We start from the raw sequence: 285,302 nt of genomic DNA, 5'->3' as shown, positions 1-285,302 counted from the left end.
TGATGATGACAATGTTGATCATAATTATCATGATGATGACCAATACGGGAATAAAATGGACATTAAATCAACTGAAGAACTTAAATAATTTCCCATTATATATTCCTTCTCTTTATTTGTAAGCAAGCACATGATCATAAAAATATATTCACAACATCAAAATAGTAGAACCCCTTCTCCCCCTCATAAAGAAAATTGAAAAGGGAAAAGAGAAAGTAATATGTTGACAGATCCCATCAACTCATTACAAAGTAATATGTTGATAGAATCCATCAACTCATTACTACAAATCCTATACTACTCAAACCTAATAAACTTTTTCTTTTATAAATAATGTCATATCATTAAAAAAGCGCAGAAGGGCGCAACCCTAGTACACAGGAAGTACACAAAAGTGCCCATTAAAGGATGAAACAGAAGAGCATTAATTTAAAAACTCTGCAAAAGTAACACGACTCGGACTATGATGAGCCGATACCCATAAAAATAAAGTGTTAAGCACATTTCGACGCAACTCCAACCCCGGCGTTTCTACATCTTCAAAGTGTCGACCATTCCTCTCACGCCAAGACCCCACATTACACATAAAGGAACCTGTTTCCAAATCTGCTTAACTTGAGCACGTCCCAACGAATTGCCCCAGCTAATCAACAAATCCAGCACCCATTGCAGCATAACCCACTCCACCCCAAACAAAATAAGAAAATAGCTCCATATATCTCGTGCAACATCACAGTGAAGTAAGAGGTGGTCAATGGATTCTCCATTCTTGCAAATACATCACCACTCAACCACCACGATATTTCGCCTACGCAGATTGTCATGCGTCAAAAAAAATTTTAAGGCTGCTGTCCACACACAAAACGACACCCGCGACTGAGCCTTAACACGTCAAATACTCTTCCAAGGAAATGAAGAACCTTCTTGGCTAGCTAAGGCTTTATAGAATGACTTCACTTCAAAGTGCCCCCTCTTAGAGAGGCTCCAAACTAACATGTCCTCCGCTCCATGCCGAATCGGATGAGAATACAACCGCGCAAAAAAGGAAAGGACCATCTGCACCTCCCAATCCTGTGCAAGCGCTTAAAGACAAAATTCTAGTTAGCAACTCCATCTAACACAAACAAATTATCTACCACCCATGTGTCTTTATATCAAGCAACACTGAACAAAGCTGGATCACAAAGCTTCAACGGACTATCTCCACACCACAAATCATGCCAAAACCATACATTATACCCATCCCCCACCTTCAAGTGCACAAAATTGTAAAAATTATCCCACCCCCTTCTTATATGTTTCTAGACACTCACACCATAAGTCCCCACAGCCTTTGTTGAACGCCATCCACCCCTCAAACTCACATACTTAACTTTGGTCACCGATCTCCATAAAGCCTCCCGCTCCAAAGCATACCTCCACAACCACTTTTCCAATAAAGCTCGATTAAATTGAATCAAATTTCAAACTCCTAAACCATCTGCCTTTATTGGAGTACAAATCTTGTGCCAGTTTACTAAATGAAATTCTACCTCATCCCCAATGCCACCCCCCATTGTTAGGAAATTTATCCTATTTCCCAATACCTGTAAGATGCGAAAAATAAGAAGACACCAAGATTAAATCAATCACATACGACAACAATATTTAAGTGGTTCTCTCAATATGAGGTACGTCCACTGGCGAAGGCAATCACAAAGAAATTCACTATAAAGATAGTTACAGGAAGAAAATCACTCAAAACCCAAAACCCCAATACGCCCAAATCTCACTCTCATACAAAGGAGAATAACAAAAGAAAACTCCATTTTTTCTCTAAGCGCTTTAGCACACAAAGCTATGAGAGAACAAAGAAATCTCTTTGCCCTTTGTGTATATTACAATATGTTGGGCACCACTCCTTTTATAAGGAGCGAAACCAATCACACTCCAACTTGGGGAAGTAAACCCAATACAAGTCAGTCTTGGATTTCATGTTAGACAAAACAAATGAAAGCATTTCCTTCTTAGAGAAGGACTAACGCTTGGCCCCCACCAACTTGAACAATTCAAGTCACATAAATGTACAACACCCATAAGAAATCCCGTTGAAGTCTCTCAAACCTGATAAACACTCATGCTTTTTTTAATTGTTTTAAGTTCTTTATGAAAAAGCAAGCTACTTTAATGATATAACTTTATCAAGTTTCAGTTATCACTTAAGCTATTTCTTATGAAGCAGCACAGAATATTCAAACCCATATCCAAATGAAAGTGCAACAACAATCCAAAAAGTGACCAATATTTATTAGAGGCACATACCAAGATTATATCCATGAAACCTTACAACTGTGGAGTAAAGCTGAAAGAAAAACGAAGATGGCGATAATATCATATTTGATGCAATATGTGAAAAAAAAAATATTAAAAAATTATTAGATATAAGACTTTATACTGTATACCAAGAAAACAGATCACAATCAAAATGCAAATGACGAGGTACTTCAAACCAAAAACTGAACTTTCTGGCAATCAATCAAGCATGTCTTGTGTAGTAAAACTAAACAAGTTAATCAATGATTGAATGCCAAAGTACACCTCATCAATTGCAGGTGATCCATATATACTCCCACCACATGGAACCATATAAACACAGCAATGATTTTTGTAGTCGAGAGCATATAAATTATGGTCATGCGATCCACACCTGCAGATAATTTGTTGCAGATTAAGACCTTGTAAAAAAAAAATTACCAGCAATTATTGAAAACGAAATAGCAAATATCACGGTATCAATGAAGAAAAAGCAGTAATTTAATGATGACAAAAAAACCTTTTAAAAAAAAAAAGTAAATACATAATCTTAGAAGGCAGCACACCATCGTGATGGACAGAAGTTGCATGTGCAAGAGGATTGGAGAATCTGTGAACCACATTTTTCTTCATTGTGATGTGGCTTCCGCTATTTGGAGTGTTCTTTTCAATCGCTTTGGGATGCCCTGGGTTATGCCTAGGCGTGTCATTGATTTGTATGATTGTTGGTGGTCCTCTGGTAGGCCAAGAGCACTGCGGTGTGGAAAATGGTGCCTATATGCCTCTATCAGTTTTTGTCGAAGGAAAGGAATGAAAGAAATTTTGAGGATAGGGAGAGGTCTATGGGAGACATTATTTCTATGTTCTTTGAAACTTTGTGTCTTTGGACAGCGACGTATGTGTCTCGTATGTCGATTAGTTTTAGTGATTTATCTTTTTCATTTTGCCCTTTCTAGTTAGGTTGTTCCTTTTGTATATTTTCTGTGTACTTAGGGGCGCCTCACGCTTTCAATGAGATTGGTTTTATTACTTATCAACAAAAATATATATATATAAAGCTAGCATCAGAAATAGAGAAATGAAACACCAAAGATCATCCATACATTATTAAGACTATTTTAGATAGTCAATGCAAAAAGTGGTTCTACTTTCAAACAAAAGACGAGGAAACAAGTTCATTTGAGTTTGAGTTTGAGTTTGAGAAGTTAGCACTCTACCAGATAAGATGCAAATAAAACTTTAATTTCAGAGTAAAAAAGCAAAATTGTCCGAAAATAAAAACTTCTTCATGTAGCCCAAAAGGCTGCACACAGGAATGCACATGTTTGATGTTAACATGAAGACTTTCTTGTTTCTTTTTATCTTGAGTGTGCACCAAAACAAAATATTTACAAACTGTTCACTGTTTTTACTATTTTTATAATAGCTAGATATGACTCACTAACTTGCATGGGATTAAACCCATAACTTCATGCTTCAACCCTTATTTGAGAGGGGAGGAGATGCCATTTGGACCAAGGACCATCAGTTAAATTGAACTGTTCACTTTCTGAGACCAACATAGTTTCTAAGTGGCACATTTATTTTTTTTTGATAGGTAATAAACAAAATAGCATTAAAAAAGTGTAAAAAGGCGCCCCTAAGTATACAGGAAGTATACAAAAAGGACACCACCAAAAAAAAAAAAAAACCAACAAAGGAAGACCACCCGAAAAACCCAAAAGAAAGAAGAAATGCTACGTCAAACCCCCAACTTCTTGCCTCTAACCCGGCTATAACCCACACCCCTCGCATCGAAAGTAATTGAATATTCTAGATTCTTGACCTCTCTTTTCTCCTTTTTCCTTTTTATCTCCTTATCCTTCTTAGGAGGGGAATCAGAGTCACAGCGCTGATCTTCAATCAAAGCCAAAAAATCTAGAAAACCCTTCTGATCAGATCCCACGAACGAAACCCCCATCGTGTGAAAACATGACCTACTATCTTTCACTACCCTGGGGTAAACAACAACACTTTCCTTCGGACCAACCCCCTTAGAAGATTTCCCCACCTCAAATACCCCAGACGACAAACCAGGTAACTGGGGGCACCCATACACGGAGGAGAACGGCCTTGGCCACGGAGGAAACAAAACCCACTGAAAATGGGGAATGGAAGCCGAAACCCCGGGAGGACCTCCAAACTTCCCAAAGTGGCACATTCATGAAAGCAATATCATGCATGATTATAGAAAAATGAAAAGAAAATTTATTATCTTCATTTCAACCAGCATCACTTAAGGGATAATTAGTATCTCTCTACAGTTAACAGAAGAGAAACAATGACCAGTTCAGTTGAGCAAAAATGCAAGAGGAAGAATGAAGAACATTACCAAACCAATCGCCTGTGTATGTCTACAACTGGCTGAGACTTCACCTTCAGATGTTAAAAATGAAATTTGTATCAGCCAAATCAGCAGATAAAGGAGGAAAATAGGAATTTTTTAATTTTATGTCAACAAGAAATTAGATATAACTGGGAAAAAAAAATGTCAACAACAAATGATATTTCGATTACTTATTAAAAATATAAATAAAATAAATATAAAAAGAAAGAGAAATTAGATATAACCAAGTTCCAATACAAATGACAAAAACTAGAAATTTTGGGTGCAATTTCAAAGTAAGTGTTTATATCATTCATCATATAAATCCACAGAGAGCAAAACCTAGATAAAATACTTCGTCGCAACTTACTCGCCACAGTTTTAACTGCATATTTTAAGTGACATCCATATTGTTCATCGACGCTGTGCTCAATTTAGGCTCCATTATTTTACAAAACCAAGATTTTGTTTTAATCTTCCAAATGAAATAATTGATTATAATACCAATGTCAACCCATTAGTAGAATATATATATTCAAAAGCAGGTAATGCCACTACCACCCAGGCAGTTAAGCCATGGTCCATGAACAAGAGTGGCTGCCACTGCACTCAACAAAAAACAGACATGTAACAGCCAAAACCAACTTGCCACTTGGACTAATGCCTTTAACCACAAGTATGTGACAAATCAGATAATCATGATCTAAATACAATCAGAACTGTAAGAACAGTAAGCTAGTGGACCCCAAAATAATTACATAGGGGTGAGAGAGAGAGAGAGAGAGAGAGAGAGAGAGAGAGAGAGAGAGAGAGAGAGAGAGAGAGAGAGAGAGAATTCTCTAAAACACAGCATGAAAGAAGTGAAAAACTCATAAACAATTAATCTGTCTTTCTTTTGCTTGATGTAAAACAATTACGTGTTACATTACAAAAACATAGACATACTAAAGTTCAAATTTTCAAAAAATTGAACTGAATGGAGTACATGTGCACTTAAATCTTCTCTACATTATTTTCAAAAAAAAATAAAAAATCTTCTCTCTACATTAGCATTGGTCAAAGTTTGAAACTTGTAACTGAAATTCATTAAATCTATTGATTATATTGGAAACAAAGGTTTTTCCCCCTGCCTGGCCCTTCATCTGAGCAGCAATGATTCTCACTTATAGAAAATAATTACTACAAAGTTTCCATGATTGGGGATGTACCATCATATCACAAAATCAAAGCCAACAAGATTTTCAAACTTTTTTACACTCATATGGGCTGGACAACGTTTCATCCAGTAAACAAGAGGCCCTATAGTTGTATTCTATATTCTCGAACATTTTCAAACCCAAATGCTAGGGGACCACAAGAAGCAGAAAGATCCCTTACAGAAGAAGGTAAAAAAGCAACAAGGTAAAGCATTAGAACCATCATACCTCACCAGACGTTTGAAAGGTCCAGCATATGTTGCCATTTGAAAAATCAAGAAAATATATTTTCCCCTTGTAGCATCCAACTACAACCTAAAAGAGATAGCAGAATTTACAGCATAAATAAATTAAAGGGATTCAAACCAGATTCCCTAGTGGAATAGCATGGTGTAAGCACACAATAGAATGAAGGACAACCTGAGAAAAATCACCAAGAATTGCTGCTGAACATTCAATGCGCCCTTCTAGTTTGATCTCCCACTGGACAGAACCACTAAACCCAATTATGTAATAGTACAACACTTGAGTAAGCTTTTTGCATAAGCTTTACATACTAAATACATATGGTACAACACTGAATATAAATAGGTAATGCTATAAGATTTGGGCATGCTCCGAATGAAAACATGTTCCCAGAACAGCACTTCAACCACAAGGTTTCTGCCCTCTTTCAGATGAACATTCAACATGCAATACTGTTATAACAAAAAGTTAGGGGCTCACTTCCATTCTAGCATACCTAGTAGGCTAGTACCAAAAGAGAACATGAACTTCCAACAATATGCCGCTGTGCATTCCAAGGGTGTCACAAAACAATGACCAAACTTAGACTCTAATTAGATTGAACTTGCGTAACTAAAATTCATCAACTCTATTAGGGTTTAATGCACTCATATGGCACCTTCGGTGCACCCCCTTATCCGCTGTGTATAGGGAAAACAATGTGGTCATTGGTTCAGAATCACAGTGTGCACGTATTGCATACTATTAAACAAGATAGAATGAATAGGGTTTGGTCCAATTTTTGGGTAAATCACTAGATAGCACAATAGTAAATGCCCAAGTAAAGACGTGTAAAAAACTCAACGATCAATATATGTGCATGTATTACATACCATCAAAAAAGATAGACGGATTAGTTTGTTCTGATTTGTAGGTAAAGCATGAGATAAGATAACAGCACACACTCAAGTAAAAACGTCAAAAACTCAACAATCAATATATATTATATATATGTATGTCAACAAACATATATATATAAACGCACAAGTGTGTGCGTGTGTGTTTCTAGAATGTGGCTGCAACAATCTACAACATTTGTCAAAATAACACAAAACTCTCATTCTGGGGAGGCAGAATAAAACCCGGTCATCTCAAGGTAAAGCTGACAGCTAAATATCACAGAATCATCCTAAAAGCATATGGAAAATATGCACCGAGTAATTCAGAAACTACGAGGTGGTCTATACCTTTTGGCAGCAACACACAGAAATTTACATGAGTGAGATCCGATAAATAAATAGATATCCCGGTCTTTAAACACAACTATCGGTGATGCATCAACACAAGACTCCATGTGAACTTTCCAAAATGCTTGCATAGAACCTTTTCTATCTCTTGGAATTTTCACAGGCCAGGTTGCTTGGCATATTTTATTCCTGCTGTACCCCCCTTCATACATAACCTTGTTGCATCGGCTGGCTGAACATGACATGAATTTTGAAGCAGAATCCCATACATACCCATCTCTTGGACTAGCACCGTCTGGAGTAACATATATATTTGAATCCACCTTTAAGCGTTTGGAGACTACAACATTACTGTCATTCTTTTCAACAGAGGTCCTCAACAAACTCCCCTGTGGCTTAAAGACACCAGGATCTGGAGCCTCAAAATTAATGGAGTGAAGCATGTTCCTCTTACCCTCATCAAGATTCATTTCCCAATTAGCATCTTTTTTGATATGCAAAGGGCATGGTCCTTTTTTCTCTAGAAGAGCCAGATAAAGCTTAGATGGACTTGGAAAGTCATAAATTAATCGCATATCAACCCCTAAATTATGAGAAAGATGTGCAGCAGCAATAGAATTACCACCCATCATAAAAAAATCATCATCATCGGAAACTTCTTCAACCATTAATGCATCAGTAAAAGCCTGTCAGAAAGATGGTAAAATAAATTTACTTCATTGATTATGCAATTTAGTTAATCTCAGTGTAAAGATAATCAAGTTTTGCATTCACGAACTAATTTATCTTTTGCAGGTCAATCAAGTGGAGGCTGGCAGTATCAATTATAACGTAAGAATATTGACCTTGGTCCCCACAAGTTGCTAACTGAAAAGACCACGCTCAACCTGTCATAATCCATATGGGTCCACACCAATTCTCTTTGTTCCCAAAAGGGAATGGAGATAGTTATACAAAACAGGCTAATGGGCCATGATGTTAAAGTATTGATTAAGTGATTAAATTTACCTCTTCCTATCAGCTTAAACTTTTAGGACAAGTGGTGATTTAACATGGTATCAGAGCCAAAGGTCCTGAGTTCGAACCTTGACTCTGTCATTTACCTCCCGTTTCAATTAAATATTCCACGTGTTGGGCCTCATCTATCAAAATGAAGTTTGAGCCCACACATGAAGGGAGGTGTTAAAGTATTGATTAAGTGATTAAATTTACCTCTTCCTATCAGCTTAAACTTTTAGGGCAAGTGGTGATTTAACACATGAGACCTACCATATCTATGAAGCTGAGCAATTATTGACAAGTAGAACAAGCTTAAGAGAGCACGTACAGAAACAGATGACATCTAGATCAGGATCCACGACTCTCACATAAAGATCGTTAAACAAGAATCATTGAAATGAATAAGAACATCAAAGACCTTTTGTTAGAAACATTTTCAAAATATATATCCGCTCCAAGAATAAGAAGAAGAAGAAGAAGAAGAAGAAAAAAAGAGTTACATTACATGTTGAAAATATATTCTAATTTAAGCCTTTAATATGGTTCTCTTCCCTGAATGCACGCCGCTAGTCCTCATACCATCTAGAATGTTAACTTCCATTACTAGTTTCAAAGGATGTTGTAACCAAATATAGAAAACTACAGCAGACATAGTGCCATTTGATCAACAAAATAAAAGAAGAGGTATAATATTGAAGGATGAAGAGCAGACCTTTTTAACAACTTGCAAGAGATCACTGCTCCCCATGTCACCAATCTTACCTTGGACATGCTCAGTGAGAGATGTTAAACCTGCCAACAACTCATAATCAACTTTTCCGGTAGAAGACACAGGTATCGACTCTGTAAAGGTGAAGTGGTTAGGAAGCATTACTGACGGAAGTTTGTCAACCATCCAACTTCGGATGGATGATCTAAATATTTTACTGGATCTTTCTTGTTTTAAGACTATAAATGCTTCAAGAGCCACAAGTTCCCATTGACCTTTACTTGAAATCACAGCAGCATCAAGAACATCAGGATGCGCCCTTAACACATCTTCAATCTCCTCTAAAGCAATTCGTTGCCCATTAACCTTCACAGTGCGGTCTTTTCTTCCCAAAAAAACTAAGTCACCACTTTGGAGCCGTCTAGCAAAATCACCAGTTCTAAAATATAATTGACTTCCATGTCCAGTGGAACTGCTACCAACTGTGTTCTGAGGCAATTTTGCACAGTTTAGAGACATAATAGTAGAATCAGAATAATACCCACTAGAAACACAGACACCACCAACATATATTTCTCCTTGATTAGGTGTGCCATTTTCGCCAACAAGCAGTACATCACAGTTAGAAATAGGCATACCAATTGGAACACTTGTTAGCGTATCCATGTCCAAATTCATCGGCAACCTCTTGCAGTCAAAATATGTGCAATCACCTGATACCTTAATTCAAAGAATCAATGTAACAGCTATCAATAATGAATCCCGAAAACATAATTTGATGTGTTCAACGACTTGGACAACCAAATAAAAAACAGAATGTTAATTTCTAACCTCTGTACTCCCATAAATGTTCAAAATAGAGGTCTCCGGTAATAACTTGGCAAGCTTATCCCACAAGGATAAAGGCAGAACTTCACCACTTAGCACCAACAACTTTAATGAACTTGGAATGCCCCTGTTACTCTGACTTTGCAAAGCAGGAAGTATTGCCCTCATCAATGATGGAACAGAAGTAAGCCTATTAATAAAATAAACCTACAGGAATAGTTCAGAATTACAGGTGAGCAATAAAAAAGAAAATTCTGGAATTATAAGTTCTGTAAATAGTGGAATCCTCAATATGGAAACATACCTGTAGAAAATCAACAACAGAGAACATATTGTCTTTTAGTTCACTGAAAGGAGGTATAACCAACGGACAAGCAGTCAGAATAGCACCAAGAAATTCTTGCAGGTGGTCAATGAAGCTAATTGAAGTCTTGAACAATAAAATTTCCTCTCCTTGCAGGGGATACATGTCTTGCATCCATAAAAAGCGATTTACAAGACCTACAAATTAACAAAATACGTAACAATTTATAAGAAGTACAAAGGAGTGCATTGTAAACGAAGGAAGAGAACCCCTCAATCAATATAAAGAAATTCTTAAAAGAAAAAGAAAAAGAAGGGGGAGGGGGGGTTAAACTCTAGTGCTGAAAGACTAAATTGTGGTTTCAGATATGGCAATTGATCAATTTACCTTGTTCAGTGCCACAAACACCTTTAGGCTTCCCAGTTGATCCTGAAGTGTACATCAAATAGCAGAAAAGTCTTTCCTCTCCAATTTCACAAGGCCATACCAAATTTGTTGGTTGGATATACTCTTCAAGGCATTCTTCCATGGAAAAGCACAACACAGAATAGCTGCTGCACTCTAATAGCCAATGTGATCTATCAAGCTGGTAACCGCTACTCGTCCCAAACGAAGATGCGCACCCGATAATTACATCAACATCTGATGAAGCAGAAACTGATAATATCCTCTCTTTTGGCCAGGAAGGATCTAGAGGCATGAAAGCCGCCCCGCATCTCAATACAGAAAGAACAGCAACTATGTATTCCACCGAAGGTGGCAGGTATATTCCCACTATTTTCGGCACATACATATTCTTAAACTCAGGCGATTGCTCTGCCCTCAGCATGAAAGAAGCTGAAGATTTTGCCATTTGAGCATGGTTGGGCGGCTCCTTAAAAGTATCATTACCTTCAAGAAAGTCAAGAATGGCAATGTAGCATTACACACAAAACACAACACGCCTAGTCAATTGCTGCATGGATTTACATCGTGATATTCCATTTCCAAGAAGTTCATGATTTGTAAAATGGCGCAAAATGGAAGATTCTTGTTTTCAAGCGCGTTCAGAACTTTTGTAAGCTCGGAATTGTACTTCCGTTAACAGAAACTTTCAACTATTCTGGTAGCTTGAAATATTCAAACTTCAGTAATTCCTTGATAACTAAACAAGGTAATGAGGAATGAAAATCATTTTTCCTTGGGACAAAAAAAAAAAGGAAGAGTAGAAAGAAAGAAACCTTGAGGAGAGTGTGCGACCAAGTGCGGGTCATCAGCAGCAGCACGACCAAGGAAGATCGAGCGGAGGCGAGCGCTGAGGGAATCGACGGCGGCCAAAATATCAGAATAAGTGAAGCACCCATCACCTTCGTAAACGGGAGGGGACAGCGATTTCGCACGCTCCTTGAGAAGCTTGTCAGAATCAATATCGCCGACGCTGAGTTCTTTGGAGATTTGGGCCCCGCCGGAGGCATGTATGACCGCGATTTTGTTAGGGTTCTTGGATGCAGCTCTGAAGAACTCGTGTGAAATGCAGCAGCACCGGCACTGCTCTCTCTCTCCGCTCTTGCTGTCATCACTCATTTCAGCTGCTTTGCTGCTGATGCAGCTGATGCTATTTCTTCCTTTGATAGCTGAAATAAGGGAAAAGAAAAAAGATGCTATTTATCCATCTTTTTTTAAAATCTTCGTAAAATTTGAGCAAAGTAAAAGAAGGGACAGGGAATGGAAAAGGTTCGGCAAAAACTTATAAACGGTGAATTAAAATTTGTACTCTCACTATAAAAAAAAATAAAAATTTGTACTCTCCAATAATTTGAATTTTCGCTCAACTTGTAAGTTTTTATTATTATTATTTAAAAAAACATTTCTAACGAAGCTCTCGGACCTATATCTAATTCTTAACATGGTTGAACAGAGTTATATAGGATTGTAATTCCGGATCAGTTATAACCGGTCAGAAAACTGGCTCCAGATAGCCGAAAAACCGGAAAATCAGTTTGGTACTCGCAGCAGGAGTCGGGTATTAGTTTTCTAAACACCCGGTTATAATCAAGTAACCGGCTCCAAGTATATAATATATTAAAAAAAAAAAATTTACCCCTACCCTTTACCCTAAAAACGCCCCTTAACCCTTTCCTATTTCCATTTTCCACTTTTCTTTTCTCTTCTCGCTGCCTACAGCCTGCTTCTTCTTCACAAAATCAAAAACGCTCTCGGCTCTCCATTGTTACGTAGCACGCTCTTAGTTCTTCTTCTTCTTCTTCTTAGTTCTTAGTTCTTCTTCTGTCACACTCTCCACTGTTACCCACGACAGATCTAGTGATTTTTTAATCGACCTTCGTCTTTGATCTTTCAATTCTTTTTCACCCTTATTGACTTCATCTTTTTCTATTTCTCTACAAATCTGATGATTTTTTAAGCAGAATGATCAACAAAAGAAGTAGTCTAGCAGACAGTTAGGTATGTTGTTCTTGTTCATTTTTGTTCTTTAATGGCTTTATCGGTTTGTTGGTTTTAAATCTCTACAGATCTTGTTGATTTTTGTTCTTTAAATCTCGTTCATTTTTAGATATGTTTTGATACTTTAAATACTTTCTGTTATGTTTGTTTTTAGATCTCTTTAAATCTCGTACTTTGAATACTTTCTATTTTGATATGTTTTGATCTGGTGCTTGAGTACACAAAACAGATATCTTTCTAGCATCACATACACAAAAGCATAAATAAACAAGATTTAATATTATAAATCTTGATCTGTTTTGATCTGGTGCTTGAAATTTTTGTAGAGGATGTTTTTGTTGAGGTAGTATCAATCCTCAAATCTGCAGTTGATAGGCATAATGTATGTGTCCTAGCTTACGGCAAAACAGGATGGCACAAATGAGAAACTAGGAATTCTTTGTTACAGTAATTGAAATTTCGACTTACTTTGTTACTGCATTCATGTGGTTGAATGATAATGGGCTGAAATGAATCTACAGGATGGCACAAATGAGAAACCAGGAATTCTTTGTTACAGTAATTGAAATTTCTTGATTGAATTAGGTCCAATACCTTAAAAGTTGGGCTAAAACATTTAAATAAAGCTCAAAAGTTTAAATGAAGTCCAAAAAAGTAGGCCCAATACTTAAAATATGTCCAAAAAGTAATTTTTTTTAAAAAAAATACTACCCTATTCCGGAGCCGGTTCCTAATTATTACCTAATAACTGGGAACCGGCTCCTAGTTTACACCCCTAGAGTTCTACCAGATATCGACCAAAGCTCTCTAGAGCAAACCCCGTTGGTTCGAACGGTGATGTACAGATTTGAACACATCGACATTAAAATCACAATTTTACTAATTTTTTGTTGTTCTAGTCTATTAAATTTCTTTATAAGATCAATCCTAACTTAAAATGCAACTATATATTCAACTTTTACCGTTTGAAAATTTCTAACTTTAACCATTGTGAACAAAAACCCTAGTTTTCGTACAAACTATAAGGTATTTCAAAAAAGTTTGGGCAGCACAACATCGTATTAACGTGCATTCCCAACATGCATACAAGTCCATTTTGTATATTTTTATGAAAATAAGTTCAAAAAACATTTACTAGCACAACTCAAGATAATAGTACAATCTCTCACACAATTGTCACAATATTAGCAATATGATTTCTTAGTCATTCCTATAGTATAACTATGTACATATTTACACAACATTAAACCGGCCGGCGTTATAACAATACATTTTCCGATAAAAACGAATGGACAAGGAGATAGACTGTAAATCTATACCTCACAGACTCTTCTTAACAAGCCCATCGTTATTCGCACCACGAGTTCTTACTCCACCAGAGCTTCGTTATTCAAAACCCACTCTCTCAAGCCTTTCCAACGTTTAGAATGAGAGAAAATGGATTTTCTGAGCTTCCACACATTTTGAATCTCTTTTTATGGACTCTCTTTTTTTCGAAGTGCTATAGTGTTCAACAGCATTCGAACGACGATGAGCGTCAAAATATCTAAGCCATGTTAGTGACACGTTTCACCGTACATTGATTGACAAGTGGAGACCATTGATCGCTTAACACCAATCAATCAGATGATGCCACATGGTGACACCCCCTTTCGAATGGCACGTTCTCTATTCGAACATGGTTGTTTGACTTTTACTTTCTCGCAATTTTTTCTCTTGTTGCTACATGTTGCTAACATCTAGTTGAATGAGCATCGATCGAAATGATCTGCTCTAGCTTTTTGTAAGTCTTTTTTATTCCATTTTCGCTCTGTTTTATCTTATCTTTCTTGGGCACTCTCATACTTCATCTTAAAGTATTTTAAGAGAGTACTCTATACATTTTACTGATATTCCATTATCATTTTATGTGCATTTATTTTCTTTGGTGTTATACAACGAGTAAGAAAAGGTCCACATATACCAAAGTGTCTGCTTTTCTTAATGCAATTCACACAAGTACCAATGTACCATAATAAGTTAAGAGGTTTAAAACTTTATCATTTACCAACCTTTTGACTATATCCATGGAGATATATCCCAATCTCCTCCACCATAACAAAGACAAGTTTTCATCTATAAGGCTCAACTTTATGTCAACACTGGTATGTAGGGGTAAGTAATTATTTTCAAAGTTGAGACCTAAATCAATTCTAAGTAGACCATCGATTAGTGTTTCATCACCAATAAAAATTTCAAAATTTTTGATTTAGCATATTGCATAAATTAAATTTATAAATTTTTTTAGAATATATTAAACATTGTCAAGGTCTAAAACATAACCGAATTAATCTAAATGTTCCAACAGTCTCCATTCATGAACACATCTTATTTCAAGAATAGATGCATTGTTCACTTTGAGAGAGCTTGCATTATGTTGACAATGAGGATGGTAGAACTAGAATCAATTGATAATACATTATGAGCCGATCCTAGAGAGAAAAAGAAGAAAGAAGAGAGGTGTTTGAGGAGGAGGGAGGCTCCATGCCTCCTTCCCCCCAATGGTGCTTTCCTCCTAGTTCTTTTAGGGCTATGAATGTTTTTTATTCTCCCCCTGACTTAGATCCAATGGAACTGTTGTTTTCCTAATCCTTTTAGGGTTATGAAACTTTTGTTCTCATAATCCTTTCTAGGGCTATGGAGCTTTGGGTCTCTTAGTCATTCTAGGGCTATGGAGCTTTGTGCTTTTTCTTATTTTTGGTTTCTTCAGGAAAGAAGGCTAACACAAGACGTCTCGTCGGGAAGCGGCCTCTCTATTCGTGTCGCTGACGAAAGTTTGGCTGAGCTTTCTTCTTCTACATCTACTTTTGAGGCCAGATCTATATTTTTCTGCCGGTTCCTGCAAGACACGCACAGTTTCTCTTTCGACGTCGGCTTGTGTTGGGTGCTTTCTATAGTTGTTTTTTTCTCTGTATTTTTAGAGTAATTTTTGAAAGTCTGTCTGTTAAATTTGCAAATTTTACTGGACTTTTTATGGCTTGTTAGCTAGATTAGTCATCTTTTCTTTGTTAGGGGTGCTTTATTGTTAAAGAGTTTGTTAGGGGTGCTTTATTGTTAAATAGTGGATCAAATATCTGTCATTGTAATATTTGTTTATTTGAAGGCAACACCTAAGTCAGATTTTTCTGGCTTAATGTGTAGGGTGTTGATGTGCCTCTATTCACTGTATTTGCCTTCGAGCCTCTCCAGATTAATGCATGGTAGCTCTGATTATTTTGTTCGCAAAAAAAAAAAAAAAAAAAAAAAAAAAAAAAAAAAAAAACTAGAATCAATTTACAATGTATTTAGGAGCATCAACAAAAGATATTTATGACACACTAGAGATATGATTACTTTCATTTTGAGCCATTTATGATATTTTAGGCAATCTCTCTTTATATGCCTTTTTTTTTTTTCTTGGAAAAAAAAATAGGCATCATGATTGCCATTGCACTTTATTAACACTTTATTCTACTTCTTTAACTATTGGGCGTCATTGCATTTTTTGGTATTTCCCTTACATGAGTAACCATGTAACTACTCTCTGATTTCTTAAATTTCAGTCTATTCTCCTCTTGAACAATCGTACCCTCAAATTTAAAAAAGTTGCAATGTCGAGTTGCAATCTTTAAAAAGTTTGCAATGTCACACATCTATTAGGAGTTTTTGTTAAATCTCAATGGAGGAGATCAAAATAGCCCCGCTTTTTTTTTCTTTTTTTTTTTTAAAAAAAAAAAGAAGAAAAAAAAAGAAGAGAAGATTAGGACACAAGCTGACCCACAGCTAGCCACCAATCTGACTCTTATTTTTCCCTCTTCTATTCTACTTTTTTTCTTTTAATTTTTAAATTGGTAGTGCCGTATTTTTGAAAGTTTACAGGTGTATAAGAGATATTTCACTTATATATCATTTGATTTAATCCTAAACCCTAACGGTGGGTAGTGATATTGCAAGGTTTTCAAATATGGGGACCTAAGATTGCAACTTTTTAAAGATTAATTAAGAGCATGATTACAAAAATGATGAAAAGATCGATAGGAGTTCAGTGAAGTTTTTTCATAGTATCTTCTAACCTATATATGCCCAAATAATGCCTCATAGATAGAATACACATGCTTCTTAATTATTTATAAACTAAATCAGGGACATTGATCAAAATTTTATCTTATTTATTCTTCCCATTAAAAAAATAAGAATTTGATTCCAATTATAATTCCATAAATAATTTCTTTATTGGAATAAATTACAAAACACCATTAACTTCTGTGTATTAAACCACACGAAATATTATATGGCATATGGGCCGCACCTTATTGGGATTTTTCTTACATTTTAATCACAACAAACAACAATATACATCTACGTTATTGAATCCGTAGAACATAAACCAAAGGCAGCTCCGAACCAAGAATGTTGTACAAGCTAGCTAGGCGAAAGGTGTGCTTCAATTGGAAACTAAGAATATAATCAATGGTATTGGCAGAGATGTGATATATATGGAGGCTTGTCAACCATCACAGATTAAACAAGACAATAGCCTGTGAACAAAGGATTTTGATGGCGCCGAGGAATATTCAGTAGCGCAAACAACAATCTCGTCCTCGTCTGTCCCAGATTCCCTGGCTTTCGCACATTCGTCCTGGAATCTCTTGAATGCTTCTTGAACATATTTAGCAGCCTCTGCAACGGTCATGTTCTCCACTAGTTTGTCGGGGTAGGTGTCCTTCCTATGGTCCCCATTCAATACCGCGGCCAATTGTACTAGCTCTTCTTGAAACTCACTCAGTTTTGCCCCTTCTTGTGGCCCGGCCTCTCGCAGTTTCACAGGTTCCCCCAAAGTAACTGCAATATTCATATATAATTAATTTGGTCATTAGCGGCTAAACTTCCCGAAGCATTTAAAAGCCGTCGACACTAAAAAATACTTATCAGCGACAACTTTTGAGTCGTTTTTGGCGGGAAGCTCTTAGCGACGACAAAGTCACCGCAAATAGTAAAATTAATGTGCTATTAAAGAGTTGGGGATTAAAGGCCGGTGTGAAGGTGAATTTACCTGGACAATCTGTTCTTGGGCTCTGTCTTGTCAAAACACCCTCAAAAGTGCCCGCCCATTCATCGCGCTTTGTAAGAAACTCTTTCAGGTTGAAAATCTTTTTGACAGTTGCTGCAATCGAAGAATGCTCGAACTCTGACGTGGGATATGGCCCTGAAGGCCCATGCAACACTACATTTTTACCATAAACAGCTTTTATTATTACTTTTTTTTTTTTTTTTTTTCCTTATATGTTTACTTCATATCGTATGCCAACTAAACAGAAGCAAAACTTTAAAGTGAAAATCTCCGGCCAATATTTGGATGTAGGAAGTAAAAGGAAAAAAGCAATTAAAAGATGAAAAAAAAAAAAATGCTAAAAGTACCTAAGTATAAAATCATTTGCAAACTGACGTGGCAACAAGTACATCTCATATGAACTTTTTCTCATTAATTGTTTAAATTGTTAGTAATTCGGACAATTAATTAGTGTGGATCCTTATCGTTTTTCCTCTATGTTATTTTCAAGACCCAGATTAAGAAAGCTAAGACTTCGAGCCCCGTTTGAGTTCGTGGTTTCAAAAAGTACAATTTAAAAAAAAAATTAAAAAAAAAAATGTGTAATTTGAAAACAAATGATTTTCATAAACACACTTAATCGTTTGGTAAAATTACAATTTAAATCATGCATTGTAAAAAAATGAACTCCGGCCCTACCTAGCAACTAATTAACATGCATGCTCAATTAACATACCTGTTCCACGCTCAATCCATGGAGAAATTAAGATGGCTGGAACCCTAACGCCAAGACGGTCAAATTTAAAGTTATATGGTGCAGGACCAATTAGGTCATCGGGACTAGGGACCCCCGCAGCCGGCGTTGGAACATGATCGTAAAAACCGCCGTGTTCATCGTACGTAATTATGAACAAAATTTCATTCCACTGTGGACTTGCCCTTAGTGCTTCGTAGACTTCCTTTACGAACTTCTGGCCCACTGAAACATCATGAGACGGGTGGTCATCGTTCGCAGGTATCGATAACAGGTCGAACCATCTTTGTTCAATTACAACATAGTTTGGCAACTTCCCCTCCTCGCAGTGCTTCTTGAATAGAAGATCATAGTCGTGGAAGTGCAGTAAGTACTTCAATTTTCTAAGGTTCCTGGTCACATTCGTATTATTCTATATATCAGAGCAGAGAAATAGTAAACTGTAAAAGGCTTATTGCCAAAAAATTAAAAAAAAAATTGTAAATTATTATTGCATGTTGGCTGACTAGAAACTGTAGGGGACGCAAAATCATCAAGAAAGAAAGATTTTTTATAGGATAATTTGATGAATTTTAGGCCTCCATCTTTATTTTAAGGTGGTTCAAAAAATCCTAAACTTCTCGATAAACAAATGTAAACCTTTGGCAATATTTAACTTCTTCATTATCTCATGGACTCTTGCTGGTGTCTTTAAATAGACGGCATGTACTTACAAGAAGCTAGATACGATATATAGGGTTCGTTTAGTTTTTTTATTTTTATAAATGCGAATAACAATTTTAAAATGTGTGATTTAAAAGCATAATTAAGCATTTGACAAAATCACAATTTACCTTTTAAAATAATGCGTTTTAAAAAAAATTTTCCTTGCATGTGATTTTAAAAAACAGAAAATTCTATTTTTCAAATCGTAATTTTTTTTTTTTTAAAAAACACAATTTCATACAATTTATTTTCTACGATTTGATTTAAAATCGCGCTTTTTGTCTACGAAATCCTAATGCCAAACACACCCGGACTAATGATATACTTAAAAAAATAAAAATAAAACTAATCTTAATCTTAATTAATTGATAACTACTAATCCTTATTAAATAAAATTCTATTTTAACACAAATTCTAATCCTAATCCTAACCCTAACCGTAACATACATTAGGTGAATTCATAAATTAGTTGGCTAGCTCATGGACAAAAGTGACCAATTATTATGAAAAAGGATTCTGAAGGACCATTTAGAATTAAGTTACGTACGTTAATAGAGGCCAGGTACAAATTAATAATGGAAAAGGAGCAATTAACGCATTTTAATTTTAGGCAGTCCAAGTAAAACAAGCGCTGCAAAACACCGTCTACCATCTTAATTTAAAGGATTACTTAATCCACTGGGGATTCCTTGGTTTGACCTGGTGAAGCTACGAAGCCACCAACCAACAGTAATTCAACACCTTCGGCTCTAACTACTACTTTATTTAATTAATTATTGGGAAAAAGACAAAAATTAAAAAGCAGAAACGCGATAAACATATGCATATGGCTAGCTGTCAATTAAAGTTTTTCGAATCATCATGTTCCTGATGCCCTAGCTACCACCACTAAACGGGGAACCTGATCATATTTAATTCCCTATTTTATGACTTCTACGCCTTTCAATTCCCGTCCATCACCTTTAATTTCCTCGATTTAACAGATTAAGGAAATGAAAGATGAGTCATGTGGACTTTTAGTCACTTGTCACCCCAAGTGGCTAAATATATTTTTATTTTTATTTTTATTTAAAAAAAAAAAATTATATATTTTTAGCCACTTATTCCTAACCCACGTCGTCAAAATTAGTATTTTTTTTTAAATAAAAGAAAAGAAGAAGAAAAGAACAGATATCGATTTGTTCTTTTCTTTCTTCCTAATATTGTATACGATATACGTATACGTATGTATATCTCACTGGATCTCCCGAAAGGGCCGGTGTATCTGGCGAGATCCACACCGGATCTTCGTCCAACTCGTCGTCGAGATTTGGCGAGGGCTGGAGAGAATACCCATGCTAGCGAGAAAAACCACCGATTGATGAAAATACCCACTCCAAAAATACCCATTTGGCCGAGAATGAGAAAAAACAGTAAAAGACAGCAACTACTCCAACGACTAACAAAAATGACAAAAAAAAAAAAGTAACAAAAAGACCAAAAATCACATGATACTATAGCCACGTGGCTAAAAATCAAGTTTTTCTAGTGAGTCAAAAATAAACCCCAAGTCAAAATACCACGGATCTTTATTTACGGTTGACTTTTTAGGTGTGGCACTACATGCATTTCATACGAAGGAGGAAGAATGTCAGGATTTTTTTTGTTTGTTTCGGTTTTTTGCGTGTTTGTTAGGCATGACTATGTTGCCGTTTGGTATGATGTCTGGTTATTGCTGGAGTACTATACGTTTAAGTTTTGTTTACTAAGTACGTACATTCTTATTCACAATAATAATAATAAATAAATAAAATTAAGGTGATTCATTAAAATGGAAGGTAAATTCAAGACATTTACTTTTATAATAATATAGGGATAAATCTGTTTTTACGGATTTAATAATAAATTTAAAATTTGGTGGTACGAAAATGGGTAAAAAAATATTAGGGGATGAATGTCTAAATGTTTCAATAATATATTACCATTTATATAAATAAAAAGGACAAAGAAGAAAATAATTAAAGAAAAGAGGGTAAAGAAACAACTCATGCCGTTACCTGTAGTAAAGAGTCGCCGGAGGGTACTGGAAGTATATCCCAAAAGTGTGACCAGCTTCATGAACTGATTCAAATATAGTCTTCTGAGGCATCCCTTCAATGAGCTGCTTAGTGTCATTGCCGGAAAGCCCATGCGACGTAGCCGAATGCACGAACAACCGGTTCGGCTGCGTCGAAGCCGGAACTGACGCAAACCAGCGGTCGCACACCGCAAACTCAGTGACCAATTCCTTGAAGACCGGGACGTTATCAGGCACGAAGCCGTTCATGACCGTCTGTGACAACCCCGTCGCCGTCCGCTCGGCATTTTGAGCGAAGCCGCTCATGTTGGGAGCAAGGTCTTTCGCAGCGGATTCCTCCGTCCAGGGCTCACCGAATACTTGCTCGTAGATGGCTTGGATCGAGTGACCGGGGTCGGGGACCACGAACACCGACTTGTCACCGTAGTAGATTTTGTCGGAGCCTGGGTCGGTTGTGGACAATGGGTTGGACTCTTTTCCTGTTACGCCGTTGATTTCAGGGTTGAGGGACTTCATCCATCCGAGCATGTGGTCGAAGGATCGGTTTTCTTGGACCAAAACGACGACAGTTTTGATAGGGGAGGGTGCGCTGGTGGACGCGGAAGCCATTGAATTTAGTTTGTGGGACTACCTTAGGTTTTTCTGTAGTTAAATTTCTGGAGCTCCGGGTCACATAACGAAGGTGGCCCGATCTAACTCCTTTTATAAGGAGAGACTGATGAGGAAGGGAGGCAATAAGAAAGGAATTCAAACGAAACGAGGAAGTTTTGGTGGGGGAAGAAACTTGGAGTAAGAGACACATAACACATTTCGTCTGGGATATCCATGACAATCCTTCTCATAGCGCGTGGCAGTTATGTGAGAGTACGTCGGACTTTGCCTCGAACCCCTCCCCGCGGGCCCCCCCCCCGGGGTTTTTATTTTTTAATTATTTTTTATGAGCCTTTTTTTTCCTTGACAACATTTTGATTGCATTTCAGGCTTGTTTGGTTGGAGAGAACAAATTTCTTCCTTCTCACTTTTTTTTTTAAAATAATTAACTTTAAAATAATCTAACTTTATATCTTATTAATAATTTTTTTATTATTATTTAAATAATAATAATAATAAAAAGGCCGCAGACTCACCGGGGGGGCATTTTATACTTTTTCAAAGCAGAGTTATTATCCTAGGACACAAGGAATCTTGTATGGTATGGCCACGCGCGGCGGTCATGCAAATGGGAGAATGTTTAGGAAAAGGGTTGCAATCAAAACTAGTAGTTAGACGGACGGCTTTCCAATGGATGTAAAACTACACATAATAATTGATAACGATCTTAAATAGGCTTTTACTTATAAGAAACATATTGTAATGAACGCTCCTCCACGGTATCAGTCTTTGCACAAACTGCCTAAGGTTACAGTTATGCTAAGGAATAAAGCATATGCTATATATATATATGCAATATGTGTGTGAAATGAAATGAAATAGACACAAGAGGGCGCCTTACATGCTGGTCAAACAAGAAATGGACTTGACGTGGTGTATCATCATTTTTTTTTTTACAAATTTCTTAATCTTTATCATAAAGACATTAATCTCTAACTGTTGGCGTTTTCAATATTGAGCGTCAAATTAAGGGCGCAGGAAATTACGGATAAGGGAAAGTAGCTCCAAATTGGATCATGAGTAAGGCCTTGATGACGTGTAATCCGTTGTTGATGAATGATGATGATACAAAAGGACAAGGATGTCGCTCAACTTCTCTCTTTTTGCTGGGTTCTCTGTATGCGTTAACAGACATATAACTGAAGAGTAATGTTACGCACAGCGGCAGAATCAGCATTGTGAATATGGGCCAAATTGAAAAATAAAAAAAAAATAAAAAAAATAAAAAAAAAAATAAAAATTGGGTGGTAAAATTTAAATGTATTTTTTTAAAAAAAAATAAAAAATTTTCTCATCTTAAAATGGCAGTTCTACTATCTTTAGTATCTTTTATTATTATTATTATTATTATTATTATTCACACTACCTTCAGTTTCTTGGACATAATTTGTCATAACCCAATTACTCAAAATAAAAAAAGAAAAAGAAAAAATAAATAAATAAAAAGAAGAAGCAGCAGCAAAATTACTCGCTAAACTCGTCCTTTATCACCCCACCCCTGTTCCCCAAGCTCACGTGCAAACCTCTGCCAATGCTCTCATTAGAAAAGTTGAAGAATAATTAGTTGAAGCTTTCCAATAGATGTAAAACTACACATGATAATTGATAACAATCTTAAATAGGCTTTTACTTATAAGAAACATATTGTAATGAATGCCTTACAGCCTTAGTGTCCTTCACGGCTTCGGTCTTTGCACAAAATGTCTAAGGGTACGTGTAACATCTCGATTGTATATTAAGGAGAGATGAATAGTTTATAGACTGAGTGATTTATAAAAATACTCATAGGTATTAAGTCTCACATTACCTAGTTAGTAAGTGAAACTGGACTCTATAATAGATTCCAATGAAACTTTAAATTGACTAGTTATTTTGAAGTGATAGCGCAAATTTGACTAGCGTTTTTTTCTTGATCGTTATAAATAGTATCAAAGCCACCTAGTAACGTCAGGTTATGCCATTCGAACACCGCATGACGTGGCTCTGACGAGGACGTCAGGAGTTTAAGAGGGAGAGTTTATAATACCCTGATCCCATATTGAGAAGAGATGAATAGCTCACATAGAGTGGGTTGTTTATAAAGATACTCATGGGTGCTAAGTCCCACATTGCCTGGTTAGTAAGTGAAACTGAGATTTATAATGGATTCTAGGAAAGCTTCAAATTAACTAGTCCTTTTGAAGTTATAGCACAGATCTTATTAGCGTTTTTTTCTGGGCTGTTACAATACGAGTGTCATAATCAATCTTTAAGATTTTAGATCTCGTTTGGTTTGTGGAATAAATTATTGGAATGGAATGACTATTTCATTGGAATATCTATTCCTTTTATTTGGTAGGGACCTATTCATTAGAATATATTCCCTTACGAAGAAGAATAGCTATTCTTGATATAATAGATAACATTTAAAAAATAAAAAAACACACATTTTTTTCTTTAATTTTTCCAAACTAAACTTTAAAAAAAAAATTAATTAATTAAAAATTAAAAAATTAAAAAAAAAACCAAAAAAAAAAAAAAGAATTTAGATCAGATCTGTCACCCACAGATCTAAGGTCCAATATATATATATATATTTAGATTTGATTTTTTTTTTCCTGAAAAATAAGAAATTATGAGAGTTTTTTAGTAATTTTGGATCAATTCCAATTGTGGTATATGTATTGTTACCAAATTAAGGAATTTGAATAATTATTTCATTCCTCTCTTCCTCATTCCCAATAATAACTATTCATTTTTCTAACGGAATACCTATTTCACGAACCAAACGAGACCTTAATAAACAAGTTATGCTAAGGAATAAAGCATATTAGTGGTGTAAATTCAGCCGGTTATCTAATAACCGGGTACTAACCGGTAATCAGTAACCCGGTTGAAAATAATCGGTAACCGATTTTAGCAATTATATATACCTGGCTATAACCAATATATATATATATATATTAAAATTTAAAAAATTAAAATGATAAAATTACTAAAATAATAAAAACTCATTTGATAATTAAGGATGGTTTTTGAACCTGGATTAATAAGCAGTACGAGTACAGGTTCCGTCTAATTCTGGGGGCTGGCCGGTTTTCCAATATCACACTAGTCAATGGTCATGGCCATGTTTTTCTACACAAATTGATTTTATTATAGATGGTGGGTGCAACTGTAACGTGACAAAAAAAAATATGATGTGTAAGGCATCTAATTGGTAGACTTTTAAAGCAAAGTGCAGTTGCTAGTTTGGATCTTTGACTCAATCGCTCCATATAAGATAAGGATTAAAATTTCTTACAAATTAATGCTTTTCTCATAATTAGAACAAATTTATGTCCACATATAAGATAACGTGTCATGTAAACCATATCTCTTATGATTTTGTACACCGATAATGATATCTTACGTTGTATATGGGAAATTAGTAGTGGTACGAGATCAGCCCAGCCCCAGCCCTTGTCGGTGTATATTGTTCAAAACGTGAAAAATTAAGATAAAAAATTAGGTTTTTTCTTTTTTCTTTTTTTTAATAAAAAGTTAAATACGTTTAAATAAAGCCCAAAAAAAAAAGTCTAATACTCAAAATAGGTCCAAAAACTTAATTTTTTAACCAGATAATTGCCGATTATTACGTACCCATCATTGTTTTTTTTCCAAATTTTTATTCTTTATCATAAAGACATTAATCTCTAACTGTTCCGTAAGGATGGCGTTTTCAATATGGGTTGTGATTCTTACACAACAAAATTTACACAATTTTTACACAACACACTCACACGAGGTGGGACCCATGTAGTAGGTCTCACTCACATGGGTCTCACCTCATATGAGTGTGTTGTGTAAAAATTGTGTAAATATCATTTCTCTTTTTATATTGAGAGTCAAAGGGCCCAAGAAATTACGGATAAGGAAAAGTAGCTCCAAATTAGATCAGGAGTAAGGCCTTGACGTGGAATCTATTGTTGATGATGATATCAAGGGACAAGGGTGTCGCTCAACTTCTCTCTTTTTGCTGGGTTCACTTCTCTATATGCGTTAACAGACATATAACTGGATGTTTTTCTGTCTATAATTAGCAAGTGTTAAATATATTGGAGAAATATATAAAAGAAAGAGCACAAGTATATAATAGACTACATTGTATTGAAGTAGTAATGTAGTATATGTAACAATATTACATAGGTCTCTATTTATAGAGAGATAATGAGTAATGAGTAAGAAATCTTAGACTACATAAGGTAGGGAATAAACCCTAATAGGAAAGACATAATACGGTGAATATAAAATATTCTAACATCTTCCCTTAAGCTCAAAGTGTAAGCTTGTGTTTGAGAAAAAGAAAGGGAAAAGAATTTGGGCTGGAGCCTGGTTGAACCAGGTTGACAAGGTTTGGCCCCATGTATAGGCTAATTGGCCTGCTCGACTGAGCTGAGTTGAAGGATTGGGCCTTGTGTAACCTATTTTGACCGACTTTAATAGTTGAGCCAAGGAATCGAGTCTAACCTGGCGAGCTAGCCTATACGGCTGAGCTTGTTGGATCGGTTCGATAATATGCCAGGTTGTCTTGTCCGGCTGAGTTGGCTAAAACTTGGGTTGGCTAGCCTGGTCGGCCGAACCGGTGCATCTGTGCATTTTGAGCCTTTTTCAGCCATTCACGCACTCTCATTCGCTACTCCTAGGTTCTGCTACTCTAGCCATGTGCCTCCCTATAGCTCCACGAGCTTCCACGCCCATCCAGAAGCTTCTGTACGACTTCCTCACGAGCGGCACATGCCTTCCATGTCTCACACGCTCCACACGCATTCACGGATCTCGACCGCCTGATCTGTCAAACCCGGTCAAACTCCAGTTTAGTCCAAACCTGCCCGTTTTTTACCCGGATCAACCTGGTTCACTATGTTTCAAGCCCAATTCAAACCAGTTCAACTTGGTTCCAAAAGCTTCTCAACTGGTTTAGCTTGGTTCCATTAGGTTTTCAACTAGTTCAATCTTGTTCAGCAGTTCAGGCATTTCAGCCTCTTTCATGCCTTTTCTCATCTGGTTCAGGCCTTATCAACTCTGTTTAGGGCCTTTTTACCTCGGTTCACCCTGGTTCAGTGGTTTCAATGTCTTTTCAGTCTAGTTCATGCATCTTCTCAGCCGATTCAATCATTTTTCGTCTAGTTCAGGCCTTTTTCAATCCGGTTCCATTAAGTTAATGCCCCTTTCAGTCCAATTTCATCCGGTTCAAGCCTTTTCAATCAGATTCCATCCGGTTCAGGCTCTTTCAGTCCAATTCAGACCCTTTTTAGTCTGGTTTCATCCAGTTTAGTGGGTTTTAGGCCACATTAGCCCACGTTCAATTCTGTTTAGCTGACCAGGCCAACCAACCCAAGTTTAAGCCAGCTCAGCCAGACAAGCCAGCCTGACACAACCAAAGTTTTAGCCCGTCAACTATGTCCGTTGGGTTAAACTCGATTCCTTGGCCCAGCTGTCGAAGTCGGTTAAAATAGGCCAAACAAAACCCAATCCTTCAACGCATCTCAAAATGCACAGATCCACCAATCTAAGGCTAAGACATCTCTTTTGTTGGTTTTTTGGCCGAAAGGAGTCGCGGGGGCGGCACATGAGGATCGTGGTCATACTTCCTGTGGCACATGGAGGCACGTGCGGTGGCCGATGGTGGCAGATCTTCCTTAGATCAAAATATTTGTACCTTGTAGACCAAATTTTGGTATTATATTTCCAGAATACAGTCCGAGAAAGGCAAGAGACTTGCAGCGCAAGCAATGGCGCATGGCGGCATGAGATCATCAGACAAGAACGCCAAGAAACATTAAAGACGTTTGTTGAGGGCCACAAGAAAGTGGCTCTGATACCATGCTAAATATATTGAAGAAATATATGAAAGAAAGGGAACAAAAGCATATAATAGAGTACATTGTATTGTAGTAGTATATGTAACAATATTACGTAGGTTTCTATTTATAGAGAGATAATGAATAGTAAACAAAAAACTCTAGACTACATAAGGTAAAGAATAAACCCTAATAAAAAAGATATAATACGGTGAATATAAAATATTATAACAAGAGATAAGCCGTTTTATTTAAGCTGGTTCACTGGTTTCTTTTTTAGTTCATTAATGTTTTTCTGTATGTAAATAGTATGAGGTAACGATTTGAGGCCTCCTAAATAAGAGAAACTTAAAAATTACCCCATTGAGTTTTAACGCAAGTTAAAATTACAACTTCAGATTCATAAAGAGCAAGATGAGTTGTCACTATTTGACTTTTTATCATCCCATTTGACAATCAAGATGTTCGTCAAGGATTCTCTCAATTTCAAATAAAATAAATAACATTTATTTTATGGTCAGAATTTAAAATTATAAAACAACTTTAAATTCTAACCACAAAATTAATACTCTCAACTTCATTTAAAATTGAGAGGATCAATCCTATTCCCAAGACGTTTGACTTGTCTATAGCTTTTCGGTTACGACTAGTAGTGTGGAGGACCAAGATCCCTTCAAATTTCCTTTGACATTTGAGATCTCAAATTGTTAAATCCTAGCCCTCCTTTACATCGAAAGCTTCAGAATGTGACAGGTGTCCAGATAAAATAAATGCTAAAATAATCCAAAATAAACTCATAAAAATAGAGACAAAAATGCCCTTCACCATCTCCGGTTGAACACCAACCAGAGACAACTGAACCCAACGCAGCCCCGGTGGAAGCCGCGCCACCATGTGGTCGACCCGACCTAGAGCTTCACAATCATTGTCGACATCGCAACAGGGGTCATGGGAGAGGACGATGCTCGGGGGCGTACAATGCTCGGGGCTCGCAATCCATCGTCGTTGGCCGAGTCCTACCTACTGAAGTTCCTGTCGGCGAGATCAGGCCGGAGGATCCAACCGGGACGAATCAAGATCCCGTTAGATCTCACTGACTGGGACTTGGGGGCGTACGTCGCATGAGGGAGGCCCGAGGTCGGGGTTGGCGACGTGATGGTCTGCGACAACGATGTGGTGGTATGCGCGGGAGTGCGTGGGTTCCAGCAGATTTGTGCCGGGCGTGCGTGGGTTTTCCTGTGTGTTGTGTTGGGTTTTGTTCTACATTTAAGAGGAAATGGCATTTTCGTCTCTATGTTTATGAGTTTGTTTAGGATTAATTTAGCATTTATTTCATGTGGACAGCTGGTATGTTATAAACTGTTAGATGTAAAGGATGGCTAAGATTTAAGAATTTGAGAATCTCAAATGTCAACAGAAATTTGAGGGGATCCTAATCCTAGTGTGGAATCATAAATTTTTTCATGGGGTGTAATTAATAAATAATACTATTATTTTTTAGTAGTAAATCATTTTAAATTGTGCACAAGTTAAGAAAAAACATATGAACTTATTTAGATGTCACAATTTTTTTTTTTTTAACAAAATATTGAACACGTAACTTATTCTTTGTTTTTCCAAAAAAGCTGAACAAGTAATCAGAAAAATAAAAGTAAAAATAACAAAACTATTGTGTCAATAATCAACATAATGCGCTTAAAAAACAAAAAAACCAACATCATGAATGAGACTTGGGATTTGCTTTCACCGAATCATGTGCCTACCCAAAAAATAAAAAACCTAAGCAGCTTAGTAATTTAGCAAATTTTGCTTTATTTGTCAATGTGTGCATGACTTATGTGGGGACTAACCGCCACATGCTTTATTCAAAAAAAACTAACCGCCACATGCTAACGGTTAAACTAATAAATTCTATTTATACTTCAGCCAAAATAACACAACATAATGAGATTAGCTAAGATAATAAGATGAAAATAAATAAATAAACAAAAATCGGAAGAGGAAGAAGATTATTAGAAGTAGTAGAAGAGGAAAAGGATTTACCGAATGCCGAGTGATCTCCTCTGGGCCGGCTTTAGTTAGAGTCCTCTATAATCGATCTGTATATTTTGAGCTTTGCATTATCTGCTTGTAGAGAAAAGAAAGGAAGGAAAGAAAGTAGGGGCACAATGAGAGAAAACTGAAAAGAAATGGAAGCGGAACCGTTAAAGTGGGAAGAAAGTTCTGAAAAATATATATTAACGTGTAGGTGAAAAAAAGTGTAAAAACGTGTAATGTTGTTATGCTTAAGGCTATCTCAGTTTATCTAAAGAAAACAGGAGGGTTCAGACTAAGGCAAGTGTCATCTTGGTAACTCATCAAGGGTACACGTGGGGTAGACCAACTAACTTGCTGAGAGTTTAGGACAGCTGTGTTTCCACTTATGTTTAAATTATGTAAATTCCCTAAACGGTGTCGTCTGCATTACCAGCTTCTACTAAGAAGAAGGAACGTGGGTAGAAGGCCTAAATGTTAGGAGATCAACTGGTCTAGTGCGAGCAGATCATGTAGATTGTGTAAGCAAATGTAGAAGCAGTTGGACTCTAGCAATTATCTAGTATCGTGTTTAGCAGTTATCTAGAATTGTGTGTTTATGGTTGTATTTCAATTATTCAATTCCTGTATTTAAACCAAGCTTTATCAATGAAACGGGTATGAAAGATTCAGAAGCAAAACAGGAGGAAATTGACCCCTTGAAGTGTCAACAATTGCCATTTTTACTATTAAACACCAAACTTACCTAGCAGGCTCATAACAAGTAGTATCAGAGCCGCGTTCTTGCGACCATGGCCGAAGGAACCCGATATGCACAGTTAAGTGAGACAGTAGCAGCCAACAAGGAGACTCTCAATCAACACACGGAGATGCTCAAGACCTTGATGGAACAAGTAAGTCTTCTGACCACTACTCAAAGTCAGAATCAAAATCAGAATGGTAGGGAGAGTAGCAGTAATCCGAATGGGGAAAACCAATGAGAGAATAGTGGGAATATTGAAGTAGGGAGGGATGATCAGAATGATAGGATATGAGGTATACAAACCCGCACAGTCAAATTAGACTTCCCTAGGTTTGATGGAATCGAACCTGTCACATGGATCCTTAAAGCCCAACAGTTTTTTACATATAGCCAAACCCCAGAAAATCAGAAGGTGCCTATTGCTGCCTTCCACATGGAAGGGAGAGCCCTTACTTGGTATCACTGGTTAATGGATGCAAGCCACACTGGAGGATGGGAGGAATTTGTGTTTGCCCTTAAGACCGGATTTGCCCCCTCAGCCTTTGATGACCCTGTAGGAGCCTTTACCAAGCTTAAGCAGACTTCAACAGTAGAGGATTATCAAGTCCAGTTTGAAATCCTTTCCAATAGAATTCAAGGAATGAGTGAAGAGTTTAAGGTGAGTACGTTCCTGAGTGGTTTGAAGGAAGAAGTGAGGATCGTGGTAACTATGTTGAAACCCACTACCTTATCCTCTGCCTTCGGGCTGGCTAAGTTACAAGAAGAGGAGGTTAGGTTGAGAGGTAGAGGCCATAAGTACCAATCTTGGGTGACAAACTCTCAGGGATACACTAAATTGTCAGCAGCACCTACCCCACCTCGCCTTACCGCTCATACACCACCAGAAACCAGAAACACCAACCCTCCATACAATCCCAACTTCAATAGACGACCTAGCATTCCCATTAAAAGGTTGACTCCAGCCTAAATGCAAGAAAGAAGAGAGAAGGGGTTATGCTATAATTGTGATGAGAAGTTCCAGCCAGGCCATAGGTGTAATCGACCTAGGCTATTCTTGCTGGAAGGGGTAGAATTGGGTGAGCCTGAAGAGATAAGGGTAGAAGAGGTAGAACTGGAAGAAGAGTCAGAAGGGGAACCACAAGGAGCAGAATTGTTAGGCATTTCTATGCATGCATTGGCAGGAGCTCCAGCCCCCAGGACTATTCGGCTGATGGGAAGAATATTAGGGCAACATGTGGTAATTCTCATAGACACATGCAGCACTCATAGCTTCGTAGATTAGAATTTGGCCAAGAGACTCCAACTACCAACACAAGGGAGGAGCCAACTCACGGTGATGGTGGCCAATGGAGACTTCATTCCCTGCCCAGGGTGCTGTATAACAATAACATTCAGCCTCCAAGGGTATGATTTCAAAACTAATTTACATCTCTTGGTTTTAGGAGGGTGTGACATGGTACTAGGAGTAGATTGGTTAAGTTCTCTAGGCCCTATCCTATGGGACTTTGTAGAGGTTACCATGAAGTTTTCACACCAAGGCCGGGAGATTACTCTGCAAGGTCTCATCAAAATTGCAAATAATCTGGTAAAGGGTGAGGGACTTCTAAGGAAAGCAGGGGCAAAATGTAAGGGAATTTGGTTACAACTCATAGAGTCATAGGGGCTGAGGCACCAAAACCCAAGAGGCTGCAGCACCCAGCACTGGCTGAACTACTGGAGGGGTTCACAGGGGTTTTTCAGGAACCAACTGAATTGCCACCAAGCAGGAATTTTGACCACAACATCCAGTTGACTGAAGGAGCTCAGCCCACTTGCGTCAGGCCTTACCGGTACCCTTACTACCAGAAAGAAGAGATAGAAAAGCTGGTGAGGGAGATGCTGTCCACTGGAATTATAAGGCCCAGCCAGAGCCTTTATTCATCTCCAGTTTTGCTAGTGAGGAAGGCTAATGGTAGCTAGAGGATGTGTGTGGATTACCGTGCCCTCAACAAAAATACTATCAAAGATAAGTACCCTATACCAAATATTGATGAACTCTTAGATGAATTACATGGATCGGTAATTTTTTCTAAGCTTGATCTTAGGTCCGGCTATCATCAAATTAGGATGAAGTCGGAAGACATTCCAGACTGCCTTTAGGACCCATGAAGGGCACTATGAATTCCTAGTTATGCCATTTGGGCTAACTAATGCACCCTCAACCTTTCAAAGCCTCATGAATGATGTCTTTAGACCTCACTTAAGGAAATGTGTTTTAGTATTTTTTGATAACATCTTGATCTATAGTAAGAACATCATAGACCACTTAAACCATTTGAAGGCTGTTCTAGAATTATTCCATAACCATCAATTATATGCTAAGTTATCTAAGTGTCAATTTGGGTGCCAAGAGGTTGAATATTTAGGCCATTTAATTTTAGAGGAAAGAGTAAAGGCTGATCCATAAAAAATTGAAACCATGCTTAATTGGCCCATTCCTCGAACCATCAAGGCCTTAAGAGGATTCCTAGGGTTAACGGGATACTATAAGAAGTTTGTGAAGGGGTATGGGGGAATAGTAGTTCCACTTACTAGGTCGTTGAGAAAAGACTCTTTTAGATGGGATGACAGAGCTGAAGAAGCTTTTAACCTACTCAAAACAACCATGTCCACCCCTCCTGTCCTTGGCCTACCCGATTTCACTAAACCCTTTATCATTGAGTGTGATGCCTTGGGAGAAGGTATAGGTGCAGTTTTGATGCAGACTGGACAACCATTGGCTTACCTCAGCTAAGGACTCAAGGGCAAGAGCTTGAACTTATCTACGTATGAGAAGGAACTACTAGCCCTAGTCATTGCCATCAGGAAGTGGAGGCACTATTTGTTGGGGCATTGCTTCAAGGTGAGGACTGACCAACAGGCACTCAAATACCTACTGGAGCAGAGAATTGGTACTCCGGCCCAGCAGAAATGGGTGTCCAAACTCTTGGGTTTTGATTTTACTGTGGAGTACAAGAAGGGGAGAGAGAACCGGGCTGCAGATGCTCTGTCTCGAATGGAGTGGCCAAACACTGACTCAGAAGCTCAACAAGGCTCAGAAGTTCTAATTACCGATGAGCAACCAACCTGCAAGGCAACAGACGATATGAGCAACCAAGCCATCAGCACCTTACAACCTTCCTAGACCACAGAACTTACCAATAGCTATGCAGCAGATCAGCAGCTCCAGCAACTCATTCAGTAGTTCCAACAAGGGGAGTTGGATCAGACGAAGTACCAGTACCACGATCTCCTTTTTTACAAAGGGAGGATTCATTTGGGTAACTTGGAAGAATTCCAACAACAAGTCCTACAACAGTTCCACAACAGCCCATTAGCTGGCCACATGGGGACACAAAAAACATATTCAAGACTAAAGAAGGAATTTTACTGGCCTAGGATGCGACAAGGAGTCCGGAGATTCATCAAGGAATGTGACATCTGCCAGCGCAACAAATCCGAGAACCTCCACCCTGCAAGATTGTTACAGCCATTACCTATATCAGAACGAAACTAGACTGAGGTGAGCATAGATTTTGTAAAAGGCTTACCTATCTCACAGGGGAAGAATGTCATCTTGGTGGTAGTCAACCGGTTGAGCAAATATGCTCACTTCATCCCTGTCAGTCACCCCTACACCGTTAATCTGGTTGCTAAAGTATTTGTGGACCACGTCTTCAAATTGCATGGGTTGCCCAAATCTATAGTCAGTGATCGTGACCCGATTTTCACTAGCCAATTTTGGAAGGAGCTGTTCCGTGTAACTGACACTGAGCTGCTGATGAGCTCAGACTACCACCCACAGACCGATGGTCAGACGGAAAGCATGAATAAAGGGCTGGAAGGATACCTGCGAAGCTTCACCGGTGACCGTCCCAAAGACTGGATGCGATGGATTTCATTGGCAGAATGGGCTTACAACACTTCTGTGCACACCTCAACCAAGGTGAGCCCGTTTGAAGCCGTGTACGGCTATCCATCTCCTAGGTTAATGCCATTTGAAGTAGGATCAACTCGGGTGCAAGCAGTGGAAGACGAATTGAGGAGCAGAGAGTTCATCTTAGCACTTATCTGGGAGAACCTTCAAGACGCGCAGGAAAGGATGAAGCACTTTGCAGATCGCAACCGCACCTTCCGGAAGTTCGAAGTAGGCGACTGGGTCTATCTCTGGCTACGCCCGTACCGTCAGATGACAGTAGCTATCCGTAGAAATCTCAAGCTCTCCCCAAGATACTACAGACCCTTCCAGGTAACTCGGAGGATTGGGGCAGTAGCATACAAACTCGACCTCCCCCCAACTTCACTGATTTATCCTATTTTCCATGTCTCTAACCTCAAGAAGAAGTTGGGTAACCGAATTGCTCCCCTGCCGCACTTGCCGCAACTTACAGCAGATGGAACTCTAGCTTCGGAACCAGAAATTGCGTTAGCCAGACGCCTGAAGAAAAAGGGGGACAAAGTTGGGGCTGAGATACTCATCTTGTGGACGGGAACGACAGCACAAGACGCGACTTGGGAGGACCTGGACGAGCTTCGAACATCCTTCCCTAACCTTGTGGGCAAGGTCTTCTGAACACAGGAGTCATGTTATGCGCAAGGCTGTCTCAGTTTATCTAAAGAAAACAGGAGGGTTCAGCCTAAGGCAAGTGTCATCTTGGTAACTCATCAAGGGTACACGTGGGGCAAACCAACTAACTTGCTGAGAGTTTAGGACAGCTGGATTTCCACTTATGTTTAAATTATGTAAATTCCCTAAACGGTGTCGTCTGCATTACCAGCTTCTACTAAGAAGAAGGAACGTGGGTAGAAGGCCTGGATGTTAGGAGATCAACTGGTCTAGTGCGAGCAGATCATGTAAATCGTGTAAGCAACTATAGAAGCAGTTGGACTCTAGCAGTTATCTAGTATCGTGTTTAGCAGTTATCTAGAATTGTGTGTTTATGGTTGTATTTCAATTATTCAATTCCTGTATTTAAACCAAGCTTTATCAATGAAACAGGTATGAAAGATTCAGAAGCTAAACAGGAGGAAATTGACCCCTTGAAGTGTCAACAATTGCCATTTTTACTATTAAACACCAAACTTACCTAGCAGGCTCATAACAAATGTTTTGAGAGGTCATTCTATATAGTTCTTTTTAGGGTCGGATCTTATGAATTTGTTTTGAAATTTTTGGTGGCTAGCACTTGAGCTTTAGGGTTTCGGCTTACAAAATTTATAAACCTTTTTTATTTCAAGAATTAAGTTGTACATGAGAGGCTTTTTCTGCATAGTTTTTAATTTTTTTTTTCTTCTTTTAGTTTTTGGGAGTGGGTTTGTGCTTGGGTTTGGGTTTAAAAAATAGAGGAAATTGTACTATTGGTCCATTTGATTGACCTAAATTACAAATCGCTCATCAAAATTAATTCAGAAATCCATGTAGTTGACTTAATTTACAAATTACTCCCTGAAGTCAAATTCCATTAAAAATTTTGACAGATTCTGTTAGGCGCCGCATCAAGGCCAATAAGATGGCGACACGTATTGATCAAAATAAAAATATATAATACTTCAAAAATTAAAAATAGAAAATGAGTAGCCCCTTAGGGGCCGGTTCGAGCTACCCCCAAAGGCATTTCTAGGAGGCCATTCCCAGCTCCTAAGAGTGATTTGTAATTTAGGTCAACCACATAGATCAATGGTCCAATTTTTCCTAAAAAAAAAAATGTGTAAATTTATATATATATATATGTGTGTATTGGAATTTTTAGGGGGAGGATGAAAACTTGGGTTTGGGCCTAAAAAATCCATGTAAATTTCTTTTTTGGGCTTGGGCAGGGCCATGGCCCCCTTCACCAAGACACTGAAAGTACTTGACCATAGGTGACTGTTGTAAATATATTTCTTGTTCCTCCTGTTACTCTTTCCGGTCGTGTTTGCCCTTGTTAGAAGGTCAAACACCTATTTACACACTTCCTTAATTTGGAGAGGTTTCCTCTATTGCTCCTAAGAAAATTAAATTCTTGAACTTCTTAATAAACAACCTCAGACGAGTCTTCATCTTCAAACTCTTAGAAACTTCCTTCACGGACTTTTAATTTAAGACAATAATCTTTCTCTTCTCTTCTTCGTTGTTTGTCTCATATTCATCTCCAAAGCCTGTAAGGATTCAACCAATTCCTCAATCTTGACGGAGTCAGAAGTCAATACCCTTATTTTCTTCAATATCTTCCTGAAAATTTCAAATTCAAGATTTTGAAATTGCGTGCATGCCACTCTTTCGTGGAATGACTGGCCAAAAAAATATTGAGCTGCCTACTCGAACGCATGAGTATCACATGAACTCTTTCAAGCTATTCAATTTTGATCAGAAAATTGCAAGAGATCCGTATCCTTTTATCATCCTAGGCTTGTAAAGACAGAGCCAAAAGCTCTTATGGGCAGAGGCCAGAGGCCAAAAAAAATTTGTTAATAGAACCAATAGGCTAATTTTTATTTTATTTTTTTTACCTTACAATTTTTTTTTTTTTTACTAATTATTATTTTTTAAAAAAATTGAGGGGACGATACTCCTACCGTCCCTCCTTAGTTCCATCCCTGTAGGCTTGGGTGGTTATCAGAGGCAACCACCTGAACAAGAATGGGAAATCTTCGAAAATTGTTTGGCAGAATGTCAACCTCAACTCAGTACTTGAACCGAAGTAGGTAGGTTGCTGGGAGTCCCATTTTTGTAAAAAAAGAAAAAAGAAAATAGGTGGCGTAAAATTAAACTAATCTAATCTGCATACCATGAAGTAAAACAGTACAATGTTTGATGAAAATAGAATTTTGTCCGCTCACAAGCACAGGCATATATAATCAATCCCTTGATATTTCAGTAATTTATATTTATCCCTCAAGTGTCGAAACCTGGCAGAGCCGTTAGTTTTTGGACATAAAACTTGATTGAGGTACTAATTTGATATTTTTTCAAAATTAAGATACCATCTGTGATGCGAATTGAAACTCAGGTACCAAAAAATAAAGTTTTCAAAACTCAGGTACTAAAAACTTATTTAACCATTTTTTTATTACATTTTTATATCTTTTCAAATGATCACCAGAAAAAAAAAAAAAAAAAAAAAAAAAAAAAAAAAAAAAAAAAAAAAAAACACTAAAAAAAGCTCTGACATTCCTCCTCCATAACACATGCATTTTAGTAGAGGTTTCATCGACCAAAGTGCAAGTTTATGTTGTTTGTCAAATTATATCAAGGATCTTCTTTTGGTATACATCGATCTCTAATATTGTACAGAAAAAAAGAAAGCTGTGGTCAGGCATTAGACATCTGAATTGTTTCCTTTTCCATCATACCTCGTGAACATGAATCCCCCCGTGGAAATCGACCTCGATCGTCATTGCCGGAGAATTACTACTCTTAACTCCGCCTCTGTTATTTCCACTGCAACCATTTTCTTGAAATGTTCCAATATCCAAGATCTCCATTCGACATTCACCATCATGGCCTTGATCACAAACAGAATGATTCATAGAAGGACTCCTCCTAAATGGCTCAACCGATCCTTCTTGTCTGATTTCAACAACGTTGTCTCTTGTTTCAGAAGCTTTTGGAACAACATGATCATGGCTTTCAATGCTGCTCACAACAGCCTCTTCTTCTGATTCTCGTACCTCTAGAACAGCATCGTTCCCTTGCTGGTGTTGGAGAGCAGATGTTTGAGGAGTACTACTACTAATTTCTTGGACAGGAGGAGATATTGGAGGAGGCAGAGAAATATTGGAGCGGCAAAGAGGGCAGCTTGATTGAGATTTCAGCCAGGTATCGATGCAAGGGAGATGAAAAGCATGGTTGCATTTCGGCAAAAGCCTAAGGCTCTCGTTTTCTTGAAATTCACTCAGGCAAACAGAGCAGTCGGTGCCTTCAACCAACCCCTCGCCTTTCTTGTACTTGCAGACTTTGATGGACTTGATAAGGGCTTCATCCAATCCTCTTGAAGAAGCTTGCGACGATTCGTTATCTACAAGACCGCGGTTTCCGCTGAGTTCCATGGCTGCGTCGCTGTCGCTTCTCCGGCGGCAGTATTTTGAGATGACGGTGTAATAGCATACCAAGACGAAGGCGCTTGCCAGGATGCCTATGACTGCTACTATGAGAGGGGAGAATTGGAGGCCTGGATGATCGCCGGCATCTTCGAGACCGAAAGGGGGGGGAGGAGGGAAAATTATGTAGCACCATTGCGGGCAGTATACGCTGCAAATTCCTTGAGAACAGTCTTTGTAAGTCTCGTATGGCGACCAGGGATTGCTCATAGAACCCATGGCCAGAGTAAAGCTAGCTAGCCCTCGAGAACCAGTTGATCTTGCAACAACTTTATCTCAGAGTGTGTTCACTTTCCTTCAAAATCAAGAGAGAGAGAGAGAGAGAGAGAGAGAGAGAGAGAGAGAGAGAGAGAGCGAGGGGTACGTGTGAGAATGTGGGGAGGTAGGCAAGTTGTCATGGAAAAAAGAAAGATCAAATGGAGGAGGGGCTTAATTGTGAAGGTAAGCAAAGTAGAGGATGTGGGAAATTGATGTATCTTCTTATCTTCTACTTTTTTTCTCTCTCCCTCTCTCTCATTGATATCTTTAGGCTTTAGCAATTTTTATGTCACAATCGTTAACAATTTGAACAAAAAAAAAAAAAAAAAAAAAAAAGAAATATTAGAAAAACCTTCCCGAGCTCACTTGTCCATTAGGTGGGTGGATTGTACAAAACGACACTTGTTCGAACAAGTAAATTTCATAACAATTTCGCCAGCAAAATTGCTAAATATCGTTACTCTTGCCCCTCGCCCCCGCCCCCGCCCCCTCCCCACAAACACACACACACACACACACACACACACATATATATATATCTTTTTCTTTTTCTTTTTCTTATTTTTCTGTCTCGATTACTAACAATTTGAATAACAATTATGAAAAAACCATATACAGCTCACTTGTCCCGTCAAATGGATGAACTACTGGAGACTTGTTCGAACAGGCAAACTCTATAAAAAATTTCACATTTATGATTTAAATTACTAACAATCTCGATAGTAAAATTGTTGAATATTTCTTTTATTTAAAAATAAAAAAGTAAAATTATGGTCTTTGCTTTAGCTTTCTTTCTTTACGGGAGACGATGGCTTGTTGACGAAGTAGACGACTTGGTGGTTGTTTTTGTTTTGTTTCATTTTATTTTATTTTCATCGAAGTGTCCAAGTACCGTCCAACTGTATGGTTGGTTAAGCCTTAAGCGTAGGTAAGAATGTACCCTTTGCGTTTCCTGTGGAAGCTACAAAGTGCCACACCTCATACCAGCTGTACCAATGAAAATTTGCCACGTTCGAGGACGTGACACGATCGACCATGTGACTTCTTTGACATGGCAAAGAATTATTGGTTAGCTATAAGTATAAGGGTGTGGAGGCTTCCCAACCGGCCACCAGAATCCCTGACTTTTCTATCATAAGAAACCGGGAGTATACTATACATGTAAAAGTAGCTCAAAATAAATGAGTCCATGCTTACATGTGCTGTAAGCTGGATCAACATAAATTAAAATGTATTTATTTTATGATGTAGATTAAATTTTTTACGTATTTAATGGTGTATATATTGTTACGTTATTTAAAATTTTAAATGACAAGACACCTTGTTTAAAAGATGAGATATTATGTATACCGTTAGATACAACAAAATAAAATTTTTATCTTGAAATAAATCATCCTAATTTCGCTTGGGCTTAAATCCTTTTCTTTAAAATCCCAAAATCCCATCTCAATGCTCCCATTAAAAGGAGAAAATAGTTTGGAAAAAACTTCACTTAACCTCTATAAACTTTCATCATTTTTGTAATCTTTTCTCAAAGTTCGAAGGCTTTCAATTTAGTGTATTAATCTTTTAATTTTTTTGCAATTTCATCCATTTGTTGAAATTTTTCATTAAATCCTAACAGAGTGGTGAGAAATTTCCAAAATATCATAATTTTTTATTTTTTATTTTTTAAAAAAATTGCAATTTAAGGATAAATTTTATAAAATCTAATGGGGTATAAGAGTCATTTTATCTTTTGACGGTCTGATTTAACCAGCAAACCCTAATGAGAAATGTAAGATTGCAAAAAAATTGAAAGAGAAATACAATAAAAGTTTTCAATGAGTTCATAAGATTCCATTTTCTTCGTCGGGTCGACGTTCATTCCTTGTCAAGGAAGTAGATAAGATTAGGGTTTTTCGTGTACGAGAAAGAGGGAGGGTGTGGATCACTTCAAGAAACATGATACAACCGACCAAATTTCTCACTGCTCTGATCCAGTGCATTTCAGACTACAGTTCAAATGGGGTAGATTTTATTGTTTTACATGCAAACAAAAAAGACAGAGACAAAGACAAAGGCTATCAAACATTTTGGCAACTTGTCACAATTAATAAGTTAAACGTCCATGTTCAAGTTACAATCATTCTTCCTCGCTTTCAAGACTAACCGACAATGGGCCCCAAAAACATCTCCCAGTGAAGAAATGAAATCCCCACCGTCTAATACAGCAAGATCGCTGTATGAAGAAATACATTGCTCAATACCTAATTAGTAGGGGTGGGCACAGGGTGGGGCGGTTTTCTGCCTTTTTTGCCCCGCCCCGCAACCATGCTGGTTGTATAATTTCAACCCGTGAACTGCTTATTTTATGAGAAAACCGTGCGGTCCGGATACGAGCAAGGCGGGAGGTGCAGATTTGCGGGGTAAAGCGGGGTTTCTTCTTCAAATCATCAAATGACAAAGAACCCAATAAGGCAATAACCCATCACAGATAAATATGTTTGCAGAGAACAAAGAAATCAGAACAACTCGCAAATCAGAACAAAAAAAATCAGATAATCCATCTGAAGGACAAGAGCAGAACCCAAAAACTAGCAAATCAGAAGTATCCTTCTTCATCTACAAAGAAATTGCAAATTCAACGCTCAAACGAACAGTGCAAAACTTTCGTCCATGAAAGGAAGACTAGAGAGAGAGAGCGAGGGAAAGCTAGTAATAGATCGCAGAAGTTGGTCTAAAATAAAAGAAATGAGTGAAAGGGAAAGAAGTTGAAAGAAGCAAACCAGTCAAACCAGAGCGGAGCCAGACAAGGAAGACGACGACCAAGGAAGAGACGCAGAGGAGGAGAATGACAAACTGTGAGAGGAAAATGAAGAGAAGAGGCTAGAAGACTGAAGAGGCGTGCGGCGCTATTAACCTTAACATGAAGAATCTAGAAAAAATAAAAACATGGTGCGGCGCTAGGGTTATTAGGATTTTTTTGAACTTTTTTTCTTGCAGGGCAGGGTGGGTCCCCAGAGTTTTTTAAAACCCCAACCCGCCCTACACGGGTTGGACAAAATCCAACCCATGCCCACATAAAAACACTTTAAAACCAGTGTATTAAAGGCGGGACAAGGTGGGGGACACAGGTCGGGGCGAGAGGGCAAAAACTAGGCTGTCTAACGAGCCAAGCCAAGTTTGTGTACGGGATTTCTTGTGCAAATTCTCTTAACATCTTTTTTAAAAAAAAAAAAAAATTGTTCGCAAAATTAGAGTTTCTTTAACTTTATTAATGATGACCCCGTCTAAAAGGCCCCCTCTTAAAAATCGAACCTAAGGGTTGAGGGGCAAAGGGAATCCAGATCCTGTGTTATAAGACTACCCATAACATGATGCAATTAATCCCTCCAAAATTTGTTAAATAAAAATTAGGGACTTCTTTAATTTTATCAATACTGCCCCCCCCCCCCAAAAAAAAAAAAAAGAAAGAAAGGAAGAAAGAAAAAGAAATAGCCCACCCTCCAAATTAATTTCTTTGCCCAGGAATCAGTGATTGACACGTTGCTTAGCAAAAATGAAGAGACAAATGCAATCCAAACTACCAAACAAGTTGACTGTAGAGAAATTTCAAGACCTACGGATATAAAGAACACAGACGGCATACCAAGTTTGTTATACAAAACCTAACAGCTATATTGTGATCCATATTTCAGCTATGAGTTCGATTAAATCTAGAAAGTAAGAGAACTCTACGACAATTCTTTTATCAAATTAATGTGATACAAAAGCATGATTTGGATTTATTTTTCTTCATTTCCATCATGAAGAATAATTCCCACGAACATTATACTTGGAACAGAGGGAAGTCTAGGCTCTTCCTTTCCTCTTTTCATCCAGTGCCTGCTACAAATAGAAAGGTCAGACACAGTAATAAAGAATCATATTAAAAAAAAAAAAACAAAAAATTAAGTTATTAAAGAACTCGAATATGCAAGAAGTATTAGTTTCTAATCAATGCATGCTAAACAAAATCACATTTATAATTTTAACAGTACACGTCTTTTATACGAAGGTTATAAAAGCAAAGGTACTCGATACAGAGTATTTTCCATGCCCTCCTAAAATTATTGTTTTTCTATAATCATAACAGTCAACAACATGGAACTAAGAATCTCATATTCACCTCTCCCCCCCCACCGAAAAAAAAAAAAAAACAAAAATTAGTTAGATGACAATTTTAAAGTATAACTGATGGTTCTATCCAACAAGGATAATAATGTCATGCCCAATAACTCGAAAGTCATTAATAACACCCATGGAAATGTATGAAGAAGTACAGCATACATATTTTTAAATAAATTTTAACACAAAGCATTACCTTGCTCTGGAACATTCTCATGGTCAATACAAGAGTGTCGCGCATTCTACAAAGAAATAAAATGGCATTACAATAGAGATCATTACAATGAGAAGCAGGACAGCTTGCTCTAATAAATATTAAGGCTATTCTCCTCAACTTGTACCACAAGCATACAAAGGGATACTAACATCTCAAAGTTAAAATCATAACAGCACCATGAGAAACACGACAGCTCGCTATAATAAATACTCATGTTTCCTCATATATAAGTGAAACTCTAACTAATTGTTTAAGCAGACTTGCTACAACAACTATTAAGATATATATTTTCCTGTTAAAGGAACCAAAAAATTCCCTATAACATGTTGCTTGTTAATCTCAATTACAACACCCTTGCTTCTATCCATTTCTGCACTCCAATTCTACTCCCTTACAGGCATTAAGTTAGAGCACATCAATAGGAGTGGATACATTTATGTTTTTACAACTCATTCCCTTTTTTTAGCTTGTTGACCCTAACAACTTCTCTGTACATTACTTTCTCCTCAATATTAGGTTCTTGATGGCATTGGAACTAATAACATGAATAAAGATGTACGAATTGTGAGCCTCAAGAATATGCTCAATAACAGAAAGAATTAATTTCAATATGGAAAAGATATAGATGACAATAGGAATTCCACAAAAATCTCAAGAGTCAAATTGATGAATTACCGAACTCTGTACACGTTAAAAGGATGAGAAGATCCATCGGCACATGTCAAAACAAATTGAGCCGAAAGTCCGGTAGGAATTTTAATCTGCAATAACAATGAAATAGGAAGTCATTGCAATGTCTTCTATTCAATAAACAAATTCTAGAACAATTTCAAAACATTTTGAAACACTAGTGGAAGTTCATGAAAGAAGTATGGTATTCAAAAATGTTACTCATCAACCTAATTACTCACAATTAAAAAGGCCTTATCACATTATTTAATAATCGAAAAATGCAGTGCAGGTTCTTACAGACTCTATCAACATCATACAACAAATAATTGTAACGATCTCGTGACTGAAAATGAAGGATTCATAACTTTGAGGCAGTTATGTCAATGATCAGAGATTTTGAACTTTGAGACACCTTTAATTAATTGATATATATATAAAAAAAGCCTAGAATATTTGTTGAGACAATCATGAAATAATGACAATCACTAGTGAGAGTTACAATACAATAAATGCAATTAAAATATAGTAAGGGAATGCACCAAAAAGTAATGAACATACTGATAGATCCTTTGAAAATTTCTCCTCAATCACTACAGCTTCTGTGCTATTGATCTTAATTTGGTAGCTTGACCGTCTCAATAATAGAGTTGTTGACTCCCAATTCTCAGAAGAATACCACTGCAAAATATGATTCAGAAAGTCTTACACGATATTTAAAGCTATATGTAGGTCACAACACAGTTCTAAAACTGTAATCTTATTGCAGCAAAGTGAGAGTGAAAATGGAGACGATTAATGCATTAAGTTTGGCATGACATATGTTCATATAGTTAGATACCATATCAAATGGGGGTGCCTTACGCTTTTAATGATATCTCGATTACTGATATATATAAAAGGAAAAAAAAAAAATACCATATCACTTCTATTTGGCTGGGGTTTGGGACCTCAGGCTAGCCAAAAAAATGCATTAAAAGGTGATAGAAAGAACGTAGATCGGGCTTTGGCACCCAAATAACTGGAGACTAACTCCCTTTGGCCATGTTTTGTTCATTGGAAAATAACTCATAGAACAAAAAAAAATTCCCCTGAATATATATGCAGTAGGATACCCATTCCCCCCCCCCCCCCCAATATTATGGTTGTATGAAAATATGATGAACATTGGAAAGACGTTTGCCCAGAGAACATTGGAACTTCCATGTCGCGAACAGGAAGATAAAATTCAAAATAAGTTCAAAGATGTCATCGCCAAGATATTTCCTACCATACGGGATTCTTTCCCCAAGATTTTAGGCGCATAGAATCAGATAGTAAAATATAGGATTCTCTAAGAATTTTGTTCCCAACACTTTGCCTGAAACAAAAGTAGCCTTAACTGAAAATATTCTTATCTTGAATAAACTTGCCAATATCTTAAGAAAGGCTCTAAGGCTGTCTTTACTTTGTTATTAAGCAGCCATCCACCTTAGACATAATCATTCATACTGTAATTTTTTAGCCCCATTTTCCATATTTTTCTTCCTGCAGTCCAAAGATCAAGAGGAAAAAGATATGTAAAATTAAAATACTCCCCAATATAAACCCTAGATGTTGATTTTGAAAAAATTACATATAACAACTGTATTTCTTATATAATCTAGCGTAATTAATCGTTAAGGCTATTACCTGTGATCTATAATAACCAATTACCTTAGCTATAAAGAAACAGATGATTTCCCTATAAATAGAGATCTTAAAGTTACATGGATTCCATAGTAAAAAGTTGTCTTGATATGACATTAACCTACTTCTTATTTCAATGACCAATAAATTAACTATTGGATTAAAATTTGAATGTCACATGATAGTGTCAAGTTAATAATTTTTCGTTTGCAAGTGTTAAGTCATTATTAAAGCAAATCCCTATTTAACAACATTTTATGTTTGGTTAAATGGGTACATTTTGATCCTCAAGTAATCAATTTGTTAGTCAATTATTTACACATCCTCAACTTGTTGTAAATTTTGGTATAATATCGCACAAGCAGAAAAAAAAATAGAAATAAAAGAAACTCTAAAAGGCGAGAGAGAGATGAGTATAATTATCTACGTACATGTGTATGTGGATGTGGATGTGGATGTATGTGTGTATGTATACACATAATTATGTGCCTATATGTGTGAATCCAGTAACTTTTGCGCCTAACAATTGCAGTATTTAATCTGACAAATAAGAACTATAACTCTACAAGCAAATTGAAAAGGAAAAGAGAATAAATCAAGCATAGAGCTTTAGAAACAAGAGTTCATGTATCTTTCTTTCTTTCTTTCTGTTTTTTTTTTTTTTTTTTTTTTTTTTTTATTATTATTATTATTATTATTATATATAGGTAATCAAAGAACTAGCATTAAAAAAGCATCAGGTGCTCCTAAGCATACATGGAGTTGATGCAATCAAATAGTAAAAGAACAAAGGAAAAAAAGGATATTGGCTACTTCGAGAGAGCCGTGATCTCTAAAACAACCAAAAATATATAGGTTTGATAATAATTCAGCATGATTCTTTATTCATTAAGGCTTACACTTAGATAGAAGACGGCTAAGTCATAAGACATAACCATTAGGTCTAGCCGTCGTTACATCGTGTAGGAAAATTAATTAGGAAAGAAACAAACTAGTGGAAATACATTCCTTATTAGCTAAAACACACAGGGAAAGAAATATGGAGAGTTGTACTCCTTATTCACGCCGGCTTGGGGCTGCTTGGTGGCTACGGTATTGCCACATCAGCCCTAGGAAATCTGACTGTATCAGGAGTATACAAAAAGGACACTAAACAGAAAGAAAACAGAAAACAAAGGAAAACACCCTAAAAAACCCAAAGACAGAAAAAACCCCACCACAGAAACCCAACGCCCGCAAAGCTTGGGCTACATTACAACCGCAAGGGCCCTCTTGCCTTTAACAAGAGTTCATATATCTTATTAAGCATAAAAGCTTAATGAATCATGAACTTGATGTGTTTTCACAAATTCTAATTGTTCATACTACCAATCAAATATGGATCATGGTCTTCCCTAACTTTAAGAAACAAGACTTTTGAATTCATGATTGATAAAGAACAAATATGTTTCTCCAAGAAACCAGAAATGGTAATATTGGCTTAATATTATTTGATTATTGAACAAGAAATTCAAAAGATTGAGGATATCAATCTTTGAATGGTCATTGGTAAAGAGCTCAAACTTCAGCAATTCATTAATAGGATGGCATTTATCCAATAAAAGCAAAGATATCCCGAAGAGATTGTAGACTTAATATGCAGATTATTTAATCTGACACGTCAACCCCCAAGAATGGAAGCACAAGTATATGCCCAATAGTAATAACAATGACAATGATAATAGTTACCATTGTTATTGGTTAATTGCTTAGCAATTCACTCATATTCAGACCTACCTTCCCACAATTTAAATCAGCCAGAATCTACTCAAAATCATATAAAACATCTAGAAACTCTTAAAACCAAAAATAAAAATAATCCTTTTGAAGAAAATTGATATTTGGTTTTACATTGAATCAAGGGCGCGCAGTCATGCTCTACTTAAACACAGAATAAAGAAGGCCATTAAGCTAAATTTGATTCCTTATATTCAAAATTTATAATACTAACTCATATCCCCTAAAGGTATCTTCACAAGAAGGATAGAATTCCTTTCTTTTACTGTTGCAAGTCCAACAAAATTTCAACCTAGGAACACAAGTTTTGATGATCGCATATAAGTGATATAGACAATGAATCCAAACCAATGACGCAAATGTTAGAAAAATCATGGACATGACATAGGTACCTACATTTGAGTTTCCTCCTAAATGACTTCAAATATATCTCCAAATCAGTAAATGTGAATTTCACCAAGCACCATTTTTCCTACAAACTAGCATTTTAGATTAAGTTAGGAGATGGCTACGTTGTACTACCCTTTAGAAAATAACAAGATGATACATAGGATAAAATTCCATCACAAAGAACTGTTAAATCTGAAGCAGACCTACCAGCATTCCAACATTAAACGTGGCTTGTCCTCTAGCAATGTATGTGTCAATCTCCATTTGCATTTCCGGGTCTAAAAAGTGGATCATCAGATAACTGTAAATAACATTAAAAAAAAAAAAATGGGGGAGGGGGCACAGGCATATAAAGAAATATGATCTAAAATCAAACCATCCATGCATGCTGTTATATACCTAATATTTATTTTGGAATGATTTTTTAAAATCATAATCTTAATCACCACCGTATTTATCATATCCTTATTTTTCTTTTGTAAATTCATATCCTTCTTGTTTACATTTAACCCAATCTGTTGAAAAGGATCCATAAAGGGATCAAGGCTTAGTTGAGTTGAGTTGAGTTTAGTCATGTTTTAAAGGCAACTAATTCATTTTAGGTGTCCAAGGAAGCCTAGCAGTATAGCCTTTCAGTTGTTTGCATATGCCTCAACTTATCTTGTATTTAAATGCATAAAAGTAATGTTATATGGGTTCAGAAAAGAATAATGTAATGTGGAACCACTCTCATGTTTTTGTCAAAAAAACTTAGCTATTGATCCTCGTTGAAACTAAGCCTTGATACTGCATGGGCATCATATATTCAATGAAAACATTTGACTCAGTAACTTGAGAAGAAGGTCGATAAGAAATTCCAATTTAGTAAAATTCACAATAATATTGGCTAAGACATAATATTTGGTGGCAAAAATTACAGATCTCACCAAATTGTAAGCGAAAACACTAAATATAAGTGCCACGTCAAACACTACCGACAGTTTTTTATGGAAAGGTCAAGGAACATATATTTGATGCACAACCATGACGCTTCAACTGTTAAGAACAGCAGTAATGCTACAAAAAGGATTGTTGAGGAAGTATAATTACATGTCTATTTTTGTTCTTGGCCAAACTAGTGAGACTGAAAAGATTTTAGATTTAAATCATTTCAATAAAAAAAAAAAATTACAAACTCCAAAATTTGAGCACATGAGAAAAAGACTATAATCTCAATCCTATTTAGAAACTTGTCTAATGCTTGAAAAATACAGTGGAGATCTATTACACACGAATATGCAAAAATTGGCCTATTGCTCTAAATCTCAAAATTCTTAAGAATCTTCAATGATATTTAAGTGTATCAAATTACCAATTCAGTGAAATTTACTTACCACATTTTATTTTGTTTTGATCATTAGCGAAAAGCCTCACTAGATCCCCCTGATAACAGTAAACTATTTAGTAGAAATAATCAGGAAGACAAAAATTGTCATGCACAACAATTATAAAACCTTACATCCGTGAATAACATACACAATTTTCATTTGTGACAAACCAGACCATAATTTACAAGGGGATTAGCAACACTGCCAAAAATAATGAAGTAAGCTACTAAGTTTTGTCACTCCCAAGGAGCAACAGGCTGGAAGTCCAATCAAAGAAGGCAGATACTAGGTTTAGAAAAATGACTACTTTCAGCAAATTTTTGGATCCTCAAAATTTAGCATTTTATATGAGTTAAAAACTGGCCATAGAGGACATGGTACTCACAGAAAAGTAGGGGATACACGAGAGATTTAATTATCACTGGTGTAAAATGATTAACACTATCCATTTTTCAATAAAAAAGAAGGGGAGCAATGGGGAAAAGACAGCTATCAGTTCATAACATCATGCAAGGACTTAAAGTAGGACCGGAGGACATAGACTATTACATGCACATATACATCAATATATACCACACATACATAAATATATATTTATGATTGCATAAAGTACAAAGAAAACCTGATGGCCTTTGTCATCCATTGGTATGCACTCAACAGCAATCAGTTTATCAACATCATCAGCTGTAACAACATATTCTGGGTTTGTGGCTCCTGAATTGGAAACACTAAATAGATAAATAAACAAATAAATAATATAAACTTCTAAAAAGAAACTGTCACACTAAAACAAATGTGATCAACAAAAAAAAAAAAAAAAACCCTCAAAAAGTCAAGCTTCATTTCAATGCTTACCTTCAATGTACTGCCTGGTGCCATCCTGAAGATGACGAACCCACTGATTCAAAAAAAAAAAAAAAAAAAATTGTTTAACCCATAAAATATGAAAACTGAATAATAGGTAGAAATTGTGATGAAAACGGTTTTTGAGGAATTTCACCTGAAAAATACATAGTGAAGTACTACGTACAGTATATCCACATCCAAGAAGCCGGCCTCCAGGTATAGCATCACCAATAATCTGAAAATTCTCTATGCCAGGGCCCTCTAAATTGAAATAATTCTTATTAGATATTATCAATGGTCATCCCGTTCTTTTAACGACAAAAACACCAATCACCTTCAGAAACAGAGTTGTTATGCATGGTAGGTGTAGGTTGAAATGAGATGGTATCAGTCATATTTCCGGCTTTGACCTTCAGATCACCTTTATCAGCTGAGGAGTGAAATAGAGAGCCTGCCATCTCCCTGTAAGAATATGACTTATGGGTAAGACGAAAACAAGTTATATGAAGAAGATTTCAAATGAATAACTATCTCAGATAAAAGTAACTTATTTGGTTACCCGGTAGAACTCATTTCATTATAACAAAATATGGATCAACTTCCTTAAGAAGTCAAGTAGGATTTAGTAACAAATTCTATACTTTAGGGGTTTTCTTATATACTTCCTATATATAGGGGTTGCGCCTCTCTACGTTTTTAATGAATTTGCATTACTAATTTATATAAAAAAAGTAGGAGTTAGTAACAAATTCAACTTTTGGAGTAACTTGAATCATATAACAGTTCATATAAGAGAACAGTTTAGCAGGTAGCTACTGAAATTTCAGAGAATCAACCAAGAAAAATATCAAAAAAAAGAGGAAAATATTTTAAATTATTCAGAATGCTCCCTATTTTAAATTATTCAGAAAACTCCCAGAATTCCACATATTTTAGGATATGACCATATCTGTGCTGTCAGTCACAAACTCAACCAATGTGATGCACTGACAAACAGGTGAAGGTGAAACATCATAACATATAAATTAAAAATCATTTAGTCATCCCCACTATAGAGATGGTAGTCAGTGTAAGTCTAGAGCAAGCTAGGGGTGAAAAATCACTTACTAGGTTATGATCTCATGGAAAGAACAAGTTCAAAATGATCAAACACGATCTTTTAGAACTTACAAGATAGCAAAGAAAGTATGTGGTATAACTGGTTAGAATGTAGCTAAAATTACTTTTACACATTGAACTGCACAGTACTGATAGGAAAAGAAAGATAAAAAAAACCAGAAACAAACTGAATAATCCCAACCTATCACTATAGGATGAGAACTCCTGAAGATTGTCATTATTGATTAACTGTGACATGTCATCATCAAGCATTGTGTTTTTCATCTCTGTATGATCATTATAGTGCATATATGTCGCCATATCTTCAGTTGGTTGCTCACCCTGCTTTGGAAGCCAAAAAAAAAAGGGAGAAGAAACAAGAAAGAATAGTAACAAAGAAGAAATCAATGATAACATGATAAGGTCAAATTAATAAAATGAAAAAAAAATGATATATGAAGTTAGTATACAAGTAGATTACATGCCAATAGTACCATGGATCTATGGTGAAGTTGACCTCTCAAATTCTCAAAACCTGGGCTGTGATTATCATGAGATCCACTTCTACCATGATTATCCACTGCAGATGTTATTTCTCTCATTCTCTCCTGTGATAAGAATAAGCATGTGACTTTAATTATCTCACAAGTATATCCCCCTGCTAAACGAGCTTATAACCCTGATAAAAGTTGAACTCATGCACTTGATGTAATAATTGTAAACAACTACTTGCTTGTAGTTGTGTGTGCAACCCAAATACATAGATGCACCAATCACATTCTATAAAAAAAAAAAAATATTCGTATTCATTTAGAGGAAACAAATTGTGTCTTCATTATTGTGTTATAGAACGACAATCACTTAAGTACGTTCGTATTGTCGAAAAAGCCAAAAAGGTCGATACTATATATACCATGACATGTTATATGTGTACTTATTTTTATTTATCCATCTTGGGTTTCTAAGATTTATAGTATTTTTCGTCTACAAATATATTCTTTAATATCATAGTTACATGACAAGTGGGTATTTTTATTGGATGGGAAGTGGTGTTTTCAATAGCAGTCTTTTTCTCATAATAGTTTTAGTTGGCTCCCCAAGTTGGACGGCCTCGATTTTAATTCCATTGATGTTGAGGCTTTCTGGTTAGAGAGACCATTCGAGCAGAGTGAGGTCCTTGATGTGGTGAAAGGCGTGAACAGTAAGAAGGTGCTAGGCTTTGATAGTTTTTCTATAGCGTTCTTCCAAGTATGTTGGGAGGTGATCAAAGCATATATTATGGGGGTGTTCCATGATTTTCATGCTAGTAGCAAGTTTGAGAAAAGTCTCAACGTCACCTTCATTGCCCTCATTCCAAAGAAAACTGGGGCCATTGATCTTAAGGACTTTCGCCCTATCAATCTTGTGAGTGGAGTTTACAAGATTATTGCTAAAGTCCTCACCAATAGGTTGAAAAGGGTCGTCGAGAAGATTATTTTGAAACCCCAGAATGCTTTTGTGAAAGGTAGGCAAATCCTTGATTTTTGTGCTCATTGCTAATAAATAGTAGGATCGGATCTGGTGAGCATTCTGTCAAAGGTAGGCAAATCATTGATTCTGCGTTCATTGCTAATGAATAGTACTTCATAGACAAAATTCTGGGATGTAGGGTTTCTTCTTTGTTAGAAAATATATTTCCTATCAATATAGGAAATATATTATATTGATATTGTATATTTTATATTACGGTACTTTCCTTTATAAGATTTAATTGTAATCAGATTTAATGGTGTTAAGAGTCCCATATTGCCAAAGTATACTTGGGTTGTGGGCTTTATAAACCTTGAGCAAACATCTTCCCTTAAGGTGCCTTTGTAGAAGAGTAAGACTCAATAGACTTTATCATGGTATCAGAACTTCAGGGCTTTGGACAATGTTCTTCCCTCCCGTTGTACATGTGTTTAGACAATAGTGCCACATGTGAGAGGGCGTGTTAAGAGTCCTACATTGTCAAGGTATACTTGGGTTGTGAGCTTTATAAGCCTTAAGCAAACCTCTTCCCTTAAGGTGCCTTTTGTGAAAAAGTAACGCTTAATGGACTTTAGGAGCCTCCTTTAAGGCCAGGCCTATTTGGGACAGTGTTATTGAAAAGATAAAGCGGCAAATGGCTAGTTGAAAAATGATGTACTTGTCTCAGGGGGACATGATTACCCTTATCAAGAGCACCTTTCTCAATTTTTCTACGTATTTCATGTATCCCTCTCCCTATGGGTGTTGCAAACCGTATAGAGAAGTCTCAATGAGATTTCTTATGGGGGTGCTCGGCAAAGAGTTCAAATTTCACTTCGTAAGTTGGTCCAAGGTTTGCTCTTCGATCTCTAATGGAGGTTTGGGGGTTTGGAACTTGCTGATGTTCAACCGTGGTCTCCTAGGAAAATGGTTATGGCGCAATGTGTATGAGACAAAGGTTTGGTGTTGAGTTGTGGTGGGCGCTAAATTTGGCAATGTGTCGGGTGGGTGGTCTAATATGCTTGTCGGGGCGTATGGGATGGGGTTATGGAAGAATATTATGAGGGATTGGGGGAATGTTACGCACTTATGTTAGGCGTAAAAAAACCCTAGCAAACCCTGATGCTAACCACAGTGGCGGCTGAGACAAATATGGAAGGTTGGGGGGAAAAGTCGATGCTTAAGGAGCACGACTTTTGGTAGGAAAGTCCTAAGAATAAGGGGATGTGTTTCCCCAGTTGTAGCCTAAGAATAAGGGATTTTACTTCCCAATTAGTAGCTGATTTGTAGGAAGCAAATAAAGGGAATTATACTTTCCCTAAAAATGGAAATCAAGCAATTACTGCTGTATTTGTAATTCACCCTATTTATATGGGGTTTCAAATGAATAAAGGCATGCAGAAAAATTATCAACACAACTCCGGTAGTTGTTAGGAGGCAGAGGTACCTCGAATACCTCATATCATTTACCCCCGTTCATCATAGGTAAGCTCAGGGAATTAGACCCTGCGGCTTTACCCCTAGCCAAATCAGTCACACGATCACAAACCCAGGTCCTTAACAGCTTGGTATCAGAGCCAGGTCTCAGCATGACGGAGCAACGGATCGAAAACTTGGAGAAGAAGATGGGATCGATGGAAGAATGAATCAAGAAGCAGATGGAGGAGATGCTGGCCATCATTGTCGATCGGCTCCAGAAAACTCAAGCGGAGGAGGCCAACAAATCCGCAAGTTCATCCGGTGTACGATCAGGCAAGACAGCCACCCGATCAGAGTCTGGTGGCTCCTTCCCGAAGGTGGCCAAGTTGAATTTTCCCAAGTACGATGGCACCGAAGACCCAACCAGTTGGGTGTGTCGAGCGGAGCAATTATTTGAATTCCAGAATACTGCGGAAGAGGACAAAGTGATGCTGGCAACTTATCACCTGGAGGGTGAGGCCCATTTGTGGTACCAGCTCTTTAAAGAAACGGAGGAAGGGGGATCATGGGAACAATTGAAGGATGGTCTTCATGTCAAGTATGGGCCAACGCAGTTTGATGATTTTTTTGGGGACCTAACGAAGTTGCGGCAAACTGGGATGGTATGAGAATACCAGGGTCAGTACGAATGGTTGCTGAGCAGGGCGAAAAGGCTCTCAGTAGCACAAGAAGTCGGTGGGTTCATCAGCAGTCTCAAGGAGAGCATCAGGCGGGAAGTCCAGGCCTCCCGACCCATTAATCTCACCTCGGCAGTAGGGCTCGCCCGGTTGTATGAGGCGCAGCTATTGTCACAACGGCAAAGCCCGAGTTTTTTTGAGCCTCAGAGGACCGCTGGTTCACCGAACGTACCCCCATTACCTTCCGCAAATCTGGTGAGAAGCTGAGCTCCGGTAGTTCGGAGGCTAAACCCAGCAGAATTAAAGGATCGAAGGGATATGGGCCTTTGCTTCAACTGCGACGATAAGTTCTCGCCGGGGCATAGGTGCAAAAAGCTCTTTCTGATTGAGGGGGTTTATGAAGAGGAAGCAGAGCGTTCCAGCCGAGCAGGAGAAAGAGAAGTGGAAGAAGAGGAGTTCGAGATCCCCGAAATTTTCCTTCACGCCATCTCCAAGGTGCCAACCCCCCAAACGATGAGCATTTCGAGAACCATCCAGGGGGCAAGGGTGATTTTGTTGGCTGATTCTAGAAGCACGCACAATTTTCTCAATACCCAATTGGCTTAAAGGTTGGGCCTGGCACCAGACAAAAACACAGCATTTGAAGTGGTGGTTGCAAACAGAGAAAGACTTTCTAGTAGAGGCAAATGCTCAGCGGTACCTGTTCTGCTTGGGGCACAATGGCTCAAGAGCCTCGGCCCCATCCTTTGGGATTTGCATCCATGCACATGAGCTTCACATGGCAAGGGCGGAAGGTGACACTGACCGAGATAAACTCCCCTAGTAACCGAGTGTTGGAAGGGCAGAAAATGCAAAAGGAGCTGCGTCGCTGTTCTAAAGGCATTCTACTTCAACTACTGGCTGTTGAACTGGGAGTAGAGTAGCAGTGCCCAAACATAGGTGACCCAGAATTGCAACCGCTCTTGGAGGCATTCCGGGACTTATTTGAAGAACCACAGGGGCTTCCACCAATGCGGCGTCATGATCATAAACTTCCCCTGATCCAGGGCTCTTCTCCGATGAATGTGCGACCATATAGGTACCTCCATTATCAAAAGAATGAGATAGAAAAGATTATTGTGGGGTTGTTGAACACAGGAGTGATCAGAACAAGCATCAGCCCTTATTCCTCTCTGGTCTTGCTGGTCAAGAAACAAGACGGCTCGTGGCGATTATGTGTGGATTATCGAGCCCTCAACAGGATTACTATCAAGGACAAGTTCCCCATTCCCGTGATTGACGAGCTGCTGGATGAATTACAGGGAGCCCAGTATTTTTCTAAGCTTAACCTTCGTTCTGGATACCACCAAATCCGGATGAGGGAGCAAGATATAGAAAAAACAGCCTTCCGTACGCACCATGGTCATTTCAAATTTCTGGTCATGCCATTTGGCCTCACGAATGCCCCATCAACTTTCCAATCCTTGATGAACGACATCTTCGGCAGCATTTTACGTAAGTTCGTCCTTGTTTTTTTTAATGACATACTAATTTATAGTCGATCTTGGGATGAACACTTGCAACACCTCAATGAGGTTTTGGAGATCCTAAAGGTTAACCGCTTGTATGTTTGGAAGGATAAGTGCAGCTTCGGGCAACAAAGGGTAAAGTATTTGGGGCATATTATTGATAAGAACGGGGTTGCAGGGATTCGGAAAAAGTCCAGGCCATGTTGGTATGGCTGAAACCTCAGAACCTCAAGGCACTTCGGGGTTTCCTCGACCTCACCGGCTACTACCGCAAATTTATCCAGCACTACAGCATTATCACTAGACCCTTGATGCAACTCCTAAAAAAGGATGCGTTCGGGTTGAATGAAAAGGCTGAAGAGTCTTTCTCGCTGCTTAAGGAAGCAATGACCAAAGCTCCGGTATTAGCCCTACCAGACTTTTCCCAGCAGTTCATAATCGAGTGTGACGCATCCGGCTTCGGCATTGGGGCAGTTTTGATGTAAGGCCGACGTCCCATTCCATACTTCAGCCAAGCCCTCCATGGGCGTAACCTGGTCCTTTCCACCTATGAAAAAGAGATGCTCGCGTTGGTCACCGCTGTCCAAAAATGGCACCCATACCTCTTGGGCCACAGGTTTGTAGTGCGAACTGACCACCGTAGTTTGAAGTTCTTATGGGACCAAACAATAGCCACAAAGGTGGCTGATCAAACTCATGGGGTACGACTTCGTCATAGAATACAAGAAGGGCCATGACAACCGGGCGGCTGATGCTCTCTCTAGACAACAAGAAGGGGCTCTCTTGGCCTTGTCCTCACCGGTCCCTAGCTGGATCGAACCCATCCAACAAGAAGTCCGGCACGAACCTGATCTTCTAAAATTGTCCGAGAAAATCCAATAGCAAAACACCAAGGGCCCGTGGCAGGTACAGACAGGACTCATTTACTTCAAAAATCGGATTTACCTTAAGTCCGCATCCCCCATTGCAGCAGCCATCGTCACAGAATTTCACAACAGCACTCACGAGGGGTATCACAAGGGCCTCCAACATATTAGGTCAGTTTTTTATTGGTCTCAAATGAAGCAACAACTCCGCAATTTCATAAAAAATTGCGATACATGCCAACGCCACAAGGCTACCAATACCAAACCCGCTGGACTGCTGCAGCCCCTGCCCATTGCTGAGCACGTTTGGTCAGACATATCCATGGATTTTATCGATGAGTTGCCCTCTTCCTATGGTCGAACCACCATCTTTGTGGTTGTGGATCGCCTCTCAAAATATGGGCACTTTACACCCCTCAAGCACCCTTACACAGCGGCACAGGTGGCACAAACCTTCTTTGAGGTAATTTTCAAATTGCATGGAATTCCATCTTCTATTGTGTGGGACAGGGATCCCATCTTTACTGGAATTTTTTGGCATGAGCTCTTCCACCTCCACGGGACTAAGTTCAACTTCAGCTCCGCCTATCATCCCCAAACCGACAGCCAAACGGAAGTGGTAAACCGCACAATTGAGATGTACTTGCGGTGCTTCACCAGCTCCTCACCCAAACAATGGGCTAAGTGGCTGCCTTGGGTGGAATATTGTTACAACACTGGGTACCATTCAGCCACCAAGCAGACTCCATTCCAGATTGTGTACGGTCGTCCTCCACCCTCTCTGTTGCCTTACGTCCCAGGAACCACAAAGTCAGCTGCAGTTGAAGATACCTTGAGGGCCAGAGACGAAATTCTGCAAGAGGTGCGAAAGCATTTCTTGGATGCCCAGAACCGAATGAAGCAAGTGTATGATAAAGGCCATGTGGAGCAGTCATTTTCTGAGGGTGAATGGGTTTACTTGAAGCTCCAAGGGTACCGGCAGCAATCTATCTAGAAGCGACACAACTAGAAACTAGCTCCCAAGTTCTATGGCCCCTACTGAATTGTCAAGAAAATCAGCCCAGTAGCATACCGATTGGCTCTACCCCCCCCCCCCCCCCCCAAGCCAAAATTCATGATGTCTTTCATGTTTCAGATCTCAAGAAATGGGTAGGAGTTGGCATTCCAAACCCTGATGCTAACCACAGTGGCGACTGAGACAAATATGAAAGGTTTGGGGGGGGGGGGGGGGAAGGGAAAGTCGGTGCTTGAGGAGCACGACTTTTGGTAGGAAAGTCCTAAGAATAAGAGGATGTGTTTCCCCAGTTGTAGCCTAAGAATAAGGGATTTTACTTCCCAATTAGTAGCTGATTTGTAGGAAGCAAATAAAGGGAATTATACTTTCCCTAAAAATGGAAATCAAGCAATTACTGCTGTATTTGTAATTCACCCTATTTATATGGGGTTTCGAATGAATAAAGGCATGCAAAAAAATTATTAACACAACTCCAGTAGATGTTAGGAGGCAGAAGTACCTCGAATACCTCATATCATTTACCCCCATTCATCATAAGTAAGCTCAGGGAATTAGACCCTGCGGCTTTACCCCTAGCCAAACCAATCACACGATCACAAACCTGGGTCCTTAACAGGGAAGTTTTCTAATCACATCAGATTTGAGGTAGGAGTCGGCTCCAAGGTTAGATTTTGGCACGACCTGTGGTGCGGGGATAAGGCCTTGAAGGAAACCTTTCTAGATTTATATGGTATTGCTTGTGCGAAGGATGCCTTTGTAGCGGCCCACCAAGAGCTTTTTGGTGGCTCCAATTAGTGGAACGTTAGCTTTGCTAGAGTGGCTCATGATTGGAAAGTGGATATCTTTGTCTCATTCTTTAGCTTGTTGTATTCAACTAGTGGGAGACAAGAAGGTGAAGACAAGCTTTGGTGGAACCCCTCCAAAAAATGGTTGTTTAATGTTAGATCTTTTTGTAGTGTCCTGATTTGTATTGATGGCTCTCCTTTCCCTTGGAAGAGTATTTGGCGGACTTAGGCTCCTTTGAGGGTGGTTTTATTTGCTTGGTCGGCAGCCCTAAGAAAAATCCTTACCATGAACAATCTTAAGAAGCGGCATGTCATTGTTATTGACAAGTGTTGTATGTGTAAGAGGAATGTGAAGTATGTGTACCATCTTCTTCTCTATTGTTAGGTTGCTTGCGCCTTATGGAATGTTGTTTTCAGGAGCTTTGGGCTATCTTGGGTTATGCCTAGCCGAGTAGTTGACTTGCTTGCTTGTTGGTAGACTGCTAACAGAATTCAAAGTGTTGTTGTGTGGAAGATGGTGTCTCTTTGCCTCTTATGGAGCCTTTGGAGGGAAATGAATGATAGAAATTTTGAGGACTGTAGTCCACAAAAGAACGTTGGAGGAGCTTGAATCCTTTTTCTTCTATACTCTTTTTCTTTGGACAACTACATTTATCTCTCCCTTGATGCTCAGTTATCATCATTTTCTTGTTATCATGATTATCTCTTGTATACTTCTTGTGTACTTGGGGTGCCTTACACTTTTTATGATACTTTGATTAGTTATAAAATTAGAAAATAGTAAACACCGAGTAACACGTAAGAACCTGACCTTTGGAGGGGAAAAACAGCTACTTACAGTTGCTAATACGCAGTAGGCCGAAGAGCAAAAGGACACGTTCGACACACACACACACCCCCATATATACGTATGAGCTTAAGAATCTTACTCCAAAGAAGAGTTTTATGCCTATACATGTAACTAGGTTAGGATTCTGATTTACCGATGTAAACCATCGTATTTTCTACCTCTTGATGTACCTTAAAACAATGGTCTAATTCCATACCAGCTTGTACTCAAAGTGTGGGGATTGGGCTAAACCAAAAGCCATATTTTCTACCATGGGAGACAAAAGAACTTGGTTTCTTGGAGTGGGAGGTTTCATGTTTTGCAAATTATGATATGGAATTTGAAGCCACATGGATTCTCAATATTACACATGTTTTCAATTGTATTTACTTAGTCAATGCTTGAAGTCCTATATTAAAATTAATTTTATTGTCTATTTGATGGGTGAACATTAATCTACAACCTATATCCTGTTGTTAAGCTCCATGTGTTTGTGAAATGGGTCGTGTTAAGTATTACAACAGGCTACAGTCACCTGGCACAGCATGTTTATTCTCGGCGGCGATTACATTATGTTTCCCAGGCTAAGCATTTTAACAATTTAGACCTAATGGGAATCACAGGATCCAAAGCAAAGGAGAAAATAATTAATTCATAAATAAGAAACATCAGGAGACAACAGGTGAGTTTCATTTTGGTAAGACAATGCATTATGATGGCATTTCTATCAAGCTTCTTCCAACAGGGATGTGCAGATAAATTTATTTATAAGGAATAAAATTAATTAAAAAGCACCAACATTATATACATAGGAAGTTTTACAAAAAGGCACATAATTTCTTTAAGATCTAATTGTAGGTATGAAGAAAAATTATCAAACTTCTATTGCAGCAATAGCATACAACTCTGGTATGATCTGGTGTAACAACTAACAAACAGGTTGGCGATGTGCAAAACATACCTTTAAGAGGAAAACAACTAAAAAGATTCTAATACATGCTGAATGAAAATTAAAGGATTTCCAGAAGAAATCTAAACATAACTATTGTGCATTGTCGGCTAATCAACACCCCATCAACCAAAGTATTCACGTGGAGAGAAAAGTTGAGTTACTATTAACGCCAAGTATCTCAGATATAAGTACATGGAGGCACTATCAGCATATTATACTAAAAAATCCACAGAATACTAAGTCGAGAAAATGAATTAACCAAAAAAAGGGAGGGAAACTACACTTACCCCCCTTAAACCTACACCCAAATTGCATCATCCCCCAAAATTTAAAAAAGTTGCAATAGACCCCCCAAAATATCAAGCCCCTTCACTTAGCCCTCTCTATTAAGATTTTCCGTTAAATCTGAAGGAAATTTTAAAAATGACAATAATGCCCCTGCACCACATAATTTATTTTTTTTTAGAAAAAAAAAAAAAAAAAAAAAAAAAAAAAAAAAAAAAAAAACCACGGAAGGAGACCCATGGCTAGGCGGTGGGTCTCAATGGCCAGGGATTTTTTTTCTCTTTTTTTTTTAAAAAAAAAAAACTAAGGCATAATTTTATTTTCACAAAAATGATAGAACAACGGACATTTTACCCAATTTTCGTAAGATTTAATAAAAAAAATTCTAACAGAGGAGGCTAAGTGAAAAGGGTTAGGTAGTTTAGGGGGTCAATTGCAAATTTTTGAAATTTAGGAGGGACATTGCAATTTGGGTGTAAGTTTCAGGGTAAGTGTAGTTTTCCCAAAAAATAAACAAAAAAAATGAAGTGAGTGGAACAAGAATGACAATTGTATATAAAAGTGAAATCAGTTCACTATATTATATTAAAGAGGAAAATATATTTAGGCCCCTCAAACAACCACCCATTGATCACTTAGACCACCAAACTTTAAAAAGCCCCACTTAACCCCCTCCAACTACCACACAGTTACAAGTTACACCATCCATTAGCATATGGAGTTAAAATGGACAAAAAGAAGCCACAGTGATGTGCACGTGAATTTTTATTTAAACTACACAAATTGTCCCTAAAAATTATTAAAAAAAAAAAGTAAAAACAACTGAAAAAAAAAAAAATACTGAAGGGGTGGCCGAACTATCCCCACAACCTGTGGAGATGGTTCAGTCACCTTTTTTTTCGATTATTATTTTTTAAATAATTTTTAGAGTCAACTCGAGTAGTTCAGATAAAAATAAAAATAAAAAAATCACGTGCGCATCGTGTGGTATATTTCCGTCCATTTTAATCCCAGATGCTAACGGAGGGTGCAACTTATAACAGTGTGGTATTTAGAGGGAGATAAGTGTCATTTTTAAAAGTTTTGTGGTCTAAGTGCCAAAAGGATGGTAGTTTGAAGGTCCAAAGTGTATGTTCCCCTTATATTAAAAATTACAGCTAACTAGAGATGGTAGCAGGAAATCATAAGTGGCAGGCTTACATGTGAAGTTCTAATCTTCCATTGCAGTTGATCATGTAGTCGCTGCAGAGATTCAAGAAAACTAATTAATTGACTAAAATGGGTTGCAAAACAGCAGTGTCTAGCTGATCCAACAGGCTGAAAAAGACAAGGCCTGAATGGAGCAAATAGAAAAATGTTAAGAGAGAAACTACATTGCAACCTGCGGGGTGGGAAAAGAAATGGAAAAAAATACATCAAGTGCTACAGATAAGAGTTGAGGCTGGAATACCATGAGTTGGATCTAAAAAGTAAATAACATCCTTCATAAACCCTATGCCACAATCAAATCCCAATTTATAGAGCAAGAATGTCTTGCTGACATGACTCTTCAACACAAACACTCTGGATCTTAGCTTGATGTTCATATGCACATTTCATAAATATTAGAGTCAGCTTCGTAAGTATCTTCACTAACCAGACACGAACAAAAATAACCCCAAAGCAATCGAGGTCATCCAATGTTTTTTTTTTTTTTTTTTCTGTATTAGAGGTTATCCTAGTCCTAGATACGTACAGAAAGTTGTTAATTTCCATTTACACGAATTTGGATTTGGACAAGTCATGTACATTTTAGGTGTGGTGTGGACAACTGTAAAAGGGAACAAAAGGAGAAAACCTAGGGCATGACCTGAGGAGGCAGCGAATCATCTTGTGCCACGGTGCAGCTACTCAAAAACTATTATGTTTTTGTTTTCTTTTGTTCAGTCTCACATTGGTTCTTCCTAAAACAATTTACGAGGTATTATCAAGTTGGGTTGGCAATTTTGATGAGAAGAGAATTTTGCATAGTCCGGGGAGCAGCTCATTTATGCTTGCTTGGTGTTTGTGGACAAAGCATAGTAGTTATGACCTTTCAATGCTTGGACTCTTTTTCAGATTTTAGTGTTTCGTCACACTTTCATTTCATCAGATGAGCTCCACCTCTTGCATACTTCTTAGGTACTTCATTGGCAGCCTTTTGATGTCTTCTTAATGAATTTACCGACGAAATAACTAGGAAAAACAGGGCTAAGGTGGAGAACCTTTTAAGGCTTTGCAGCATTATGCTGGAGTACAGCAGTCCAGTTTAAAGAGCTATGGTCAGATAAACATGCATTTCAGGTACCTGATATTTCTGCTTGGGTTGGGGAACCTTAACCCTGGAGGAATAGAGAAAGTCAGGGTTCAAGCTATATGCTGTAAACAGTACAAGTTTAAACTTGAACAGTCAACAGCATAAAGATTACCTTTTGCTAACAACAATTAGAATGTTCACGGCTTTTATGAAGTGAACCCTAAGATGACAATGTATTGAAGAATAAAAATTAAAATGACACAATGCTCAAAGATGATCAGTTGAACTATATCTCCCTAAAGCAACAGCAAGGGGCAAAAACTATAAATATGAGTCCAAGTACGAATGAAGTATCATTGGTATAAATAACACATTCTTATTGAGCGACAAACCTTCCAAAAGAGAACAACGATTTACAAGCACCCAAAATTGCATCATTAAATATACTAAAGTTAAAACTGCACTTTAGCCCAAGACCTTGCAATACTAATAATTTTGTTACATCATTCTGACAAATCTTTTCAACTCAAACACCACTCAAAATTAACATGGATTTCAATTCGTTTTCAACCATAGACCAATTGTAACAACATAATTAAATGATTGTTTCATCAATATAAAGTTAAGAACCTTTCTTTAAGAATTATATTCTTACAGTTATCTCAAAGGCTCATATTCACTTTTAGGGCTACCTTAATGCACTATGATTGTGTAACGACTCAAGGATAGCGCTAGTCATGTATGCATTATTAGTACTCCAAAAGAACAAGTCAAGTTAGAATTTGAGCTCTCTCGAATAGCTTATAAAGCCTAGTCTTATCTAGCAAGCCAACCGGCGAAGCTGGAGCATTACCCAATCCGTGTGGAGGGGACGCTTTGCACGGATCCAAGGTTTACCCAACAGGGGTGGGTACACGAAGTGGCCCTGCTTTGGAAGGGTTCCTCGTCATTAAAAAAAAAAAAAAAAAAGAGTTACCAATGTGAGACTTAGCACCCATGCTCCTTTATAATCCACCAACTCTATGTGGGTTATTCATCTTCCCAATGTGGGACTGGAGTATCACAATCTCCCCCCATTAAATCCCTGACATCCTCGTCCAAGCTACGTCATGCAGTGCTCCAATACCACATGGCGTTACTAAGTTGCTCTGATACCATTTGTAACGTCCCAAAGATAACACAAACTACTTCAGCACTACCAGTACTCCAAAATAACTAGTCAAGTTATAATTGGAACTCTCTAAAATCGCTTGGAAAGCCTAGTCTCACCTAGTAAGTTACCAATGAGGGACTTAGCACTAATGAGCTCTTTTATAATCTACCCATTCTATATCTAATCATCTTTCCAATGTGGAATTGGGGTGTTACATATTATAACTTACCATCCAACTCTTAAAACCTCCAACCTACAGGCCCATATTTTATTTGTCCAAATGACACCAGATGCTGTCATTTCAATTGTCTAAAGTGGGATGTAGTGCATTGAAACACTGCATGGGAAATGCAGCATAGTTTTAGGGAAATCAATTTAAGATTCAGGACCACCAAGTCTGCTTCCATGATGTGTCACTAGGTTTGTGCTCGGTAATAAGATAAGTAGCACATAATTGAAGTGCAAGACAAAACCAGTATAGTGTAACGCTGCATATACTTGTGTGCTATGATTAATACCTTTACACTATCTGATATAAGAGAAGCATTTATAACATTGGGCCAAATACCATATTCGGCCAATAACCCAAGCATGGAAGACATGAAGATATATCTATCGTCCTCTGCATCCTGGAGAATAAGTTCACCATTAAAAACTGCAATCTAATAAGTAAAAAAAGTATTATGGACAAGACTGATGCATTATGAGAAAATATAAATAATTTGATTCATGCAAAGTATTTCAAAACATCACCCAGTAAATAGTTCACATTTATATATCAGTGCAATCAACCAAGTTTTCTAGATTGTTTTCCAAATATCCTGCCACCAGCCTTGAGTAACTTTACTGATAAAGAAAAACTGCTGACATCTTAACCAGGAGTACCTTAATATATACAGTCACATTAAAAAATAAAATACATAGCCATTTGCAGTTTTACTAAATCTTGTAGATATTAAGGTCCCAACTTTACAGGTTAAATATATATAGATATTGATATATCACACTTTTACTAGAAGAATGAATTGTGAAACCTTTCAGAAGGTGGATTTACTAGACATAGAAAATGTCTGGTCAGAGCATCATAATAGTTTTATTCGACATACCAGCAATTATTTTTCACAAAAACTACTTATCAAAAAAAAATATATATTTTTCACAAAAACTAGTTTTTAATGTTAAGGAAAAACACTGCATTATGTTATTTTTCATGTTATTTTCCATTACAATGGTCAACATATTTGTTATATTATCACCATGCATATTTTAATTTTCTTCCATTTTTTTTTTTTCTATTCTTTCATATGTATGAATTTTTCATGTATTTTATTTATTTATTTGCAAAAGTATACATTATTACTACATTAAGTAGCTTAGAAATAAGCTGTAGTGTAGCTGATATGAAGGCATTTTACTGAGTTTTCTTATAGAAATAAAAGTCAATTAAGTAATTTTTTAGGGGATTCTCATGTAAACTCCCGTGTACTTGAGTTTCTTCTCTTTTCAATACAAACCAATTAATGAGAGGATAGAGTATATAATTATGAAGTTAACATAAACAAGTTCCTTTCATTAAATATTAAAAACATGGAAAATGAATTCTTTTCTGGACTTTTTTTTTTTTGATAAGTAGTTCTTTTCTGGACTTTCTTCCAAGTTATTCCACATATTTTCTATTTTATAAAATGGTATTGGGAGTAATATAGGTGTCTCAACGTTTTAACCTTGAGCCCAATGCCAATATCTAACTCCTAAGTTCTGCTTTATATGGCCAACTTGATTTATTTTCACATGGGATAGCAAACTATCAATATTATTGAAAGAGTTTCAGAGAGGCATAAGTTGACATAGAAACTATAAACCTACCTTCAAATCATGAGCCAATTTCAAATTGTCTTCAAGATCCCCTTTTCTCCGAACCAGCTCATTTAAGGCAGAAGAAACGGCTTCATTTTGCTTCTCATCAATTGCCTAAAAAATAAATTCATCAATCCAGTTCCCAGCATCCGAAGTACAGCTGAAGGGGAGAGAGAGAGAGAGAGAGAGAGAGATCATAGATACTTTCAAAGAGATTAACAAACCATTCTTAAGTCAGAGAAACTCCTCTGCAATGCATACTTCTCATTCAACAGCTGCATTTCCTGATACCACCAAGGACAAATGTATTTTCTTGCATGTAAAACATGTATAACTGCCAGAAACTGCAGTGACTATAACAACAACATTAGCATGTAATGAAAGGCCTTTGAGGAGATGCTATACCTTCATATGTGCAAGGGCAATTTGTTCACGAAGAAAATGGATCTCCTCTTGCTGAGTTCTGGCTCGTGAATATAGTTCCTATTTGTGGACTTAGTTAGTGTAAAGGAAATATATCAAGCCTCACTGAATGTTCAAATTCAAAAATCCAACATGGAAATGTACTAAGGAAATAGTACCATAGCATCTCGGTCTTCAAGATGACTAAAATCAACATCTCCTTTCAAATTCCTTGTAGAAAGTTGTGTTTCAATTTTATGCCTATAAAAGAAGAAAAAAAGACACAAAAGCAGAACAATTTTAATGATTAAAATACAACAAAACATAATGATTTGCTTCCTACCATAAGTAGTTAGGATAAAAAGCTCTACGGTGCAGACTACAAGAGGCTCAAGGAAGAGCAAGTTTACAGACCAAAGAGATCTAGAAATATGGTCTAGTTTATTGTCAGTCCCCATTGGGATCCTTCACAGGCTTGTTTAGATTATTGACTCTTTATTTCTTAATTCCCTTTGCAATAATATGCTACAGTGGTTTTTTGAATTATTGGATTTCATTTGAATTTTATAGATTTTAGTAGTCTAGTTTCACAGTTAGTAGCTGCACTGATTTCCATAAACCACTATTTCGTCCAGATTCAGTTTGAGTTCTTTTCTTTGTCAAAATAGGAGCATTTTCAAGAAACTTCCAAGGGGGCAGTATCTCAATTTTACTGAATGAAAAATGGTGAAAAAAAAAAAGACAAAAAGAAAGGAGAATTTACCTTATTCTTGATCCATGTATATGTTAAATCACCACGAAGAGATAAATTTGATCATTTAATCAAATACTCTAACACTCCCCTTTATGTGTGGGCTCAAATTCTCTTTTAATAGGTGAGGCCCAACACGTGGAATATTTAATTGAAATATGAGGTAAATGAATGAGATAGGATTTGAATTCAAGACCACTGCTCTGATATCATGTTAAATCACTACTTATTCCAAAAGCTTAAGCTGATATGAAGACATAAATTTAATCATTTAATCAATACTTTAACAGTATATATTTGTGCCCTAGTGTATATTGGCCACACATAAGGGTTGAGAGCAGAAGGCACCCTCCAACCCCCACCCCCCCAGACAAAAAAAAAATCTAAAACAAAAAAGTAGCGTATATAAGTGATGAGCCCCAATGGTGTAGGGAAAATGCTGTAGTGCAAAATCCGTTGTAGGACAGCAGCAAAGGATGCTTTTCTATGTTTAGTTAGGATAAAGCTTAAATAAAATTGTGGTTTTCTAGTTCTAAAGAGTGCAAAAAGAGTAGAAGTTTTTATGGTTAAAATTGGGCTAGGAAAGATTGAATTTGCTTTAAAAGGGCTGGGAAATGGAAACAGAGTTGCAGGATTTTGTTTATTGTACGTTTTTGCGATAACTGGGGTCATGTTTCTCAGTGGAAAAGGCTGGAAGTATTGGGGATTTAAGTTTGCTACTGACGTAAAGAAAGGAATTTGGTTTGGATACAAAACAAGAAAGAGAATTCAACAAACTGTTTGGAAACTACTTTGAAAGGTGTTTTTTGGTTTTATGTTTTGAGAATTGTTTTCCAAGATGTATGGGCCACATCTGAAAAAGTGGTCTGTGGGGGCCACGTCTGAAAACTCATTTGGACAACTACTTTGAAAAGTGTTGCTGAAAATTTTCTCGAAACGTAGAAGAAATAAAACAAAAAAAGCAAGAGCGAAAGAAAAGGGGCCATTGGAAGTTAACTGCAGGTGGCAGCAACCGACAGGTCCAACAGCTAGGCACCGCAGGTGGCCCCGAGAACAAGACTAATTCAACGGCCACATGGTGGTCACTAGACACATATGTGACGCTCATTCTTATTTTTCTATTTTTAATATTGGTTTCAAACCAGTTACAAAACATGTTATCATGAAAATAATCAACAAAAACCTTTCCTTGTGTTCTGAAAAGTGTTTTCGAAAACACTATATGAAAAAAAAAATTGCAGGGGCCACATCTTGGGTAATAAGTTTTGAAAAGTGTTTTCTGTTTTCAAGAATAGAAAACCAAATTTGAAAACGGTTGCCAAAATCTCTGGTTGCTGTCCCGAGCCTTGAACAGTTAAAGGAGAGTAGTGTTCTGGTATATAGGATTATCTGGGATCTATTTGACGGATAGATAATTTGGGGTTTTTTTTTTTTTTGATAAGTAATAAGTTTTATTAAAAAAGCGTAAAGGCACCCCTAAGTACACAAGTAATATATAAGGGAACAACCAAATCAGCCCAAAAAGAAAGAGACCCAACAAACCTGTGAGACACTAAAAACCCGAAAGACCTAAGACCCACGAGGCACTCAACACTACATCATGTGAGCCTTGCCTTTCCGGCGCCGAGAGGTTGCATAATCATCACCATAATTGATGGAGCTTTTCAAATTCAACATCTCCCTCCTACCTTTAGTCTTTTGACGCGCAACCATAGATTCCCGATGAAACTCCTCTTCGCTAACGCTGGAATCCAGGATAGCCAAAAGCGGAGCCTTGTCCTCTTCATCGGGCGGAAATACACCCAAAGGGGAAGGGGATACTCCATCCTCCCCATCCCAGACCTCATCGCTCTGATCCCACACAACAACCTCCCCAGACGGATTAAAACCAATCGGCCACTTTTGAGACTCAACCATAGTTCACCCTAAGGTCCTCACCCTTATCAACTAATGGAGAAACGCAACGACCCAAATGAGAGGGAGTCCCTACCACCTCATCTTCCTTAACAACTAGGGTCGACGGCGACACGACCGGCACTTTAGGCGAAACTTGCCTTGCCGGACTTGAGTTGAGAAAACCCCTCCGTAAGAAACCCCTCGCCGGAGAAGTTCGCTTAATGACATCCTTCAAAGAAGCTGTCTCGTCAACAAGGGGTGGCACCCGAAAGCTTTGCACTAGCTTAGACTCCAAAGGAAGCTCTGACTCAAGAGTGGCACCCGAGAGAGGAAAAGGATTAGAGTTTTCATCAGCATCACATCTTGGATAGATCATACAACAATAAAGAGTACTCATTTTCAAAAAAAATTCATGGACTTGTTCTCTATTAAATTGAAAGCAATATGTCAATATTTATAGAAAACTAAACCTAATAATTCTAATATGACTTTGACTTTGACTAATAAACCTGAACTAAATAACAGATAGAACCTAAAATAAAAATACCAAAAATAGATCTGATGGTCTCAAAGTACAACCAACGTCCAGAAATATGAAAGTTACAGTAATACCATTGACTCCTAAAAGTGAGTAAAAATTAAATTAAAACAAAACCATCTCCTTGATGCCTGCATCATTCAATCAACCTGACCAAAGTTTATAAGGTCAAATCCAGCATCACTAAGAATCAAACCTTAGAACTACACCCATTCAATTGTTACCCAGACGCAGGATTGATATCTAAAGTTGCCTCATCTGAAACAAGTGCAAAAATATTGGAAGGAAACACTTCTTTTTTAACAAACTTGGTGCAAGTATTACCTGTTTACAAAACCAGGGCTTTGTTTCTGAACTCCATTATCATCATGCCCATGCAAAGTACTCTTACTAGAAGACATTGCATAGACAGTTTAAGGTCCTCTTCCAGACAACCTGTCTTCGCATCATACCTCATTTTGCCCATCATCACCAGCGGAAGCATGCATTTTACCTCATTTTATGTCCTATTCCAAATTCTTTGTCCAAGCAGAACTAAATTTTCGTATCGTTTGATTCCCACTCCCAAATGTTGCAACAAGCTATAACTAACAAGGGATAAAACAAGTTATCAGAGATGAAAAAACAAAACAATCAGTAAGTCACTAGAAAAAGCAAATTACAAAATATATAATCAAGAACCAAACTATTGCTTGAAAAAAGAGATAATATTCTCAATTAAAACAAAAAACATATGCCTACAATGATAAACCAGTGCTTTTGGGAATATAAAATTCACCTCAATATCAAAAGTTAATGCAAGCTTGAGTTTCTTTTCTTTTTTCTTTTTTCTTTTTTCTTTTTTCTTTTTGAAATTAGTTAGAATGAAAAAAAAAAAATTGACAGAAATGATCTTCCAGTACTTAAAATTTTTATATTTTTTGGTGATTGTTAAACAATCTAACAGCCAACAGTGACAGAAAATTCTAACCAAATAACATAGCATGTTAAAGGGAATTCATGAGGAGGCAAAGTAAAATGTCTTCCACAGACCATGTTACATGGAATGTTAGAGAAAACAACAGAAGAATACAGGCACACTGAAGAACAGCATATTAGAATATCCCAAAAAGCCAATTAGTGCAGGGGTAAAAAGTGTCACGGAGCAGATTTTTTTTTAATAAGTAAAAAGAAAAAGAGGGCAAGTAATATATAGAGAGCAAACAAATGGACCACACAAAGATTTTTCAACATTTTATAACGAAATGAGAGTATTTTGTTATTGAAAGAGGAACTCTTGTACCTAAGATTTGTATTGACTCATTAATGATAGAGCTTGTCAAAGGAAAGAATTGCCGTCAGTCTGGAGATTTGGGATGGAACCATTGGGTCTAAACCAAGCTCATTTATAAAACATTCATACCAGAACAAAGAATATAGAACACTGATAAAAATATTTAAATAACACTAAGAATAATATATATATATATATATTCCGAGGCTGACCAAACAATGCCCAAAGGCTGACCAACCAAGAAAGGCAGGGGACTCTTTGGGCATTGTTTGGTCAGCCTCCGAATATATATATATATATATATATATGAATATGTGTATGTATGTATGTATGTATATACACACACAATTCAGAAGAAATCTTAATACCTAATACTAATCATGTTGAATTTCATCCAGAACGGTGGGAAGCTTAGACATGACCAATCCATGACTTTAACATAACCAAGTTCAGCTCAAAATTGAAACATGGTTTAGGTACCAAACCACAACTGGAACCCTTTTACTTTAGCATGCCAGTTGTCCAAGTTGGACAATGCCAGCCGAAGGCAAGATTCTGTGTATAAACATCAATCAGGCGTAATACTACCAGTACTCAATAACAACTGCAAGGCAGTTCAAGAGATTATACATCATGATACAAAAGCCAGTCAAGACTATAGGTGGCAGAGGAGTTTACCTTTATCACAAGGACTCAAACATCTCCCATGTATGGGATATATTTTCTTGGAGGTCACCACATCCATTTTTAAAGGTGTTTGAACACTAATCAGTGACTTCAACGGGAGGCAAGACTTGAATCGAATCCAACATTGGAAAAAAGATTTTAGCAGCTATAATCCAATATTGGCTTTAAGGGCTGGTAAATATTGTGACAATCTTTTTGGTAACTAATTGTTTGAATATTCCTAACAATTATTTCCCAACAAAAACATAAACAACCAAAAAAACAATATCTATTAGCTAAGATTTACCTATAAGAACAGGATGGAGGACAGGCGTTTGAGCTCAAGTCCCACTAGACACACATATAACTTACCAAAAAAAAAAAAAAAAATCCAATCATGTCATAGAACTTCCATGAATCAACAACCATGAAGTAGAGTCAAGTTGATAGTGAAATTCCCCATTGTAGAAACTATAACTCTAACCCGAATAAAAAAGGCACCAGTTAGAAATCCACCTTGTAGGACGTCATAATTAACAAAAAGCTTAAAATTTCAGGTTTCCATTTACAAAGGGAATATACATTCACCTAGATGAGTTACAATACTATCAATTAAATTATCCCTACTTTAGAACACCATTTTCCTTTGCTATTCATGCTACCTGTGTTTATGAGAACAGATACTTTTGTCAATGAAGATCCAATTGAGTAGCTAAAAGATTATTAAAGTTAACACAAAAGAGTAACTATACAATTCAAAGATGAAACAACCTTAGCTTGCTTTAAAAAATTCCAATTATGGGCAAGGACCCAATGATAAATCTAACTTGATCTTCTAAAACAAGCTATTTTCTATCCGACACGACTTTACTTGTTAACACACATGTAATCAAGCTTGACATGACTTTACCTCTTCAGTAATAAGACAATATAGAACAGCACACAAGTGGAGTGCCTCATTTACGTTGACTTCTAAGAATGACTAGCACCAACTGACTTTCATTCTGCTGCAACACAAAAAATCGAAAGGATTCGGAGTACATGCCTAACACTATACAATTTAAAATACTATGATGAGACACGAAGAACCCATTTACTGAAAATTGGAATTCAGCTTGTATATCTTAATAAGAGAAATTTTACGAGGATTATAATTTATATCTTAAATCGGCTTCATTATTTCATCAAACACGCCAAATTTCACCGGATTACATGCTAAATAATAATGCAACACACATCACATAAAAATAGGTCAATTCAAATCACCCTCGCGCCACAGCTACAGCAAAAGGTTATTAGCAACTGAATCACATGAAGTCCAACAAAGTAATACCACCAAAAACAATTCACTATTTTCACGTTGACCGAGAAAAATAAAGAAAGATCGATTCCAAGTTCTGCTTTCTTCTCCATACTGATAATTGAGAATTTCAGCTTAACGAAACCAAATAGTCGTTTATTTCCAAACTAGGAAACAGTAGATAGAATTACAACTGATACACACAAATGAATATGTACCTATACTTTGCTGAATCAGTAGCTTAGAGATCTCAGGGCTCTATAAAAGGAAACGCTTACAGTACTGCCCAGATCGATATAGGGTAATTATAAAGATATACATGTATATATAGCCTGGAGGTGAGGAAAAGAAAGACCGACACACAAAGAGTGGTCTGAATGCGTCGTTCGCGAATGCGCGTGGGCCGTTACTGTCTTTTTCCGTTTCCACGTATTTGATAGTAAGCGCTATATGCGGTATAACAAGGTTGCATATTATGGTCAAACGAACCAAAGAAAGAAATGGCAAGATACCCCAATTATGAGTTTTTTTTTTTTTTTTTTTTTTTTTAAAGGCAACTATGAGTTAGTTATTCCTCTCTTTCTTTTTTTTCTTTTTTTAGAAGAATAGTTATTATTCTATTTATGAGAATAGATCTCATGAAAAATGATGGATCTAACAATTTATATAATTTTACATTTTAAAAAAAAAAATAAAAAAAACGTATCAACATTAACTTTACGAGGAATGCTAGAGCATCTCCTCGTGTTCTTCTAGTGTTCTCCTGAAATGGCATAAATGTAATTTTTTTTATTAAAAAATTGAATCTATGCCATCTAAAAGGACATAAATGTAATTTTTTAATTACATCTATGTCATTCCAGGAGAACACCAAGAGAACACTGGGAGATGTTCTAGCATTTCTCAAACTTTATATACACTCTTAGATACAAGCCTCTTGAACTAACAACCGTTTTTTAAATAACCACATAAAGTGACAAGTGTGCTAAAGTGATACATCAAACTACTCAAGTGTGTCAAAAATGCCATTTTTTTATTATATTTCTATAGTATCCTTATTCTCTTTTAAAAAAAAAAAAAAAGCATAATTGCAAAATCAATCCATGTTGCTGGCCTAAATTACAAATCACTCCCCACGATATATAAAAAAATAAAAAAATAAAATAAAATAAAAAATAAAAAATCAGAGGTCATCGAGGTATGCCAAAATAACAATTTAGCCCATGTAATCAAATTTCGTCAAAACACTAGACAGATTCCATTAGTGTGCTATGTTAGCACAAATAGAATGATAACATGTGTTAATCTTAATAAAAATAAATAAAGTATGTAATATATTAAAATTAAAAAACTTGAAAAAAAAATTATAAAAATAAAATAAAAATAAGAAGAAAGGGAAAACGGGGTGGCCTGCGACCCACCCCAAGAGGTAGTTGGGGGTGGCTCACATGCCGCCTCAAAGATGGGGTTAGCCTTCGAGCCACCCACAACGCCACCTCTAGGGTGGCTCGTGCGCTACTCATGGCCAATCGGGAGTGGCGGCAAGCCACCTCTAGGGGTGGGTCGTAGCCCACCCCCGCTCTCAAGGGGTGGTGGTTGGCATACACTCCCTTTCCCTTCCATTTTTCCGTTTTTATTTAAAAATAATAATAATAATTTTTTAAGCTTTTAATTTTATATATATATATATATATATATATATATATATATATATATATATTAAGAGTGGCATGTGTCATAATTATATTGATGATGATGTGATACACTAAGAGAATCCAACAAGTGTTTTTATTGCATTTGACAATAGGGATTAAATTGTTATTTTGGCATACCTCGAATACTTCTCAATTGTTTTTTATACCGCGTGTAGGGTTTGCAAAACAGGTTGGCGTACCGAATTCGGGTTGATCCCGCAATTTGTTAAGGCCAACCAAAACCCAACACAATTAGCTAAACGGGTTGACACCCTAAACCCAAACACAACACATTTATGAACCGGATAGCTCAACACGACACGACTGACCCATTTAGCTAACAGGTTGTGCCGAATTGACACGACCCGACCCAACTGACCTGATTCGTTTTTTAACTGAAAATATACTTGGAATTTTTCATCAACCCAAATTCTATGATTTGCCCATAACATACACTACCAAATCCCTTCATTTTTCATTCAATCATCTAAAACAAATTACATCCAAACATTCCAAACTTTCAGATTTTATTATAAAATCGTTACATAGCATAAGAAGAATAAGCATTTGGTCACCAAATGTTAACATTTTAGACGAGTTGCCCTGGAGTATGGAGAAGAGAGTCACGAGCGGCTTGAAAATGCTAAAGAGGAGAGTCACGACCAACTTAGCAATGCTGGACATCAATAGCAGCGGTGGAGAGATTGAGACAAGGGGAGAGTAGATGAGACGACAGCCTTGGTGGTGGCATTGGACGACTAGAGACGAGTTTGAGGGAGGGTGGTGCCACTGGAGGAAGACGTATAGACTAAGAGAGAGGGAGAGTAGATGAGACGACAACCTTGGTGGCAGTGTTGTAGTGTCGCGGTCTCACAGGCGCTGGACGGCTGGAGATGAGTTTGAGGGAGGGTGGTGCAGCACCATGAAGCCTAAAGAGACTGGGAGGCTTAGGAACTGAACAAAATGTGATGTTTTAGCCTTTAGGGTTAGGAAATAGGAATAGGAATAGGAGATTACGAGTCTTTTGGTTTCATGGGATTCATTATTTATTCTTAAACGTGTTAATGAGTCAACCTGCTTGACCCGTGGGTTGATTCGTTTGACACAATTGTTAACGGGTTGACCCGTTTATGACTCAAATCTGATGAATATAAACCAAAATTCTATAACTTTGTGTCGTGTCCGTGTTAGGTTCGCGGCTTGTGTCAAAAATTGCAAATCCTAATCGTAGTGAGCAAATTATAATTTAGACTAACTACATAGATTGATTTTACATTTATCTTTTTTTTTTTTTTTGGTATTAATCCCCCCCTTTTTTTTTCTTATTTATTTATTGTTTAAAAAAATAGTTTAGTCTAGTTTTTAAGAGAATAAGGATATTTTAGGAATATAATCAAAAAAGTATTTTGACACACCTTCCTAGTTTGATGTATCACTTTAGTATATTTGTCATTTTATTAGGCTATTTTAAAAACAACCATTAATTAAGTGTTTTTTTTTAATATATTTTTTTTTTCTAAAAACTTTGTCTCATGAGAAATGCGTTGCTGTCTACAATTGGGCCGACACGTTTTTCAGTTTTTGTTTTATTTTGTTTGTTTGGGGAAAATACAATTAATTTTCTCAAAGTTTGACCACTTTTCAATTTTGCCCCAAATGTTTAACATTTTGTAACATATCCCAATAAAGTTTCCAAAATTTTCAATGTGACCCATCTGCTGGTGATTTATATTTTATTTTAATTGAAATTATTGAAAAGACATAAATGAATTATTTATTTTTTTCAAAATAAAAAAGAAAAAAAAAATTTTAAAAAAAAAAGAAAAGAAAAAGGGGTGGCTTGGCCACCTCAATGGCCTATAGGGTGGCTGATTCATCCTTAAGGGACCAAATGAGAATGGGCGAAACCACCTCAAACCCTTTGGAGGTGGCTTGACCATTCCCATTTGGCCAAAGGGGTGACCTATCCATCCTCAAATGGCTCCTGAGAGTGGTTGACAGCCACCTCCTTTTTTTTGTTTAGGGAAACTTTACAAAAGGGTACCCAACTATAGCGCTTTTTCACTTAAGGGTACCAATGTAGCAAAACGTTCAATCGAGTGTATGAAGTTATCAAAACCGTTCAATGTAGGGTATTCCGTCACCCTCTGTTCTAAATCGATGACGGAGGCCAAAACACTTGCGTTTCACATGATATTTTAGCCTCGAACTACCACTTTTGCCCCTCATCTAAACGATCAAAAAGACCCGTTATACTCGAACTCAAAACACACTATTCTTCCCTCCCAACGCAACACAGCAGCCGAACTAGAGAGATCGGGCTCTCAAACATTTTCGTCCAACAACATCGTGAAAAGGTGGGTTTTTATTATTGGCCATTATCCTCCTAAACTTCACTCCTATTTTCGTTCATGAAGGAGACGGGTTTTTATTCTTGGCCATTTGTGCAGTTACGGCGCCGGGGTGAAATGGAGCCTATATCCGACAGTGAGTCGACAGAGTCCAGATCAAACGGTCCAGTATGCAAATGTGGAAAGACATCATCATCTTGGACGTCGTTCACCCTAAGTAATTTTGGTAGGAGGTTTTTTTCATGTGTAGATTACAAGGTAAGAGATTTTCCCCAAAGTTGTTCCTTTTGGTTTTCCCCAAAGTTTTTCCTTTTGATTTTCCCCAAAGTTTTTCCTTTTGATTTTCTCCAAATTTTTTCCTTTAGGGTTCTATCTCTGACTTACCGTGAAATGGGTTGATTTGATTTTATTTCCAATTATTCAGAAACCAGAGGTGAGATGTGATTATTTTAAATGGCGTGATCCTGAAATCTGTGTCTACGGTCAGAGAGTTGTGTCGAGATTGAGACATTGGCACGAGAATCTGAAGGCACTGAAGGCCGAACATGAACTGAGTCGAATAAATAGGTTGGATGAAGTTGGAAAATACAAGAATGAAGTTGAGAAATGCAGAGCTAAAGTTGAGAAATGCAGGGCTGAAGTTGAGAAATGCAAGTTCAAACTACAGAGACAAAAGGATAAGTTTCGGTCAGTAGAGAGGAAGTACCAAATTGCATTGGTCTGTTCATGGGTGATGTTGATGTGGTTGCTGGTATATCCTTCGTACAGCAGAGAGTTTCTTCCATTAAGAATGATGTTGCAGTGAAACAATTGATCAATTGTGGGATGATCAATTGATCAATTTTGTTGTTGATCAGATGCTAATGTTGTAGTTGTAGTATTTTGTAATGCTCTGAACATTTTGTAGTGCAAGATTCTGTAATGTTATTGCTAATATTGATGTTGTTGACATTGTATGGTGCTTGGTATGGTAATTCATTATGCACAATTCAATTATGAGCAATGGTTGCAAGTGGGCAGCAAATGGGCATAAGCAAATATGGTACCAAATTTTGTAGCATCTTTGGCCACAACTTTGGTACCAAATTTGACCACAATCCTCATATGCTTGAGCATTAACATTATGCACTTCTCTTTTCCTTTTGTACCAAACTTGGGCACTTGGCATACCAATTTTGTTACCAAATCTAGGGTTGGCAATTTTTGACACGACCCGCGAACCCGGCACGAACACGACACGAAAAAAAATCGGGTTTATGTTTGTTATAATCAGGTTCGGGTCATAATCGGGTTGACCCGATTATAATCGTGTTTGGCGGGTCAACCCGCGGGTTGACCCGCCAACCCAATTATAACCCGATTACGCGGGTTGACCCGCCAACACGATTATAACCCGATTACACAGGTTGACCCGCCAACAATATTATAACCCGATTTTTTTTTTAAAAAAAATTGAAAGTAAAAAACTAAAATTGAAGGTTGAAACATATGAAAACAGTGAAATTATGCCGTGTCGGGTCGGGTCGGGTAGTGTCGGGTAAACGGGTGACACGTTTATTAGTCGTGTTTGTCGGGTCGTGTTCGGGTTACCCGATTATCAATCGGGTCGCGTGTCACAACCCGATTAATAATCGAGTCGGGTTCGTGTCAGACCCGTTTATGTAATCGGGTCAGTCGGGTTGACACGAACCCAACCCGTGAACCCGAATTGCCAACCCTAACCAAATCTGCAAAGGGGCAGTAAATAGGTACCAAACTTTGTTGCAAATTTGGTACCAAATTTACAAAATAGACAGTAAATCCACCACAATGATACCATAACCTGCACAAATCCACTTGATACCATAACCTGCCTAATCAATTTACAACAATGGTTGCAAGTGGGCAATATAACCAAATTTGGTACCAAGTTATGCAGTAAATACTTGGTACCAAACTTTGCTGCAAATTTGGTACCAAATTTACAAAATGGACAGTAAATCCACCACAATGATACCATAACCTGCAAAAATCCACTTGATACCATAACCTGCCTAATCAATTTACAACAATGGTTGCAAGTGGGCAACATAACCAAATTTGGTACCAAGTTATGCAGTAAATACTTGGTACCAAACTTTGTTGCAAATTTGGTACCAAATTTACAAAATGGACAGTAAATCCACCACAATGATACCATAACCTGCACAAATCCACTTGATACCATAACCTGCCTAATCAATTTACAACAATGGTTGTAAGTGGGCAACATAACCAAATTTGGTACCAAGTTATGCAGTAAATACTTGGTACCAAATTTTGTTCCAAATTTTACCACAATCCTGCACAACCAAATACTTCCATACCATAATCTGCATAACCAATTACTTTAACATAAATCATCACACTTTAACTTTCCATAAATCATCACACTTTAACTTCATTATTGATAATAAACCATGTTCATCACACTTTAACATAACATAACTAGCAAACTTGTTCATCAAACTTTAACATAACATAACTATCATCACACTTTAACATATGTCAACATAATAATAAACCATGTTCAGACTCTCCATATCTTTTTCTTCCCTTTGTCATTCTTCTTTGCAACTCCTTGTACTTCTGGTTGAGGAATGACAGTGGATGTAGCAACCAAATTGTGCATGTCGAAATCAGGGGGAGCAACTCTAAAAGTGATACCAGTTGCACTTCTGGGAGGACCCCATGAGCATGCTGGTCCACCCCCTGGAACTTTCGGTGGTCCAGCAGGGTTTCCAGTGAGATCGACAAGGAGTTTTCCTTTGCTTTTGTGCATTCCTGTTTGTAAAACAGTATTTCTCAACCTGCCAGATATTCTTGTCCTGGTGGCCAACCCGAGATTGCTCTTTTGCCCCCTACCTTGTGTAGTAGCAATGCCTTCACCCTGACTGCTTGCACCCCTTCCTCTTGTGCTCCTTTGACCTTGACCTTGTGCAGTAGTTGTACTGCTTTCACCCCTTCCTCTTGTTGTATTTTGCCCTCTACCTTGTGCAGTTGCAATGCCTTCACCCTGACCTTGTCCTTCCCCTTCACTGCTTGCACCCCTTTCTCTTATGCTCCTTTGACCTCGACTTTGTATAGATGCACTGCTTGCACCCCTTCCCTGACCTTGTCTAGACGCACTGCTTGAACCATCTTCTCTTCTCATCTTTTGACCTCTACTTCCTGTTGGGTGAGTAGGATTACCAACACATGGGGCGCTGGATGTGGCACTGGATGAACCATCCAACTACAAACAAAATCAAATAAACTAGTTAGTAAACAACATTGAATAACATACAAGTTTGCAATCATAAATATAACACAGGAAACACTTACCCTGTCAAGATTGCAGTCAAGATCTGCTGCATGTTTTTTATAGAAATTCCGCCTACGTTCTTGTCTTTCATCATGTCGCATCCTCGCAGTGCATGTTCTAGTACTGTGACCATATTTTTTGCACATCCTACATTGGTTCTTCGTACCACCCTTTCTAACTGTGTAGGGATTTAAGGTCTCATCAGCCCCTCTGTTTCTCAGTTTTTTAGGTCTTCCCGAAGATGCCCTTGCCTTAGGTGGTTCAATGATGGGTTGATTTGTCCTAACCCACTGCTCCTCACTGGGTACAGGGTAGATGATGGATGTGAATGCCTTTAGGTACATCTCCTTGCCAAAGTATGGGCTCAAATAATCCTCAGGGTTGCCTCCACCATGCCATATTGATGAGATGGCATGAGCACATGGGATACCAGAAACATCCCACTTTCTGCACCCACATGTCTTGGCAAGTAAATTCACAGCATACCTTCTACCCCTGCACTCGACCTCAAATAAACCATCACCAGCAAATGTTGGTGTACAATGTTCGGCCTCATCTTCTTCTATCTCCAACTTCTCCTTAATTTTTGGCCCAACATTGCCTTCCATCGCAGTTATAATTTCTTTTTTCCGCTGGTACCTTCTCATCAAACTTGTCCTAATGCCTTCCAACATTACCAGTATGGTCTTATCTCTGAACTTGGTGATCCAAGAATTGAAGCACTCGGCCAAATTGTTATGTAAGAGGTCACACTTTGCATATGTGTTGAACCATCCCCTACACCAAGTTGCAGGGTCAACCTTCGAAAGGTACTCATAGGCTGGCAGATTAAGGCCCTTAAGCTCTTCCATTACAGCATAGAACTCATTCTGTGTGTAAGATGCATCAGCTCTCCACAGCAAGTCCTTTAGTAACACCTCCCGGTGACCGTCGTTCTGAAAATTGGCGTACAAGTGCCGCACACATATCCGATGCTCAGCGTTAGGGCACACCTCCATAAGACTTGGTACAAGACCCTACACACATGAAAAGCAAGTCAAACACATAGAAAAATACCACATAATCTGGAATGAAATGTCCAGCATAAAAAGCATAAGTGGAAAGATACCTTTTGTCTATCTGAAATAAAAGTCCATCTACATACACCACTGGGGCCAAGATCAGCCAATAGTGCCTCAAGAAACCATGACCAGCTATCCTTGGTCTCTGCCTCTACAACTGCCATGGATATTGGATACATGTTATTATTGGCATCCCTTCCAATAGCTGCCATTAACTGCCCCTTGTAAACCCCCTTCAAGAAACACGCATCAAGGCCTATCACAGGCCTACACCCATCCTTGAAGCCATTTTTTATTGCTACAAGGATATGTACATCATTTGGAATCTACATGGCATTTCGGGCATAGGTCTTTCAACCATCAAAATAACACAACTCCCCACATTTGTGCTTCTGATTGTCGCGCAATAATCCCATAGACGATGGTACTGCTCACCCAACTTCCCATAAATCACCTCTTGTGCCCTCTTCCTAGCCCTATATAGGGTACTAGGATGGATTTCAACATTCCATTTCTTCTTCACCTTCTTCTTCAGGACTTCTACAGGCATGTTCGGTTGATCTCTAAAACTGTCCAAGCACCACTCAGCAATCCACTTGGAAGTAATCAAATGATTCTTGTATTTCCGAGTACATGTATGTTTGGGCCTAAGTGAAATCAACATGAATGCGGCCTCACCCTTCAACTATCTTCCATAAACCCTATATTTACAATTCTTCTCTCTACACACTGCAATTACTTTTGATTTATAATTCTTTTGGTAAACTAAGTCCTTCCTCTTCAATATATTGGCCTGTTTAATAGGGGCTAGTTTGGCAACCCATTGTCATTTTCCCCTTATTTTTTTCACTTCTTTCAAAAATATCAAATCAAAAACATTCTAACTTTTTTACACTTTTTATATCACATCAATCATTTTTTATTATTATTCAAATAAAAAAATTTACTATAAAACAAAACTTTTTCACTTTTCTATAAAACATTCCCAAATTTTATATCACATCAATCATTTTTACTACACAACACACAAATATTCCACAACCCAATCACTTACCAAACAAGCCCTAGCTTTTCTGAAATCATACACACTATCAAAAGTATTACCTTTCTGCAGAGTCGGCTTCTCAAAATCAGATTTTGAAAATGGCACCCTCTTGGTGACACACGGCCTTTTTGAAGAATCCGGCTCATCATCTCCACTAGTATTATCGGGAGTGATCAGTATACCACTCCGAGACACATCGGAAACATGCTCATCCTCACCCTCAACCACACTCTTACCCTTACCCACACCTTGTGCAAACTCATCTTCAGCTGCAGCTAAAGCTACTGCTACTTCTGCTTCCAAATCTTCTTCTACTACATGTGATGGTTCTCCTACAAACTCTTGATCTACTCCTACATCTTCTCCTTCGACAGAAGCTCCTGCCTCTCCATACCCCGTATCAGCATTTACTTCTAAGGCGTCCGAGTCATCACTTAGAACCTCATTCCAAAATGGATCTCTCCTATATACAGTATTTCTCTCATATTCTTCTTTATATTCCTCATCAACACTTTCCTCTCCTCCAGGTAAATCTACAGATACATCATACAAAATAAACCCAACCACATATAACTCTGCTACTCCATGACCATTGTGGTGCCCCACCATTTCAATGACATCATGGTCAGAAGACAGAAGCCGTAGCCCTTCATCTAAACTCTTGTTAGGTATTTTGTAATAAATTAGATCACCGGGACTATACCCATAGCACTTAACTACAGTCTCCACCTCAAAAAAAGACAGCTCATCTTTGTCATACAGGTCAGGGTAATTTGTTACATCCCCACCAACATAGGCTACCCCATTTTCCCTATTAAACCGACCTCCGTGGTGCACCTCAAACATAGGACATTCATTAAACATTATGTGTCCTACAAATTGACCAAAAAAAAACTAAAAATGAACAAGTTTGAAAATTCAATGAGCAGACAAAAAGAAACGAATAAGACACTACAATATTGCAGTCACTAGATAAAGTCATTGGGACCACTTCATCACAGACAAAAACAAACCAGCACATTGCACAGTCATCAAAAAGACCCACGAGACCACAAGAGTGTACAAAATTCAGAGCAGCACATTGCACAGTCTTACCGACCTAGCACCAATCACAACACACCCCAAACAAGATACTCACAAATGAGGGACCACAAAACGTAAAAAATATACCTTTTTCACTAACATAAAAACACAACCAGATGTTGACAGTAGCGCTAAACATGGTACCCAAACAAAATCAACCAGATGTGAAAACCCCCTCAACTACAAACATGATGTTATTAACATACAAAAATCACATAACTGAACCGGATTTCACTAACCCATTAACAAAATAGTAAACTTTGACAGATTACGGTTACATAAATAAACTAAAATATAAGTTAGGGTTTAGGGTTACCTTTCTCAACCCTCTGTGTATTTCACTTCTGTATACAGCCGAAAGCCGAATCGATTTAGAACGAAATGCACCAGATTAGGGTTCTGAGTCGCAAGAAGGAATTGGGTGAGTTGTGTTCGAGGGAGTAGTTGCTTCGAGTTGTGACTTTTTTTCGGCCGATTATTCTTAAGTTTAAAAAATCCGAATGTTTAGATGAGGGGCAAAAGTGGTAGTTTGAGGCTAAAATATCACGTGAAACGCACGTGTTTTGGCCTCCGTCATCGATTTAGAACGGAGGGTGACAGAATACCCTACATTGAACGGTTTTGATAACTTCATACACTCGATTGAACGTTTTGCTACATTGGTATCTTTAAGTGAAAAAGCGCTATAGTTGGGTACTTTTTTGGGAAGTTTCCCTTTTTTTTTTTTTTTTTTTTTTGGATTTTTGTTTAAACAATAGCATTTTGAGAATTAACACGTATATAAGGGGTAATTTTGAAATTTTTGTACAAAAAAATACATGTGCAACGCACGGGAGCCATTTTCGCTTAAAGAAGATAGAACATTGGAAATCACTAACGGATGGATTACATTGAGAATTGAAAATTTTGAAAACTTTGTTGAGTCATATTGCAAAATTTTAAAAATTAAAGTCATAATTAAAAAAGTAGTTAAATTTTGGAGGGTTAATTGTATTTTCCATTTTTTTTGTTTTTGTTTTTGTTTCCGGTGACAATCGAGCTTTAAAAACACTTATATATTCGGGTAATAAGAACATAGAGAACCATCTATTAAAAAAAAAAGAAAAAGAAAAAAGAAAAGAAAAAGAAAACAGAGAACCGAATCCACCGGGAATTATCCGGTTAACTTCCTGCTCTTTTTCTTCTTCTTCCTCCTCCTCCTCCTATACTACGGTACAAAAACGAGATCGACATTGACCGAGAGGATCACAGGATGTGAACAACATATATACATATCTATATAAAAGAAGAATTTCAGAGGAGCTTCAAAAATGTCGCAGCAGAATACTAACAACAACAGTAATAGCAGTAACAGCAACGTTATTCCGGTGAGCGAGGTGTATTGGTCTCTGGTGGACAAGGCCGACAAGAAGTTCTCTAAGATCAGGGACTTGCCCTATTACCAACGCAACAGGTTCCTTCTTTTCTCCTTTTCTCCGTAGCCAAACAGAAGCCGCATTTTCTCTCAATTCGATCGTATAAGTGTATGCAATTGTTATCAGCGCAGCTGGCTGTTAAATGATGGGGATAGGGATGTTTACATACCATTGATAGGATAGGGTAATAGATTTCTCCGACGCTAACGAAACCTCAAATTTTTTACGAAATTATTACCCAAGTAATTCTTCAATATCTAGATCAAAGTCATTGCAATTATATATAAATATGCTATATTTCTGCTCGCCTAATCATCTCAAACTAATACGAATTTGAGTAAAATATTAGTAGTGTGTTTCAGAAGACTATACTGCTTTAATGTTACAATGGGCTTAGTCCAGTGGGGATTTTTGTTGTTAAGTCTATCCTTAACACGGTAATGTTTTAGAATATGGAATGCAGAAAGCGGTATACTATAAATTTGTACAAGATAAACGTTTTTACTGTCCCAAACTCTGCAGATAGACATTGTGTTAAAGTAGTGTGAGACGTCCACCTACAGTGAGTGAACAATGTCTTGAGCTGCAATCAGATGGAAAAACATTTCATCATTTTGTAGAAACACGCCATTTGTGATTGAGAAAGTACTTGTTTATCTTCTTGTGGCTTTGTGTTAGGTATGATACATATTTTTATAAGGTATTCAAGGTGTACACACAGTTGTGGAAGTTCCAACAGGAGAATCGGCAGAAGCTGGTGGAAGCAGGTCTCAAGAGATGGGAAATTGGTGAGATTGCGTCTCGGATTGCGCAACTTTATTTTGGGCAGTATATGCGAACAAGCGAGGCGAGTTATTTGTCAGAGTCATATGTATTCTATGAAGCAATATTGACTCGAGAGTATTTCAAGGAGGGATTGTTTCAGGATGTCAATCTTGCGAACAAACAGTTGAGGTTTCTTGCTAGGTTTCTCATGGTGTGTTTAGTATTGAACCGGCGAGAAATGGTTCACCACTTGGTTAACCAGCTAAAAACACTGGTTGATGAGTGCAAGAGGACATTCCAGGTGTTTTAACTTGTTAACTTTCATTTGCATACATGTTTTGGTGGTTTTGAGCCTTATTGCTTTGTTGACACTTTTTTTTGAGGTTTGTGTTGAATGCTCAAGAAAATTGAAGTGCCTCGTTGTGTTATATGCATACTTTTTTTTTTTTTTTGTGGTAAATTACTAAATTCATGCTTGACAATGGAAATTTGAATATTTGACAATGAGGCAGTTATCTTTTTGAGTGATAGTAAAGCACTGAAGTGGTATCATCGTAAATGTGGCATGGAAGTTGGAATTCTTAAAAGCTCTTTGTTCTGATTTTGGTTTTTCAAATTCACTATTATTGCAAATTCATGGTGGAGAATGGGATCATTCTAGGAAATAAGGGCCATAATCATGAACATTCAAGAACAGAAAAGACAGCGTTGTCGAATGGTACTGTAACAGATCCTATACCATTAGGTTTGGTGTTGATTTTCAATTTCTTTAGTGGTCCCAATCTAGATGATGAATTCATGTCTGCAAATGCTGTAAGAATACAATGGAAGCCTGGAGCCACTCATTTTAAATGTATTATAGTTAGATTCTTTGGACATTTGTTTGCGTGTTTGCTTGTTTTAATTTTCCACTGATGGCAACATGAATTCTTTTTACATTTGTTTGCTTGTTTTGACAGTATCTTCGCATCATTTTGTTTCCAGGAAACTGACTTTAAAGAATGGAAGCTGGTGGTTCAGGAAATAGTTAGATTTTTGAAAGCTGATGTAGCTTTTATGAATATTAGGCCCTTGCGATATAGTCTTTTATTGGACCCTCAACCTGATTCATTACCGCATGTTCTTCCATCTGTTGCAAGGAGAAACTTAAGATTACGCGATGTGATATTGAGCAGCTACCATCATAATGAGGTCTGGCATAAAGGTTTTTCTTTTCTGCTTTTCACCACTAAAGAAATCCTTAATATATAGTTTGGAAAATTAAGTGATTCAATATTACCTGATATTGCTCTATAGAGCATACCAAGCCATGTTATCTGATTTTTCCTTTTCTCGTCTTTGTTGGACTTTCTTCAACAGGTCAAGTTTTCAGAGCTTACTCTTGACACTTTCAGGATGCTTCAGTGTCTGGAGTGGGAACCCAGTGGCTCATTTTACCAGTTAAGTGGTGCAAGAATTGGCCAGAATGGAGCCCCAGCGCCTAGTCGTATGAACTACTCCCAGGATATCACTGATCCTGCTTTGCCACCGAACCCGCGGAAAGCCATCTTATATCGTCCATCTGTGACACATTTCATTGCAGTAAGTATGCACTATAAAGTTCCAAATCTAGCACAATGATAAAGAATGTTAGATAGGATACGTGTGGCCAACCCGGTGTTCCCGCATCGTCATGCACGGCCGATGGGTCTGGTCCGGCAGTGTCGTCTGGTTTGTCTTCGGTGGGCCAGTTTTGATTCAGTCTCGTGGTTCAGACCAACTGCCTGAGACCCATTAAGTTCATGCCATGTATAGGCAAGGTGCAGTTGGGGGTGTCGTCAGAAGGGTTTTTTCCTTGGCTGTGTTTCTGTAAGGCTGGTTGCCCTGGGGTTTTGGGGTGTATTGGGTTTGATCTCTCCTGGCCGTGAGAGGTTTGTTTGGGAGGTTTCTTGTGGGTGTCTTTTTGTTTTGTGGGTTCTTTTTATATGGGTGTTTAGGGTGATGGAGCAGCCTGTGGGGTTTTTGTTTGCTGGTGTCTTTGGTGGGTTTTGCCTGCTTTTTTGCTTTTTGTTTGGTGGTCCTTTTGTATACTTCCATTGTACTTTAGGAGTGCCTTATGCTTTCTATAATATTTCTGTTTACTTATCAAAAAAACAAAAAATGTTAGATAGGAGCTCTGCCAAGCTTATGTTTTGTGCTCTTTGAGTGTTTGCATGTGATTGTGCTTTATCTGGGCAGGTTCTGGCCACAATTTGTGAGGAGCTTTCCCCTGATGGAGTTATCTTAGTATATTTGTCAGCTTCAGGTTACAAAATTATATTTGTTACAACTCCTGGTTTCGACTTTTCTGTTTATTCGGAGTGTGAGCCTGTGATTTGTTCATGCATCTCATGTCATTGAAATTTCTTCAGGAAGAGGTGGACTTTCTATTTCATCTCCATCAGGTGCCGGAACTTGTATCGACACAAAAAGCAACGCTGCCTGGAACTTTCAGTCGCATAGTGTTTACTCTGATGCGACCTCTGCTTCACCAATCAGCCCCCCATGTGATGGCTTGAACCCTTCTTCTTCGCAAAGTCAAGGTGATTGTATGTACTACTCTGGCTGCTTACAATTTGGAACTCGTGGAAGTGGAGGTACTTTCTGAGAACATCTCTGATGAACTCTCAATCTCATACCATTGACTGTGATGCATTCTCCTCTTTTCCCGTTTTTCATAGAACCCTCTTTTTGGTGAAGTCTATGGGTTGTGTAACTTATGATATTTCTAGCAGTTCTTTTCTTTTTTATTTTTTAAAATTTTACGTATTTCCTATTGTAAGTGATATTTTGTAATGCCATGAAACTTCCATGCATAGATTTGCATGAGACATTTCATGGATTAAAGGTGGAAAAAGCGAAAGTATTAAGTAAACTAATTTAGAAGGCAGTCTACTTAGTTATTTTTGCTGTCTTTAAAAGAAAAAAAGAATGAGAGTATCTTTGAGGGTGAGGATTGTTCATGTTAAATATAAAAAATTGTTCCTAGATTAGTTTTCTGTGTCTTTTTCCTTATCTATAAATAGACCACTACCTTTGAGTATTTTAGAAATTTGTTTAGCCGGCCAAACTTTGCTTAAATAAGACGCGGGGTCTTTCCCTATTTTAACAATCTTATCATTTTCTAGAGTTGCTTCATTTTTGGAAGACCCAAGGACGGTGACATCCCAAAGAGGCTATTGGGAAATTGATTCTTGTTTTTCTTAATGTGGAGCATATGGAGAGAAAAGGATCAGCGTCTCTTTGAGGAGTGCAAGTCCAATGTGCTATCTTTAGAGTCCCCCTCCCTTTTATTACTTATAAAAGAAATCTTTTTTTTTTTTTGGAGATCTCTTTTGGATTGGTATGTAGTTTATGTTCCTAACTTCTCCTCATCAAATCTTTTAGATCTTGTTAATTTTTTAGATCGAAGAGGCCTTTAGGGTGATTGTTTTTTTTCTATACTTTTTGGTACGAGGGCTTTGCCCTTTTCTTTCAATAAAATTATTATTCATAAAAAAAAGAAGAAGAAGGATTATCATTTGCATATAGAGTAGTAGTTCCTTCTTTCATTTAATTGACAAACAAGCCTTAGTTCTATGCAATCCTTTAACTATTTATTTATTTTTTTAATTTTTTATGTCCCGCTAGCTCTTTCTTAAAGCCTGTTTCTCCTAGTTATTGAGACACTAGAGCTGCCTGTTTCCTAAATTCCATTGAGTTATTTTCTTGAAACCTTGAGGATTTGTGCCTTGATCGGTTACAAGCCCCAATATATCTCTTCCTTGTAGTGAAACTTTAAAATATAAACTATACTAACCATAGCTTCATATTGTAGTGTTTTTGCATCTTCATGGCACGAGCCGAACATTATGGACTAAATGACTTCGCCCCCTCCCCTGGCTGGAAAGTTTAAATCAAATTGAATTAGTGCATAAACAAAAGGAGAAGTCATTTTAGGTCCACCTGAAGCTTTAGTGGAAAAAGGATGATCATGGAGTGGTGTTGTATGTGTAGTAGTGGAGCATTGGTTAATCTTTTTCTCCTTATTGTTTGTTTGTTAAAGATTTATTGTCCCTAGTATCTTCTTTTTTTGGGGTTATGTGGGTTATGCCTAGGATGGTGATTGAATTGTTTGTGAGTCGGAATGTGATTTTTCAACAGGCACGGAAATAGTTTGACTTGTAAGGCAGTCCGACTGAGTATTATGTGGTGTTTATGGAGAGAGAGGAAAGCACATACTTTTGAGGATCATGAAACTTCAATGATTGGTTTGAAGTTCTTGTTCATAAGGTCATTGTTCCATTGGGTGGGGTGACTGGTTGCCTTGCTTTTACATCTTCAATTGATATTTTAGATTTTCTTTAAAACTTTAGAAGCTAGTTTCCTTTTTTTGTTTTGTCTTGTATAGATCCTGTGTTATCTTATATCATTACTTCTCTCGATGATAACATTTAATGTCCTCCCAAATGTGATTTTGTGACATAAATTTTCAAATTGATTTCTCTGTAGTGTTGTTCTGAATTCTGAATAATATTAATGTGCAGATTAGGGAGAACTTGATAGGTGGTGGCCTCAATTGTTCATGAGGTGGCTAGACTGTGATGGTTGGTCATGTCTAGATTATGTTATTAATGGTTCCAGTGACAACAAAATAATTTTGAAAAGCTATGATGACATGAATCAAATAGCATTGTACCATTAAACATAGGGTAGGATGGTAAAATTGAAACCTTGCTCTACCATGTAATTGATATGTGAAAGCTTCAAACAATGAAATTGTATTTTGTCCAAAGTATTTTGACGCTGATTTTCTGTGACTATTGAACTATTTTTCTAACTTTAAATAACTTTTTTCTAGGATTAAACTGCCTTTACCCCTGTGACTTTGTTCCCTTTACAAGAAGACCACTTTTTTTGGTTATTGACAGTGACAACAGCGAAGCATTCAAGGCAAGCCTCATATTCTTAGTTTTTGGACTCATGAGTATTACATGTATATTCCAATTGCAAAGTGATAATTATTTATTGTGAAGGTTTTACATTGTTGATATAAAGAGTAGGGATGGCAGTTTAATTTGCCCCATTGGACCTGTCATGAGTAGCATGGGTTTCTCCCACCCAATTAAGGGGATTGGGAGCGGATGAGCTTCTTCTAAAACCCACCTCATGTTTGGGGTGGGGATGGGCTCTAGTTGCCCTGACCTGTATCGGGTATATTGACAAAAATGCCCTTGTCATATACCCAACTCTTTAACCCTTCGGCCCCTTCCACTTTCCTCACTGCTGTCAATTGTATTGGCCATGAAACCACCTTCAAGCCAGCACAGCGACTTAAATTGCCTCTATATCTTGTTGTTTCATGTTTGATATTTTTTGAAATTATACCTTTTCTTTCTTCTCATTGTTTTATGTTTGAGATTAATTTGTTTATTGATGGTATTTGTGTGGTTTCGATGGAGGGTTGGGTGTGCCTGGTGCTGGAATGAAGAGATTTGATGGATGGATTTATTGGTTTTGTGATCTTCAGTTGGGTATTTTGTCATTGATGATATTTTTGGTGGATTTGAGTGGTTGTTAAACCTTTGCCTTTGATTGTGTTTTGGTTTGATTGGGTTTTGTTTCAGTTGCAAACTTCTTTCTTATTTCCTTCGTATTGGCTAGCCCCATTTGGATGTGTGGCATGTTTGGAGGACCTGAAGCCCGTTGATGTGGTGGGGTAGTTTTTGAAGATTCACGAGAGAGAATGAGGTGTTGGTGTTATATGGGTTTGATCGTATGATTCATTGGAGAGAATGGGATGAATGGGGACAGGGCAGGGTCAGGTTTTTGAGTATGAAATGGGGCAGGGATGGGGAGTTCATTTGAAACCTTCAGTGGGGATGAGGAAGGGATATTTCTAGGTGGGCAAGAGATGTGGAATGGGCCATTTGTGGTGGGAGTGTGGAAATATATGAGGAGGGTGGGGAACTTTTTTAAAATTTGTTAGAACAGCCATTGAAGATATCTTATCCAGATTTGTTTTGTATCGCACGTTATAAGGATGCGTGAGTGGCGGATCATATGCGGTTCCCAAATGAAAATATTCAGTGGAATCTATTTTTACTAGACCTGTATAGGATTGGGAGGTGGAGTTGGTATCCTCTTTCTTTGAGATGTTGTATTTTTTCAAAGTAAGGCAAGCACATGTCGATAGTATTTGTTGGATCCCTTCCAAAAGGTACAAGTTTTGAATTGAAGTCATATTATCATGTGTTAACCATACCTATAGGTTCCTTGTTTCCTTGGAATAGTATTTGGCGAGTAAAGGGTCATTTGAGAGTGGCATTCTTTGTGTGGTCAATGGCATTAGGAAAAATATTGACGTTGGATAATTTGAAGAAGCGGAACGTCATTGTGGTGGATTGGTGTTACATGTGCAAGAAGAGTGGAGGATCCATCGATCATCTTCTTCTTCATTGTGAAGCAGCAAGAGATTTATGGAGCTCGCCTTTTAAGTTGGTTGGTGCTGTTATGGTTATGCTTAGAAGGGTGAGAGAGTTGTTGGTGAGTTGGAGAGGTCAAGATGGGGGTCATAAAATGTTGGAAGTTTAGAGATTGGCTCCTTTATGTTTAATGTGGTGTATATGAAAAGAACAAAATACACATAGCTTTGAAGATAGAGAGACTTAGGCAGTGGAGCTGAAAAATATTATATTTAATTCGATTTACATATGGATAGTAACACATAATAGTTTCTGTTTCTTATTTCTTTTTTTCTTTTTTCTTCTTCTAGTTTTACAGATTTTTTGAACTATACCTTTTTCCCTGAATAAGGGGTTTTTTTTGTATACTTTCTGTGTACTAGGGTTGTGCCCCTATGTGCTTTTCAATGAGATTCTGTTACTTATTAAAAAAAAAAAAACCCTGTTGCCAAATTTATGATCAGAAGAAAGAGGTGCTATCAGACAGATTGTTGGGGGATAGAAATTGAGGTTATTTTGGAAAAAGAAGTATTTTATAAAACATTTTTTCCCCCCAGTTTATGCAATACTCCAACCATTATCTTACACTTAAAAAGCCAACAGCTAAGAAAAGTTTTGTTATGAGGAGAGCATTTGCTAAGCATAATATGGGTACTCTTAGGATGCATTTTCAACAAGGTCCCCCGCCACCCACTGTGCCTTTTTTTTTTTTTTTTTTTTTTAAAAAAAAAATTTTAAAATTTTAAAATTTTTAAAATTTTTTAAATTTTTTTAAAAAATTAAATTTATGCTCCTGATTGTTCCAAGAAAAAAATAAAAAATAAAATTTATGCTTCTGAAACTTCATGGTTTGTCTTTTCCTTTATGTTTTAATATTAAAAATTTCTTACCAGACACACACAAACACAGAGATATGGCATGATACAGATGCATCTTTAAATAGAACTAATGTAATAGTTCCATTTGGGATTGGATCGTTATCAGCTTTTCTTTGCCTGGCTGTAAACTTTCAGTTGTGCTGCATTGGGAGCAAGTGAAATACTTTATGGCCAATGACTTGGCGTCTACCTTCTGCCTAAGTACAATAGTTTAATGAAGTTAAAATTCCATTAAATTTGTCAGTAACTATAGCTAAAAATGGTTTTAGAATATATATATTTTTTTTGATAAGTAGATTTTATTGAAAAGAAAGCGTAAGGCGCCCCTACGTACACAGGAAGTAAAAATGGTTTTAGAAATTACCACATTGAACTTCACTAACGATCATAAAAACTCCATTCTTATATGACTGATGTCATTAGCTAATTATTCATGGCCCTCAAGCTATATAGATAGTATTTGACCATTATCATACAAATCTGTTTTTGAGGCCTGATCCTTGATATGAAAGTGGGATATTTTATTTGAAGAGGGAGAATTAATTTAAGTTGTGTTGAATTTTGGATTTGAAGTTATATATGAATACAAATAAATTTTGCCTGCATGTGTTTGTTCCCTCTGACTATTAGAAACGAGAACTTCTCTGCTGTATGAGAGGGATCAATGCTACAATGAGATTAAAGTTCAGCGTATAGTCTACTTGAGCCTTCTTCAAGACCTGATTCATGGTGAATATTGATCATTAATAGGTAAAAATTAGGCAATTTTAGTGAAGGGACTAACGTGATACATAAGATTTTAAAGACCATGATTGAGTTTTAGAACAATTGGATTTACAGATACTTTGTTCAGATAAGATATTTAGAGCATTTGCCAAGCACCTTCAATTAATTTCTAAACTCATGAACTGTAATCATCATGGTCACAATTATGTGCAGGCTATAGTCGGAGCAGAAAAAGGAGAGCCAGTTGCTATGCTTCTATCTCCAAGCTCTTCATCTCCCATTGCTTCTGCTGATTCCCCATGTGGAAGCCTATTCACCATTTTTCTCACTGCTCCATTGCAGGCTTTCTGTCTGCTGCTTGGTCTTTCAGGTTCTGATATTGAGATGGTGTGTAATGGCCAACCTTGTCTCTCTTTATGCTTGGTTGTTTTTGTTGATATTTAGTTATAGAGAAAAAAAATGTTTCAGGATACATTTAACAAGGCTGAGAAACTGCTTTCCTTATCACTGTCTGACTGGGGATTGACTTTGGCAACATCAGACATGCTAAATCCTGTTTGGGCACAGACTCTAAGTGATCCTTTCCTAAGACGACTTCTATTAAGGTATTTTCTAGGCTTTCATAAAGTTCGTCCCCAAAGTTCTAATTTTTAGGGCTGCACAATATAGAAAGCTTCATTGTCATGCCTTAATTCCCAAATAGCCATGACGCATGCTGTAAACATCACTTTTAAAGAAAATATGAGTGAGAATCTCAAAGCTCCGAGTGAACCTGCTCCAGCAGAAGCAAACCAGTCTTATCAAAAAAGAAAAAGAAAAATATGTACGAATAATTCGCCTATTAAGGTAGATAATTCATATATAATATGCACCACAATTACCTTGTTGAATTTTCTGTCAAAACAAGTCAGAGTTCTATTAATACCCATGATTATAATCACAACTATAAATAATCCATCCTTAAATAAATAGAAAATGATACAAATCCATCCCCTACCCATCTCCTACCCATCTTATATGGTGGATTTGAAACTAGATTGTATGGAGATGGATGTCTAACATGCTCCTAAATAAATATATACCATAATTTCAAATAAAATTAAAATATAATAAATATCAAGTCCTTTATAAGATGTCACGATGTAGGGAAATGCTAGTCGCATCTACACTATATACCAAAAAAATTAATATAAATAAGAGCTCCATGTACTATACAGTCAAAACTCTATGTAATCGCTCATAAGGCCTAGTTTTTTACTTGCTAGACAACCAAAATGGGACTTAGCACGTGCCATACATTGCCTTCATAATCTAACTACCCAATGTGAGATTTAAGAGAATACCTTCACCATCTAGGATATCACAATCTCCTGCACTCAAATCCATGATGTTCTCATCAAGGTTTGCATTTTGCTATAATGTCCCAATGTCACTTCACATTATGATACCATCGGTCATGATCCATGGAAGTGTTAGTCACATCGGAGTTGTACCTCAAAAGGACTTGTCACTATTGAAATTCCATTGAATCAATTATATAACCTAGTTCCACTAAATACATAATTAATGTGAGACTTAGCAGATGCCCTTTTGACGCTTTTACAATCAATTCACCCGACGTGGTACTTAACATAGCACCCCTTCATCATTTAGGATATCGCATAAGATGTGTTCTCCCAGTAGCAAAATAACTTCAAATCTCATCCTTCAATAGACAAAACTTCACCAAACAAATTTTCTTTTGTGGAACCCTCATGCAACACTTTTTCAAAAGTGACCTCCACCAAAACAATTTTATTTTTTATTTTTTGATAAGATGAACTTTATTAAAGAAAGTATAAGTAGCCCCTAAGTACACATGGAGTATACACAGGAAAAACCAACGCTAACCCGCAAAAACCCGCAACCCCAAGGCCCCAGAACACAAAAAAAAAAAACAAAAGACAAGCTACAAAAGAACCCAACTAAGAACAAGACTCCCCACAACCCGACAAGGCATAACAAACCTACAACAAGTGTGCCTTGCCTTTCCTACGCCTAGAGGGATAGTTCGTGTCGCCATAATTGATGGAACTCTGCAAATTTAGAAGTTCCCTTTTTCCTTTAGTCTTCTGGCGCGCAAAAAACTGGAATTCCTCTTCCATGACATCCCGAATAGCTAAAGCCTCCTCCCCAAAATCCCCGTCCATCGCCCAATCTAAAGGCAATCCATTCCAATAATCATCTTCTTCCTCCTCCCACACCACAATCTCCCCGTTATGATCAAAACCAACCGGCCAATTCCGAGATTGGGAGAAACAGCCACCACTCGGAGGGGAGGAAGGACCTACCACCCCGCCATTGTTGGCCTCTTGTTCAAAACCGAAATCCAAAACACTTCTTAAAACTTTACCAAACTAACCCATAATTTTTATGATACAAATGCATAACATAAACAATTGAAACCATTCAACATTAAATTGACATATTACAAACTATAACGTGTTTGTAAGGGATATCTCAATCGGCTAGAAATCATGCCTCATTAAGCAAATGTCACTAGTTCGAACCTCCACTTTCCCCTCTCCTGAGGACAAAAAATTACTTATTAAAAAAAAAAGAAAAAGAAATTATATTTTGATTAAGCTTCCAAACCAAAATATAAAAAAGAAATTTTATCCCAAGGCCAAATGACAAGATATCATATAGGCTAATGCTTCACGTAGATATCAAATGAGTTTCGTATTGACGTGTTTAAATTTGTGTATTTCACCAAAAACATTCACCCACATTTCAGTCATACACTAGTATTTATAGGAGTAAATACAATGTTCTAGATTAAAGACACATCACACTAGGAAACCTCACTACCGTCTAGAATAGGGACACTTGTCCTTTTCTCTCTAACACTCCCTTGCAAGTTGGAGCTTATATATCATATAAGTTGAGCTTATAACAAATGAACTCTCTTTTTTTTTTTTTTTTTTAATAAACCAATCTTATTAAAAGCGTAAGGTGCCTGAACTCTTTTATTTATTTTTTTGATAAGTAATAAACCAATCTTATTAAAAGCGTAAGCAGCCTCTAAGTATACCGAGAGACTTATAAAAAAAAAGTATACTGAGTACAAAAGGAAACAACTAACTAGAAAGAGAAAAACGAACATGAAACTCATCATAACTAATCGACAGAGGGGACACAAAGGCCACAGTTTAAAGATACGAAGTATGGAAGAAAGATGATAGAATATCCTCCAAGGACCTCTCCAAATCCTTAAAGCTCCTATTGTTCCTCTCCCTCCAAAGAGTTTAAAATAGGCAAGTGGGCATCATTTTCCATACCGGAACACTTCTTGGCCTTCCAAAGGACCACCAACACACAAACAAGTCGAAAACCCGTCTAGGCATAACCCAAGACACCTCAAAAGCGGCTAAAGAGAATATTTCACAAAGTAGAAGCCACGGCACAATGAACAAGAAGATGGTCCATGGACTCCCTATCTCTCTTACACATGCAACATCTGTCCATGACAATAACGTCCAGATTATCGAAAGTAAGGATTTTGCCTAAAGCCGTCGACCAAGCGGAAAAGGCCACCCTCGAAGGAGCCTAGGTCTGCCACATGCTCTTCCAAGGGAAGCGACTACCTTCAGAGCAAGCTAAAGAGCAGAATAACAACTTAACCTTAAATAGACCTCTTTTGGAGGAGACTCACCAGAGCTTATTTTCACTACCTCTTCTCATTGTAATTGAATGGAAGACTTGTAGAAAGGAAGCAAAGACACCCACCTTTCAATCATGCGCTTCTTTAGTAAAGCTCACGTTCCATTGATTAGAACTGCCTAAGAGCTCTACATTAGCCGCAACAGAGGTGTCCTTCGTCCGAGCAATACCAAATAGAACTAGAAAAGCAACCTTCATAACTGTATCCCCACACCAAAGATCATGCCAAAATTTAATCCTAGTCCCATCCCCCACCACAAGTCTAGTAAAGCTTGAGAAGGACTTCCAACATTTTCTAATATTCTTCCACAACCCCACCCCAAAGGCTCCTGCAGGCTCAAGAGAGCACCACTCACCCCATAAGTTGCCATATTTTGAATCCATCGCAACTCTCCACCAAGCGTCTCTCTTAATACCATAGCGCCACAACTATTTACCTAACATAGCACGATTGAACAATATCAGATTTCTGATACCCAAACCTCCCTCAGAAATTGGAGAACAAACCTTGGACCAACTCACCAAGTGAAATTTGAACTATTCACCTAGCCTGCCCCATAAAAAGTCACGTTGTAGCTTCTTGATGCGATTAGCAACACTCATCGGGAGAGGGAAAAGGGACATGTAATATGTGGGAAATTAGCGAGGGTGCTCTTGATAAGGGTTACCCTGCCATCCTTGGACAGATACAACATTTTTCAACTTGCCAACCGATGTTCTATCTTTTCAGTAACACCATTCCAAATATGCTTTGCCTTATTGGAAGCTCCCAACGGGAGACCAAGATACTTAACCGGTAGAGAGGACACCCCACACCCTAGAATTTCGGCCAAACTTCCTACTAGGTCAATGTTCCCTACAGTAATTAATTCAAACTTAGCCAAGTTAACCTTCAATCCCGAGGCAGCTTTATACAATAAGAGAGAGTGGATCCCCTCCATCACAAAGACAAATAAATGAACTCTTATTGACACAAAAGCTTTGTAAGCACTCATTTGTAGGCTGAAATACCATCAAATTGGTGGAAAAATGTGAAGAACCGGTCAAAATCACCACGAAACCAGCCGTAAAACCACAAAAATGGTAAAAATTAATTGAACTAGCTGAAAACCGTCAGAACTGGCTAAACTATCACCAAACCGAACAAAAAAATATAAACCAGCCGAATTGTCACCAAACTGGCTGAAAACCAAACTGAACCAGCCGAAACATCACCAAATAGGCTAAAAACCAAGCTGAACCGGTAGAAAAGCATGTCTGAACCGGCTGAAACATACTTGTATAGGCCGAAACACAACTAAAACCGGCCAAAAAGGAACAGATTTGGTGGGCGCGGTTGAAATAGTGTTGGTAACTGGCCGAAACATTGCAAGAAAACTTTGAACCGACCAAAGCGTCGTTGGAAACCACTGAAATCTCATCGAAAGGAATAAATCCGGTTGAATCACATTGGAAAACTCAAAAACTGGTTGAAAATTCGTCGGAACACCAATGCCGGTTGAATACTCATCACATAACACCAACACCAATCAAAAACTTGCAGGGAACATCAACGCCGCTCGGATACTCATTGGGAAACACCAACGCTGGTTGAAAACTCACCAGGAACATCAATGTCGGTCCAAAACTCGTTGGGAATCACTAGCATTGGTCGAATACTTGTTGGGAAACACCAACACCAGTGAGATTCGTCGGAAAACACAAATGCTGGCCAAAACGCCAATATCAACTAGGTCAACTCAAATCCGGGTTGATCCGATTCGATTTTTTTATTGGGCTAGGGCTTGACCCTGTTGAAGAAATTTTTGGTATGGGTTGGCCTAAAGATAAAATTGGGATAATGTATTTTGTGAAAGGAATTAACCCAAACTGAGGATATCCTTATCCTTGATAGGGTTTACATATGTCTGGAACCAAACACCCATTTTCGTCTTTGAAACACACCGGAGATTCCTTATCGGCAACCATACAACACCAACAACAACCGCATGAACTTGAATAGACACCATCGATGACTTCAACAGTGTCAACGGACCAGCACAACAATCACGACAATCGGCCACCACCGCAACCATAACAAAACCACTGGCCATTCCTGTAGATGTCACCAATCACCACAAATGACACCATAGACCACAGAAAACTACTGAATAAGTCCGCACACTCAACACCACAAACACAAGAAAACCATCGGCTACACTCAAACGCCGCATATGTATATATATATTAATAATCTTTGGTCCATCACTTACTGCTGCCGAACACCATATTGATGAAGTCAATGGCGGCGACATGAGGCCACCATCGACCTCGACCTTCACTGTTGCAAACATGGGAAATTGAGATGAATGAGGAAAAAATGGCAAAACAGGGGAGGGGATACACCTTTCTTTTTCTTTTTAGGAATTCCTAGGTTCTAATACCATGTTAAGATTTGTGTATTTCACCAAAAACATTCACCTGCCTTTCATTCATACACCAGTATTTATAGGAGTAAATACAATGTTCTAGTTTTAGGACGCCTCATATGGACATCTAACAGGGACACCTCACTTCCTTCAAGAATAGGGACACTTGTCCTTTTCTCTCTGACAAGACACAAGGTCTCACAAACAACTAATTGCCCATGTCATATATACATCAAATAGCCGTCACCATATCTAATGTCACATAGACCAGAAATCACTAATGTCACACAAACATTAAATAGGTGTTGCAAAAATGCAAGTCACAAATTGAAAATCACCAAGGTCACGGATCAAATACTATGGGTACAAGGTTATCATGACAAAGAGCTCATATTTCTTAATAATTTCTCAAACAACATAGTAGAAGATATAATACCCTTTTGGGGAAATATCAAATTATTATTCCATGCATTGACTTGTTTTCAGATGGCTCTCTAGATTTTCAATTTTAGCGATCAAATTTCTATGTTTCCTCCAATTTCCAATCAGATTCTTTTTTTTTTTGATAAGTAATAATTCATAAAAAAGCGCAAAGGGGCGCAACCCTAGTACACATGAAGTATACAAAAGATCCCCTAGTAAGAGGAAATAAACGAACATGAAAGTAAGAAATCAGCAAACGACATACGACCCGGGCTATGGGCCGACACCCACGGATATAACATATTAAGCACATTTCTACAAATAGCCCCAACTGTAACCTCCACATCCTCAAAAAGCCTAAAATTTCTCTCACACCACAAACCCCACAAAACACATAAAGGAACCTGTTTCCAACTACGGATAACAAAACCACGACCTAGCAAGGTGCCCCAACCACTCATTAAATCCAAAACACTACTAGGCATAACCCACTCCACCCCAAACAATCTATAAAAATAACTACAAACGACCCGCGCCACGGCACAATGAAGAAGGATGTGATCAACGGATTCCCCATGCTTCTTACACATAACACACCACTCTACCACTACAATACCACGCCTACGTAAATTATCATGAGTTAAAATCTTTCTTAAAGCTGCTGTCCAAACAAAAAAAGCCACCCGCTTTGGAGCTCGAACACGCCATATTCCCTTCCAAGGGAAATAAGCCGCCTCGTGACCAACTAATGCTTTATAAAAAGTCTTCACTTCAAAATTCCTCTTCTTAGAAAGATTCCAAACCACCCTATCAACCTCTCCATGCCGAATCCGAATAGAGTATAAATGTTCATAGAAGGATATCACCATCTCCACCTCCCAATCTTGAGCATAGCGCGTAAAGGGAACATTCCATTGAGCCACACCTCCTACCACAGACAAATTATCCACCACCCAAGCATCCGGAAAACAAGCAATAGAGTACAAAACTGGATAGCAAAGCTTGAGCGGCCTGTTCCCACACCATAAATCATGCCAAAAGCGAATATGAGACCCCTCGCCCACCTCAAAACGCAAGTACTTGGCTAAATTATCCCACCCCCTTCGGATAAACTTTCAAACACTCACACCATAAGACCCCGTCGCCGGTAAAGAACTCCATCCTCCCCTCACACTCCCATACTTCACCTCAATCACCAATCTCCAAAAAGCATCACGTTCCTGAGAAAACCTCCATGTCCACTTCCCCAAAAAGGCTTGATTAAACTTAATAATATTACCAACTCCCAATCCACCTACCTTGATTGGAGAACAAACCCGATTCCAATTGACTAAATGAAATTTAGTCTCATCCCCCAAACCACTCCATAGAAACTCCCTTTGAAGCCGCTCCAATTTCTTGGCTATACTTACAGGAATGGGAAACAAGGATAAAAAATAAGTAGGAATGCTGGACAGTGTACTATGAATCAACGTCACCCTGCCACCCTTGGATAGATAGATCTTTTTCCAACTAGCCAACCTTCGCTGTACCTTCTCAATAACCCCATTCCAGATAGAAAGAGATTTAAACGACGCCCCTAGCGGCAGACCCAAATATGTCGTCGGTAAAGACCCAATTCTACAACCTAGAATATGAGCCAAAGACTCCACCTCATCCACCTCACCAATTGGGACCAATTCGGATTTGCCAAGATTAATCCTCAACCCTGACACCGCTTCGAAGCATAAGAAGGTACACCTCAAATTTCGAACATGTTCAGCCTGTGCCCCACAGAAAATTAATGTATCATCAGCAAACAACAAATGATTCACCACTAACGCTTCATTCTCCCTGATACCCACTGAGAAACCAGACAACAAGCCTTGGAGCATAGCCTCATTCAACATCCTACTTAGTGCTTCCATAACCACCACAAACAGTAAAGGAGAAAGAGGATCACCTTGTCTAATCCCCCTTGAGCTCTGGAAGAAACCTGTCGGCGCACCATTAACCAAAATAGAAAATTTTACAGAAGAAACACAAAAATTAATCCATTTCCTCCACCTCTCCCCAAACCCACACCTTTGAAGCATGTAAAGTAAAAAATCCCAGTTCACGTGATTATATGCTTTCTCCAAATCCAACTTGCATAATAACCTCGCCTCCCCCGACCGCAACTGGCTATCCAGGCATTCATTGGCAATAAGAACTGAGTCCAGGATTTGCCGACCACCATTGAAGGCATTCTGAGAGTTCGAAATCAATTTTTTTTTTGATAAGTAATTGTAATTTTATTAAAAACAGCGTAAGGCGCCCCTAGTACACACGGAGTATACAAGAAGCAACAGCCTCACAACCGACCCGACAAGGAACAAACCACAAAAACCACCCAACCCTAAGCCCCTAATCCCCTAAGCCCCTAAATCTCACAATCTTCAATCATATCCCATCGCCTATGTTCCTCATCAAGGGCAGAGAGGAAAGCCAAAGATCTATCCCCCTTATCCCCGAAATACATAGAGCATGCCATAGACAACTCCATAGGAGTTAAAGGCTGGAGTTGTTTTCCTTGACCCATCACCGGCTTTGTCTTCCTTCCTTGACACTTGTCCTGAAATAACGGCTTGGAGGTGGGATCATCCAGGGAGGAGGGAGGAAGAATCCTCCCTACCGGCGAGCCCATCTCAATGGAAACTTGTGGACCCACGGCAGAATTCTCTGACTCACTCCCTAAGTCCTCAAGAACAGAATGTTTCCGACCAGCCTCTGAGGAAGCCAAAGAAGAACCCGGGAGAGGGAAATGAGAAGAATCGGTGACAAGAACGGGATCCGGCACCGAAACCAAGTCCGACCCCATGTTCGAACCCTGACAAATCCTCCGACCGGCATTCCTACGCCTAGAGGGATATTTCGCGTCACCGTAGTTGATGGAACTCTGCAAATTAAGAAGTTCCCTTTTTCCTTTAGACTTCTGGCGCGCAAAAACCTGGAACTCCTCTTCCAAGGCGTCCCGAACAGCCAAAGCCCCCTCCCCAAAATCCCCATCCAACGCCCAATCTAAAGGCAAAACTTCCGAATAATCATCTTCATCTCCCTCCCATACTACAATCTCCCCATTATGATCCACGCCAACTGGCCAATTCCGAGTTTGGGAGCAACCACTCGCAGGAGAATAAGGAACTACCACCCCGTCATAGTTAACCTCCTGAGGCACCACCGTTGAGACTGAAATCGGGGGAAGATTAAGAAACCCCTTCCTAAAAAGGCCCTGACTCACTGACGTCGTTGCCTTCTTTATAGCAGGATTTTTAACCGCCTTCTCCGCTGGCGGCACTTGACCTGAGGCCCTCTTATCAACGAAACCGACTGACATCTTCATAGCTTGCAAAGAGTCAGAAAGAAGCCCCTCATCCCACTTTACAGAATGCCTTTCCCTCAATATTTTCGCCCTTCTGTAGTAGCACTGGAATGGCTTAGAGGCCATCACAGGGAGGGGAGAACGCAGCTTCTCTCCTAAAAGAGTTGCACCAGCGAGAGACGGAGCGGCAAAAGAGTGATTAGGAAACTGAATCTTCCCCAAAGGCCTAGACTTGAATGAATTAGAAGTAGAACCCACCGGAAAACCCAACTCCGGCGCCGGAGCAGGAGGGAAACCGAACCAAATAGTGGCTGGAAACACCCTCGAACTAGAAACCTCCGAATACACCTGGGATCTGCTCGTCTCACCCCCGAAAAGAATCACCGATCTAGAATCTGTCCTTGTAACAGTCGCCGATAAGGACTCCGGCCTAGGATCAGCCGAAGACGCTGGACTCACGCCCACTTTCTCTCCCACCGTTGACACCTCCACACCCCCAGGAAGATTCCGATACAGATCCAACCCAGAGGACTTCTCAGTTAACGTCTCCGGCGAGGTTGTCGGCGAGCAGGAGACATTAGGTTTCCGCTTGATTCGGGTCACTCGAAAACCCACAGGTTTTCGAAAATTCCCTGACCCGGTAAAACGGCTCAGAACTCTCCCCACAGCCCGGCCCAAAGCCAAATAAAAACCGGACCCCAACTTTCGCCACGTCCGCAATTTCGAAGATTCAAATTTCAAATGAGAACCCTTACCCTGCGGAGCTGCTGTTTGGTCTTTACCCGACAAAACAAATCGGTGGGCCTCCAAAGAGAAGCAATCCACCGCCAATCTCGGAATCTCCTCTGCATGCCGCACCGCCGGAGAAAAATCGAATTCGCAAGGAGACGCCCACGAATCCCTTAACCCGGACTGACCATCACCCACTAAAGGCATCTTCTTTGCAACGGAGGATGAATCTGCCCTCACAACCTCCACAAAAGAATGCCCCGTCCACTTTGGAGCCAAGCCCATAGTCGGTTGATCTTCCTCCAAAGCCTTCTTCTCCGGTGTAGTAGAAGAGTCGAGTCTGCCACTCACCGAACCTGAGACAGAAGCGACAACCTTTCTCAACTCCTCTGAAAATTTAATCCATCCCCACCCTCCACGGCCCTCGGGGATGACAATGGATCCTTTCCGACCGCCCAACCCGAACATAGTCGCCTCTAAATAGCGCCCAGCTTTATTCCCACCTCTCCTAGCAATTAAAACCTTCGAACCTTCTCTAAATGACTTCACAAAAACTTGCTCTGCCTGGATACCCAACAGCATTTCCAAAGTCGACGCAAGCCAATCGGCGCTCTGGACATTCAACAAGATCACACCCAGAAAATTTTTCCTCTTCTCCTCCACCCTCAGCGTCGACGCCCCATCCAAAACCGAAAAGGAGAAAGCCTTCGACTCCACCAAAAAAGCCTTATCCATCATCGACACCCCCAGGACTAAGACGACCAAAGCCCAATAATCTACATCGCCGAATCGAAAGTGAATAACAGGACCAGACAATAGGCTGAAAAGATAGAAACTGAGAGAGGATGGATGTTCGAAATCAATTTCCCCAACACTGATTTGAGCTTGCTAGCAAGGACATTAGAAATCATTTTGTAGACCCCTCCCACCAAGCTGATAGGCCTAAAGTCCTTAATCTCCTCCGCATCTACCTTCTTAGGGATAAGGGATACGAAAGTTGCATTCAAACTCCTCTCGAACTGGTAGCTATTATGAAACTCTGAGAAAACCGCCATAATATCTTGTTTGAGAACAGCCCAACATTTTTGAAAAAAAGCCATAGAGAAACCATCTGGGCCCGGAGCCTTATCCCCGTTCATCTCCCGCACCACCTCCCATACCTCCTGCTCCTCAAATGCACGTTCCAACCAGAGGCACTCATCCGTATCAATGGATGAGAAAGAAATCCCGTCCACCCTAGGCCTCCACGAACTCTGCTCGGTGTACAAAGTGTCATAATAATTGACAATGTGCTCCTTAATCTCCACCGGATCTGTAGACAAAGCCCCATTAATCCTCAGAGCTCCCACATGGTTGTACCTCCGATGCGAATTTGCCACCCTATGAAAAAAAATTTAGTGTTATTGTCCCCTTCCTTCAGCCACAAAGCCCGAGATTTTTGCCTCCAATTAACCTCCTCGAACATGAGTGTTTTTCCATTTCCATGATCATGTCAGACTTCCGTACCTGCTCCTCCTCCATCAGCCCCCGAGACTCCTCTACACCCTCCAACTCTTTAATACCTCCAATCAGATTCTTATGGCCTTATTCCACAACTTTTTTAATAGAAACCATGTGTAATTTTAATTATGCCCCAAGAAAAAAATACACAAAAAGAGGGGGAGGGAAAGCGGCCGGGGGGGGGGGGGGGAGCAAGAAAGGCGTTATACCATGTTGATGCAGCCCCCTAGAGCGTGCGACGCCTTAGGGCACTCTACAACGTCGTGGATTGGCTCCCCCTGCGACCTTGTGGTGCGGTCCGAGGCATCACAGGGCTAGATGTTGTAAGGTGGGGCTAATGATATTGGCAATGTCAATGCCGTTAGGTTTGGGCCATGTCGACCCCATCGGCACCAATGTGGCCAGTGCCTTGAGGCCTAGTTACTTTTGGGACAATTGATGATTTAATTTACCATTTCCTATCGATTTAAGCTTTTGGGACTATTGTTGATTTAAAACTTGGTACATGCTATGTGCTTGTAAATTAGTAAAATGCTTAGTGAGAACAGAGTTGAAATAATGAGAATTGAAAATACTAATTGTACTTGTGAACTTAAAATGATGCTTGTTTTAATGAAACACTGAATTCAGATATAGTTATTCATGGTACATATTTTTTAATTTTTTTATGATGATGAATTCTTTAATCCTTTTTTTTGTTTTTGATTTTTTATGATACTCAGATGCTTCCACCCCCCACCCAAAAACCCCGGTCTGGCCCAACCTTTTAGCCATTTGCAATCCCCTTCTGAGTTTTAAATTCCACAACTGACCCCCTGATTATGGAAATTTATGTGAATGTTCTCTTTTTGTCAATAAAAACCAAGCATTAAATTGGATGGAAAGCATAACACATGCACTACACGTGTCAATTGGAACTATTGACCAAACACTCCCAAAACACACACCATCGGCGATTACACCACCAGCATCACCCAAAAGCAATTTGCCCAAGACATTACAATCACCAGCCAAACACCAAAACCAGCATGCTCAGCCTTCAATTTCCCTCATCCAAATCATTAATCAAATTCTCAAAACCTGCAAAAGGGGTTGGGTCGTCATCTCCACTCTATGAGTGAGGCAAAATCAAACCTAAAATCGATTTAGTAAAATCAAAGCAAAGAGCCTTGTCCCTTTAACTTCCTAAGTCGAGTCTCCAAGGCTCTCAATTTCAAGCAAACTGCACTGCTTCATACACAAACCCAACAATGATAGACTTAACTACTTGGCCAACTTGTCGCCACAGCTCTAGAAGATGTCACCTTGTCTTCTAGAGTCTCGAAGGTAGAATTCTCTGACCATGTTTGGATCCAATCCATCATTTCCTGACTAGTTTGGAAGTCGAGGGCCCAAAACATCTAAATAAACACAACATTGCTGCCCAACATAAACATGACCGAAACAACAAAAAAACGTGCGCACCCGCAAAGTGGCATCAATGCTATATCAGAATACAAATATATATCTCGATTGGCTAGATCTTGTATTTGGAAGTATCCACCAATGGCACACCAGTGAAATACCTATACATTCAATTTTTCTTTGATTCCTCATGTTTTTGTGCTGGGTTTGTGTTTTTTGAGGTCTGACTGCCTCATTGTTGGCTGGGTTTGACGTCTTGAGTAAGGGCACCGATCTTGCAATGCAGTGGCTTGAGTTGTGGGTGTGTAATGTTTGGGTATTTTTGGCACTAAGGAGTTGGGTATTGGTGCTCCAATGGTGGTGGGTTGTTTAGGCATGGTTCGGTGAGGTTTTGTGGTTTTTTCTATGTGGGTACCCGTGTGTTGTAGTGTTGGGCTTTTGTGTAAATGGGTTTCCGGCCATGGGTGGTGTGGCTGGGGCTCTAGGCAGTTGTAGGTATGGGTGGTGATGAGGAGCTTGGCGCTTCTGGGTTGAAGGGTTTTCATTTGTTGGTGGATTGTGGTTTTGGTTTGGGTTGGGGTCTCGGGTTGGACAGTTTCCGTTGTGGTGCACGGCAAGGGTGGTGTTGGGGAAGACTGCTTCTGATCAGAAAGAGAGAGAGGGGGGGGGGAATGAACGAGAAACGAGGGCCGCACTGTCGCCTTCCACAACCCTTTACAGTTAGTACCCACACCTTGGGCCTATTGATGCACTTCCTCCCTAGGGCATGTCATTAAGATGGTGTTTGACAATAACTAACAAGGGTAATTTTGTCATTTCCTGTAACAAAGAGCAAATGCTGCTGTATAATTTACCCTTATTACGTATATGAATTGGTTATGGCCCCTTGTATTTAGTGTAGAACCCTAGATGTAGCTGGTTGACAATTCATGTTACTTTGTCTTAACTCAGAAGTGTTATGAATTGGTTATGGCTCCTTGTATTTTGTCTAGAACCCTAGATGTAGATGGTTGACAATTCATGTTACTTTGTCTTAACTCAGAAGTGTTTTAAGTTTAGGGATTTAGCACTTATCAAAAAAAAAAGTTTAGGGATTTAGCAATATATTCAATTATTTGAGTGATGAGTTTCTTGTTGCGAGCATGCATTTGCAAGTTTGCATTCTTGCATCTCTGCATGTGTATCGAAAATGCTCAATTTTTTTTTTTTTTTTTTCTTTTAATTATTAACCCCCCTTCTAATAAAACTTTTCTTACTTATAAAAAAAAAAAAGTTATTAACCCCCCGGTTTTCTTGCAGATTCATTTTTTGTCAGGCAGTTCTCGTGCTGTATGCTCCAACCTTCAATAAGAAGGAATTCCATCCTACGTGTATGCCTACTCTTCCTGTGTCTGTTCTGCCAACAAACACCGATTCTCAAATGGTAGTAATGAAGATAGCAAGCGTCTTTGGTGCAGTGAGCAATTTTGTCTTCTCAGGAGTGGTGCTTCCAGAAAATAGATATGGTGACATGGATGTGATGTCAAATTAACGAAGTACGTTTTTGGTTTGAATATGTGCTTTAAGATGTAAATTTGTCTCTATTCATGGGGTTTCTGATCTTTTCATAAAACTGATCATAGAACCTTGAGATGGAGACTGCAGGAAAATGATTGCACAATCTGGGTTGTAAATTTATGATTTGTGTAGTACAACTGGGAGAAGTTCATATATTATATGTTTCACCTGTGATTTCATTACTGAAAGTCCACCTGTAAATATTCGATTTACAAAGAAAATAAGTACGGTGTCAAACCACAGGATTAGAGAGTAATACCATAAAACTCGACGGCCTAGACATCAACAGAAGATAAGGTAATCATCTAATACGACTGGAAGTTACAATTTATATGATTGAGGTTTTAGTGCTTCGGTTTATTGGACAGGGAATGCTTGGTGTCCCACTCTCATCTCACTCTTATTCTACTATTGTCTACGTGGACCAATAATATGAGAGATATTAGAGATAGTGCAGTGGGACCCAGATTTTTTAACAACATTATTGGTCAACGTAGACAATAGTAGGATAGGAGTGGGATGAGAGTGGGACACCAAGCGTTTCTGGGTTCCAATATATTAGGAGTGGCTGGTGGTGCCCCCTCATGGAGGAGAGGTCCCGGTATTCAATCTCATAGGGTACAGGTTCTGGTCTAAGCCTGAACTGCTTAATCCCAAGAAGGTTGACAGAGAGAGTATGTGCATGAGTTTAAGGTCCTTCATCGTCACAGGACGTGCTCCTCTTATCACTCTTATTGAGTGAGTTATTGACTTATTTGATTCGATTGGCTTGGCCTTTTACTCGAAAATACTAAATAAATGGTTGCCTTTTTTTTTTTTTTTTTTTTTTAATATGCGTATGCTCCTATGTTATGATGTCGATCCGGCTTTTGCGATTACGATATCCGCGTTGCTCTGAAGGCGCGCATCGGAGCTTTTCACTCGATGTCTCGGGTCGCTCTATTGTAAACCAATGTTTCGTCGGGCGGTGGCTTATTTCTAACACCCCCCTTACTAGATCAAACAAATAAAGCTCCTTGAGTGAATCAACTTCTCCCTCCCGAACAAGGGTCAATGGTTCGGGGAAAAGCCTATCTCATTGATGTTTAAAAACAGGAAAAGCGTTGTTCGAAAACTTGCAGTAGCTCGTTTTGGACCACCTGCTTTTGAACCAGTTCTCGAGCCCGGGCATAGCGACCCAAAGAAAGGCACACTGGCAGCTCGTAGTCACAGCAAACGCACTTTGATTGTTGAATCATTTGAAATGTGTATTTTACTCCTTTTGGTCGTGAAATTCAAACAAGTTTAGTTAATACCCTGAGGTTTTTCCCTTTATTGTGGATTAGAAACTGGGGCGCGAGAGGGTCGTAGTTTGAGGAGGAGGGATGGAATAAGTGTAGTTTTTCCAAATATTTTTATACGACCTTAACCCAGCCCTACAACAATCATGAATGATGTAACCTTACAAGCACCACGTAAATATGAATGTTGGATAGACGATGGCAATTAGCAACCACACTAAAAGACATGAGAGAAGGTGTGGGCTATCTACCATTTGGGCTTTGCTGAGTGTACAGCCCTAGTGAAAGGTGCCACATAAAATAGTAGTGGCGGAGACCCATGGGATAGATGATATTCCTGTACTGAGAGAATTCTCAAATGTTATTTCAGATGATTTACTTAATTGGGTTAGCCCCAATTGAATTTTCTATCAATCTACTTATGAGGACAACACCTATTCTTAAGGTAATGTATAGGATGGCTCTAGCTGAGTTGAAAGAACTTAAAGAACCGTTGCAAGAACTGTCGGACAAAGGACTTATCTAGCCGAGTGTATCTCCTAATTGGGGAGCTCCAGTAGCGTTGGTAAAGAAAAAAGGATGAGTCGTTAAGATGTGTACTGATTAAAGAGAGTCGAATCGAGTTACAATAAAGAATAAATATCCCCTTTTTCACATTGACGATTTGTTTGATCAAATAACAAAGAGTACAATCATTCTCAAAAATTGATCTTCGTTCATGATACCATCAGTTGAAGATAAAGAACGAGGATGTTCTAAAGACAGCTTTCAAAATATAGCAACTATGAGTTATCGGTTATACCATTTGGATTGACTAACGCCCTAGTTGCATTTGTCGGTTTGATGAATAGAGTGTTTTGTGATTATTTATATTATTTTGGTGTAGTGTTCGTAGATGATATATTGGTGTACTATAAAAGTTTAAAGGAACACGAAGACCACTGAGAGCGATGATACAAATCTTTAAAGTAAAAGAATTAAGTTGTACGCCAAGTTTAAGAAATCTGAATTTTGGCTGAATTGGGTTACCTTTTTGGGACATGTGGTATCCAATGATCGAGTTTCTGTAGATCCAAGTAAGGTGGATGGTGTGGTTCATTGGGCAAGACCAACTAATGTCACTGAGGTTAGAAGTTTCTTGGGTCACGTTGGTTACTATAGGAAATTGGGTAATGCTACACATCATCCCCTTGTCCTCCTTTTGTCCCCCTAAAATTGATGTGGCTCTTAAAATCACCATTGAATTTATGATAAATCACTATTAAATTTTGATCCAATGGTGATTTTAAGAGCCACATCAATTTTAGGAGGATAAAAGGAAGATAAATGGATGATGTGTAGCATCCCTCTAGGAAATTTGTGGAAAGATTTTCTAGCAAAGCTGTAATGCCCTTAGTTTGAATTCCTAAATAAAGAGGTTTTTGTTTTGAGGATAATAAAAGATTGTGATATTTTAAGGGCAAATGATATTCTGGAAGGGTTTTTAAGAAAAATAAGGTGAAATTTATGGTGATGATTTTTGGTTGTGGATTTTAGTTTATAAGATTTGAAATTTATTGTTAAGGAATCTGTCTTAGGTTTAAATTTTGAGACACGATCTTTTGCCATTCCAAGACATTACTCTTGACCGCCTTGCTTATTAGCTAGCTTTAGGATTTTTTTTCTAAAAAAAAAAAAAAGTAAAAGTAAAAGTAAAAGTTGCCACGTGAGCAAAAGTAGTCATGAATTGTGTCTTGAGATGATAATGTATTATATTTCTTAAATTTTATAAAGGAGGATCTAAAAACATTAGGGGATTTTATTTGGACTAAGGGATATTTTTGAGAAATTTCTTTTAGATTTTAACTAATTGAAGAAAGAAAATAAAATAATAATAACAATGAAATGACAAATGGAGAGAAAAAGGAACGCACAAAAAAAAAGAAAAAAGAAAAAATTGAAAAAGAAGGGTAGTTTTATAAAATAGAAAGATAATTAGGCTTTTTGTGTAAAATTAAAAAAATGGGAGGGGGAGGGGGGCAATAATGTGGCTGGAAATAAAAAAAGGGATGGGTTAGTTGCACAACATAAATGTGCACAATAAGATATATTGGTGGGATTCATGTATGTGTGACGCGGAAAATGTTACTTGCACTACAAACCTACAACATGCGCACCACAATCCCTCACATGAGGGTGGGCCCCAATGTGTGGGGTCCACCCTCATGTGAGAGGTTGTTGTGCCAATGTTGTGAGCTTGTAGTGCAACAATCAAATCTCGTGGGACGCACATAAATGGGTCTCACTAATGTGTTTTGTTGTGCACTGCAAAAATCATTTTTCAATAAAAAAGGTGGGAATATATTTTCTCCCCCTTTCGATCGAATAAAGAGGCACATGAGTGAGGGCTTTGGGTATCGGACAAAGAGGGGAGGGCAGAACCAAATCGTGAGATAATAAGAGGGGGTTGGGCGATGGCGTTGACCACCACACGACCACATATCGTCGCCTCCGTGTGAGAAGGAGAGAGGGACGATGAGATGTGGTGAGAGAGGCGGAGTAATCAAGGGGTTGTGGAATTGGGGAGAAAAGAAGCGAAGGTTGGCGGTTTCCAACCTTAGCAGAGCCACACGGTCATCGTGTGCCATCTTACTCGAGGGGATAGAGTTTTAGTATGGAGAGAAAAGATAGAAGAAATGGAGAGAGAGATGGGCGATGGGCTACTACCACCGCTGTGTGGTACCACTAGCTGTCTGTGGATGGTCATGTTGCATCGAGGTTGGCGGTGAGAGAGAAAAGGGGGAAGGAGAGAAACAAAATGAAAGGGGGAGGCTCAAGGGGCTGCCACTCAGTGTGGGTGGCAGTGGGAGAGTGTGTGAGAGAGAGGGGTAGATCGAAAAAAGAGGAAAAAGGTGGGGGTGGGGTAACACCCTGCCTGAACAAGTGGCACTTATAAATAAATTAAAAATAATTTTTACAAATTTTGAGAACAAGATTAAAGCGAGGAAATGAGTAGGGTCGTTAATTGAAGAATGATTAGACATGAGGTGGTTGGAATATAGGAAAAGGGTAACACTTGAGTGTAGGAAAATTTTAGAAATCATCCGGAAATTTTGCTTATCAATGGTATTTTTGTAATTATAAATAATTATAGAAATGCTATTGATAAGCAAAATTTCCAGAATTTTTGCTACTTCGTAGCAGTGCTCATAGGAAAAACATGGGTCAGAACACTTGAAATTTTGAGGGGTGTTAGAAAAACACCAGGTCTACACCCCCCGGCCTCCTCTCACATGGGGGGGGCCACCACATTTGGGTTGCACCCCATGTGAGAGGGAGGGTGTGCACTTGGTGTAGACTTGATTTTTTTTGGCATTTCCCTGAAATTTTCGAATCAAGGATGGCGTTCGAACGACTTGAGCCACGTTAGAATGAGGATCGTTAGGACAAGGACATTTGTTTGAAGACTGTTTGAATGTGCAACTTAGGATGCTGTGTTTTTAATGATTTGAATCTACCGTTAGAATGATCCACGAACTGTTCAAATGCGAAGGTCCTGCATGCGAATAAGATAGGGCTAGAGAAAACCCTAGACACTCATTTCTAGCGCGCGCATACACACACACACAGAGAGAGAGAGAGAGAGAGAGAAATTAATTGAATATAAAAAATGATCCCTAAATAAATATGTTATTAGCAATAAAAAAATATAAATGGTAATTCTGTGAATATGAAAAATCTCTAAATAATGTATTCGATTACAAACTCATCTCTTTATAAGTACGTATCTATTTTTCTCTCTATTTCTCTATTAAGAAACTCAATCAATCACTTACATTAATTTTCTTTATTTGTTTTTAGTCAATATTTTTATGCTACTTTGTCTTTTCTTGTGTAGTTTGAAAGTTTTTTTTAATTTTTTTTTTAAATATTTTTAATTATGGATGCATGTATAGATATGAAATACTTAAAATAGGAAAAAAAAGAAGAAGAAGAAGAAGAAGAGAGAAAAGTAGAAATTTGTTAGTAGCAATAAAAAAATATATATGATAATTTGGGTGAATATGGAAAGTCTCTAAATAATTTATTCAATTATAAACTTTTGTCTTTATACCTATATATTTCCTCTTTATTTCTCTATTCAAGTCTTATTTAAATTTGAATTCTTCACCTCTTCTTTAATTTCTTTATTTTCTAACAATTGACTATTTATAAAGTCCTTAAAATCATTCCATATTTGATTAGTGATAAAAAGAAAAAGAAAAAATGAGGTTAGTTACCAAAAATTCAATCAATTAGTTGCATTAAATTTTTTTATTTGATTTTAAGAAATATTTTTACACTAATTTAACTTTGCTTTTGAAGTTTGAAAGTGTTAGATAACCATAATATAAAGATTAAGGTCGCGTTTGGTTTGCGGAATGACTATTCCATTAGGAAAATGAATAGCTATATATTCCTAGGAATAGAAAGTAGTGGAATGGAATGGTTATTCTTAATCTTTAGTTTGGTAACAACTCAAATACATTAATTGGAATACAATCAAAATTACTAAAAAACCCCCCCCCCCCCACACACACACATATATATAAAATAAAAAATAAAATAAAAAATTGGGGTGGTCAGCCACCCACGAAATAGCCAGGGGGTGGCCCTGATCTCATTAGGCCACCCCTGAGTGACTCTGGGGGTGGCCGGGCACCCCAATGAGTATCGGGGGTGGCCTGTGCCACCCCTAAATCACCCTAGGGGTGGTCGCACCACCCCCAGAGAGCCTCGGGAGTCCACCACGAGGCGTTCCGGGGGTGGTACGACTACCCCTAGAGCCATATGTGGCTGGCCGACCACCCCAATGGGTGGCCGGCCAGCCATTGTTAAGGGGGGCGGGGGGGGGGGGGGGGTGGGGTTTCGTTTTTGCCTTTTTTTTCTTTTTCTTTTTTTTTTTTTTAAAAAAAAAATTGAAAGAAAATAAAAAATAATAGTGGTTTTTTTCTGGAAAATATAGTTTATTATCAATAGAATAGCTATTTCTCTCATTTTTGAGAGGAATAGGTATTCTTTCTTTTTCGTAAGGGAATAAGTATTCCAATGGAAATAACTATTCCAAGGAATAGATCCCTACCAAATATAGGAATGACTATTCCATAGGAATAATCATTCCATTCCGGGGGTCTATTCCGCAAACCAAACGAGACCTAAGCGTTTAAAATGTTATTTAAAATAACAATTTTAAAATGTACGATTTGAAAAAAGTGATTTTTAAAATCGCAGTTAAGCGTTTGGCAAAATCGCAGTTTAACATTTAAAATCGCAAATTAGCCTTTAAAATTCTGCGTTTTCAAAAAAACATCATTTTATCTGCGATTTGAAAAAACAGATTTTCTGCGTTTTCAAATCGTAATTTTTAAAAACGTAGTTCACAAACGATTTATGTTCTGTGATTTGATTTAAAATCGCACTTATTGTCTACGAAATCGCAATCCCAAACGCACCCTAAAGCGAAGGTGAATTGGAAATAGTTCATTTGACAAATTAGGTTTTATTGTTATATTTTAAAAATTTATTTTATTCTAGTTATAATATAATTTTTTCTATTATAAATCAAGTTTATTTAATTTGTAAATATTTTTAATTATAGATGTCTACTAGGAAATATGTGTTTGGACATGAAATACTTTAAAAAGAAGAATAGAAAAGTAAAAAAACAAAAAAAAATTGAATATAAAAAAGGATGTGCAAGTAAATTTGTAGGAACAAAAAAAAATATAAATGATAATTTAGGTGAAGATGGAAAGTCTCTAAATAATTTATTCTATTACAAACTCTTCTCCTTATATGTATCTATTTTTCTCTAATTCAAATTTGAATTATTCTTTTCTTCTCCAATATCATTATTTTTCGACAATTTACTGTTCATGAAGTTCTTAAAATAATTCTATATCTAATTAGTGATAAAAAAAAAAAAAGGTTTGTTACCAAAAACTCAATCAATCACCTGCATTAATTTTATTTATTTGATTTTAGGAAATATTTTTACCCTAATTTATCTTTCCTTTTGAAGTTTGAAAATGTTTGATAATCCTATTATAACGATTAAAGTGAATCAGAAATAGTTCATTTGATAAATTAGGTTTTATTCTTATATTTTCAAAATTTATTTTATTCTAGTTATAATATAATTTTATTCTATTATAAATCGTGTTTATTTAACTAGTAAATATTTTTAATTATATATGTCTACTAGAATATGTGCATCTCGATGTGAAAAACTTAAAATAAAAAAGAAAGAAGAGAAAAGTAGAAAATTTAATTGAAAATAAAAGAGGATCTCAAAATAAATTTTTTATTAGCAATAAACAAAATATAAATGATAATTTAGGTGAAGAACTTGTAAATGAACAAGAAATTCATCATGAAAAGTTAGAAGATAATGAAATAATACAACAAAAAGATGACATTGAAAATAATGATGATGATATTCAAATATGTAATATAACAATTCTTGATGAATGAATTTAGAAAAAATAAAAATATTAATGATATATCTGATTCCTAGGATAATTTTGCATTCCAATAGGGGAGAATAATAAATTTTAAATAAAAATATAATATTAAATGAAAAATTATTTAATTAATATTTAATTTTTTTTAAAACAATGCTTCATTTAAACTTTTGCCTTATGTTTCAAAATGTATCAAGCCCGCCCTCAATCCAATTCACTATTCGTCTTAAAAAATCAAGACGATCGATCACGATAATCAGATCGAACTACGTACATCTATAAATATAAAAGTATGATCTTGATCAGAATCAAAACTATATTTCAGACTATTATGGTGTATCAGACATACATTAAATGTTCTGCTATATGGCTATTCGGTTTTCCCTGGTAAAACAAATTAACCATATTTGGCACGTTTGATAAAAAGTTTTAGAAGGTTTTTCTTTATTTTTTAGTTGTGATGTGACAAAAATATAAAAGGTAGTTTTAAGTATTGAATTATTTGTTAATATTTTTGTTTTTTCCTCGCATTTGTCACTGCAATTCGGCAAACAAAAAAAATTTGATTTTAACAAGAAAATGTAACGTTTGGAAATTATTTTATAAAAATTTGCATTTTAAAAGTGTAAAAAAATAAATAAATTGTGTTTTTAAATCGCAAGAAAAACAATGCGTTTAAAAATATACGATTATAAAACTAAATTGTAAACTGTCCATATATAAAAACATGCCAAATATATTGAGCCCAATTTATTTCCGAAAAAACTGCTTCACCAATCAAAAGTAAAGTTGGAACAGCCGCCAGGATGGCGATTAGCATTATAAAATAGTACTGAAAACATCTTCATTTTCGCATACCATTCCATGGCTGCTGTGTCTACCAATATTTCCCATTGCCGCATCTTTGTGGTTCTCATTGTGGCTGCCCATGTCTTTTGTTGTGGGGCGACAGATAAAGCCAAGGATGTTTACATTGTATACATGGGTTCATTGCTAGAGAGTGAACAATCATTTGCGTCTCTCCATCTTAGCATTCTTCAAGAAGCTCTTGGAGAAAGGTACAATGCTAGCTCCTCGATCATCTAATGATTTGGTTTATTTGTCAATTTTTTATTTGAAAAGATCACCTAAAATAAGATAGAAATTAAGAAACGAAGGTTTTTACTTTTTTGTTACGTACGTGTCCTCTGATCAGTTCTGCCACTAGCTCTCTGGTTAGAAGCTACACTAGAAGTTTCAATGCATTTGCGGCCATGCTCGATGATAAGGAGCGAAAAACAATTGCGAGTAAGTGCTTTATGGTTTTTCTATTGATTCTTTAGCTAAAATTTGCCGTGCTGCTCATGTCCAAGCATGATGACAACGATATGCAGGTAGAAAGGAAGTGCTATCAGTGTTTCCAAGTAGAACTCTCAAGCTTCAAACAACAAGATCGTGGGATTTTATGGGTTTAACCCAAGCTGCAAAACGAAATCCCACTGTTGAGAGTGATGTAATAGTAGGCGTTATTGATAGCGGAATCTGGCCTGAGTCAGAGAGTTTCAACGATACAGGATATGGTCCACCTCCTACGAAATGGAAGGGTACTTGTGCAGGCGGTTCGAACTTTACTTGCAACAAGTACTAATTTCTTCTTTCCCAACTAAATTCTGTATTTTTATTAAAAGAAATCATGTTGTTGTAAAAGGTTCTGCTTATATTAACAAACCCAACCATTATGAAATTGAAATTTTGCAGTAAGCTCATTGGAGCCCGAGCCTATAATCGTACTACTGCAAGGGATGTGGAAGGTCATGGTACCCACACAGCCTCGACAGCAGCTGGTGCCAAAGTGAAAGGTGTGTGAAGTCATTGTTTGTTTCAAAAGCTTAATTAAGCTATTAAGAAAGAATTATTTTAATCATTTAATTTATAATGAAATGTTTAATTGAATTTTGGGTTTATCGATAGAGTCAATGTTAGTTTGAACGTAATTTTGTTGAATAGCATTTTCTTCGCACATGTTTTTTTATTAATGTTTTTTTAATAGAATTAATAAAAAAAAATGTGCGTCTTATATATATGTTAGTTCAAAAAACACATGTCACTTTTAGAGGCTACATTTTGCAGAAAATTTCTATAATTTAATTTATGTTTTAACGTACACTATCCTTCACGTGGGGTCAAACTTTCCTTTAATAGGTGAACCCCAAAACATAAAATATTTAACTGAGTTCAAACTCATGACTTATAGCTTTAATATGATCGTATCAAACTATCACTTGTCTAAAAAAATTTTATTAAAAAGGTGCGAGTTGTTTCGGTTTGGCCAAGGGCAAAGCAAGGGGAGGTGTTCCGGCAGCAAGGATTGCTGTGTACAAAGCCTGTGATTCAGATGGGTGTCGAGACCATGACGTCCTTGCTGCTTTTGATGATGCTATTGCAGATGGGGTTGATCTCATTACCGTTTCAATCAGTGGATACCCGACAGCTTTTGAAAAGGATTCTATTTCTATTGGTTCTTTTCATGCGATGGAGAAAGGCATACTCACCGTTCAGTCTGCCGGAAATGATGGTCCCAGCTCATCAACAACAGGTAGTATTGCCCCATGGTTGCTGTCTGCAGCGGCCAGCAACACAGATCATAATTTCGTTGATAAGGTTGTTCTTGGGAATGGAAAGACAATCATTGTAAGTATAATCTAATTTAATTACACATTCTATATGTGCATTGCATGTAAATGCCATTTTGTGTCAGCTAATTTTGCTTTTTCGTTATTAGGGAAGTGGAATAAATTCGTTTACACAGATAAATGGAACAACATTCCCTCTGATACATGGAAAAGATGCTTCCAGTACTTCTTGCAGTGATCCTGATTTAGCTCGGTAAATGATGTCCTTTTTTTTTTGGTCTTTGCTGAGTTCAGCCAGTTCTCTTGAAGAAATGAAAACCTATTGAAAATGTGACATGTGTTAATTATTAAAAATGTTACATTTGTCAATATCAGGATTTGCACTGAGAATTGTTTGAACAGCAGCTTGGTAAAAGGAAAGATTGTGGTGTGTGATTGGCCAGATGGATGGGGAGAAGCTTTCAGAGCTGGTGCCCTTGGGTCAATCGTGTTAGATGCATTTCGAACACAGGAAGATTTCATTGTTGTTCTTCCCTTACCTGCATCTGGCTTAACGGCTGAAAAACATGATGTAGTTAAGTCCTATGTGAATTCTACCAAGTAAGGATTTTAACATCTTGAAAATTTTATAGAATCCCTGCGTGACCCGACGTGTGTGACATTTTTTTTAAAAAATTTTTTAAATTTTTTATTTGTATGGGTGAATTTGAAATTTTATAAAATATTCAGGAGTACCCTTCTGCCTTCTGATTTAACCCCAAACCTTAACGGAATAGGGACAATATTACAAAAAATTAAAATTTCGATTCATTAAATGAGAGGTTTAGAATGATAGGGGAATATGCAAAATAGGTGACAATTCAGAGAGTAAAATAGGTCTAAATTTTTCGATTGTGTCACTAGTATGATAGTAGTTTAACAGTCGAGTAATGCTATATACTTCTAATTGTTTTGGATGATAATCTATTTTATATGGTTTTGCTCCTCATGTTTCAAGTTCTTGTTTTTCAGAAACCCGCAAGGAAACATATTAAAAAGTGAAGTTATGAAAAACTCAGCCGCTCCAGTAGTTGCTTCCTTCTCTTCACGTGGGCCAAATCCTATTGCACCAGACATTTTGAAGGCTAGACATCATTTAACTTCATCTCTCTCTCTCTCTCTCTCTCTCTCTCTCTCTCTCTCTATGTGTATCGCTTCTCTAATGCCGACATCAATTTGATACATATTTCAGCCAGATGTAACGGCCCCAGGAGTCAACATTTTGGCAGCATACTCCCCCGTTAGTCCACCTTCTCATGACCCTAAGGACAAGAGGTCTGCCAAGTACAATATAATGTCTGGAACATCCATGTCTTGTCCACATGTAGCTGGTGCGGCTGCTTATGTGAAAACCTTTCATTCCAATTGGTCTCCATCAGCCATCAAATCTGCACTAATGACCACTGGTACATACATTCTTTAGAAATATTTATACATACTCTCAATTACTACACTACACATTCTTCAGAAATACCATTAATTTGTGGTACAAAAAATTCATCAACAATATGAATAGAAGAAATAAATAAGATCCAAAAACCATACCCATCTAGTTTGAGGAGAACAAAAGTTGGTTTGGGAAATGGGAAGTGAATATAGTTGTTAGTGGGTATCCTTAGAGTGAAAGTCTGAAGATAATGGTGGCCATGGAAAATTGAACTTATACTTTCTCAAGAATATTATCATTACATGCTGCATATATTTTTATTTGTTATTTTATTCACGTTAGGAAATTAATACTTGAAAATGAACAATTCATAATATGTGTAGCACTCTGCTCTTCGCTTTCCGTGTCTCACTTTAGAGTAATTTCATTTTCTTTGGTAAGGTTATGATTCTAAATCGCTATTATCGTCTTATTTGCAGCTTGGCCAATGAATGCCACGGAACATAAAGAAGAAAAATTTGATTCTTCTTTTTCCGATGAATATGGAGAAGGAGAATTTGCTTTTGGGGCAGGCCATATCAATCCTGTAAAAGCAATAGATCCTGGTCTAGTTTATGAAACGTCTAAAGAGGACTACATAAAAATGCTCTGCAGTATGCAAGTTAGTTTCTTTGGAACTTGTCCCAGTGAAAGTAAAGGATCTCCAAAGGATCTCAATTACCCATCAATGCAAGTTCTCGTTGAAACAGGGAAAAGTTTCGTAGTTGAATTCCCCAGAACAGTAACAAATGTAGGCATTGCAAACTCTACTTTTGTATCAAAAGTCATAACCGGTTCTCAAATCAATGTTAGTGTGGAACCAAGCATTCTCTCCTTCAAATCGTTGGAAGAGAAGAAGTCTTTTGTTGTGACTGTGTCTGGGAAAGCTTTGCCGGCACGTAAACGGGTATCTGCATCGCTTGTGTGGTCTGATAGAACTCACAATGTGCGAAGTACGATTGTTGTGTACACACCTAACTCGTAGAAAGTAATATAATGTAAAAAACTGCTAGAGAAGATTGGCCGACTCCCGCGAATTGCACAGGGAGATATTGCTCTCATTTATAATACTTTACAACCTTATAAAAATATTATCTACAATTTCAGTTTTAATTCTACAACAAATGTTTGAGATTCATCATGTTTTACGTTTCTCAAAGTGTTGCATCTTCTTATCTATATCAACTTGATAATCATTAATTGGACTATTGAGGAGTTTCCTTGTCTTGCGAGACTTATGTTATAATATGCACCCACAAACCTAACGGTAGTTCATGAACGTTGAGGTTTGAAATTAGTCGAGTAAATCTTGTTTGAAAATAATACCCAAGACTCCAACAATACTTAGGAGGGTTGAATAGGTGTATGCCAAAATACCGCTGAATATAAAATTAAACAACCCCATTGACCAAATATAATGTGTTAGGGTTTAAAAATTGGCTTCATTCGATGTGCAAAATCTTATTGTAATTATTTTCATTACCCAAGGTTTTAGTATGAACATCTCAAGGGTTTGGGGTGTGTTTCAAAATTACTAGGCTGCCCCATTCAAAGCCTGTCATGACGAACAAGTGACGGAGAGCCATAGAGAGATCAGAGCCTTCTTCGTTTGAAAGCCCGTCATGACAGACAAGTGACGAAGAGCAACAAAGAGGTCTCGGCCTTCTTCCATTCAAAGCTCGTCACAATGGGAACGTCATGTGGAAAGCCGTTCAAAGCTCGTCGTGACACGAACAGTGCAAAAGCTGCCAAATGCTAGAGAGTTAGCGATGAAACCCTAGCCGCTGCGTCACGATGCGAAAAGCCCTCGTTGTGATGCAAAGAAAAACTTCTAGGAGATTAAAATCCAGATCTTGGCTCATTTGGCGCATCTCTTTCTCATAGCTATCTAGCAAGTTTTGAACGAGGAAGATCGAGAGATCCTTATTCATATATTTCTTCTAGATGTGTGCCTTCCTTCACCCTTTTGTACCCAAGTGAAGATTGTGCTTGTATTTGGGGGTTTTTGTTCTTGAGTTGTTCAGACTATACCACACACATCCATTGTCCATCAAAGAGCATACTGAAGGAGTCGACGAGGAAATGCACTTGAAGAAGATTGACTAGCTTTGAGGCAACGGGAAGCTTGTACTTGTATAGAGTCTAGGAGTTATAACGGTCTTGTAAGTTTCCTTGTGTCTGTATTCTTGATCTTCATTATAGTGATTTTCTGATTTTTGCTGTCCCTATGTAGTTTTCCCCTTTGATTTGTTCAAAGGGTTTTTTACTTCGTCAACAAATTACAATAAAATTATTGATTATTTTGTTATGTTGTTTTATTATTAAGCATTGCAATATATATATATATATAATTACATTTTGAAATTACATTTGGAACTTCATGAGTCATGCCGCATGCGTTGCATATGGCAGACTTTGTCGGCACCTGGATGCAGTAGATCAATGATTACATGCCACGAAATGTAAATAAATAGGTGTTGAAAATTCATTCGAGGAGGGTTTAACCATAAAGAATTGATCGAAGTAACATTAAAAGTCCCACTTCTTTTAATATGTGATGGCAACATATATATATATATATATTCCCTATACGTTTATTGTTGGGGTTTGAACCGTTCCTTGGGTTCTATCACAATAAAAGAGATAAATCAATCAACCCAAATAATTTAATAACAAAGTGAAACTCTTTGAACACCTCAAAAAGAAAAATCACTCACGGCCAGCCAAACCCAGGATACTAATCCACCAAAGAAGAATGAGAAATTGCAACATATTTATACTTATAAAATCTTTGCAATTGACACACCCATATACTAGATAAGCGACCGACTTACCCTCTACCGTAGTAATTCTCCCAGAACTTTTGGACAATTGTTCTACTTAATCTCCTTTACTAAAACTTCAATAGGCTTCAATTGTTGTTAATGAATGGTTGTGGTTTACAACAAAGATTCTAAGAGAGAAGCAATTGAAAGAACAAAAACCTGAGTTTTCTCTATTAGCACATGAAGCAATATACTCTTTTTCCTATGAAAATAATGCCTCAAGTTGCTTAAAAATCTTGCTCCCAAAGACGTTAAATAGACTTTGAAAAGAAACCCTCAAATCTGAAAGCCGATTTCCCAAATATTGCAGTTTCTACGTGCTCGTTCAGACAGGAAGTGTGCTCGTCTGTACAAGCCTAGGTTAACTAATAAAAACACAGATTCCAGGAGCGATGTGTCCGTACGAGGTTCCAAACAAGGCATTATATTAAAACATCGTTCGTACCCATTGTAAACGAGGTTGCATGCGAGCTTTTTGGCTAGTCTTCAAATTGAACCTCTTTTGTACGCATTGCAAACGAGCTTCTCAGCCTGTCTTCAAGTAGCACCCCATCTGTATCCATTGCAGGTGAGATTGCAAACAGGCAATTCTATCCAAATTCTGTCGAGCTCGTATAGTAAGCCCATGGGCATTCTATTGCACATACTGGTGTACTGAGCTTCTCGGCCAGTCTTCAAGTATCACCCCATCCATATTCATTGCCGACGAGATTGCAAATAAGGACTTTTATCCAAATTTTGTCGATCTCTTATAGTATGGCCATGGCCGTTCTACCACACGTATCAGTGTACCATGTCATACGATGCAATTTTTATTTATTTATTTTAGTAGTATAAAAGTAGTAGGCTCATGGTATAGTATTACAAGAATAAAGCATGCTCAGTCGCTCACATATTGCATGCATGTTAGAAAGGGATTAGTTTGTAAGTATTTACTTACCTCAAGCGCTCATTCATAGGCTCGGATATTTTGAACTCCCGCGACTGCAAAACATACCATAATATTAAACTTAAAACAACGAGAGTCCTAACTCATGCATGTAAAAACCCTAAATAGGACTTTAGACTCTAACTCATTATTAAAATCTTGATTACCCCTTTCTAGCCACTGCCAAAGTTTGGTATCGGGGTTAAGCAATCGAACAATCAAATGCCGAACATTCGGTCAAATGTAGCGAAAGTTTGAGAGGTACTAGAATGCATGAAAAATTCCAACTCAAACTCAGACCATTTTCCCTTAAAACCAAGGCTTAAAATAGCTTAAATACAACATCTTACCAACCGGAAGAAATTTATCAATAAGAGTTAGAAGATAATGAAATAATACACCAAAAAGATGACATTGAAAATAATGATGATGATGTTCAAATATATAATATAACAATTCTTGATGAAGGAAATAAGAAGAAAATAAAAATAGTAATGATGTATCTGATTCTAGGTCAATGAAAGAAAAATTATTGATAAGTAATTTTGCATCCCAATAAGGGAGAATATTGATTTTTAATTAAAAATTATTTTATTTTAAAAAAAAAATGCATCATTTAAACTTTTTGCCTGAGGCCTCAAAATATATTGAGCCCGCCTTCAATCCAATGCAAACAAATCCTCTCCATTTTTTCAAATGATATGGAGAGGAGCTGCTTAATTAGTGAAAAAAATTTAGAGGGTCTATTTTTTTTTTTAGTTGTGATGTGACAAAAATGTGAAGGTAGGTTTTAGTATTGAATTGTTTGTTAATATTTTTACTTTTTCTTCGCATTTGTCACTGCGATTTGGCAAACAATAAAAAATTGATTTTAACAAGAAAATGTAATGTTTGGAAATGCATTTTTAAAAAATTACGCTTTAAAAGCGTAAAAATATTTTTGTTTTCAGATCGCAGGAAAAATGGTGTGTTTAAAAATGCACCTTTATAAAACTAAACTGTAATTTTACTAAATGCTTAAATGCATTTTTAAAAATTGCACTTTCTAAAATAACTATTTTTAAATAAAAAATCTAAACCGACCTTAAAACTTGAAAGGCAAACAAAACTGTCCATAAAAACATGCCAAATGAACCCAATTCATTTCCGAAAAAACTGCGTCACCAATCAAAAGTAAAGTTGGAACAGCCGACAGGATGGCGATTAGCATTATAAAATAGTAGTGAAAACATCTTCATTTTCGCATACCATACCATGGCTGCTGTGTCTACCAATATTTCTCATTGCCGCATCTTTGTGGTTCTCATTGTGGCTGCCCACGTCTTTTGTTGTGGGGCGACAGATAAAGCCAAGGATGTTTACATTGTGTATATGGGTCCATTGCTAGAGGGTGAATACTCAACTGCGTCTCTCCATCTTAGCGTTCTTCAAGAAGTTCTTGGAAAAAGGTAAAATGCTCCTAGATCATCTAATGATTTGGTTTATTATATTTGTCAATTTTTTATTTGAAAAGATCACCTAAAATAAGACAGAAATTAAGAAACGAGGGTTTTTACTTTTTTGTTACGTGTCCTCTCAGTTCTGCCACTCGCTCTCTGGTTAGAAGCTACGCTAGGAGTTTCAATGCATTTGCAGCCACACTCGGTGATGAAGAGCTAAAAATTATTGCGAGTAGGTGCTTTCTGATTTTTCTATTGATTCTTTAGCTAAAATTTGTCGAGCCGCTCATGTCCAAGCATGATCACAACGATATGCAGGCAGAAAGGAAGTGCTATCAGTGTTTCCAAGTAGAACTCTCAAACTTCAAACAACAAGATCGTGGGATTTTATGGGTTTAACCCAAGCTGCAAAACGAAATCCTACTGTTGAGAGTGATGTAATAGTAGGCGTTATTGATAGCGGAATCTGGCCTGAATCGGAGAGTTTCAACGATACAGGATATGGTCCACCTCCTACGAAATGGAAGGGTACTTGTGCTGGCGGTTTGAACTTTACTTGCAACAAGTAATTTCTTCTTTACTTGAACTGAATTCTGTATTTTTATTAAAAAGAAATCATGTTGTTGTAAATTTAAAAACCCAACGATTATGAAATTGAAATTTTGCAGTAAGCTCATTGGAGCCCGAGTCTATAATCGTACTTCTGCAAGGGACGTGGAAGGTCATGGTACCCACACTGCCTCAATAGCAGCTGGTGCCAAAGTACGAGGTGTGTTCAATCATCTTTTGTTTTAAAAGCTTAATTAAGTTAGTAAAGAATAATTAATTTAATCATTTAATTGATTATGAAATATTTAAATGAATTTTGAGTTAATTGATAAAGTGAAGATTAGTTTGAACATAATTTTGTTTAATAACATGATCTTCTCACATGCTTTTATAATATGATTATTAAAAAAATGTGTGCGTGTTATATATATGTTAGTTTTAGAGGCTTTGTTGGAAGAATTCATCGATTCCATTTTGTGGGAAATTTTTATAATTTAATTTCTATTTTAACACTCCTCTTTACATGTGGGGTCAAACTCTCTTTTAATAGGTGAACCCCAACACATTAAATATTTAATTGAGTTCAAACTCATGATCTCTAACTCTAATACCATATTAAACTATCACTTATTTTCAAAGTTTAAGATAAAAAGAAAAAAAAAAAATTAATAATTTAATTTATATTTTCACAAGGTGCGAGTTTTTTCGGTTTGGCGAAGGGCAAAGCAAGAGGAGGTGTTCCGTCAGCAAGGATTGCTGTATACAAAGCCTGTGATTCAGATGGGTGTCGAGACCATGACATCCTTGCTGCTTTTGATGATGCTATTGCAGATGGGGTTGATCTCATTACCGTTTCAATCAGTGGATACCCAATAGATTTTGAAAAGGATTCTGTTTCTATTGGTTCTTTTCATGCGATGGAGAAAGGTATACTCACCGTTCAGTCTGCCGGAAATAATGGACCCAGTTCATCAACAACAGGTAGTCTTGCCCCATGGTTGCTGTCTGCAGCGGCCAGCAACACAGATCATGATTTCGTTGCTAAGGTTGTTCTTGGGAATGGAATGACATTCATTGTAAGTATCATCTAATTTAATTACACATTCTATATGTGCATTGCATGCAAATGCCATTTTGTGTCAGCAAATTTTACTTTTAATTTCGTTATTAGGGAAATGGAATAAATTCGTTTACACAGATGAATGGAACAACATTCCCTCTGATACATGGAGGAGATGCTTCCAGTACTTCGTGCAGATCTAGAGATCCTGAATTAGCTCGGTAAATGATGTCTTTTTTCTTTTTTGGTCGTTGCTGAGTTCAGCCAGTTCTCTCGAAGAAATGAAAACCTATTAAAAATTTTACATGTGTTAATTAATATCAGGTTTTGCGCTGAGAATTGTTTGAACAGCAGCCTGGTAAAAGGAAAGATTGTGGTGTGTGATGGGTCAGAAGGGTGGGGAGAAGCTTTCAGAGCTGGCGCCCTCGGGTCAATCGTGTTAGAAGGATTTACAACAGATCAAGATTTCATTGTTGTACTTCCCTTACCTACATCTGCCTTAGAGGGTTCACAATATCTTGTAGTTAGGTCCTATGTGAATTCTACCAAGTAAGAATTCTAATATCTTGAAAATTTTATAAAATTCTTGGGTGTCCCACCGTGGATGACATTTTTTTTTTCCTCTTTTTATTTATTTATTTATCTATTTAATTTATTATTTATTTATTTTTATTATATATATAGATAATTTTTTTTATTTGTAAGGTTAAATTTGAAATTTTATAAAAATTTTAGGGGTATAATGGTCATTTTACCATTCTGCCATCTGATTTAACCTCAAACCCTAACGAAGTAGAGATATTGCAAAAAAAATTAAAAGTTTGATTCATTAAATTGAGAGGTAAAAAACTTTAGAGAAGGCAATTCAAGGGTAAGTGAAGTTTCTAAAATAATAATAATAAAGGTCTAATTTTTTCAGTCTTGTCCCTAGTATATATGATAGTAGTATAGCAGTCGAGTAATGCTATATACCATAACATGCACTATCATACTCTTCTAATATGATATTGTCAAACTACCCTTAAATCAGCCATTATTAAAAAATTTAATATTGGATTAACAATTCAACATCAACATTTGTAATAATAGTCTACTAATTAACATTTTTTTTTTCTAAAAGACTTAGATGTAAAATTTTATTGTAGCTTAAATTCATTGAATTCATTTGCTTATTAATTAACGACATTTAAATGGCATATATACTTCTAATTATTTGTTTTGGATGATAATTTATTCTATATGGTTTTGCTCCTCATGTTCCAAGTTCCTGTTTTTCAGAAACCCGCGAGGAAACATATTAAAAAGTCAAATTATGAAAAACTCAGTCGCTCCAGTAGTTGCTTCCTTCTCTTCACGTGGGCCAAATCCCATTGCACCAGACATTTTGAAGGCTAGGCATCATTTACCTTCATCTCTCTCTCTCTCTCTCTCTCTCTCTCTCTCTCTCTCTATATGTATGTATCACTTCTCCAACACTGACATCTATTTGATACATATTTCAGCCTGATGTAACGGCCCCAGGAGTACACATATTGGCAGCTTACTCCCCTGTTAGTCCACCTTCTCATGATCCTAAGGACAAGAGGTCTGCCATGTACAATATAATGTCTGGATCATCCATGTCTTGTCCACATGTAGCTGGTGCAGCTGCTTATGTGAAAACCTTTCATTCCGATTGGTCTCCATCAGCTATCAAATCTGCACTAATGACCACGGGTACATTCATTATTTAGAAATATTATTGTGTCGTGGAATCATTGTTTAAATAGTAGTAAGAAGTGATTGATGTGATATAAAATTTAAGAATATTTTATAAAAATGTGAAAAAGTTTTGTTTTGTTATAGTTTTTTTATTTGAATAGTAATAAAAAATGATTGATGTAATATAAAAAGTATAAAAAAATTAGAATTTTGTTTTTTTTTGGAAGAAGTAAAAAGAAATATAGGGAGAGTTGGAGCAGTTTGCCAAACAACCCCACATACACTCAAATACTACACTACACATTCTTTAGAAATACCACTAATGTGCGGTACAAAAAAAATCATCAACAATATGAATAGAAGAAATAAATAAGATCCAAAAACCATACCTGTCTAGTTTGAGGAGAGCAAAAGTTGATTTGGGAAAATGAGAAGCGAATATAGTTGTTAGTGGGTATCCTTGGATTGAAAGTATGAAGATAATGGCGGCCAGCGAAAGTTGAACTTATACTTTCTCAATATACTCACAAGTAAAATCATCATTACATGATACATAAATTTTTATTTGTTATTTTATTCACGTTAGAAAATTAACACTTGAAAATGAACAATTAAGAATATGTGTAGCACTCCGCTCTCCGCTTTCCGTGGCTCACTTGAGAGTAATTTCATTTTCTTTGGTAAGGTTATGATTCTAAATTGCTATTATCATCTTATTTGCAGCATGGCCAATGAATGCCAAGAAAAAAGAAGTATCTTTTTCTGATGTATATGGAGAAGGAGAATTTGCTTTTGGGGCAGGCCATATCAATCCTGTAAAAGCAACAGATCCTGGTCTAGTGTATGAAACGTTTATAGAGGACTACATAAAAATGCTCTGCAGTATGCAAGTTAGATTCTTCGGAACTTGTCCAAGGGAAAGTAAAGGATCTCAGAAGGATCTCAATTACCCATCAATGCAAGTTCGCGTTGAAACAGGGAAAAGTTTCACAGTTGAATTCCCCAGAACAGTAACAAATGTAGGCATTGCAAACTCTACTTTCGTATCAAAAGCCATAACCGATTCTCAAATCAATGTAAGTGTGAAACCAAGCATTCTCTCCTTCAAGTCGTTGAAAGAGAAGAAGTCTTTTGTTGTGACTGTGTCTGGGAAAGCTTTACCAGCACGTATACGGGTATCTGCATCGCTTGTGTGGTCTGATAGAACTCACAATGTGCGAAGTACGATTGTTGTGTACACACCTAACTCGTAGAAAGTAATAGATCGTAAAACACTGCTAGAGAAGATTGACTGACTCCTGTGAAATGCACAGGGAGCTAGAGATATTGCTCTACAACTTTATTAAAATATTATCTACAATTTCAGATTTAACTCTACAACAAATGTTTGATATTCATCATGTCTTATGTTTCTCGAAGTGTTGCATCTTCTTATCTATATCAACTTGATAATCACTGGACTATTGAGGAGTTTCCTTGTCTTGTGAGACTTCTGTTCTAATATGCACCTACAAACCCAACAGTAGTTCATGAACGTTGAGGTTTGAAATTAGTCGAGTAAATCTTGTTTGAAAATGATACGCAAGACTCCAACAATACCTAGGAGGATTGAATAGGTGTATGCCAAAATAATGCGAAATTTAAAATTAAACAACCTCACAAACGTTGACCAAATATAATGTGTTAGGTTATAGAAATTGGCATCATTCGGTGTGCAAAATCTTATGTGTAATTATAAATTTTCATTACCCAAGGTTTCAATATGAAAATATCAAGGGTTTGGGGTGTGTTTCAGAATTATTGGGCTGCCCCATTCAAAGCCCGTCACAACGGACAAGTGACGGAGAGCCACAGAAAGAACTCAATTTTCTTCCATTCAAAGCCCGTCACAATGGGAACGTGACGCGGAGCTACAGAGAAGTCTATGTCCAGTCACGTGGAAAGCCCGTTCAAAACTCGTCGTGACGTGAACAGTACAAAAGCTGCCAAATGCTAGAGAGTTAACGATGAAACCATAGCTGGTACGTCAAAACGCGAAAAAGTCCCCGTTGTGATGCAAAGAAAAACTTTTGGGAGATAAAAAACCAGATCTTAGCTCATTTGGCACATCTCTTTCTCATAGCTATCTAGCAAGCTTTGAATACTTTTCTGGGGAGGAAGATTGAGAGATCCTTGTTCCTATAATCCTTCTAGATGGGTGCCTTCCTTCACCCTTGTGTACCCAAGTGAAGATTGCGCTCGTATTTGGAGGTTTTTGTTCTTGAGTTGTTCAAACTATACCACACACATCCATTGTCCATCAAAGAGCCTATACCAAAGGAGTTGATGAGGAAATGCACTTGAAGAAGATTGGCTAGCTTTAAGGCAAACAGGAAGCTTGTGCTCGTATAGAGTATAAGAGTTACAAATGGGTTGTCATTTTCCTTGTGTCTGTATTCTAGATTTTCGTGATAGTGATTTCCTGGGTTTGGCTGCCCCTAAGTGGTTTCCTCCTTTAATTTGTTTAAATGGTTTTTCACTTCATCAACAAATCAGAACGAACTTATTGATTATGTTGTTATGTTGTTTTGTTTGGAAATAACATTTACAGCTGGTTTCGAAAAAAAACTGTCTATAAATTTATAGACGGTTTTATAAAAACCGTCTAGAAATGAAAATTTCCAGACGGTTTAGTTAAAACCACCTGAAATTTTATGGACGGTTTAATCAAATCATCCATAATAAATTTTTTACAGACGGTTTCAAAAAAACCATTTTCAAATTTTGTTTTCTAGACAGTTTTTAAAATCGTCTAGAAAAAATCCGTCCATAAATGCCTATTTTTTTGTAGTGGTTCGATAACAATAAAATAGATAAATCAATCAACACAAGTAATTTGATAAAGAAGTGAAACTCTTTGAATACCTCAAAAAGCAAAACCACTTACGGTCAGCCAAACTCAGGAGACCAATCCACCAAAGAAGAATGAGAAATTGCAAGATATTCATACTTACAAAACCTTTGCAATTGACACACCCTTGTACTAGACAAGCGACCTACTTACCCTCTACCGCAGTAATTCTCCTAGAACTTTTGCACAATTATTCTACTTGATCTCCTTTACTTAAACTCCGATAGGCTTCAGTTCTTGTCAATGAATGGTTGTGGTTTACAACAAAGATTCTAAGAGAGAAGTAATTGAAAGCACAAAAATATGAGTTTTCTCTATTAGCACATGAAGCAATAGACTCTTTTAACCTCTGAAAATAATGCCGAAAGTTGCTTAAAATCTTGCTCCAAAAGCTATTAAATAGACTTGGAAAAGAAACCCTCAAATCTGAAAGCCTATTTCCCAAATATTGGAGTTTTTACTTGCTCATTCGGATGGGAAGTATGCTCGTTCGTACAAGTCTAGGTTAACTTATAAAAACACGGATTCTAGGAGCGGCACGTCCAAATGAGGTTCCAGACGAGGCATTATATGAAAAACTTGTTCGTACCCATTGCAGATGAGGTTGCAGGCAAGCTTTTCGGCCAGTTTTCTAGTAGCACCCCATTCGTATCCATTGCAGATGAGATTGCAAACAAGCAATACTGTCCAAATTCTGTCGAGCCCATATAGTAAGCCCATGGGCATTCTACCACACATACTGGTGTACCGAGTTTCTCGACCAGTCTTCAAGTAGCATTCCATCCATATCCATTGTAGACGAGATTGTAAACAAGCACTTCTGTCCAAATTATGTCGAGCCCATATAGTAAGCCCATGGCCGTTTTACCTCTCATACTAGTGTACCATGTCATATGATGCAATTATTATTTATTTATTCAAGTAGTATAAAAGTAGCAGGCTCATGGCATATTATTACAAGAATAAAGCATGCTTAGTCCGTTGGCATATTGTGTAGTGTCCCAGATTTTAAGATATAAAATATGACGTCTTAAATTAGAATTTAAGACCCAGTAATAATATAAAATAATATGTGAATATTTATAAGATTAAATATTCATCAACATTGGAAGCACATTTATAGTTCTAATTCTACTAGAAAAGTTTAACGGATCTTAAACTTTGAAATGGCAAAAATAGGGTCAAACAAACTCCGTTTTAGTCGATTCAAAAACTAGAAAACTCTACTTGAAGTGCTCTATCTACTCTTCAACTTTCATAATTTTTGGACTTTGTTAAGGATGCAATAACATCCGTGAAACATATTACCCTAATTTGGATGACAAATTCATATATAGCATTATTAATTAATGGGCCATTGATTTTTATCAAAATCATCATTACCCATTGATGATTTTTGTCCATCCATGAACTCAGTCCTTTGATTTCTAGCTCCTAAAAATTATGAAGGCTATAGCAAAACTAATTAAACAAAGAACCATTAAACAATTTGTTTACTTAGAAGTTAAGTACTAGTTAAGTTCTCTAAGTTAGAAATAAAGGATAGTTAGTTATAGATAAGAGATATGATAAGGTTAATGATTACTTAAGATTCTTTTGATGAGTTATATGCCCAAGTGAAGCCCTTCATCCACGCTTGATATTCTCTTCTCTTCCATTTCTTTCATTCTTTCTCATATCAAGCTCATGATTACATGAACACCTTATTGATAAGTGTTGAATGTTGCACATTCAAGCCCCTTAATTTACATATGTTAAGCTCTTAGTTTTGTTATAGTTTAATGTTTTGTATCGTTTTTGTGTTTTCTTATATTTTACAGGTTTTGGAAAAAAATCCATCAAATTCCCAGATTATAACAAAGTCGGCAAACTCACTTTTGGAAAGTTTCAACTCCAAATCAATTTTGAATTTAAGAAAAGAGAAGTCGGTAAAATTCGTTATTTATGAAAGAATCCAGAATGAGCATGTCTATGTAATTTAATTATAACTTTCGGTTCAAGTATTGGATTGCGATGAAATTGGTGGCGTAGGAATGTAACAAATATGTCAGAAATAGGTTTTTCCTAATTTGGACGCTTATTATGCCAAAATCGCCTCGCAATAAAGGATTGTAAATCTGTAAGAATTTGAAATCATACTTTCGTGTCAAAAGTCATAACTGATTCTCAAATCAATGTTAGTGTGAAACCAAGCATTCTCTTCTTCAAGTCGTTGAAAGAGAATAAGTCTTTTGTTGTGATTGTGTCTGGGAAGGTTTTACCAGCACGTAAACGGGTATCCGCATCGCTTGTGTGGTCAGATAGAACTCACAATGTGTGAAGTCCAATTGTTGTGTACACATCTGTCTCATAGAAAGTAATAGAACGTAAGCTAGAGAAGATTGGCTGACACACGTGAGTTGTAGGGGGATATTGCTTTCATTTATAATACTTAAATTACAACCTTATCAAAATATTATCTACAATTTCAATTTTGACTCTACAACAAATGTTTGATATTCATCATGCCTTATGTTTCTTTGAGTGTTGCATCTTCTTATCTTTATCAACTTTATAATCATTAATTGCACTGTTGAGGAGTAGGCCATCGCAAACTCAACGGTAGTTCATGAGTGTTGAGGTTTGAACTTATTTGAGTAAATCTTGAATGTTCAAGTCCTCTCTTTCATTCTCTTTCTCGTGGGAAAATAGCTAGCAAGCACTGGTTATAAAACTTACAAATGGCGCCATACATGGTGCATAAATATGTCAGCTGGTCGGAAGTCATACTACAACTACTGCACATTCTGTTGCACGTTTGTCTCCATCTTAGCATATACAAACAGCCACGAAAGTGAATGTCAAATCAGTTAAGAAAGGGTTAAGGATCATATCATACATCTCATCTACTATTTCTTGATGCATCTCGCCTTAAAAAATGGCCCCTTCCAAGCTAACAGTAGCTACGAAAGCAGGAGCAAGTATCAAGCATTGAATAAATGTCGGCTTGAGCTCAAGGTCAGCAGCATTATTTTACGAAAAGCTCCCTCCCTAGTTAAAAAAATAAAAAATAAAAAAAAACCAGGGAGATATGAGAGAGGGGAGGATAAAATATAAAAGAAAGGATTTTAATGTCATTTGAACAGTAAATGATACTAAAAAATTTGAATTTCGTGCCCTTTTTCAACAGTAAACGATGCTAAATTTAACGTCATTTATTGTTTAAAAGACACTAATGCATATTTAGCTCCGTTTAAACAGTGTTAGAACAAATTCCGGTTTGGTCAATTGCTGAACTGGAAGAGCTTGCCTCTTAACCTGTAAAAGAGAAAACTGCGTTGGGGAATCTGACAATTCCACTCCGATGCTAAAATTAAATTTAGTGTTGTTTGAACCGTAAACAATTCTAAATTTAGCACCGTTCGACACTAGTCCAAACAACAGTAAATCACTGTTTTTTTAGTTTAGATTCCAAAACATAAATGAAGAATGTACGCAGTGGCAGACTAGTGTTAGGGCCAGCAGGGGCCACGGCTCCTGCTGGCTCCTAAAAATAAATAAATAAATAAATTTACTATACTACGGTTTGCAGTTAATTCAAACTTGGAATTTCCAAGTTGGCCCCACCATTACTATCCAATAGCATTTTTTTTTTTGTTTTTTTTTTAGGGGCCCACATCATGGTTTTTTCAATTGAATCAGTTCATTGCTTCTTAGTTCTTCCGTCCATTATTATTCATCTGCCTCTATTCTAGCCCTCTATTAGCAGTCTATCAGGAGTCCAAGACACTCCATCTGTCCATCAGTCGATTCAGACTTTCAGTCCATCTCACATGCTGCCCTGCAGCACCTCAAGCACGCACGACTCAAGAAATGAAATGATAGAAGAAAAAAAAAAAAAAGGAAAAAAACCTCTAAAAGCTCTTAGACAAAGAACTAAAGAACGAACGAACGAACGAAAAAAAAGCCTGCACTACGCCACTGCTGGTGACTGCCGACGGTGAGTACCGTGAGTGGTGTTTGTGGCTGTGGTGGAAAAAGAAGCTGAAGTGAAAGTGTGAAACTCAGAAACTGTGAAGTGTGGAAATTTGCATTTTTTTGAGGTTTTTTTTTTTTGAGTGTTCAATGAGTATGAAAAACTTTTTTCTCTCTTTTGTTTTTTTTTTTTTTAAAAAAAGGTTAGTTTTGAGGTTTGGCTGGTTTGCATGTGTTGAAGTCTTGAAGAGCAGAAGAAGGAAGAGGACAAGATTTTCATTATTTTTGGGCATTGCTTCTCTACTGTACTTGTGCTGATCTTGTGACTCTTGTCTACAAGGTAATTTCTCTATTCAAATTTTCAGAATATTTTTTGGTTTTGGGTTATATATGAAATTATGAAGTTAGTTTTGAAGTTTTTAGTTTTTCAGATTATTTTTTTTAGTTTAGTGTTATATAGACTCTTGTTTTTTTTTGCTTTTTTTTTTTTTAGATTGTATGATTGTTACTTGTTAGACTCTGATAATTTTTTTTTTTGGATAGTTTGATTGTTTCTTATAGGGTTGTAATTTAATTTGGAAAATTTAGGTTCATCAAGCATGTCAAAGTTTAAAACTATCGAGTCATTCTTTAAAAGAAAAGAAGTTGATGTTCCAGAAAGTAATCCATCATTGAATTTTAATGCTGAAACTTCAAATCTCAAAGAACATCCTCTTAAATCTCAAAGAATTGAAGTTGAAGAACATCCTTATGAATCTCTAATTGTGGAAGGTCAAGAGATTCCTTTTAAATCCTCCACACTTAATGTTAACGAAGTTGATGGTTTTTCTATAGAATGGGATCCAGGAAAACGTCCTCCGATGTGGGACTATCCAGTCAATCGACGTGATGAAATAAGAATGGCTTATTTGAAAGCACGACCATATCAAATTTTGCGTCAAGACTATCCATTTTCTAAACCAAAAAATCATTCCCGTCGTTTTCAAGCTTCATGGTTCACACAATTTTCATCTTGGCTTGAGTATTCTCCTACTACGGATCCCGCATATTGTCTACCATGTTATCTTTTTACAATGAAACCAGTTGGACGTCATGGATGTGATGTATTTATCACCAAGGGATTTAGAAATTGGAAAAAGGTTCACGATGGAAAGAAATGTGCATTTTTGACTCATATTGGAGAGGATCCTTATTCACCCCATAATAATGCTGTGAAATCTTGTGAGGATTTAAAACAACAATCACAGCATATCGATAAATTATTGAATGCACAAAGTACTGAACAAATTCAAAATAATCGACTACGTGTAAAAACTTCTATTGATGTTGTTCAGTGGCTTGCATTTCAAGGATGTGCTTTTAGATGTCATGATGAGACTCTTGATTCAAAAAATCGAGGTAATTTTCTTGAGATGATTACAATTTTGGCTTCATATAATGAAAAAGTTGCAACAGTTGTTTTGGAAAATGCTCATAAATCTGCAAAATATACTTCACATAGAATTCAAAAGGAGATTTTGCAAGTCATGGCAAGTAAAGTGCGAGATAAAATTCGCGAAGATATTGGAGACTCTAAATTTTGTATTATTGTTGATGAAGCACGAGATGAGTCTAAAAGAGAACAAATGGCTATTGTTTTGAGATTTGTTGACAAATATGGTTTTATACAAGAACGCTTCTTTGATCTTGTTCATGTTAAAGATACATCAGCATTGACTCTCAAGAATAAAATATCTGATGTTCTTTCTCATCATGGACTTGACATTCAAAATATTCGTGGATAAGGATATGATGGTGCTAGCAATATGTGTGGTGAATGGAAAGGATTGCAGGCATTATTTCTTAATTATTGTCCTCATGCATACTATGTTCATTGTTTTGCTCACCGATTGCAATTAGCATTAATTGCTGCATCTAGAGAAGTGGTTTTTGTTCATGAGTTCTTCACAAATTTGAATTTCATTATCAATATGGTTGGTTCTTCATGTAAACGTCACGATCAACTACAAGTTGCTTAAACAGAAAAAATTGTACATATGCGAGCTATTGGTGATCTTGAAACTGGAAAAGGAGCTAACCAAATTGGCACTTTGAAACGAGATGGTGATACTCGTTGGGGTTCTCATTATAATTCTATTTGCAGCCTAATAAGTATGTTTGATGCTACTTGTTCAGTGCTTGAAATAATTAGAAGAGAAGGAGCTAATTACTCTCAATGGGGAGATGCTAATGTTGCTTATAAAATGGTTACATCCTTCGAATTCATTTTTTTTTACATTTGATGAAGGAAATCATGGGTATCACTGATGTTCTTTGTCAAGCTTTGCAGCAAAAATCTCAAGACATTTTGAATGCTATTAATTCAGTTTCTATTGCAAAAAAACTTATCCAAAAGCTGAGAGATGATGATTTGGAGAAATTGCTTGAGAGTGTTGTCTCTTTCTCCAAGAAATTTGAAATTGACATCCTAGACTTGAGTGCTCGTTATATTGAAGGTCGAGGTTGTAATCAACGGAATCACATTACAGTGGAGCATCATTATTATTTTGACATATTCAATGCTGCTATAGACTTTCAACTGCAAGAGCTTAATTGTAGGTTTGGTGAAAGGGCAGTCAAACTTTTGACACGTAGCTCAGCTTTGGATCCAAATGATGGTTATAAATCATTTAAAATTGATGATATATGTAGTCTTGTAGAGGTGTATTATCCTCTTGATTTTTCTGAGCAGGAGAAAATTAATTTGGGATTCCAGTTGAAGTATTTTGAACTTGATGTGCATAATGATTTGAAGTTGCAAAATTTGTCTTCCGTTGCAGAATTATGTCAAGGATTAGTAGAGACAGGAAAATCAAAGACATACTATCTTATTGATAGATTGATTCGTCTTGTTTTGACTCTTCCAGTGTCTACAGCGACTACCGAACGAGCCTTCTCAGATATGAAAATTGTTAAAACAAGACTTCGCAACAAAATGGAAGATGAATTTCTTGCAAATAGTTTAGTTGTGTATATTGAAAGGGAAATTGCTGAGAACTTCAATTTAGATTCGATACTTGATGATTTTATTTCTCTAAAAGGACATAAACTAAGTTTTTGAACACTTTATATTTCTGTCTTTTTGTACTAGTGCCAACATGTTTTTGTTGCTAATATATTAATTTTGACACATATTTATAATGAATTTTTATAATGTACTTTTGTGATACACATTGTATGACAAATTATTCAATTTCTATTTATCGGCCCCAGCAATGTCAATTACCTGGGTCCGCCACTGAATGTACGGATGATTTTGTATATTATATGATTTGATGAATGAACTGATAACAAATTGTATATTGAATTGGGTGAGAAGTTTGGTTGATTCGAGCTCAACCAAAGCACCAAGAGTTGCAGATACCAACAATGACTTCTTGATATTCGATCCCCATCCCATATGCTTATCTGGCTTCCTATACCCGCTAAATCTGCTAACAAACTAACAGTTAAGCCCAACAGCTAACGACCCCGTCTAACAAGACTTTTTCTACTTAATTATTACATTTTAAATACTAAACGCTGCGTTTCATCGCATGCTTTACATTCAATTAACGCTGTGTTTTATCTTCTGCTTTTACGCCAGTTGCCGTCTTGTCACTTGAAACGATCGAACGCCTCCCCATTTCTGATTGCTCTGCTCAAGGGTAACTACACGTTTGCTGATGTACGTTGTGCCAAACGTCTCTAATTCTTCTCAAAGTTTCAACCACCCTACCCAGATTGTTGCTAAAGTCACTGCTGCTTTGCGGGCTGCTGTATTCATTAGAGAACTCTGAGTGCAAAAGGTAGAACTTGAAGTCTTGAAAGTTATACTCCCTAGATAGCGCAAGCATTAGGAAAGGAGGAGAATAATTGGAGCAGATATGGCCAATTGATCTGTTGAATAGTGTGCAAAGGTGGAGGGTGACCCATGTAAAAAAAGAAGCAAATGAAACCGCTCATAAATTAGCTAAGATAGCGCTTACTTTTATAGATGAACAAGTTTATATAGAAGAAGCTCATCATTATATTCTTTAAAAATAAAAATAAAAATCAGTCTTTATAATTGGTATGAATTACAAATTGCTGCTTTTGTTGTAAAAAATAATTCAGATATCGTCGGAGTAGTTCAAAATCATAATGATGGACTTTTGTAATTTTGGCATACCGTGAAGACCTTCAAATTATTTTTTATACCGCGTAAAACGATTTGTAATTTATAACGATTTTACATTTATCTCTCTTTTTTTTTTTTTTTTTTTTTTAATAAGTATTTTTAGCAAAACTTGACTTGTAATTGAACGTGAACAAATTCTTCTCCGGTCAATTTCTTTACGGTGAGGGAAAGAGTCGGAAACTATCAGCGCGGCAGCTCCTCTACCTGCTGCGCCGTTTAACCCTCCAACAAGTCTCGTCGGTCCTCCCTGTTCCCCGAAGGCCGAACACCCCAAATTCAGAAAAAGGACCTGCAATCGACTAAATTGGGATCCAAAATTCGATTTCAAAATGGCCAATAAGAAGCCTATTCCTCTTAATTCCTCTTCTGCTTTTGTGGTATTCATAATTTGCGCTCTATTTTTATCTTCTACAGTCCTCGCCAAGTCTCGTCGCCCTATCTCTGTATGCCCGATCATTTTTTTTTTTTCGTTCTGAATTGTTTGAAATCTTATTGTTCACTCGGTTAAGCCTTTCTTCCTCTTTCCGCGGTTTATACTAATTTTACTGGTTCTCTTATCTGGAAACAAACAGGAAGCGGAGGTCCGGCAGAAGAAGAACGAGTGCTATGCTGATGTTGAGAGGTACTTTTATTTTGTGTGTGTGTGTTTGGCTCCTGGGTTATGTGCTTCTTGAAACGCCATATCCTGTATCATATAGAGCTTATAGAATTGGTATCTTTATTTGACTAAACAAGCGTCTTTGTGGTTGTGCTTTACTATGGGATTAGCGGATTGTGGGGTTGGCAATGCAAGTCTTCAATGGTAGCCAAGGAGAATTGTGCGTTGCGATGCCTTTCTGCGCCTTGTTATGAGCTCATTTATGCAAGCGATCCGGTGAGATATTACATTTATGTAATAGAATAGAATTCTATTACATTTCTTCTGTATTTGGGTAAAATTTATTGATATTGGGTGTGATTTTGACGTAGCTTGAGGAAGGAGAGAAGGATCTTCTTAGGAGCCAAGAGTTCAAGTACTGCATGCACAAGTAAGTACTAAATATTTGTAGAGGTTCCGTAACTTATATAGTTAAGGTTATATGTCGTTATACTGGCTGATCCTAATTTATTTGGGGGTAAATTGGATTGCTAAACGTTTCAAATCATGCAACATGGTGGTAACAAGATTGGGGATGTATACTTATCTAAAAAACAAAAAAGATTGGGGATAATATACGAATTAGATCATCTCGACAGTATTAGAACCAAATTATTTTGTATAGAGGTTGAAAAGCTTAGTGCCCAAAGAAAAAACTCCTCGTCCTCTCCATCCTTTTGGTAATCTTTTGTTGGGCAATGCAGGAAGCTATAAGGGTGGTTTGGAACTGTTTTCTGAGAACAGTTTTGTACACCGAGATATGGACCAAAAATTCATTTGGGTGGGTGTTTTATGTTTTCTGTTTTCTTGGAAATTGTAACTTCAAATGGTTGTTTTAGGAGAGCACAAAAACGGGGTTTTCTAAAACTGTTCTGTTTTTTCAGGTTTAGGAAGAATAAAATCATTGAAAATATATCTTGTTTGTAAATGTTCGATTTGTTCTCTGAAAAACTGTTTTACAAACTATTTTCTGCATACCTAAAAAGAGGTCCTATATCTTCAAAGATCCTGGAAGTGTTTGGTCTATGATTTGCCCGGATGCAATGGGTAGTTGGGCTCCAGGGCAGCCCCTGGTGAGACTCCTTCAAACGTCTCTATTGAGTGACGGAGCCCTTTTGATTGAATATGATAGCTGAACCGGCAAGGTAGGACAACTAGTCACTATGCTGAGTGCTCCCCTATCCGTTGTCCGTCTCGGGGCCGGAATGGAACTCATGAGCAGCTCCCATTTATCGCAGTCCAAGACCGTGTCAGTGTCCTTGTCAGCTGTATTTAGTGGCTAGAAGTTCATGACTCTTCACTGGGCCAATGATTTATTATGAAAAACCCATAGCAAAAGACTAGATTGTCTGAATACACTTAGCAAAGAATCGGGGAATGATAAATTATAAATTTATTAGTGAATTAGGTGAAAGGTACGGAAACAGAAGGATTCAAAACTTTCCGAGGCCCGCCTCACGGCATCCAAGTTGAGAGAGATAAATCAAACAATTATGGCCGCTATTGGGATGTACTATTAAGCCTAAATTGGGATTATCCGCTAAGAATTACGTTAAAGCAGTTTATGAATGTCTCCGCGGTAGGCTTGATTTTACAAAAGATGATGAGAACGTGAATTCCCAACCATGACCTGAATTTTTATTTTATTTTTATATATTTTATATTTATATAAAAACGGAATGAAAGAGTTGTTGTGAATCGATCCAAATTGAAGACATAATTGAATATTTATTAATCAAATTATTTACTTCATCATAGTCTGATAGTTCTTTTGAAGAACTAATTAATCAAACGAGAATAAAGATAAGAGTCCCACTCGCAGCATTGGTCTTGATAAACCCCAATTCCCCTTTTTGAGTTCTCCCTTGACAACACCCCCCATCCCCCACCCCCCACCCACCCCGCTGCACCCCCCCCCCCCCAAAAAAAAAAAAAAAGAAAGAAAGAAAAAAGAAAATTGATGACTTCTTATACTGGAAAAAGAAGTAGTTCTTTATGAATATATGAGTGGATGGTGATGAAATAGGTAAAAACATTGAAAACCATTTACTATGTTTATCTATGAATTTGTATTATGTTTTCTGTCTTCACCCACTCAAAGCATTAACATACAACTCAAAATACAAAACACTTCAAATTGTATTCTTACTTTGTTGTATGAATATTTTGACAAAATAGGTGCTTGATTTTTGTAAGGATAAGAACTAACTTATTATTACAAAAAGAAGAAAAAAAGAAAAAAGAAAAAAAAAGCACACTTAAGAGTGGCCACTCTAAGTGGAGGTGGAGTGGCTGCACAACCAACCCTATCCTAGTCGGGGTGGACGCGCGGCCACCCATACCTTAGAATGCACTTATATCTTTATGTCATATCAAAACATTTTTTCAAATAAAAAACACAATACACTTATATCTTTTTGTCATAGCCATTGATTGCAAGAGTATAGAGTGAAATTTTTCTAATTGGAAACTATCATCTAGCATTCTTATTTCACGGTCAGCTATTTCGTATCAATTGTCAATACAATAGGTGCTCATCAACAGAGGTTTTATCAGCAAAGCAAAATACACATTTTACGAAGGTTTAGTGAATGCATCAAGATAATCTAAATTTGGATTGTTGCTTCACAAATGAAATTTGGGTTAGACTTGAGGAAAAGATGGTTTGAGGCTTTGCCTAACGGTTGGGGATCATGGAAGTTGGTTTGTTGGGAATGTTGAAGGGAAAGTCTTTAATGGCTCCTTTGAGAAGGGTAAGCCCCGTACTTAAATGGGAGGAATTCAATGATTTTTATAAATCCTTTGTTGAAAAAGGGGAAAATGAAAGATTGGTTTGAAAGGCAGGTGAGGGACAATATCTTGAGGCACTCAAAGAGACATAACCCCTTGATTTAACATTATTTGTGATGTTGGTTTCAATAATGTAAATCATAGCCTTTTGTCTTCGGGTTAATACATATAAGAACAGTATAAACCATAGATTTCGTTAAGGTCATAGTGACTTAAAAAATAAGTGGCACTTGGTGAGTTCTTATAATGTCACCAACCTAACTGATGAAGGCAAGTTGAAATATGATAAATTATCAAACTTTATCCCTCTAACAAACTTAGCTTAGAGCACTAGCAGCAGTTACTTTATATTGGTTCCCTTCTCTATATTTAGGGAAAGTTTCATGAAAAACATAAAAAAAACCTCCCACAGCAGATACCCTATATTTAGATGAGGGGGTTGGGAATGAATAGTAATTCCCTATGTATACATGTCTACTATTCATTCTCTATGTATTATTTTAATATAAAAAAACACATTTAATTGATATAGGGAAGAGAGAAAAAGTAGGAAAGAGAGAAAAAGAATAAAATAAGAGTAAAAAAATAATATTTAATTGATATAGGGAAAGGTAAAGGAATCTATTGTGGAGTTTTTTTTTTTTTTTTTTTTTTTTTTTTTTTTTTTTTTTTTTTATAGGGAAGCAAAAAGTAGTTTTGTTCCCTAAATATAGGGAAAATGGTTGAGAATCTACTGCTAGTGTTCTTAGAGGGTTTGGAAAATCCGATCTCAGATGTTGGGAAATGGATCTAGGATCCGTTTTTGGGATGATGTGTGGTGTGGTGAGGTGCCTCTTAAGGAAGCTTTCCCAGTTTTGTATGACATTGCGCGTGACAAGGATGCTCTTGTAGCAGACCATTTGGTTGTGGAGAGTGGGTCTTATCAGTGGGATGTTAGCTTTTTCCGAGCGGCCCACGACTGGGAGGTGGATGTTTTGGCCTCATTTTTCTCTTTGTTGTACTCATCCAGAGTGAATTATGATGGGGAGGATAAGCTATGGTGGTCTCCTTCTCACAAAGGGAAATTGGATGTTAGATCTTTTTATAAGGCTCTTGCTTGCAAAGAGGCTATTCATTTTCCTTGGAAAAGTATCTGGCGGACCAAGGTTCCTTCGAAAGTGGCTTTCTTTGCTTGGACGGCAGTGCATGGGAAGATCCTGACTTTGGACAATCTCAGGAAGAAGCGGGTCATAGTGATTGATAGATGCTGCATGTGCAAAATGAATGGGGAGTCAGTGGATCACCTTCTTCTCCATTGTGAGGTAGCACGCGCTCTGTGGATCGCCATCTTTAGTCGCTTCAGTCTGTCTTGGGTATGCCTCTTCGGGTGGTAGATTTATTCGCTTGCTGGTGGACGGGTGGTCGCTCTCGGAGTGCTGTCATGTGGAAGATGGTCCCTTGTTGCCTTATGTGGTGCTTATGGAAGGAACGCAATGATAGACAGTTTGAGGACAAAGAAAGAACTATTGAGGATCTCATCTCCTTTTTCTTTCATTCTTTGTACTCTTGGTCGGCTGCGTTCCTCGCACCTTTAACGTTTAGTTTTAATGATTTCCTTGTATTGTTTTCTACTTCCTCTTAGATGCCTTTCTTGTATACTTCCTGTGTACTTGATTGCGCTTTGCGCTTTTTAATGATATTTCTCTTACTTATCAAAAAAAAAAAAGAAAATCCGATCTCAGCATGTTAGATTTTCTTTTCTAGCTCAGGAACGTGATCCAATGATGTCCCTCTAACTTAGGTTTATCTCAGATGTTCTGGAATGACCTACCATTTTGTTGCTTGAAAGCCTGGCATTGAATAGGATTGCCTTTGGGCATACTTGAAGCTTCATGGGTGGGCCATACTTGAGGGGGAAGAGAGTGACTGTGGTTCTCATTTCTGATGGTCCTGATCCACTGTAGTTTTGGTTATCATTCTTTCTGTTAGTTATAGAATCATTTTGGACACGTGTACTTTGATTATTGCCTACTTGGAAAACCAAGAAAATGAGTGCTTGCCTCTTGAAACTGGTTTTCATGTCTATTCAACAGGGCACCCATGATCTAGCAGGCAACAGATTGGATTTTAAACTAGTTTTGAAACCGTGGTTTTCACTGAGATTACTTCTTGTGATTTGGTAGTCATGAGAGTCTTCCTGCAAGCAATGGCTTGCATTTGAAAAGAAATTATGCTGAAGCCTTCATTTTTAAGGTGCAACCATTGGGAAGAATTCCTTCTTCACCTCTTTCGAGGTTGAATTTGATGATGGATCACCTAGAACTGAACCTTTCTTTAATGCCATAGAATACCCTTTATATTTATTTAACAAAAGACGTCACCTGCACAGTTTGCCCTTTGGTTGGAAGGAAACAATATGATTTTCCTAGTATGTGATTACTCTAGGCTCAACTAGATTTGGCTTGTGGTATTTCCTATGCAATGTTAGTTGCATGCCTTTCTAAGAAACCTCCAAAGAAAACTGGGTACTATTCCAATGAGGTATGAGAAATAATTAAGTTGTTGCAGCGTATGTTTTAGTCGCCAATTTTCATTGAGAAGGTAGTTGTTAGGGATGGCAAAAACTAGAAAACTGGGTTTCTTGACCCATCCCTATTCGTAGGTGGTGTTTGGAAAAAGAACGTGAAAGCCAATCTGGTATGGGATGGGTGGATGAGTCAGGTCCCCTAACATGCACAATCTGGGCTAGTATTACTTCTTTACCCTTGCTACTGTGTGCATTCCCTAAAATATGCTTAGATACCAGACCCCATTCATATCTCTTTCTCATACTCTCAGAATGCTGGGTCTTGATTGTCAGAGAGGTGATCTTGTTGTAATTCTTGAATTCCAATCATCAGCTCATAGGAGATTAACATTAAAATAGTATTTAGTGAGATTTTAATGTATGTGCTTTTGGAGATTTGATTAGGAATTCTTTGCTTTATGGCAGTCATGCTAAGGGATTGAACATTTGTGCTTATACACTTAATAAAGTCTTAATGCACTTTTCTTTAGTTAAATGGTGCTATTCAGATGAAAGAAGGCAATGGTGCTATTCAGATCAAAGAAGGCCTTGTGCTTGATACAGTTTAGTGTTCTCCCCGCCTTTTTTCTTTTTTCCTGGAGAAGAGGAAGGCACTTCAAGAACTCTTGATCTTCAAAACTTGGCAGCTAAGGAAAAAATGAATCTTAATATTGAAGCTTCAGTAATGCTTGATGTAGTATTTAAAGCCAATTTTCTTCTGTATTAATGCAGCATTATTTGGATTTTCTTGGCTGATCTCTTAAAAGTAAGCTGAACTCTTCTAGACTTGCTACTAGTTTCTCAACCCAAGCCCGGCTGTGAAAGTTTCTGCTTCTCATTCCTCGCTTTTAGAGTCTATCGTGTTGTCATCGACTCTGGATGTCAAGGAAGATGGGGTGTTAGGACTTCCCTCCCTCTTGAGTGGTTGCGTCACTCCTATGTTTGAAAAGGGCAATGAATTTAGGGTGAATGGTTTGTCCCAATCTCAGGAGTGGTCAGTAGGGTTTGATCCGTCTGGAGAGGTAGTTGTGTGTGAGCAGGGTGATGAGATTTGGGATGGGGAGGCTGGTAATTCCCCGTACCCTTTGAGTGTTCTTCCTCCTAGCATGGCTTTGGATTGGGAGGTGGATAGTGTTGAGGATGAGGATCTATCGTTGGCGATTCTGAATACCTTTGAAGAGGACTTTCTTCGGGAAGTTAAGGTTGCACGCCCGAAGTCCAAAGGCAGGAGAGAGATTTTGAATTTGGTTAGCTCCATCAACTACGGCGATGTAAGTGCTTCCACTCAGCATAGGAAAGGAAAGGCTCATGTGCAGTAGCGGGGAATGCTTCTTGAGGGTTTGTTTTGGGTTCTTGTTTCTTTTGTGGGCTACTTCTTGTGGGTTTTGAGTTTAAGGGCTTAGGTCCTTATGGGTTTGATTGGGTTTCTTTTTGTGGGCTGGTTTGGTTATTCCTGTGTATCCGTCTTGTGTACTTAGTGGCGTCTTACGTTTTTTAATAAAAAATTTCTTACTTATAAAAAAAAAAAAAAAAAAGAAAGGAAAGGAAGCCTAAACTCTCTTATTGTGGAACAGGCTGGCGCATGCTTTCTTTATACAATTGAGATGCTGGAAAGTTTTTGCACTGGCGGAGTATGGTCTCCTATTGTGGAGATAATGGCATAATTCTGTTTGTTAAGATATAAGAATTGAAGCAACAAATGAGTTTAACAATAATCTGGAGTATCCCCTTCGTGGAATCAAACTTTTGTTTCTATGTTTCTTTTTTTCTCTTGCAAAATGAACAAAATTCAGTTAGATCATCTAAAGAGTGAAGGTTGCCATCAGATCTTTGCCATGTAACATCTTTTTTGTCATATCTTTCTGGTTGGTTGTTTGTGCTTTTCCATTACTTTTTTTAGTGAGCCATTTTAATCACTAATGTACCCAATCTCCTTCTAAGATGCCAATTGATCTCATATTCATTCTATTGCAGGCTATCAATGGGAGAGAGCCTTGAGGGCATCAAGGGTTCCTTCGACTATTAAAGTACGGTAATTGACAGCATTCTATTGTGACATGGTGCATATTCTTTGCCCTTGCCTCTCAAATTGCTTCCTTCTCCCCTTCACAATCCCCAAGTGAAAAAAGAAAAAAATTGAAATACTATTGAGTTGTTAAATCTCTTCAAGTGCTTGTATTTTGATTAATCTAGTTTGATTTTTGGGATGCTTTATCATAGTGGCCACTGAGTAATTCTTGGATTATTTATTTAAGTAGGTCTAAATCAAGGCTCAGTTCATGTTTACAAAGCCATGGCATACGGCTGACCATCTACGTGCGCATTCTGGAAGAATAGTACTGTGACGGTTGGGTATTGTCTGTGTTAAAGAAAATAACTAAAAAAGTAAAAGCACCCAGAAATTTGTATGGAATTTGCCAAATAGTTTTCAAAATTGAGGTTTACGTTTGTGTTTTAAAGGCACCGGCTCACCTCCCCAGACAAGTGTGTTAACCGGTATGTCAGCTTCTTTGCTTAAACAATTGTTTTCTTCTGTTTCTTGGTTTTGGAATTGAGAGATAGCGAGTGTCCTTGGCTTTCTATATGAGCAGCAATTACAGAAAACAACAGAAAATGTCCATGATTATATTTGTTATAGTAGCGGTGATTTTTTAATAGTTGTTATACCAATGTTTTCTTGACTGCTGTTATTTCTCATATTTGTGTACTATTTTTAATTTATATTCCAAAATTTGTAAAACCCTATACGAGACTGTCCATAACCGATAATAAAACTCAGAATACCATATTCACAAAATATGTTGAATATCCAAAATATATGAAACTATAACTTCAAAAAATTTACTAGCTTTGGTCACAATACAGAAAGGGATCAAATATTACTCATTCGTCATAGTATATAAATGTCAAAAAGATATAGATGAACGATTCCATGTTTACAAAATGGTAGAGATAGTGATTCATATTTAGAATGAGGAATTACACATTTACACTAGTATCTAGTTCAAAAGCCTTTTCGACGGAACATAGCAGAGCATATATATATAACCAGGCTTGGGCATATTGGGGATATTCAATGTACCAAGTTAGGGTTTTAGCTGGTGATAGTATATATATGTGGTAATCCTATTATTTGTTAAATATAGTGAAAAAGCAGCTCGTATCCATTGATGTAGGCGTAATGCCGAATCATGTAAACAATTTGTGTCGTTCTCCTTTTCTTTCTCTTTACTTTTCATCGAAATTGCATAGTTTCAATAATCTCAACAATTGGTATCAAATACTATGTGGTGAAGTTCGATGGAACTAAGAATTTGTGGCAGTGAAAGGCGAAGAATTTGTTGGTGCAACTAGATTTAGCGAAGACGACGTACGGGGAACGAAGAAACCAGAGAAGATGGTTGATAGTGAATGGGAAGTATTTGAGGTGAAAGCGGTGAGTACCATTCAACTTTGTCTATCAGATGAGGTCATGTACTGCAATCATGGAGAAAGAATCTCTTGCAGGAATTTGGACAGATTGGAGAGTTGGCATATCTCCAAGTTACTTACGAACAAGCTATATTTTAAGCAAAAACTGTATGAGTTTAAGATGATAAAAGGTGTTAGGTCTTAGAAATTGGCTCTATTGGGTGATCTTAATTGTGATCAAAACACACTTAAGTATTTTGGTCTAAAAAAGTTAGGCTTTTTATTTGAGGTTTTGTGAGGCCGTCACCAACCATCCGAACGTGAATCATGGACAAAGACTTAAAAAACCAACCCGAGAGGACCTTCACCAAGATCGTAGTGACGCTGGCTGTTCCAGGAGACTTTCATCCTAACGCCACGAGAAAACTCGCAATAAAAATGGTTCCCTCTTACACGTTGCATGTAGCTTTTCTCTCATTCTATAAATAGAATAGGATGTTCATTGTGAGGGTGTAAAGCCTAGACGAAACTTTAGCCTTAGAACCTCTTTGAGATGTTGCTTTGCTTCGCCCTTGTGAGCCAAGAGAGCATTTGGTGAAAGCCATTGTAGCCTTCCTTATTCCTGTGCAGTTGAGGGCATCATGTATGCTATGCTTTACACTGTCCAAAAAAAAAAAAAATTAGAGGCAAGCAACGTCGTTAGTTGCTACATGGCCAATATTGGCAAGGTTCATTGGCAGATGGGAAAATGGATACCCTAGAGAAAAGCTGGGGTAGCCGGACCCACCTCTGGGGGTGGCTCGCACTCCCACCCCTCCACCTAAGGGGGTGGCAGCCACCCCCTCCGGCAGCCACCCCCTTTTCTTTTCTTTTCTTTTTTTTTTTTTTTTAAAAAAATATATTGGTTTTAATATTTTTTTATTAATAAATTTTAACCAAATTTTTTTTTTTCAATTGAGGGCATTTTTGTCTTTTAATCAAAATTAACGTCTAAAATCGGCATGTATATAATACTTATAATGTTAACCACTAAAATATGAACTATTATATGAAAATTCATAAAGCTCTTATTAAGTTTATAAACTTATGTGATAATCCATGTGTCACTTATCAAGTCAATAAAAAAAATATTAAGTGTCACGTGGCACTTATTGTCATAAAATATGAAGTGTCAAATAGGTTTGTAAGGGGAACTTTTATTATTATTATTATTCAGGTTTGTAAGGAGATTATAGTAAAAGTAAAAGTTATAGTAACAAATCAGATAAGTTTCTCGATTTTTCAAAACTTTCACCTTATGAAGTAGAAGATTTTAATAGCCACATCAACTTTGACTTTTTTGAAGAAATAATAAAAAATAGTATATAACATTACTCGTAAAGCAATGAAATAAGACATAACAGTAACAAAGAACAAGTAATTTTAGGTAGAATTCTATGAATGTCTCAGTTTTAGAGGAGTTGTTTGTAAAAGTACGTAGTAGATTTTCCTTTTAAAAGTAAGAATAAATATAAATTTTCATATATGATATATTGTCACTCCAAAACACTTCTGACCACTTTTGCCTATGTGGCAACTTTTACTTTTATTTTTTCTATTTTTTTTTTTAGAAAAGAAACCCTAAAGCTAGCTAGGGGACCACCCTGCCACATGGGCAATGTAGTCAAAAGTTATGTCTTAGCGTAATAAAAGATCATATCTCAAAGGTTTATATGAACACTGAGAGGCTTAAGTCTTTCTTTAATTAGATAGAGAAGCCGAAATCAAAATAATTTAGTGCCTGTTTGAGATTGTGTTAAGAAATTTAAAAAATACTTTTAGTATATAAAAAGTAGTGCAAAACAAAAATATGTCCGTTTTGTAAAAACCATAAAAAATACTTTTTTGACTTTTTTGCTCCAAAAAAAGAAAGAAAAAGAAAGCCAAATCGCACTTTTGAAAAAAATCTTGAAAATGAAGCTTTTTCTCAAAAGCTTTTTTTTTTTTTTTTTTTTTACTATAAAAACTTTATTTTCCAACGCAATCTCAAATACATTCTTAATTCTTGTTAAGTTTAGAATGCATTGAACTTTATCTCTAGGGCACGTTCTCAACTCAATCCTACGAAGAAAATCGAAAGAGCTTAATAAAGGCTCTGTTTTTTCTCGCGTAAACTATTTTTTAGAAAATATATTTTTTATTTTTTGGTGTTTGATGCTATAGAAAATAATAGTCAAATTAAAAATATTTTTGGTTTGAAAAAAAACTTTTTTATTTTAAAAAATAGTTTTTATTTTAAATTTTATAAATTATTTTTCAAGTTTGAATTTTTTTGACCCACCCCTCAACCGAACATCAAAATTTTGACTAAAAATATTTTTGGACAAAATTTTACCGGAAAACAAACTAAATTAGACTAAAATTCTAAATTAAAGCAGATCTAGTACAGCGCACACGTAGTATTAATTCCATTGTTTATTTTATTAAAAACAAAAAGGAGCAGAAATATATAAATTAATTATAGTTGATTAATCAGCACTTTTGATATGTCGGCGCTATTCATATCATGCATCGCCCCTACCAGAGAAGTATCCATCATCATTAATGTTCATTGTCATCTCCTTTGCTTTCTAATCGTAATTGATCTTTCATCATTACTGTTTCTCCCTGCGGTGCAATTTTCAGAATAGTTTATTTAAAGTGTTCATCTAAAGCTACGCACGTGATTAAAAAAGAAAAAAGAAAAAAAAAAAAGAAACGCACGTGAGAATTCCCATCTTTGAAATTGTATCAAGAAGACATAAGATTTTAAAAGAATGGACAAAAGGGTCCACCTCTTACCTTTTTATTTTCCTGGTATTGCCTTCAATCATTTCCTTCTAATAAAAATAAATAAATAAATAAAAGTAAAAAATTGCTAAAAATACTTTCACTCTCGCCCTCTAAAATCTATATTCTTGAATTTAAAATTTAATAATAATTCATTTAAAATTTAATTGTAATTTTTGCTCGTAATTCAAAAAGTGTGTAACATTTCTCTTCAAAAAAATGTTTTTTTTTTTAATTTTTTTTTTTTTTTTTTTTTTATGTAAATCTTCATACGGTTATCTCTTTCTCTGTGGGTGTGTGTGAGTGAAATTGAAATTATGATGACAAGAAAATAAAAATCAGTCATTAATTTTTTTTTTTTTTTAATTTTTTTTATTTAAAGCGTAGACCCAAAGGGTAATATGCCCAGCCGCATCATGAGATTGGATCAGTCATAAAGAGTTTACTAGATATAATACTATTGTCATTGTTGCCTTCAATGATTTCCTTCCTTCAAACAAGGTTTCGATCTTCTGCACAAATCCAATTCAGAAGGCTCTCTCTCTCTCTCTCTCTCTCTCTCTCTCTCTGTGTAAAACACAGTTTTATGGTTCTGTGAGAGTTGAAGCAAGCAGTCATGGAGGTACAGAAAACAGACAACCAAAAAAGCAACACTACTGATCATGTCGTCCTCAACATCGACCTGCCGGATTCCAAGCTGAAACAGTCTCCCCAGGCAGACACCAATGATCCACTCTCCCAACCTCCAACAACAGCCAAAATCCTCAGACGACTAAACTTTTCCAAACCAAGGTCTCGGTTCGAGGAAATCCGCTATCCCCTCCCACCAAGAATCATCCTTGAACCCCAAGAATTCCAACCCTTAGACTCCCACGAAAACGCTTCGTCGACCGACAGAGATGATGATGATGATGACGACGACGACGACGACGATGATGAATATGATCGATTAATCGAAGAAGAAAACTGCGAAGATGAAGCTAAAGGCAAGAAGTACAGCAAGAAAAGGAGAACAAAGCTTAACAAGAGGGCCTTAATCGAATGGACATTGTTCCTCATCATAATGACATGCTTGGTATGCTCTCTTACCCTACAATCTCTGAAAGATGACAAGAAATGGGGCTTGGAGATATGGAAATGGTGCCTGATGGTGATGGTGATCTTCTGCGGCCGCCTAGTGTCCGGATGGGTGGTAAGCCTTCTCGTATTCCTCATCGAGCGCAACTTCATGCTTAGAGAGAAGGTCCTATATTTTGTCTACGGTTTGCGCAAGAGCTTCCAAAACTGTGTTTGGCTAGGCCTAGTCTTGGTAGCATGGATGATTATGTTCCCTAATGTTCATAAACACAACAAGTTCCTTAAAAAGGTGTTCCGGACACTCATAGCCGTGCTCATCGCCGCAACCATATGGCTTTTAAAGATCGTATTCGTGAAGGTCCTGGCCTCGTCCTTCCACGTTGCTACCTTCTTTGATCGCATGAAAGAAAGTGTTTTCAACCACTACATATTGGAAACGCTTTCTGGGCCGCCGCTGGAGGAGGACGAGAGGGAGCCCCCACGTCGCCGTCTTCAGGCGTCGAAGACGTTGCCGGCAAGGCTGAGGGACAGGACGTCGTATCCGTTGTCGAGGTCTAAGAGGACTGGTTCGAGGAGGATCGACATGGTGAGGCTGAAGAAGCTGAGCTTGGAGGGTAGGGCAACAGCGTTGAGCGTGAAGAGGCTAGTGAGCTATGTCATGTCTTCTGGCTTGCCGACCATTTCGAGAACCGTCGATGATTTTGGGAAGGCTGAGTCGGAGATCACGAGTGAGTGGGAGGCGAGGAATTGTGCTCAAAGGATATTCAAGAACGTAGCCAAGCCTGGAGCCAAGTGAGTTACTTTTTTCTCCATCTCGATCGATCGATCCCCCATTTGTGTTCATAATTATTTGCATCCCGATCCATATTCATGTTTCGATTTTGGTTGCTATGCCTACCCATCACAATATTACTGCTTCCACCCTCGATCGATCACTTTTTGCTTTTTTAAGTGGTTGTCACTCTGATCATATATGTCGTCAACTTTTTTGAAAGAACTTAATTTTGACCTCAATTACTTCCATTATTATTCACAGGAGGTTTTTTTTTTTTTTTTTTTTTTTTTTTTTTTTTTTTTTTTTTTTTTTTTTAAAAAAAAAAAAAAGGGGAATTGGAACTTCCATTAATAATAAGTCCAAAAGCAAATGCAAAAGTCCAAAAACTAAACAATCAACCCGAAAGCAACAAACGCAAGCCCGTAGGCATAAGGTAGTGAATAGAGATACAGAATCCCTAACCACTAAGCTAGAAACAGACTCAGCTTAAAGCAGCAACTTAAGCAACAAACTAAAATTACATGAACAAATAATTTGGTCATCTCTAATTTATAATAAAGCACAACTCAACTAAAATGAGAGGGCCTGGTCTAGCTTACAAGCCACTTAAAATGCCCAAGTAATTTACTGCCCATTACAAAAGTAAACTGTAAACAAGAAAAACAAAACAACAAAACAGAAAAAATCCAAACATATGGACCAAACATAAATATATTTATATATATAAATATTATTTTTCTCGTTCTTTGAGATAAAAATTATTAATCATATTTTTGTATTCAAGTTTGAGTAGGAGTTGTCAATTCAGACCCGTCCTCAAAGGTAGTTAAATCGGTTAGGGATCGAGCCTCATGAAACAGAAGTTACTAGTTCAAATCTCCTCTCTCCCTCTTGAGTGAACATATAAAAAAAAAATTAGACCCCAATATGTGGCGCGCTGAGCAATTAATCACAAACGCAACATATATATATATATATATATATATATATATATATATATATATATATATATATATGCAGTGCAGATATATAAATATCAAACCATAAAAGCGATAATTATCAACACATTAACACCGGATTTTATTGACGAAGAAGAAACTCTTGCTCCAAGGAAAAATATCTGTGACGTAGCCAAACCCACTGGGATATCACTTCACTATGAAAGAACTAAAGAAAGACAAAGTAAACTTACAACTCATTATAAAATACTTAGACAATATATATATGTATGTCGACAAGCTCCTCGTGTATCTCTACTTCAGCACCCCTTCTAGCCAATATTCTATGATTGATCTCTTTATCGATCCCCATCGGTAGACTAAGTTGATGTACGTTCAACGTGCAACAACAGCACCATGGTTAATTTGATCTCCACTCCAAGAGCCTTCGACACACGAACACGGCTCTTGGCTCACAACGTACACAAGCAAGGTCTTCATTTTGGTTCCTCAACTCTCCTTGAAGTGGAGATCTTGAAAATTGAAGCAAGACTGGCCCTTTATAGACAGAAAACCGTGTTTTTGCGAGTTCGGATGGGTTATTACCATGTCTAGACATAATTAGGGTTTCATGCCCAAGTACCTTTAATGTTCAGGCAAATTTGGTCGTGCATGCGTTGACACTTGTTAGCTAGGTGTTACAATTTCATGGTTACACTTAATTGGCCAACTCACCATGCATGCTTGATCAAAACTTTTCCCCTCTTCTGTATCTCTCTCTCATATACATATATTGGTCGAATTCCTATATTGGGTGTTACAAAGCCCATTTCGGGTCTTTTAGACCATTCTTTAATTTCCCGTGTCCAACATGTAACCCGACCATTATGATCAAGTGAAAGTTAATTTTGGACACATTTTCAATCAATTTTGCAATCTCGCATTTATTTGCGGCCCAATTAAAAAATTTCTCGTGATTGGGTGAACATATATTTTAATGTGCCTAAAATAATTTCTCCCTCCATACTTATGGACTAAAGCCCAAAACTAGGTCGAGAAATCCTTTTTTGACCTAGTAAATTTAATTAACGCGGTTCAAGGTCGTTTTTACCCTATTTGAAATTTTGATGTAACACCCTGGTTCCGCATTGAAAAGATGAGTAGTAGCCTACATAATGAATAATTTATAAAGATGGTCATGAGTACTAAGTTCCACATTTCCTAATTACTAGGTAAAAATAGGCTTCATAAAAAAAGAGGGTGGTTTGGGCATTAAGAAGCTGGATTGCTGGAATCAAGCTTCTATGCTTCTTCATATCTGGTCTTCGTTTGCTAGATCAGGTTCTTTATGGGTAGCTTGGGTGGAGAATAATTTGTTGAAGGGAAGGAGTTTTTGGCAAGTTCCTATCCCTCAAAATTGCTCTTGGAGTTGGAAAAAGTTGTTGAATCTTAGAATTTTAGCTAAACAATTTTTGAGCTTCAAGGTTAGTAATGGTACGAGAATTTTTCTGTGATATGATAATTGGCACCCGAAAGGATGTCTTTTTGACAAGTACAAGTACAGAGTCATCTATGATGCTGGAAGGGATATTGGTCCTCGGGTGTCTTCAATCATTAGAGACGGGGGTACTGGCCAAGTGCCAGGTCTGATCATCTGGTCCAAATATAGAGTAGACTTCCAGAGATCAGCATTAGGGGAGGACATTTTAGTTTGGCGTTCTTCCTCTGGGAAATATTCTTGTGCACAAACTTGGGAGCAGATTCGGCCCAAATTGCCAGTGGTTGATTGTCATAAGTTTGTCTGGTTTGAGTTGGCTATTCCTAAACATGCATTCATTCTTTGGTTGGTGTTTAGGAATGCTCTTACCACTAAGAAAAAGATGTGTTGTTGGGACTTTACAGGTACTTCCCTTTACAAATTCTGTTTTGCTTGTCAAGAAAGTAAAGAACATCTTTTCTTTTGCTGTAGTTTTAGTAGGAGAATCTGGAGGAGTGTGCTTTCTGATTGTTTGATTCTGGATCCACTTGCTGATTGGGATTCTCTTTGTCAATGGTGTGTTGATCATCTTAAAGGTAGTAGCTTGCTTGCTACTATCTACAAATTGTGTTTCGGTTCTCCTGTCTACCATCTGTGGCGGCATCAAAACGATTTGGAGCATGGCAACCTTCTGAGAACAGAAGAAGTTTTGATTAGACAGATCAAGTGGGATGTTCGTTCTCGGTTGCTTGGGCGTTGTTCGGCGAAGAAGTTTGAGAATAGTATGACTTTAGTTGTGAAATGGGGCTTACAGCCTCTTCTTGCAGTGTAATTGTTTGTTGGTTTCTTTTGTTGTTTGAAGTTGTCACTGCTTTGCTTTGAGTAGCCTTGTATCCAGCATGGCTGGAGTGATTGTTGGTTGTGTGTTTGAGCTATAAAAGAGTTTATTCATCCAAAAAAATAGGCTTCATAAGGGATTTTATGGAAGGCTGGAAGCTCTATATTAATTGACCAGTCATTTTGAAGTGATAGCGCAGATGTAGCGCCGGTTAGTACTTTTCACTGGGTCATTATATTTGATCATGATCAAACTCCTTTTGCTTTTTGGTTCTCTTAAAAAATTCTTCTTCCCTATACATACACACACACATATGCACATATAGGTCAGGGTATTATATGCACTGTTCATTTCGAAATCTTAGAGTGTCTTGGCTGTTGGAATTAACTTTAAGTTTCTATATATATTTCAAGAAGGAGATGCAGGTTCCAACTTATACTTCATTGAATTCTAAAAATGGACTTGATGTTGGAAGCTTTGTATATCTCTTTCAGTGGAACCCCAAGTTTAAGATATGAATTTGTTACTTGATCATTTATTTTTTTTTTTCCTGTTGATAATAATTCATACAACTCAACCTTTGGATGCTGACATGGAAAGACAGAGAGTATATATGTTGTGAGTTCAAGTTCTATTGTTTGAGAATGTGGAAAAAATAAATCATTTTCTTTTCTTATAGTTACTCACGGTCTTTTGTGTTACAGATATATAGAAGAGGAAGATTTACTAAAGTTTTTGAAAAGTGAGGAGGTTCACACTATATTTCCCCTTTTTGAAGGAGCAATTGAAACTGGAAGAGTTGCAAAGTCTTCATTCAGAAATTGGGTGGTAAGCTTCTACATATTAATCCTTTCATATTATCAAACTTAGGGGCAGAACTAGAATTTTCAGGAGAGGGAGGGGGGACAAAACTAAAAAATAAAATTTTGGGGGGAAGGGGCCGGGGTCGATGTCATAAACATATCTAAAATTTAAAAGAAATTTTCAAATTTTTATGAAACTTTTTAATTTTGGGGTGGTCCGGGACCCTAAAGGCTAAGGTAGTTCTGCTCCTCGTCAAACTAACAATTTGTCAATGTAAAGGATAAAATAGCATGTGCTTAATTACTTTCCCACTTGAGGCTCACCTTAATTAGAGTGGAGGTAAATCTCTGCAGATCACAGTATATTCTAGTAGCTAGATTAATGAATGGACAGGCAATGCACTCATTTTTTAAACCAGGCTTGTAACCCAACCCCCTTGGGTCTAAAGGTACTGTAGTTTTGACTATCAACCTGAAATCAAGTAGGAGGTAATTTTTCTGGGCTGAACTAATTAAGCCGACCCTAACACCAACACTTTGGTTGGAAGTCGGTCGATAGATCGGATTTAGATCTGCAAGAAACTGTTATCTACAACTACACAAGCATAAATAGTATTATAACGATCTAGAATAAAGCGCTAGTCACATCTGCGTTATCACTCTCAAAATTGATTATCATTTATAGTCAAGAAAATGTCAAATCGACTTTTCCTGCTAATCCATGGCTCTCTCAAGAAGCAAATTATGAATTCCCATTATTTTAAATTAAATATATATGTTGCATTAATTTGTTTCTCCAGTTAGGAAATAAGATCGAAGACTTTCTCTTAAAAGATTTTGCTAATTGTTAGGTCCATGCGTACGTTGAACGTAAAGCTTTAGCCCACTCCCTAAATGATACAAAGACGGCTGTTCAGCAACTTCACAAGTTGGCAAGCGCAATCGTGATTGTAATTATAAGCGTGGTTTCCCTTCTCGTAATGGGTTTAGCCACAACCAAGGTAATCTTCGTGGTTACATCTCAGTTACTGCTCGTGGGGTTCATGTTCCAAAACATGTGCAAAACAATCTTTGAGTCCATCATTTTTGTGTTCGTGATGCACCCCTTTGACGTTGGTGATCGTTGCGTAGTTGACGGTGTACAGGTAAGCATGCATATATATATATATATATATACTGCTTAGAAACCATTCTTCGATGAACAGTTCGTCGGTCGGTCTGCTGTATTTTAATCATTTATAATCACTGTGATTATTTGTTTTTATTTCCAGATGATTGTCGAAGAGATGAACATTTTGACAACAGTGTTCTTACGATATGATAATGAGAAAATTTATTACCCAAACGCTATCCTTCTTACAAAGCCAATCAGCAACTTCAGAAGAAGTCCAGACATGGCCGATTGTGTTAACTTCACCATTGATGTATCTACTTCCACTGATGATGTTACTGCCCTAAAGAAGGCTGTACAAGTGTAAGAAATTTATTGCATCTACGTATTAATCTCCCTAAATTATCACCACTTTTGCAATGTACATCCTCCTTAAAGTTTAATTTCTCTGATCAGTTTTGTGTATACATCTTTCAAATGTTTGCAATGCCACTTATTTGTTAAAAATTTTCATTGACTCCTAATTAAGGGGTGTCAAAATTCTCAAAATAACCCTATTTATTTTAGGAGAAAAAAAATTGCAAAGATTAAGGCATTAGTCAAGAGTAATTAACAGTATTTGCAAAAATACTCATATATACCTCAATCTTTGCAATAAATTTTAAATATTTTTTTTTAAAAAAATGGGAGTATTTTGAGATTTTTTATGGGATTTAACGGAAAATCCTAACGGATGAGTAACATTGCAAACAATTGAAAGATGAATACACTAGATCGAGAGAAATTGAACATTAAGAGGGACATTGCAAAAGTGGTGACAATTCAGGAGGATTAAGTTAGGTTTCCTCTTAATTTAAGCATTGACCAAATATGGAAGAGTAAAATTACAATATTCCAAAATTCTAATTAATTGAACTATGATGGCAATTAACCATTTTGTTTATGAAAAATGTTGTTAATGGATGCAGATACATTGAAAGCAAGCCGAAGTATTGGAGCCCAAAACACTCAGTCCTAGTGAAGGAGATCGAAAATGTAGACAAGATGAAGATGTCTCTCTGTGTTCAACACACCATGAACCACCAAAACTATGGAGAAAAGAGCGCTCGAAGGTCAGAGCTAGTCTTTGAACTGAAGAAGATCTTTGAAAACCTTGGCATAAGATACCACCTTCTTCCTCAAGAGGTACACGTCACACAATTCAACATGAACAATGGGAGAATGGCGATTTCATCTTAAACGCATATATACGTACACCATATCTCCTTAGTCTCTCCCCAAACTAGCTAATTAAAAGAAGCTATATATGAAGGCATTTGTGCAGTGATGTTGTATGGATTTGGATGAGATCGATCTGTTTCATTAAAGTTGTGTCATTGTGCTTTATTTGCAATTATGGAGAAAGTTATTGCACTCTACGCACTCTAATTGTTCTTGGGATTCTGTTGTGTTGGCTGGTTGATGGAGATTAGCTAGCCAATGATTTTATGAAGAAGGTTGAGGAGAGAGAGAGAGAGAGAGAGAGAGAGAGAGAGAGAGAGATCACTTGAACTTTATAGGGTTTCTAAGTCACTTTAAACCCTGATAATAAAACGCTCTGTTCTCTCTTTTTCTTTTTTTTTTCACCAATTGTTTTCTTCTTGATTAATTCAGCTGGATGAGAGAGGAGGAAAGGACCTCATCTCTTCCCTCCTCTCCTCTCTTTTTTCTTTTATGTCTTTTATTGCTTTTGTTGCTTTTTGGATAGAAGTTTCTCTAGTCCTCCTCACCTTTGATGAGGTTTTATCCGTCGTCTTGTACGACTTATCCCACCCGAAATTGCAACTTCAATGTTTAAGCTTTTCCACCGCGCCATTCTTGTTCACCGCCGTCCTCCCTGCGTTGGTGGCCATTTTTGTCGTAGTTCTTAGATTTGATTTTTTAAAAGCTAGATTTACGTTCCTACGATGATTTTTGCCTCCCACGCGCCTCTCTACCGCACTCACCGGCGCCCCAGCTACTCGACGCCGTCAGCCGTTTCTTCATCTGTCATCCAAGCGCCGGTGCGTGGCTCCCACACGCCGGCGCATGGATCTCTTGCACCAGCACATGGATCTCACGCGTTGCAGCTCTCCTCTCAGCCAGTCTCTATTGTTGTAGTTTTTTGGATTTTTTTGCTGCTTTTATGGTTTTTTATCTTACTTGAGTTATTGTCTTTTTAGAAGAAATTCTTGTATTTGAATTTATGTTGGTGCTTTTCTTTTCTAGCTTCGATCAGTTTCAGACTTTAACAGTGTTTTTACCATTTCAGCTTCCTTTGGGTGGTTATTGTTGATTCCAAGTGAGGCTATAGATAGACTTGTCTTATTTTGTATTTCTTAAGCTTATGAAACCGCCTTGTGTGGCCCGTTAAAAAAATCGGATCATTTATTTGTCTCATTTCCTACTATTTGTAAATATTTTACAGTATTGTTTTAGTTTGTTTTGAATCTATTGTTGAGAAGCCCACCCCTTTTTCTTTTATAGGATCATCCACTTCTTCTTCCTTTTTGATCAGGAGTGGTAAGGATCCCTTATGTAACATTTTCCTTAAATCAATTAAAAAAAAAAATTCACTTTAAGGTTTTCTAAACAGGACTGATTTCGGGCCAGAAAAATAGGTTTTAAGGCCTTAATTAATGTTCAAGTAATGTGTTAATTTGTGTGTGCGTTGTGATTCCAGCAACATGTTAACGAAGATTACTCCCCTGAAAGCTCTACAAGTAGTGTCGAATGATCGAGTGGTTTGGAGTACTATTAAAAAGACAATTCAAAGAAGGTTTTCCCTTATTCTATGGCCACTTTGATTCAAAACATCTCTTTAGAAGAGGCTTAATAGCCACATTTCTTGGCGACTGCAGTGCTGTAAAAAATTTCTATATCCCATAACATCTCATCCTAGCTAATATCCTAGAATGCATGTAACAACTAAATCATTCGATATAACAAATTATATGAAGGCAGAGCTTATCTCTCTAAAATTTTTCCTGCTAGTTTGCTGCTGGTGCTCCCTCCATGGGAGGGAAGCTTTATGCTTCCCTCTCCATCGTTTTCTGCTATGCTTTCACCCTCCCCACAACTACCCAACATCCCACCAACCCATACCCAAATAAGATTGAGAGCTTTCTCTCAAACCATGCCGGCTTTGCTCCGGTTCCATAGAGCCGGCTTTGTACCGGATTTATCTTACCTATTTCCAGCTCTTCTTGTTCTGCTCTCAACACAGAGCTCACCGGTTTATCCCGCCTCCTTCCACCGTGTTTTGTGCGTTTTTTGGTTGGGTTTTTGGGTTGACATCTTAGGATTTAGATCTACACTTCCCGGCCAATTTTCGCACTACACGCGCCTCACCAGTGGGTTCGCCGGCGTCCTCCGAGTCCGTCAAAGGTCGTCGTGCCCCCCACCGCTGCCCACTCGCTGGAGCGTCTTCTGCACGCGCCAGGGATCTTCCTGGCGCGTTTGGAATACGTCTCCTCCCGCCGCCTCTCCCCACCGCGTCTTGCGGCGTACTTCGGCGGCTCCTGCGTCTCCCACTGGCAAGAGGCCTTCCTCTGGCCGCGCGTGGCTCTCACGTGCCACCAGAGGTGGTTCCCATCCCCCTCCCCTCCGAGCCTCTGTTGTTGGTTTTTTACTTGCTTTTGTATTGTTGTTATGTTTTAGTATTGTAACCTTGTTTTTTTGGGCTTATTTGTTGTATCCCTCTCCCCCAGTTTACCCCTGTGTTTGTGTTTGGGTCCTTGTGACTCAATACACTTGTGATATCACCTTTATTGGTGACCCGGCTTTGAGGCATCAGTGCCTCGAGCCAAAGGGCCCGCATTTTCGGAAGCATTGCCCCCGCGTACTTTCATTCTTAGTTTTAAATTTGGGTTGCCCAACCCCTCCTGTTTTTGTTCTTTTATTTTTTCTTTGTAATAGTTTCTGATTTACTTATATATATATATTAAAAAAAAAAAAACTAAATCATTCGATTAAGGTTAATTAATTTAAGGTGAGTGACATGGCAAAAGGTTGATAATTGAATTTATTTTTTCTTAGGTGTCTTGAATCTATTTAAAAATAAAGAGAAACTCCATTAGGAATCGAATCCTTTCCTGTTGAAATGAATTGGAGAGGTGCCGTTCCTTATATTTGATGAGTATTTTTGTTATTTTACCCTTCTTTTTTTCTTTCTTTACCTTCTTTGTTTTTTTTTTTTTTGGATAATTGCACCGTTGGTCCCTGTAGTATGTCATAATTATTTTTCACTCCCTATAGTTTAAAAAGTGCATGGGAGGTCTCAGTGATATACAATAATTACGTTTTACTCCCTGGGTCGATTTTCCGTCCACCATTTTGACGAAATCTGTTAGCCCTACACGTCAGCGACACGTGTCCATCTTCATAAAAAATATAAATTTATTAATAAATAAATAAATAATTTTTTTTAAAAAAGAAAAAAAAAAAAAAAGAAAAAAAAATGGCAGGCAAGGGGTGGCCTGGCCACCCCTTTGCCACCCCCTTGCCACCTTATTCCTTTTTTTTGTTTTTGTTTTTTTTTATTTTATTTTAATTTTAATTTTAATTTTTTTCAAAACAATAAGTATTTTTATTTATTTTTTAATAAATTTATATTATTTTATTAAAATGGACATGTCAGCGCCACGTGTTGCTAATAAGATGGCGAAACAGAGGCTATAGGTCACGGATCATTTTGCAAATTTGCGAGCAAGTCCCCGCGAACAATGTCCTCCCATGTTATTTTTAAATTATAGGAAGTAAAAAATAATTATGGCATACTACAAGGACCAACGGTGCCATTATCTTTTTTTTTTTTTTTTTTTAACAAAAATACCCCTAAAATGGAAGGAATCGGCTCAAATGAACCCAAGAGAATGCAAATTCCAATTAGAGGGAGCCGCTTGGTGGAAAAGCCTCATTCATTAATTGCCTAAACGACAAAAATCAAGCTATTCTTGAAAGACGGCAGTCGTAGATCAAAACGACACTTAAATCCCAAACGGCAAGCCTTATTTTTGTGGAGGGTAAATCGGGTATCTAGTAGAGTAGAAAGAAAAACGGAGTCCTGAGCAACGAAGATGTAGCTCAGTGCGGTGAGGAGAAGGAGAAAGAAAGGGAAAGATGGCAGAGCCTAAACTGGCATTCATCAAGGAGATAAGAAGCCTCGAGGTTGCCATAGCTGAGCTCAATAATCTTTCTTCATCCAGGGTAACCCCTCTACACTATTATTATTATTATTATTATTCTATTTTCCCTTGCGTTTTGCTGCTCACTTTTTGTGCAATATTAAATAATGAAATTGATTTTGGTTATGCTGCAATTTGGATATTGAAGTACCTTTCTTTGATTCTTTCTAACAATCAAAACTTAGGAAAGCTCTGGTTGATCCTTGGGTTTTGATGAAAGTTATTTTTTCTTGGTTAAACGAAATGGTTGTTACTCTATTCGATAATGTTTCGTGACTATTTTTTTTTTCTTGTGTGTAATAGGATGTGAAGAATTATTAGGCCTTGTATCAGTATGTAATGGGATTAATTTAGCTGAGATTTGAAAGCTGAAAAATATAGCTTATTTGCTGTTCTGGGTGTTAGGGTTTGACATTACATATTCACGGTTTGGTGGTGCTTGCTTCTTTTGGCTTGTTTGTGACTGGTTTGCCACCATACTGGACAAGTGCTTTGTTTCATAACTTTTGGGTCTGAAATAGTGCTGACAATTACCCAGAGATTTTTTTTTTAAAGAAAAAAGAAAAAGAGAGGAAGAGGTTGTGCTGGAAAAATTAAAGAACATATGGAGGCTAACTGGCACAAAACCCTCATGGTTAGCTTTAAGTTGGAAATCGATGGACTTTAAACTTGTTTGACATGCACATGTTCAATTTTTAGTGGAAATTAAAGTTTGATGTGCATCATGATTGTTTTATGCACATTTTTTAAGACCAAATATAAATTCTTTTAGAAGGTTGTTTGTTTCCACATCTTGCAGTGGACTGTGATTCTTTGCCCATTTCCTCTGTTTACCCAGTGGCCAGTACATAGAGACTGTGAGAGAGCATAATCTGGTGCTCAACATGAATATGAGAGAGCTATATCTACATGCAATTTTTTTTTGCTTTTTAATTTTTTATGTTAATTTTCTGAAAGAAAAATTCTTCTGGTTTCGGTTAAGATTGGTTGGTAATGAAGATGTGGACGGTGGCCGAGCTTGAACTTCTTTGTGAGAATGTTCAAATTTTTTAGAATATTAGAAGAAAGGAACCTCACTTTAATGGAAGGCTACATGCCCGTAATCTGCAAGTAATGACAATTGTTGTGAGATTATAACATTATATATATATCAGCTGCTGTGGAATAGGAGCTTTCTTTTTCTCCTCTTTTTCTGACTGATAACTAACATAGTGTACTTTCTGGGAAGTCTTATGTACCTAGTGTACTTAGCTTGTGCCTTGTGCTCCTTTTGATAGTCTTATAAATAAAAAAATAAAAATCTGAACCTAGAACGTTGAGTATTTGAAGGTTGGAGAAATCAAGTTATGAGACTTTCTTTTCAATTTCCACCCTTGATCTTAGCTTGATTTTCGTCAGAAAGAAGCTTTCTAAGCTCGATCTACATACTTTGAAGGCCAAGGAGAAGATCTTTAGTGAAAACCAAGATTGCACTCTGAAAACTGTTGCAAAGTTCAGGTTCCAAATTTCTTGTTTATTGGTTTTATGTTTGAATGTGTGCATTCGTGGGGGTGGGGATGGTTGGTTTAGCCTGTTTTATCATCATCATTGTCATCATATAAAGGATTGCTAAGACTCAGTGCACTAAGCATTTGCTAAGGAGTACTATATTTGAAATCAGCACAATGTTACTTTTGTTTATCATGATCACAATTTCTGTGATAGACCTAATATGCCATTTAGGTTTCAATTGTATGTTGGAATCTGAGCAACTTTATATTAACCAATAATCTAGTTGTTTAATTGATGGCAATTTTAGCAACTAATCGAAGTGATTTATATTTTGCATTTGAACAGTCAGCCATCTTTTATCTATGCTTTGAATTTTGTTTTTCCATCAACATACATATTGTTTTGCGAATTTAAAGCTAAATTTTTACTTTCTCCTTACTTTCTTTTTCCTTGTTTACCGCAGGCTGTCTACCACAAAAATGGGAATATATTCTTCCGGACAACCATTCAAAAGGCAACTGCATCTGAACAGAGTAAGAAACCCTCGCCAACTCAATAGTAATTATTGTTTTGGTGCTTAACGGGTCGGATGATATATTTTTCTTTCTCACTTGCTTAACACGGCGGCAGAACAACTTGATTTGGCCAAAGCCAAGCTTGAAAAGCTGAATTCTCCTTGAAGCGACTTGGGTTGCTATGTCTTCGCTAGACCTACACCTTTCTGGCTGCAAAAGCTTTTCACTTATACGAGAAGGCATTCAACTGAGGTTGGTCTCTTTTAGTACTGAAATGTCTTTAGAAGGTCATGAGATTTGTAAAGAACTATTTCTCTACTGCGTCGGCTCAACAGGCTGAGGCTTGAGTCTTCATTGTAATACTTTAACAGTGGACCTTTTTTCCCAATTTTTCTGCCTTCTGGTGCGCTTTACCTTTCCTTGTTATGGTTGGTTTTCCCTCTATGCATTTCTGAATGCATTAGAGTCTGTTTGTAATTGTGCTAAAGAGTGTAAAAAGTATTTTTAGTATTCTTAAACATGAAACCTTTTTTTTTTTTTTAAAAAAAAAAAAAAAAAAAATCTTGCTTTAAAAGCTCTAACTTTCAACGCAATCTCAAATATATATTAGCAAGCCACAAAAATTTTCATTTTTACTGCTTTTTTATTAAAAAAACAAAAAAGGAAGAAGTAATCAAGTTATTAAATTGATTTTTTAATTTTTTAATATTTATTTTGATTTAAGTTATTAATTAAATGAGATTATGTAAGAATATCAAAAAAAAAAAAATTTGTGCAAAACAAGTGTCAAAATTTTTTTTCATGATTATTTTTGAAATGTTGAACCACCACCGGAAACTCAGTATTTCTTGTCAAAAATATTTTACGTTGAAATAATTGAAGCCTAAATTGTAATTGACACACTGACAGCATAGAAGCAGGCTTAAGATGATCTAATTGTTGTATCCCATGGACTCGGTGCACTCAACTCAAAGACATAATATGGAGGAGGTGGGCCTATACAGTTATTGCTGTAGTTGATGGGAAAAGGTTGAGTAGTAGGGGAGTGTTCAGGATCTCTGGAAGGGGGAGACAAGGTTGGCTATATTCAAATCAGGGAGATTTGAGAGATTAGGGCTAGGAGATGGTTTAAAGCCTTTTATGGAGGGGACCCAAAGAGAGAGTTCTAGATATTCAGATTTAGGCTAGAGGGTGCCTTTCCATAGCCATGAAGTAGTGGATTTCAAGGAATTCACCTAAAGAAAGTTCTGATCAGTCAGGATTAGAGGAAGATTACAGATTGTTGGAATAGTCAGCAAAATGAGAACCTGTATCATTAATGTTATGTAAGAAAGTTCCATCATCAAGGTTAATAGAGGTAACAGAGTTATACATGTGGCGGATGGCCGGGGAAGCATGGAAGAACCTCCGGGTATGCGGACGGATAGTTTTAGTCCCCTACCAAGAGCCAGGGGCCTCCAAATTTGCTGCCAATTTTTTTTTTCTCCAAAAAAGGACAGAATTCATTTGTCCCTCCAAGGGGAGGGGGCGTGGGAACAAGAAAATGAGCCAAGGATTTGTTGGGGGGTCAGAATAGACACAATGCAGGAAAACTGGTGATTGTTGAGGGCAATCAATTCAACTTTGCCACCCCTAGTTCCAACAGCCAGAACTTGAATCAAAAAGGGGAAGCCAAGTCTGGAGAGAGAATTTTGAGCTACAAAAAGTTTCGCAATCAGCTTGCATATAAAAAGATAAATTTCAATCCCTTGGATAATATCAGATGGAACATCCCAATCTACAAATAAGATAAAACTAAATACCAGTGATCACATGTACAATATTGATAAGATAAACTCAGTTCTATTCCGAATCGTCGACCTCCCGGGATTGTTCAAACAACACAAGTGCAAGAGTCACGAGGGATGCATAAATTGAATTGGGTATCTTCTGCACCACCTTCCCAACTCCCGGGACACCCTCAGTAGCCTTTTTTGTTGCCATTGCAATGGCTGGTGCCACAACCAAAGTGAGGATAAGTCCCTGACTAACACCAATGAGTGTGTCAGTTGTCAGCTCCTGGACAAACCTCACAAATTCCTCCCGATCAATTTCTCCATCAAGGTTAAAATCACTAAACTGAAGATTTCAAACAAAAAGAAAAATAAGACAATTTTACATCTGAAAGAATGCAGAAAGCTTTATCCAGAGGAATGATAAGACTTAACAAAATCTCAATTCACACATAATAGAATTTAATTTCTTTTTCTTGTACATTTCAAGTTGAATTAAATTAAATTAAAGAATGGCATCAAACAATTTCTAAATGGAAGTAATGACAAATAGAATTCTTCCCATGCTTAATAAGCCACAAAAATCCAACAGTTACCAAAGACAAGAAGACATTTTTCAATGACAACAGGGCAAAAGCCCAATTTCAACAAAGCCATTGCGAATATTGATGGAATTGGATGTCTAGACATAAGATCTAATGTGATTTCCATGTGTTACTTTAAAATAAAAGGAATCTATAGATGTTTAGAAACACTTGTTTCAAGGAAAGATTACATACACACATTACTTCAAAGACGGTGGACATTAGTCGCCTCGCCCCTGATTTTCTCACAATTTTCCTAATCATTTCTCTCAACTCTTTAGAGAAAGGAACGCAACTTCTGGTGGCAACCTAATCGGTTAATGTCCTAGCTTAGCAAACCTAACGCAATAGTCCTAAAGGATGTATTCAGATCCAAGCATACACATCCACTCCAACATGAGCCCTTGTCATGTCAAGCCTACAAAAAGATGAGGTATTATATAGATAGAAACTAGCATCAGTAATTTCAACAAACCAGCTAGTTTTTGTGGCCTTTCAGCAAGTGCTGTTCATACCCTGAGTTTTCCATCTATAGGCTCCCTTTTAGTGGGCGAAGGTGGTGCCAAGTATGCACACACCCCTGTTTCTTTATTCCTTGATACACTATATATACTCTGAATTTATTTAAAACTGATATGTACCACTACTAAGGAGATCATATGAACAAGTACCTACTGAAATGTAAAAGAGATGGATATTAATTTTGATAGGATATGGTAACAGCTTCTTTTAAAATAGTTAACAGGTTACGAATATTGCCACTGGCATTTGATTTTACTGGTCTCCTTGGGCTCAAAGAAAATGCTCCAAGGAGCTAGAACCCAAAGAGGAGCAGGATGGTCAACAGCCAGACAAATAACTTTGCTTTTAAATTTGATAAGACTAACATCTGCTACCTAGTTGGGTGTCTCTCTCTCTCTCTCTTCTACACTTCTTGTTCTTGGGTTGTGCCCCTTTGCACATCTAATAAGATTGAATTACTTATAAAATAAGAGTAATGATACTTTTCACGCGTATTTTCAATAACTTTTAATGTCAGCCACCTAAAAAAATAAAAGGAAAACAGCTTAAAACACACCACTTCAGTCGGTGTGAAATGAACGTAATAAATGAGTGTAAAAAGTAGCATTATTCTTTAAAAAAAAAAAAAAAAAAAAGTATGTACTAAAACAATAGGATTCACATATGACAAAGTTGCATGCAAAATTATTTTTTTATTATTTACACTAATGACATTGATAAACAAATGCCCCTCCCCTTCCCCTGCCCTTAATTAGGTTGCATGCCAAATTTTCTTCTCTTTAGAAAAAGCATTTTCTAATGATTATTTTGACTATCCATCATCTATTTTGCAAATAATGATACATTGATATCCCTCTATAAACTGAAATCCATCAGGGTGTTCGGTCTTGGGTGATTCATCCTCTAAAAATCAAGCTCTTCACTCTATTTATAAAGCTGGCACAGGACTACGGTTTGAAATGGATCAAACAAACACTTCACAAAAAGCACATAATCTAAAATGCACTTTTACCATACAGGCTGGAGCAGAAGTTACTCCATTATCACCAAAATTAACTAGTAATCAATTAGGATAGGAGTACCTCAATCATAGCTTGGACTTGCTCTTTGGAGGGGGGATCATAATGGGGTCCTGGTAAACGCTTATTGATATCACTACAACCAACAAAAAACAAATAGATAATGCCATTAGCTAAAAAATACCACCACTAGTAAATCAATTAACAAATAAGCAAAGCTTCTCTCACTTGTACACAAGCAGGACAGCGATGTATAAATCTTCGATCGTCAGCTTAGCCTTTTCTGATTGATTTGTAAGACGGTCAAACACCCTATCCGTTATTTTCCTCACTTGCTTTTGCCTCCACTGCTTCCCTGTGAAAGGTTTATTGTTACCATGGTATCATCGAATTTCAGTTTTACTCTTTTTGTCCTATAATTTCTCAGGAAAAAAAAAAAAAAAAAAAAATCTACAAAATTGACAGAAAAAAGAAAGCGAGACAACTTGAATTGAATACGAGAACTAGAGAAGCGTACCTTGCAATCTGTCTAAGACCTGTCCCATGGCGGTTGCAATTCCAGAGATGCGGCGTCGGCTCGGAGATTAGACCGAATCAGAGAGACTGAGTTGTCGTCTTATCTTCCAGCTCCAATCTTCGAACAAGGCAGTGTGTCGGTAACTACAGATAATTAACTAGTTAATTAAAAGGGAGAAATACAAAAATCAGTCAACATCGTTACACCTATTTGCAATAAATATCATGTGATACAGAAATGTATAGCTCTCTAAAGGCATGTTTGGGTAAGAGATATTTTTTAGATATTATATTCAATTTTTTTTAAAATCGCACACCTTAATCGTCCTATGCAAAAATAACAAATTTGTCTCTCTCTCTCTCAACAAAAACTGTCATGTCAATACCAGTTGGGGCGGAGAATACCCATAGGGAAATGGATAACCCGAGTGCAGATAAAGGAGGTGCCATTAACGTTAGCTCACTCCAGGTCGAAAGTGAGCTTGGCAGCTTGCCCGGTCAGCTGGTTCTGGATAAAGTTGAAGTTGCGGCGGTTGGAGGGTGCCGCTGTTGGTCATGAAGAGCACTGAGTGGAATTGGTGAGGCCACGCAGCCGGAGTTGGGTCTCTAGATTTTGATTCTGATGTCCAAGGAAAGTCTGAAAGAAGACAAGAATGAGGAGAGAGAAGGATATTGAGTTGATTGCAGAAGCCATTGTTATTTCCTCTAAAGAGATGATAACGCGCATGTGTCAGTGAGGCACGAAAAGTTGAGGACCGGGACGGAGGTCCGGAAGAATTTGATCCACAAAGTTAATACCCAGGAGGCCGGCCTGGGGTGGCCGAACAGGGCTACCCTTTTGGCTGTTTCAGTGTTTTTTTTTTTGACACGTGTTAGAATCGGATTGTTGATGACGTAGCAGTCAATGGTTTTCGTCAAAAAAAAATTTTAGAAAAAAAGAAAAAAGATGAATGTTGGGCGTATCCGGAACTATTTGTTATTTTTACATACTACGTGTAGCTCTAAAATCTTTTTTATTTTACGTTGAGCTTATTACAAATCTGTATAATCACATTGACTGATTTTGTATTTTTCTTAATCAAAATCATAAAGTAAAGAGTGTGGACCGTCTGCCGTTGAAATTTTCAATCTGTCGCAAATCAATACATCCCACGTGGTCTGTTTATGTCTATTTATGGCTCTTCGTTAGGATTTAAATCCTATCAATTTGCTACCCAAATTATTAGCAATTTGGACAACACATTAATGAAAATCTCAATCGATTTGGCATCTCTTCTCAACATATGCAAATCATGCAAACTTCGATCGCCTCGTGTCACTCTTGGACCGAGGTTTCCTATAATTTCAAAGATCTAGGCTTTAAATTTAAAATGATGGTCTATATTAAACCACGTCAATAATAAAATAATAAAAAATCATAAGAAATAAATAAGTGGTCGGAGGTGGCCGGCCACTCCCTTATAGGTGAAGCCGTGAAGGGGTGGTTAGCCTTAAGGGTGAGGGTGGTCAGCAACCCAATACTAGTTTATATTTGGCATTTGAATTTTGAACAGTCAACCATCTTTTATCTCTGCTTTGAATTTTGTTTGTCCATCGGCATATTGTTTTACCAATTTAAAGCTAAATTTTTACTTTCTCCTTCCTTCTTTTTTGTAGCACGAGGCTTTGCTAGATTTCAGAAAACTATTTTTCCTTGTTTACCGTAGGCTGTCTATCAATTAAGCACCAAATTTTTTTTTTAAAAAAAAATAATAAAATAATAGTAGTTGTGCATATTGGTTGAAAGAAAACCAGCGTATGAGAATTGAGGATAAATATGAAGCTGGAAGTGTGATGAAGAGAAGAGTAATAGAGGAGAAGATCAATGTGATGTATATATGTTGTCTTTATCTTATGGGAATAGTATCTAAGTAGGAGTAATATTTAAATAAGAGTCTATCTCTTAAGATAAGAGATAGGTGGTTGATTAGTATTAGAAGTGGTCTTTTAATTTTAAATAAGAAGTGTTTTCTATTTTTAGGAATAGACAATTAGAAGTATGGTTAGTTGAAACCAACCGAAGTCATTGTATATCAATAGGTCTCTAGCTACTTGTGGAATTGTATTCTACTTAAGTTGTGTCACCTATTTGTATTTAAGGAACATCGAGTAATGGAAAGTGAAGTTGAATTATTGTTTGATAAATACAGTTTACTGTGTTTTGGGAGTTCCTGGCTCATTCAAAACAGCCAACTTATCTATTTCATATGTTCTTTGTCAATTGGTTCACATCAATTGGTATCAGAGCTAGACGTTTTCCTCTTAAATAGCAAGAAGTTTGTTTACCCAAGAGGACCGGTTTCCCTCAAAAGAAACCAAATTTTCTACAGCAATCACCGATCCATAACTACACAACAACAACGTGATGATAGGATCCTTGAGCTTTTTCACAAGGTATGCTCTCTCATGGTTCAATTCTGCGATGTGTGCGATCGAGTTGTCCAAGAAATTCAAACTCTTGTTCCACCACCAACTGCCACCATCACAGTAAAGACGACGAAAGGAGGTGCTTTAGCTGAAACAACAAAAATTCATTCGGGCCAATGTCGCCATAGTTCCTCTCGTCAAACCGCTCCTACTCGCCGTCATTGTTCCATCCCACAGTCACCACCTCGCACCAAACCACCGTCAATTAGTCGCAGATCTAGCCATCACCGGAGACAGCACAAAAGCGCTAACAACCATGGTGCTAGCCTATGTAGCAGTCTCTTTGGGCCACGCCGACAACACTGCAATGGTCCACCTTACAACAGCCTTTGTGTGGCTTCGAAAAAGGAATATATATATATATATATATATATATATATATATATATATATATATATATATATATATATATATATATATATATATATATATATATATATATATATATATATATGGATGAAGAATCAGACACAATCTCCTAGTTTTTCCCTTGAGGACAAGGGAAAGTTAGTGGGGAGGAATGATGTAATCCTAATATGTTGGGGATTACATATATGTTATCTTTAACTTATGGCTTTGTTTTATCTTTATCTTATGGGAATAGTATCTAAGTAGAAGTAATATTTAAATAAAAGTCTATCTCTTAAGATAAGAGATAGACGGTTAATTAATATTATAAGTAGTCTTTTAATTTTAAATAAGAAGTGTTATCTATTTTTAAGAGTACACGATTTGAAGTATGGTTGGTTGAAACCAACCGAAGTCCTTGTATATCAATAGGTCTCTAGCTACTTGTAGAAATGTATTCTACTTAAGTTGTGTCACCTATTTGTATTTAAGGAACATCAAGTAATGGAAAGTGAAGTTGAATTATTATTTGATAAATATGTTTTGAGAGTTCATGGCTCACTCGAAACAGCCAACCTATCTATTTTCTGTGTTCTTTGTCAATTGGTTCACATCGATTGGCTGTTTCGAGTGAGCTAAGAGCTCCCAAAACACAGTAAACTGTATTTATCAAACAATAATTCAACTTCACTTCCCATTACTTGATGTTCCTTAAATACAAATAGGTGACACAACTTAAGTAGAATATAATTCCACAAGTAGCTAGAGACCTATTGATGTAGAAGGACTTCGGTTGGTTTCAACCAACCATACTTCTAATCGTTTACTCTTAAAAATAGATAACACTTCTTATTTAAAATTAAAAGACTACTTCTAATACTAATCAACCGTTTATCTCTTCTCTTAAGAAATAGACTCTTAATTAAATATTACTTCTACTTAGATACTATTCCCATAAGATAAAGATAAAACAAAGCCATAAGATAAAGATAACAGATATGTAATCCTAACATATTAGGATTACATCACAATGAGTTGCAGAAAGATGTATGAGGAGAAAGAAATAAAGAGATCCTATTTTTGAAATGAAGATCAACAGGGCACCTGAATTCTTTTAAGAAACTTTGGTCCATCATTGGAGGAGATGTAGTTGCAGCAATCAAGTCTTTCTTTGAATCAGGCAGACTTCTTAAAGGAGATAAATGCAACAATAATTGCCATAGTTCCTAAAAAGCTAAATCCATCTACAATAGAGGAGTTTAATTAGACTAATATCTTGTTGTAATGTGATAAATATAAATGTATCACCAAGATCTTAGCAAATTGGCTGCTTCCTTGTTTGGATGCAATCATAACCCCAAATCAAAAAGCATTTACAAGGAATGTTAAAGAATATACTTTCCACTCAAGATGTTCGAAGATCAAACTTACTCACTTATGCTTTGCTGATGATCTGTTACTGTTTTTAATTGCAAAATTGAAGTTAATTAATACCATTAAATAAGAGTACGTTTTATTGTTGAAGTGTATCTCAGCTAATGAAATAGCAGTTAATTGATTGTCTAAAGATGAAGGGAGTTCCTTTGATTTCAAAAAGTTTAGATGATGCAGATTGCTCTATACTTTTGGACAAAATTACAGGAAGGATAAATTCATGGCTATCAAAAAAACTCTCCTTTGCGAGAAGAATGTAGTTTTTTTTGTCATTTGCTTTTAATAGCATACAAGTATTCTGGATTGTTATATTCATTTTACCAAAGAAGATCATGAAAACCATAGAGCAGAAATTTAATCAGTTGTTATGGAGTGGAAAAGAAGACTGTACAACAAAGGCAAAAGTGGCGTGAGAGATATGATATGTATTCCTAAGAACTAAGAAGGAAGGAGGATTGAGAATTAAAAGAGTAGAAGAACATATAAAGCAGCAATAATGAGACATATATGGAGTTTATTCACAAAAAACTGCTTCTGGGTTGCAGTTTTTTGGCAGGTGAAGGTTCCCCCAAAACTGCACATGGACTTGAAGAATGATCTAACAGCTGAGAGATATTGCTAGAAATTTCATAAAATATGAAGTGGGAGATGTGATGAATATATATAGCTGGATTGGCGGCATCCTGATGGTATGGGCATAGGGCAGTGTATGATGCTCAAAGTAAGGTAGAGGCAAAATTATCCAAGTGTTTTGAAAGAGAAGAACAGCAATTGAAAGCCGGCTAGATCAAAAGCTTTAGTCAACATTCAAAGCAAACTGTCAATGGTGGAAATAGTGGAAATAGGTGAGAGGGATAATCTGATATGGGTGATTTCAAAAAAGGGGAAGTATACTAGTGCATAAACATGGAATGCAATTAGGTCAAAGCAGCCGGAAGTTGTTTGCTGAAAATTAATTTGGTTTTCACTTGCAATACTTAAACAAGCAGTTGTTTTATGGCTAGCAATGAAGAACTGCTTAACAACAGAGGAAAGACTGTTGAAATGGGGAATAGAAAGGAGAAGTTAAAATGTGTTTTCTAAGAAACTACATAGATTAAAGGAACCATTTGTTTTTTTAATGTGAATACAGTAAGAAAAGCAATGAGGAGATGTGATACGAATGATCCGCCAACAGAATGGAAGTTGTAATTCGGGTCAGCTGGACAGTTTGTAAATGTTGGATTTTCTTTTGAATAAATATATCATTCATCAAAAAATAAAAAATAAAATTAAGAGAGAGAGAGAGAGAGAGAGAGAGAGATTAAAAGTTTCCAATAATGCATTTAAAATTAGCCCAACAACGAGAGTGACAGATATCAAAGCCCCCCATTTGGAGTTTTATTTAAGCTCACAAGCAACATTTTGCTTATTTCGTAATCACTGCTTGCATTAGGAGTTAATCACAACGACTGACATAAAAAAGATAAATTTCAATCCCATGGATAATATCCGATGGAACAATATCCCAATCTACAAATAGGATGAAACTAAATACCAGTGATCACACGTACAATATTCACAAGATAAACTGAGTTCGAAAGGAATAAACCCCCTAATCGGACTCCTCTTGTGATTTTTGAAACAGCACAAGTGCAAGAGTCACGAGGGATGCATAAATTGAATTCGGTATCCTCTGCACCACCTTCCCAACTCCCGGGACACCCTCAGTAGCCTTTTTGGTTGCCATTGCAACGGTTGGTGCCACAACCAAAGTGAGGATAAGCCCTTGACTAACAGCAATGAGTGTGTGAGTTGTCAGCTCCTCGATAAACTTCACAAATTCCACCCTATCAATCTCTCCATCAAGGTTGAAGTCACAGGTCTACAGATTTAAAACAAAACCAAAAAAAAAGACAATTTTACATCTGAAAATTCGCAGAAAGCTTTATCCTGATGAATGATAGCACTTAACAGTCTCAATTCACACATGTAAACTTAATTTCTCTTTTCTTGTGCATTTAAAGTTGGCCAAAACACAATAGTCGTACCCTGACTTCTAAAAAGGTTAAAGAGTACAGGGTTGTCTCTGTTGCAGAAAGAATTTGCTTTAAAAGAATAAAATCAAACAATTTGTAAATGGAAGTAATGACAAATAGAATTCTCCCCATGCTTAATAAGCCACAGAAATCCAACATTACGAAACACATGAAGACGTTTTTCCATGACAAGACGACAAAGGCCCAATTTCAACAAAGGCATTGCGAATATTCATGGAATTGGATGTCCAGACATAAGATCTAATGCGATTTCCATGTGTTACGTTAAAATACAAGGAGTCTAAAGATGTTTAGAAACACTTGTTTCAAGGATAGATTATGTACAAGCATTAATAAATGAACTGATTTCTCACTTTTGCTATCACATGATTGCTTCAGATTATAGATCATAAAATCAACTATTGTCTACTTAGAAGACGGTGCGGTGCACATTAGTCGCCTCACCCCTGATTTTCTCAAATTTTTCCTAATCATTTCTCTCAACTCTTTAGAGAAAGGATCATTGTAAGCACACAAATAATAATATGCTAGAATACGCAGCAAAAAAAGATTTAGAATTACCTCCAACCATATTTGCTCAAGCGAATCAAAGAACCTTAGGAACAGAAACTCTGAAGAAATATTTTAGTAGAGAGTGTCTTCTAACCTATGCCCACTAAATGTCTTATTAATGGAATACACAAGCTCTGTGTTTATAGACTACGTCAAGGACCCTCGATTAAAACTTTTTCTTAATTATTCCTTCCATCAAGGAAGAAAAATCAACTCAGAGTTTGATTCCACAAATAATTTCTTATTCGGAATAAATTACAGAAAACCTTAATTTGTATCTAATTAAACCAAATGTGGCATGTGGGCCACACTTTAATTATTATGAGATTTCTAACAAACGCAACTTCTGGTGGCAACCTAATCGGTTAAAGTACTAGGCCAGTAAACCTAACGTAATAGTCCTAAAAGATGGATTTAGATCCAAGCATACACATCCACTCCAACAAGAGCCCGTGTCATGTCAAGCCTACAAAAAGATGAGGCATTGTATAGATAGAAACCAGTATCAGTAATTTCAACAAACCACCATGATTTTGTGGCCTTTCAACAAGTGCTGTTCATACCCTGAGTTTGCCACCTACAGTTCCCTTTTAGTGGGCGAAGCTGGGGCCAAGTATGCGCACGCCCCTTCCTCTTTCTTCCTTGATACACTATATCTACTCTAATTTATTTAAAAATGATACGTATCACTACTAAGAAGATCATATGAACAAGTACTTACTGAAATGTAAAAGAGATGGATATTTTGATAGGATATGGTAACAGCTTATTTTAAAATAGTTAACAGATTAAGAATATTGCCACTTTCATTTCATTGTACTGGTCTCTTTGGGCTCAAAGAAAACGCTCCAAGGAGCTAGCGACCAAGCCAAAGAGGAGTGAGATAGTCAACAGCCAGACAAACAACTTTGCTTTAAAATTTGATAAGACTAACATTTGCTACCTAGTTGGGTGTCTCTCTTATACTCCTTGTGTACTTGGGTAACGCCCCTTTATGCTCCTAATAAGATTGAATTATTATTATTTTTTTTTTTTTAAAAAAAAAAAGTAATGTACTAAAACAGAGAGATTCACAGATGATAAAGTTGCATGCAAAATTATTTTTAATTATTTACCCTTATGCCATTCATTAAACAAGCAGCGCCTGACCAATGACTTTGATAAACAAATGCCCCTCCCCCTCCCTTGCTTTTATTTAGGTTGCATGCCAAATTTTCTTCTCTTCAAAAAAAAAAGGATTTTGTAATCATTATTTTGACTTTTCCATCATCTATTTTGCAAATAATGATACATTAATATCCCTCTATAAACTTAAATCCATCAGGGTGTTCCGTCTTGGGTGATTCATCCTCTAAAAATCAAGCTCTTCACTCTTGTTTACTATCTATAAAGCTTGCACAGAAGTTACGCCATTATCACCAAAATTAATTAGAAATTAATTAGGATAGGAGTACCTCAATCATAGCTTGGACTTGCTCTTTGGGGGGGGGATCAAAATGGGGTCCCGGTAAACGCTTATTGATATCACTACAACCAACAAAAAACAAATAGATAATGCCATTAGCTAAAAAATACCACCACTAGTAAATCAATTAACAAATAAGCAAAGCTTCTCTCACTTGTACACAAGCAGGACTGCGATGTATAACTCTCCGAACGTCAAATTAGCCTTTCCCGATTGATTTGAAATACGGTCAAACACCTTATCCGTTATTTTCCTCACTTGCTTTTGTCTCCACTGCTTCCCTGCGAAAGATTTATTGTTACCTTGGTATCATCGAATTTCAGTTTTACTCTCTTCGTCCCATAATTTCCCAGAAAAAAAAAAAAACTATAAAATTGACAGAAAAAAGAAAGAGGGACGTCTTGAATTGAAAAAGAGAACTAGAGAAGCGTACCTTGCAATCTGTCTAAGACCTGTCCCATGGCAGTTTTACTTCCAGAGATGCGGCGTCGCTCGGAGATTAGAGCGAATCAGAGAGACTGAGCCTTATCTTCTATCTTCCAGCTCCAATCGTGGTTTACCAGGCCCGTAATTACTGTTAATTAACTAGTTAATTAAAACCATAAATATTAAAGAAAGTCAGATGCTGCCATTCAGTTCCCAACCTTCGTAAATCAATACACGCCACGTGGTATATTCAAGTCCGTTAATGGCTCTTGGTTCGCCATCTCATCGACTGTCATCTCCACATCCGCAAGTCTTGCAGACTTTGATGGCCTCGTCTCGTGTCACTCTTGGATTGAGATTCCCTACCATTTTCCAAAGATCCAAATCCAATTAGCTCTTTCAAAATGACGTTCAGATTGAGACACTTCAGCAATAAAATTAAAAAAGAATAATGATTCAATGCCACCTAAATATACAATTTTTTATTACCTTGCCTATGTGACAAGATGGTCCCTCACTACTTTTTAAGTTTTTTTATTTTTTAAAAATAAATTAAAGTGGGAGACCACCTTGCCACATAGACAAGATGGTGAAAAGTTGTATATTTAGGTGGTAGTGAATCATTACTCATTAAAAAAACTAATAATAAGTGACCGAACTATTACTTTAGCTGGTCCCTCCTTCTACAACGGAGTGGTCAGCCACTCCATTTGTGTGATTAGGGTGGCCAGCCACCCCTCCCCTTTTTAGGGCGGTCGCTCCCCAGTTATCAGGATGGTCACCTCCAAGGCAAGCCTCAAGCCGTCACAGGCTGCCTTTGATCTCTCGGGAACCTCAAATTATTACATAATATTGTTGTGGCAATCTTAACTAATCATTGAATCAGTTATTATTAAAAAAAAAAAAAAAAAAAACTAAATGACCCTACCACATTAATATTGTGAAATAATTATAAAATAAAAGTAGTACTTTTATTAAAATGAAATCTGATTGGTCCTTTTGATCTCTTCTATGTGTCACACTGTCACGTAGTACCTACTCGTCTCTCCCATAGGCACCTCGGGACATTCTACTTTTCTTAGCATATATAGCCGCCTTGGGATATATACAACCAAAAATGCCGCTAGCTCTTAGCATATCCATAAATAATAACCAAAAGTTATATGCTCGAAGTGTGGACAATTCGAGCATGTGATAATGAAAAACTACTTATGAGACTCACCGAATCAAATAAATGGTTGGACAACTAAATTTTTTTTTTTTTTTGTCAGGTGGCTCCTATAAGTAGTATTTCATAATCACCTACTTAAATCGTCTACAATTCCAACAAATAATTGTAGTCGATCGTAATAAGAAAATATTAAATTTTCACATTAAGAGTCACCTGCAATGGATTTCCATTGTACCAGTTGAAAATTCATTGAAATTACTCATTGGCATTGAAATCATTTAGTTTCTTTTTTTTTTTTTAACTTTTTTAAAATTATTGAGTTATTCGCATGCATTATTAAGCATTATCTTCTCTACTTTCTTTTAAATCTCTTTTCTTTTCTTTTCTTTTTATTATATTCCTACCAATCCTCATATTTTATTATATTCTTTTCCTTTCAAGTAATTGTTAGTTTGAATATGCATGACTATATTGCAGTTGCAGTTGAAGTTGCCGTGGTGACCGAATATTGCAGTCGTATGCTAAACAAGATTCAAGCCTAATTAAGATAATTAAATATGATCACCCGGTGGTCTCTTTCATTTTGAATAAATATATATTTATCCTCGCCTACTGAAATACAAGTCATATAAATGTCCAAACGCAATGTCCAATATAGCTATAAAAATATACTAGCTTGCCTTTTCGCTTTCAATTGGTGCTGTATTTCAACTCAAGGCTCTTATAGTCATCAGATCCTCATTAAATTAATTCCAAAAGAAAAATAAAAATCCATGCCATATATAATTTCATTACCTCCTAGTAGCCTCACCAAATTTTACTCACCAAAATAATTAAAAATTACATTTTTCTATTCTGGTGAGCTACTTTATTAAAATTTTCCCAGCAGCCTCACCATTTTAACTAGTCAATATTCACTATTCCATTTAAATAATAATTTTTTCATATTTATATATTTTTTCTCTATATAATCTTTTTACAAAAAATCATTTATATCCATGAAATAATGACATTATCGTGTGAGAGATGGGAGATGAGAGAAGAAAATGAGAGAAAAAAGGAAAAAAGTGTGTTAATCATATGAGAAAGAAATATGAAACAAAATTTGGTGAGTGAGTTGTTGAGTGAAAATGTCTCATTTAATTTGGTTAGTAATTTTAGTCATCAAATTTTTTTGGTTAAAATGGTGAGGCTGATGGGAGTGATTTTTTAGGATTTTCATCAAATTAACTCACCAAAATAGCTAAAAAACTATTTTGGTAAGACTACTAGAAATCGGTCAACCCACAACAAAGCTGATCTCTTTATAGCAATCGGTCAACCCACAAAAACTCTCACTCCAATTTGATCAGACCTGAAAATTATATTTCCAACCAGATCGATGAAGCACTCTTGTCTGCGTTCCAAGTGGATTTTGTTAACATTCTTTCCTTGAAAAACAGAGCTTATCTCCATTTTTCCTTGAAGGCACCTTTTTCCATCAATCAAAATAGAGAACGTGGCTTTAGAAAAGTGAATTGGTCAAGTATCCAAACAAAATCCAAGACCAGGGCATTTTGGTAAGATTCGGTTCGAAAATGTCACGAGTGACGTAAGTTTAGTCCAAATTGATGTAAAAAATAATAATAATAATAATAACGGAAGGTGCTAATTATAACAGTTAGCCAGTTCGGTAGCTTGTAGAATTCGAGTATCACTTTCTAAATTTTAGAGTCAATGTCAAAATAGTGATACTCTTTGGGTTATATGTATTTTTTTCAAAATTTTAGAAAGACGTTACAAAAAGAAAATTTGACCGACTATAAGATGCTTCTCAGATAGATCTGGTGGTTGAATTTTTTGGACCATCACTAAAGTAAACTATAATGTCAAATCAACTTTGATGTAACGATTGGGATTAAATAATTACGATCTAATTATTATTATTAAATAATCATCGATAGTTATTTGATCTGATGATCAAAATTAAATATTAGTTAAAATAACAGTTTATGACTGTTGGTTAACAGTTAATAATGAAACAATGTGACTGTTAATAAACAAACATAAATATCTATAAAAATAAATAAACAAACAGAAATAATTGATATTCAACACAATATATAATATATTGCACTCCAATTATTAAATACAAAACAATTCTATTTTCTTTTGTTTTCTCTCTTACACCTTCCCTACTTTAAATTTTGAATCTCTCTTGTTATAATAGAAAATTCAAGCGTATTCGGATTTAATTTCGTTTGTGCAAAACGCCGCAAAACAACATAGAATTTACGGACTCTATTGTACCTTAAAGAAAACAACATAGGATTTATGGACTCTATTGTATCCTAAAAATTTATTTGATGTAACCCTTTACATACCATATCTGACAAGCATAAATAATTTCTTTAAAAAAAAAAAAAAAAAAAAGGCAATTGCAAGCCAGACGCATTTCGTTTTTCTTCCTTCTATTACTTTTTCCTATCAAAACAATGAATTAGGATCCTCTCTGGTTGTACTTCAACCGGAAATGAGCTGGTCCTTTATGTTGAGGGGTATTTTGATAATTTCACCTCTCAACCGGAGTGGATCCAGTTTTCAAAACAATTGGGTTATCTACCCTTCTCTGTGGGGAAATGATAGACAGGGACGGTTGTCCATCCCCTGTCCATATTTTAATATTAAAATAATATATTATATATATATATATTTTTTTATCCTTTCTATTTTTTTATTTTTTTTTATATAATGTATTATTTTAATATTAAAAGATAGACAGGGAACGGACACGGTCCCCAGCCTATCATTTCTCTTCTCTGTGTCAGCCAGTGCCTGCAGTATCTACCCGTCTCTCTCACGGCGCCGTGGGATATATCTCTCTCTCTCTCACACACACACATATACGACCAAGAAAATGCCGCCCTCAGAGAAAAAAAGCTCAAAAAGTCAGTCCACGCACTACAAACAGGAACTCATAATTTGCAATATCACCCTTTTGTCATTTATAAAAATTTGATATTGGGGGAGAATGTATAAATAGAGGAAAATATAGGGGATATTATCCAAATTCCTTTAAGAATGTTATATATAAGGACCTGGGCTACCGTGGTTAGAAATCAATCATGGCAGAAGAATTGAAGGTCTTTAGGACATGGTCAAGTCCATTTGCTTTAAGGGTCGTTTGGGCGCTTCAACTCAAGGGCGTTCCTTTCGAGACCATATACGAAGATCTCTCCAATAAGAGCTCTTTGCTTCTCCAGTACAATCCTATCTATAAGAAGGTTCCGGTGCTTGTGCACAATGGGAAGCCATTAGCCGAGTCGCTTGTGATTCTTGAATATATTGAGGAGACCTGGAAGCAGACTCCCTTACTTCCTCAAGATCCTTTTGAACGAGCCACCGCACGCTTTTGGGCAAGATTTGGAGATGATAAGGTAAACTAATTAAGCACTGTTTATCTATACAGCAGCTATCTTTCTTTCTTTTTTCCAATTAATTTAGTGGGTTCGCGTTTTGAGTGAGCTCGGCGCATCCTGTCAATGTCAATTTTGTTGGGTTTCATATCAATGTAAGATTTCACTCGAGCATGCGTGGTTCCATTTGCCTTAGATTTGGCTTCTCAGCGATTTGGGAATTCTGTCCTGTTCCTGACTTCCTGTCAATGTTTTCCTAGATTTGGATCTTTTGAAATTCACTGCCGTGGTCCTTGTTAATATCATGATATGTTGTGTGTTGTTACTGTAGGTTTTGCCTTCCATATGGAATGTTTTTATCAAGCAAGGGAAGGAGCAAGAGGAAGCTATGGTCACAGCCCAGGGGAGCTTGAAATATTTGGAAGAAGAGCTAAGAGGGAAAAAGTTCTTCAGTGGGGAGAAAATTGGACTTGTAGATCTTGCGTTTGGTTGGATTGCTAATTTGGTTGATGTATTTGAGGAGGTAAAGGGTGTGACATTGATAGATCATGAAAACCATCCACTGTTATTGGCATGGAAGCAGAATTTCATGGATGCTCCAATAATCAAAGAAAGCTGGCCATCTCGAGACAAGCTGATCACCAAATACCATGCTATGCTTGAAGCCTACACTGCAAAAGAGGCGGCAGCGAAATGAAATTGTTTGCCAAGGCCTTCTCTTGATGTGCCTCTGTGTTGCAGTCCCTAAAACGGCAGAGCAATTGACATGTTGGAGTCGCTTTACAAGTGTTTGCTTGTTAGTTGAAAACATGTTTGCCAATAAAGGATTTATTGTTATGGTTTATGCTTATAACATATATACTGTCTTTATGAAATACAAGGAGATAGTGATCATAAGGAAACAAGTCCCACCATGAAATATTCTTTCTGATTAATGGTCTGTTTGGATTTACGATTTTAAAAAGTGTAATTTTAAAATAACGATTTAAAAATATGCGATTTGAAAATGTGATTTTTAAAATTACGGTTAAGCGTCTGACAAAATCGTAGTTTGACCTTTAAAATTTTAGTTTAACATTTAAATTTGTGTATTTTCATAAAGTACTCCATTATTTTTTGCATTTTTCAAATTGCAATTTTCTGAAAAAACAATTTCAAACGATTCATTTTTTGCGATTTTAAACCAAATCATACTTTTTGTGCATGAAATCGTACCTCAAATCAAATAGAATCCTACCAAACCAATCCAATCTCTAATAATTGAGATATGATATACTAGTAGTGATTCAATGCATCTCAGCACCTCACCCTATATATTCTATTAGGCCAAATAGTGAGCTAGGATTGCAACCATAAAGTTTTAAGATTGAGCATCCACCCCCTAGGTTGATTCTCAGCCATTTCTAGGACACCTACAATGATTTATGTACATTTCTATCTAGAACAGTTAACCAAAATTTACTTTTTCTATTTTCATTATCTATCCTATTTATATGAAAAATATGAGGAAAACTGATTTTGGTTAACTTAACCAAATCAGAGATATTTCATTAGTATACATAATCAATCATTACAAGTAGTGTTACAATCGTATCAGTAAATAAAATATTAAAGTGATTTGTACATTAACAATTGAATTTTAAATTATCTCAAAAGAATGAATTCAAATGTTTAAAGATGTTGGTTGTCGATGATCAAGCTATAAAACAGGGTAAGCAGCAGGGAGGATGTGTGCCATGAGAAATGGGGAACAACAGAAAGGATTTAGCCATTTTTTCCTCTATAATAGACAAATACATTGGCTGTAATTTTACCGTGGTCCTTATCATGCAAATTCCGTATTAGTAATGGGAGAAACTCATCACCAGTGATCTCGACAACTACAGGTTCCATCCTTGAACAAATGAAAGCGATTGGCATCTCTTACTAATATTTCTCTTTGCATGATCTTCGATATGTACTTGGTCACGGTGTGACAATCTCCACAAACCCCAAGGTTTTTCATCACCTGCAAAGGGATCCCTGGTTTCGTATTTAACAATCCAAATGCTATGGCAAGCCTTTCGCTGTGCCCACAAAGCATGTCTCTCTTCTCATCCTCCTCAACATCATGCAGAACAAATTGCAGATTTGCAACATAACCTTCCTTAGCCAAAAAACCAGCAAGTATCCCTAATAACTTATAAACCTCTTCAAACTGTTCAAAACACTCATCTCCAGTCCCAAAAACGTAAACTGTGTTTCGAATCTCCATCCAGCTACATCCCGGTTCTTTTTTGAGTCCTCTAGCTTTTATAGATTTTCGTATCATTCTTACTTGATCCCACTTTCCTAAAGCCGCATATACATCGGATATTAATACATAATACCCAGGATCAACTGACCTCAATTTGATGATCTGCTCTGAGACGCGTTCTGCAAACTTTATGTCTCCATGTGCTTGAGAAGCGCTAAGTAAAGATCCCCATATACTTGCGTCCGGTTTCAGCGGCATTGAAAGGATAAACTCCTCTGCTTTAGCGAAATGTCCAGAACGGGATAGAAGATCAACTACACAAGCATAATGTTCAATCCTTGGCTCAATGTTGTAATCTTTCTTCATCCGGTCAAAGCAAGCCAGACCCTCGTCTACCAAACCTGAATGGCTACAAGCAAAAATGATGGCGACAAAAGCAACATGATCAGGGTAAACCCCAGTTGCTTCCATCTCCAGAAAAGCTCTGAAAGCTTTCCTGCCTTCACCATACATTCCATATGCGGATATCAAAGCAGTCCATGTCACCACATCTTTCATTTTCATGCACTTGAATACCCGGACTGAGTCCTCTAATCTACCACATTTGGAGTACATCTCAATCAGTGCGTTCCCAATTGGAACATCTGTCTCAAATCCAAATTTTAAAACACATCCATGGATCTCTTTTCCTTGTCGCTTGGCAGCAAGGAAGGAACACATGGGCAAGATACCTAACATGGTGGCAACATCTGGTGACACTCCTTCAGTTCTCATTCCGTTGGTCATTCTCAATCCTAAACTACAATTTTCAGAACGAACGCAGGCAGCAATAATGGTATTCCATGTGACTATATCGCGAGCTTTCATGTTCACAAATACTTTCACCGAATCCTCCAATTTTCCACATTTAGCATACATATCAACAAGAGCATTAGTGACCGCTAGATATGAATCAAATCCAAACTTCGCTATATCACAGTGGATCATTTTACCCAGGTCCATGTCTGCCAACAGCGTAGAGACAGCCAGGAGTGTCAAATAGCTCACATGATCGTATTTCATCTCCATCTTCGTTATCTTAAAAAGCTTTAAACCTTCATCATAAAAACCATTTATAATATAGCCATTGATCTGTGAGTTCGATGTCTTCTCTACTTTCTTTCAAATCCCTTTTCTTTTCTTTTCTTTTCATTATATTCCTACCAACCCTCATATTTTGTTATATTCTTTTCCTTTCAAGTAATTGTTAGTACGTGAATATGCATGACTATATTGCAGTTGCAGTTGAAGTTGCCGTGGTGACCGAATATTGCAGTCGTATGCTAAACAAGATTCAAGCCTAATTAAGATAATTAAATATGATCACCCGGTGGTCTCTTTCATTTTGAATAAATATATATATTTATCCTCGCCTACTGAAATACAAGTCATATAAATGTCCAAACGCAATGTCCAATATAGCTATAAAAATATACTAGCTTGCCTTTTCGCTTTCAATTGGTGCTGTATTTCAACTCAAGGCTCTTATAGTCATCAGATCCTCATTAAATTAATTCAAAATAAAAATAAAAATCCATGCCTGCCATATATAATTTCAATTGGTGCTATGTACTGCAGCCAACTACTGTCATACTGAAACTGAAAATCCGGTCCATCCCCACTACAAAGCTGATCTTTTTATAGCAATCGGTCAACCCTCAAAAACTCTCACTGCAATTTGATCAGACCTGAAAATTATATTTCCAACCAGATCGATGAAGCACTCTTGTCTGCGTTCCAAGTGGATTTTGTTTACATTCTTTCACGGAATTCTTCTTTTGTTTAAATCTGCAAGAACGCCCGCTTTTGCAGATGAGTCGGCCGATCACCTGGCGCTGCTTGACTTCAAGAATCGGATTATCCAAGACCCACTTCAAATCATGAGCTCGTGGAATGACTCCACCCATTTCTGCAACTGGTTTGGCGTTACATGCAGTCCCTCCAGTAAAAGAGTCATGGTTCTGAACCTGGAAGCTCAAAGATTGGCTGGCACCATAACACCTTCTATGGGAAATCTTACTCACCTTACTAGAATCAACCTGAGAAACAACAGCATCTATGGTGAAATTCCTCAACAATTGGGAAGCCTACGCCGCCTGCAGCATCTCAACCTGAGTTTCAATTCCTTTGGTGGGAATCTTCCGACTAATCTAAGTCACTGTACAGAACTTACAGTGCTCGATGTTGGTGCCAACAAGTTTGTTGGGCAGATTCCAGAGCAGTTCAGTTCATTGTCAAAGTTGGTTTACCTGCAACTTGCTGGGAACAACCTTACAGGAACAATCCCGGGGTGGATAGGAAACTTTTCTTCTTTGTATGTTCTTTCCCTTCTCCTGAACAATTTACAAGGTAGCATACCTAGTGAGCTTGGCCGTCTATCAGGCTTGGGATATTTTCAACTTTATGGGAATAATCTATCTGGTACTATCCCTCCTCTTATTTATAATATATCTTCCATATACTTTTTCTCTGTTACTCAAAACCACCTGCATGGAAGCCTTCCACCAGATGTTGGCCTTACTCTTCCTAACCTTGAAACATTTGCCGGCGGTGTTAATAGTTTCACCGGACCGATTCCCGTGTCATTCTCAAATGCTTCTAGGCTTGGGCTGCTTGACTTTGCTGAAAATGGTCTCACTGGGACGGTGCCCCAAAATCTAGCAAGTTTGCGTGGCTTGGTTAGACTTAATTTCGATGACAATAGACTTGGAAATGGGAAAGTTGGTGGCCTGGATTTTATCGGTTTTCTAGCTAACTGTACTAATTTAGAGGTCTTGGGTCTTGCTCGTAATCAATTTGGTGGAGTGCTGCCGAGCTCCATAGCCAACCTTTCCTCCCAGCTGAGAATTCTTACTATGAGTGAAAATATGATACATGGAGGCATTCCCATTGGGATTGGGAACCTTGTTAACTTGACCCTTCTGGGATTAGAAGGTAACTATTTGGGTGGTCCTCTCCCAGATGCTATTGGGAAGCTCCAACAGTTACAGGGACTACATCTGCACTATAACAAATTTTCAGGGCCGATCCCTTCCTCCTTAGGTAACTTAAGTAAATTGACAAAGCTCTTCATGGATGGAAACAGATTTGAAGGAAGTATTCCTGCAAGTCTAGGAAACTGCCAGAAGTTGCTTCATCTAAACCTTTCTAGTAACAATCTCAATGGTTCCATACCAAAACAGGTTATTGGTCTTTCTTCCATTTCGATTTCTTTGGTCATGTCTCATAATTCTTTGACAGGTACACTGCCATTTGAGGTAGGCAACTTAAAAAATCTTGTGGAGTTAGATCTATCAGAGAATAGATTATCAGGTGAAATTCCTACTTCCCTTGATAGTTGTATTAGTATGGAACGTTTGTATTTGGAGGGTAATTCATTTGAAGGAGCAATTCCTTCATCTTTGAAGACGCTAAGAGGTTTAGAAGAAATTGATCTTTCACGTAATAACTTATCGGGACAAATTCCTGAATTTTTCAACAAGTTTTTGTCACTTAAGCATCTCAATCTTTCTCATAATGATCTCGAGGGGGAAGTGCCAAGTGAAGGGATTTTTTCGAATGTAAGCGCAATTTCAATCTTTGGAAATGGCAAGCTATGTGGTGGTGTCCCAAAATTACTTTTACCAATATGCTATAGAAAGACTCCACGTTCATCCGTGAAACACCTTGCACTCAAAGTAGTAATTCCTGTCGCTAGCATAGTCATATTTGTACTTATTCTATTGTGTTTTTCCCACACGTGTTATGTGGTTAAAAATTCGAGAAAGAGACCTTTGGCTGCATCTTCCGTAGAGGATTGGGAATTGGATATATCTTATGCAGAACTCCAAGCATCAACTAATGGTTTCTCTGTGGACAATTTGATTGGTTCAGGTAGTTTTGGTTCTGTATACAAAGGAGTTCTTTCTAGCAATGGAACAATTGTTGCAATTAAAGTGTTAAAACTTCAACAGCGAGGAGCTTCCAAGAGTTTCATAGATGAATGCAATGCTTTGAGAATTTTACGCCATCGTAATCTCCTTAAGATCATCACTGTTTGCTCAAGCATTGATCATCAAGGGAATGACTTTAAGAGTCTAGTTTTTGAGTTCATGTCTAATGGAAGCCTAGACCAATGGTTGCATCCTATAGAGGATGAGCAACAACAATGCAAGAGATTGAGCTTTATTCAGATACTAAATATAGCCATGCATGTTGCATATGCACTGGAATATCTTCATCTTCATTGTGAAATGCCGATTGTTCATTGTGATGTAAAGCCAAGCAATGTCCTCCTCAATGAAGATATGGTAGCTCATGTTGGCGACTTTGGATTAGCAAAGTTCGTCTTTGAAGCATCACATAATCCCTCCAAAAATAAAACCATGTCAGACTTCTCAGTTGCGCTGAAAGGTTCCATTGGGTACATTCCTCCAGGTATGTTTCAACTAGTGACATGGCTCAAATTTGACACAGCAAAGCATGAACGAGAAAGGTCAAGCCAAAGCTCTAATTTTTAGGCCCAATATATATATAAAGAAAATTTCAAAATCAGGGGTGATGGCCTCCTCCAAACCCTAATTCTGTCTTCTACCACTAACCAAAAAATTCACAAAATTGTTAAATAGTAGTAGATATGCATTAATGGATAAATTCTTCAGTTTAGAAGACTATACTATCTTAGTGATCATGTATTAATAAATTGCAGAGTATGGGATGGGTGGCCAAGTTTCCATACTTGGAGATATATACAGCTATGGGATACTCTTGCTGGAGATGTTTACCGGGAAAAGACCTACCGATGACATGTTCAAAGATGGTCTAAGCATTCACAAGTTCACTGCAATGGCTTTGCAGCTGGGACGTGTCGTGGATATAGTGGACTCGTCAATGCCCTTTGAAGAAGATGCAGATGATGAGACAAATAAAGATGACATAGAAGAAAGCGTAATAATCGAAGAAGTTGATTGTCATTTCAATGCCAAAAGCAGAATGGAGGATTGCTTGGTCTCAGTGTTGCAGATTGGATTGTTGTGCTCTGCAACATCACCTCGGAAGCGGATACCCATAAATCTTGTCGTAAACAAACTAAGTGAAATTAGAGACTCGTTTCTTTTAGATTTAAGAATTGGAACACAAGAAAAATGAGCTAATTGGACTGTAATATTTATTTGATTGGATATTGCATTGAGAAGTCGGGTTATGTTTACTAAAGGAAAACTTCACTTATAACCCCTGATCTTTCATCACTTTTGAAAAATGTATCCAAACTTTAAAAATACCAAATTAGGGTATCCACTATCCATATTTTAATTTTTTTTCAATTTCAATCATCCGTTAGAATTTTCCGTTAAATCCTGTCAAAATTCTTAAAATGTTTTTTTTTTTTTTTTCGGAAATCAAACAAAAAAATTGCTAAGTTTTAGGTGTTAGTCAGAATTTAACAGAATTTACAAAAATACCCATATCTAAATCTTTGAAAATTTTTGCTAACTAAAAACTAAATTGTGCTAGTCATGTTATATTAAGTACTTGGGTCAATTTAACCCATTTATAATAAACCTCTATCAAACAAAAGAGAGAAATTTTAAAGAAAAATTGAGCTCATATCTCACACACACATGCAGTCGTGGTTAGATGATTTTATTTAATGATTCATTGACTCACAATTCCACTCGTAAGAAATCGAAGACATTAATTCCATAGATTTCGGGTAGTAGTGGTTGAGTATTTTGGGGCCCATACTAGACTTTTGCAAAAGATAACTCAGTTTTTTGCTAGGCAGATGTAATGCCTTTTAAGTACGTCTACAGTTATATTAATAGGTCTATCTATGATCATTATAACGTAATAGTGTAAAGGTAATTACGTTTAAGTTCTGAATAAATGAAGTTATATTTCAGTTAGTGCTACGATGTTTGAGGGCTTCTCTCACTGTATTACTGGTCTTTCCATATAAAACACTACGCTTAAATTACTAATTTTATAGAAGGCTGATATACTTTCAAAAAATAAAAAATAAAAATTTAGCATCACCGCGTGAATAAATATTCCGGAAAAAAAAAAAAAAAAAAAAAAAAAAAAAAAAAGCATTTACTTTTGGAGGGGTATTACACTTCTTGTCTATTTTTCTTGCTCTGGTTTTCATTCCATTCTTTGAAAAAGAGAGCTTATCTCCATTTTTCCTTGAAGGCTCCTTTTTCTATCAATCAAAATAGAGAACGTGGCTTTAGAAAAGCCAAGTATTCAAACAAAAATCAAGACCAGGGCATTTTGGTAAGATTTGGTTCGAAAATGTCACGAGTGACGTAGGTTTAGTCCAAATTGAAGTAAAATAATAATAATAATAATAATAATAATAGAAGGTGCTTATTATTACAGTAATTAGTTTGTAGAATTTGAGTATCATTTTTTAAATTTTAGAAATCCCACTTTTATGGGGTAATTTAGATGCTGTTAATCTAAAACAACATAGTCGTAGAACAACAGCAAAAGCTGAATATACCTATGGTTGAAGAGTAATTTTCATGTAATTTCAATTTAATCTCTTAAGTTTTAATTTACTTAAGATAAAAAAAAGTAAAATCAATTCATGTGGTTGGCCTAATTTACAAATTACTCTATGCTGTATAAAAAAATAATTCAAAGGTCCTCAGAGTAAACCAAAATAATAATTTAGCCCCTGCAATCAAATTCTGTCAAAACACTTGACAAATTTTGTTAGTGTGCCATATTAATACCAATAGAATGATGACAAGTATCACTCTTAATAAATAAATATATATATATATATATATATTGGTGCTGTCATGACATACTAACATAATCCATCAAGTATTTTGAAGAAATTTGACTGCAGTGACTACATGTTATTTTGGCCTATGTCGAAGACTTCTGAATTATTTTTTATACTGTAAACAGTGATTTGTAAATTAGGTCAATCACATAAATTGATTTTACTTTTTTTCTTAAGTAAATTAAAACTTAAGAGATTAAATTGAAATTACATGGAAATTAGTTTTTTAATTTTTTGTTTTTACTCCAAAATAAACTAGGAAATAAAAAAAATATATATTATCAATCATCTATATATATATATATATATTTTATCAATCACATTTATCGAAATAGCTTATAAAAGAGTTTTGTTTTTATCTAAGTCTGGAATTATACTTAAAACATGCAGGTCGTCTCTTTTCTCACAACCACAAGTATATTGACTAACAGCATCGAAATAGACAGAGCGGAGGAGCAAAATTTCGGGAAATTGCTTATTAATGGCATTTTTATAATTATAAATAATTACAAGAATGCCATTAATAAGCAAAATTTTCTAAAATGCTTTTTAAATAGATCAAGTGATTAGATTTATTGAACCATCACTAAAAAAAAGCAAACAGTCAAATGAACTTTGATGTAACGGTTGGGTTCAAATAATTACAATCTAATGGTTATTATGAAATAATCATTGATAGTTATTCGATCTGATGGTCAGAATTAAGTATTTGTTAAAATATCAGTTTATGACTATTGGATTAACAATTAATAATGAAACAATGTGACTGCAAATGAACAAACATAAATAACTAATATTCAACAAAATATATAATATACTGCTTGCGTGCACTCCAGTTATTAAATACATAACAATTCTCTGTTCTTCTATTTTCTCTCTTATACTTTCCGTACTTTAAATTTTGAATTTCTATCTCATGTTATAATAAAAAATCTGAGCGTATTTGGAGTTTAGTTTTGTTTCTACAAAACGTAGCTAAACAACAAAGAATTTATGAACTCTATTGTATCTGAATAAATAAATTCTTTAGAAAAATAATATTATATCGCATCTTATAAGCATCTCGTTTTTCTACTTTTTTATTACTTTTTTCCTAACAAAACAATTGGGATATCTACCCTTCCTTCTCTGTGTTAACTAGTGCTTGTAGACTTTGTAGGCCTTGTTTGACAAACAATACAAAAAAATTTCACTTTATTTTTACATTTTTGAATAACAATTAACATAAAAATATTTTAATTTTTTTTTTTAAACTTTTTATAAAACATCAATAATTTTTTATTACTATTCAAATAAAAAATTCACTATAATATAAAAAATAATAATAATAATAATAATAATAATAATAATTTTTATGTAAATTTTTTTTACTTTATATTACATCTGTCATTTTTTATTAATTCTAAAATTGACAATAATCTACTGTCCTCTTCTGCACAATAATTTGCTGACCAAGGCCGTAGTATCACCTACCCATCCCTCGACGCCTTGAGAGTTGGGATATTCTGTTTTTCTTAACGTAGCCGCCTTGGGATGTGGATATATATGGGTAGTGCTACAGAGAAGCACAATTTTTAGAATTCATCCGGAAAGTGTGCTTCTTCATGGCACACTTGTAATTGTAATAATTACAAGTGTGCCATGGAGAAGCATTTTTTACGGATGAATTACGGAAAAAATGCTTCTCCCGAGCATTACCCGGATCTATATATATACGACGTTACTACCAAAAAAAATGCCGTCCTCAGAAAAAAAGCTCAAAAAGTCAGTCAATGCACTACAAACAGGAACTCATAATTTACAATATCACCCTTTTGTCATTTATAAAAATTTGATATTGGGAGAAAATATATAAATAGAGGAAAATATAGGGGATATTATCCAAATTCCTTCAAGAATGTTATATAGAAGGACCTGGGCTACCGTGGTTTCAAATCAATCATGGCAGAAGAATTGAAGGTCTTTAGGACATATTCAAGTCCATTTGCTTTAAGGGTCGTTTGGGCGCTTCAACTCAAGGGCGTTCCTTTCGAGACCATATACGAAGATATCTCCAATAAGAGCTCTTTGCTTCTCCAGTACAATCCTATCTGTAAGAAGGTTCCGGTGCTTGTGCACAATGGGAAGCCATTAGCCGAGTCGCTTGTGATTCTTGAATATATTGAGGAGACCTGGAAGCAGACTCCCTTACTTCCTCAAGATCCTTTTGAACGAGCCACCGCACGCTTTTGGGCAAGATTTGGAGATGATAAGGTAAACTAATTAAGCACTGTTTATCTATACAGTAGCTATCTTTCTTTCTTTTTTCCTATTAATTTAGTGGGTTCGCGTTTTGAGTGAGCTCGGCGCATCCTGTCAATGTCAATTTTGTTGGTTTTCATATCAATGTAAGATTTCACTCGAGCATGCGTGGTTCCGTTTGCCTTAGATTTGGCTTCTCAGCGATTTGGGAATTCTGTCCTGTTCCTGACTTCCTGTCAATGTTTTCCTAGATTTGGATCTTTTGAAATTCACTGCCGTGGTCCTTGTTAATATCATGATATGTTGTGTGTTGTTACTGTAGGTTTTGCCTTCCATATGGAATGTTTTTATCAAGCAAGGGAAGGAGCAAGAGGAAGCTATGGTCACAGCCCAGGGGAGCTTGAAATATTTGGAAGAAGAGCTAAGAGGGAAAAAGTTCTTCGGTGGGGAGAAAATTGGACTTGTAGATCTTGCGTTTGGTTGGATTGCTAATTTGGTTGATGTATTTGAGGAGGTAAAGGGTGTGACATTGATAGATCATGAAAACCATCCACTGTTATTGGCATGGAAGCAGAATTTCATGGATGCTCCAATAATCAAAGAAAGCTGGCCATCTCGAGACAAGCTGATCACCAAATACCATGCTATGCTTGAAGCCTACACTGCAAAAGAGGCGGCAGCGAAATGAAATTGTTTGCCAAGGCCTTCTCTTGATGTGCCTCTGTGTTGCAGTCCCTAAAACGGCAGAGCAATTGACATGTTTGAGTTGCTTTACAAGTGTTGGGAAATGGTAGGCAGGGGACACTCATCCGTCCCCTGTCCTACTTTTAATAATATAATAATATATTATATAAGCAAAAAGTGATAAAATCAAAGAAAATAAATGAAAAAGTAATATAATATATTATTATATTATTAAAAGTAGGACAGGGGACGGATGAGTGTCCCCTGCCTATCATAGCTCACAAGTGTTTGCTTGTTAGTTGAAGACATGTTTGTCAATAAAGGATTTATTATTATGGTTTATGCTTATAACATATATACTGTCTTTTTGAAATACAAGGAGATGGTTATCATAAGGAAACAAGTCCACCATTAAATATTCTTTCTGACTAATGGTCCGTTTGGATATATGATTTTTAAAAGTGTAATTTTAAAATAATAATTTAAAAATATACGATTTGAAAACATAATTTTTAAAATCGCGATTAATGCTCTGTTTGTTTTGGTGTAAAATGATTTCTGTCGTAATATAGTTTCAGAGAAGTCATTTTTTCAAAAAAATATTTGCCGTCGAAATCATTTTTTGGTGTTTGACACGTATGGAAAATTACGAATATTTTTTACATTTTAATTTAATCATATTAATTTTAAAAAATTAAATTTTATTCACAAAATAAAAAATATTAATATAAAATAATATAAAAATATTTTTTTATATTTGGCATATACATATTCCGGTAGAAGTTGCCGGAATCCGGCACTAAACGGTCGGATCCCGGCCAGTTGACGGGAAGTCGACCGTCTTGGCCAGTTGCCGGCCAGCTGGCTGGATCTGGCCAGATGCCGGGGGTCCGACCGTTCTGGCCAGATCCAGGCCGGATCCGGCTAGAACTGCCGAATTCGGCCAAGATCCCGGCCAGATGGCTGGTGATTCGGTGTTCTGGCCAAATTCGAGCCGGGATCCGGCGAGATAGCCGGAATCTGGCATGGTATCCCCAGAATCCGGTGACATCTGCTGGACTGGAGTCGGAATCTGACTTGTCGAAATTCGGCAATAGTCAACTGCTTGAACGTAAAGGTCGACTAGGTTGTTTAAAAGAGAGTCGACTGCATCTACTATCTACGGAAAATGATTTACGATTTTAAAAAGTGTAAATCATTTTCTGAAATTTATTAAGCATTTTTGGTCAAACGGAAACCATTTTTCGGTTGACTATTATTTTCGCCCCTACCAAATACCGGAAAATACTGAAACCATTTTTCAAAAATCATTTTACGCCGAAACAAACGGAGCATAAACGTCTAATAAAATCGTAGTTTGACCTTTCGAATCGTAATTTAATATTTAAATTTGTGCAATTATACGGTATCTTCGTTGCGTCGTTAATAAGGTAATAATAGCATTTTTTAGTGGAATGTTTCTCATATCCGGCGAATTGCCAATGCAACTATTCATAATTTTGCGGAGGAAGCATTCATTCTTAGTAACACTCTCATCCCACTTCTATCCCACTCTTGTCTACTTGGACCAATAATGTAAGAGATAGTGGAGAGAGTGTAGTGGGACCCATTTTTTTTAACAATATTATTGGTCCAAGTAGGCAAAGGTGGGATAGGAGTGGGATGAGAGTGTACAACCAAGCATTTCTCTTTTTTTTTAGGAGATCCCTCACTATATTACTGGTCTTTCCATATAAAACACTACGTTTAAATTGCTAATTTTATAGAAGGCTGTTCTACTTTTTTTTTAAAAAAAAATAATAATAATTAGCATCGCCATGTGAATAAATATACGGAAAAAAAAAAATGCATTTACTTATGGAGGGGCATCACACTTCTTGTCTATTTTTCTTGCTCTGGTTTTGATTCCATTCTTTGAAAAACAGAGCTCATCTCCATTTTTCCTTGAAGGCTCCTTTTTCCATCAATCAAAATGGAGAACGTGGCTTTAGAAAAGTGATTTGGTCAAGTATTTAAACAAAATCCAAGACCAGGGCATTTTGGTAAGATTTGGTTCGAAAATGTCACGAGTGACGTAAGTTTAGCCCAAATTGACGTAAATAATAATAATAATAATAATAATAAAAATGTGCTAATTATTGCAGGTAGCCAATTAGGTTGCTTGTAGAATTCGAGTATCACTTTCTAAATTTTAGAGTCTGTCAAAATAATGATACCCTTGGTTATATGTATTTTTTTTCAAAATTTTAGCAAGATGTTAGAAAAAGAAAATTTGACCGACTATAAGGTGCTTCTTAGATAGATTTAGTGGTTAGATTTATTAGACCATCACTAAAGTAAACTATAAGTCAAATCAACTTTAATATAACGGTTAAGATTAAATAATTACGATCTAATGGTTATTATTAAAAAATTATTGATAATTATTTGATTTGATGATCAAAATTAAATGTTAGTTAAAATAACAGTTTATAACTGTTGATTAACAATTAATAATAAACAACGTGACTGTTACTAAACAAACATAAATATCGATGAAAATAAATAAACAAATAAAAAGAACTGATATTCAACACAATATATAGTATACTGCACTCCAATTATTAAATACAAAACAATTCTATTTATTTTATTTTTTTTTTGTTTTCTCTCTTATACCTTCCCTATTTAAATTTTGAATTTCTTTCTCTTGCTATAATAGAAAATCTAAGCGTACTTAGATTTAATTTCAACCCCGTTAAAGGAGGTAGCCCAAACCAAGAGAAAAAGAGAGGTTGTAAAATTCCAAAATAGGAGTCACGGGATTGCATGGAAATTTATTAAGATTTATTAATTAAACATCATTGGCCCTAACAAAGTAACCAAAACCAGGCGGGAATTGGAAGAGATCGAAGGACCACATGCATGTGATATATATCCAACGATCTCCCCAACTTGCCGCTTACTTTTATTCCGATTCTTTGAATGGGGAGCAAAATTAAACACACAGATTGATCGGAGACGTACGGTAAGCGTAATGAAGCGTGTTTTATTCGGACGAAAAGGTTGAAAACTATACGCAGAGTGATCGGGATTGACCTCGTGAACATGAGTACGTCGGCATCAAAGTCAAATGACGGAAAGCTTAAAATAAACCAGTCTGGATGGGAGAGAGGCCAGCAGGAGACGTGCTGGAGTTGGATTTCAATTGATCACAACGAGTTTTTTTTTTTTTTTTCTTTCCTTTTTTAAAATAATTAATTTAAAAGAAACATTAATGACTTTTCAAGTGCAGTCTCATCTGATTATTTATTATTTTCTTATATAGTTTCTTTTAATTTATTTTCCAAGCATGCACGTATTTATTCTTTGATGGGGAAAGAGAAATGAATAAAGCCATATGCATTTATCTACCATACTTCTATAATTTGGGTAAGCATTCAAAAATGTGTAACGTGTGTTCATATTTTTTTTTGAAAAATAGAAAAAGGGAGAATGAGATGAAGTCACACACATCGAAACTGAATTATGAGGAAGAGGTAGACGCAAACAACGTGCGTTCATACTTATTAACAAGTTGCGAGTGAAACATATTTAGATTTTTCAACTTAAGATTTATGAACTTTATTGTATTCTAAATAAATATTTGATGCAACCTTTGCATACTATTTTGATACGTAAAAATAAATTCTTTAAAAAAAAAAAAAAAAAAAAAAAAAAAGCAAATGCATGTCAGAAGGATTTCGTTTTTCTTCCTTCTATTACTTTTCTACCCTTCTCTGTGTCAACCAGTGCCGGCAGTATCTACCGAAAAAAATCTCAAAAAGTCAGTCAATGCACTACAAACAGGAACTCATAATTTGCAATATCACCCTTTTGTCATTTATAAAAATTTGATATTGGGGGAGAATGTATAAATAGAGGAAAATATAGGGGATATTATCCAAATTCCTTTAAGAATGTAATATATAAGGACCTGGGCTACTGTGGTTAGAAATCAATCATGGCAGAAGAATTGAAGGTCTTTAGGACATGGTCAAGTACATTTGCTTTAAGGGTCGTTTGGGCGCTTCAACTCAAGGGCGTTCCTTTCGAGACCATATACGAAGATCTCTCCAATAAGAGCTCTTTGCTTCTCCAGTACAATCCTATCTATGAGAAGGTTCCGGTGCTTGTGCACAATGGAAAGCCATTAGCCGAGTCGCTTGTGATTCTTGAATATATTGAGGAGACCTGGAAGCAGACTCCCTTACTTCCTCAAGATCCTTTTGAACGAGCCACCGCACGCTTTTGGGCAAGATTTGGAGATGATAAGGTAAACTAATTAAGCACTGTTTATCGATCTATACAGCAGCTATCTTTCTTTCTTTTTTCCTGTTAATTTAGTGGGTTCGCGTTTTGAGTGAGCTCGGCGCATCTTGTCAATATCAATTTTGTTGGTTCCGTTTGCCTTAGATTTGGCTTCTCAGCGATTTGGGAATTCTGTCCTGTTCCTGACTTCCAGTCAATGTTTTCCTAGATTTGGATCTTTCGAAATTCACTGCCGTGGTACTTGTTAATATCAAGATATGTTGTGTGTTGTTACTGTAGGTTTTACCTTCCGTATGGAATGCTTTTATCAAGCAAGGGAAGGAGCAAGAGGAAGCAATGGTCTCAGCCCAGGAGAACTTGAAATATTTGGAAGAAGAGCTAAGAGGGAAAAAGTTCTTCAGTGGGGAGAAAATTGGACTTGTAGATCTTGCGTTTGGTTGGATTGCTAATTTGGTTGATGTACTTGAGGAGGTAAAGGGTGTGACATTGATAGATCATGAAAACCATCCACTGTTATTGGCATGGAAGCAGAATTTCATGGATGCTCCAATAATCAAAGAAAGCTTGCCATCTCGAGACAAGCTGATCACCAGATACCATGCTATGCTTGAAGCCTACACTGCAAAAGAGGCGGCAGCGAAATGAAATTGTTTGCCAAGGCCTTCTCTTGATGTGCCTCTGTGTTGCAGTCCCTAAAACGGCAGAGCAATTGACATGTTTGAGTTGCTTTACAAGTGTTTGCTTGTTAGTTGAAAACATGTTTGCCAATAAAGGATTTATTGTTATGGTTTATGCTTATAACATATATACTGTCTTTATGAAATACAAGGAGATAGTGATCATAAGGAAACAAGTCCCACCATAAAATATTCTTTCTGATTAAGGTTTCGTTTGAGTTTGTGATTTCAAAATGTACGATTTTAAAATATGTTATTTGAAAATGTAATTTTTAAAATCGCAGTTAAGCGTTTTGCAAAATTATAGTTTAACCTTTAAAATCGCAGTTTAACATGTAAATTTAAAAAGTTAATTTTCTACATTTTCAAATTATAATTTTTTTAAAAAGCAATGTCAAATGATTTATTTTCTGTGATTTTAAATCAAATCGTACTTTTTGATTATGAAATCGCAACGTCAAATGCATTCTAAATCAAAAAGAATCCTACCAAACCAATCCAATCTCCAATAATTGAGATATGATATACTATTAGTGATTCAATGCATCTCAGCATCTCACCCTATATATTCTCTTACGCCAAATAGAGAGCTAGGATTGCAACCATAAAGTTTTAAGATTGAGGATCCACCCCCTAGGTTGATTCTCAGCCATTTCTAGGGGCATCACAATGATTTATGTACATTTCTATCTAAAATAGCTAACTAAAATCTACTTTTTTTTTTATTTTGATCATCTATTCTATTTAAATGAAAAATATGAGGAAAACTGTTTTTGGTTAACTTAACCAAATCACAGACATTTCATCAGTATATATAATCAATCATTACAACTAGTGTTACAATCGTATCAGTAAATAAAAGATTAAAGTGATTTGTACATTAACAATTGGATTTAAAATGATCTCAAAAGAATGAACTCAAATGTATAAAGATGTTGGTTGTCGATGATCAAGCTATAAAACAGGGTAAGCAGCAGGGAGGATGTGTGTGCCATGAGAAATGGAGAACAACAGAGAATTTACCAATTTTTTCCACTATAATAGACAAATGCATTGGCTGTAATTTTACCAAGGTCCTTATCATGCAAATTCCATATTAGACAGATATAGTAATGGGAGAAACTCATCACCAGTGATCTCGACAACTACAGGTTCCATCCTTTAACAAATGAAAGCGATTGGCGTCTCTTACTAATATTTCTCTTTGCATGATCTTCGATATGTACTTGGTCACGGTGTGACAATCTCCACAAACCCTAAGGTTTTTCATCACCTGCAAAGGGGTCCCTGGTTTCGTATTCAACAATCCAAATGCTATGGCAAGCCTTTCGCTGTGCCCACAAAGCATGTCTCTCTTCTCATCCTCCTCCACATCATGCAGAACAAATTGCAGATTTGCAACATAACCTTCCTTAGCCAACAAACCAGAAAGTATCCCTAATAACTTATAAACCTCTTCAAACTGTTCAAAACACTTGTCTCCAGTCCCAAAAACGTAAACTGTGTTTCGAATCTCCATCCAGCTACATCCCGGTTCTTTTTTGAGTCCTCTAGCTTTTATAGATTTTCGTATCATTCTTACTTGATCCCACTTTCCTAAAGCCGCATATACATTGGATATCAATACATAATACCCAGGATCAACTGAACTCAATTTGATGATCTGCTCTGAGACGCGTTCTGCAAACTTTATGTCTCCATGTGCTTGAGAAGCGCTAAGTAAAGATCCCCATATACTTGCGTCCGGTTTCAGCGGCATTGAAAGGATAAACTCCTCTGCTTTAGCGAAATGTCCAGAACGGGATAGAAGATCAACTACACAAGCATAACGTTCAATCCTTGGCTCAATGTTGTAATCTTTCTTCATCCGGTCAAAGCAAGCCAGAACCTCGTCTACCAAACCTGAATGGCTACAAGCAAAAATGATGGCGACAAAAGCAACATGATCAGGGTAAACCCCAGTTGCTTCCATCTCCAGAAAAGCTCTGAAAGCTTTCCTGCCTTCACCATACATCCCATATGCGGATATCAAAGCAGTCCATGTCACCACATCTTTCATTTTCATGCACTTGAATACCCGGACTGAGTCCTCTAATCTACCACATTTGGAGTACATCTCAATCAGTGCGTTCCCAATTGGAACATCTGTCTCAAATCCAAATTTTAAAACACATCCATGGATCTCTTTTCCTTGTCGCTTGGCAGCAAGGAAGGAACACATGGGCAAGATACCTAACATGGTGGCAACATCTGGTGACACTCCTTCAGTTCTCATTCCGTTGGTCATTCTCAATCCTAAACTACAATTTTCAGAACGAACGCAGGCAGCAATAATGGTATTCCATGTGACTATATCGCGAGCTTTCATGTTCTCAAATACTTTCACCGAATCCTCCAATTTTCCACATTTAGCATACATATCAACAAGAGCATTAGTGACCACTAGATATGAATCAAATCCAAACTTTGCTATATCACAGTGGATCATTTTACGCAGGTCCATGTCTGCCAACAGCGTAGAGACAGCCAGGAGTGTCAAATAGCTCACATGTTCGGATTTCATCTCCATCTTCGTTATCTTAAAAAGCTTTAAACCTTCATCATAAAAACCATTTATAATATAGCCATTCATCAGTGAGTTCGATGTCTTCTCTACTTTCTTTCATATCCCTTTTCTTTTCTTTTCATTATATTCCTACCAACCCTCATATTTTGTTATATTCTTTTCCTTTCAAGTAATTGTTAGTGAATATGTATGAGTATATTGCAGTTGCAGTTGAAGTTGCCGTGGTGACCGAATATTGCAGTCGTATGCTAAACAAGAATCAAGCCTAATTAAGATAATTAAATATGATCACCCGGTGGTCTCTTTCATTTTGAATAAATATATATTTATCCTCGCCTACTGAAATAAAAGTCATAAATGTCCAAACGCAATGTCCAATATAGGCATAGCTATAAAATACTAGCTTGCCTTTTCGCTTTCAATTGGTGCTATGTTTCAACTCAAGGCTCTTATAGTCATCAGATCCCCATTAAATTAATTCAAAATTAAAATAAGGGATAATTGTACCGTTGGTCCCTGTGGTATACCATAATTATTTTTCACTCCCTATGGTTTAAAAAGTTAATGGGAGGTCCTCGTGATATGCAATAATTACAAATTGATCCCTGGCGTCAAATTCTGTTAAAATTTTTAACAGATTCCGTCAAATGCCACGTAAGCGCCACGTGTCGCCAATAAGATGGCGACACGTGTCTACCTTAATAAAAAAAATATAAATTTATTAAAAAATAAATAAAAATACTTATTTTTTTATAAAAAAAATTCAAAAAAAATTCAAAAAAAAAAACAAAAAAAAAAAAGCTGAAGGGGTGGCCTGGCCGCCCCCAGCCACTGGGGGTGGCCGCTCGCCACCCCTAGTGGCTGCAGGGGGTGGCGCGCGGCCACCCCCAAGGCCCAGGGGGTGGCCTTCGGGCCACCCCTAGATCTACTAAGGGTGGCCCAATGGCCACCCCCGGCCACTGGGGTGGCCGCGCGCCACCCCATGTGGCCTCTGGGGGTGGCGCGCGGCCACCCCCAGTGGCCGGGGGTGGCCATCGGGCCACCCTTAGTAGATCTAGGGGTGGCCCGAAGGCCACCCCCAATGGCCATGGGGTGGCCGTGCGCCACCCCGGCCACTGGGGTGGCCGCGCGCCACCCCAGGCGGCCTTTGGGGGTGGCGCGCGGCCACCCCTATGGGCTGGGGGTGGCCAGGCCACCCCCTTTCCCCATTTTTGTTTTTTTTTTTTTTTTTTTAAAAAAAAAAAAAGTATTTTTTATTTATTTTTTAATAAATTTATATTATTTTATTAAAATTAGACATGTCAGCGCCACGTGTCACCAATAAGATGATGACACGTGGCGCTGACGTGGCATTTGACGGAATCTGTTAAAAATTTTAACAGAATTTGACGCCAGGGATCGATTTGTAATTATTGCATATCAGAAGGACCTCTCATGAACTTTTTAAACCATAGGGAGTGAAAAATAATTATGGTATACCACAGGGACCAACGGTGCAATTATCCCTTAAAATAAAAATCCATGCCGGCCATATATAATTTCAATTGGTGCTATGTACTGCAGCCAACTACTGTCATAATGAAACTGAAAATCTGGTCCATCCCCACTACAAAGCTGATCTTTTTATAACAATCGGTCAACCCACAAACACTCTCACTGCAATTTGATCAGACCTGAAAATTATATTTCCAACCAGATCGATGAAGCACTCTTGTCTGCGTTCCAAGTGGATTTTGTTTACATTCTTTCACGGAATTCTTCTTTTGTTTAAATCTGCAAGAACGCCCGCTTTTGCAGATGAGCCGGCCGATCACCTGGCGCTGCTTGACTTCAAGAATCGGATTATCCAAGACCCACTTCAAATCATGAGCTCGTGGAATGACTCCACCCATTTCTGCAACTGGTTTGGCGTTACATGCAGTCCCTCCAGTAAAAGAGTCATGGTTCTGAACCTGGAAGCTCAAAGATTGGCTGGCACCATAACACCTTCTATGGGAAATCTTACTCACCTTACTAGAATCAACCTGAGAAACAACAGCATCTATGGTGAAATTCCTCAACAATTGGGAAGCCTACGCCGCCTGCAGCATCTCAACCTGAGTTTCAATTCCTTTGGTGGGAATCTTCCGACTAATCTAAGTCACTGTACAGAACTTACAGTGCTCGATGTTGGTGCCAACAAGTTTGTTGGGCAGATTCCAGAGCAGTTCAGTTCATTGTCAAAGTTGGTTTGCCTGCAACTTGCTGGGAACAACCTTACAGGAACAATCCCGGGGTGGATAGGAAACTTTTCTTCTTTGTATGTTCTTTCCCTTCTCCTGAACAATTTACAAGCTAAGGTAGCATACCTAGTGAGCTTGCCCGTCTATCAGGCTTGGGATATTTTCAACTTTATGGGAATAATCTATCTGGTACTATCCCTCCTCTTATTTATAATATATCTTCCATATACTTTTTCTCTGTTACTCAAAACCACCTGCATGGAAGCCTTCCACCAGATGTTGGCCTTACTCTTCCTAACCTTGAAACATTTGCCGGCGGTGTTAATAGTTTCACCGGACCAATTCCCGTGTCATTCTCAAATGCTTCTAGGCTTGGGCTGCTTGACTTTGCTGAAAATGGTCTCACTGGGACGGTGCCTCAAAATCTAGCAAGTTTGCGTGGCTTGGTTAGACTTAATTTCGATGACAATAGACTTGGAAATGGGAAAGTTGGTGGCCTGGATTTTATCGGTTTTCTAGCTAACTGTACTAATTTAGAGGTCTTGGGTCTTGCTCGTAATCAATTTGGTGGAGTGCTGCCGAGCTCCATAGCCAACCTTTCCTCCCAGCTGAGAATTCTTACTATGAGTGAAAATATGATACATGGAGGCATTCCCATTGGGATTGGGAACCTTGTTAACTTGACCCTTCTGGGATTAGAAGGTAACTATTTGGGTGGTCCTCTCCCAGATGCTATTGGGAAGCTCCAACAGTTACAGGGACTACATCTGCACTATAACAAATTTTCAGGGCCGATCCCTTCCTCCTTAGGTAACTTAAGTAAATTGACAAAGCTCTTCATGGATGGAAACAGATTTGAAGGAAGTATTCCTGCAAGTCTAGGAAACTGCCAGAAGTTGCTTCATCTAAACCTTTCTAGTAACAATCTCAATGGTTCCATACCAAAACAGGTTATTGGTCTTTCTTCCATTTCGATTTCTTTGGTCATGTCTCATAATTCTTTGACAGGTACACTGCCATTTGAGGTAGGCAACTTAAAAAATCTTGTGGAGTTAGATCTCTCAGAGAATAGATTATCAGGTGAAATTCCTACTTCCCTTGATAGTTGTATTAGTATGGAACGTTTGTATTTGGAGGGTAATTCATTTGAAGGAGCAATTCCTTCATCTTTGAAGACGCTAAGAGGTTTAGAAGAAATTGATCTTTCACGTAATAACTTATCGGAACAAATTCCTGAATTTTTCAACAAGTTTTTGTCACTTAAGCATCTCAATCTTTCTCATAATGATCTCGAGAGGGAAGTGCCAAGTGAAGGGATTTTTTCGAATGTAAGCGCATTTTTAATCTTTGGAAATGACAAGCTATGTGGTGGTGTCCCAAAATTACTTTTACCAATATGCTATAGAAAGTGTCACGCCCCCGTTTTCGGATATAAGGGAAGCGTGAGTTTGAGTACTACAATCAAACATTTTAAATGGAAGCGTGCATTTACAACTATAAATTTAAAACTTTCTATTTTTAGACCTTTCTATTAATAATTCTTTACAACACTTTGAATCCTCTAAAAGAAACAAAACATACTATACAATACTAGGGTTTGGCTGGTTCATCACGAACTATCGCTCTCAGTGAGGTCTACGCCCTTCCAAGAAAAAGACTTCGTCTTACTGCTGACATCTGGAAAGGGGTGGAGGGAAAAAGGGGTGAGTTCGACAACTCAGTAAGGAAATACAACACCAGGGGAATAAAACATACTATAAACCTTTATGCAATAATCTTTAATCATGCATAATGACAGATTTATTCTACTTACTGATAGGAATTATTTTCACATATGATGAATTGCATAATGTAAATTGATTTATAACCTAAACCAATTGTATGTTGATTTTAATTTATTTTAGATGATTTAAGTGTTTTTAAAATATATTAAGATTTATGATGATGTTTAGAAATATGAATATGATATGTGATTTTCGACCGAGTATAAGTTGGAGATTCAAGTTATGAAAAATTGTCTGAGAGGTGTTATGCTAGGCTGTTTATGTTTTATAAGAAAACACATAGTAAAACATGATTCATAACATGAGATGTATTGTTTTAGGACAGGTGGCATAGCATATGAACAATTTAATAGAATTTGTAGAATATGAATAATGATATAAGAATGACTGTTTATTATGAGAATGACAGTTTATTATGAGAATGACAGTTTATTATGATCCAGTAATTTCTTTTTATCAGTTTTCTCTTTAATCCTTTCTCTGTGGTTTAACCTCTTATAGACTCTACACCGCCAATTCCCGTGAGCGGCGCACGTTGGCTTTGTCCAAAGGACCTATAGACTCAGCCTGTCGTCACAGAGAAGAGTCGCCGGGTTGGGGATCTTCCCTAGGTGAAGGCCAACCTCGGATGGTAGCACACACCGACTTACGGTATGCTTGCCATGCTACCCTATGGGTACCAATTCTAACTGTAGTAGTGCCTCAAGGTTAAACAATTACTGCACATGAACGTTTTCTGTAATACTGTAGGCTCTGCTTTATCTGTAAACTTTATTTCAAAACTGTAAGAGCCGCTTTTATAACTGTAGTCATGTGCAGAATTTAACTTTATATTCTCTTTTCCTTGAAAACTGTATTCTTAAATAGAGTCATATACTTTGGAATTCTCTGTAATCATATCTTTCAAATGCTCTCTTTTTCATCATTGCATATTTCACAACTTTGAAATGCTCTTAATTATGACTGTAATTATGTATAAATCATAACTTTAAAATATGCTCTTAATCATATCTGTGAGTATGCATAATTCATAATTTTAAAATGCTCTTAGTCTTAACTATAATTATGCATAAATCATAATTCTTAAAAATGCTCTTAACCAAAACTGTGATTTATGCTCAAAATTCTTAAACAATATCATATGAGTAATAAAGCTTGGCATTAAAAATCGCATGAGCAACGCTTTGTAAAATTCCCCAACACTTTATCAAAAGATTTATAATAAAATCTTGTTGGGTTTTTCGGTGTTGTATCCCCTTACCTGGATTTTCCATTAGCGTCTGGGTCGAGCTTTTACCTAGATAAAACACAAGGACGAATTTAGCGGAGCGTTCTAATATTTCAGTTTTAAAACTTAAACTAAATTATCCTATATACATAACCATCTAACTAAAACATAATTGAATACCCTATAGACAAATCAATAAATCCTAAAACATAACACATGGCCAACTCATCAAAATATTATTTAATCATTTAATCAAAATATCATATAACTGAACCAAGTCCCAACACCTATACTCCAAAACATCAACATGAACTTATATCCAAAATTCAAATCATGGTTAAAATGTCCATTATCCCAAAATCTCCATAACCAATACAATCGGCCATCCTACAAGTCACCAATAACCCAAAAGACATAGGTACACGGCTGAATATGGAGTACACAGCATACACATACAAATCCAAGAACACCCATATACCCATTTAGCTATTCCAACCTCAAAACCAATCAACCCAACTATAGGATTTAACATAATCTAAATCAGGGACCTAAAATCAATATATACCACCATCAAGCACAGCCTACACCAAATCAGAACACTACCCAAAACACACACAGATTATATTTGAAACACTCATTGCCGAAACCTTCATAGCCACACACTGAAATTCCATACGCAATACTCATCAAAACAGCATAGTACCCAATCATCCAAAAATCTACAATAATAAACTACCAATTTAAACCAAATCATAGGGTTTACTCACTTTGAGGATTTTCCCAGAAAATCCACCGAAGAAATCACCGGAAATCGGCTCTGGTTCGTCGGAGAACTCGCCGGAAAACCGTTCCTGGAGGGTCGGCTTTCATGGGTCTCGGGTCGCGGATCACTGGGTCACGGTTGCACGGCCATGGGTCGTACGGGTTGCTGGCAGTCGACTACCGACGAAAACCATCGGAGAGCAGCCCCCAAACGCCGGAAAACGGGTCTCAGGCAGCCGGACAGGAAAGATCGGCATCAGGGCTCTCGGGTCCGACGGGTTGCGGGTCGGGTTTTGGATCAGGGCTTCGGGTCTTCATGGATCGGCCAGAAAAATCGCCTAAGCCTGCCGGAAATCGGCGTCTATCTGCCGGACATGGAGAATCGGACCTCCGGAAGGTTCAGGTCGCACGGTTTTCTCCCGGATCCATTGGGTTTGGCTCGCGGGTCGCTCGGGTCCTCCTCGATCGGCCGGAAATCGGCCTGGGCTCCACCGGAAATCGACTTGTCTCGTCGGAAAACAGCCTCCGCTCTACTGGACGACGCCGTCGGGTTCAACGGGTCACGGGTCGTGAGTCACGGGTTCTCGGGTCTCTCGGGTTTTTCTGGACTCACGGGTCGCGGGGTTCGGCCGGAACAACACCTGGCCCGCCGGAAATAGCACCGTCGGCGTTCCCTGGGTTTTGGGTCCACCGGGTCCTCTCTTCCCGGCCACTCTCTCCCTCTCGGTATCTCTCCCTTGATCTCTCATCTCAGTCTCACTCTCTCCCTCTTGCTGTCTCTGTTTTCGGCAAGAAAAAGAAGAATAGAAGAAGAAAGAAAGAGTAACGAAGAAGGAAGGAGAAAGAAGACCAAAAACAAAGGGAAAAGAGAAGAAAATAATAAAGGGATAAATCAACTTCCCGTGCAAGTTCTTCTTTCTATTTTTTTTTTTTTTGTTACTTACTAAATAAGTTATAAAATATATATATATATATATATATATATATATATATATATATATATATATATATATTATTAAAAAAAACTGGGATATTACAGAAAGACTCCACGTTCATCCGTGAAACACCTTGCACTCAAAGTAGTAATTCCTGTCGCTAGCATAGTCATATTTGTACTTATTCTATTGTGTTTTTCCCACACGTGTTATGTGGTTAAAAATTCGAGAAAGAGACCTTTGACTGCATCTTCCGTAGAGGATTGGGAATTGGGTATATCTTATGCAGAACTCCAAGCATCAACTAATGGTTTCTCTGTGGACAATTTGATTGGTTCAGGTAGTTTTGGTTCTGTATACAAAGGAGTTCTTTCTAGCAATGGAACAATTGTTGCAGTTAAAGTATTAAAACTTCAACAGCGAGGAGCTTCCAAGAGTTTTATAGATGAATGCAATGCTTTGAAAATTTTACACCATCGTAATCTCCTTAAAATCATCACTGTTTGCTCAAGCATTGATCATCAAGGGAATGACTTTAAGAGTCTAGTTTTTGAGTTCATGTCTAATGGAAGCCTAGACCAATGGTTGCATCCTATAGAGGATGAGCAACAACAATGCAAGAGATTGAACTTTATTCGGAGACTGAATATAGCCATACATGTTGCATATGCACTGGAATATCTTCATCTTCATTGTGAAATGCCGATTGTTCATTGTGATGTAAAGCCAAGCAATGTCATGCTCAATGAAGATATGGTAGCTCATGTTGGCGACTTTGGATTAGCAAAGTTCGTCTTTGAAGCATCACATAATCCCTCCAAAAATCAAACCATGTCAGAATTCTCAGTTGCGCTGAAAGGTTTCATTGGGTACATTCCTCCAGGTATGTTTCAACTAGTGACATGGCTCAAATTTGACACAGCAAAACATGAACGAGAAAGGTCAAGCCAAAGCTCTAATTTTTAGGCCTAATATATATATAAGAAAATTTCAAAATCAAGGGCGATGGCCTCCTCCAAACCCTGATTCTGTCTTCTACCACTACCAAAAAATTCACAAAATTGTTAAATAGTAGTAGATATGCATTAATGGATAAATTCTTGAGTTTAGAAGACTATACTATCTTATTGATCATGTATTAATAAATTGCAGAGTATGGGATGGGTGGCCAAGTTTCCATACTTGGAGATATATACAGCTATGGGATACTCTTGCTGGAGATGTTTACCGGGAAAAGACCTACCGATGACATGTTCAAAGATGATCTAAGCATTCACAAGTTCACTGCAATGGCTTTGCAGATGGGACGTGTCATGGACATAGTGGACTCATCAATGCCCTTTGAAGAAGATGCAGATGATGAGACAAATAAAGATGACGTAGAAGAAAGCGCAATAATCGAAGAATTTGATTGTCATTTCAATGCCAAAAGCAGAATGGAGGATTGCTTGGTCTCAGTGTTGCAGAATGCAGATTGGATTGTTGTGCTCTGCAACATCACCTCGGAAGCAGATACCCATAAATGTTGTCGTAAACAAACTAAGTGAAATTAGAGACTCGTTTCTTTTAGATTTAAGAATTGGAACACAAGAAAAATGAGCTAATTGGACTGTAATATTTATTCGATTGGATATTGCACTGAGAAGTTGGGCTATGTTTATTAAGGAAAAACTTCACTTATAACTCCTGATCTTTCATCATTTTTTAAAAATGTATCCAAACTTTAAAAGTATCAATTTATGGTATTCACTATCCATATTTCAATTTTTTTCAATTTCAACCCTCCGTTAGAATTTTCCGTTAAATCCTGTCAAAATTCTCAAAATGCCTCTTTTTTTTTAGGAAATCAAAGAAAAAAATTGCTAAAATTTAGGTGTTAGTTAGAATTTAACGGAATTTACAAAAATATCCATGTCTAAATCTTTGAAAATTTTTGCTTACTAAAAACTAAATTGTGCTAATCATGTCATATTAAGTACTTGGGTCAATTTAACCCATTGAGAATAAACTTCTATCGAACAAAAGAATTAAATTTTAAAGAAAAATTGACCTCATATCACACACACATTCAGTCATGGTTAGATGATTTTATTTAATGATTCATTGACTCACAATTCCACTTGTAAAATTGTTTAATTTTATTCAAATATTCACACAGGACCCATAAGAATCCGAAGACATTAATTCCATAGATTTCGGGTAGTAGTGGTTGAGTATTTTGGGGCCCATGCTAGACTTTTGCAAAAGATCACTCAGTTTTTTGCTAGGCTGATGTAATGCCTTTTGAGTACGTATAGAGTTATATTAATAGGACTATGATCATTGTAATGTAATAGTGTAAAGGTAACTAAGGCATAGTTATGAATAAATGAAGTTATATTTCAGTTAGTGCTACGATGTAATAGTTTCGGTCTTTAATTAAGCTAAAGTTCTAAAAAAGAAAAATTATACGGTATCTTCTTTGCGTCGTTAATAAGGTAATAATAGCATTTTTTTAGTGGAATGTTTCTCATATCCGACAAATTGCCAATGGAACTACCCATAATCTTGCGAAGGAAGCACTCTTTCTTAGTAAGGAACGGGTTTTATTTTTTAGGAGTTCCTTCGCTGTATAATTGGTCTTTCCATGTAAAACACTACGTCTAAATTGCTAATTTTATAGAAGGCTGATCTACTTTTTTTAAAAAAAAATTATGATAACAATAATAATAATAATTAGCATCGCCACGTGAATAAATATAGGGATAATTGCACCGTTGGTCTCTGTGGTATGTCATAATTATTTTTCACTCCTTATGGTTTAAAAAGTTCATGGGAGGTCTATGTGGTATGCAATAATTACGTTTTACTCCCTGGGTCGATTTTCCGTCCATCATTTTGACGAAATCTATTAACCCTACACGTCAGCACCACGTGTCGCCAATAAAATGGCGACATGTGTCTATTTTAATAAATAAATATAAATTTATTAAAAAATAAATAAATAAACTTATTCTTTTAAAAACCAAAAAAAAATAAATAAATAAAAAGAAGAAAAAAGGGCAGGCTTGGAGTGGCCAGGCCACCCCAGCCAATGGGGGTGGCGCGCTGGCGGCCACTGGGGGTGGCGCTCGGACACCCCCATTGGCAGGGGGTGGCCCAGCCACCCCAAGCCTGCTCTTTTTCTTTTTTTTTTCTTTTTTTTTTTTGTTTTTGTTTTTGGTTTTTTTTTTTCTAAAAAAATAAGTTTATTTATTTATTTTTTAATAAATTTGTATTTTTTTTCATTAAGATGGACACGTGTCGCCATCTTATTGGCGACAGGTGGCGCTGACGTGTAAAGCTAATAGATTCCGTCAAAATTGTGGACGGAAAATCGACCCAGGGAGTAAAACGTAATTATTGCATACCACAGGGACCTCTCATGAACTTTTTAAACCATAAGGAGTGAAAAATAATTATGGCATACCACAGGGACCAACGGTGCAATTATCCCATAAATATTAGGAAGAAAAAAAAATGCATTTACTTATGGAGGGGCATCACACTTCTTGTCTATTTTTCTTGCTCTGGTTTTGATTCCATTTTGAAAAATAAATGGACTTCTAAATTTAACAGTGTGTGTGAACAGTGTGCAACAAAATATTAAATGCGGAATTTAAAGGAGACAAATATTTTGTTGACGAAGTGGAAACTCAATTAAGAGAAAAACCACTTCGGGGCAGCCTGATAAGTCTTGAATTATTCGATTCAAGACCCCTTAATTTGCATTTGTTAGACCTAGTTCGTATTGTATATATAACGTTTTGTTGTAGTTTTTGTGTTTTATCTTATTTTCAGGTCTTAGTTGAAATCTAATTCAAAACTCTTGAATTAGACCTGGAAATACATCAAGGGCATTTTGGTCACTTCCAGAGCTCGAGGCAGATCCTGAGAAGATGAAGAATCGTCCAAGGCATTTCGATCGATCGATTATTTGTACAGCAATAATCGATCGATCGACTCTTCGATCGATCGACATATTTTAGATCGATCGAATTCGCCGACTTCCAGAAAATCAGATATTTTCAGATCTTTGCATTCTTTATGCAATTCAAATCATAAGTTGGATTTTGTGGACAGAAATGGACGCCGACCAGCTCTGTTTGTGTGGCTAGGATTAGCTCTTGATGTTCTTTTGTAAATCCAATTCTCTATATATATGAGATTAGGGTTTTAGGGTAGAACATGCATCTTTTGGGGTTTGTTCGGATTTTCTCAGGTGTATCACTTTAATTCTTCATGTTTTAGTTTACTTTGATGCACGTTTTCTAGGCTTAATTCCAGAGAACAATTTCCTTTCCTTAATTTCAAGTTCTAGCTTAGCTTGTTCTTCATTTTCTTCCTCTTTTGTAATCCGAATTTCTTTAAGTTTAATATAGTGATTTCAATTCATTTCTCCTTTGTTCCTTTACTGTTTTCATTCATTTCCATGCTTAGATTAGTTTAAATTCATGTCTAGCTAATTTAGTCTTAGGGTTTGATCCAAATCCAATCCAAAAACCATGAAATGTTCTTGAGGTTTTTAGGGTTCTCTTTAGATGTTTGATGATTGCTAAGGGCTAGAGGATATCAAAACCCATGCTAAAAGGTTTTGGTATCAAGATTCCAATCAAATTTATTCATGAAAAAGAGTTTAACTTGTCTATGAGTTTTTCTTGAAGTCTTGAGTAAAATCAACATTCTTGGAAACAAGAATGATGTCTTTTTCAATGGTGCTATTTGACATGATGTATGATTTCTCATTAGAGTCACCTTATAGGGTATGCTAGGGAACACCAATCATTTCACCCCTTTGGTAGTCTAATTGTCTTTCAATTGTAGTTTAACTTTATGTGGAATGATTTGATGTGAAACTAGATATTTTGTCATTGTGGCCTAGTTAGGGTTCTCATGTATTGTGTATACTCATTAGGATGTGTTATAGAGTAGTAAGCTAGGGAACATTAGTCACTCCACACCTTAGGTAGAGTAAATGTCTTTTCAATTATAGTTTAGTCTTTACGTGGAGTTGATTAATGTAAACCTAGGTGCTTTATGATTCCGTCTTAACTAGAGTGTTTTCACGTCGATGCCGTCGTAATGGTTGACGCCCATTACGCGCTCATATCAAGCATGTTAGGAAGATCCATATAGACTTTAAGCATTGCATAGGTTGAGGATTGGATAGGATCAACACTCTAAGTTTTCTTTTAAGTCAATTTCATTCCCGTTTTCATTTCTTTCACCTTGTCGTTGTAGCTTTAATTCTACAACTTTTGTTTTTACTTTTGTTGATAAATTAAGTTAGATACGCTCTTTTCATATCCCATTACGCAAAACATCCAATAATCTCTGTGGTTCGATCACCCTTACTATAGTACAATCGATACGTACTATTGCGAGTGGTAAACTTATAAATTTAAAATCCACGCGTAGCCGGTTAGTCCCGAGCTACCACAGCCAAACCCAGGATATCCACTATTCAGAAGATAAAGCTAGATACAAAGCATTAAAACTCACATACCCCTGATGCAGTGGTCGTACCTTGCTCTCTAACGTGTAACCCAACACGAACGCTTCCCAACCAGGTCTCCTACCTGAAGGGGTCTTCAATGGAATCTTTTACCTTAGGGCCAACCCCTAAGATAGACTTCACAGTTGATCAAATCACAGACTTGGCAAGGCTTTAGAGGAAATATCATGTCTCTAAGCTGTAAAGAATTCACCACCGAATTCTATGTTGAAAGCATGCCTAGAGCCTCTTATTTATAGGCTTAGGAAACCCAAAATCGACTCAAAAACGGAGTCTGAGGCACGAGCGTCCGGACGGGCCAAGTTTTACTTTTCCGAAAAGTATTCTGCAAGGTCGTCCGGACGGGCAAATCTTTCCGTCCGTACGGAGGCCGTCCGGACGCTTCTAGGGTCCGTTCGGACACTCAAATTACAGCATTTTTTCTAAGCTTTCCAATGAAGCCGATTTCGTCCCAATCCGATATTTGAGTAAAATGTTATGACCAAAATACCCGAGGGTGTTCGGACGGCTTGACCGAGCATCCGGACGGTCAATTGCAACCGCCTCTCCAAGATAGCGCTGAAAGCTTCCATAACAAGGCCGCGTCCGGACGGTGTTGCCCTAGCGTCCGGACGGTTGAACTTGGTATGCACGTTCTTGCCTTATAGAGGACATCGTCCGGACGGTAGCAGCCGTCTTCCCATAACTGTGTCTTGAGGCAGAAACCCTATTTCTTGTCAAACACTGAATGGCGTCCGGACGGTATAACCACGTCGTCCGGGCGGAAGCGCTGGAACACTGGGATTTTCTCGAACTCTAAAGAGCGTCCGGACGATTTGCCATTACGTCCGGACAATTTGCCATTACGTCCGGACGGATGCAATCTTGAACTGTTCGAAGCTTCTAGACACTGATGGGCGTCCGGACGGAAAGATCTCGTCGTCCGGACAAATGTTGCTGACTAATGAGCGTCTGGACGGAATATCACGTCGTCCGGACGGCTGACAGGGAACCAAAATAAATCATTGAAAACTTCACAGAATCTTCTCGAAGAACATAGCTGAAGAGTAGACTCTGGATAAAGAACAGAACTTATCTCCATTTTTCCTTGAAGGCTCCTTTTTCCATCAATCAAAATAGAGAACGTGGCTTTAGAAAAGTGAATTGGTCAAGTATCCAAACAAAATCCAAGACCATGGCATTTTGGAAAGATTTGGTTCGAAAATGTCATGAGTGAAGTAAGTTTAGTCCAAATTGATGTAAAAAAATAATAATAATAATAACGGAAGGTGCTAATTATTACGGTTAGAGCACTGGCAGCAGATTTCCAACCATTTCCCTTATATTTAGGGAACAAAACTACTTTTTACTTCCCTATAAAAAAAATACCCCACAATAGATTCCCTTACTTTTCCCTATATCAATTAAATATTATTTTTTTACTCTTATTTTATTATTTTTCTCTCTTTCCGACTTTTTGTCTTTTCCCTATATCAATTAATTATACTTCTTTTATATTAAAATAATACATAAGGAATGAATAGTAGACATGTATACATATGAAATTACTATTCATTTTCAACCCCCTCATCTAAATATAGGGCATCTGCTGTGAGAGGTTTTTTGATGTTTTTCATGAAATTTTTCCTAAATATAGGGAAGGGAACCAATATAAGGTAACTGCTACTAGTGCTCTTAGCCAGTTAGAGCACTAGCAGCAGATTCCCAACAATTTTCCCTATATTTAGATAACAAAACTACTTTTTGCTTCCCTATAAAAAAAACATCACACAATAGATTCCCTTACATTTCTCTATATCAATTAAATATTATTTTTTTACCCTTACTTTATTCTTTTTATCTCTTTTCTACTTTTTCTCTCTTCCCTATATCAATTAAATATACATTTTTTATATTAAAATAATACATAGGGAATGAATAGTAGACATGTATACATAGAGAATTACTATTCATTCCCAATCCCTTCATCTAAATATAGGGCATCTACTGTGGAAGGTTTTTTGATGTTTTTCATGAAATTTTTTCTAAATATAGGGAAGGGAACCAATATAGGGTAATTGCTACTAGTGCTATTAGGTAGCTTGTAGAATTCGAGTATCACTTTCTAAATTTTAGAGTCAATGTCAAAATAGTGATACTCTTGGGGTTATATGTATTTTTTTCAAAATTTTAGAAAGATGTTAGAAAAAAAAAAAAAAAAAAAATTGACCTACTATAGGATGCTTCTTAGATAATCAACTTTAATATAATGGTTGAAATTAAATAGTTACGATCTAATAGTTACTATTAAATAATCATCGATAGTTATTTAATCTGATGGTCAAAATTAAATGTTAGTTAAAATAATAATTTATGACTGTTGGTTAACAATTAATAATGAAACAATGTGACTGTTAATAAACAAACATAAATATCTATAAAAATAAATAAACAAACAGAAATAACTGATATTCAACATAATATATAATATACTGCACTCCAATTATTAAATACAAAACAATTCTATTTTCTTTTGTTTTCTCTCTTATACCTTCCCTACTTTAAATTTTGAATCTCTCTTGTTATAATAGAAAATTCAAGCGTATTCGGATTTAATTTCGTTTGTGCAAAACACCGCTAAACAACATAGAATTTATGGACTCTATCGTACTTTAAAGAAAACAACATCGGATTTATGGACTCTATTGTATCCTAAAAAATTATTTGATGTAACCCTTTACATACCATATCTGACAAGCATAAATAATTTCAAAAGAAAAAAGAAAAAGAAAAAAAAGAGGCAATTGCATGTCAGAAGCATTTTGTTTTTCTTCCTTCTGTTACTTTTTCCTATCAAAACAATGAATTAGGATCCTCTCTGGTTGTACTTCAACCGGAAAGGAGCCGGTCCTTTATGTTGAAGGGTATTTTGGTAATTTCACCTCTCAACCGGAGTGGATCCAATTTCCAAAACAATTGGGTTATCTACCCTTCTCTGTGGGGAAATGATAGACAGGGGACTGTTGTCTGTCCCCTGTCCAACTTTTAATATTAAAATAATATTTGTTTTTTTTTATTTATCCTTTCTATTTTTTTATTTTTTGTTTATATAATATATTATTTTAATATTAAAAGATGGACAGGGGACGGACACAGTCCCCAGTCTATCATTTCCCTTCTCTGTGTCAGCCAGTGCCTGCAGTATCTACCCATCTCTCTCATGGCGCCTTGGGATATTCTGCTTTTCTTAGCGTAGCCGCCGTGGGATATCTCTCTCTCTCTCTCACACACACACACACATATACGACCAAGAAAATGCTACCCTCAGAGAAAAAAAAGCTCAAAAAGTCAATCCACGCACTACAAACAGGAACTCATAATTTGCAATATCACCCTTTGTGATTTATAAAAATTGAGTAATGCTGCGTATCATCCCTTTGTCCTCCTTTTGTCCCCCCAAAATTGATGTGGCTCTTAAAATCACCATTGAATTTATGATAGATCATTATTAGATTTTGATCCAATAGTGATTTTAAGAGCCACATCAATTTTGGGAGGACAAAGAGATAATATGTAGCATTAATCATAAAAATTTGATATTGGGGGAGAATGTATAAATAGAGGAAAATATAGGGGATATTATCCAAATTCCTTTAAGAATGTTCTATATAAGGACCTGGGCTACCGTGGTTAGAAATCAATCATGGCAGAAGAATTGAAGGTCTTTAGGACATGGTCAAGTCGATTTTCTTTAAGGGTCGTTTGGGCGCTTCAACTCAAGGGCGTTCCTTTCGAGACCATATACGAAGATCTCTCCAATAAGAGCTCTTTGCTTCTCCAGTACAATCCTATCTATGAGAAGGTTCCGGTGCTTGTGCACAATGGAAAGCCATTAGCCGAGTCGCTTGTGATTCTTGAATATATTGAGGAGACCTGGAAGCAGACTCCCTTACTTCCTCAAGATCCTTTTGAACGAGCCACCGCACGCTTTTGGGCAAGATTTGGAGATGATAAGGTAAACTAATTAAGCACTGTTTATCTATACAGCAGCTATCTTTCTTTCTTTTTTCCTGTTAATTTAGTGGGTTCGCGTTTTGAGTGAGCTCGGCGCATATATTGTCAATGCCAATTTTGTTGGTTTTCATATCAATGTAGATTTCACACAGGCATGCGTGGTTCCGTTTGCCTTAGATTTGACGTCTCAGCGATTTGGGAGTTCTGTCCTGTTCCTGACTTCCTGTCAATGTTTTTCTAGATTTGGATCTTTTGAAATTCACTGCCGTGGTACTTGTTAATATCAAGATATGTTGTGTGTTGTTACTGTAGGTTTTACCTTCCGTATGGAATGCTTTTATCAAGCAAGGGAAGGAGCAAGAGGAAGCAATGGTCTCAGCCCAGGAGAACTTGAAATATTTGGAAGAAGAGCTAAGAGGGAAAAAGTTCTTCAGTGGGGAGAAAATTGGACTTGTAGATCTTGCGTTTGGTTGGATTGCTAATTTGGTTGATGTACTTGAGGAGGTAAAGGGTGTGACATTGATAGATCATGAAAACCATCCCCTGTTATTGGCATGGAAGCAGAATTTCATGGATGCTCCAAAAATCAAAGAAAGCTGGCCATCTCGAGACAAGCTGATCACCAGATACCATGCTATGCTTGAAGCCTACACTGCAAAAGAGGCGGCAGCGAAATGAAATTGTTTGCCAAGGCCTTCTCTTGATGTGCCTCTGTGTTGCAGTCCCTAAACGGCAGAGCAATTGACATGTTTGAGTTGCTTTACAAGTGTTCGCTTGTTACCTGAAACATGTTTGCCAATAAAGGATTTATTGTTATGGATTATGCTTATAAACATATATACTGTCGTATACTGTCTTTAGAAATACAAGGAGATAGTGATCATAAGGAAACAAGTCCCACCATGAAATATTCTTTCCGACTAATGGTCCGTTTGGATTTGCGATTTTAAAAAGTACAATTTTAAACTAATGATTTAAAAATATGCAATTTGAAAACGTAATTTTTAAAATTACGGTTAAGCGTACGACAAAATCATAGTTTAACCTTTAAAATTTTAATTTAACATTTAAATTTGTGCATTTTCAAAAAGTACTCCATTATTTTTTGCATTTTTCAAATTGCAATTTTCTAAAAAAACAATTCCAAACGATTCATTTTTTGCAATTTTAAACCAAATCATACTTTTTGTGTATGAAATCGTACCTCAAATCAAATGGAATCCTACCAAACCAATCCAATCTCTAATAATTGAGATATGATTCAATGCATCTCAACACCTCACCCTATATATTCTATTAGGCCAAATAGTGAGCTAGGATTGCAACCATAAAGTTTTAAGATTGAGGATCCACCCCCTAGGTTGATTCTCGGCCATTTTTAGGGGCATCCATAATGATTTATGTACATTTCTATCTAAAATAGCTAACCAAAATCTAGTTTTTCTATTTTGATCATCTATTTTATTTATATGAAAAATATAAGGAAAACTGATTTTGGTTAACATAACCAAATCAGAGATATTTCATTAGTATATATAATCAATCATTACAAGTAGTGTTACAATCGTATCAGTAAATAAAAGATTAAAGTGATTTGTACATTAACAATTGAATTTAAAATGATCTCAAAAGAATGAATACAAATGTTTAAAGATGTTGGTTGTCGATGATCAAGCTATAAAACAGGGTAAGCAGCAGGGAGGATGTGTGCCATGAGAAATGGGGAACAACAGAAAGGATTTAGCCATTTTTTCCTCTATAATAGACAAATACATTGGCTGTAATTTTACCATGGTCCTTATCATGCAAATTCCGTATTAGACAGATATAGTAATGGGAGAAACTGATCTCATCACCAGTGATCTCGACAACTACAGGTTCCATCCTTGAACAAATGAAAGCTTATCTCCATTCTTTGAAAAACAGAGCTTATCTCCATTTTTCCTTGAAGGCTCCTTTTTCCATCAATCAAAATAGAGAACGTGGCTTTAGAAAAGTGATTTGGTCAAGTATTTAAACAAAATCCAAGACCAGGGCATTTTGGTAAGATTTGGTTCGAAAATGTCACGAGTGACGTAAGTTTAGCCCAAATTGATGTAAATGATAATAATAATAATAACGAAAGGTAGCCAATTAGGTTGCTTGTAGAATTCGAGCATCTCTTTCTAAATTTTAGAGTCAATGTCAAAATAATGATACTCTTGGGGTTATATGTATGTTTTTCAAAATTTTAGAAAGATGTTAGAAAAAGAAAATTTGACCGGCTATAAGATGCTTCTTAGATAGATTTAGTGGTTAGATTTATTAGACCATCACTAAAGTAAACTATAAAGTCAAATCAACTTTAATATAACGGTTGAGATTAAGTAATTACGATCTAATGGTTATTATTAAAAAATCATTGATAATTATTTGATCTGATGGTCAAAATAAAATGTTAGTTAAAATAACAGTTTATGACTGTTGATTAACAATTAATAATAAAATAATGTGACTGTTAATAAACAAACATAAATATCTATAAAAATAAATAAACAAACAGAAAGAACTGATATTCAACAAAATATATAATATACTGCACTCTAATTATTAAATACAAAACAATTCTATTTTTTTTTTTTTCTCTCTTATACCTTCTTTATTTAAATTTTGAATTTCTATCTTTTGCTATAATAGAAAATCTGAGCGTATCCAGATTTAATTTCGTTTATACAAAACGCAGCTAAACAACTTAAGATTTATGAACTCTATTGTATTCTAAAAAATTATTTGACGTAACCTTTGCATGCTATTTTGATACGTACAAATAATTTCTTAAAAAAATAAAATGCATGTCAGAAGGATTTCGTTTTTCTTCCTTCTATTACTTTTCTACCCTTCTCTGTGTCAACCAGTGCCTGCAGTTAATAGGGGTGTACAAACGGTTATAACCGACGGTTATTGGCTAAAACCGCAACTGCTAACCGCCTAGGCAGTTATTGAATTTTACCAACCGCAACCACTAACCGCCTAGGCGGAGGCGGTTATTTTTATAACCACCGGTTAGTGGTTATTGAAGAAATAACCGGAGGTTTTATAACAGCTTTTCAATTTGGGTTTTGGGCCGGTTTTGTACCCTTTTTGGGCCGGTTTTAGACTTGTTTTGGGCTGGTTTTAATCCAGATATGAAATCCAAAAGCCAAAACAAATCCAAACACAAACACAAATACAAATACAAATACAAATACAAATACAATCTGTATTCCTCTCTTGCGGACTCCTTGTCGAACGTCCTAAAGCAACGGAAAACCAACCAAAATCAATATCAATATCAAAATCAAAATCAAAATCAAATAATGTTAAAACGAAAAAGCATACAAATCCAAACCTCGGCCTGCCGACATTAACATCAACCCAAAATTTCTATAAAAAAACTAACAGCCACTCGGTTGGAGCTCAAATACACAGAAAAATGAAACCCTCAATCAGTCCTCCACAACCGAAACCCTAAAATGAAAAACCCTAAAGCAAACAATTTAAAATCACATAAATCAAGATTGCACAAACCCTAAAAAAGCCGAGACAAACGTAGCAATAGAAAGCGAATCGCTAGGATATGGCGATTCGATGAATGGTCGTTTCAGAGAGTTATTTTTCGAGATATAGGGAAAGAAAGAGAGAGAGAAAGAGTAGAGATGCTTACAGACTACAGAGTAACGGTGGCGGATACGAGATGAGGCACGAGTTGAGTGGAGAGGAACAGCGCTGGAGAGGCTAGAGGCAAAGGGGTGAGCGGCGACAAGGTGAGGAAATGAAGAATGAAGTGAAACCCTAAAGGCTAAAAGAAAAATATGTTTATAAACATTGTCCAAAACGGTGTCGTTTTGGGCATTGCTGAATGATCAAAACGACGCCCCTCTTACTCTACTAGACTCCAGGTTTTTTACTGTTAGTATTTTGGACTTATTCTGTGTTTGGACAAAATCACGTATATGTAAGGATGCTGCAAATAAGGATTCCACTGCTCAGAGTGAAGTTAGAAGAAATTCAAGTTCCCTGTCAGCCGTCAGGACGATGTGTCATCCTGTCCGGACGCCTACTGTTCCTACTCCATCTGTCCGGATGACGTGCCATACCGTCCGGACACAGACAGTCCAGCATCATCCGTTCGGACGACGTGTTCCTTCCGTCTGGACACCTACACAGTATCGAGAATCTTCTGTGCCAGCTTTCTTCCGTCTGGACGTTTCAGCAGCACGTCCGGACGCTACTCAATTCTCGAACGGTTCTCTGATTCTTTCCAAGTTCCAAGAAAGGGAAGATCAATCAACCGTCCGGACGTCTAACAGCTGTGGTCCGGACGTTGGTGCATCATATATGGAAACTGTCGATTTGACTTCAACCGTCCAGACGTCTCCCTCTCATGGTCCGAACGCACACGCATCAGATATGGAAATTGCATGTTGATGTTTAGCTGTGTGGTCGCTCCTGCCCCTTGGTCCAGACGCGCAAAACCTGTTATGGAAATTACTTGCAGCAGATGTGCGTCCGTCCGGACGATCGAGCCATCCCGTCCGGACGATGTTCTTATACAGGAAAGATTTCTCCTCGAAAATTTCAGAAAATCCTGTCGCACAGTTGTCCGTTCGGACGGCCCTAGTTCACCGTCCGGACGGCTCCCAGGCTTATTTTGCCTGACGCCCATTCTGACCCCCAGCCTATAAATAGGGGCCTCTGGGCACTTAGAGCTGCAAGAATTCGGTGTGAATTCCATTAGAGCTCGGAGACGTGATATTTCCTCTGAAGCCATTCTTCAAGTGTGATGTTGCTGTGCTACAACCAAAGTCTATCTTAAAGGTCGGCTATAACGTAAGGAGTTTCATTGAAGACCCCTTCAGGTAGGTGAACCTGGTTGGGAAGCGTTCGTGTTGGGTTACACGTTAGAGAGTAAGGTACGACCACTGCATGGGTACATGTGAGTGTTACTATCTTGTATCTAGCTTTGTCTTCTGAATAGTGGAATTCCTGAGTTTGGCTACCCCCGAGTGGTTTTTCTCTTAACTGAGTTTCCACTTCGTCAACAAAAATCTGTGTGTCATTTATTTTTCGCTGTGCTTTAATTTTTGTTGACATGTATGTACACACTTTAATTTTAGAAGTCATTTCAATTTTTCAATTGGTATCAGAGCTTGGTACACTCCGAGAAGATTAATTTCTTGAGTGTTATTTTTTACTTCTATATCTTGATATGTCTCAAACTCTTAATTATGTTCCTACCTTTGATGGTACGAACTATGGCTATTGGAAAGCTTGGATGCGATTCTTTTTAAAATCTATTGACTGTTGGAGTATTGTTGACTCTGGTTGGACTAAACCGGAGGATACAACTCCTGAAACAGTCCCTCTGAAAAACGCCCGACTTTCCAATGATAAAGCCCTCCATGCTCTGTGCCAAGCACTTTCTCCCTCTGAATTCGCCAAAATCTCTAACTGCGAATCAGCCAAAGAAGCATGGCAAATCTTGGAAACAACATATGAAGGCACAAAATTAGTTAAATCTGCCAAACTTCAAATGTTGACTTCAAGATTTGAAGAAATTAAGATGTTGGAAGAAGAGACTTTTGGAGAGTTTTACTCCAAGATAAGTGACCTTAGGAACTCCATGGTAAGTCTTGGGAAATCTATCTCGGATGTAAAACTCATCCGAAAAATTTTAAGATCTTTGCCCTAGCGTTTCAAGATAAAGGTAACGGCGATCGAAGAAAGCAAGGATCTTGAAGAGATGAAGATTGAAGAGCTAGTTGGATCTCTTCAAACATATGAGCTGTCTCTGCCCCCAGTCAAGAAAGTGAAGACCATTGCTCTTAAGGCTTCCAAGAAAAAGGTAGAAGCCTCCTCTGAAGAAGAATCTGAGGATGAAGAAAAGGCTATGGCTATGCTAGCCAAAAATTTCAGAAGACTAATGAAAGATGATCGGTTCAAGAAGAAGTTTTTTGAAAAAGCTAAGAAACCTCTCGGAGAAGCTGAACCAGAGGATGAAGAGAAGAAAGATCCCAGAGGACCCCGATGTTTTGAATGCTCTGTCTATGGGCATATCCGGGCCGATTGCTGGAATCTCAAGAAGGGCAAAGGGAAAGCTTATAATGTGACTCTTAGTGATGAGTCCGAAGAAGATGCTCCTGAGTCTGATAAATTTCTGGCCTTTGTAGCCTCGTATATTGAAGAAGAAGACTCATATTATTCGGAGCATAGTGAGAATGAGGCAGAGCTCAAGGAAGCATACAAAACTCTCTACAAAGAGTTTGAGAAGCTGAGGGAAAGCCGAAAGCATCACCTGAATGATCTAAACAGTTTGCAGACCGAGAAGAGTTCATTGCTGCTCAAAGTACAAGAGCTCGAGGAAAAACTACTAGAGACACAGCTCCAGCTAGATAGAGTCACTGATGAGAAGTTGACTCGCATGCTGTCCATCCAGAAGAGCCCTAATGACAAGACTGGTCTCGGGTATGTAGCTGCCTCTTCTGATGTTCCTTCTACCTCAAAGACTGTGTTTATGCCCCCTACAGTCCCAAAGCTTCCTCCCGCTGTTGAAGATAAACAGAAGGAAAAGGTTAATGATGATGTTTCAGGCATTCAGCAACCTCATTCCATCAGAAGACCTCATATTTGCCATCACTGCGGTCTTAGTGGGCATGTTCGGCCTCAGTGCTCTCTCTTGAAAGCTCAAAAGGCCAAAGCCAAGAAAGAAGCGCCCAGACAAGCTCATTATGGCGCAAGACCTATGGCTCAGCATCAGACTTCTTGGCATCAGGCATCTTATCAAGCACCAAGACATCAATTCCAAGCTCCTTGGTCTCATGCTCCTCAGCGTCAGCGGCCTCAACAGCGGTTTGTACCAGCCAATCAGAGTGGCACTTACAAGAGCAAACGCAGTCAATTGAGAAGGCCTCAAGAGCAATACCCTGGTGAGCCTCCTATTTGGATGCAAAACATGATGGAGTGGATGATGCAGTCTTATCAGCCACCACCCACTAGAAGGCAAACTTGGGCTGAGAAGGACAGTTACCCCAGGAGGGGGAACAGGCGCACCTAGCGAATTCGGGTGTTCATGCCTAGGATTTGGTTCCTAATCCTAAGGCATCAGGTCTTTATTGGGGAAGAGAGAAAAAGCAGGTCGAGCGACTGTTTTTCTGTATAGGCATCATTGGGCATTTACAGGTGTGATCTTACCTTTGCATATGATGTCATTTCCATATTGCATGTTTTTGTTTGGTTTTTTTTGTTTAAAAAAAAAAAATGGGAGAATTTGCAAAATTTTATTTTCTTGGCAGTTTAGATATTGTATGTATCTGCACCTGATTTCTCAAATCTGTAAGCATTAATTTACTTTGCTTAGATATATTTGAGAGTTTATGACTATTTTTGGCCAAGTTGTTTTCCTGATTATGCAAAAATAGGATAGCTTCTTTCCTCATGCGATGAAAAAGTGCACTATCCGAAACTCCCTAAGGTACATTTTTCTTTCCCTGACCATTTGCTTCTAGAATTTCTGATTGAGAGAAGAGGTTTGTGATAAGATGGTCAAATTGACCACAGGCTAGTTCAACCTAGGATCTATAAACTCTGGCATATCCTCCAGTTTGTAGCATCATAAGATTTGAGCAGGTTTTCATATGATTTCTTGTGCTTTAAAATTGTCTATTCATTGCTTTTGTGCTGAATATGCATTGCCCTCTATGAGCAAGTAAAATTTATCTTGTCCTTCATGGTACAAGTAAAACAATTCAGTGCTACAATTCAGGGGGAGTGTATCAGATAAGGATGACTAGGCCCTAGTAAGTATAAGGTTTGACTTTTGGCTAATCTGTCACGGATTCTTTCTCTTAATTAGGAAATCCGGTTGCTTTTGTCATGATTTTTCAAACCTTGTGGGATCAGTCTTCACCAACACACACGCATTGCTTGAGTTGAGTTGCTTATCTGAATTTTCTATGATCAGGGAAATTATTTGTGCTAATTAAAATCTTAACTCTCCTTTATATCTCTGTGTAGTTTTGAGATGCTTCATGATTATGTTATCAGTTGTTTATACATGCGTGTTCTGACAATGTCTTGAGAAAATTTAATCTGTGTAAATTTTTCTCAGTTTTTCTGGTGTTTCAGTGTGGAGCGTCCGGACGGTCTTTCTAAGCGTCCGGACGAGTAGGGTTCAGTCGTTCGGACGGTTCATTTTTTGGAGTCCGGACCGAGCTGGAGCATTGTCGTCCAGACGATCCCTGTCTTACGTCCGGACATGCGCTGACTTCATTTTCAGGACAGATTCTTTATATCGTCCGGACGCTCGCGACCTGTCCGCTCCTTTTCGAGGCAGCAAACGTCCGGACGTCATCATTCCACCATCCGGACGGGAACCCCACAGCGGCTATATATTGTCCAGATCGCCGCATTCTCTCCACCGTACCCCACAAAATCTCTCTTTTTGGCTGCTTTAGAGTAAATTCTGTGAGCCTTTTGATCTGTTTGTTGCTCCTTGTCTTTTTGCTCATTATTTCACATTCCAGGTATGTATTTCTTTTAACTTTTTCTCTGCATTTTTTTTAGAATGTTGGTTTTCTTGTGAATATTTGTAAGGGGCTTAGATCTATCATATAGGGATTATTTATGATGATGCTATTTGGACTATTATCTGCTCTTATTTTGCTATAGTCCTGTAAATAGCTGTTATTTTGCCCAATTTTCATTAATCTAACAAGATTATTTTTGGATTCTTTTTGGAATAGTCTTTTTGGTTTCCTTCATGCAGAATCATGTCTGACATCAGTTCACAGCGCCGGGTCCATCAGAGGACAGAAGCTGAGGTGAACGAGAGACAAGCCAAGATCATGGACCGGACTGTCATTGCTGAGCGGAAGGTGATCCGTGCAGACATTATGGTGCATCCGCTGAATAGTATCTATGAGACTATCCAGCAATATCAGTGGACTTATCTCTACACCTGTGCCTGTGTTGTTTTCACCAGGCTTGTCCGACTTTTCTATGCCAACTTGGAGGTGGCGCAGGATGATGAGCGTGGGACGGTCCTTCAATCCACTATTGATGGCCACATCATTACTGTTGATCCTCAGATCATCAGTCAAGTTATTGGGGTTCTTGTTCTCAATCTGCCTGCCAGTCCGTACAACGAGGTGGTGCTTCCTCCATCCATGGACAAGCTTCGAGAGTTCTTTCGTATAGCTCCACAGGGTGAGGATCGTACTACTTCCATCAAGATTGGCGCTCTGGCTCCCGCACATCGCATGCTAACCAAAATAGTACAGCACAATCTGTGGCCAGTTACCAGGCGTAGTGATTTGATACTGAAGAAGGCCCAGTTTGTCTATGCTATCCACCTCCGCTTGCCATTCTGCCTTTGCAAGCATATTTTGGGGGTCATGCTAGAGGCCCGTGATGAGAATAATGCTGGACTTCCTTTTGGCTGCCTCCTTACTTAGATCATCCTTCAGTCCGGCATTAATGTCAATGGAGAGCCTAGAATGAAGCTGAAGCAGCCTCTCAGCAAACAGACTTTGAGGAAGTCTAATGCACAGCTGCGGCGAGAGGATTCTGATGAGGATATGCCGGCTGCCATGCCAGTTGCTTTTCCAGACGTGGCTTCATCCTCTCACACAGTCCCACCGTCTGAGCCAGAGATCAATGTTTCTCATATCATAGAGGCTCTTGCTGCTATTCAGAGGGGGATGAGCAACATGCAGGTGACGATGTCCACCATGCAGCAATCGATGTCCTCTGTACAACTTGAGATGCGGTCCATCGGCAAGAGGGTGGAGCAGACCCATCTGGACATCCAGGAGTGCTTGAAGTACCATCATCCTAACAGCAGTGAAGATGAGGATGCTAGAGATGGGACTTTACCTTTGCCTGAGGATGTTTGATTCCCTCATGGTGTCTCTTGTTGTTTTGTTTTGTTGACTTTTTATTGCCTTTTTGAGACAATTTGGTGTTTATTATAACTCTTGGATTTTTATTACTCTGTTTCCCGGGTCCTTGTGAGACCGTTAGGGGGAGTAATTTTTATTTCAGTTGATTGTTTTTATTACTCTATTTACCCTTTGTCCCTTTGTGACAAAAAATGGGAGTAATTTTTATTTTATGATCGGAAATGTATTTCCAAACCGGTCAAGTGATTTTTGTCCAAGAATGGCAAAAGGGGGAGTTTGTTAGTATTTTGGCCTTATTCTGTGTTTGGACAAAATCATTTATATGTAAGGATGCTGCAAACAGGGATTCCACTGTTTAGAGTGAAGTTAGAAGAAATTCAAGTTCCTTGTCAGCCGTCCAGACGATGTGTCATCCCGTCCAGACGCCTACTGTTCCTACTCCATCCGTTCGGACGACGTGCCATACCGTCCAGACACAGACAGTCCAGCATCATCCGTCCGGACGATGTGTTCCTTCCGTCCGGACACCTACACAGTATCGAGAATCTTTAGTGCCAGCTTGCTTCCGTCCAGACATTTTAGCAGCACGTCCGGTCGCTACTCAGTTCTCGAACGGTTCTCTAATTCTTTCCAAGTTCCAAGAAAAGGGAAGATCAATCAACCGTCCGGACGATGTGGTATACCGTCCGGACGCGTATCTCCATAAGGCAAGAATTGCAGTTCAAATTTGACCGTCCAGACGTCTGACAGCTGTGGTCCAGACGTTGGTGTATCGTATATGGAAACTGCCGATTCGACTTCAACCGTCTGGACGTCTCCCTCTCATGGTCCGGACGCACACGCATCAGATATGGAAATTGCGTGTTGAAGTTTAGCCGTCCGGACGCTCTTACCCCTTGGTCCGGACACGCAAAGCCTGTTATGGAAATTACTTACAGCAGACGTGCGTCCGTCCGGACGATCGAGCCATCCCGTCCGAACGATGTTCTTATACAGGAAAGATTTCTCCACGAAAATTTCAAAAAATCCTGTCGCACAGTTATCCGTCCGAACGGCCCTGGTTCACCGTCCAGACGGCTCCCTGGCTTATTTTGCCTGACGCCCATTCTGACCCCCAGCCTATAAATAGGGGCCTCTGGGCACTTAGAGCTGCAAGAATTCGGTGTGAATTCCATTAGAGCTCAGAGACGTGATATTTCCTCTGAAGCCATTCTTCAAGTGTGCTGTTGCTGTGCTACAACCGAAGTCTATCTTAGAGGTCGGCTCTAAGGTAAGGAGTTCCATTGAAGACCCCTTCAGGTAGGTGAACCTGGTTGGGAATCGTTCGTGTTCGGTTACACGTTAGAGAGCAAGGTACGACCACTGCATCAGTACATGTGAGTGTTACTATCTTGTATCTAGCTTTGTCTTCTGAATAGTGGAATTCCTGAGTTTGGCTGCCCCGGAGTAGTTTTTCTCTTAACTGAGTTTCCACTTCGTCAACAAAAATCTGTGTGTCATTTATTTTCCGCTGTACTTTAATTTTTGTTGACACGTATGCACACACTTTAATTTTAGAAGTCATTTCAATTTTTCATTTACATTTTATTTCTTTTTATTTTATATATATAAAAGCGGTTAGCGGTTATTAACCACTTTTTCCAAACCCTATAACCGCTAACCGCCTCCGCCTAGGCGGTTAGCGGTTATTTATAACCGCTTTTAAAAGCGGTTGGCGGTTATAAGCGGTTGATGGTTTTAAAGCGGTTATAACCGCACCGTTTGTACACCCCTACAATGCAGTATCTACCCGTCTCTCTCATGGCGCCTTGGGATATATCTCTCTCACACACACATATACGACCAAAAAAATGCCGTCCCCAGAGAAAAAAATCTCAAAAAGTCAGTCCAAGCGCTACAAACAGGAACTCATAAATTGCAATATCACCCTTTTGTGATTTACAAAAATTTGATATTGGGGGAGAATGTATAAATAGAGGAAAATATAGGGGATATTATCTAAATTCCTTTAAGAATGTTATATATAAGGACCTGGGCTACCGTGGTTAGAAATCAATCATGGCAGAAGAATTGAAGGTCTTTAGGACATCGTCAAGTCCATTTGCTCTAAGGGTCGTTTGGGCGCTTCAACTCAAGGGCGTTCCTTTCGAGACCATATACGAAGATATCTCCAATAAGAGCTCTTTGCTTCTCCAGTACAATCCTATCTATAAGAAGATTCCGGTGCTTGTGCACAATGGAAAGCCATTAGCCGAGTCGCTTGTGATTCTTGAATATATTGAGGAGACCTGGAAGCAGACTCCCTTACTTCCTCAAGATCCTTTTGAACGAGCCACAGCACGCTTTTGGGCAAGATTTGGAGATGATAAGGTAAACTAATTAAGCACCGTTTATCTATACAGCAGCTATCTTTCTTTCTTTTTCCTGTTAATTTAGTGGGTTCGCGTTTTGAGTGAGCTCGGCGCATCTTGTCAAAATCAATTTTGTTGGTTCCGTTTGCCTGATTTGGGAATTCTGTCCTGTTCCTGTTTTCCTAGATTTGGATCTTTTGAAATTCACTGCCGTGGTACTTGTTAATATCAAGATATGTTGTGTGTTGTTACTGTAGGTTTTGCCTTCCATATGGAATGTTTTTATCAAGCAAGGGAAGGAGCAAGAGGAAGCTATGGTCACAGCCCAGGGGAGCTTGAAATATTTGGAAGAAGAGCTAAGAGGGAAAAAGTTCTTCGGTGGGGAGAAAATTGGACTTGTAGATCTTGCATTTGGTTGGATTGCTAATTTGGTTGATGTATTTGAGGAGGTAAAGGGTGTGACATTGATAGATCATGAAAACCATCCACTGTTATTGGCATGGAAGCAGAATTTCACGGATGCTCCAATAATCAAAGAAAGCTGGCCATCTCGAGACAAGCTGATCACCAGATACCATGCTATGCTTGAAGCCTACACTGCAAAAGAGGCGGCAGCGAAATGAAATTGTTTGCCAAGGCCTTCTCTTGATGTGCCTCTGTGTTGCAGTCCCTAAAACGGCAGAGCAATTGACATGTTGGAGTCGCTTTACAAGTGTTTGCTTGTTACTTGAAACATGTTTGCCAATAAAGGATTTATTGTTATGGTTTATGCTTATAACACATATACTGTCTTTATGAAATACAAGGAGATAGTGATCATAAGGACACAAGTCCTACCATGAAATATTCTTTCCGACTAATGGTCCGTTTGGATTTGCGATTTTAAAAAGTACAATTTTAAACTAATGATTTAAAAATATGCAATTTGAAAACGTAATTTTTAAAATTACGGTTAAGCGTACGACAAAATCGTAGTTTAACCTTTAAAATTTTAATTTAACATTTAAATTTGTGCATTTTCAAAAAGTACTCCATTATTTTTTGCATTTTTCAAATTGCAATTTTCTGAAAAAACAATTCCAAACGATTCATTTTTTGCGATTTTAAACCAAATCATACTTTTTGTGTATGAAATCGTAAAGTCAAACGTACCCCAAATCAAATATAATCCTACCAAACCAATCCAATCTCTAATAATTGAGATATGATTCAATGCATCTCAGCACCTCACCCTATATATTCTATTAGGCCAAATAGTGAGCTAGGATTGCAACCATAAAGTTTTAAGATTGAGCATCCACCCCCTAGGTTGATTCTCAGCCATTTCTAGGGCACCTACAATGATTTATGTACATTTCTATCTAAAATAGCTAACCAAAATCTAGTTTTTCTATTTTGATCATCTATTTTATTTATATGAAAAATATAAGGAAAACTGATTTTGGTTAACATAACCAAATCAGAGATATTTCATTAGTATATATAATCAATCATTACAAGTAGTGTTACAATCGTATCAGTAAATAAAAGATTAAAGTGATTTGTACATTAACAATTGAATTTAAAATTATCTCAAAAGAATGAATTCAAATGTTTAAAGATGTTGGTTGTCGATGATCAAGCTATAAAACAGGGTAAGCAGCAGGGAGGATGTGTGCCATGAGAAATGGGGAACAACAGAAAGGATTTAGCCATTTTTTCCTCTATAATAGACAAATACATTGGCTGTAATTTTACCGTGGTCCTTATCAAGCAAATTCCGTATTAGTAATGGGAGAAACTCATCACCAGTGATCTCGACAACTACAGGTTCCATCCTTGAACAAATGAAAGCGATTGGCATCTCTTACTAATATTTCTCTTTGCATGATCTTCGATATGTACTTGGTCACGGTGTGACAATCTCCACAAACCCTAAGGTTTTTCATCACCTGCAAAGGGGTCCCTGGTTTCGTATTCAACAATCCAAATGCTATGGCAAGCCTTTCGCTGTGCCCACAAAGCATGTCTCTCTTCTCATCCTCCTCCACATCATGCAGAACAAATTGCAGATTTGCAACATAACCTTCCTTAGCCAACAAACCAGCAAGTATCCCTAATAACTTATAAACCTCTTCAAACTGTTCAAAAAACTTATCTCCAGTCCCAAAAACGTAAACTGTGTTTCGAATCTCCATCCAGCTACATCCCGGTTCTTTTTTGAGTCCTCTAGTTTTTATAGATTTTCGTATCATTCTTACTTGATCCCACTTTCCTAAAGCCGCATATACATTGGATATTAATACATAATACCCAGGATCAACTGAACTCAATTTGATGATCTGCTCTGAGACGCGTTCTGCAAACTTTATGTCTCCATGTGCTTGAGAAGCGCTAAGTAAAGATCCCCATATACTTGCATCCGGTTTCAGGGGCATTGAAAGGATAAACTCCTCTGCTTTAGCGAAATGTCCAGAACGGGATAGAAGATCAACTACACAAGCATAATGTTCAATCCTTGGCTCAATGTTGTAATCTTTCTTCATCCGGTCAAAGCAAGCCAGACCCTCGTCTACCAAACCTGAATGGCTACAAGCAAAAATGATGGCGACAAAAGCAACATGATCAGGGTAAACCCCAGTTTCTTCCATCTCCAGAAAAGCTCTGAAAGCTTTCCTGCCTTCACCATACATTCCATATGCGGATATCAAAGCAGTCCATGTCACCACATCTTTCATTTTCATGCACTTGAATACCTGGACTGAGTCCTCTAATCTACCACATTTGGAGTACATCTCAATCAGTGCGTTCCCAATTGGAACATCTGTCTCAAATCCAAATTTTAAAACACATCCATGGATCTCTTTTCCTTGTCGCTTGGCAGCAAGGAAGGAACACATGGGCAAGATACCTAACATGGTGGCAACATCTGGTGACACTCCTTCAGTTCTCATTCGGTTGGTCATTCTCAATCCTAAACTACAATTTTCAGAACGAACGCAGGCAGCAATAATGGTATTCCATGTGACTATATCGCGAGCTTTCATGTTCTCAAATACTTTCACCGAATCCTTCAATTTTCCACATTTAGCATACATATCAACAAGAGCATTAGTGACCGCTAGATATGAATCAAATCCAAACTTTGCTATATCACAGTGGATCATTTTACCCAGGTCCATGTCTGCCAACAGCGTAGAGACAGCCAGGAGTGTCAAACAGCTCACATGATCAGATTTCATCTCCATCTTCGTCATCTTAAAAAGCTTTAACCCTTCATCATAAAAACCATTTATAATATAGCCATTGATCAGTGAGTTCCATGAGACAGAATCTCTACATTTCATCTTATCAAATACTTCTCGTGAAGCCACTAAATTACCACATTTTGCATACATGTCAATAAGGATATTACTTACTGTAATATCAAATTCAAACCCGTTTCTTATCATGAATTCATGAATATATTTTCCAAACTCCATATCCCGTAAGTGAACACAAGAACGGAGAGTAGATGTGATTGTCAACAAGTCTGGTATGAATTTGTTTAGCATCTCCATAAATAACTCAATTGACTCACCAAACAACCCTGACTGAGAGTAACCACAAATCACCGTGTTCCAACTAACAGAGTCTCTTACTACCATCTCATCAAAAACTTTACGAGCGTCACTCAATCTATTAAATTTAAAGTACATGGAAAGAAGCCCATTGCTTACAATAGCATCTGCATGAATCCCGATCTTTTCAACCAACCCATGAATAATCTGGCCCTCCTCAACTACAATTGCGCTTCCACATGCAGGCAAAACACTTGATACTGTAAAAGCATCCGGTAACATCCCCACCATTCTAGACCTGTAATAAATTTCCAGAGCCTCCTCCCAATACCCGTTTGAACTATACCCCGAAATCAGACTATTCCACGACACAATATCCCTGTGAGTCATTTCCTCGAACACGTTTCGCGCTTTGACTAAATCACCGAACCTAGAGTACATATCCACTAATGCATTCGCAATATACAAATCCGAGCCAAACCCCATTTCCAGAACATGCTCGTGAATTTGTTTACCCATCTGCGAGTCGCATAACCCGGCACACGCATTAATAACCGAAGGAAACGTGTACGCGTCAGGTTGAAGCTTAGTTTTTCGCATTTCAGTGTAAAAGTGAAGAGATTCAGATAGCAATCCGTTATGGGTAAGCGCTCTAATGATTGAATTCCACTGGTAGACGTTGTTTGTGGGCGACACTCGGCGAAAAACGGAGAGAGAAGAAGTGGGTTCTTTGAGGCGGGCATACTTGCTTATGAGTTTGCCGGAGAAGAACACAGACTGGTCTAGTCCCAAAGTAATTATCAATGAGTGGACTTTGCGCAGTTCGTTAGAGTTTCTAGCAAAAGATAAAGCTTTTGAGATTGATGAAGGTAGAAAGGCTTCAGTGCTTTCACTTAAGCCGTCCAACTTTACAATTCTCATTACCTGAATGTAGAAATGCTTGTGTGCTTTCAGCTCGCACGTTTGGTATAAGGACGCTGTAGAGATTTGAGTACGGTCGTTTTATGGTCAACTTGGATTTTGACATAATTTGATTTTTTTTTAATGGAAAAAATACAAAATTGGTCTCTATAATTAATTTGAGGTTTTTACTTATAATTCATTTTTACTTATAATTCAATATCAATCATATTGTGACACGTGTTACTTATAATAAAAAATATATATATTTAAAAAAAAAAAAAAAAACAACGGGAAGAAGTAGCCCTTTGGCCAAATGATGAGCCTGGGTGACCGAACCGCCCCACCCCTAGATGACGAAAAAAAAAAAGGGTATAGTTCGGTCATTGGAGTAGGTTCGACCACCTCCTAATTGGCAAAAAGGGTGGTCCGACCACTCCCTCCGTTATTTTGTAAATATATTTTAAATTCTTTCAAATATCTTTGATATTTTTATTGTAAGTGATATGTATCACAATATGATTGATTCTGATGGAACTAATTAACGGATTCTATTAACTATTTTAATAGCATAAGCCATTTTTTTTTTTTTTTTTTATCTTAAAATCTCATGAAGTGTTTAGTTACTTTTTAAATTTTAGGAAGCTAGCTATTTGTCAAAACCTCAAATTATAAGGATTAATTTTACATTTTTTTTTTTTAAATTAAAATTATATTCTAGTGATCGACCTTGTTATAGAAAATATGTGTACGTGGACAATTGAAGTTTGCACGTACAATATATCTCACAAGTCACAACCATCTAGTTTTCATATAATAATATAATTGCGCGCGAAATGCTGATGGGCTTACTACAACTTTAATTACGTGAAAAATGAAAATTAATTATAAAGCTCGCAGTAATTAAAAACTATATATATGAGCTTAGTTATGTATTCAGAACGGTTCAAACACATTATATTAGACTTAAGTTACAGAATACAAATTGTTTTTAGCAATATCAATTTTCTTTTATTATGTTTAATTAGAAGTAAGAGATCGAACAAACTTTCCTTATGTACTTGTGGGCATCTATCTATTAATTTAGTACTGATGATGAAGTAGTTTAGCAATAATATGGTATATATTGTCATGTATTTAACTAAAAATATATAGTTGGAGAAATAATCAGCTCCAAATACATGTGGACCTAAGGTAGTATCGGGGGCTGAACCCATCGGGTCGGCCCGGCCAAATCAGATTTAAGTACAAGACCATTCGTTATCCCTAAAAAAGCGCATATCCCGAGTATATTAAGATAAAGCTTTTATCCCATCAAATATGGAATAAAGTACCTAATAGTATGACATCAGACGAAGAGGTAATGTCCTACCCAGCTTGGACTCTACTACCAAATTTGAATTCTTTGAAGATAAGATTAAAGACTATGTGATTTAGGACTCAAACTCCTAATCAAATTATGCTCCAAGTATTCTAGCAGTTTTATAACTGTGAACTTATAAATAAGACTACTACGTCAGGTATTTTTTACAAACAGATTCTCTGATCTTTTGAGATTATTGATATTCTCTAGAAAAGTAGTTTGAACTGACTTAGGCATCGGAGTAGGGGTACGGTCGGCACCCCCGACGAGCTGTTTGTTATTTTGCAGGTTTTGAGGTAGGCCAATCAAGGGAGACAACGAATCACAAGGCAACACGTCAGTGTACTGAAAACTGTACCAACAATATTAAATTAAAAGTTAATGCACCACATGAGTGTGTATTATATTAATTAACTTTCCAAAATTGATCATTGTCTTAATTAAGTAATTCTTTTTTTTGGAGAGAGAAGTCTTAAGTAATTCAATAGATGGAGTAGAATTAAAAGGAAAACAATAAAACATGTTTGCAACCTCTAGTACGAATCATCAATAAATGTACATGAGACTAATTAGGTCACTAATTCCTGCCAGAGTTATGTTATACGTATACATCATTCTGTTGGTTAATACTTTTTACAAATTTAATGGCCTATACCTTTTACAAATTTAATGATTAATTTTCCAAAAAAAAAAAAAAAAGGCCCTTAATTATGTCGATCTCTGAATCAGGAAGTGGAGCAACAAGAAATTAATGTCCAATTAAGAATGCAAATGAGAATTAAATGCTTATTTATTAAAAACACATTTATAGCAACACGTACGTAAAACAGAAAATACACATGCATGCATGCATCCATTTTCAATTAATTAAGTGTTACAGCTGTGTGCAATCCGTTGGCTTAAAGGACACAGTCTTCGCCACGGTGTCATAACCAACCAAGAAGTTCATCTGCACCAAGTTACCAAAGATGAACAGGCTTTCACTGGGAATGAAAGCCAAGCACATTACTTCTTCCGTTACTCTGACGAACGTGTTCGCCGGATTCAGCTTCACGTCTGCCCGGCCGGCGAAATGCGCTGTGATAATCGGAACGCCTATATCGTCGGATGCAGACTTGTAGCAAAGTCTTAGAAATTGATCCCCATCGACCACGGGTTCTAAATCAATTCTTTCCGCCACTGCTGATTCAAACTTGGAGTAGAAGTCTGCTGGCAATAGAGTCAATGTCGTGCCCGAATCGATGATAATGTTTCCCTCTGGGAATGGGCCGTCTCCAAAAGAGGAAGAATCCCTCAACTCCAATCTTTTGTTGCCAACACTCATCGCCTCGAGTGTTAGGAAGTAGAAAGTTTCCGGCCTTTTTGGGATTAACGGAGTAGACACGGCTCCAGAACCAGAAACCACGGCATCACTACCAAATCTCAATTTGCTTGAGTTTTTTCCTTCGGAAAAAATAGGCACCAAGCAATATGAAAACTTTCCTCCTGTATAAATTTAAATTTTTAGGATAAGTAATAATTTGACATGTATGATATTAGAGTTAAATTCTATCTCCATCATTCACCGGAGAGTTCGTAAGAACAAGTTTTAAAATATATAGGAGAAATTTTACTTAACTTCTCTAAACTTTAATCACTTTTGCATTAATTAATCCCTTAAACTTCAAAAACTCTTGATTTAGTACATCTATATTTTAAATTTTCTCAATTTCACCGCTCTATTAAAATTTTTTATTCAATAGGGATAATCACAAAAGTAACAACAATTCAATAGAGTTAAATGTGAGGTTTCCTTTAGAATATAAAATGATTCATTCCTATCATCTTACGAATAGAAGAACCCAGTTGGGAAACAAGGGAAGCGGCGCCGCCTCCAAGGCCAACTATGCCAGAACTTTTCTTATCAAAGGTTCCGTTATTATCGCGTCCACAGCCTACGACAATATTACGAAGAGACACAGGCCGGCTTGTGGTGGATTCCAGCGTGAGAGTGTCGAAAGCAAGGTCTCCATTTGAGTACGATTTATCTCCATAAGACACTGAATATTTGCAAGATGACGATGAGCATGAGGTTCCGTCTATGGACTGGCATTGCGTCGAAGTACAGGCAACGTCTCTGTACGTTTTTGACTCGCGAGGATCAAAAATCGGGTCTTTTTGCTCGTAACAGTAGGAGCAAGGCTTGCACTGCAACCAGATTAGATCACTGCCGGTGTCGGCAATGCCTAGGACCGGGAACGGCGGCCTGCCGACCGAGTATTTCATGAGGTATTCGCCTTTATTTGCGAGTACTTCAGATCGGGGTTCGTTGGGAGAGAGTGCAGAAGAAGTCGGCTTGAAATGATTGGCGCGGCTAATGGAGCGGCGCAAAGCCTCTGCTATGCGCTGCGAAGGAGTTTCTGAAGGGTTGTAGAAGGGAGAGTCTGGGGAATCGCGGTGGATGAGATCCACGCTGAAGCCGCCCCCGTTGGCGTTGAGAGCCGAGGTGAGAGAGAAGGTACTGTAGAGAAGGAAAATGGAGAGAAGAGAGTACTGATGAGGTGCCATGGCCGATTTTTGGAGAAACAGTGTAGGATCGTGTGTGTATATATATAACGAGGGGAGAATAGGGAGTCAGATCGATCGATGGTCGTAGTATGAAAGCAAAATATCCATGCACGTAAGGAAATACAAGGATGAAAAAGCTACGTACGTAGTAGTCTTGACCTATCGAAATTGTACAATTTATTTGTTTGCCAAAATTGACGTTGTTTTCCATTCTTGAATGGATTTTCTTAGATTCTTCATTTATATTATGTAAAATCTAATGGGCATATGTTTTTTTAGAAGATGATTTTCCAGGAGATCGACGGCAATCAATTTCTATGTAAAAGTATCTTTCATTTAATTTTTTAAAATTTACAGAACAAAATTATGCTTTACTTTTTTTATCTAAATACACTTCATAATAATTTTTGTTATCTTTCTTTATATTATTAAAATATTATTCCTATACAAAATTTAAGCTTCGTACAAATACTCACATTATTTTTTACAAAATCTCAACACATTCATCAATGAAAGGCAAGGAAAAAAGAAAGGAAATATAAAAAATAATGGATATGAAAGCTATGTGTAAGATAAAATGTTACCCAATACATTGCATATAATCTTTTGTGTTTTTTTTTTTTTTTTAAAAAGATTTTCTCTATATTTAGGAAATATAAGAAGTTATAGGAAAATTGTTGTAAATGATCTCATATGGGAAAATTAAACTAGGACAATGTTAAGTTGTTAACAAGCAAAATATATATATATAATTTATGGTATATATAAAGCACAATTGTTCACACGTGGTCAGCGATTATAGTAGATGTAACTAGACAATATTTGGGAAATGGAACACATTGACCAAAAAAAAAACAGAACTCTTTTATGCAAAAATAGAAAATACTTTTTTCTTTTTTCTTTTTTAAAGTACAACCTAGGGAAAGACAGAATTAAGGAACCAAAATATAAGAGGAAATTTCCTTTCCAAAACAACGAGTAAAGGAACCAAAGGTAAAAGTAAAAGTGGGAATGCATAATCTAGTTGTGATCCAAGTTGTCACATGGTGGGCATAGAAGTTTGCACTTCAGTTAATATGACTAGTTGACCAGCTAGTAGTATGTGGAATAGTAGATAGAATACTGGATATAGTAGATGAAATTCTCCAATCCTGCGTGGCATCAGGATGATTAAGTGCTAAGGTCACAATCAGGGAATCACCTTCTAAAATAACAGAAGACAAATTCAAAGATGGAGCCATACGAGCTGCCAATAAAGCTGCAGTAACCTCGCCGAAAATAGTTGAACACGGCGAACTAATAATAGTAGAGCACTAAATAATAAAACATGTACAATCATGATAAACTGCAGCTTGATGAGAATTTGAATTTGGAATCACAATAGTATCCGGATGAGAATCATTCAAGTAGCCAACATCATAATAAAATATCGGCCACTCACAAGCCAGCCATAGGAGTAACTCGATCACCTCCTAATTTTTTAAAAAAGTTCTTTTAATTTTTAAATAATATTAATGTGGTATATGAGACACGTGGCAATTGTTAATAATTGGTTAAATGTTGCATGCCATTAAATTATATTATTGAAAAGAATGACCAATTCCAATTGAATTTATCAAATGTCCACAGGTACCATTTGCAATAATTTTTTAAAAGTAAACAGTCCGTCTAATTCCGCATTAAATTACACATCCCTTTAAAAGATTTAACCCTTAGGCCCCATTTGTTTCAGCGTAAATGTTTTTTCGTTGAAAAATGTTTTTAGCAAAAAAAATGATTTCAGCTTAAAACATTTTTTGGCGTTTAGCTCATATGGAAAATCAACAAATATTTCTTATATTTTCACTCGATCATATTAACCTATATATAAATATCAACTTTTATTCACAACATGTGTATATTTTAATTAAAATTATATAAATATTGACTAACAATGATGATATTTTCATATAATTTGAGGCATTGCAAGGAAGAGAGTGACGACAAAAATTAACGGTGAGGAAAAGAATATATGAGAATAAAAAGCCCTTAAATGTGGGATTGAGATCCAATGCAATTGTTTATCCATATTGTTTGCAATTAGGACCAGCAATTGTGAGGAGTATGCTCTATAAGAGATCCTTTCACAATTGTCAGCCCAGAGAAGTAGGAAAGCGACAGAAAAATGATTTATGCAAATAAAAAACATAAAACATTTATGCAAATAAAAAACATAAAACATTTCACGCCTTGTGAAGATTATTTTCCTTAATTAATTAACTAAAAACATTTTCAAGTCGACCAATTCGCCAATCTACTGGGTACTTTCTTATATATGCCGGCACACCTATGAACATGCCACACAAATCATGGATTCTATTCAGAAGGGTGGGGGCCCGGGGGTGATAGCTTTAGCTCAATTTGCCTATCTAAGTTTCTTAATAAGTAACTATATATATATATATATTTTTAAAAAAATAAAAATAAAAATAAAAATTGCTGAAGCCTTTAAAATAATATGAAAGTCAATATGCTTTAGACCACAGTAATTACTGGCCGGGACAAGGCAGCCAACATGAACACTCTGAACATTCAAATCATTCGGTATATATATAAAGCGACAATAGTACATTTTTCAAGTATTGTCGCCAAAGAAGAGGAAGGGTCTGTGCATAACCACTCCACCTGGTCAACAGTACTGCTTAATTGTGTAACAATTTCATCGTAATTTCACCTCCTCGCCCTGCTCGCGAGCAATGGAAGCTGAGAGAATTCCGAGGTCACGATTTAAGAATGTCAATGCCGACTCGCACTCGGAGATTATTCTCGTGACGGAAGAAGGCTCGCCAGCAACTGTTTCACACGATCCAACAGCTAGAGCTGCATGGGAATCTCTAAGATTCCTCAAGTTCCCTAGGAACTACGATCAATGCAGAAAGATCATCCAAATTAGTGGTCATGTCAGTTTCTTCAGAAGGACAAACACTTCTTTAAAACAGTACTCCATGACATAAAAGCACAAGGCTTAACATCTATGTAACAACTGAGAGAATTTGGATCTAAAATGCAATTTTGTGACAAAAATTTGCATTTGTGTTCCTGACTACATGAAAAATGGAAAATGGAAAAAAAAAGAATTTTCATTTTCTCAATCAGATGCCTTGTCAATTTATTTGAGCTGATGTTGGGAGACTCTGGGGCTGATGGTTTTCACAAACCTCTAGGTCCTGTTTACTCTTTTTTTTGATAAATAAAGTCTAATGTAAAAACTAAAAAGGAACCTAATAGAGGGATGTTCACAAACATAAAAAAAGGAAAAGCATAAAACCGAAGATAAAACATACCAATAAACTAAAAAACAAAAAATACCTTCAAAAGCATCTTGTATGCCTCCAATAAGCGATTGGCAGCTGGGCCAAACCCATGGAGCTGTGGTACCTCCATCATGTGCGTCCAAGGACGAATTTCCTACAAAGAAAAGAAAAACAAAATTATATTCATAAACTGTGGAACAGTATATGAGTGTAGAGCTACAAGCATAACAAGAAAGTTCTACGTAAAGATTCCTGGCAATAAAAAATGAATGTCAAAAAATTTCACAACTGTTGCAAAAAGTTCGACAGATTCTATCTTAGAACATTTCAACTAAGAATGAGGCTGCAACAAATGGTAAAACTCCTTTTAGGCCAATCAAACCATATATGTGAACGTGAAATTTCACATCAGGTGAAAGCATATAAAACATTCAGCAATTAGTTGGCACAAGTTAAAGGAAAAGTGAGATAACAAACATTCTAAAAGCAAAGGAAGAGCAGGCCAGACCTTGGTGTAAATCATATTGAATGATCTTGCAGTTTCTAGAAAAGATTCCAAATGTGCCCGTAATTGGGATTCCACCTCCGCATACTCCTCATTTGGGTTGTAAGCATGCTATATGCATAAAGGCAAAATAATGACCACAGTGACACAAAAGGAAGAAAATCAGCAATACATTACTTATAACGGACAAATTACAGGTGTACATTAAAAAAGAAGAAAAAAGAAAAAAGAAAAAAGGGGGGGTAAATTCAAAATTGGGAAGTACTTCCCGCAGAAACAGAGTGGATTGGATCAAATCAGAAAGATAAGAAGTTGAAACAACTGCGAAAATCATTCTTTATAGTGGGAAAAAAAAAAAGGGAGGGTGGGGGGAGACATGTTTATTTATCTATTTATTATTTCCTTCAAGCCAAGATCGAAACCTATAATGTACTGCAACCAAACCCTATCCATCTCCGACTTGTGCAAAGGTCCAGGGACAGACAATTGTTTTGTCATTACAAAATAATCTCGAGACACTTTGAGCATAAATTTCATAACTACAGGCAATGGTACTCGAAATATTTTCATTTAAAAGTGTTATTAAAAGCACAAAAAGGAACACAATTCTGGTACATGAAAAACATACAAGAGAAATGCCTGAAATGAAAACAATATACCCAAAACACAACCAAGTTCTGATATGCCAAAAATACAGAAATGAGATCAAGAGAAGCCACTTGCCCCAGTCATCCTGAGACAGCAACCTTGAAAAAAAAATACTTCAATTACATCACAGTGAGCTCTAGAAGTTTATATGCTATTTCGAAGTGGAATTCTCTACAACTTTACATTTTTTATATGACTAATCGTGTGTCAAGAACTATAAGAAAATATGGAAGGAATAAATTGTAACTACTTTCATCTAAACAAGAAAATGATGGAAAAATTTCATAGATGTTCTTTGCTAAAATAGGAATGTGAGAAACGTACGATCTGCAATATATAGCCTTACCTCTTGAAAACTAATGAATGCCCATGCCAGTAACAGATGGGAGAAGAAGTTGACAAACTAAACTCAGTTATTACTGACACCTTCAAATCAGTTGACTTAATAGTTGCTTGATTGTGATGAAAATTTATTGAGGAACAAAAAATTGACTAGCCATTATTTTGTGTAACTGTGATATAAGAATATCAATGAAATGTTAGAGAACCTTCAGTGCTAAAAGAAGCTATCAAGAAGTGGGCCAATAACCAGAAAAGTTTACACTAGGACTTCAATCAAAGACCTAAAAACAGAGACTCTATACCATGTTGTATAACCACCAGTCCTAAAAGGTTAACACAGAAATGATGATATCAAAGATTTAACTCGGTGAAGCTGATAAAGCCACTGAGTAGTGGAAACAAGTTACAAGAAACTCAAAAAGTAATTGTGAAAGACAAGTCAGGGGCAAGGAGCAGGGATAACCTTTGATGCCAAATCGTCAACCTTCAGTTGAAGATTCAATAGTATCTTTGATTGTTCTGAAAGCTTCGACTCCAGCTCAGAAACTTCTGGCCTGCAAACAAACTTCCATTAAAGGAACAGAATGTTACTACATCTGATGAAATAAGCCACCAAAAAATTTCCGAAAAAGAAAGAATTGACTGAATGTTATCTATGGCATGTAAAACAAATTTCACTTCAATTAAATAAATAAAAGAACCGAAATTGTCATTTTTTACTAGTATCATTCATTTGGTGGAACAGAAACAGCTAACATTTTGGTACTTCTAATAAATATTTGTTAAAAAATTAAAAAGAAAAGGAAATACTGGTTGCAGTTGGAGTAGCAAGAGCAGTAGCAGCAGCAACAATAATACGTAGTAGTGGACCTAGTGGTGGTAATTCTCTATAGAACATGCATGTGATAATACTTCAGCAATTTCCAAAAGAAGCTCTCTTACCCACCCCACCAAACAAAAGTATACACTCTTCTTAAACTTGTTATTTCCTAAATGAACCAGCAGAACCCTAGTATATCTATTTCCTCAATGAATCCAGGAGAACCCTAGTATACCATCAACATTTCCGTGTTGGCCCATTCCATTACTACAATGTTCCAAGTTTCAAATGGTACATCTGTAATAACAAATGTAACCTATTATTAACATATTTGCTAAGAGAATTCATGATCAAATCTTTTTATATATGCCAAGACAGACATGCTAAAGCTTGAAACAGTCCATTACTTCTCAAGTTCTGATGATAGCTAACAGCCTAACAACTCCAATTTGTTCCAAAATCATTTGATTATATTTCTTTGTAACAGCCTAACAACTCCAGTCCGTTACTTAAAGTTCACTTATGATGTTGTGGTATTATATACTTCCATAAGGGAAAAAATAGAAACACATATGGGAAAAGAATATCCTTACAGTGGATATATTGATTGAATTTGAACATCTGCAGGGAACAACTTGCACTCCTCAGAGAATATTTGAGCTTGTTTTTCTGCAATAGAATCTATAAGTTGTATATCCTTGGTCACCTGTTCATCGATGCTGCAGGTAATAGACACAAACCAAATTTCAGGTTCAAAAAACCTTGAGAAATCAGAAAACAAATAGTAGGCATTTATTATTCAAGGGTGGGACTAATAAATCAATAAACACATGATTGCTCTTCATCAAACATGAAAACTAAGTTGTCAACCAAGTATAGAACTCAGAGTCCTACAACCTCCATTCTGGATTATCAGCATAGATGCTTGCCTCTACAAGATCCACAATAAGACGAAGCATTTCAGTGCGATCTTCATAGCTTCCTCGTCCCTGAAATAGTAGGACATTGCATTTAGAGAAGTTCAGAAAATTTGCATGATCGTGAGGCTTGCTGCATTCTAATATAATGCAGAGCACATGATGTTCCACTAACATATTATCCACACATTTTGAAATTATGCTTCTTCTTTTTTAATAGTAGTCGCAAATTCATTGAAAAGCGTAAAGGAGCAGCCCAAGTACACATGAAGCATACAAGAGAGACATTTTTTTTGATAAGTCATCTCCAGCATACAAGAGAGACATCTAGCTAGAAACAGAAAAACAGATCTAAAAAAACATGAAAGTTCAAAATATTAAAGTCAAAAGCTGCAGCCTGATAAAAAAAAAAAGTCTTAAAGAATAAAGCCTTCAATTCTACCAAAGTCCCCTCACGGTCTTCAAAATTTTGATCATTTTTTTTCCCTCCACATAAGGCAGGACAGAATCATCTTCCTAACTACATCAAGCTGAAACCTTACCACTAAACGTTCTCCAGCAAGCGAAGAGATCAACCACCCGCTAAAGATAGTGTTCCAAAGAGCACTGTCAATCTCACAATGAAGTAGAAGATGATCCACTGACTCCCCATTCATCTTATACATGCAACACCACTCAACCACAACGACATGTCGTTTCCTTAGATTGTCCATGGTGAGAATCTGCCCTAATACAGCCGTCCAAGCAAAGAACGCCACTGAAGATAACCATATTCTGTCAAATACCCCTCCAAGGGAAAGGAGTAATATCATGGGGAATAAGAACGTTACAGAATGATATGATGTCAAACAGCCCTCTCTTGGAGGGTACCTTGCAAAACTTGTCTTCACCACCCTCACTCTAAAAGAATACAAGGTGAAGAATGAGGTAAAGAGATCCACCTCCTAATCGTGAGCCACTCTGAGAAAGTTAATATTCCACTGATGAGATGCACTAGAGAGCTCCAAATGGTCTACCATTGCAGCCTCCTTAAAACGGCCTATGCTATACAAGCTTGGCAAAGTTACCTTGAGGGCTTGATCTTCACACCATATGTCATGCCATAATTTAATTTTGGAGCCATCACCCACCACAAATCTGGAATGGCTATAAAACACCCCAATCCCTCATAATATTTTTTCAAAGCCCTGCCTCATACGACTCATGGACCTCATTTGAACACCACCTACCCCAAGCACTGCCATATTTAGAGCACTCACATTGGGCTAATCAAAATAGCTAAAAAGTTATTTTGGCTAGCCCCATAGAAAAAAAAAAAAAAAAAAAAAAAAAAAAAAAAAAAAAAAAAATTCTCAAAAAAGCTCCACATTCGGCAAGCCAAAATAGCTAAGGATTTGCTGAGCTGCTACAGTGCTCAAGCAAATTTGCCGAGCATTGTAGCTCAACAATGCATAATTTATATTAATAAAAAAATCAATATGATTCTTTCTCTTTTGGGAATAGTGAAAATAGATAAAGAAGTAATATTTTAAATTGAATATTGAAAGTGGATAGCTAAAATGCTTAGTCGGATGTAGGTACTTTGGAAAAGTAGGTAGCTAAATAGAAAAATGTGTTCTTTAGCTAAATACTTGTTGAGCTGGATGTGTAGGCTCTTAGAGTTCACAACCACCCTCCAAAAGGCCTCTCCCTCATGAACATAGCACTAAAGCCACTTCCCTAAAAGATCTAAGTTAAACGCAAGCAAATTCTGAACCCCTAACCCTCCTTCAGAGATTGAAATACACACTTTAGTTCAGCTAACCAAGTGATATTTGAACTCTTCATCCATGCCACATTGCCACCCCACAAAAAATCACTCCAACTTTTCTAAGCAACTGGCAACACCAACCGAGAGGGAAAAAAGAGACATGAAATAAATAAGCAAATTAGATAAAGTGCTTTTAATCATAGTAGCTCTCCCACCTTTTAACAAGTACATCATTTTCCAACCAACCAAGCAACGTTCTATCTTCTTAATAATGTCATCCCAAATAGAATTGGCCTTAAATAAAGCTCCAAGGAAGATCTGGTTATTTCATAGGCAAAGAAAACACAACCAAAATACTAGTCAGGCCTTTGACGTTGATGACATTGCTAACCGGGACCAATTCTGATTTAGCCAAATTAATCCTCAAACCTGAAACAGCTTCAAAGCATAGAAACAAACAACGCAAGTTGCAAAGATGATATGGATTTGTCCCACTAAATATCAAGGTGTTGTTCGCAAACAAAAGATGAGAGACGGTAACAGTATCAGCACTCCTAGGCCCCACCATGAATCCTGATAAAAGACCCACATTTCCTAAAGCATAAATCATTTTACTTAACACCTCCATAAAAATAACAAACAAAAATAGAGACAATAGGTCTCCTTGTCTCAAGCCAGGGAAGCTACTAAAGAAACCAGTCGGAGTGCCATTCACTAATACAGAAAAGCGCACCTATGAGATACAATATGCTATCTATTTGCACCATCTTTCTCCAAAACCACATCTTCTCAACAAATACAAGAGAATATCCCAATTGACATGGTCATAAGCCTCTTCAATGTCCAACTTGCACCACATGAAGGCTTGGCTAGATGCAAAATGTGCCATGTCCAGCAAATCATTTGAATCACCTTTTATCTATCCTTTTTTTCTCTAATATAATCTATTCTAACTTCAATTACAAACTTAATTTTCCATGGTTATGCCAAGATATACATGTTCCACCTTTATTCTTTCCATGAAGGCTTGGCAATAAAAGGTTACATCTTTTCAGTGCCTTAGAATTTTTGAAAAAGAAATACAAAAGTTTGTGAACTACTTAGGGAACTCCAAGCATAATATTGATTTCAATTTGGTTTCCCTGAAATGTAATCAATTTTGGTTGCCGATCTTCCTTTGGTGTCATTGGGCTAGCCTTGTACAATCTTCAGCCATTTTCCTTCCACTTTGTGGCATTCAATTTTTGAAAAACCTAAGAGTAGTCTAATCAAATATCTAAAATTCCTTATTTATTAGCTAATCTAGGAATATTCCCAACATAGATATATATGGCACTATCTAATTCTAGTTAAGACTGAAATAGAAAATATCCTAGAAAATAGTGACTCTTACCTCCTTCAAAGAATGTGAAAAGCCAAATAAGTATAATATTTTCAACCACATCAAAGATGGCCCCAAAATACACGAGACTCCCTATTTAGAACCTACTTTTAGAACAAGCTAGGCTTGTTGTATCCAGCATCCACAGAAATCATAAGCTATAGACAACACTTCATTCATAGTCCTATGAGCAATCCTAAGCCACTCCTTCCCTCATAAGCAGCAATTTCATTGTCCCTTACAGTGACCTGTTTGTTGGCCCAGTTCAGCCCCAGCCAAACTTAAAAAGAACTGCTCCTAAGACTAAGAGAAATACTAGTGACCGAAGTTGTTAAAAACATAACTGCCTGAAGTTACTAGAAGTAGCAAATATGTTGAAGCACTCCAAATTAAAGGTTTACTGTCACCAAAAGAACTACTGCATTGCCCATAGACATGCATAGTCCATAATTTTCATCCCTCTTGATATGTGAAGGTTGATTTAGTTCATTTTCAGATTAAGGCAAGTCTAGCTGCTTCTTTCTGTCTTTGGCTGATGGGCTGCGTTATTTTGGCAAACAACATTCTCTGGTTGTATTCTTTGCTTCAAAACCACAAAGAAGATTTGTCTAAGCGAAAAGACTGTTCCAGATTACAAACTAAGAAAAAAAATCTGTCGGAGAAAGAAAAGTGGATGTTAAATTCCAATCCCCACCTCCTCCTTTTCCACAATAAAGACATGCAAAGCAGAGAAAAATGTTCTCATATTTCATATACAAAAAGATGAACCCTGGATGAAGGAGGGTGAAAAGTCTTTCTGAGAGTCCAAGTCTTGCAAGAATTCAAAAGCAATCGTGCAACTAGAAAGTTTTTTAAACAATTACTGAGAAGGTAATAATCAACTTTTTTGTAGAAACAAAAAGTTTCAAATAACATAATTCTTCAAGGAGCACAGCACCAGAAGCAGAAAAAACCATCTATCATAATTTCTGCCTATTGCAATCCCTTGTTAAGATAATGTCCATATAAGACCAACAAACCATCATAATTGGGCCACACCCCAAGGGGTTGGCTTGAGTGATAAGTCACTTGGCCTTGGTGTCTCACAAAGCACCTTGAGTGCAAACAATTTCTTGGGGTCACGCCCATGGGCGAAAATCCAAGCTTTACCCGACCCATGTGGAGGGAGACACTTTGCACAGTATCCCGGGGATCTAATTGGGGCGAATCTCCGGATACCCCAGTTATCAAAAAACAAAATCATGAATTATAGTAGTAAAAGTAGCTAGATTAACAGGCCAACAGACTCTTATGAAGGTAATTAGAAAAGTAACAAATGTATTGATGAATATTGTAATTGCAAGAGTAAATCAACAATAACTATCCTTTGGATAAAATAGTAATAATACAAAATAAATAAATAAATGCATTCCGTATATACAGCTTAAAAAAAATAAGACAAGAATATTTTTCACAGATAAAATGCGTATGGAGTAAAATAGATACGCCTACAGCATGAGTGTAGCCATATTAAACAATATATTGATAAGTATAGGAGGAACTGAACAACTAACTTGGATGGCTTCTGTATCTATAGTAGTTGTAAATCCCAGGAACTTTGCAATCTCCGCCAAATCTGCAAAAAGAAAAGGAAGTTGCATTAGCAATAGTAACGATAAATAAGATATGCTCAAATAATCGATGCAAGGCTGCTTGAAAAAATTACTAATTATAAAAATTTTAGTTCAAAGTGGTGCTTCATAGAGTTGATAAAATATGAATTACAGGAATCAAAGCCATGATACTCACATGACGGATTATAAATTTCAAAATTTTTGCACAATGCAGATCAGTAAGGATCATGCTCATCAGTCTTTCATGAGCAACGTACAAAACCCATATGAAACACCCGTGCCAAGTAAAACTAAGAAACCAGTCTGCCAAAGTAGATAGACCAGCGGAAAGATAATGAATGAGAAGGCTTACATTGGATGCGAGAAGTCTCTTCGTCGCGAACCATGGCATCCCCTTGCTGACTTTGTTGCGAGAACGGTGATTTATCACCCAATAGTCTGCAACATACCAATTTAAATCGAACTCTCTTAAAAAACCAAGGATCGAGATAATTTCGAACCGGATGATTTGGAAGCAAGAAGTAAAACAATGGGCAAAAGATAGATCTAAAAAGAAAAAGGGCAATTGCGAGGACCGGAAGAAGAGCCACTCGAGAAGGGCGTAGCGCTCCATCCCAGCGAAGAGGAGAGACTGCGCAGGAGCATTGGCTCTCGAGTAATTCAGCGTCGCCAGTTTCTTCTGTATTTCCTCCATTTGCCTCGTTGCCATTTCCTCTCGCTCCCGATGCCTTCCGGAGTAGTAAAGCCGAAACTAGAATATTGAAATTCAAACCATTTTGTTTGCGTCAGAAATGTCGTTTATGCAAAAGCAAAATTACACGATTCTATCCGCATCCACCAATTCGTTCAAGCCAGCAGCTACGCAGGTCGTTTCGATCCAACCGATTTATTTCAACAAGCACTTTTTTTTCTTTTTTTCTTTTTTTTTGAAAATTCTTAAATTGTCAATTTATAATAAAGTTAAAAAATTATAACAATATTTTTAAACAGTTTATTAGTAACCCTAATATGACTCTTTTATTCCTTCCAATCCCATTAAATCATCATTTGTACGTTAAAGAAATTATCATTTTCATGTATATTTTCAACTGGAAACTACGTTTTAAAAGGTATTATAGTATTATACAGTTATACCCCATGCTAATCAATTAAAATATATGAAAGAAAAAATAGTAAAATAAATAAACAATCTAGGAAAATTTAAATATAATTTAAAACACATAAATGTAACTCGTAAAGTCGTAATCCATACTCCCCATCTTTTGAAATGTTTTATTTCAACCGGTGATCGAGCACGTTCTTTGAACTAGGTTTAATTAAAACAACGCTATATATTTTTTAAATTATTTTTATGAAAAACTATGGTTAATAGGTTGACAATGTCTTTTTTTGTAGATTTGCTATTCAGATTGTGGTCTCTATCGTTACGATGGTAATCAAAAAAATTTCTTCTTAAGTAAGAATCTAGTGGCAAATTCGTTAGATCTACCTCAATACAAACTCGTTTATAATTTAATTAGGGCTCAATAGATAATTGTTCTCTATAATTTTAAATAAATACAATTAAAATACTTTAGAAAGAAATACAAATATATTCATCAACAATTAATTTAAAATATCAATCTATATATAAAAGTTTACATAAACAATTTATTACTTAATAGTAAATTTAACAATAAATCAATATAAAAAATTAATTACATACTGCCAATTTTTTCAAGAAATATAGTATATGAAAATATTTGCAATGTCTTTTTGTTGGAGATTGTACGAGTCGGCGAAATTAAGAGTAGAAAAAAGGTGATGGTTGGTAGGAAAAAAAGATTTTTTATAGTAGCACGAATCTTTTGATAATTTTTTTTTTTTTTTTTGTTAAACTTTAAGCTTAATTTGTTTGGACGTAAAATATTTTTTGTTTCAAATATTTTTTAAAAGAAAATATTTTTCGGCGTTTGGCTCATACAAAAAATCAAACTGTAGGCAATGGCCGATGACGGTAGAAAATGACTGATAACTTACGGCGAATTTTGGTGGCGAATTCTGACAAACTCAGACAACCAGGGGCGGAGCCACCTTGAGGCTTGGGGGGCCTGGGCCCCCCCAAGCCCCAAGGTTCTCCCCAAAAAAAAAAAAATTAAAAAAATTAAAAAAAATTAAAATTTTACCCCAAAATTTAATATTTTTTCTAATTTTGGCCCCCCCAAATTTTTTTTTTTCAATTTGGCCCCCCCAACTTGGGGGGGTTGGCTCCGCCCCTGCAGACAACCTCTGGCCGGATTATACAAAATGATTTTTTTTGCAAACCTACCAACATTATTTTCATTTACTAAGTAACTATCACTAAACATTTGGCCTTGTTTGTTTTGCGGAATGAGTATTTTATTGAGAAAGATAATAATTATTACTGGGAATGAAAGAGCTTGAAATTGAATAGTAATTCACATTTCTTAGTTTGGTGGTAAAAGATACACTCTAATTGAAATTGGATCAAAATTACTAAAAAACTTACATGATTTTTTTTTTAAAAAATAAAATATAATATAATAATAATAATAATCGTTAAATTGTTGTGGGTGGCTGGGGTGGTGCGACCACCCCCGATGAGCATTAGGGGTGGCTGCGGCAACCCCCAAAAGACTTTAGGGGTGGTCTCAGCCACCCTCGAGAAGCTCTAAAGGTACTATCGGCTACCCCTGACACCTATCGAAGGTAGCCAAGCCACCCCTAGTGAGCATTGGGGGTGGCTTGGTCGTACCACCCCCGAAGTAACTTGGAGGTCCACCATGAGGTACTCCGAGGGTGGTGTGGCCACCCCCGAGTTCTAATGTGGTGTGCACCCACAATAATTCAACATTTTAAAACCTTTTTTTGTTTTTAAGGGTTGAAAGGTTAAAATAAAAAATAAAATAAAATAAAATAATGATTTCTTTTTTCCTAAAACGTTGTCTATTACTTAAGGAATAGTTATTTCTATAATTTTTTTTAGAGAAATGAGTATTCATCTTCGTAAGGGAATAAGTATTCTTAAAAATAAGTCTCTATCAAATAAAAGAACAACTATTTCATAAAAATAATCATTTCATTATAAGTATCTTTTTCGCAAACCAAACGAGACTCTATTCAAACTCTCAAAATGAATACCAAGTACCAAAAGTCCCTTAGAAAATCACCTAGTATTCAATATTGAGGCAAACAACGTGTACTAAAAATGTATATATATTACCATTCTTTTAAATCAATAACTGGTTTTTTAATCTTAAAAAAAAAAACTGGTTTTTTTTTTTTAAAAAAATAAAAATATAAAAACAATAACCCGAAAAAGGAGGGGGGGAAATCATTCAAGAGTCAAGGTGCGATCAAAACGGTACCTTAAAACTCGAAAGGCATTTTAAACCATTCAAAAGTCTCGTCCTCAATCTTCAAATACTTGGTTTTACTAGTTGGATCTCCCTCACTCTCGCGCCCTCCCTCTCTCTAAAAAAAAAAAAAATGCTTCCTTTGAATCTCATTGATTTATCCTCCACCTCCACTGTCACTTTCTCCAAATCCAAACATCAATACCCCATAAATGTCTCTTCACTTCTCAACAGAACTCAACGCCAAAGATGCCTACACCACCTATCGGCCCTCCCCAGCAAACGCATCTCTCTGGTCACACAATTGGGAACCAAAGTCTCCAGCTTAAGTAAAATTCATGGCTACCCACTTGGCCTTTCTTCTCATATCCAAGTTTCAGGCCCCAAGACCGGCCATTTGAGCAGAATCTCTGCATGCCCATCTGGGTTTTCTTCAAAACCCAGATCCCAAATCCCCAGAGCAGCATCAGAAGCCAATCCTGATGGTGAAAGTACTGTATCTGAGGCCAAGGGAAATTCCACGACCCTCCCGCTTGCACTTGTGTTTGGTCTATGGTACTTCCAGAACATTGTCTTCAACATCTACAATAAGAAAGTACTGAACCTCTTCCCATTCCCATGGCTCCTTGCCTCTTTTCAGCTCTTTGTCGGGTCTGTATGGATGCTCATTCTCTGGTCTTTGAAGCTCCAACCGTGCCCAAAGATTTCGAAGCCATTCATCGTTGCTCTACTTGGACCTGCATTGTTCCACACAATAGGCCACATCTCAGCCTGTGTTTCATTTTCTAAGGTGGCTGTTTCGTTCACCCATGTCATCAAATCCTCAGAGCCTGCCTTCTCGGTCGTATTCTCGTCATTCCTCGGCGATACCTACCCATTACAGGTCTGGCTCTCAATTCTCCCTATCGTTCTTGGTTGCTCATTAGCTGCCGTTACTGAAGTGTCTTTTAATTTCCAAGGCTTGTGGGGTGCCTTGATTAGCAATGTTGGGTTTGTATTGAGGAACATTTATTCGAAACGCAGTTTGCAAAACTTCAAGGAGGTTGATGGGTTGAATTTGTATGGTTGGATCAGTATAATTTCATTGCTGTATCTATTTCCCGTGGCGGTGTTTGTTGAAGGGTCTCAGTGGGTTCAAGGGTACCACCGTGCTATTCAAGCTGTGGGGAAACCGTCTACCTTGTATATATGGGTGTTGCTATCTGGGGTGTTTTACCATCTCTATAACCAATCGTCTTACCAAGCGCTCGATAAGATCAGCCCGTTGACGTTCTCAGTTGGAAACACAATGAAGCGGGTGGTGGTGATAGTATCTACTATTTTGGTGTTCAGGAATCCGGTTAGGCCTCTGAATGCACTTGGATCTGCCATTGCGATACTCGGGACATTCTTATATTCGCAGGCCACATCAGCTTCGAAGAAAAAAGTGGCCGAAAAGAAGGATTGAAAGGAATTCAGATGGTCTACTTACAGTTTTCGATTCTTTTTGTTATTGACAAGATTTGTGCTTCTTTTCTAGTTTCCTTTGTTCTAGAGCTATGAGATTTTAATAATGCATTTTTTCTAACATTTTTTTTGTCTTTGTTTCCATCGTTATGTGTTTGCTACTTGAGTTGATCTTAGAATCGATAAGCTGCACACGATTAATTGAGAGGAGAGAACTGCGAGATAGAGTGAGAGATAAGGCCTCATGTTTTCATGGACACAATTATAATTTATAAGAAAGGCCATCGGACTCCTTAATTGTTTTTGCTAATCAAAATAGAGTGAGATTTGGCCTCATGTTTTTATGGACAATACTATAATATAAGATAGGCCTTCATGTTTCTTAATGATTTGGGATCCTACATCAGATTTTAGTGCCTTGAAGTTTTGCTTCGTCTTGCAGCATCAAGGACTCTTCAAATATTTCAGGTTTAATTTGACATATTGGTAAGCAAAAATATCCTTCTACTCTGTATGGCATTGCTTTTGACTTATTGTTAGGGATGGAGGATCTGCAAAAATACTTTTGTTACTTTTATGCAGGATTATGTTGGACCTTTTTGATTTGTCATTGCAAATCTGACTCCTTATATTCTCAATGCAGAGTAAGCATACCTAATTACTTGTTGAGTAATGCTACAAGTCATTCTTGTCTCCCTCCAATAATAACGTGGCTTTTAAAATCATCATTGAATTTGTGATTAATCATTACTGAATTTTGATCAAACTCCTCATTATTGGAGGGACGTAAGAGAGACACAATAGGAACTTGTAGAATTACTTATGCTTTCCTGATGCATACACATTGCTTCCTGATCTATAATAACTTATGAGTTTCATTTGGATATTGTTGCATAACTTTATTCTCACTTTTGTTGTTAGGAGGGTATAGCATCAATTGACTATAGTGTATAATTGTTGATCAAAGTACCATCCCTACTTTGTAATTAGAATTATTTTCCATTGATATTACATTTGAAAGTGTAGAGGTTATTAGATTCTTTATAGTAAGCATCCTGTTGCAGATTCATTTCCATAGCAACTTGCAAGTTTGCTTTTAAATGTTGATACAGATTATGGTTAAGGTGTAGAAATCAAATATCTGTAACAATGTCTGAGACTGCGATGTTTCCCGGCTTCTTTATTCTGTACAATCACACGAAAATTAATAAGGTCTCTAGATACAGTTTCTATTTGATTCTATTTCTATTAACTATTTGTGTCATTTCATTAAATTTGACTCAAACTCTATTTCATCTCAAAGCTTAGTGCAAAACTCATCGCCCACAATTACAAAACAAAAATTAACAAAAAACGAACGAGTTTCAGCACTAAAAGCAGTATGTTCTATTCCTGTTTCTTTCGAAGTGGCTGTAAGCTTGTCTGGTCCTCAGGAAAAGCAAGAAACTTGAAACTAGACCAAGCAAGGAAATGCACCCCCACCATAAAAATGTCTGCAAATAGCATTTCCTTCCCATGCACACCGTTGAGTCCCCCAACAAGCTCGACTGGACTGAGCTCCCCACGTTGGCATCATAAACAAGAGCTGCAAGAAGGCCATAGAGGAGCGAGCCGATGGGGATGTTGGTGATGAGGATGTTGTGGTTGAGCCCGGCGCTGTTTGGACCGAATAGTTCTGACGTGACTGACACGGCTGCTGAAAACACAAACCCAGAGCTCATCCCTATCAACCCTGTGCTTGCACGCAGCACTGCCTCACTTCCTGACGCCACAAGTAAAAAGAAGGCTATCGGCGTGGGCACTAACGCAACTGCAAGCCACCCTGTCCTCGCGAAATACACCTTGCTGCATTTGTAAAAAATTCTACTGTACGTCAGTTATTGATCTGTTCTTAAATCATCAACTTAATTAAGAAACGAGGTTAGTATGCAGGGATGTTCAAGTGGATGGTTAAAAACGGCTCTACATTCGCTTTTTGCCCGTCTACATGGGTTACAGCCCTTAACTATGGGCGGGTAGATACAAATACCATATTTGTTATCCGCACATATACAAGCAAATAGTGGAATATGGGTAGGCCGCCTCCACCTACCCATATATATAAAATATAGTTTTGTGTTATAAAACCAAGTCTTTTTGGGAATGTACTAATAAATTACTAATAAAAAAAATTAAAAAAAAAAAAAAAAAAAAAAAAAGAGGTCAAAATACAAAGCGAATGTCATGGAAATGTAGATGTGAATGCTGAGGCGAAATAAGGTTATTATCCATTATATCACACCCTATAAGTATGGGAATCTAGATGTGGATGCAAAATACATGTTAGCCTTTGTGATATCTATATGATTATTTGGCTTTTCCTCCATGTTAGTGAATGTACCACACCCTAAAGGCAATGAACTATAACTCATTCTCAAATGATAAAGAGCAGAAGAAATGTTAAATATTTTTGAGGTAAGTACATACTCGCGAAGGAAATCTGGGGCAGCAGAGAGCAAACGACCAAAGAAGGAGCAAGAGGAATAGAGCGTAACGAGAGAGGTAGTCATTGAACTGTATCCAAGTGATTGTGAAATCTGCCCCAGATTGTTGCTGTACACCAACCCTATTGTTCCCCCGCAGAAATAAGCGAAAAAATATAGCCAGAAATCCCACCGCCGCACCAGCTGCCTAGCTGGGTGCTCTTCTCCGAGCACAGTCAACCGATCTTTCTCCATCACCTTACCAAAACACCCTTCCTTGTCTATCACGCTATACGAAGTCATGTTCATGCCGTTGCTCTGATCGTTACCAATCATCAGTTCTTTACGAAGCTCAAGATCATCAGGGTCGATTAGATTGAAGCTTGAGCTATCAAGACGAAAGCTTGCGTAGATAGTGCGGTATGCCCACTCACGAGCATAAACAATGCCAGGCAGACACAAGGGGAGGACCAAAAGTGCAGTAGCCCCCGCAAAAAGAAGACGAGCTCTTGATGCGTCAGAAGACAGTGAATTTAGGACGAGGAGATACAGGCCTGTGACGATGGCTAGGATATAGAGGCAAAGGAAAATGAGGGGATCGCGGCGGGTGGAGGAGTCGCAGGCCGGGAGCGGCTGGAGGTCGGGCGGTTGGCGGAGGATCGGGATGAGTGCCACGCCGGATGTGAAGAGAGGAACCAGTGCATTGAGGAAGAGGTAGAGGGTGGTGACACTGGGGTTTATTGCGTTCGCAATGAGGGTGTACAAGGCTGCGCTTACGCCATTGAAGCTGATGGTGAGGGACAATGCGAGTGCCCTGTTGACTGTGAAATTTCGGATGCACAAAACGTAGCATACCGTGTTGAACCAGCAGATACTAACCCCGGCCAACAAGCATAGAAGAAAGACCTGCCAAGATGTAACATTCTTGCATATTACCTCTCAATTGGGAAAATGGTGGGGAATTTAATTGAAGAAGCAATGCTTGCAAAATAGGAAAGCTAATTAAGGCTACGTAATAAAAAGTTCCATTTATCCTTCAAAAAAAAAAAATAATAATAATCTATTTGTATTTGTTTTGCTATTCTTGAGGTCCTACTAGGCTTATATGTTACAAAAAAATTCGAGATGTGACGGGACACTACCACATTAGCCCAATAAGACAGGAGTGTAGTATTTATTTATGAGGGTGTCTTTATTTAATTTTCAACAGTTTTTTATTTTTTTTAAAAAAAATTCAATAAATAAGTGTTGCAGAATATTTTTAGTAATTCAATAAATAAAGTATCGTCCTATAGCATATTTGGTAATTCGATCAATAAATGAGCTTTGTCCTAAATTAGAGTTAGGATTTTAGTTCATGAGTCTATTTAAGTGTGATTTGTACCTCTATAGATGATCGTCTATAATTATTTATCTAAATTTGAGAGAATTCGAACTGGTGATTGTAAAAGACCACTTATTGGATCCACCTTACCAAATAAAAACTGGGCCGTCCACCTACTTACTCGGTCAGATGAGTTCCATAAATGGTCTCCCACAATCACTTACACGGATTTTCTCAAATTCGAATAAATAATTGTATAAAGACAAAGAGACTTTTTTATGAATAAACAATAGTTTTGACATAAGACTTTTTCTTTCGTTTCAATGATGGAGTAATGCTACAATGAGGATTAGAAACTACATGACATTTAGAATTGGGAGGAAACAAAATCCTTCTTCTAGCATTACTCTAGATGGCAGTCTGTCACTCTGGTTGAATTTGAAATTTCTTCGACCCTACAAGCGGCGGTTAGAGTTGTGAGACTCAACGGTCTTAACCATATCATTTATTGCCTTTGTTTTTTTGTTGGTTTTTTTTTTTGTTTTGTTTTTTTGACATGTCCACATAAGAGGGAGGGGGGATTCGAACTAGTGACCTCCGCTTCATGAGGCGTGGTCTCCAGCCGATTGAGTTACCTCCTGAGGACTTTTTCGTTGGTTGTTGATATGAGTTTTTTGTTTTTATTTTTTATACAATGACGTCAGTCTGCATTAAATAAGTTGGCATATATATAATGTATTCCTAAATGCACTGTTTGTATTATTGTTTGTATTCCTAAATGGTGAAAGACTTTTGGAGTGTCCATAGCATAAAGACACATAAATATATTTCAGTGCACATGCACTGAAATGATGGCTGTTGAAGTGCACATAGCATAAAGACACATAATATATTTCAGTGCACATTGCATAAAGACTCTTTCTTACTCTGTTACTCAAAGAAAGGTGGTTGAAGTCAACAAAAATAAATAAATAAATTTTTATAAAGTAAAAAGAAAGGGGAAAAAAAAAAACAAAAACAAAACAAAACAAAACAAGAGAGAAAAGAAAGGTGGTTGAAGGAGCAAAGTGAGAGACTTAAATAAATAACTTCACAAAGTTTCAACCTAAATTCTGAGGAAGGTTAGTGGCGCAACCACCCTTCTCCTTCGCTAAATTGAAAATAACGGATCTCACTTTATTGGATTATATTTAATTATGAAAAATGTTATTTAATAAACTGTTATACTACTATCATATAATTGAAATGACGTGACAATAAAAATTAACTTTAATTTTTACTTTTTTACAAGCTCTTATTAATCTAAAGGTTGATTTTTACTGTCTCATCATCTCAATTATATGACAGTTATATAATAGCCTACTAAATAGCATACAAATTAACATTTGTGTTGAAACAAGTGGTTTATATTCTCTCAAGCATTGAGAGTAATATTAAAATACGTCCGTACGATTAGAATTTTCTTATAAACATGTTATGCTGTAATCCTAAATTATATATTAAAATATAGCTGCACTCCTGTGGACGTAGACATGCACATTGTCGAACCATGTAAATCTGTGTCTTGATTTTCTCTTACTCCCTCTTTTTGATTTCATATTATTTATTATTATTGTGCACAATAACAACCATTTAAATCAGCAATTACAAATCATACTAATTATATAACGGTCATCAAACAATCGATGAATGTTTGTTATTACAGGGAACCATAGCTGTCTGATTGAGAAGAATGTTTATCAAATTATTTATTATCTTAAAAGCTTTAAGTTGTTGTTGAGTCAGCCTTTGAACTTAAAACTCAAATATTTAGAGTTGAACTAACATAATGGATCTCATCTAATTCTCTATTTTCTCTAATTACTTAACAAAAAAAAAGAAAAAAAAAATGAACTGACAATATAATATCTTTAAACTAAATAAATAACCTACATGATATTTTTTTATAGTTTTTTTTAACGATTTATATTTAATTTTAAGTATTTTTTATGAAAAAGAAAAAAGAAAGTAAAATTAAATTTAAAACATTAAAAAAATTACGGAAGATTTCATGTAATTTTTTTTTTACCCCACCTAAATGTCTTCAATTCCATTCTCAGGGTCAACCTTGATCCGTAGCTGCTAGTTTGCTATCTTCACTGCAAAAACTCAACGACTTCCTGCGTACGTGAAACCTAGGATTCCTAATACAGTACTCCTAAAGCCATCCGTCTACTTTTAGTAAAAAAAAGACAGATCGAACCTCGTACACAAGTACAACTATACAAGTAAGGATAAAGAGATTTCACAAGAAGATTGTACAATACATGAACTCGTACAATACAAGACATACGAGTGAGATTATTTATATTTGTGAGACCTATCACATGATTTCTACTTTATGTGTTTTGTATTGTGTATATGTTGTGCAACCTTGTACACCAAACACAACTCTCTTTCTCAAAACAATGGATAAAATTATGGAAGCAAGAAAACTCCATATAATTCAGTTCTAAGACTAGTTTTCAAGGAAATGCTATTTGTCACTTTTTAAGCCTGCATTTTTTTTAATTTTTTTTTCAGGTTTCTGCTTTAATATATTATTATATTAGATATTAGATTTCTCGCTTTTACCGTGTCGTTTTGGATGAGACTCTTAATTTCTATAGCTTGTCACAATTTTAAATGTCTTAAAATGCCACTTGTCACAGTTAGGGCGACTTAAGTCTTCATTTTTTGATGCTTCTGCTTTAATATATTAGATTAGATATTCCCATATATATATATATATATTTCAAAACTGGGGCCAATGGTTCTCTTTTTCATGTTGACAACTAAAGAGTGAAGTCATTAGTGGGCCAATGCTTGAATTTGCTTGAAAATTTTCTCATATCACCTCCAATGGAGACGTCTTTTTGTTTCCCTAACCATTAATTAACCAACCGACCCTTTGCTTAGCGAAATTCCTTGCCAATTAAATCAGGAAAGCAACATTCATGTTCAAGTTTACGTGGACGTGAGGAGTTCACTTATTTCTCAAAATTCAAGATAAAACATCCCATCATTCTTTTCAGTGATCGGAAAAGAGCCACTTAAAAAAAAATAAAAAGAAACTTTTAATTTTAATTTATTAAATATATATAATATTAATAATTCTTGATAGTTTAAGAATACATTGTTAATTAGATTATAGTCTGAGGGGTACGAATACTTTACTCAAACAAATAAAACGAAATAAGTAATGAATTAAGAAAAAAAAATAATAATTTCTTTCACAGATTCTTGCACTTTCCAATTTCCATTCCCAAAAATAAAGAAATAAAGGAAAAAGCGAAAGAAGAAAGTACTAACCAGGAAATAAGGCAAAGAGACGACTCTCTCAATGACAAGCCACTGGAGGCCATAACCAAAGAGCCCCAAGAAAGCAGCCATGAACATGACAACCCACACGGGGAAGTACATAAGACACACCCCGGAACACCACCCGAATACCTTCCCCATATCGGAGGCCACCGAGAGGTAGTTTAGCTGGACCTGCGATATCCCAAGCACCGACTTCAGATCCGACGAGTAGGACGAGAAGTCGAAGTTCGTCCCCGTAAATGCCTGTATCCATGTCGTCGCCACCACTATCATCCACTTTCTTGACTGCCCCACCATTGCCAATTGCTTCAACAACAATCTCTTTTTCTTTAAATGTTCTTTCGATTGTTTTCCCCTGCAGCCGGTTGCTAGCTATGGAGGGAGGAGGGTGCATGAGTTTTGGCTGCCTACTCTTTTCGTTGTTCGCTCGCTCGCTCCTAAAATATAAGGCAGGTTTTGTGGTGGCCACAGCGAATAAAGAAAACAGAGGTGATCGAGAGGTGAAAATTGATTCGTGCTTTGCCATGGCCCATGGAGCGAAAGCGAATGACCGGAAACAGGAAACAATAAACTTTCTTGGTTTCTTTTATATTAATTATTATTATTATTATTATTATTATTTAGAGCAACAAACTTTCTTGGTATTTCAAACATAAAAGTGAACCACTTTTGGACTTTTTAAATAAGAAAAGAAATTTAGGTTTGCCGTTGCCCCGGCCCATCTTCCTGTCAAACTCCTCCGTTCAGCCTCTTGACGGTTGACAATCAGTTGCAATTATGCCACGTATGTTATCCATTATCCAGTTGCAAAATAAGTATGACTTAGTTTTTAATTCGAACAATAGAAGAGTTTGGAATCTCATCTGAAAAAGCCAGTCCCTGTTGATGTATATATACAGTTCAACCATTATTCTAATCATACCTAAATACTCGTGCAGACTCATGTTTGGATATTCAAATCCATAATCACAACAAAATCCTCGCATGAATTTAGTTTAAAATATAGATGGTGTGTTTTTTTTTAGCCAATTTTCTAGTTCTCATTTGATTAAACAGGTCAAACTCATCAACCATAACCCTCTAATTTTATATTGGGTTCATATCGAGTTTGTGGATCATGTCAAAAATTACATGTCATTATGTCAAGTGTTGGATCCGGGTCGTGCCAAAGCATAGGTATTAGATATAAGACTATATAAGTTAACCATAATTCAACCCATTTAATTAAACGAGTCAAACTCTTTAACCATAACTATTTAATTTCGTATTGAATTTTTACCAGATTTACGAATCGCGTCAAAAAATTTTCGCTCAAACTTTGATGACGTCTATATATATATACACACGACTCTAGATCTAGCTCGCTTCAAAGTGCTAAACTAGAGGCTGCAAAACTCTCTGTTGGATCGGTTGGTAGCTTCACATTTGCAAAGGGGGTTTAACTCTTTTTTTTTTGAAGATGTAATTGGGGATTTTTAGCCCTCTGTTTCTTTCTCTCTCTCTCTCTCAACCAGTAGTTTCACCCTGAAATTTTCAAATATAACAATGATACGTACGCTGAAAGCAAAAGATGTGGAGCAAAGCTCTATAATCCTTGGCCACAGGAATGAGAAGCCGATGTTGTCCTTTAGACACTAACCTTTTTCTTAAGAAATCTGATTCGGAAGATAGTTTGGTCTTACTTTTTAGAAGGCTTTTGAGTTAAACTCTTCTTCTTCTTTGTTGTGTAATTTTAATGTACTCGCAAGTGCACGAACCGTACCGAAGTATAGTTTAGTAAGCGCAAGGTCGAACCCACAGGGACTTGTATAATTGTAGGAGAACTAATCAAATCTAAACTAAATAAATCCTAATCTAGTTCAAGAAAAATATGGTTGTTCGAAAATAAAAATAAATACAAACATGCAATTAATCAAAACAAAATAAATAATAAAAACAGTAAACTTTCAAGATAAAAAGAACTAAGGTTGTGGAATCCACCTCATTAATTCATGACAACATATATTCTTGATCATTGATTTTACCCATACTCTACATGATAATCTAGAAATCAATCTTGTTACCATGGAAAATATCATCGTTAAAATCCTTAAACAAAATCTAAAGCATGTTCTTCTTCGCTTTTAAAAGAAATTAAAATCAAATCATCTATTGTATCCATCCAAAACAAATCACAACAGATATCCAATTCTAAAATCACAATATAAACCAAACAGTCAATTAATAAAAATAATCCTAGATCATGAGAAAAACTTGATTAAACTCATATCCAAAATTCATCATCTATTAATTGATATGAAGCAAGAACAATTTTAATCATTCAATTAAACATCATTATAGGCAAAATCAAATCTCAAAAATAATTGCTGAAATTCATTAACGAGGTTTCATCCTCAACCTTAGTTGAGAATTTAAGCTCTCATAATATTAAAACACATGGCAAAATATAAATAAAAATACATGGATAAGAGCAAACTTGAAATCAGGGACAAGACTCAAGCATAAAAAGCTCCTTCCTCTTCTGCTCGTCGTCACTGTGCAAGAGATTCTGGAGAAATTTCCCTCCTTTGTGCGTCCAGTCGAGAGAGAAAAGACAGAGTCTAAAAACTAAAAAAAAATCTGAAGCTAAAAATAAAAATGTGTGTCTTGCCAAATGGAACGTGAACTCCTTTTATAGAGGAAGAGATTTTCTTCTTTTGAAGAAAAGATTTTGCCAATTAAATGCACCGCCCACTCTACATGACCTGCAAGAGGAGCAGTTCGGCGCCTCTTTTCTTCTTTCTGTCTTGTCTTTCTTATCTTCTGCAGATTGTTAACAAAATCTTCATATATCATTTAAGGGAAGAGATTCATGTACAACAAATGTACAACATCCCTTCACATGGGGTGAGCTCTACAGTGTGTGGGGTCTACCCCATGTAAAAAGGTGTTGTACATTTGTTGTAGGAATGATGTACAACTATCATTATTCATCATTTAATGTGTCAGACTTCTCTTGTTTTTCTTCTCTTTTCTGTTCCCACAGGTGCTGCAGTTCGGCGCCTCTTTTCTTCTTTCTGTTCTTTTTTTCTTCTCTCATGCAGGTTTGTAATAAAAGTCTCCATTTATATAATAAAAGTCTTCATCTTAATTTTCTTCCTTCAATGCAATATCTTCCCAGACTTCTCTTCTTTCTTCAATATCTTGTAGGTTCCACGTAGTTGGTACACAAAGGCCTTCTTTCTTTTATGTTTTTTTTTTTTTTTTTTTTGAAAATCAAATTATATTAAGCCAACTCAGGTAGTACAATCAAAATCTGCTACAACAGCTTTATGGATAATGGTAGGACAATCATCCATCCAGGTATTGTTAAGCAATTGAGAAATAGCATACTTGGCTAATAAATGGGCTGCTTGATTTGCACTCCTTCGAACATGATGCACTTCCACCGACGAGAAATGAGAAAACATACTCTTGGCGTCATTCAATAACTGGCCATAAGTTCGGAAACTAGGCTCCCTTGCACCCAAAGCAGTAACAATGGTAGAGGAATCTCCCTCCAAAAGGATCCGGCTTCCCCCAGCCTCCCGAGCGAGGACCACTGCTTCCCACACTGCAAGAGCTTCGGCTGAAGCAGGCTCGGTGATGTGGGGAATCACTTTTGTCCTGGCAGCCAAGACTCGACCAGTAACGTCCCTAATAATTACCCCCATTCTTTCTTTTATGTTGCTGCACCTTTTCCATTTTGTTCTTCTTTGTAGGTTGTAGCTACGAATTGGTCCCACCTTCAGGTTCTCTTCTCTTCACATAGTCTTCTTGCATTTGTAACTTTACTTCTTTGTAGGTCCCACACATAGCAAGAGTGAAATTAAAGTCTTTTGTCTTTTCTTCATTTTTGATTTGCCTTTTCTCTTCTTTGGTCCACGTTCTAGCATATTTGTTCTCTTTTTCTTCATTTTCATTTTTTCTTCTTTTAACCACATGAAAATATTAAAACATTAAAAACAAGGCAAAATATTAAATTACAATGAGATTAAGGATTTAATAATAGCAAATTAAAGGGTTTGAATATGTAATATTCAAGACCTATCATTCTTCTTTATTATTAGCGAAGTTATGGCCATTTAGAAATCCAATTCGGAAGATTGTTTGGTCTTACTTTTTAGAAGGCATTCGAGTTAAACTCTTCTTCTTCTTCTTCATTAGCGAAGTTATGGCCATTTAGAAATCCGATTCGGAAGATAGTTTGGTCTTACTTTTTAGAAGGCTTTCGAGTTAAACTCAAGCCATTCAAGATAGATTAGGGCTTAGTAACGTCTAAAAGAGAGTGAAACCAAAAAAAGTAAAAATAAAGATTAATTTGTCTATGGTTCTATGTTAAAAATAGCCGGAGCCATTGAGTGAATTTTCAACAAAATAGTAGTTTCTGTATTTAAGTGTCACATTTGTCGGGTCATCTTCCAAACACTAAATTTTTTATTTTTTATTTAAATAAAATAAAATAAAATTTTAGTTTTTTTAGTTTTTTAGTTTTTTTTTTTTAATTTTAATTTTTTTAATTTTTTAAGATAAATGTCTAATAAACCTTTTTTTTAAAAAAAAAAAAAGAAAAAGAAAAAGAAAAAAAAAAGTAAGAGATTTGGGGGTGGCTGCCTGCAAGCCACCCCAATAAAGGTGGCCGGCACCACCTCTAGACCCCTAGATCTAGGGGTGGCCGCGCAACCACCCCCAGCCCTAGGGGGTGGCTACTCCCAAACCCCTATTTTCTTTTTCTTTCTTTCTTTTTTTTTTTTTTTAAAAAAAAATAATATTTCAAGTTTTTAAATTAATAATTAAATAAAAATAATAATATTTTAAGATTATGTGGCGAAAATATTGATGTGGCACTAACGATGGTTGCAAAAATGGACAGAAAAATCACGGAATGACCTATTTCAAATTCGCAAAAAAGTTAAGTACTAAATACTTACTTTCAAAAAGTGAAGGATCGAATTCAAAAGGCGTTTCGACTTAGGGATTTTTTTAGGCATTTTTCCCTATTTTTTAATTGAAAAATGACACATGGCATGAGTATTATAGGCATTTTTCATCAAATTTGGCTTTTTTTGAAACTTTTTTGTAGTTTGGGGTGCCAGAGTCTAAGCATTGGTAGTTCGGAGGGCTATCCGTAAAATGACTGGTAGTTTGAGGGGTTAAATTGTAATTTTCCTTATATTTAAGTGTCACATCTGTCAGTTTGTATAACTTTTTTAAAAGTTGATAATAATTCAAGAGGCTTAAGTGTATTTAACCCAAAAAAATTTCAAAACTTACATGTGCCAAGAGGGAAGTGATACTTACACACTGACCCATCCCATGTGAGTGAAGTGTGTAATGTGAGTATTTTTTTTTTATCATTACTCGTGCCAGGAACAAAGGCAACGTTTAGAAAAGAAAAAAAACGCCGACATTGTTTGTACACTTGTCGGCGTTTTTATCTACACTCGTAAATATGTTATGTAAACGACTGTAAAGGATACATTAATGGCGTTTTCCCATACGCCAAACACCTTTTCGGTGCATACCTATACATCGGTTTGTACAAGCTGCCTATTTATCAGTGTTTTTATTAAGTTTCTCTAACGCGAATTTTTAAACGCCAAAATAAATTTTATGGTGTATACTAAATGCTAGTGAAAAAACTGTAGAAAAAATTAATTATCATAGTTTTTATGTGCTTTATCGGTGTTTAGTGGCAGCCAGTAAATGCCATTTTTTTAGTAGTGAATGAATCTTCATTGACGGAAAACAATCAATGATTTCGATTGCTGAACAAAAGGTAGGGAGTGCTCATTTGTGGTATCTTTGTATTATTGTATATGCAACGAGAGATTCTGGTTCTGTTTGTGAAAAATTTTGCCTTTTGTTTTCTCTTCTCAAAACAAAAAACATTAATAAATAATTCAAAATACAAAATATTATATCATTTATGCTCCATTTGTTTTGACGTAAAATGGTTTCTGAAAAATTATTTCAGCATTTTTTGGTGTTTAGTGGGGGCGAAAATAATAGTCATCTGGAAAATAATTTCCGTTTGACCAAAAATATTTAGTCAATTTTAGAAAATGATTTACACTTTTTAAAAGCGTAAATCATTTTCCCTAGATGGCAGACGCATTTGACCCTCTTTTAAACGACGCAATCGACCTTCACATTCAAGCAGTCGACCACCACCAGAATCTGGCCTGTGCTGGAATCCGATAACGTCCGCTCATTGTCTCTGAATTCTGGCCACCTTCATAGGAATCCGATCAACCTAGATTCTAGTGACCAGAATGGTCAGATTCCGGCCATCTAGCTGGGAACTTGCCAGAACGGCCGGATCTAGTGGGATTCCGGCCAGAACGGTCGGCTTCCAGCCTACTGGCCGGAATCTGGCCATTCTGTGCTGGATTCCCGTAGTTTAAACTGTCCAGATTTTGGACTTTATCCCGGAGTCCGGCAACAATAGCCGGAATTCGGTGAAAGTGGCTAGAATCCTGTTGATCAGTGACGGAATCTCGTCACTAGTGATTTTTATGTTATTTTACATTAATATTTATATATTGTAAATAAAAATTGATTTTTATAAGTTAATATGATTGAATGAAAATATAAAAAATATTTGTGATTTTCTGTACGCGCCAAACACCGGAAAATGCTTTGGGCGAAAAACATTTTTCCTGAAAAATGACTTTCCTAAAACTATTTTACGAAAGAAACTATTTTACGTCAAAACAAACGTAGCATTAGAGGAAGTTAGTAAAAAGAGATGAGCATAAAGTGGTTTTGAAATGATATGACATAAGAAGAGCAAGCATGTGTTTGGTATTAATACATCCACTAAGTTAGTACATCTAATATGTGAAATTAACCTAATTTAACAATGAATAATGCTAAGAATAGTTTTTTTATTCTCCCAAAGTTGATGTGGCTTTTAAAATGACCAATGAATTTGTGATAAATCACTATTGAATTTTGATTTAATGATGATTTTAAAAGTCACATAAACTCTGAGATGATAAAAAGATGGTCCCTATCATTACTCTTTAACAATGCAATTAAGCTATCACATATCGTATAAAAATCACACTCTCAAAATAACATGAAACATAAACATAAAGTCAGCAGCACAACCCAATACAACATACATCAAAATTATAAGTTTTATCAATCATTTTTTGGTGGTGATATAGCAAAATATTTGAGTCTTGACAATTGCTTAAAATTTTGCTAATATCCTATTTATATTAGGCATAATAGCATTTCTTTTACATAAAAATCCGCATGTATACAAAATTATGTGTTTTTATCTTCATCATTATGTTGTACATATTTTTAATATGAGTAATGTTACTCTTTACACATATTTATCACACTTATTTTATATTGGCTAACGTAGCCACTTGAAATACAATACGTTAACCGGCATGAAATATGTGTGATAAATGAATGTGAAGAGTAGCATTAAAGTAGTGCATTCATGAACTCTATAACCTCTATCAATCTATATGCCAAGGTTTCCTTGAGAGATTCATTATATATATATATAAAGGTAGAGGTTCATTATATTTATTTTTTCTTGTAGAAGTTCAACCCAATCCTAATAAGGAAAGAGAAAAGCTCCAGGCTCTTGGAGATGGAGTTAAGCCCAATTAGAAGGTGAAAGTTGATAGTGATAAGACCAGCTGACTACATCAAGTGAATATCAATCATTTAAGTAAATTCAAAGGCCAAGATCAAAAGACAAAGCTCTTTGGAAGGTTGAGGAGATAAAACCCTGTCAACCCTAATAAAAATCATGTAGTCTTGCTAGAAAGAAAGATCTCCATTCAAAGACCAATTTAGAAATAAAAGCTTAATCGAGGGAGCTCTACATTTGTTTGGCATTTCACTCATAACTTTCTTCTCAAATCTCGAATTGAGGCAATTCTTAATGCATTAGAAAATTGATTTCAAGACCGACAAATTTATATTTCACACAAGTATTAAAGTTAATACGTTTTGGGGGGGGGGGGGGGTTGGGGGGTCAAATACAAATTAGGTTATGATGATCTTCTTATTCAACTCTCTTTTGGCACTCTCTGCCAAAGAAAATAACAAAACTTCTTAATTCTCTAATGAAGTGATCATGTGTTCATCATGTTAAGCTCACCAATGAAATACAAATCAGAATTAAAGTTCAACCAAATTCTTAGAAATAACATGATCATGCAGTCACAATATCTATAACAGGACAATAAAATGTTTTTCCTACCCCCAAACTTAAACGATACATTGTCCCCAATGTATAGATAGAGATACAATACCGCGTGGAAAGAAAAAAAAAAATTGGGGCTGATTGTACTCCCCCAAACTTCAATGAAAGAATGCATGTCCTGAAAAACAAAGGACTACTCCAGCTGTATAATAAGCATCAAGAAAATCAATAAGAGAAGTGTTAGAAAGGTGGGTTGCCTCCCATTAGCGCTAAGTTTAACGTCTTCAACCAAACAAACAGATCCACAAAGAAATCAAAAACGAGGAAGCATAAGAAAAGGTCTTAGGATCCATCAAGTAAATGGAAGCAACATCTCCATTCTGTTTAATGCCATTTATGTAGGGCTGCAATCATTGCCCTTGGTAACTATGTTATTTACCTTATTGGACCACTGAGAAATAATGTTACCTGGAAGCAGTAATCGAGACATTCTGGATATGGCCAATGGAGGAACGTCGAGTTTGGCAGTAGTGGGAAGACAGTAATTTGCTTGGCCTATAGATTGCCCTATATCACAATTATCCACCTTGATGTGCGTCATACCAGCCTCGAAGGGATCTTTAGTAAGAATGTAAGGAGGAGGCTCTGCAACCAAGTTCCCTATGGAGTCCAGAAAGAAGCACTCAGCTTTATTCGGTGGTTGCTGGAAGGTATGGAATATGTTCAATTTTACCTTCAGATTCCCAAACTTGATCTTCATAATTCCAGTCCTACAGTTTATGTTCGCATTAGCCGTAGCTAAGAAAGGGCGATCGATGTTTACAGGGATCATCTTTGTAGGATTAGCCACCGGTTCAGTATCAAGAACAATGAAGTCCACGGGGAAATAGAAATTGTCAACTTGGATAATAACATCCTTGATGATTCCCAACAGTTTCTTGATGGATCGATCAACTAATTGCAAGATAATTGGTATGGGCTTTAATTCCCCCAAACCCATTTGTAAATAGACCGAGTACGACAATAGATTCACTCCAACCCCCAAATCAAGGAAGGCTTTATCAATCTTGTGGTCTCCAATAATACAGGAGATGATGGGAGTACCAGGGTCCTTAAACTTGGGAGGGAGACTGTGCTGAAGGATAGAACTGACCTGCTTAGTGAGAAACACCTTCTTTGTAGTGTTGGTCCTTGTTCGTCGCTTTTGAGTACACAAATCTTTGAGGAATTTGGCATAAGCAGGCACTTGCTTGATGGCATCAAGGAGTGGGAGGTTGATTTTAACCTGTTTGAAAACCTCCATCATATCTTGTATTTTTTCTCATTGTTTCTCGAAGTGGGAAGGTGCCTTGAGACGTTCTGGGAATGAGGCCCAGGGCTCATATGGCATCTCAAGAGTGGGAGCAGATGAAGAAGAAGCCTCAGTTCTTTCTTGCTTACCCTTTTCCTTCTGCAAATTCTGCGGGGTGGCTGGTTGCTCATTCTCCTTTTCTTGCATATAGGGATGTAAATAAACCAGTCCGTTCGACAGCCCGCTCGATACCCGCTCGGTTTAGCCCGATCCGAACTCGAGCTCGATACTGTAGAAACTCAATTGTTACTGTAGAAACCCGCTCAATTAGTAAGTGATACATACCCGACTCGCTCGACAAAACTCGATAAGGGCTCGCGAGCTCAGCTCGTTTAAAGCTCGACCGGCTCGTTAGTTCAACTCGTTAGCTCGTTCATATCTTACATATATATTAGTGAATAGTAAATATAGTATAATATATATAGTATTACATATTAATTATAATACTTTGATAACAATATTTAGTATGTTAAATTAACATATTAAGCTATTAATAGTTAGTATATAACAATATTAAATAGTTAGCATATATATATATATATAAACACATATATCACATCACACATGGTTAACAATAATTATATATTATACTTATATTCTAGTTACTTAGTTATATAGAATATATTAGACTTACTATTTGTTCACATTATACATATACCATAGTTTATACTCTCTACTTATATATAATAACATATCGTTAATTTGTTACTTATAAACTATAGTTATGTACTATATTTTATAATATGCCTTATATAGTTATATATTATATATTTTTGTTATTAATAAATGCATAGAGGTTGTTCATAAACTTGGACTTGAATTCTGCTTTGATTACTCATTGAAAAATTTAATAGTCTACATCGAGCTCTAATTGAGCCGAGCTTGTCCAGTAACCCGACTCGGCTCGAATGTCATTTTCAACGAACTCGAGCTCGCCCGAGTTTTAAACGAGCCGAGCTTGAACATGCAATTTATAGCTTGGCTCGAATTCAAGCTCGACTATTTAGGCTCGACTCATAAATGAGCCAGTCTTGAAATCTTCAAACTCGACTCGGCTCAACTCGATTACATCCCTACTTGCACATGATGGTTGACCCTTCTTCCACTTCGCAATGTGGTGATAGCCAACACTTGTTGGTGATATGAAATACCGCCTTCTACCATGCAGTGTCCTTTCGGGTTGGCCACCGGCTGACTTGGAAGTGTCCAATCTTCCCTCTTGTTGAGTGTATTAGCCATCTGTCTCATCTGCAGCTCTAACTTGGCAATGGATTGAACCATTGGTCCCATCTAAGCCTCAATTTTGGCAATGGCTCGTGAGTGAGAGTCCATTGTCTGATCCCTTGCTCATAAATTTCAACAGCTGATCTTGAAGGTTAGAATCCAACCAAGGAGATGGTGTAGCCTGAGACTGCTGTTGTGGAGGCCTGTATGTGGAAGAAGTTTAATAGAGCTACTTGTTAGATTGAGCTTGATTGTACACCCCTGGGACCGAGTTACTTGCAGCTTGAGCCTTCCATGAGAAGTTTGGATGATTTTTCCACCCTGGGTTATAAGTATTGGAGTAAGGATCATTACCCAGATGTGAAAATGTTGCATTAACCTACTTAGTTGAAACATCATAAAAATTTACAGCCGTAGGACAATCATGGACTTGATGCATAGGACTTGAACAGAATGACTATGGTGAGTGTTGTGTGTTTGTGTGAGCAAAATGAGAAGCAAAACCAGCCACCATCAATTGATTTAACTTCCTATTGATAGCATCAACTACTTGAGTGGCTATATCCGAAGATTGTCCTACTTCAAAAAGACCTTCGCTCTTTGGTGCTTTAGGTGCAGGTGCTCTACGTCTAGTGGATGCATGCTGAATGGAATTATTACTCAAGTTTTCAAGCAAGATCCATGCTTCATCCTCACTTTTCATCATGAATGTTCCCCCACAAGATGCATCTACCATTTGTCTATTAGGCTTGATTAAGCCTTCATAGAAGCTTTGCACTAGCTACCACTTCGGAATAGCGTGGTGTGGGCATGATCTGAGTAGGTCCTTGAGTCTTTCCCTGGTCTCATACAATTGTTTACCCTTATATTGGGAGATACTAGTGATATCTCTCCTAATATTATTGGTCTTACCTATGAGAAAATACTTCTTCAGAAATTCTTGTTGTAATTGAGCCCAAGAAGTAATGGAGTTTGGTGCTAAGGAATGAAACAAATGTCTGGTTCTTTCCTTGAGGGAGAAGGAAAAGAGACGCATACTTAAAGCATCCTCGGTAAACCCGTTCAATTTAATGGTAGAGCAGATGGCAAGGAATTCACCGAGAAACTCGTAAGGATTTTCAGTACTAAGTCCTAGAAAAGATGGTAAACTCTGTATAATGCTAGGCTTAATCTCATAGTGAGTTGCCGTAACATCTAGCAGCCTGAGACATGTGGGAGAGGTGTACGTGGTAAGGAGATAATGATCTCTCAAAGCCATAGGGTTATTGTCACCCATAGTCTCAGTGGCGTGCTTTTCTAGCAAATTAGAGCTCCTTTCGAATCTAAGTTGTCTAAGAGTGCGTTCAATGTCGGGGTTGCAATAAATTAAAGGCAATGATAGAGAATGACGACCCAGCATACAACAAAACAAAATAAAGATAAAAACAGAATAAAAAGCTCACAAACGGCCAGTAGGAATGCTGGAATGTAGCTGTTGTAGATGATGATGGCGCTCAGGGAGGAAAACTGAGAGGGAAAAGAAAAAGAAAAACTAAAAGCAAAATTAGAAACGAAAATCAATAGTACAAATAAAAAGAAATAGAAAATAATGAAGCTAGATTTAATCTTTAAAACTTAATAACGCAACCGTTAAGCAGTCCCTGGCAACGGCGCAAAAAATTGATGTGGTCTTTTGTTTACCAAAATGTATCAATAATAAATAACTACTCGCAATAGGACGAATCTTTGTAGGATAAGGCTATAGAGATGGTGTCGAACCTCAATGACTGTAGGGGTATTGTTATTAAGTTTGTGAAGATCAAAATTAACTAAAGAAAAGATTGTTAAATTTGTGATTAACTAAAGTGAATAAACGTAAAAGAGAATTAAAATATAAGAGAGAGAAAGAGTAGAGTATTGACTTCACCGCTATCCGCACATCAATAGTTAATCATATTTAATTAGAGAAATTCATTCTATGCATATTATAAATAAACAAGAAATTACCTTATTAAAGTATAAGTATAATCCGTCTTCAATTGACACGGACCGTCCATTTAACCACTAAGATGCGGCACGACCCGTATTCCCTAGGTATGAATTAGTTACGTCTTTAATAGGATATATACAATCAATGAAAAAGTATAACCCATCTTCAGTTAGTATGAATCGTCTACCTAAATTACACTAAACTAGGGTGTAGTACTGATAAGCGTCGAATGTTGCACATTCAAGCCCCTTAACTTATATATGTTAATTCCTTAGCATTGTTATTTGTTTGATTTTGTGTTGTTTTATTGTTTTCAGGTTTTAAATAAAAATGCAATTAATTTCATTGATTTTGGGCTTAAAGCACACTTTGAGAAGACTTGGAAGATATGTTTAAGCTTAACCAATCATAATAGAATACATATATGATGTGGTTAGGTTTAATCAAATCAAGTGAAGGATTAAATCGAAATTTCTCAACAAGAGTCAAAATCGGATTGGATTCAAATTTGGATTCTGCATATGTCTCAGTGTTTGGATCATAAATTTTGCGTCAGATATTGGATTGCAATGAAATTGGTGGCGTTGGAAAGCTAATAAAATATTAAACAAATATGTCAGAAATAGCTTTTCTCTAATTCGAACGTTTACTATGCTAAAATTGCCTCGCAATAAAATACCGCAATTCTGGCCGAATTTGGAATCCTTTTCCTACTTGGATTAAAGTTTCAATCTTCTACTTGGACAAGAAGACTCAAGAGTGATTTTTATGGAATTCCAAGGGCTTCTAGGACTTGTGTGTTCCCTATAAATAGACCCTTAAGCTTCAAGAGAATGGGTGCTTGGTGCTTGGGCTTGTGCTTAAATTTAGACAGAAAATTCTTCTCGGAGGCCTGACAAGTTGAAGAGGAGAAGAACATGGCAGGAGGCCTTCCCAGCACTACGATGAGCGGTTAAATTCCTAATAGGGTGTTGATGTAGCCCTTTCCAAGTAACGATGGTTTAACTGTATTTTAGTTTGGGATTTTCTCTATGCATGATGGTTGTATAACTGTGAGAATTGATTTTAATGTTTATATTCAATCATTATGAATTTCTTATCTTGTCTTAGAAAGTCTTTTATATTGATTGAACTCAATCCTTCATATTTTCTGTGATTATGTGAATGATTGTTATACAACGGTTTTAATTGATATATAATCAAGAGAATTAGATAGACCATGCCTAGGGAAGACGGATTGTACTACAGCCTAGTTTAGTGTAATTTAGGTAGACAGTCCGTGCCAACCGAAGATGGGTTATACTATTCTATTGATTGTGTGTATATCCTATTAAAGACGTAGCTAGTCCATGCCTAGGAAAGACGGGTCGTACCGCATCTTAGTGGTTAGGTGGACGGTCCGTGCCAACCGAAGATGGATTATACTTATTCTTTAGAGGTAATTTCTTAGCTACTCGAGTGAGACGAGCCCTATATCATGCATAGTATGAATTTCCCTTGTTAATTTATGATTGACCATTGTTATGCGGTGAGTGGTAAAATCAATCCCCTATTCTTTATCTCATCCCTACTATCTTTACTTTTATGTATTTCTTTTTATAAAACAAAAACAAAAATCAAATATCTTTTTAATTAAGTTATATTTAATCTCGATAAGCTTGATAATAATATCCCTGCAGTCCTTGAGGTTCGACACCCTCTCTATAGCCTTATCCTACAAGGATTCGTCCTATTGCGAGTGGTAATTTTATTATTGATATATTTTGGTAAACAAAAGACCACATCAAGTACGATTCATCTTCCCCTGGCATGGCCTATCTAATCCTCTTGATCATATGTCAATTAAACCCGTTGTATAATCATCATTCTCATAATAAGAATGATTTGAGTTCAATAAAGATAAAAAGCTTTCTAAGATAAGAGAAGAATTCTACCAATATTGATTATGAATTGAAGAACAATTGCATTAAAAGATGAAAAACAATATCAAATTGTAGCAATTCTCATAATTATACAACCAATATGCATAAACTAAAATTCACTAAATTAAAATATAATCAAACCATTGTGCTTGGATAGGGCTACATCAATACCCTACAAAGATTTTTAGCCGCTCATGACATTGCTGCAATGGCCTCCTGCCATGATTATTTATCTTCAACTCTTCAAGCCCTCAAAAGGTTTTTTTTTTTTTTTTTTTTTTTTTGAATTTGAATTTGATCTAGGTAGCAGTGTCTTTCTTCAATGTTTAGAGGCCTATTTATAGAGGTTAGAAAAGGCCTAGAAGCCCTAAAAATTCAAGAAAAATCGGAACTTAGTCCCTTAGTCCAAATAGGAGATTGAAAATTCAATCTAAGTAGGAAAATGATTATAAATTCGTCCAGATCTACGATCTTTTATTGTGGGGCAATTTTAACATGGTAAACGTCCAAATTAGGAAAAAGCTATTTCTGACATATATGTCGCATTTTGTATTAGATTTCCAACGCCATAAATTTTAATTTCAATCCGATATCTGACCAAAAAGTTATGATCAAAACACTGAGACATGTGCAAAATCCAAATTTGAATCCAATTCGATTTTGACTCTTATTGGAGAAATTCCGATTTAATCATTTCCTTGATTTGATTAAACTTAACTACATCTTCTAGGTCTTCTCAAATTGTGCTTTAAGCCCAAAATCAATGGAATTAATTGCATCTTTATTTAAAACCTGAAAACAATAAAACGACATAAAATCAAACAAATAACAATGCTAAGGAATTAACATATGTAAGTTAAAGGGCTTGAATATGCAACATTCGGCTCTTATCAGTCATGCGTGGGAACACGTGGCAAGAACTGAAGGTAGCTTGAGAATTGAGGGGTACAGCTGGATTCGTCTGAACGGGCTATTTTGGGGGTAGTCCTTGATTGATGCGTTTTACTTATTGTCGTTTTATGTTTTAGCTGGTGTGTTTTAGACTGAGTTGAATAAGGGAGTATATAACCCTCAGCCAGTGTAGTAATAACCACCCTTTGAATTGTATTGAGCAGTCTCTTTGGAGGTTTTGGCATCCTCGAATTTGCCTATTTCTATGTTTTCCAGTTTTATGAATTAATCCATTGCATTTCCTTCTTCCATTTTCCTTTAAATCTTCTCTAAAAAATCCAAAACAGAAAGAAACCTATTACAAATTGTTATTAGAGCCTCTGATCCACTTGCCTAACTCTGATTTACTGTCTATGAAAACCTGATATACCACTATGGCCGATGAATTTGCATCCCGATCTCGACAGGATTTGGTTACTCGTGAGGAGCTACTGAAGCCTTGCAGACTCACAGAGTACATCAAGAGGAGCTGAATACCAAGACTGCTGAGCAGATCTAGACCTTGCAGGCTGATGTGCAAAAACTTTAGATGCAATCTCAAACCCAATTTTAGAGTCTTCAAGAAATGATTTCCCAATTACCTGGATTTAATTAGCGTGATAAGGAGAAAGAGACAGATTCTTCATTTGTGACTTAGCCTTTCATTCTCGAGAGAGGAGAAACTTCTGGCGAGGGAATCCTGAAACCAAAGACTGTTCGATTGGATTTTCCCTGGTTTGAGGGAGAAGACCCAGAGATGTGTTGTAGAGTGGAGCAATTTTTTGAGTACTATAGTACTTCGGCTGAGCAACGACTGTCCATCACTTCCTTCCACATGGATGGAAGAGTGTTAGTTTGGTTCCGGGAGCTGCGTGCCAGCAACATGGTCACTACATGGCCAGAATTCATTAGATCCTTACAGATCCTATTTGGCCATAGGTCTTACGATGACCCTATGTAGAGTCTATTGAAGCTGAAGCAGGATGGGATGCTGGATGACTACAAGACACAATTCGATACTTGGCTCTTAAGGTAAAAAATCTACTGGAATCACATAAGTTGAGCTATTTCCTCGATGGTCTCAAGGATGAGATCCGACTGCCCGTGAGGATGTTTAATCCTCAATCTCTGGTGGATGCGTCCTCTTTGGCTCGGATGCAGGAGGAATGTATGCTCAATTCTAGGTGGGTTCCTAGACCTCTTCACAATTCTGGTAACTACCATCACTCAGGTAAATGATTGAGTGTTAATCTGCCCATTGGTTTCACCAAGGGCAATTTAGTTCTAGGATCTACTCGGAGCTCTTTTCCGAGCCAATCCAAGCAAAATTTTCATGCTCAGACTGGCAATGGTCCACATGGTAAGGAGGGATTTAAACCGAGCCAAGCTCTGGTTCCGGTTCAAAAAATAACACAGGCGCAAATGGAAGAAAGGCGGCGCAATATTCATGTGATTCCAAATGGACAAGGGGTCATGTCTGTTCAGTACCGAAGCTATTCCTGATAAAAGCTGTTGAGGGTGCTGAAGGGGATCAATCTAAAAATACGGAAGCAGTTGAAGAAGACCTGGGTGGATTTTTTTTGGAGGAATTCCCGAAAATTTCTTTAAATGCAATTCCTGACACACCCAGTCCAAGAACTATGAGAATCATTTGAGTTTTAAAGCATCAATCGGTGGTCATCTTGATCGATTCGGGAAGCACGCATAATTTTGTTGATACAAAATTAACAACCTCACTTGGCATTCGACTGTTGGTGCAGGATGCGATATGGGTGAAAATTGCTAATTGGGATGAAATTCCTAGTCCGGGACGTTGTAAGGAGGTGGAGGTTAAAATGCAGGGCTGTACTTTCTGCACTGATTTATTTTTCTTGCCCTTGGCAGGATGTGATGCAGTGTTGGGAATTCATTGACTCCAAACCTTATGGCCTATTCTCTGGGATTTCAATGAGCTGAAAATGGAGTTCCTATATGAAGGTGTAAGCTGCATTTTGAAAGGACTGAAGCAGGGTCCACATGTGAGCTTAGAAGGTGGTGATAATTTCCGGATTCCTAAACAAGAAAGAAAAGGTGTGGTCCTCCAGTTGATGGGCAACACAGCTACTTGTTTACAGTTGCAAGGGCAGACAACCAAGTCTAGTCAGCTAGCTATACCACCTCTTGTGGCCGAAGTCCTCAAGCATGGCTTGCCTCTAAGAAGAATACATGATCATTCCATCCCTTCTACAAAGGGAGAGGCACAACCGGTTTCAGTTCGTCCTTATCAATATCCCTTTTACCAAAAAGAAGAAATCTAGAAAATCGTCCAGGAGTTGCTGCCAGTCAGGGATTATTCAGCATAGTCACAACCCATTTTCCTCCCCTGGTGCTGCTGGTTCAAAAGGCGGATGGCACGTGGCGCATATGCATGGACTACCAGGCTCTAAATAAGGTAACAATCAAGGACAAGTTCCTTATCCCAGTTGTAGATGAGCTCTAGGGGGCCAAAATTTTTCTCTAAACTGGACTTACGTTATGGTTATCATCAAATTAGGGTTATAGATTCAGATATCCTAAAGACTGCTTTTTGAACTCATTAGGGCTACTATGAGTTCCTAGTTATGCCCTTTGGGTTAACTAATGCCCCATCTACATTTTAGAGCCTCATGAACCATATTTTCCGACCTTACTTGAGAAAATTTATCTTAGTATTTTTTGATGATATATTGATCTATAGTAAGGACATGGAAACCCACATCACTCACCTATCCTTGGCACTTGACACCTTAAGGCATAATCAATTGTTTGCTAAGATGTCTAAGTGTAGATTTGGGTGTTTGGAAGTTGACTATTTGGGACACATTGTCTTGGCTCAAGGGGTCTCGGCTGATGCCAGGAAGATAAAGGCAATGGTGGATTGATCTTTCCCTAAAACCCTTGAGGCATTGAGAGGATTCTTAGGGTTGACATGTTATTATCGAAAATTTATAAAAGGGTATGGATCCATAGCTGCCCCTCTCACTACTCTTCTTAAGAAGAATTCTTTTGGCTGGACACCCGTAGCTCAATAAGCCTTTGAGGCCCTTAAGCTTGCTATTAGTCAAGTCCCGGTACTTGCTTTACCCAACTTCTCCTAACCTTTCTTGATTGAGTGTGATGCCAGTGGGGTGGGAATTGGGGCAATTCTCATGCAGGAAAACAAACCAATAGCTTTCCTTAGTTAAGCCCTAAAAGGAAAAGCCCTACATATGTTGACCTACGAGAATGAACTCTTTGCTTTGGTCACCGCTATCCAAAAATGGCGGCCTTACCTATTGGGAAAATCCTTTATGGTTTGGACTGACCAACAAAGTTTAAAATTTCTGCTAGAACAGAAGGTGGGCACACCTTTTCAATAGCGGTGGCTTACTAAACTCTTGGGGTATGACTTTGTAGTAGAATATAAGAAAGGGGTGGAGAACTGAGTGGCAGATGCTCTCTCTCGGAGGGAGGTTGATGAGGGTGAATTCTCTCTAGCCCTACTCTCAATTCTTACTTGCAACTGGGTGGATGATCTAAAAGCCCAATATTAGGAAGATGAAGAACTTAAGTCCTTGCTAGTGAAATGGCACCAGCAAAAGCTCGATACTCATAGGTATTCTATGAGGGATGGCCTTCTCTTATACGAAACAGATTTCTCCTTGGGGGGTCAACTCACTTAAAAGCTCAAGTGTTACTTAATGTGTATAGTGACCCCGTGGCCGAACATTCGGGGTATGAAAGAACCTTATAGAGGGCTAAGAGGGACTTCTACTGGAAAGGGATGAGAAATGATATAAAGAAATTTATCCGGGAGTGCGACACTTGTTAGCAAAACAAGTACGAGAATATCTCACTAGCAGGATTACTCCAGCCACTCCCAATTCCTACTAAGGTCTGGACAGATATCACCATGGATTTTGTAGAGGGATTGCCCCTATCCCAGGGTCATTCAATGATTCTTGTGGTGGTGGACAAGTTGTCTAAATATGCCAATTTCACTTCCTTATCGCATCCCTACAATGCAGCTAAGATTGCTCAATTGTTCATTGCTAATGTGTTCAAGCTACATGCCATGCTTAATTCTATCATTTCTGACCGAGACCCAGCATTCACTAGCACCTTCTGGAATGAGTTGTTCAGGTTGCAGGGTACTACATTGAAGCTAAGTATTAGCCATCATCCACAAACGGATGGACATATAGAGATTGTCAATAGGTGCCTAGAAAACTACCTATGATGTTTTACTCAAGACACCCCTAAAAACTAGACCTTTTGGTTGCCATGGGCCGAGTTTTGGTATAACACTACATGGCATGCATCCATAAAGATGACACCTTTCGAAGCAGTTTATGGGGTACCCCCACCCTATCTACTAAGTTATATCCCCGTAACCACCCGGGTCGAGGCAGTGGATGAGGTACTCTGCAACAGGGAGCAGATCTTCACCCTTCTACAACTCAACATCAAGCAAGCACATCAGCGAATGAAAAGATATGCAGATCTGCGAAGAACAGAGCGAAACTTTGAAATAGGGCAGCAAGTGTACCTACGTATGCAGCTGTATCGACAGTCGACCTTCGCGTATCGACTGTCCCTGAAGCTCGCTCCTCGCTTCTACGACCCTTTCCTCATCATCCGTAAAGTGGGCGAAGTCGCATATGAGCTTGCTCTACCACTAGAAGCCCGAGTACACCCGGTGTTCCATGTGTCTCAACTGAAGCCAAAACTGGGATCTGCCTCCACTGCTCTGCCTAAACTCTCCCCCGTCGACTCTAATGGAGTTTTCCAGCCCAAACCATGGAGGTGTTGGATCGTCGCTCTCGGCCGAAGGACAACCGGCCTCTCATCGAGTTGTTGATCCGTTGGGAAGGCCAATCTGCCGCCAACGCCACTTGGGAAGAATTTCACGGCCTTAGAGATGCCAACCCACACCTTATGGGCAAGGTGTTTTGAAAGAAGAGGGTATTGTCATAGTAAGGATGATTTTGGCAAATTGAAGTGAAGAAGTGTGAAGAAGAAGATAGATGTGGAAGAGAAGTGGTCGTGCATGGGAACACGTGGCAGGAACTGAAGGTAGCTTGAGAATTGAGGGGTACAGCTGGATTCGTCTAAACAGGGCGTTTTGGGGGAGTCATTGGCTGATGCGTTTTATTCATGTCTTGTGTCGTTTTTTTACTTATTGTCGTTTTATGTTTTAGATGGTGCGTTTAAGGCTAAGCTGAATAGGGGAGTATATAACCCCCATCCAATGTAGTAATAACCACCCTTTGAATTGTATTGAGCAGTCCTTTTGGAGGTGTTGGCATCCTCGAATCTGCCTATTTCTATGTTTTCTAGTTTTATGAATTAATCAATTACATTTCCTTCTTCCATTTTCCTTGAAATCTTCTCTAAGAAATCCTAAACAGAAAGAAACCTGTTAGAGAGATGAAGTCTAATAATGATTTATGGTATTATTTTTGGATCAACACTAGAGGTAATATTGTGAGCTTGTTTAATTGAACGGTTTGATATTGTTAGTTGTTATTTCTTATCAATATATACTTTTTGATTTATTGTGATTTTGAATATATTGAATGCTTGAAATAAAAGCCTTCATCAAATGAGTGTCTTTCACTACAACCAAAACAGAAAAATAAAATA

The 285,302-nt window shown here is 37.1% G+C and overlaps 25 protein-coding genes, 1 long non-coding RNA gene and 2 pseudogenes across 45 annotated transcripts in view; 16 read left to right on the top strand and 12 right to left on the bottom strand.

Annotated features, from left to right (window-relative positions):
- LOC133863795 (putative acyl-activating enzyme 19) overlaps nucleotides 1-11,784 on the bottom strand; it is a 19,285-nt gene extending 7,501 nt beyond the window's left edge. For 7 of the 9 annotated variants that reach the window (XR_009899443.1, XR_009899442.1, XR_009899440.1 and 4 more), the window contains exons 1-10: nucleotides 11,386-11,784; nucleotides 10,553-11,056; nucleotides 10,166-10,362; nucleotides 9,865-10,068; nucleotides 9,037-9,753; nucleotides 7,326-8,011; nucleotides 6,274-6,349; nucleotides 6,082-6,168; nucleotides 4,664-4,707; nucleotides 2,578-2,686 (exon numbers count right to left, since the gene is read on the bottom strand). Coding sequence is in view for 3 of the 9 variants with exons in the window: in XM_062299890.1 (XP_062155874.1) it covers nucleotides 2,578-2,686; nucleotides 4,664-4,707; nucleotides 6,082-6,168; nucleotides 6,274-6,349; nucleotides 7,326-8,011; nucleotides 9,037-9,753; nucleotides 9,865-10,068; nucleotides 10,166-10,362; nucleotides 10,553-11,056; nucleotides 11,386-11,728 (2,967 nt within the window). In the remaining 6 variants the exon portion in view is untranslated. Of the gene's footprint in view, nucleotides 1-2,301; nucleotides 2,342-2,577; nucleotides 2,687-4,663; nucleotides 4,708-6,081; nucleotides 6,169-6,273; nucleotides 6,350-7,325; nucleotides 8,012-9,036; nucleotides 9,754-9,864; nucleotides 10,069-10,165; nucleotides 10,363-10,552; nucleotides 11,057-11,385 lie in introns of all 9 variants that reach the window. The other 2 variants (XR_009899444.1, XR_009899445.1) reach the window with 2 other exon arrangements.
- Nucleotides 11,785-16,886: 5,102 nt separating this feature from the next.
- Nucleotides 16,887-21,993, bottom strand: LOC133863948 (non-specific phospholipase C4-like). The gene is made up of 4 exons (XM_062300113.1): nucleotides 21,171-21,993; nucleotides 18,412-18,821; nucleotides 17,679-17,849; nucleotides 16,887-17,467 (listed from the first exon to the last, which is right to left on the bottom strand). Exons 1-4 carry the CDS (start codon nucleotides 21,797-21,799, stop codon nucleotides 17,133-17,135), a joined length of 1,545 nt encoding a protein of 514 aa, XP_062156097.1. The 5' UTR covers nucleotides 21,800-21,993; the 3' UTR covers nucleotides 16,887-17,132.
- Nucleotides 21,994-37,641: 15,648 nt separating this feature from the next.
- On the bottom strand, nucleotides 37,642-38,901 carry LOC133864165 (RING-H2 finger protein ATL52). Its single transcript, XM_062300416.1, has one exon. It carries the CDS (start codon nucleotides 38,753-38,755, stop codon nucleotides 37,784-37,786), a length of 972 nt encoding a protein of 323 aa, XP_062156400.1. The 5' UTR covers nucleotides 38,756-38,901; the 3' UTR covers nucleotides 37,642-37,783.
- A 3,450-nt stretch (nucleotides 38,902-42,351) lies between these two features.
- Nucleotides 42,352-73,316, bottom strand: LOC133862323 (uncharacterized). Of its 7 annotated transcripts, none has more exons than XM_062298103.1 (20): nucleotides 73,128-73,312; nucleotides 69,995-70,257; nucleotides 66,665-66,746; nucleotides 66,489-66,566; nucleotides 66,308-66,367; nucleotides 66,093-66,197; nucleotides 64,745-64,855; nucleotides 61,999-62,040; nucleotides 51,460-51,582; nucleotides 51,177-51,319; nucleotides 50,211-50,338; nucleotides 50,031-50,137; nucleotides 49,886-49,928; nucleotides 49,653-49,744; nucleotides 49,037-49,085; nucleotides 47,871-47,941; nucleotides 44,391-44,510; nucleotides 43,836-43,921; nucleotides 43,140-43,185; nucleotides 42,352-42,661 (listed from the first exon to the last, which is right to left on the bottom strand). In XM_062298103.1, exons 2-20 carry the CDS (start codon nucleotides 70,069-70,071, stop codon nucleotides 42,629-42,631), a joined length of 1,596 nt encoding a protein of 531 aa, XP_062154087.1. In that variant the 5' UTR covers nucleotides 70,072-70,257; nucleotides 73,128-73,312; the 3' UTR covers nucleotides 42,352-42,628. The 7 variants fall into 7 exon arrangements, with proteins under 7 accessions (XP_062154087.1, XP_062154089.1, XP_062154091.1 ...); XM_062298105.1 differs by having other exon boundaries at nucleotides 51,177-51,316; XM_062298107.1 differs by having other exon boundaries at nucleotides 51,177-51,316; nucleotides 51,469-51,582.
- Nucleotides 73,317-77,071: 3,755 nt separating this feature from the next.
- On the top strand, nucleotides 77,072-77,759 carry LOC133863145 (uncharacterized). Its single transcript, XM_062299131.1, has 2 exons — nucleotides 77,072-77,212; nucleotides 77,379-77,759. Exons 1-2 carry the CDS (start codon nucleotides 77,072-77,074, stop codon nucleotides 77,757-77,759), a joined length of 522 nt encoding a protein of 173 aa, XP_062155115.1.
- A 6,805-nt stretch (nucleotides 77,760-84,564) lies between these two features.
- On the top strand, nucleotides 84,565-108,955 carry LOC133862392 (uncharacterized). Its single transcript, XM_062298187.1, has 10 exons — nucleotides 84,565-84,918; nucleotides 85,559-85,946; nucleotides 86,630-86,836; nucleotides 87,005-87,226; nucleotides 87,863-87,929; nucleotides 88,036-88,260; nucleotides 90,504-90,595; nucleotides 93,924-94,097; nucleotides 94,179-94,315; nucleotides 108,516-108,955. Exons 1-10 carry the CDS (start codon nucleotides 84,776-84,778, stop codon nucleotides 108,745-108,747), a joined length of 1,887 nt encoding a protein of 628 aa, XP_062154171.1. The 5' UTR covers nucleotides 84,565-84,775; the 3' UTR covers nucleotides 108,748-108,955.
- Nucleotides 108,956-117,483: 8,528 nt separating this feature from the next.
- LOC133863144 (subtilisin-like protease SBT4.13) lies at nucleotides 117,484-121,597 on the top strand. The gene is made up of 10 exons (XM_062299130.1): nucleotides 117,484-117,593; nucleotides 117,731-117,822; nucleotides 117,909-118,155; nucleotides 118,273-118,373; nucleotides 118,823-119,205; nucleotides 119,297-119,400; nucleotides 119,523-119,747; nucleotides 120,159-120,270; nucleotides 120,379-120,592; nucleotides 121,053-121,597. Exons 1-10 carry the CDS (start codon nucleotides 117,517-117,519, stop codon nucleotides 121,595-121,597), a joined length of 2,100 nt encoding a protein of 699 aa, XP_062155114.1. The 5' UTR covers nucleotides 117,484-117,516.
- Nucleotides 121,598-125,619: 4,022 nt separating this feature from the next.
- Nucleotides 125,620-130,367, top strand: LOC133863143 (subtilisin-like protease SBT4.3). Its single transcript, XM_062299129.1, has 10 exons — nucleotides 125,620-125,813; nucleotides 125,945-126,036; nucleotides 126,123-126,369; nucleotides 126,473-126,573; nucleotides 127,047-127,429; nucleotides 127,525-127,634; nucleotides 127,738-127,962; nucleotides 128,692-128,803; nucleotides 128,916-129,129; nucleotides 129,838-130,367. Exons 1-10 carry the CDS (start codon nucleotides 125,620-125,622, stop codon nucleotides 130,365-130,367), a joined length of 2,208 nt encoding a protein of 735 aa, XP_062155113.1.
- Nucleotides 130,368-136,557: 6,190 nt separating this feature from the next.
- LOC133863142 (uncharacterized) lies at nucleotides 136,558-139,058 on the top strand (annotated as a pseudogene).
- A 1,198-nt stretch (nucleotides 139,059-140,256) lies between these two features.
- On the top strand, nucleotides 140,257-148,798 carry LOC133862393 (uncharacterized). 5 transcript variants are annotated; one of them, XM_062298192.1, is made up of 6 exons: nucleotides 140,257-140,533; nucleotides 140,729-140,778; nucleotides 140,925-141,030; nucleotides 141,126-141,184; nucleotides 148,103-148,155; nucleotides 148,387-148,798. In XM_062298192.1, the coding sequence occupies exons 1-5, from the start codon at nucleotides 140,486-140,488 to the stop codon at nucleotides 148,152-148,154; spliced, it is 315 nt and encodes a 104-aa protein (XP_062154176.1). In that variant the 5' UTR covers nucleotides 140,257-140,485; the 3' UTR covers nucleotide 148,155; nucleotides 148,387-148,798. The 5 variants fall into 5 exon arrangements, with proteins under 5 accessions (XP_062154176.1, XP_062154175.1, XP_062154174.1 ...); XM_062298191.1 differs by having other exon boundaries at nucleotides 140,261-140,599; nucleotides 148,384-148,798; XM_062298190.1 differs by having other exon boundaries at nucleotides 140,261-140,599; nucleotides 148,103-148,160.
- A 4,035-nt stretch (nucleotides 148,799-152,833) lies between these two features.
- LOC133864973 (mechanosensitive ion channel protein 10-like) lies at nucleotides 152,834-160,784 on the top strand. The gene is made up of 5 exons (XM_062301430.1): nucleotides 152,834-154,216; nucleotides 158,157-158,280; nucleotides 159,107-159,400; nucleotides 159,527-159,729; nucleotides 160,335-160,784. The coding sequence occupies exons 1-5, from the start codon at nucleotides 152,964-152,966 to the stop codon at nucleotides 160,603-160,605; spliced, it is 2,145 nt and encodes a 714-aa protein (XP_062157414.1). The 5' UTR covers nucleotides 152,834-152,963; the 3' UTR covers nucleotides 160,606-160,784.
- A 3,648-nt stretch (nucleotides 160,785-164,432) lies between these two features.
- Nucleotides 164,433-166,989, top strand: LOC133864427 (uncharacterized). The gene is made up of 3 exons (XR_009899509.1): nucleotides 164,433-164,592; nucleotides 166,525-166,594; nucleotides 166,692-166,989. It is a non-coding gene; the product is annotated as an uncharacterized LOC133864427 (long non-coding RNA).
- Nucleotides 166,990-168,265: 1,276 nt separating this feature from the next.
- LOC133864036 (uncharacterized) lies at nucleotides 168,266-171,634 on the bottom strand. Its single transcript, XM_062300229.1, has 5 exons — nucleotides 171,376-171,634; nucleotides 170,991-171,133; nucleotides 170,702-170,828; nucleotides 170,537-170,609; nucleotides 168,266-168,694 (listed from the first exon to the last, which is right to left on the bottom strand). Exons 2-5 carry the CDS (start codon nucleotides 171,016-171,018, stop codon nucleotides 168,419-168,421), a joined length of 504 nt encoding a protein of 167 aa, XP_062156213.1. The 5' UTR covers nucleotides 171,019-171,133; nucleotides 171,376-171,634; the 3' UTR covers nucleotides 168,266-168,418.
- Nucleotides 171,635-176,586: 4,952 nt separating this feature from the next.
- LOC133864789 (uncharacterized) lies at nucleotides 176,587-179,867 on the bottom strand. Its single transcript, XM_062301201.1, has 4 exons — nucleotides 179,727-179,867; nucleotides 179,448-179,574; nucleotides 179,283-179,355; nucleotides 176,587-177,101 (listed from the first exon to the last, which is right to left on the bottom strand). Exons 1-4 carry the CDS (start codon nucleotides 179,752-179,754, stop codon nucleotides 176,832-176,834), a joined length of 498 nt encoding a protein of 165 aa, XP_062157185.1. The 5' UTR covers nucleotides 179,755-179,867; the 3' UTR covers nucleotides 176,587-176,831.
- A 4,104-nt stretch (nucleotides 179,868-183,971) lies between these two features.
- LOC133864648 (glutathione transferase GST 23-like) lies at nucleotides 183,972-185,129 on the top strand. The gene is made up of 2 exons (XM_062301048.1): nucleotides 183,972-184,306; nucleotides 184,617-185,129. Exons 1-2 carry the CDS (start codon nucleotides 183,995-183,997, stop codon nucleotides 184,980-184,982), a joined length of 678 nt encoding a protein of 225 aa, XP_062157032.1. The 5' UTR covers nucleotides 183,972-183,994; the 3' UTR covers nucleotides 184,983-185,129.
- A 1,017-nt stretch (nucleotides 185,130-186,146) lies between these two features.
- On the bottom strand, nucleotides 186,147-187,589 carry LOC133863141 (pentatricopeptide repeat-containing protein At3g03580). Its single transcript, XM_062299128.1, has one exon. The coding sequence runs from the start codon at nucleotides 187,587-187,589 to the stop codon at nucleotides 186,147-186,149; it is 1,443 nt and encodes a 480-aa protein (XP_062155112.1).
- A 566-nt stretch (nucleotides 187,590-188,155) lies between these two features.
- Nucleotides 188,156-191,687, top strand: LOC133863139 (putative receptor-like protein kinase At3g47110). Its single transcript, XM_062299127.1, has 2 exons — nucleotides 188,156-190,976; nucleotides 191,248-191,687. The coding sequence occupies exons 1-2, from the start codon at nucleotides 188,276-188,278 to the stop codon at nucleotides 191,685-191,687; spliced, it is 3,141 nt and encodes a 1,046-aa protein (XP_062155111.1). The 5' UTR covers nucleotides 188,156-188,275.
- A 3,532-nt stretch (nucleotides 191,688-195,219) lies between these two features.
- On the top strand, nucleotides 195,220-196,352 carry LOC133862775 (glutathione transferase GST 23-like). Its single transcript, XM_062298646.1, has 2 exons — nucleotides 195,220-195,588; nucleotides 195,899-196,352. Exons 1-2 carry the CDS (start codon nucleotides 195,277-195,279, stop codon nucleotides 196,262-196,264), a joined length of 678 nt encoding a protein of 225 aa, XP_062154630.1. The 5' UTR covers nucleotides 195,220-195,276; the 3' UTR covers nucleotides 196,265-196,352.
- Nucleotides 196,353-200,226: 3,874 nt separating this feature from the next.
- LOC133862776 (glutathione transferase GST 23-like) lies at nucleotides 200,227-201,342 on the top strand. Its single transcript, XM_062298647.1, has 2 exons — nucleotides 200,227-200,554; nucleotides 200,830-201,342. Exons 1-2 carry the CDS (start codon nucleotides 200,243-200,245, stop codon nucleotides 201,193-201,195), a joined length of 678 nt encoding a protein of 225 aa, XP_062154631.1. The 5' UTR covers nucleotides 200,227-200,242; the 3' UTR covers nucleotides 201,196-201,342.
- Nucleotides 201,343-202,353: 1,011 nt separating this feature from the next.
- On the bottom strand, nucleotides 202,354-203,796 carry LOC133863138 (pentatricopeptide repeat-containing protein At3g03580-like). Its single transcript, XM_062299126.1, has one exon. The coding sequence runs from the start codon at nucleotides 203,794-203,796 to the stop codon at nucleotides 202,354-202,356; it is 1,443 nt and encodes a 480-aa protein (XP_062155110.1).
- Nucleotides 203,797-205,379: 1,583 nt separating this feature from the next.
- On the top strand, nucleotides 205,380-212,323 carry LOC133863137 (putative receptor-like protein kinase At3g47110; annotated as a pseudogene).
- Nucleotides 212,324-219,903: 7,580 nt separating this feature from the next.
- LOC133863571 (probable glutathione S-transferase) lies at nucleotides 219,904-221,085 on the top strand. Its single transcript, XM_062299571.1, has 2 exons — nucleotides 219,904-220,251; nucleotides 220,563-221,085. The coding sequence occupies exons 1-2, from the start codon at nucleotides 219,940-219,942 to the stop codon at nucleotides 220,926-220,928; spliced, it is 678 nt and encodes a 225-aa protein (XP_062155555.1). The 5' UTR covers nucleotides 219,904-219,939; the 3' UTR covers nucleotides 220,929-221,085.
- An 826-nt stretch (nucleotides 221,086-221,911) lies between these two features.
- On the bottom strand, nucleotides 221,912-237,006 carry LOC133864208 (pentatricopeptide repeat-containing protein At3g03580-like). Its single transcript, XM_062300483.1, has 2 exons — nucleotides 234,233-237,006; nucleotides 221,912-222,004 (listed from the first exon to the last, which is right to left on the bottom strand). Exon 1 carries the CDS (start codon nucleotides 236,976-236,978, stop codon nucleotides 234,303-234,305), a length of 2,676 nt encoding a protein of 891 aa, XP_062156467.1. The 5' UTR covers nucleotides 236,979-237,006; the 3' UTR covers nucleotides 221,912-222,004; nucleotides 234,233-234,302.
- On the top strand, nucleotides 232,206-233,296 carry LOC133864566 (glutathione transferase GST 23-like). Its single transcript, XM_062300945.1, has 2 exons — nucleotides 232,206-232,537; nucleotides 232,776-233,296. The coding sequence occupies exons 1-2, from the start codon at nucleotides 232,226-232,228 to the stop codon at nucleotides 233,139-233,141; spliced, it is 678 nt and encodes a 225-aa protein (XP_062156929.1). The 5' UTR covers nucleotides 232,206-232,225; the 3' UTR covers nucleotides 233,142-233,296.
- Nucleotides 237,007-239,194: 2,188 nt separating the features above from the next.
- On the bottom strand, nucleotides 239,195-240,867 carry LOC133863136 (aspartic proteinase CDR1-like). Its single transcript, XM_062299125.1, has 2 exons — nucleotides 240,150-240,867; nucleotides 239,195-239,805 (listed from the first exon to the last, which is right to left on the bottom strand). Exons 1-2 carry the CDS (start codon nucleotides 240,865-240,867, stop codon nucleotides 239,195-239,197), a joined length of 1,329 nt encoding a protein of 442 aa, XP_062155109.1.
- Nucleotides 240,868-243,334: 2,467 nt separating this feature from the next.
- Nucleotides 243,335-252,997, bottom strand: LOC133863726 (AUGMIN subunit 7). 2 transcript variants are annotated; one of them, XM_062299788.1, is made up of 9 exons: nucleotides 252,712-252,997; nucleotides 252,489-252,574; nucleotides 252,077-252,138; nucleotides 247,370-247,464; nucleotides 247,069-247,194; nucleotides 246,119-246,209; nucleotides 244,669-244,776; nucleotides 244,216-244,314; nucleotides 243,335-243,766 (listed from the first exon to the last, which is right to left on the bottom strand). In XM_062299788.1, exons 1-9 carry the CDS (start codon nucleotides 252,843-252,845, stop codon nucleotides 243,566-243,568), a joined length of 1,002 nt encoding a protein of 333 aa, XP_062155772.1. In that variant the 5' UTR covers nucleotides 252,846-252,997; the 3' UTR covers nucleotides 243,335-243,565. The 2 variants fall into 2 exon arrangements, with proteins under 2 accessions (XP_062155772.1, XP_062155773.1); XM_062299789.1 differs by having other exon boundaries at nucleotides 247,373-247,464; nucleotides 252,712-252,996.
- A 2,555-nt stretch (nucleotides 252,998-255,552) lies between these two features.
- On the top strand, nucleotides 255,553-257,069 carry LOC133864338 (xylulose 5-phosphate/phosphate translocator, chloroplastic). Its single transcript, XM_062300635.1, has one exon. It carries the CDS (start codon nucleotides 255,626-255,628, stop codon nucleotides 256,937-256,939), a length of 1,314 nt encoding a protein of 437 aa, XP_062156619.1. The 5' UTR covers nucleotides 255,553-255,625; the 3' UTR covers nucleotides 256,940-257,069.
- A 1,026-nt stretch (nucleotides 257,070-258,095) lies between these two features.
- LOC133862624 (protein NUCLEAR FUSION DEFECTIVE 4-like) lies at nucleotides 258,096-264,629 on the bottom strand. The gene is made up of 3 exons (XM_062298466.1): nucleotides 264,055-264,629; nucleotides 259,405-260,306; nucleotides 258,096-258,783 (listed from the first exon to the last, which is right to left on the bottom strand). The coding sequence occupies exons 1-3, from the start codon at nucleotides 264,361-264,363 to the stop codon at nucleotides 258,309-258,311; spliced, it is 1,686 nt and encodes a 561-aa protein (XP_062154450.1). The 5' UTR covers nucleotides 264,364-264,629; the 3' UTR covers nucleotides 258,096-258,308.
- Between the last annotated feature and the right edge of the window lie 20,673 nt (nucleotides 264,630-285,302).

The sequence above is a fragment of the Alnus glutinosa genome, chromosome 3 (assembly GCF_958979055.1).
Source record: "Alnus glutinosa chromosome 3, dhAlnGlut1.1, whole genome shotgun sequence".
Lineage (NCBI taxonomy): Eukaryota > Viridiplantae > Streptophyta > Magnoliopsida > Fagales > Betulaceae > Alnus > Alnus glutinosa.
This window is presented reverse-complemented; position numbering and strand designations above follow the sequence as displayed.

What these genes read in the sequence shown, in the direction of transcription:
- LOC133863139 (XM_062299127.1), top strand. Translation starts at nt 188,276, where the DNA reads ATGAAGCACTCTTGTCTGCGTTCCAAGTGGATTTTGTTTACATTCTTT. An exon ending in CATTGGGTACATTCCTCCAG is followed by an intron (nt 190,977 to 191,247) that starts GTATGTTTCAAC and finishes AATAAATTGCAG; the next exon opens with AGTATGGGATGGGTGGCCAA.
- LOC133864648 (XM_062301048.1), top strand. Translation starts at nt 183,995, where the DNA reads ATGGCAGAAGAATTGAAGGTCTTTAGGACATGGTCAAGTCCATTTGCT. An exon ending in CAAGATTTGGAGATGATAAG is followed by an intron (nt 184,307 to 184,616) that starts GTAAACTAATTA and finishes TTGTTACTGTAG; the next exon opens with GTTTTGCCTTCCATATGGAA.
- LOC133863726 (XM_062299788.1), bottom strand. Translation starts at nt 252,845, where the DNA reads ATGGCAACGAGGCAAATGGAGGAAATACAGAAGAAACTGGCGACGCTG. An exon ending in GATAATCCAGAATGGAGGTT is followed by an intron (nt 247,195 to 247,369) that starts GTAGGACTCTGA and finishes TATTACCTGCAG; the next exon opens with CATCGATGAACAGGTGACCA. An exon ending in ATTCAATCAATATATCCACT is followed by an intron (nt 246,210 to 247,068) that starts GTAAGGATATTC and finishes GTTTGTTTGCAG; the next exon opens with GCCAGAAGTTTCTGAGCTGG.
- LOC133863143 (XM_062299129.1), top strand. Translation starts at nt 125,620, where the DNA reads ATGGCTGCTGTGTCTACCAATATTTCTCATTGCCGCATCTTTGTGGTT. An exon ending in GGAATGGAATGACATTCATT is followed by an intron (nt 127,430 to 127,524) that starts GTAAGTATCATC and finishes TTTCGTTATTAG; the next exon opens with GGAAATGGAATAAATTCGTT. An exon ending in TCCTATGTGAATTCTACCAA is followed by an intron (nt 127,963 to 128,691) that starts GTAAGAATTCTA and finishes CCTGTTTTTCAG; the next exon opens with AAACCCGCGAGGAAACATAT.
- LOC133864566 (XM_062300945.1), top strand. Translation starts at nt 232,226, where the DNA reads ATGGCAGAAGAATTGAAGGTCTTTAGGACATCGTCAAGTCCATTTGCT. An exon ending in CAAGATTTGGAGATGATAAG is followed by an intron (nt 232,538 to 232,775) that starts GTAAACTAATTA and finishes TTGTTACTGTAG; the next exon opens with GTTTTGCCTTCCATATGGAA.
- LOC133862392 (XM_062298187.1), top strand. Translation starts at nt 84,776, where the DNA reads ATGTCGCAGCAGAATACTAACAACAACAGTAATAGCAGTAACAGCAAC. An exon ending in AGTATATTTGTCAGCTTCAG is followed by an intron (nt 87,930 to 88,035) that starts GTTACAAAATTA and finishes AAATTTCTTCAG; the next exon opens with GAAGAGGTGGACTTTCTATT. An exon ending in CTAAGACGACTTCTATTAAG is followed by an intron (nt 94,316 to 108,515) that starts GTATTTTCTAGG and finishes GTTTTCTTGCAG; the next exon opens with ATTCATTTTTTGTCAGGCAG.
- LOC133863144 (XM_062299130.1), top strand. Translation starts at nt 117,517, where the DNA reads ATGGGTTCATTGCTAGAGAGTGAACAATCATTTGCGTCTCTCCATCTT. An exon ending in GGAGCGAAAAACAATTGCGA is followed by an intron (nt 117,823 to 117,908) that starts GTAAGTGCTTTA and finishes AACGATATGCAG; the next exon opens with GTAGAAAGGAAGTGCTATCA. An exon ending in AGTGATCCTGATTTAGCTCG is followed by an intron (nt 119,401 to 119,522) that starts GTAAATGATGTC and finishes TGTCAATATCAG; the next exon opens with GATTTGCACTGAGAATTGTT.
- LOC133864789 (XM_062301201.1), bottom strand. Translation starts at nt 179,754, where the DNA reads ATGGGACAGGTCTTAGACAGATTGCAAG. An exon ending in GCAGTCCTGCTTGTGTACAA is followed by an intron (nt 179,356 to 179,447) that starts GTGAGAGAAGCT and finishes TGTTGGTTGTAG; the next exon opens with TGATATCAATAAGCGTTTAC. An exon ending in AAGTCCAAGCTATGATTGAG is followed by an intron (nt 177,102 to 179,282) that starts GTACTCCTATCC and finishes TTAAATCTGTAG; the next exon opens with ACCTGTGACTTCAACCTTGA.
- LOC133862323 (XM_062298103.1), bottom strand. Translation starts at nt 70,071, where the DNA reads ATGTCTTCTAGTAAGAGTACTTTGCATGGGCATGATGATAATGGAGTT. An exon ending in CTTCACTATGTATTTTTCAG is followed by an intron (nt 49,929 to 50,030) that starts GTGAAATTCCTC and finishes TTTTTGAATCAG; the next exon opens with TGGGTTCGTCATCTTCAGGA. An exon ending in TCAAAACAAAATAAAATGTG is followed by an intron (nt 47,942 to 49,036) that starts GTAAGTAAATTT and finishes TCCACTTTTTAG; the next exon opens with ACCCGGAAATGCAAATGGAG.
- LOC133863571 (XM_062299571.1), top strand. Translation starts at nt 219,940, where the DNA reads ATGGCAGAAGAATTGAAGGTCTTTAGGACATGGTCAAGTCGATTTTCT. An exon ending in CAAGATTTGGAGATGATAAG is followed by an intron (nt 220,252 to 220,562) that starts GTAAACTAATTA and finishes TTGTTACTGTAG; the next exon opens with GTTTTACCTTCCGTATGGAA.
- LOC133862776 (XM_062298647.1), top strand. Translation starts at nt 200,243, where the DNA reads ATGGCAGAAGAATTGAAGGTCTTTAGGACATGGTCAAGTACATTTGCT. An exon ending in CAAGATTTGGAGATGATAAG is followed by an intron (nt 200,555 to 200,829) that starts GTAAACTAATTA and finishes TTGTTACTGTAG; the next exon opens with GTTTTACCTTCCGTATGGAA.
- LOC133864973 (XM_062301430.1), top strand. Translation starts at nt 152,964, where the DNA reads ATGGAGGTACAGAAAACAGACAACCAAAAAAGCAACACTACTGATCAT. An exon ending in CTTCATTCAGAAATTGGGTG is followed by an intron (nt 158,281 to 159,106) that starts GTAAGCTTCTAC and finishes GCTAATTGTTAG; the next exon opens with GTCCATGCGTACGTTGAACG. An exon ending in CTAAAGAAGGCTGTACAAGT is followed by an intron (nt 159,730 to 160,334) that starts GTAAGAAATTTA and finishes TAATGGATGCAG; the next exon opens with ATACATTGAAAGCAAGCCGA.
- LOC133863948 (XM_062300113.1), bottom strand. Translation starts at nt 21,799, where the DNA reads ATGGCTTCCGCGTCCACCAGCGCACCCTCCCCTATCAAAACTGTCGTC. An exon ending in CCGGCGACTCTTTACTACAG is followed by an intron (nt 18,822 to 21,170) that starts GTAACGGCATGA and finishes GAATGTGACCAG; the next exon opens with GAACCTTAGAAAATTGAAGT. An exon ending in ATGGATTGAGCGTGGAACAG is followed by an intron (nt 17,850 to 18,411) that starts GTATGTTAATTG and finishes GTAAAAATGTAG; the next exon opens with TGTTGCATGGGCCTTCAGGG.
- LOC133864338 (XM_062300635.1), top strand. Translation starts at nt 255,626, where the DNA reads ATGCTTCCTTTGAATCTCATTGATTTATCCTCCACCTCCACTGTCACT.
- LOC133864165 (XM_062300416.1), bottom strand. Translation starts at nt 38,755, where the DNA reads ATGGGTTCTATGAGCAATCCCTGGTCGCCATACGAGACTTACAAAGAC.
- LOC133862775 (XM_062298646.1), top strand. Translation starts at nt 195,277, where the DNA reads ATGGCAGAAGAATTGAAGGTCTTTAGGACATATTCAAGTCCATTTGCT. An exon ending in CAAGATTTGGAGATGATAAG is followed by an intron (nt 195,589 to 195,898) that starts GTAAACTAATTA and finishes TTGTTACTGTAG; the next exon opens with GTTTTGCCTTCCATATGGAA.
- LOC133863136 (XM_062299125.1), bottom strand. Translation starts at nt 240,867, where the DNA reads ATGGCACCTCATCAGTACTCTCTTCTCTCCATTTTCCTTCTCTACAGT. An exon ending in CCAACTGGGTTCTTCTATTC is followed by an intron (nt 239,806 to 240,149) that starts GTAAGATGATAG and finishes AAATTTATACAG; the next exon opens with GAGGAAAGTTTTCATATTGC.
- LOC133863141 (XM_062299128.1), bottom strand. Translation starts at nt 187,589, where the DNA reads ATGGAGATGAAATACGATCATGTGAGCTATTTGACACTCCTGGCTGTC.
- LOC133863138 (XM_062299126.1), bottom strand. Translation starts at nt 203,796, where the DNA reads ATGGAGATGAAATCCGAACATGTGAGCTATTTGACACTCCTGGCTGTC.
- LOC133864036 (XM_062300229.1), bottom strand. Translation starts at nt 171,018, where the DNA reads ATGGGACAGGTCTTAGACAGATTGCAAG. An exon ending in GCTGTCCTGCTTGTGTACAA is followed by an intron (nt 170,610 to 170,701) that starts GTGAGAGAAGCT and finishes TGTTGGTTGTAG; the next exon opens with TGATATCAATAAGCGTTTAC. An exon ending in AAGTCCAAGCTATGATTGAG is followed by an intron (nt 168,695 to 170,536) that starts GTACTCCTATCC and finishes TGAAATCTTCAG; the next exon opens with TTTAGTGATTTTAACCTTGA.
- LOC133863145 (XM_062299131.1), top strand. Translation starts at nt 77,072, where the DNA reads ATGGAGCCTATATCCGACAGTGAGTCGACAGAGTCCAGATCAAACGGT. An exon ending in TTTCATGTGTAGATTACAAG is followed by an intron (nt 77,213 to 77,378) that starts GTAAGAGATTTT and finishes CCAATTATTCAG; the next exon opens with AAACCAGAGGTGAGATGTGA.
- LOC133862624 (XM_062298466.1), bottom strand. Translation starts at nt 264,363, where the DNA reads ATGGTGGGGCAGTCAAGAAAGTGGATGATAGTGGTGGCGACGACATGG. An exon ending in TCTCTTTGCCTTATTTCCTG is followed by an intron (nt 260,307 to 264,054) that starts GTTAGTACTTTC and finishes ACATCTTGGCAG; the next exon opens with GTCTTTCTTCTATGCTTGTT. An exon ending in GCCCCAGATTTCCTTCGCGA is followed by an intron (nt 258,784 to 259,404) that starts GTATGTACTTAC and finishes TTACAAATGCAG; the next exon opens with CAAGGTGTATTTCGCGAGGA.
- LOC133862393 (XM_062298191.1), top strand. Translation starts at nt 140,486, where the DNA reads ATGGCCAATAAGAAGCCTATTCCTCTTAATTCCTCTTCTGCTTTTGTG. An exon ending in AGTCTCGTCGCCCTATCTCT is followed by an intron (nt 140,600 to 140,728) that starts GTATGCCCGATC and finishes GGAAACAAACAG; the next exon opens with GAAGCGGAGGTCCGGCAGAA. An exon ending in TGCTATGCTGATGTTGAGAG is followed by an intron (nt 140,779 to 140,924) that starts GTACTTTTATTT and finishes CTATGGGATTAG; the next exon opens with CGGATTGTGGGGTTGGCAAT.
- LOC133864208 (XM_062300483.1), bottom strand. Translation starts at nt 236,978, where the DNA reads ATGAGAATTGTAAAGTTGGACGGCTTAAGTGAAAGCACTGAAGCCTTT.